At 44.3% G+C, this 288,358-nt stretch overlaps 6 protein-coding genes and 1 long non-coding RNA gene across 7 annotated transcripts; 6 read left to right on the top strand and 1 right to left on the bottom strand.

Annotated features, from left to right (window-relative positions):
• The first annotated feature begins 23,273 nt into the window (after positions 1–23,273).
• On the top strand, positions 23,274–29,980 carry LOC138666030 (uncharacterized). Its single transcript, XR_011318551.1, has 3 exons — positions 23,274–23,393; positions 25,344–25,486; positions 28,685–29,980. It is a non-coding gene; the product is annotated as an uncharacterized lncRNA (long non-coding RNA).
• Positions 29,981–54,576: 24,596 nt separating this feature from the next.
• On the top strand, positions 54,577–69,780 carry LOC138666029 (C-type lectin domain family 2 member B-like). Its single transcript, XM_069754092.1, has 6 exons — positions 54,577–54,669; positions 59,042–59,120; positions 62,320–62,418; positions 62,869–63,047; positions 63,872–63,978; positions 65,772–69,780. Exons 1-6 carry the CDS (start codon positions 54,652–54,654, stop codon positions 65,899–65,901), a joined length of 612 nt encoding a protein of 203 aa, XP_069610193.1. The 5' UTR covers positions 54,577–54,651; the 3' UTR covers positions 65,902–69,780.
• Positions 69,781–98,073: 28,293 nt separating this feature from the next.
• On the top strand, positions 98,074–217,779 carry LOC138666025 (C-type lectin domain family 2 member B-like). Its single transcript, XM_069754087.1, has 5 exons — positions 98,074–98,216; positions 98,999–99,100; positions 211,026–211,204; positions 213,845–213,951; positions 216,015–217,779. The coding sequence occupies exons 1-5, from the start codon at positions 98,105–98,107 to the stop codon at positions 216,154–216,156; spliced, it is 642 nt and encodes a 213-aa protein (XP_069610188.1). The 5' UTR covers positions 98,074–98,104; the 3' UTR covers positions 216,157–217,779.
• LOC138666027 (C-type lectin domain family 2 member B-like) lies at positions 130,646–144,080 on the top strand. The gene is made up of 6 exons (XM_069754090.1): positions 130,646–130,738; positions 135,112–135,190; positions 138,390–138,488; positions 138,939–139,117; positions 139,942–140,048; positions 141,843–144,080. The coding sequence occupies exons 1-6, from the start codon at positions 130,721–130,723 to the stop codon at positions 141,970–141,972; spliced, it is 612 nt and encodes a 203-aa protein (XP_069610191.1). The 5' UTR covers positions 130,646–130,720; the 3' UTR covers positions 141,973–144,080.
• On the top strand, positions 165,056–181,042 carry LOC138666028 (C-type lectin domain family 2 member D-like). Its single transcript, XM_069754091.1, has 4 exons — positions 165,056–165,131; positions 166,522–166,700; positions 169,061–169,167; positions 176,774–181,042. Exons 2-4 carry the CDS (start codon positions 166,542–166,544, stop codon positions 176,913–176,915), a joined length of 408 nt encoding a protein of 135 aa, XP_069610192.1. The 5' UTR covers positions 165,056–165,131; positions 166,522–166,541; the 3' UTR covers positions 176,916–181,042.
• Positions 217,780–235,805: 18,026 nt separating the features above from the next.
• On the top strand, positions 235,806–287,727 carry LOC138666026 (C-type lectin domain family 2 member B-like). The gene is made up of 6 exons (XM_069754089.1): positions 235,806–235,868; positions 252,772–252,850; positions 277,760–277,867; positions 281,997–282,181; positions 283,061–283,167; positions 284,273–287,727. The coding sequence occupies exons 1-6, from the start codon at positions 235,851–235,853 to the stop codon at positions 284,400–284,402; spliced, it is 627 nt and encodes a 208-aa protein (XP_069610190.1). The 5' UTR covers positions 235,806–235,850; the 3' UTR covers positions 284,403–287,727.
• Positions 272,659–275,380, bottom strand: LOC138667907 (uncharacterized). The gene is made up of 3 exons (XM_069755979.1): positions 275,236–275,380; positions 274,590–274,743; positions 272,659–273,878 (listed from the first exon to the last, which is right to left on the bottom strand). Exons 1-3 carry the CDS (start codon positions 275,378–275,380, stop codon positions 272,777–272,779), a joined length of 1,401 nt encoding a protein of 466 aa, XP_069612080.1. The 3' UTR covers positions 272,659–272,776.
• Positions 287,728–288,358: the final 631 nt, after the last annotated feature.

The raw sequence follows: 288,358 nt of genomic DNA, 5'->3' as shown, positions 1-288,358 counted from the left end.
CCAGGCTTTTTGTTTCCCAGCACATTGATCATTGATGTGGTCTGTGGTCATAAATCAGCTGAGAGGAGATCATAAAGAGACCTAAAAGAGTCACAATCTCTCCTGTCAGACGGTCAGCGAGAGCTCAATGATGGATTCTCAGTTGACTCATTCTGCAGCCAGCAATATACAGTAGGTAGCTTGGGCTACAGAACGCAAACGGTACTAAATTTTTACCAGCACCCAATTGCAAAAATGATTTTCATCCCCAATTACATGTATTTAAGTAAAAAAAAAAATGTCCAAAACTATCAATGATAAAGTCCCAGAAATACATTTTAACTGCTGAAGTTTTTGCAAGGTCAGATTCTACTTTTATATGTTCCGCCTGTAAACTGTGACAATCGTTTTGCTGTAAGCCACCATCCTTTCTTTTCCATAAATTAAATAAATATGAACAACTTTTTGATCACTTTTGTTGTCGTTTGGGCGATCTGGTTTCTGATTACCTTAGTGTTTGATTCATGTATATGTCACATTCAGCCACCAGGTGGCGCACTTCAAAACAATCATAACCTTTTATGAGAGCTATCTTGCAAGGAGCTGCATCTAGTGAACACACATACGATCACCACATTGATGCTTCCCCTCTCATCACTAATTGGCAGCTTTCTGCCTATGCACAGTGTACACAGAAAGCTGCCAATCAGTTGTGTGGGCGAGGGTTATACAGGGCTCAGCATTTGGGGGAACTGCTAGATTTGCAGCAGAGAAAACTGTGATTTTTATCTAAACTGCAGCAAGTAGTTCAGTAAGTGATACAACACTGGAATCAGGGTCTCTGCCCCTACATCTTGTGGTATTCACTGATATTATATGCACAGAATTCATCAAAATGACGCGCACCTTCAGGAGTTTTGCGCAAAGTCAAAAATGGTCTTTTTTTATGTTTAACTATTTTTGCAACTTTTGGAGCAAAAAGTTGTACAGTCTATAAAATGCTGCAAAAATTGCAGTGTGCATAAAATAAACCAGAGAGGAGGAGGAGTGAGAGTGGAGTATGACTGGGGCAAAATTTGCAACAAATAAATAAGGCAAAAATATTTGGAAACCCTAAACCTCGCCCAAGGTGGCAAACCAGAAAAACAGGTGAAACACATATAAAATAGACTTTAAAAACGGCCCAAATGGAAAGATGAATTTGGTGCAAACATAAAAAAACCGCAAAATGATAAATTCGCCAAAAAAGCAAATGCAATAATGAATAAGCCGGAAAATATTTTTGGGGAAGTTTTATCGGTGGAACGATTTCTCCGTGCTCTTGTTACTTACTCTCCAGATAGCCCTTTAACCCATTTTCGATGTTGGGCGTAATAATACACCCACATCGGACTCCCCCTGTTTGCGCTGGAGCCCCCACCTTTCCAGGCACATGTCAGCTGATCTATACAGCTGACATGTGCCCACAACAGCTGCGGGTGGAATTGCGATCCACCCACGGCTGTTAACTAAATTCTCATGGAGTGACAGAATGGAGAAGGTGGAGAAACTTTATTTTTCCCCACGCCAGAGGAAAACTGATCCCACCCCGATCAAAATCTGATCTGAATAATCAGACTGTTAGTGATTCTAGAATGCTGTCATGTGTTTTCAGCTCTAGGCTTATGATTCGTGCGAGTTTTTATAGCGCCTGACTCAATGTACACAAACAAGTATAAAAAAAAGAAATACTTCTATGACAAGTGCAAAGTGCGTGGGAAAATATTCTGAAAAGTTCTCAGGCTCAAGTTCATATGAGTTCATCCAGCAGAGGGCGCATCACCGCGACTCGAGGTAACTACAGTACATTCCCCTGCATTCCATTCATTCACCAAGTTTTACAGGCAGGGGCGGCTGCATTAGCAGAGCTCCTGGGTGTAAAACGATTTAACCCCTTCAGATGGATTTACAGCGGGGACAAGACTGTAACGACGGAAGCTATGGAATATTGTTGGGGTTTTTTTAACTTTGTTTCAGGTGACAAGGGTCTTCAGGTGGATTAAGAGTATAATAAAATATTACAACAACCTGTGTATTTATTTCATTAAAATAGTTTGTAATAATCGTGTGTTTTATTAACCATTTCGTACAATTGGATTAATAATGGATAGGTGTCATAATTGACGCCTCTCCATTATTAATTTGGCTTAATGTCACCTTACAATAGCAAGGTGGCATTAACCCTTCATTACCCCATATCCCACCGCTACACGGGAATGGGAAGAGAGTGGCCAAGTGCCAGAATAGGCGCATCTTCCAGATGTGCCTTTTCTGGGGTGGCTGGGGGCAGGTGTTTTTAGCCAGGGGGGGCCAATAACCGTGGACCCTCTCCAGGCTATTAATATCTGCCCTCAGTCACTGGCTTTACTACTCTGGTGGAGAAAATTGCGCTGGAGCCCACGCCAATTTTTTCCAGGATTTAACCCTTTAATTTAATAGCTAGAGACCCCAAATTTGACATAAAGACACTTCTTACATTACTAAAGAGGAATATGTAATAAAAGAAGGGATATGAGATGGTTTACTGTATGTAACCAGGTCTCATATCATGAAGGGTTTGTGAAGGAGAAAGCAAAAGCCGGTAATTGAATTACCGGCTTTTCTGCTATCTAGCGCTGAATTAAATTAATTATATATATTTATGTGTGTCTACTGACATATATATATCCCTATACTATGTGTAGACATTTATTTTATCTGTTCTATTCTAACCGGTCATTGTGATTTTACTGTACACCGCACTGAATTGCCGGCTTTTCTCTCGAACACCGCTGCGTATTTCTCGCAAGTCACACGCATGGTCTGTGTGTAATGCGTAATTTTCTCACCCCCATAGACTTTCATTGGTGTATTTTTTGCGCAATACGCTGACAAACGCAGCATGCGGCGATTTTCTACGCCCGTAACATACTGTATACTACGGATGCGTAATATACGGCAGATAGGAGCTGCCCCATAGAGAATCATTGGGCCGTGTGCAATACGTATTTTCTGGACGTATTTTCTGCGCTCATATGTCTGTAAAACTCGCTAGTGTGACGCCGGCCTAGAAATAAAATGATTATTATCTCAGCTGACTCAAGTATGAAGTGAGAAAATCCTTTAGCTGTTGTAGTAATTGTCTGCAAATGTCATTATATTAAATTTAACAGTAAAGGAATAATGGACAATATCAGGGACCATCGTCCCAAAAATAATGTGGGGAACTCCCAACACAATTCAGAAACAAAAAAAAGCAAAAAATGGATTGTACGGACCCCAAAATAGACAGGGAATAGTAAATAAGCCAATTTGGTTAAAAAAAAAAGAAGAAGCTTTATTGAAAAAGTCAATAGAATGAATATGTAACAATACAACGAGTTATCATATGAAAAATAATAGTAGGTCAAATAGTGAAGACACAAATGATGTGACAACACTACAGGCACCGAGAAATCATAAGTAGATGGGTGGCAAAATTATTGCACATAATAAATATAAATACGAATATTGGTCATAGTCCATAGAAGATAAAGTCAAAACAGCTGCACTCTCAATTTATGCTGAGCTGATAGTGATACTTTAATAAGTAGAAATAATGACACCATATATAACGATTTTCCACGTAGAGGGCGCAGATTATACAGATAATAAACAAAAAAAAAAATAGTTTTGTGCTTATCTGGCATTTATTACAATTATTTGACATAGCTTCTAAATGTCTGCTTATATTTTTATATCATTTTTTTTGTTTATCATCTGTATAATTTTGTATATATTTTTTCACAATGCTTTTACCATGTAATTGATTTGCGTTCAACTGTCTTCCGGCATGGTTTGAGAAAGACTCTCCATAGAGTCGAAACGTCACGCTGTTGATTCTGTGCCCTCTACGTGGAAAATCGTTACATATGGAGTCATTATTTCTACTTATTAAATTATCACTATCACCATAAATTGAGAGTGCAGCTGTTTTGACTTTTTCTTTGATTATCTTGGTTCAGCTCGCACCTCGTCTCATTCAGCTGTGTGCGCCTCCTTCCTTTTCTGATAGTCCATAGGACAGAATACCTCAATGTAATATTGTGGTATGACCACTAGATGGCGCCCCCATGTGATTGTACAGTACATGTTGTAAATGGGACCAGAAGCAGCATAATAATGAGGTGAAGCAGTGCTGACGTCAGTATGGTGCGCTGCACTTCATCATTTCACCTACTATTATTTTTTGTATCACTTCTCATTGTATTGTTGCCCATTAATTTTTTTTTTTACTTTTTCAATGAATGTAATTTTTTAAACAAATAGGCACCTTTACTATTCCCTATATATTTTGGGGAGAATACACTAAATGTCATTACATTGTCACCGTCATCCTATGTATTGTACATGCTGCGCGGTTAACACTCCACGTTTTGCGTAGCCACTTTCACACATCAGTTTTTTGCCATCAGTCAGAATCCGTCGAATTGTGAAAAAAAACGTATCCGTCCCAGTGAAAAACTGATGCAACGTATTTAGGATCCAGCTAATTGGATCCAAAAAAAATCGGAGCATGCTCAGTTAAAAAAAACGGAATCCGTTGCCCATAGTCTTGCATTCAAGCAAGTGACGGACACAAAAAACGCTATTATGACCGTTTTCTCCGGCCACAGGATAAACAATTTTCGACGGATCTGGCAAAAAATGGATGAAACGTGAGGCCATCGGTCGCAATCCATCGCTACTACAAGTCTATGAGAAAAAAATGGATCCGGCGGCAACTTTTGCCAGATCTGTTTTCTTCACAATTCGATGGATTGTAACTGATGGCAAAAAACTGATGTGTAAAAGCAGCCTTAGGGTATGTGCACACGTTCAGGATTGCATCAGGATTTGGTCAGTATTTTACATCAGTATTTGTAGCCAAAACCAGGAGTGGGTGATAAATACAGAAGTGGTGCATATGTTTCTATTATACTTTTCCTCTGATTGTTCCACTCCTGGTTTTGGCTACAAATACTGGTGTAAAATACTGACCAAATCCTGATGCAATCCTGAACGTGGACACATACCCTTAGCTGACCTGTGGTGTCGTGAATGTAGCGCTACTGTAAGTAGGGAGGAGACGTATCATCTGCGGCTGCCATGTTAGCACCGGCTTGTGCTGAGGTGAGGGGACACTCACTGCATGGTGAGTGGTGCCAGTATTTCACCTCAGCATTTATAAGCCACAGCCAGGAGAGGAAAAGTATAATAGAAACACGTCACCACTAAAAAACTGAGGTAAAAAACTCACCAAATACTGACCATGTGAACGTGTCCTTACACTAAGGCCGGAGTCACACATGCAAGAAACACGTCTGTGTCTCGCATGTGAAAACCAAGCTGTGGCGCCGGCACTCTAGAGCAGAGCGTGCGGCCGCATAGCAACACATGGAGCCGCACGCTCCGCTCCCAAGTGCCGGCGCCAGAGCTTGGTTTTCACATGCGAGACACGGACGTGTTTCTCGCATGTGTGACTCCAGCCTAACAGTAAGTGGAGTAACAGTCACAACTCCTGACACTATCTGGTGCCTTACTATTAGGGAAGAGTCACACGGCCGTATAACTAGGATGAGGATCGGCAGTGCACGGACTCGCCGTCGGCCTCCCGACAAGAGCGTGAAAGCTGCATAGAAACACATACTATCACGCTCCTGTCAGGAGAGCAGCCGGCCCGTCCATGCACTGCGTTGCGATCCTCATCTGAGTTATACGGTCGTGTGACTCAACCTTTAGATGAACGTCTTGTAGAATATCACACCTTGCTCTGCTGTACTGTGTCTGATATATACAGTTTCAGCGCCATTAGGGACATAATTTTCCAACTTTTTTTGTGATTAACCCCTTAGTGACAGAGACAATTTTGCTCTTAATGACCAAGCCAATTTTTACAATTCTGACCACTGTCACTTTATGTGGTTCTAACTCTGGAACGCTTAAACGGATCCCGCTGATTCTGAGATTGTTTTTTCGTGACATATTGTACTTCGTGTTAGTGGTAAAATACCTTCAATGTAACATGCGTTTATTTATGAAAAAATGGAAATAATGGTGAAAATTTAGAAAATTTTAGTTTTTATGCCCTTAAATCAGAAAGTGGTGTCACACAATGCTTAAGAAATAACATTTCCCACATGTCTGCTTTACATCAGCACAATTTTGGAAACAATATTTTTTTTGTTAGGAAGTTATAAGGGTTAAAAGTTGATCAGCAATTTCTCATTTTTCTAACAAAACCATTTTCTTTAGGGACCATCTCACATTTGATGTGACTTTGGGGGGTCAATATAACAGGAAATACCCCAAAATGACACCATTCTAAAAACTGCACCCCTCCAGGTGCGCAAAACCACATTCAAGAAGTTCATTAACCCTTCAGGTGCTTCACTAAAGCAATGTGGAAGGGAAAAATTAACATTTTACTTTTTTCACCAAAAAATAATTTACACAAGGGTATCAGGAGAAAATGGACCACAAAATTTGTTGTGCAATTTGTCTTGAGTACACCAATACCCCGTATGTGGGGGAAAGCCACTGTTTGGGAGCATGGCAGGGCTCAGAAGGGAAGGAGCAAGGTTTGACTTTTTGAAAGCAAAATTGGCTGGAATCAATGGTGGTGCCATGTCGTGTTTGGAAACCCCCGGATGTGCCTAAACAGTGGAAATCACCCAATTCTAACTCCAACCCTAACCCCAACACACCCCTAACCATAATCCTAACCAAAACCCTAACCCCAGCACACCCCTAACCCTAATCCCAACCCTAACCATTACCCTAACCCTATCACACGCCTAACCCTAATCCCAACCCTAACCGTAATTCTAGCCCTAGCCCTAACCCTAATTTTACCCCAACTCACTTTAGCCCAACCCTAACCCTAATGGGAAAATGGAAATAAATATATTTTTTATTTTATTATTTTTCCCTAACTAAGGGGGTGATAAATGGAGGTTTTATTTACAATTTTTTTTAAATTTTGATCACTGTGATAGGTTCTATCACGGTGATCAAAACGAACAAATAAGAAAAATTTCCTATTGTTGCTCATGTGCCCGGCATTTTCTCCTGGAAGAAGACGCTGGCAGCTCGGGGGACATCACGGGGGGATGCTGAAGGATCCAGGGACAACAGAGGTATCAGGCGGGATCGGGGGACCCTATTTCTCTCTCTGATGTGCGATCACATCAGAGGAGAGAGAAATTAAATGGAAAAATCTGACTTCTTTTTGCAGTCGCCGTTATACCGTTAATAATGGCGATCACAACACTGGGGTCGGTAAAAACTGACCCGAATCATGTTCTCTGGAGAAATTCCCTCTCTGGGTCCACTGTACCCTGTGGTTTAAGTACCCTTAACGGCCGCTGTTAAAAGGCATATCGGCGGTCGTTAAGGGGTTAATCAAAGTAATAATCAAACTTGGGGATCCTAATTAATGATAAACTTACCTGGAGCAGTCAGTGCCAGGCAGCGGCTGCCAAGGCAAACAGGATCATGGGGTGCAGTAAAAGAGGTCTGGTGTTGTGAATTCTGTGGCAGAGCTCCCTCCTGTGGTCACAAGTGGTACTTCGGCTGAGTTTCTCTGTGAGCTTCCGTTGGTGGAGGAAAGTGGTACTGCGGCTTCTGAGTTTCCTCCCTCAGGTGATGTGGTGAAGTCATTAGGTGCTACTCTATTTAACTCCGCCTAGTGCTTTGCTCCTGGCTTCTGGTCAATGTTCTAGTATTGGACTTGCTTCCTCCTGGATCGTTCCTGTGGCTTGCTGCTCTGCTAAGCTAAGTTCCGCTTTAGTTATTTTTGTTTGCTGTTTTTCTGTCCAGCTTGCTTTTCTGGTGTTTTGTTGCTTGCTGGAAGCTCTGGGACGCAGAGGGTGTACCTCCGTGCCGTTAGTCGGTACGGAGGGTCTTTTTGCCCCCTTTGCGTGGTTGTTTGTAGGGTTTTGTGTTGACCGCAAAGTTACCTTTCCTATCCTCGCTCTGTTCAGAGAAGTTGGGCCTCACTTTGCTAAATCTATTTCATCTCTACGTTTGTCTTTTCATCTTACTCACAGTCATTATATGTGGGGGGCTGCCTTTTCCTTTGGGGTATTTCTCTGAGGCAATGTAGGCTTATTTTCTATCTTCAGGCTAGCTAGTTTCTCAGGCTGTGCCGAGTTGCATAGGTAGCGTTAGGCGCAATCCACGGCTGCCTTTAGTGTGTGTTGGAGAGGATCAGGGATTGCGGTCAGCAGAGTTCCCACGTCTCAGAGCTCGTTCTATGTTTTTGGGTTATTGTCAGGTCACTGTATGTGCTCTGACTTCTATGTCCATTGTTGCCTAATCAAAAAAAAAAAGTTCTGAGACCATTTTTTTTCTCTGCACTGTGTCTTGCCTTTTTTTTTCCCCTAGACATTTGGGTGGTTCAGGACACAGGTGTAGCGATGGACATTAAAGGTCTGTCTTCATGTGTGGATCAGCTCACGGCAAGAGCACAAAATATTCAAGACTTTGTGGTTCAGAATTCTATGTTGGAACCAAGAATTCCTATTCCTGATTTGTTTTTTGGAGATAGAACTAAATTTCTGAGTTTCAAAAATAATTGTAAACTATTTCTGGCCTTGAAACCTCACTCCTCTGGTGACCCAGTTCAACAAATGAGGATCATTATTTCTTTTTTGCGCGGCGACCCTCAGGACTGGGCGTTTTCTCTTGCGCCCGGAGATCCTGCATTGTGTAATATTGATGCGTTTTTCCTGGCGCTCGGATTGCTGTACGATGAACCTAATTCAGTGGATCAGGCAGAGAAAAATTTGCTGGCTCTGTGTCAGGGTCAGGATGAGATAGAGGTATATTGTCAGAAATTTAGAAAGTGGTCCGTACTCACTCAATGGAATGAAGGTGCGCTTTGTTATGAACGCAATCCAGTGACACTGTGGATCAACAGTGTACCAGCGATCAGAGCACATATAGTGATCTGACAGTAACCCAAAAATATAAGAACGAGCTCTGAGACGTGGAATCTCTGTAGACTGCAATCCCTGAACCTATCCTACACACAACTAAAGATTGCAGTGGATTGCGCCTCAAATACTACCTATGCAACTCGGCACCGCCTGAGAAACTGACTTGCCTGAAGATAGAAACACAAGCCTGACTTGCCTCAGAGAAATACCCCAAAGGAAAGGGCAGCCCCCCACATGTAATGACTGTGAGTGAGATGAAAAGACAAACGTAGGGATGAAATAGATTCAGCAAAGTGAGGCCCGATATTCTAGACAGAGCGAAGATAGTAAAGAGAACTATGCAGTCTACAAAAAACCCTAAAGCAAAACCCACGCAAAGGGGGCAAAAATTCACACCGTGCCGAACTAACGGCACGGTGGTACACCCTTTGCCTCTCAGAGCTACCAGCAAAACCAAAAGACAAGCTGGACAGAAAATATAGCAACAAAAGCAAAAATGCACTTATCCAAGCAGAGCAGCAGTCCACAGGACAGATCCAGAAGCTCAGATCCAAACAGGAACATTGATCAGGAGCAAGGAAAGCAGAATCATGTGGAGTTAAATAACGAAGCAGCTAACGAGCTCCCCGGAACACCTGAGGGAGGGAGCTCAGAAGCTGCAGTACCACTTGTGACCACAGGAGTGAATTCAGCCACAGAATTCACAACAGCGCTTGCAGCTATTTTCAGAAAGGGTCTCTCTGAAGCCCTTAAGGATGTCATGGTGGGATTATCTATGCCTGCTGGTCTGAATGAGTCTATGTCTTTGGCCATTCAGATCGGTCGACGCTTGCGTGAGCGTAAATCTGTGCACCATTTGGCGATATTATCTGAGCATAAACCTGAGCCTATGCAGTGCGATAGGACTTTGACCAGAGTTGAACGGCAAGAGCACAGACGTCAGAATGGGCTGTGTTTCTATTGTGGTGATTCCACTCATGCTATCTCTGATTGTCCTAAGCGCACTAAGTGGTTCGCTAGGTCTGCTACCATTGGTACGGTACAGTCTAAATTTCTTTTGTCCGTTACCTTGATTTGCTCTTTGTCATCTTATTCTGTCATGGCATTTGTGGATTCAGGCGCTGCCCTGAATTTGATGGACTTGGAGTATGCTAGGCGATGTGGGTTTTTCTTGGAGCCCTTGCAGTGTCCTATTCCATTGAGAGGAATTGATGCTACGCCTTTGGCCAAGAATAAGCCTCAGTACTGGACCCAGCTGACCATGTGCATGGCGCCTGCACATCAGGAGGTTATTCGCTTTCTGGTGTTGCATAATCTGCATGATGTGGTCGTGTTGGGGTTGCCATGGCTACAAGGCCATAATCCAGTATTAGATTGGAAATCCATGTCTGTGTCCAGCTGGGGTTGTCAGGGGATACATGGTGATGTTCCATTTCTGTCTATTTCGTCATCCACCCCTTCTGAGGTCCCAGAGTTCTTGTCTGATTACCGGGATGTATTTGATGAGCCCAAGTCCGATACCCTACCTCCGCATAGGGATTGTGATTGTGCTATCGATTTGATTTCTGGTAGTAAATTCCCAAAAGGTCGATTGTTTAATTTATCTGTGCCTGAGCACGCCGCTATGCGGAGTTACGTGAAGGAGTCCTTGGAGAAGGGTCATATTCGTCCGTCATCATCGCCATTGGGAGCAGGGTTCTTTTTTGTGGCCAAGAAGGATGGTTCGCTGAGACCTTGTATAGATTACCGCCTTCTAAATAAGATCACGGTTAAATTTCAGTACCCCTTGCCGCTGTTATCCGATCTGTTTGCTCGGATTAAGGGGGCTAGTTGGTTCACCAAGATAGATCTTCGTGGTGCGTATAATCTTGTGCGTATTAAGCGAGGCGATGAATGGAAAACTGCATTTAATACGCCCGAGGGCCATTTTGAGTACCTAGTTATGCCATTCGGACTTGCCAATGCTCCATCAGTGTTTCAGTCCTTTATGCATGACATCTTCCGAGAGTACCTGGATAAATTCCTGATTGTATACTTGGATGATATTTTGGTCTTCTCGGATGATTGGGAATCTCATGTGAAGCAGGTCAGAACGGTGTTTCAGGTCCTGCGTGCTAATTCTTTGTTTGTGAAGGGATCAAAGTGTCTCTTTGGTGTTCAGAAGATTTCATTTTTGGGGTTCATTTTTTCCCCTTCTACTATCGAGATGGACCCTGTTAAGGTCCAAGCCATCCATGATTGGACTCAGCCGACATCTCTGAAAAGTCTGCAAAAGTTCCTGGGCTTTGCTATTTTTTATCGTTGCTTCATCTGCAATTTTTCTAGTATTGCTAAACCATTGACCGATTTGACCAAGAAGGGTGCTGATGTGGTCAATTGGTCTTCTGCTGCTGTGGAAGCTTTTCAAGAGTTGAAGCGTCGTTTTTCTTCTGCCCCTGTGTTGTGTCAACCAGATGTTTCGCTTCCATTCCAGGTCGAGGTTGATGCTTCTGAGATTGGAGCGGGGGCTGTTTTGTCGCAGAGAAGTTCTGATTGCTCGGTGATGAAACCATGCGCCTTCTTTTCCAGGAAGTTTTCGCCTGCTGAGCGAAATTATGATGTCGGCAATCGAGAGTTGCTGGCCATGAAGTGGGCATTCGAGGAGTGGCGTCATTGGCTTGAAGGAGCTAGGCATCGCGTGGTGGTCTTGACTGATCATAAGAACTTGACTTATCTTGAGTCTGCCAAGCGGTTGAATCCTAGACAGGCTCATTGGTCGCTGTTTTTTGCACGTTTTCACTTTGTGGTTTCGTACCATCCGGGCTCTAAAAATGTGAAGGCGGATGCCCTGTCTAGGAGTTTTGTGCCTGACTCTCCGGGTTTATCTGAGCCGGCGGGTATTCTCAAAGAGGGAGTAATTGTGTCTGCCATCTCCCCTGATTTGCGGCGGGTGCTGCAAAAATTTCAGGCTAATAAACCTGATCATTGCCCAGCGGAGAAACTGTTTGTCCCTGATAGGTGGACGAATAAAGTTATCTCTGAGGTTCATTGTTCGGTGTTGGCTGGTCATCCTGGAATCTTTGGTACCAGAGAGTTAGTGGCTAGATCCTTTTGGTGGCCATCTCTGTCGCGGGATGTGCGTTCTTTTGTGCAGTCCTGTGGGATTTGTGCTCGGGCTAAGCCCTGCTGTTCTCATGCCAGTGGGTTGCTTTTGCCCTTGCCGGTCCCGAAGAGGCCTTGGACTCATATCTCTATGGATTTTATTTTGGATCTTCCCGTCTCTCAAAAAATGTCAGTCATTTGGGTGGTTTGTGATCGCTTCTCTAAGATGGTCCATTTGGTACCCTTGTCTAAATTACCTTCCTCCTCTGATTTGGTGCCATTGTTCTTCCAGCATGTGGTTCGTTTACATGGCATTCCAGAGAATATCGTTTCTGACAGAGGTTCCCAGTTTGTTTCGAGGTTTTGGCGAGCTTTTTGTGCTAGGATGTGCATTGACTTGTCTTTTTCCTCGGCTTTCCATCCTCAGACCAATAGCCAGACCGAACGAACCAATCAGACCTTGGAAACATATCTGAGATGCTTTGTTTCTGCTGATCAGGATGACTGGGTGTCCTTTTTGCCTTTGGCTGAGTTCGCCCTTAATAATCGGGCCAGCTCGGCTACCTTGGTTTCGCCGTTTTTCTGCAACTCTGGCTTCCATCCTCGTTTCTCTTCAGGGCAGATTGAGTCTTCGGACTGTCCTGGTGTGGATACTGTGGTGGACAGGTTGCAGCAGATTTGGACTCATGTAGTGGACAATTTGACCTTGTCCCAGGAGAAGGCTCAACGTTTCGCTAATCGCAGACGCTGTGTGGGTCCCCGACTTCGTGTTGGGGATTTGGTTTGGTTGTCTTCTCGTCATATTCCTATGAAGGGTTGATCCTCCTGCTCCGGTTTTGGTGGAGGGGGAGTTGGAGTATATTGTGGAGAAGATTTTGGATTCTCGTGTTTCAAGACGGAAACTCCAGTATCTGGTTAAGTGGAAGGGTTATGCTCAGGAAGATAATTTCTGGGTCTTTGCCTCTGATGTCCATGCTCCCGATCTTGTTCGTGCCTTTCATATGGCTCATCCTGGTCGTCCTGGGGGCTCTGGTGAGGGTTCGGTGACCCCTCCTCAAGGGGGGGGTACTGTTGTGAATTCTGTGGCAGAGCTCCCTCCTGTGGTCACAAGTGGTACTTCGGCTGAGTTTCTCTGTGAGCTTCCGTTGGTGGAGGAAAGTGGTACTGCGGCTTCTGAGTTTCCTCCCTCAGGTGATGTGGTGAAGTCGTTAGGTGCTACTCTATTTAACTCCGTCTAGTGCTTTGCTCCTGGCTTCTGGTCAATGTTCTAGTATTGGACTTGCTTCCTCCTGGATCGTTCCTGTGGCTTGCTGCTCTGCTAAGCTAAGTTCCGCTTTAGTTATTTTTGTTTGCTGTTTTTTCTGTCCAGCTTGCTTTCCTGGTGTTTTGTTGCTTGCTGGAAGCTCTGGGACGCAGAGGGTGTACCTCCGTGCCGTTAGTCGGTACGGAGGGTCTTTTTGCCCCCTTTGCGTGGTTGTTTGTAGGGTTTTGTGTTGACCGCAAAGTTACCTTTCCTATCCTCGCTCTGTTCAGAGAAGTTGGGCCTCACTTTGCTAAATCTATTTCATCTCTATGTTTGTCTTTTCATCTTACTCACAGTCATTATATGTGGGGGGCTGCCTTTTCCTCTGGGGTATTTCTCTGAGGCAAGGTAGGCTTATTTTCTATCTTCAGGCTAGCTAGTTTCTCAGGCTGTGCCGAGTTGCATAGGTAGCGTTAGGCGCAATCCACGGCTGCCTTTAGTGTGTGTTGGAGAGGATCAGGGATTGCGGTCAGCAGAGTTCCCACGTCTCAGAGCTCGTTCTATGTTTTTGGGTTATTGTCAGGTCACTGTATGTGCTCTGACTTCTATGTCCATTGTTGCCTAATCATAACAGTCTGGATACACATGATGAGAGCATTATACTGCCTCTGTACAAATCCCTGGTTAGACCGTACAGTGAGTACTGTGTACTGTTTTCGGCACCGGTGCTCAGGAAGGATATAATGGAACTAGAGTGAGTACAAAGGAGGGCAATAAGATTAATAAAGGGGATGGGGGAACTACAATACCCAGAGAGATTAGCAAAATTAGGGTTATTTAGTATAGAAAAAAGATGACGGTGGTGCGATCTAATAACCATGTATAAGCATATAGGGGGACAATACAAATATCTCTCCGAGGATCTGTTTATACCAAGGAAGGTGACGGGCACAAGGGGGCATTCTTTGCGTCTGGAGGAGAGAAGGTTTTTCCACCAACATAGAAGAGGATTCTTTACTGTTAGGGCGGTGAGAATCTGGAATTCCTTGCCTGAGGAGGTGGTGATGGTGAACTCAGTCGCGGGGTTCAAAAGAGGCCCGGATGTCTTCCTGGAGCGTAGCAATGTTGTATCTTACTGTTATTAGGCTCTTTGCCTGTTCTTGTTCCCGTGTCTGTCCCTGTCTGTACTCTGGTCTATATCTGTTCCTGTTGTTTCCTTGTCTGTTTGCCTTTCACGCTCAGCTGTGCATACCCTTGTGTCCACTCCTTCCTGCCTCCAGCAGATCTGCTCTTGGCTCCGCCTCCAGCGGTTCTGCACTTGGCTGCGCCTCCTGTGGTTCTGCTCTTGGCTCCGCCTTCTGTGGTTCTGCTCTTAGCGCCGCATCCTGCAGTTCTGCTCTTAGCTCCGTTTCCTGCAGTTCTGCACTTAGCTCCGCCTCCTGTGGTTCTGCTCTTAGCCACGCCTCCTACATTTCTGCTCTTAGCTCCGCCTCCAGCGGTTCTGCTCTTAGCTCCGCCTCCTGCAGTTCTGCTCTTAGCTTCGCCTCCTACATTTCTGCTCTTAGCTCTGCCTCCTGTGGTTCTGCTCTTAGCTCCGCCTCCTGCAATTCTGCTCTTAGCTCCGCCTCCTACGTTTCTGCTCTTAGCTCTGCCTCCTGTGGTCCTGCTCTTAGCTCCGCCTCCTACGTTTCTGCTCTTAGCTCTGCCTCCTGTGGTTCTGCTCTTAGCTCCGCCTCCTGCAGTTCTGCTCTTAGCTCTGCCTCCTACGTTTCTGCTCTTAGCTCTGCCTCCTGTGGTTCTGCTCTTAGCTCCGCCTCCTACGTTTCTGCTCTTAGCTCCGCCTCCTGTGGTTCTGCTCTTAGCTTCACCTCCTATGTTTCTGCTCTTACCTTTGCCTCCTACGTTTCTGCTCTTAGCTCTGCCTCCTGTGGTTCTGCTCTTAGCTCCACCTCCTGTGGTTCTGCTCTTACCTTTGCCTCCTACGTTTCTGCTCTTAGCTCCACCTTCTACGTTCCTGCTTTTAGCTCCGCCTCCTGTGGTTCTGCTTTGCATCCGCTCCTTGCGGTCCTGCTCTACTCCCGTTCTGCAATCTGCGGGTTCCCATATACCCTCCTGTCTGATCAGGTCCCTACCTGTTTCCATATGCCTACATGTATTACGGTCCCTACCTAGTCAGTACCTGTCCTCCCTGAGTGCCAGCCGTGCCCGCCTGCCAGTGTCTTAGCCGTGCCCGCCTGCCGATTTCTCGTCTGTGCTCGCCTGCCAGTGTCTCAGCCGTGCTCACCTGCCAGTGTCTTAGCCGTGCCCGCCTGCCGGTTTCTCGTCTGTGCCTGCCTGCCACAGCCTTGCTCGCCTGCCGGTGTCTCAGCCATGCTCACCGTTCCGTCTCCCAGTGGGATCACCAGCCACAGCCAGACACCGCCCTGGAGTGGTGCCTGGCGGCTACCTGCTGCACAAGCCTGACCTCACCATCAGAGGCTCCAGTGAACACCAAGGTAGCTGCTTAGTCCCCTTCCAGGGTAGTCTGGTTAGTGGCACAGTCGGGCCACAACCCCCACGCTCGTGCCAACCAGTCAGGGTGCGAGTGTTACACTAACTATGACTATGATAACATAACATTATGGCCAAACCCATTAATAGATATGAGTCAGCAGTGTGGATTTTGGGTGAAGTAAGGAAACAGAATCTCTCACTGTTGCCTGGCCACGAACGGGGACTTTTCTAAAGTTCTCCTTGCCAACTTATACATATATAGAAGATATGTATCCCTCGACCTACTGTCTCCTTCCCCACCATCCTGTAAAATGTAAGCCTGCAAGGGCAGGGTCCTCTTCCCTCTGTACCAGTCCGTCATTGTTAGTTTTGGTTTACTGTAAGTGATATTTGCATTTTAATAAGGATATCGGAAGGAGATATAAAAGGGGAGACAAGGGGCGCACAGTCTAAGTGTAGGTGTATATTCACAGCAAGAAATATATATTGTTGCACTCACCCTTTGGATGTCTTGTATGTACATTCAATTGATCCGTATGATGGATCCACGCCTTATAATATTCCGGTATGCAGCACTATTGCAGGAACTATGCCAGCCTTTTTTTTTTTGTTTTTTTTTGTTCTCTAACCATTTGTGTATTTTAATGTAACCCCTTCTCATGTACAGCACCATGGAATTAATGGTGCTATATGAATAAATAATAATAATTAAAATATATACTGTATGTACAGGTAAGTACCAGCAAGTATGTGTATGCATGCATATACTGTATGTGGGGTGTACTCAATTTTGCATCAACTTATTTTAGGAAATCTGAATATTTTCTAATGGTATTTATATTGTTAACCTTATTTTCATGCTATGGGTTTAAAAAAAGTTCTATAAAACTCAGTCTTGTCAAAACTGGGAAACTTCGCACTAGACGTCAAGCAGTTTGGATTGTGGCCTCTCCTCTCTTCCTCCAGACTCTGGGACCTGGATTTCCAAGGTCTAGTATGACATTTCCACAATCAGTGATGGTTTGGGGGCCATGTCATCTGCTGGTGTAGGTCCACTGTGCTTTATCAAGATCAAAGTCAGCGCAGCCGTCTACCAGGACATTGTAGAGCACTTCATGCTTCCCTCTGCCGACAAGCTTTTTGGAGATGAAAATGTCATTCTCCAGCAGGACTTGGCCCTTGTCCACACTGCCAAAAGTACCAATACCTGGTGTACAAACAACAGTATCACTGGGCTTGATTGGCAGCAAACTCTCCTGACCTTAACCCCATAGAGAATCTATGGAGTATTATCAAGAGAAAGATGTGAGACACCAGACCCAACAACGCAGACGAGCTGAAGGCTGCTATCAAAGCAACCTGGGCTTCCATAACACCTCAGCAGCGCCACAGGCTGATCACCTCCATGCCACGCCGCATTGATGCAGTAATTGATGCAAAAGGAGCCTGACCAAGTATTGAGTGCATTTACTGAACATACATTTCAGTTGGCCAACATTTCGGATCTTAAAATCAATTTTCAAGCTGGTGTTATAAAGTATTCTAATTTACTGAGATAATGACTTTTGGGTTTTCATTGGTTGTAAGCCATAATCATCAACATTAACAGAAATAAACCCGTGAAATAGATCACTCTGTGTGTACTGACTCTATAGAATATAGGAGTTTCACTTTTTGTATTGAAGAACTGAGATAAATTCACTTTTTGATGGTTTTGTATCTTTGTAAGAAGCACCTGTAGCTCCAGTCGCTGCTGTTAGAGGCTGGCGCTAAATAACGAAGCTCCTGAACTCGTCCCACACAACCATACCCCCGATGGATGATGCATGCACACGGCACATCTCAGAAAGGGGTTACAAGGTGGGTGGGAAAGTGCTAGAGGTTACCTAGACAAATAGGTTTAAGCGAGATTTATAATGGCGGATGATGTAAAACATTGGAGAATGTTACATTTTATAGATGTGCTTAAAGCTCCTTCAAAAACTCCCCATAGAAGGAAAAGTTCCTGAAAAAGTTTCAACTTGGAAAAGCTCATTGTTTTTGACCGCCTCAAAAAAATCCACCTGCACATTGCCTAACCAAGGTAACGACCACAGATCATTCAATGGAATGAGGAAGCGACACATAGAAATAACAAAGGAAATACCCGTATCGTAACATCAAGAGAGTATATTATTATTATTATTATTTATTTATATAGCACCATTGATTCCATGGTGCTGTACATGAGAAGGGGTTACATACAAGTTACAAATATCACATACAGTAAACAAACTAACAATGACGGACTGATACAGAGGGGCGAGGACCCTGCCCTTGCGGGCTTACATTCTACAGATAAGAAATGTTATGGTTCTTGTAATGTAAAGATATAAAAACAAACTGCGTTAATGAGAGAGCTCCATATTTTTGTTTTCTCTAAATAACTGATTATAACTCCAACACTCATACATGCCACCGCATTTATAGTCTCGGTACTGTCCGTAAAAAAAAAACGGATCCCATTCAGACCAATGTTATTCAATGGGGCAGTGCAGATGATGATTCTTTTTACTGACCAAATTTGCGTGTGAAACAAAAAAAAAAACAAAAATAAAAATGCAGCATTCAGTAGTTTTTTCCGTAAATCAGATGAGACTCACTCGTTTACGTTTATAGGTGCTTAACAAAAAAATCGAATGCGATACGGAGCCACAGTATAATATCTGATTGTTACGGATACATTGCAGTTCTGTAATTTGGGAAACTATTGATGATTAATAGCTGCTGGTGTAAAAAACAGACTGTACGCGGATAACAAGTGAGAAATTGTCCAACTTTTCTGGATGAAAATCTAAACGTTTTTTATACGCTCGTGTGAACCTTGCTTTAATATCAGAAGCGAGGGCGCAGTTAAGGGTTAGGAGCGCTCACGACTTTGACTATATAATTTTTTTTTGGGGGGGGGAGGTTGAGGAGGCACATTTTCATTATGGTGCTGAATCTATATGGGTTTTGATTTCTCAATGACTTGGCGTATACTATAATGGCTCGCTGTCACCACCCTGTAACCATAAGGAACTTTTGCTTGTTTTCCTTAATTTGACTCGTGTAATTTAGATTTGTGTTTTCTAAATAAAATTTCCCATTTTATGTTGAGTGGTATTGCACTCTTTTGTTTTCTCAGGGTTTTCCCTAGTGATTCTGCCTTTTGTTATATACGAGCAGTGTCTTTGTCACCAGTGAAATGTTCCCCAATGTGAAGACTTTGTCCAGTGACTCCATTGCTGATTTGCCCATTGCTTTTCTCCTGTTGACTTCCGGTGTGGTCTCTGCATCTTCAGTGATCATTGATCCGAGTAGGTTGAAGTCTTTTACACCTTCCAGTTCATCGCCGTCCATCTCAGATGTGTCCCAGTCTTACATGGCAGTAGTCAATATCTTTGTCTTCTTTGTGTTGAGTAGTAGTTCCATGTTCGAGCTTTTCATGTCAACACACCGTCAACACATATGATGCATAGGATATTTGTGATAAACTATATTATAAGCTCACACAGAGAAACCTGCTGGGAATCTGAAGAGGGTGACTTGATATTGGGTTCTTTATTTGTCTTTGTTTGTCTTCTCTCCTTCCCTTAGTCACCCCATTTCTGAAGAAGCCATAGTGCGAAACGCACGTCAGGGGTCTTGTGGTAACTATTATGTGCTTGCTCTCCTTTTATGCCTAACATTTTCTCCTATGTGCTTCTTTGTCCATTCAGGATTTGGTGCCTGTTAAATTTCAATAACATTCTAATGTTTGGTTTATCTATTGGTATTTTTATCTGTCACAATGGTGTCATGTCACCCTGGAAGATCTGGAGTTAGACGGTCATGTTGGGTAGTGAATCGCAGGTCTTTTTGAGAAATGGTGTGATTTGTGTTTCATATTAAATGGATTTAGTATCCTCTGGTAGTGAAGAGGTTAATGATCCTTTCTATGCTGGTCAGAAACATACAGCTCCATTTCAGCTGCTTTTGATCTGGTCATTGCCTCTTTCTATAAAAGCTGATCAGATCTTCTTATCCCTGCTGGTGAAAGATTCATCTTCCTGTGCTGTGTGCTAAAGCTAAAGGTACCTTCACACATAACGATATCGTTAACGATATCGTTGCTATTTGTGACGTAGCAACGATATCGTTAATGAAATCGTTATGTGTGACAGCGACCAACGATCAGGCCCCTGCTGGGAGATCGTTGGTCGCTGAATAAAGTCCAGACCTTTCTTTCGTCGCTGGACTCCCGCTGACATCGCTGGATCGGCGTGTGTGACACCGATCCAGCGATGTCTTCACTGGTAACCAGGGTAAACATCGGGTAACTAAGCGCAGGGCCGCGCTTAGTAACCCGATGTTTACCCTGGATACCATGCTAAAAGTAAAAAAAAACAAACACTAGATACTTACCTACAGCCGTCTGTCCTCCAGCGCTGTGCTCTGCACTCCTCCTGTACTGGCTGTGAGCCGGAAAGCAGAGCGGTGACGTCACCGCTCTGCTTTCCGGCTCACAGACAGTACAGGAGGAGAGCAGAGAAGCAGAGCGCAGCGCTGGAGGACAGACGGCTGTAGGTAAGTATCTAGTGTTTGTTTTTTTTTACTTTTAGCATGGTAACCAGGGTAAACATCGGGTTACTAAGCGCGGCCCTGCGCTTAGTTACCCGATGTTTACCCTGGTTACCGGCATCGTTGGTCGCTGGAGAGCGGTCTGTGTGACAGCTCTCCAGCGACCAAACAGCGACGCTGCAGCGATCCGGATCGTTGTCGGTATCGCTGCAGCGTCGCTTAATGTGAAGGTACCTTAAGAGTTGTAGTAGTTGTCTCTGGTTTGCTGTAGTATGTGTATATTTATCTCCTGGTCACTTTTCCCATTTAGTTTATTCCTCCCTGTCCATATCCTCCTCCTTATTATTGGTTAGTACCTTTGTATGATTGAGGTTTTCTGTTACCCCTGTTTTGTCTTTGTGTCTTATTTACCTTATATTTCTGTCCTAGGCCTCGTAGGGTGGGGGAGGGAACAGATCAGGGTCTAACAGGAGCATAGTAAGGACGGAGACTCGGGCCTCCCTACCTTCAAGAGTACCCCAGGGACTGGGATAGTAGCAGGGTCGGACTGGGGTGCCAAGGGCCCACCAGTAACAATGACTTTGGTGGCCCACTATTCACCTGTAAACAAATATTATATGACCCTGCGGGCCAGTCCGAGCCTGGATAGTAGGGTCCCAGTTCCAGAGACAGTTTGAGGCCCCACTTTCTTACCAAAGACCATCACAGCATGTCATAATCTATCTCTATATACAGAACTTTTATTCTTATCTATGCTTGAGTCAGTTTTATCTGGATTATAAATCCTGTCTTTCACCTAAACCTATCTTGATCTGATGAACTGAATACTGGTAATATCTACTTCCCCCACTAGGGGGAGGTATTGCTCATATATTCTGTGTTGTTCTATTTAGGCTTCTTTCACACTTGCGTCGTTTGGCGACCGTCGCAATGCGTCGATTTGGGAAAAAAAACACATCCTGCAAATGTGCCTGCAGGATGCGTTTTTTTCCCATAGACTGGATGCGTCGTGTTTTGGCGGACCGTTGTCACGAAAAAACCTTCAAGGGAACGTTTTTACGTACGTCGGGTCCTGCATTTCCTATCGTGCATGCGCGGCCAGAGCTCCGCCCCCTCCTCCCCGGGACTTTAGAATGGGCAGCGGATGCGGACTGCATCCGCTGCTCACGTTGTGCCGAATTTTCACAACGTCTGTCGGTACGGCGAGCCGACGCTTTGTGACGGCCCCGTACCGCCGCAAGTGTGAAAGAAGTCTTACCCTTTCTCGGGTTTGTTGTAATCTGATCTCGTACATTTTTGCTCTTTGTGAGCTATATTCTCATCTTCTTACAAGATACTATTTGACAGCACACATTATGCACTCTCGTGGCTTGTACAGCAGCGGTATAACTACAACAGGTGCAGGGGTTGCAGTCATACCCCGGCCCTGGAGCCTAAAAGGCCCAAAAAGTCCCTTTGGCTTATATGAAAATACAATTGCTATTAAAGAATTGAAATAATTGGGGGCCCCGTTGGATCTTTTTCATTGGGGCCCATAAGTTTCAAGTTACGCCACTGGGTCACATCCTGCATTTGCAGTTCCTTTATGCCATATCTGGCAGCAGGACACCCCCGATCTGTGACGTAAGCCCCCAGAAGGGAGGGGATCACTATGGAGTAGATTCAGCATCTGGAGCTGATAGTTATTCCTCTAGGGCAGGTTCACAGGAGCATATAAACAAAAATTCATCAGAGTTTCACCCAGAAAAGTGGGACGATCTTTTTCTCGTTTGTCATCCAAGGACAATTTTTTTTTTTTTTACAGCAGCAGCTGTTCATCATTTACAGTTTCCCATGTTACAGAATTGGAATGTATCTGTAACAATTGGACTCTATCCTGTGGCTCCGGACGGCATCCGATTATTGTTTGATTATTAGTGGCACTCAGTTACACAATCTAGGTTTTAACAAATCAGGAAAAACCCTTGAGTCATATAGAAGACTCAATAAATAAAGAAATGATAGTGAAAGTAAGCAGGAAATGTGCGCTCATTCATTGAGACCATGGGCTCAGGGATGGAAGCAAAGATCACGGGTGAAGAAGCTGCGCTGACCGACAGAGTAGGACTGGGAGCTGGGGACGACCCACCAAAGATACTGGCTGTCCGGCCGCTCAGTAAGTGGCCGCCTATATGTGATAGTAATGGTCAGATCCAGCCCAGAGACATCTGCCTTATAGTGGGGAGACCTTCCTGTTTAGTTTCTGGGAACAGTTTATTAACGCGTTGAAAGGGGTTTTATTGTGATGTGGGTCAGAGTGGTGGGCTGTGTGCTGTGTAGGGCGGTGGGAACATGTCAGTTCCCTATACGGGGGTCCACATAGTGCAGATTGCAATGCTGTTCTGTGTCCAAACCTTCAGTACAAATTGTGTGTGTCCAGAAAGACCCCCGTACCCTTGACCGCAGCACCACTATTGCTATTCTCTGTACTGATCCTACTTAGACTGTGTGATACTATTAGAGGGTACTGTGTGTGATAATGATCTATAGGAACGTTCCAGCACGGGTGTCTATTAGTGATGAGCGAGCGTGCTCGTTACCCGAGTTTCTCCGCATGATCGGGTGGTCTCTGAGTATTTGTTAGTGCTCGGAGATTTAGTTCATGTCCACGCAGCTGCATGATTTGCAGTTGCTACACAGCCTGAGTACATGTGGGGGTTGCCTGTTTGTTAGGCAACCCCCACATGTATTCAGCCTGTCTAGCAACTGCAAATCATGCAGCTGGGTGGACATAAACTAAATCTCCGAGCACTAACAAATACTCAGACCACCCGAGCATTCTTGGAAAACCTGAGCAACGAGTACACTCACTCATCACTAGTGTCTATGAATGTTGTAGGTTATTTGCTGCACAGTTATTATGTTCAATTTTTACATTACATTTTTTCCCCTTTTAGGTCTAGACAAAATCAGAATTTGTCTGTTGATCGTTCTTATGTTCTACTTCTTTTTATTGGCAATTACATTTTGTACTTTGTGGTCGACTCGTGCAGTGACAGGTGAGAATATTATATATATATTGTATATATATATATATATTATATATGTATTAGTTCATACAGACATCAATGAGGGGGAGGATTGGGGTCATTATATTATTATTATATGAATAGTCATGTAGGGACAATATACTGACAGGTAGGATTCCCGCCAGGCAATAGCAGCTGCGCGATGGGGTTGATGGATAATCCTTTCAAAACTGAACAAAAAGAAGTTTCCTAGTGAGCTAGTGACCAGGTCGGACTGGGGAACCCCGGGGCCTCCAGGAGAATGGACTCTAAGGGCCCACACTATAGCCACCATAAATGGTTTCAATACTTCTTATTTTTTTATATCATATAAGGACAGGGATGTTAAACATATTTATAATATACCTCATTAGTTTCTGGGAGCAGCGAATGATGATTCTGGATGTTCCGGAGCTCCTGGAGTAACTCAAGAACTCATGAATATTCAGGACTCCTCATTATGTGCTGGAGCTTCCAATACAAGATTCTGGAACAACTGAGTGACTGTCAGCACAGAATGACTGTACTAACCAAGCACAGGCGCTAGGACAATCATGGAGGCTAATCCTTTATATTCACCTTCCCACCTGCTTGTTTTCCATCCATCTCCATCCTTCCTTTGCTCTATGAAGCCAGAGCTGTCAAATAAATTAAAGGGGTGAAGAATCATGGAAAACAAGCAGGTGGCCAGGTGAATTTATATGATCGGCCCGCCATGAAGTACCGAGCGGCGGGGCTTAGGTTGAACAGTCATTCTGTACTGACAGTCCCTTTAAAGGTAACTTGTCACTTAGAGAAACGCTATTTATCTGCAGATATAGGGTTAATCTAAGGATAAATAGGGTTTAAGCTTGGTTAGCCGGCTTAATGGAAAAGCGTTGGCCACAGGGAGAAATTATTATTATTTATTTATATAGCACCATTGATTCCATGGTGCTGTACATGAGAAGGGGGTTACATACAAGTTACAGATATCACTTACAGTAAACAAACTAACAATGACGGACTGATACAGAGGGGCGAGGACCCTGCCCTTGCGGGCTTACATTCTACAGGATGGTGGGGAAGGAGACAGTAGGTTGAGGGTTGTAGGAGCTCCGGTGTTGGTGAGGCGGTAGCTCCGGTGTTGGTGAGGCGGTAGCTCCGGTGTTGGTGAGGCGGTAGCTCCGGTGTTGGTGAGGCGGTAGCTCCGGTGTTGGTGAGGCGGTAGCTTCGGTGTTGGTGAGGCGGTAGCTCCGGTGTTGGTGAGGCGGTAGCTTCGGTGTTGGTGAGGCGGTAGCTTCGGTAGTGGTGAGGAGGCAGTGGTGTCAGTGCAGGCTGTAGGCTTTCCTGTAGAGATGGGTTTTCAGGTTCCATCTTTAGGATCTGAATGTGGTTGATAGTCGGACGTGTTGGGGCAGAGAGTTCCAGAGGATGGGGGATATTCGGGAGAAGTCTTGGAGGCGGTTGGATGAGGAGCAAATACGTGTGGAGGAAAGGAGGAGGTCTTGGGAGGATCGGAGATCACGTGAGGGAAGATATCGGGAGATTAGTTCAGAGATATATGGAGGAGACAGGTTATGGATGGCTTTGTAGGTCAGTATTAGTAATTTGAACTTGATACGCTGAGGGAATGGGAGCCAGTGATGAGATTTGCAGAGGAGGAAGCGGAGGAGTAGCGAGGAGAGAGATGAATTAGTTAGGCAGCAGAGTTAAGGATGGACTGGAGAGGTGCAAGGGTGTTAGCAGGGAGGCCACAGAGGAGTATGTTGCAGTAGTCAAGGCAGGAGATGATGAGGGCGTGCCCAAGCATTTTAGTAGATTGACGGTTGAGGAAAAGATGGATTCTGGAGATATTTTTGATTTGGAGGCGACAGGAGGTGGAGAGAGCTTTGATGTGCGGTTTGAAGGACAATACTGTAATGTTCGATTATCGCTCCTCTATTGATCCTTCTACTTCAGGTTCCGAATCAGACAGACGTGATACGTACAGCAGATCTGGGAATTTTTTAGGCCAAAGAAGACGACGACAGCAAAGAAGAAGAGGACCCGCAGGAGCCAATGGAAAAAGAGATACAGATTTCTTCGGAGTGACTTGATCCCAGGTAACTCCCCGCTAGTTATTAATATATCATCACGAACTCTCAGTATTGCCGAGCACGGCCTATTGCAGAAGGGGCTTTCATTTTGTCCCTCGTATAGGTTCAATACCTTCGATGGATTTACACCGTTTTTATCGCCGACTGAGATTACTGCTGCATTTTGAATCCTCTGACAAACTCTCTGCTCCGTCCTCTAGTCCTACTGATTCTTTGATTTCCTCTCTAAGGCTAGGCTTACACACTAAAAGTTCTTTCAGACCCCTAGGGGTTCCCATGCTGTTGAAACATTTATCGTTTTTGTAGATCAGGCTTTCACTAAACTTCGACAAGATATTGAAGGGCATAGATTACATTTCTCCCCTAATTTAAGTGCTCTTGATTTTTAAGCCTTACAATCACTACACAGTGATAAAGATATAGTGATTAAGCCAGCCGATAAAGGCGGGGAGATTGTAGTCATGAACAAATCTGACCACATTAAGGATGTCTATCGACAACTCAATGATAATACAGTCTATTCACAACTAACATCAGACCACACTGCCATGATTAGGAACCTTATTGGGGACACCCTTATCTCTTATGTTGATATGGGGGTGATTGATGAAAAGACATGTGACTATTTGACTAAAACTAGATCAAGAGCAAAAAAAGAAAAGAAAAAAGAACCACTCTTAAAGTCTGCACACCACAAGATATACTTCAACATATAAGCAGGTAAACTTTTATTCACAAACCAATAAAAACATCTAATACCAATGAAGTACAAAAATCCCCATAATAATCCCTATAAATAGCAATAGCTGAAAAAAAGAGCACGGATATGAAGAATATGGAGGTAAATATATCACATTTAACACTGAATCAAAATAATGAATCAGTATAATAATTAAGATACCAGATATGGTGCAAATATGCCCTATATATATAAAGCCTCTTGAATGCTCACAAACCTCCAATATAAGGAGTATGTACAATGCCCGTGGAAGCCCAAATGAACAAAACGCTATGTCCACAAAGGCTAATTAGCCCCCCCCCAAAAAAATATATATATATTACAACCGGTATCTGTATGCCAGCAAACCTGATGGACCACTTATATATGAAGCAGCGGTAAACAGCCCAGAATCCATACAAATATATGCAGATGCACTTATTGTCCCGTATGTGGAACTATAGTTGCCGCATATCAATATGGTATGCAAAGGTCCCAGGTCTAGCCAAAAGAATAGTACAAGGCAGATGAAGTAATGCCACCAAGCGGGCAAGGTGTCGAGAGGCAGGGATAAATATGGGCAAAGACCCCACGCGTATCGCCGTTACAAGGACGGCTTCGTCAGGGGAAGAGTGACTAAAACTAATCCCATCACACCGGTATTCTACATACTACCAAAGGTTCATAAAAACCTTGAACACCCCCCTGGTCGAACCATTGTGGCCTCCACGGAGTCAATCCTTTCACCATTAGCAATCTTTTTGGAGAAAATCCTTACTCCCATCATACGTAAATTACCATCATTTTTACTTGATACAGGTCGACTTCCAACATGAATTATGGAAACTCAAATCTCTTCCAGGGGATTCCATGCTTGTCTCCCTTAACGTCAAAGACCTTTATACCTCGATTCCCCATTCCCAGGGTATCTCTAGTGTGAAACACTTACTGACTAATTCTCGGCTAAATCCTGACATAATAGATCTTTGTCTAGACTTATTGACACTGGTACTTACCAAGAATTTTTTTATGTTTGAAGATCGTTTCTTTTTGCAGATCAAAGGTACCACGATGACCTCTAACGTAGCCCCGCCTTATGCAAACAGTTATATGGCCCTATTTGAGGAAGAAGTTGTATATCCAGACACATTATTTCAGGCCTATTGTCCCATCTGGAAATGCTACATCGATGATGTATTCTGCATATGGACAGGCACAACACAAACACTGGATCTCTTCTTCTATAGCCTTAACACAGCATGGCCTGGTCTAACAATAACTATGACTAGCAGTACACAACAGGTCAATTTCCTAGACACCTTAGTCATGAAAGATGAATCAGGAGCTCTGAAAACGGATCTATATGCGAAGCCAACTGACAAAAACAGTCTCATGCATTGTCAGAGTCTCCACCCATTGCTACTAAGAAATCCATTCCCCGGTCCCAATTTAAAAGAGTACAAAGGATTGTGACAAAACCCACTCTCATTAGAACCAGAACGGACGAAATGTACAATAAGTTTAGGGAGCGCGGCTACCCCCCTAATTTATTGACTGATGCACCACGTCCATTAGTTAATAAGAGAATCCCATTTGTTCACGTATACCATCCATACGTGCATATTTTACATCATACAATTAGACGACATTGGAATATGCTACGCACAGCTCACCCTGGCATCCCTGAATTTCAGGAACAGTTCCAACCATGTTGCAAACGTCCCCCTAATGTTCGGGACTCTCTGGTCAGGGCCAATTTTGGGGGTAGGAGTGATGACACTACTCAACGATTTCTTAAGAAACCTAAGAACGGTACTTTCCCGTGCTTGCACTGTAACCAGTCTAATAATGTGATCAGGGGTGATTCCTTTTTCCATCCACAGTCTAGCAAAAAATACAAGATCAAATGTTTCTCGACTTGTGACACTGCATTTGTGGTTTATCTAATCAAATGTCCTCGCGGTCTTCTTTATATTGGAGAAACTACGCAATCTATTAAGGACCGCATTTCCATACACAAGTCGATTATCCGTTGTAAAAACATGCTGCTGCCGCTCCCATTTCATTTCATCTCCCAAGGACATAATATATCGCAGCTGAAATTTCAGGTAATAGAACATATTCCTATACCTAGAAAGGGGGGCAATAGGATCCAACTTCTGAAAAAAAGGGAAGCCTTTTGGATCCATGAGTTGCAGACCCTTGCACCGAAAGGCTTAAATAGAGAGTATGATCCGCTTGCCTTCACCTGAAGCTATATCTTATGGATGTATATTTACATATGGGACCCAGTTTCTTTTTTTCTTTTATATGTTATTTTTATTTCTTTTGCGATATAAGATTTTGGTCTCATATTCATGATCTATGATGTACTGTGATGTGTAGTGATATGCCTTATAGACTTACACACGTATACGTGTATTCTTATAGTACATTACTTCTTTCTGTTTCTATTATGGTACTAACATATTTGTCTCTCCCTACAGAGTCGCCTGTATTGATCACTTCTTGCAAATCACCTCCTGGTCCCTCCCTCCCCTTGGACTCTCCCTTCCCCCATCCCCCTACCCGGCTACTCTTCAGCTAACATGGTTTATATATATATTTGTCTTCCAGCACAACTATCGTTTCTTTAGTACATCTAGGCATCGATACCATACAAGTCACATACTATCATCCCATTTGTATGTCCCCATACGGCCCCTAATATCCGTAAACCATAGTCACTATGACTACGGAGTACACCCTGTGTTTCTGGATGTGTGCGTCACAACCGATGACGCACTTCCGGTTTCGGCATCACCGCTGGTCCCATCCTCAGCCTATATAGTTACACACAGGGCGCTCTCGCACTGTCTAACCAGCGGCGGACACCGCGTTAGATATGCTGCCTTTCTGTTTCATTTGGGTAAGAAATACCTTTCCAGCATCCTTCTACTTGTATTACAGAGGCCGTACTTTTATTACTATGTGCATTACAGGTACGCCCTTCTGATAGGTACGCCCACCTCAATTCTAGTGACGTGCCCCATTGTACTCCATACACCAGGTGAGCTTCATGTTGCATCTAGAATTCTGACCCATGCAATATTGGTGACTCATTTCACTATGTATATATATACACTTTTAGGTTTGGCCCATATATCTCCTACGTTAAGTCTACACGTTAGGTGAGATACTACTTCCCCCATTGTCCTGACATACTATGTACTATATATATATATATATATATATATATATATATATATATATATATTAGTATTATATTGGTCCATATACCTTATTACAGCTACCTCCCCATGAGCAATCTGAAGCCCTACACTTGAATGTCTTACTAGACGTACGGTTGGTTAGTATACTATTTTTACCAGTACATCTTTTTACGTTTTTTATCCGTGCACCTATTTCCAAAACTTGTTCCTATTCTTTAGGGAGATTACTCTCCCTAGAGTTTTTTCTGTGTGAGCCCCCACATTTATATTGGCCTATACTGATGTACAGTGATACCTATTAGGTATACCACAAGAGCAGTCGGGTATGTAGTTTATTTCCTCTCTCTCCCTTCCCTATTTCTCCTACCCTCACTTCCATCACCATGCACCTATTTGGAATGAGATTTACTTTGTTGTTTTTGTAACTTGTACTTTTTTCTGTATACACTGTTATGTATCCTCATTGATTTTCTTTTTGTATAATGGTTGAATGCAGTTTACTGAAGAAGGTCTTGTTCAGACCGAAACGTTTATTTTGGACTGCAATAAAATATTTATTTCTAAGCAACAGACGCAAATAAGTTGAGTGCCAAATTATTACACTATACGGTCTCTGGCGCAAGGCATAAAGGACTGTTGCTCCCTCGGTGTTCCGGCTACCGGATCCTGCGCCTCAGAAGGAGGCAACCTTTGTAGGGCAGTACTCCTTCTGGTTTCCACTCCTTTTGCTATGACTTCTGTCTCACTCTCTATACAGTTCTCTGTTCGTGTCCTTTCTTGGGAACTGCCGCACGTCGGGCAGGCACAGCTCCGTGACCCTCGGTCTAGGTCTCTGACAGGATCCCACCTCTGTCAGGGACCAACTACCTGAGCCCAAGCTCAGCCAGCAACTACCTAACTTCCTATCCAGGCCACCAGTTTTACCTAAGTGTGAAGTGTGCCCTAATAAATAGGAGCATAGCTCCCCCTGGTGGACTGGAGTATGAAATGTGTTGTTTGCATTGTGGTACCTGGAAAAGAGATCTCCTTTATTGCCTTCAAAGGTAACATCACTCCCCCCTAGAGAAGAATGAAATTACTGCAACGACAAGGACCCTGGGGCGCTGCAAATATGTTTAGCTCGTTGACACTAGGACTCAATTTAACACCTGGATTTATGAGTCACTACATGGATACAATTCACACCTCCACCAGACGGACTCCAGATAACTAAGAACATTATTCCCACTGCCTCTCCATTTGTAAGAAAATGCCTAATTTGATTTCCTTGGCTTATCTATGGACTCATCACACTTCCCACCCCCTAACAAATGTCCAGCTGTAGTGTTTTAAATGTTGTGCTTGTTTCTTATTAATCTATTTGTAATCTTGCCTGAAGAAGGAGCCTCTGTGCTCTGAAAGCTGCAAACATATTATTTTCTGGTTAGCCAATAAAGGTATCACTCCCAGAATACTTCTGTCATCATTGGGCAGAAAAGTATTCATATTTATTTAATCAAAAAAGTTTTGTAATCAATAAAATATATCTTTGTAGCCATTAAAACTCCAAGTTATTCTCCTATTTATACTGTTATGGTATTTTGGAGGGGGTACCCCATTTTTATGTGGGTATTTTCTCTGATCATGGATTGTGCCATTATCCAAGTTCATTATCTTAATGGGTTTATGTTTGTATCATATGCCCTTTATATTTACCCCATATTTGTGCCACTTTCTGCCGCCTTATTTTTATCATTCTGAAAAGATCTCCCCATTCTCTGACAGCTGACCGGTTTATGCAGTGATTAACTGTTCAATGTTTACATCTAGCTGATATCTGATTGGTGGAGGGGCGGAATCCCCCATAATCTGATATTGATGACTCATCGGTATCATGTGATTGTGGAATCCCTGCAAGTTTCACTGGTTAGAGCCAGGTCACTTGTTATAAAGTCATGCAGGAACACAAGGCAGTCAGAGACAGCAATTAATGAAAAGGACAGAGAGGAAGAAGACGAGCTAAACTGCAGAGTAGGACTGGGAGCTGGGGATGACCCAACTGAGATACCGGCTGTCCGCGTGCTCGGTAAGTGGCCACCTATGTGTGATAGTAATGGTCAGATCCAGCCCCGAGATGTCTGCCTAATAGAGGGGGGGACCGCTGTGTTTAATTTCTGGGAGCAGTTTAGCCCTTTAAAAGAGTAAAGTGTTAGAAGGTGTTTTTTGTGATGTGGGTGACAATGGTGGGCTGTGTGCTGTGTAGTGAGGTGGGAACATGTCAGACAGTCCTCTATATGGGGGTGGGGTGCGCAACAGGGTCGCCAACCGTACAGAGATTCCTGGACAGTCCGTAAAAATAGGGCACTTTTTTGCCCTGTCTGTAATATAAAAAAAATGTCTGGGATTTTTTTATTTTTTGAAGCTGAAGAAACTTGTACAGATTATGTTTACTGTATTTATAATTTCATGGCGTACAATGAAGGCAGCTGATGTCTTCATCATGAATCACTGTGATGCTGATACCAATAGGGGGCGCTGTGAGGCTGATACTAATAGGGGGCGCTGTGTGGCTGATACTAATAGGGGGCGCTGTGTGGCTGATACTAATAGGGGGCGCTGTGTGGCTGATACTAATAGGGGGCGCTGTGTGGCTGATACTAATAGGGGGCGCTGTGATGCTGATACTAATAGGGGGCGCTGTGATGCTGATACTAATAGGGGGTGCTGTGATGCTGATACTAATAGGGGGCGCTGTGAGGCTGATACTAATAGGGGGTGCTGTGATGCTGATACTAATAGGGGGCGCTGTGAGGCTGATACTAATAGGGGGCGCTGTGATGCTGATACTAATAGGGGGCGCTGTGAGGCTGATACAAATAGGGGGTGCTGTGATGCTGATACTAATAGGGGGTGCTGTGATGCTGATACTAATAGGGGGCGCTGTGAGGCTGATACTAATAGGGGGTTCTGTGATGCTGATACTAATAGGGGGCGCTATGAGGCTGATACTAATAGGGGGCGCTGTGATGCTGATACTAATAGGGGGCGCTGTGAGGCTGATACTAATAGGGGGCGCCGTGTGGCTGATACTAATAGGGGGCGCCGTGTGGCTGGTACTAATAGGGGGCGCCGTGTGGCTGATACTAATAGGGGGCGCTGTGATGCTGATACTAATAGGGGGCGCTGTGATGCTGATACTAATAGGGGGCGCTGTGAGGCTGATACTAATAGGGGGTGCTGTGATGCTGATACTAATAGGGGGTGCTGTGATGCTGATACTAATAGGGGGTGCTGTGAGGCTGATACTAATAGGGGACGCTGTGATGCTGATACTAATAGGGGGCGCTGTGAGGCTGATACTAATAGGGGGTGCTGTGATGCTGATACTAATAGGGGGTGCTGTGATGCTGATACTAATAGGGGGTGCTGTGATGCTGATACTAATAGGGGACGCTGTGAGGCTGATACTAATAGGGGACGCTGTGTGGCTGATACTAATAGGGGGCGCTGTGATGCTGATACTAATAGGTGGCGCTGTGATGCTGATACTAATAGGGGGTGCTGTGATGCTGATACTAATAGGGGGCGCTGTGAGGCTGATACTAATAGGGGACGCTGTGAGGCTGATACTAATAGGGGACGCTGTGAGGCTGATACTAATAGGGGACGCTGTGTGGCTGATACTAATAGGGGGCGCTGTGATGCTGATACTTATAGGGGAGCTGTGTGGCTGATACTAATAGGGGGCGCTGTGATGCTGATACTAATAGGGGGCGCTGTGATGCTGATACTAATAGGGGGGCGCTGTGTCGCTGATACTAATAGGGGGTGCTGTGTGGCTGATACTAATAGGGGGTGCTGTGTGGCTGATACTAATAGGGGGCGCTGTGATGCTGATACTAATAGGGGGCGCTGTGATGCTGATACTAATAGGGGACGCTGTGAGGCTGATACTAATAGGGGACGCTGTGAGGCTGATACTAATAGGGGACGCTGTGAGGCTGATACTAATAGGGGACGCTGTGAGGCTGATACTAATAGGGGACGCTGTGAGGCTGATACTAATAGGGGACGCTGTGTGGCTGATACTAATAGGGGGCGCTGTGATGCTGATACTTATAGGGGAGCTGTGTGGCTGATACTAATAGGGGGCGCTGTGATGCTGATACTAATAGGGGGCGCTGTGATGCTGATACTAATAGGGGGGCGCTGTGTCGCTGATACTAATAGGGGGTGCTGTGTGGCTGATACTAATAGGGGGTGCTGTGTGGCTGATACTAATAGGGGGCGCTGTGATGCTGATACTAATAGGGGGCGCTGTGATGCTGATACTAATAGGGGACGCTGTGAGGCTGATACTAATAGGGGACGCTGTGAGGCTGATACTAATAGGGGGCGCTGTGATGCTGATACTAATAGGGGGTGCTGTGATGCTGATACTAATAGGGGGCGCTGTGAGGCTGATACTAATAGGGGACGCTGTGAGGCTGATACTAATAGGGGACGCTGTGAGGCTGATACTAATAGGGGACGCTGTGTGGCTGATACTAATAGGGGGCGCTGTGATGCTGATACTTATAGGGGAGCTGTGTGGCTGATACTAATAGGGGGCGCTGTGATGCTGATACTAATAGGGGGGCGCTGTGTCGCTGATACTAATAGGGGGTGCTGTGTGGCTGATACTAATAGGGGGTGCTGTGTGGCTGATACTAATAGGGGGCGCTGTGTGGCTGATACTAATAGGGGGGCTGTGTGGCTGATACTAATAGGGGGGCTGTGTGGCTGATACTAATAGGGGGCGCTGTGATGCTGATATTAATATGGGCGCTGTGAGGCTGATACTAATAGGGGGCGCTGTGAGGCTGATACTAATAGGGGGCGCTGTGAGGCTGATACTAATAGGGGGCGCTGTGAGGCTGATACTAATAGGGGGTGCTGTGATGCTAATACTAATAGGGGGCGCTGTGAGGTTGATACTAATAGGGGGCGCTGTGATGCTGATATTAATATGGGCGCTGTGAGGCTGATACTTATAGGGGGTGCTGTGATGCTAATACTAATAGGGGGCGCTGTTTGGCTGATGCTAATAGGGGGCGCTGTGTGGCTCATACTAATAGGGGGCACTGTGTGGCTGATACTAATAGGGGGCGCTGTGATGCTGATATTAATATGGACACTGTGAGGCTGATACTAATAGGGGGCGCTGTGATGCTGATATTAATATGGGCGCTGTGAGGCTGATACTTATAGGGGGTGCTGTGATGCTAATACTAATAGGGGGCGCTGTTTGGCTGATGCTAATAGGGGGCGCTGTGAGGCTGATACTAATAGGGGGCGCTGTGAGGCTGATACTAATAGGGGGCGCTGTTTGGCTGATGCTAATAGGGGGCGCTGTGTGGCTCATACTAATAGGGGGCACTGTGCGGCTGATACTAATAGGGGGCACTGTGTGGCTGATACTAATAGGGGGCGCTGTGATGCTAATACTAATAGGGGGCGCTGTTTGGCTGCCACAAATATATAACGACAAGACAGCGTCTACTATATCTGTTGTCTATGAATTAAGAAGTAGAATATTTGCTGCACTTTTGTCCTTTTTGAATGCACTCATTTCATTCTTCTTTGTAGGTTTAACTCCAGTGAGAATATTCCTTATCACCATACTTTTCAGCATTTTTGTAATGGAGATTACATTTTTTAATTTGTGGGTGACGCATGCAGTGAAAGGTGAGAATATTATATACAGCGGGGAGAATAAGTATCTGATACTCTGACGATTTTGCAAGTTTTCCCACCTACATAGAATGGAGAGGTCGGCAATTTGTATCGTAGGTACACTTCACCTATGAGAGACAGAATGGAAAAATAAAATCCAGAAATCACATTATATGATTGTTACATAATTACCTTACCCTGCGTCATAGTGCCGTCCTGTGTGAATAAGGGCTGAGCAGGACCTGGCCCCAAACATGGACACACAGCAAATGAGGAGCTTCTTTACATGGAATATCCGGCTGAAAGGACGGAGGCTGCAACACTACCTGCACGAAATGCAGAAACCCAAAGCTAAACTGAAAGAACTGGAGTCAAGTTAGTGTGGATGCAAAATAGGAGCCTGTTCACAAAGGCCAAAAAACAAACAAAATCCGAGATAGAAACAAAATAAATGAGACAGAGAAATACTCTGCTGTAAGTTAATAAGTTAAATAAGCGATAATATTGCGGAGCAGCCGCCTACCTGCATCAGAAGTCCGGTAAGAGGCGCTGGATGCGCGCGCATGCGCAGTGAGGGGAGCGCCCCGGAAGTAGATGGGTATACTTCCGGGAGCGCTGTGATAAGAGGATGACATACCTGCCGCAAACGCTTTTTAATTGGACACAGCGCAGCAGTATCAGAGCGGTCATATCTGGAGGAAGTTTCACTCAGCGGTAAATAAAAAAAGAGAAGGGGGGGTGTATATGTGAATGTATGTGTCATGCCGTTTGCTTTAACCCTTTACTCTTTTCCCCCTAACTTGAGCTGGGATACTGTTGGCTGTTACCTTAATGGAGCCTTCTCAGTTCCCTGCTCTGCTGCGCAGTCATACATGGGTGTTTAGGTATTTGCCCTGCCGCATACCTTCCTCATGTGCGGTCCCAGGTTGCTGCTGTGAAGCTGTCCGCGGGTTGTGAGGTCAATTGCAGCTGGTGCATGAATTTCCACGTGGTTCAGTGCTTGCAGTCTCAGCCAGGTGCCCTGAGCCTCAGATCCTGCACTGTGTGCTGTAATGGTTTCTTTTTGTGCTTAGGGCGTGCGCGGCCACACCTCCCCTGCTTTTATCAGGGTTAGGTTGTGTACTTCAAGTGCTGTCCCCAGCCAATTGCTGAGGGGCAGCTCCTATATAAAGTTCCCCTGCCCTACAGGCAGGGCCTGAGCTACTCACAAAGCTCTTGAACTTTGCTATGTGTGTTTGTGTCTTCCTGCACCTCTCCTGTCTATGTTTGGGTACCAAAGTCCTTACCTTGATTCCTGTTTTGTCCTGTTCTGGCGCCTGTCCTGGAGGCGGTATATCCAGGCCCGAATCCTTGATCCTGTACCTGAACCTGTCTGAAATGTGTCTGCTGTGATTATGTTCCTGGAATCCCTCTGCATCTGGAGCCTCACTCCCAGTGATTTTGAGTCTCTTGAAACCGGTGTTTCTGCTGAGCATCTACTACTCTGTGCTTTGACTACCATGCGATGTTATCCCCGTCTGGCTCATGTCCAGTACGGCAGTGTTTGCACCATCACACTTGAGTTCCTTCCTAGGTCCGATGCTCGGAGCTTGACGACCGCAGTCTGGAACCTGATGACCGCTGTCTGGAGCTTGGAGCCTGATGTCTCTGGTGGTGCCTCTAGGTCGTGTCGAATGTCCGGAACCAAATGACTCCTGTCTGATGTCTGCCGGTGACCCTGGGTCCAGATGCCCAGATGTCCTCGTGTACCCTGATGTCCTGCCTGTGTCTTGATGACCTCATGGACCCTGATGTCCTGATTAGGGTTGAGCGAAACGGATCGGACAAATTCAAAAATCGCCGGCTTTCTGCAAAGTCGGGTTTCGTGAAACTCGACCCGATCCTAGTGTGGGATCGGCCATGAGGTCGGTGATCAGCGCGCCAAAGTCACGTTTCGTATGACGTTTTCAGCGCCATTTCTCATCCAATGAAGGAGGACGCAGAGTGTGGGCAGCGTGATTACATAGGTCTCGGTCCCCACCATCTTAGAGAAGGGCATTACAGTGATTGGCTTGCTTTCTGCGGCGTCACAGGGGCTATAAAGGGGCGTGCACGCCGACCGCCATCTTACTTCTGCCGATCTGAGCATAGGGAGAGGTTGCTGCAGCTGCATCAGAAGAAAGGATATAGTTAGGGAGAGAAGATTAACCCCGAAACTGCTTGTGCTGTAGCGATTTCCACTGTCCAACACCACCTTTTCTTTGCAGGGACAGTGGAGTTTATATTTTTGTGCATTAGCGCTGTAGCTTATTAGGCTGCCTTATAAGGCTCCCTGATAGCTGCATTGCTGTTTGTACGCCGCTGTGCAAACCAACTGCTTTTTTTAAAGCAAAAATCCTGTTGCTCCTTTCTGCACAGTTATCTTGTTTATTTGTCCACACTTTTGTGTGCAGTAGTCCTTTTTATTGCTGCCATACTTGTCCTGAGATCATTGTAGAGAGATTGAAATTGTACTACAGCCCCCCTTTTTTTTATATATATATATATATTTTTTCCAGCTATGTTCTGCCACTTACATTGTGTAGTGTAATACACTGGGCCTGAGTTCTGGTGCAGTCTCCCCCCCAAATAAAACAGAGATTTAAATTGGCACTGAGTGGATCTACGTCACAGTTCTGTTAGTTTGTCGTACATCTTCCAGCCATGTTCTGCCACTTACATTGTTTAGTGTAATACACTACGCCTGAGTTTTGTTGCAGTCTCCCCCCCCCCCAAAAAAAAAGGGTGATTTAAGTTCTCCCCAAGTTTATATACACCTTCTACCTTGTTTTACAGTACCATATAACGGTTGTTATTTTGGTTAGATTTTTCCAAAAATGAGTAAGTCAGGTGGAAGAGGCAGTGGGCGGGCATTGCCAGTTGGTACTGATGGTAGTGGTGGTGGTGGAGCATCTGGTGGTAGTCGGAAAAGCACAATAGCACCTAAGGCTGGAGGTGTTGAGCCAGCGTCATCGTCTGGCTACACAAGGCCTCGAAGGCTCCTTTATCTGGGAGTAGGAAAACCGCTTTTAAAGCCGGAGCAGCAGGAAAAAGTTTTGGCTTTCCTTGCTGACTCAGCCTCTAGCTCTTTCGCCTCCTCTTCAGAAGGTTCGAAATCTAAAAGCAGTGAGTCGTCAGTGGATGCTCCTGGTCAGGAATGAGTCGCTTCCTTGTGTCCTTCACCCAAACCAAAAGTGAAGGATGCGGCAGGCGAAACTACAGTTTACTCCATGGAGCTCTTTACACATACCGTGCCTGGGTTAGAGAGGGAAATTGTTAAAAGCCCATTACAAGATGAATCGGACATGGAGTGCACAGATGCACAGCCACAGCTTGATTATTGTGCTGTTCCATTGACGTAGATCACTACATTGCCCTCACAGTGTACTGAGCCAGAATCTGACCCTGATGAGACTATGGTGCCCCGTCACGAACGCTATAGCACCTTACACGGTGACACAGAGGAAGGTGCACATGAAATTGAAGAGGAGGTGATAGATGACCCAGTTGTTGACCCAGATTGGCAGCCATTGGAGGAAGAGGGTGCCGCTGCCAGTAGCTCAGAAGCGGAGGAGGGTGATCCGCAGCAGCCATCTACATCGCAACAGCTTTCATCTGGCAGGCCCGTATCTGGCCAAAAATGTCTGTCAAATCCAAAAACAGTTTTAGGACACCGTGGCTATCCGGTGAAAGTAGCACAGCGTGCAATGCCTGAAAAGGTAATCCATAATAGGAAGAGTGCAGTGTGGGCATTTTTTAACCAAGATCCGAATGATCGGTGCAAAGTTATCTGTAAGAAGTGCTCAAAGACCTTTAGCAGAGGGAAGAATCTCCTAAATTTAACTACAACGTGCATGCTTAGACATTTAACCAGCATGCACTTGCAAGCCTGGACTAACTACCAAACGTCCCGTACCGTTGGTGCACCTGCTCAGAATGAAGGTAGTCAGCAACGCTACATTGCTTCCCTCACAGTAAGCCCACCGCTTAGGACACCACCAGCAGCAAATGTGGAGGTATCGTCGCAAGGCCAAAGCAGTCAGGGAATCACAAGGTTCTTAGTAGGAAACACTGTATGTAGGCCAACATTAAGAATACCATCACCAACCCTCTCTCAATCTGCCATGTCCACCACCACCCCCGCTAGTTCCACCATATGCAGCTATCCAGTCCAGCTCACCCTACAAGAGACTCTCGTTAGGAAAAGAAAGTACTCATCCTGTCATCCACGTACACTGGGTTTGAACGCCCACATTGCTAGACTAATCTCGTTAGAGATGATGCCCTACCGGTTGGTTGAAAGCAAAGCTTTCAAAGCTCTGATGGCCTACGCAGTACCACGCTATGACCTACCCAGTCGACACTTCTTTGCGAGAAAAGCCATCCCAGCCCTCAACCAGCATGTCAAAGACCGCATTGTCCATGCACTGAGGCAATCAGTCAGTAGAAAGGTGCACCTGACAACAGATGCATGGACCAGTAGGCATGGCCAGGGACGTTACATGTCAATCACTGCTCACTGGGTTAATGTGATGGATGCAGGGTCCACAGCGGACAGCCATAGTGGGACAGTTCTGCCTAGCACACGGTCTAGGAAACAGTTGGCTGTAGGCGTTCGCCACCCCTCCTCCTCCTCCTCCAGAAGTGAAAGCTCGTCCACAGAGCGCAGTCGCACGACCACTCCATCCGCAGCTGCCAGTGTTGCACACAAAGTGTCCCATTATGGAACAGCTAGTGGTAAGCCTCAGCAGGCTGTGCTACAAATGAAGTGTTTGGGTGACAACAGACACACAGCGGAAGTACTGGCCGAGTACTTGCAGCAAGAAACTCAGTCATGGCTGGGCAGTGTACATCTTGAGGCAGGCAAGGTAGTCAGTTATAACGGAAGGAATTTTATGGCTGCCATACCCCTTTCAGAACTGAAACACATACCTTGCCTGGCTCACACCTTGAACCTGGTGGTGCAGTGCTTCCTGAAAAATTATCTGGAGTTACCAACTATTTTTCCTCCCTTATTGATGTTCTCCCTCACAGGTCATTCCCCTTTGATTACTGGGCATCCAAAATAGACACCTGGCCTGAATTGGCAGAATATGAATTACAGGAGCTTGCTTGCCCAGCTGCTAGTGTGCTATCAGAAAGAGTCTTCAGTGCTGCTGGTTCAATACTAACCGAAAAAAGGTCATTACATTACAGGTCATCAACCTCTCCGAGTACATTTTGTCCCCTATTGAACTTTCGGTGCTACGACGGGGTCTAACCTTCTCTCCTGTCCATACCCTGGATAAATTTACCTTGGTTAAAGACTTATTTTGCAGACATCTTTTGTTGCAGGTGCTACACAACAGGCCGTACATGGTGGAGGGACTTGAACAAACTAACCAGCAAGTGTTCCGTGATCTTCTACAACTTCTACAAGAAAACAACTCGGATAATGGTAAGGACCCCCGTCCCTTTAAAAATAGGTCCAGCATGACTCCGCCCTTCTCCCTTGTTCCTGCTATTAGGGTGTTTTTTGAACTCACTAAGAAGGACATCATGGCCTTGCGCCCGTGCACCTCTGTTTTGGGTAATCTTAGTGGGAGGAAGAGACAGGTCCTTAACAATCTCAGAGCCAACAACACCTTTCTCATAAAAGAAGCAGACAAGGGGGGCAATGTGGTCCTATGGCCGCACTCACTTTATCTGGAGGAGGCACATCGCCAGCTGGGCAACAGCCGATTTTATAGAAAACTTCCATCGGATCCTACGGCGGTCTTTGCAGTTAAATTCAGACAACTTTTGGAAAAGGCTAGAGACCTGGGCATCATTAGTCACCATGAGTTTGAGTTTATGTGGGTGCAGTTTCCTGTTACAGCTACCTTCTACATGCTACCGAAAGTTCATAAAGATCTACAAAGGCCACCTGGTCGGCCGATCGTGGCTGGCATTGGTAGCCTCTGTGGGAAGGCCTGCATATATGTGGACCACTTCTTACAGCCGTTGGTCAAAAACTTACCATCATTTGCCCAAGATTCATCACACTTCATTCAGATTTGTCGTGGGGTTTCTTTACCCTCTGACTTTTTCTTGGTTACTTGCGATGTTGAATCGCTTTATTCAAATATTAGTCATGAGGATGGGATTACAGCTACCCTACATTTCCTTGATCAACTAGGTCATTCAGATAGGATGCACAACTCCTTAGTGGTTGATCTTTTGGAATTTATTATGAAGCACAATTTCATCTTGTTCGATAGAGCCAATACTCAAGAGTCGCTATTGACACCTCGCAATAAGGTACGGGATAACAAGTCAAGATTCATTACCAACTATATCAACAGCTGGTCACAAATCAGGACCATCCTTCAGAGACACTGGGGTATCCTTACCACTGACCTTTGTACCTCTATGGTGGTGGGTGATCAACCTCAGCTTACAGCCAGAAGAGCCCCTAACTTTCGGGATCTTCTGACTAAGATCCACTATAAGTGACAAACCACTAGGTCACATCGGGGCATTGACCTTCACGGGTCTTTTGCGTGTGGCGATTGTAATGTCTGCCCACACATGTTCCCAACCAGGGATTTCTTTGTGAATCCAGGGGATGGAAGTAAACATAGATTACGGTTTTACATTAATTGTAAAACAACTTACGTGATCTACGCCCTCATTTGCCCATGCCAACGTGTTTATGTTGGCTAGACGTCTCAGGAGCTGCGACGCAGAATACAAAAACACTTCTCTACCATCAATCTTGCACGGACTGACTCTTTGAAGGGTAAGGTGCTCACTCCAGTGGCATCCCATTTCCTGGCCTATCATGGTGGCAAGGTCTCCAGCACTAAGGTCATTGGTTTGGATAGAGTACAGATGTCTAATAGGGGTGGGGCGTATAGACAACTACTTTTACGGATGGAGGCGAGATGGATCTTTAACCTTGGCTCTATTACCCTTGCAGGTCTAAATGAGGAATTATTATTCACTGGATTTTTGGGGTGACCATTCTTCCCTTCGGATCGGATTATTGTGATTGGAACCTGATTCTTTGGAATGACTATTCTTCCCCCTGGATCATGACTTGGACCTGTAGAAATGTCTCCTCCCCTCTTCGTTGGATTTGGAGAACTCCCTCTTCCCCTCATCTGTTGTGCATCATTCTAGCCTGGACCATGATATGGGGGCGGTCTTTGCCTGGAACTCTTATTTCAAACATCATGGCGGTGATATGAGTGGATTTATGTGTTCCATACATACCAACTTGTATTCCTGTTTTTCCTATTGGGATCTTGGTTGTGACCTTTTAAATATATATGGTTGGCTTGGGTCATGGGTTTTGTACGTGTGCCTGTTATTTTATATATTTCTATGCTCTTTGGTCCAGTAATTTTTTTTTCTCAGGGTATGTTTTGCTCTATCTGCACTTTGGCTCAGGAGGTAGGGCATAATTGCCTGGCTTATGAGGTGTGCTGCTTTTTTACTATGGCTTAGGCTTGGCTTTAGGATAGCTGCTTTTTTCACATTTATTACTGTTACTGTGTGGAGGTGTAGCTATCCACATTAATTGATTGTTTTACAATCTTATTAGCCATGGGTTATAAATCTCTATAATATGTAATATTTATTATGTCTTTATAATAAAGCTAATTTTTCTAACATTGTGGTAAAGCCTCGATACCTTCTACTACCCTGTTCACGCCTTATGTACATATGGGCCTGCATGATTGTGAGTACGAGTGCCCCCGGTGGTTGCTATGTGTGGGGTGCTAGGTGTGCTTACGGCCTGCATGTTTCTGTATGATTCTGCCCTTAGGCGGGTTATGTTTTGGCATTTACATGTGGGACTTAATTATTAATGGGTTCACACTATTCATAGGGCACCACTTCTTTGTGCTCCTTGCACTATATTGCCACTGTTTCAGTATTTTTTGACATGTGTATATATATGTGCTCCTGATAGATGATTGGCCGTCAATCTGTCCTACTATTTGAGACATTAGGATTATGTGTACTTCAAAAGAGCTGACTTGATATTGAAAATGTCACCTAGATTTTTGTTGAGTTGTCTTCATGTTTTCGTTACTGTGTTTTGCACAGGTTTGCCATACAAAAGAAAAACGCCTCCGCACAGCTGCACAGACTCTGACCGCTATGTCAAATTGCCAAACAGTGCTGCTGGTCCCTTGTGACAGATATAGTGGTGCAGTATCCGAGAATTTCAAGACGATGAATATCCACAATGAGAGAAAAGGAAAATGGAACGCACTCACCAATCTTGAAAATTCCAATCCTTTATTCAAAACATGGACAGACTTAGCAGGGAGGGGTGTGGAGGATGACGGACGACGGCCGTTTCGCGCTAACGAGCGCTTCTACGGGTCCTAATGGAGGCAGGAAGTGGGGAGGTCCTTTTCACCTGTGCAGGTTCAAGGTAAACTCCCACAAAACCGGCGTCCTGGCCATAAGCTCCGCCTAACGAAATAATTTACATGTGACATAAAATTACAATATAAAAACAATAGCACAAATGACATATCACAAAACACAAACTGTCAGAGAAACCACTTTACAAAAAAACAGCCATATCGATTTTGTCGTTAAGACCCGCGGGTCCGGTGGCATTAGTACGTATTATCCACCTGGCTTCTCTCTTCAAGAGGAGCCGATGCCAATCTCCTCATTGTGGATTTTGCACAGGTTTGTTTCCTTCCAACAAAATGGACTACAAAGCCAAAGAGAAGGTTTGGCTCAACCATATCGAACAGGTGTTTGGTGGTGAGGCCACTGACTCGCAGCAGTCTGGCAGTCACAATTGGGATAATCAATACTTGGACCTAAAAGCACTATTTGTGAAAAGAACTAAGATATGGTGGAACCGTGCTTTTCTAGAAAAATATAAATCTCGCAATATAGTCCCTAGAGGTTTACGGAATAAAGTTATTCCAGCATTCCCTGTAGACGATGAACTGTTTGTCTCGATGTGGGAGGAGGCATGCACTAGTTGTTCAACAACTCTCATACAGCTCTTGATTGATTTGAATTCTAAATCCATTATCAAATTGGACTCATCTATTGATGGAGCACTGACTGAATTCAAATAATAATGCCCGAATGAGACTTTTAAAAACTTCGAGCTACAATTGGAAAAAACATTGGACACATTAGTTAAGAAAATAAATGAAACCCAAACTCTGAAACTTAACAGAGATACAAGAGACTATCAGACGAACAATGTGTTCTTCTGGAAAAAATCCTCATCCACATCTGTGCGTACAAAACGCACACCTTCATTTTCATCAGTGTCATCACTAAGTGAATATTCGGACTCAGCCTCTTTTTCCCTTACGACTCGGTCAGGTGTCAACTATAAAAGGACACGAGAACGTAACTATCACCCCTATAGAAGAAATGATTGTAGATCACCGGATGCCCCTAAAACGGACAATAAGGTAATTAACCTTAGCGATCATAATTTAACCGAGGCTGAGCTCTCAATATTAAGTAAGGGGCTGACATTTTCTCCAGTTTCTAGATTTGACACATTTTTGGCTATTAAAGATCTACATATCTTTGCTAGATCTTTACTTTTCAAAAAACATTTTCATGATGGTAACCTATATGCTTTATTTCCTACAGAGGAAGAACAATCCACTTTGAGAATTTTGGAGGAACTCTATGTTGAACACCATACACCTATTGATGGTAAGATACCTCCGTCGATTAGACCACGTTCCAAGAAGTTCCCCCCTCTATCCACTTGTGCAAATGTCGATCTATTCTTTCAAATTGTCACAAAAGATCTTATGAAAATCCCGAGATCTATCACTAATGACAACCTATCACGCCATGAATGTGAATGACTTAAATCACTTCAACAACTTCCAGATGTTGAACTAAAACCGGCCGATAAGGGTGGGAACATAGTCGTATGGCCCAAATCCATGTACGAAAAAGGAGCCTACCGCCAACTTAATGATAAAATATGTTACAAAAAACTTACATATACAGTGCCTACAAGTAGTATTCAACCCCCTGCAGATTTAGCAGGTTTACACATTTGGAATTAACTTGGCATTGTGACATTTGGACTGTAGATCAGCCTGGAAGTGTGAAATGCACTGTAGCAAAAAAGAATATTATTTCTTTGTTTATTTTTTTTAAAAATTGTGAAAAGTCTTTTCAGAGGGTCATTTATTATTCAACCCCTCAACCCACCAGAATTCTATTTGGTTCCCCTAAAGTATTAAGAAGTGGTTCAGGCACAAAGAACAATGAGCTCACATGTTTGGATTAATTATCTCTTTTTCCAGCCTTTTCTGACTATTTAAGACCCTCCCCAAACTTGTGAACAGCACTCATACATGGTCAACATGGGAAAGACAAAGGAGCATTCCAAGGCCATCAGAGACAAGATCGTGGAGGGTCACAAGGCTGGCAAGGGGTACAAAACCCTTTCCAAGGAGTTAGGCTACGTTCACATTAGCGTTACGCTAATGTGCGTCGCTGTTGCGTCGGCGACGCAGCGGCGACGCAGCGGCGACGCGCCCCTATGTTTAACATAGGGGACGCGTGCGTTTTTTTGTTTGCGTTTTTCGACATGTGCGTCGTTTTCGACGCTAGCGTCGGACGCACGAAAATGTAACAAGTTGCATTTTTCGTGCGTCCGATTTTTGTCAAAAAACGACGCACGCGTCGCAAAACGCAGCGTTTTTGCGCGCGTTTTTGGTGCGTCGTGCGTTGCGTCGCCGTTGCGTCACCGACGCACCGGCGCGCAACGCTAATGTGAACGTAGCCTTAGGCCTACCTGTCTCCTCTGTTCGGAGCATCATCCGGAAGTGGAAGGCTTATGGAACTACTGTTAACCTTCCACGGCCCGGACAGCCTTTGAAAGTTTCCTCCCATGCCGAGGCCAGGCTTGTCCGAAGCGTCAAGGCTAACCCAAGGACAACAAGGAAGGAGCTCCGGGAAGATTTCATGGCAGTGGGGACATTGGTTTCAGTCAATACCATAAGTAACGTACTCCACCGCAATGGTCTCCGTTCCAGACGAGCCCGTAAGGTACCTTTACTTTCAAAGCGTCATGTCAAGGCTCGTCTACAGTTTGCTCATGATCACTTGAAGGACTCTGAGACTGACTGGTTCAAGGTTCTCTGGTCTGATGAGACCAAGATCGAGATCTTTGGTGCCAACCACACACGTGACGTTTGGAGACTGGATGGCACTGCATATGACCCCAAGAATACCATCCCTACAGTCAAGCATGGTGGTGGCAGCATCATGCTGTGGGGCTGTTTTTCAGCCAAGGGGCCTGGCCATCTGGTCCGCATCCATGGGTAGATGGATAGCACGGCCTACCTGGAGATTTTGGCCAAGAACCTCCGCTCCTCCATCAAGGATCTTAAGATGGGTCGTCATTTCATCTTCCAACAAGACAACGACCCAAAGCACACAGCCAAGAAAACCAAGGCCTGGTTCAAGAGGCAAAAAATCAAGGTGTTGCAGTGGCCTAGTCAGTCTCCTGACCTTAACCCAATTGAAAACTTGTGGAAGGAGCTCAAGATTAAAGTCCACATGAGACACCCAAAGAACCTAGATAACTTGGAGAAGATCTGCATGGAGGAGTGGGCCAAGATAACTCCAGAGACCTGTGCCGGCCTGATCAGGTCTTATAAAAGACGATTATTAGCTGTAATTGCAAACAAAGGTTATTCCACAAAATATTAAACCTAAGGGTTGAATAATAATTGACCCACACTTTTATGTTTAAAATTTATAAAAATTTAACTGAGCAACAAAACTTTTTGGTTTGTAAGATTTATGCATCTGTTAATAAATCCTGCTCTTGTTTGAAGTTTGAAGGCTCTAACTTATTTGCATCTTATTAAACCTGCTAAATCTGCAGGGGGTTGAATACTACTTGTAGGCACTGTAACCCTCTATCAACCTTTAAATCACAGCTGCAATCCATTCTTGATCGAGCAGTAGCGAGTGAGGTGATTACAAAAGAATTGGCATCGGCTTTCATCGTAACTGAGCCCACTATTCCCACACTCTACCTTTTGCCCAAAATTCACAAGACTAGTACCACTCCACCCGGACGTCCAATAATCTCTGGAGGGGGGAACTTCTTGGAACATGTCAATCGGTGGATCGATTCCATCTTGCAACCATGTGTGGAGAGTCTTCCATCTTTCTTGAAGGACACTGGTGCCTTCCTTAAATTAATTGATGGTTTACATATTGACCCTGGTGCCGTCATGGTGGTGGCAGATGTTGAATCTCTCTACACTAGCATCAAGCACCCTGACGGCCTCAGGGCCACAAAATATTATTTAAATATGTCAAATCTTCCTGTTGTTTTTCAAAATTTGGTTCTGGAGGTTCTAGAATTCGCTCTGACCCACAATTTTTTTTTACTTTTAAGGGGTCCTTCTTCCTGCAGCTCCAGGGAACAGCCATGGGAGCGGCCTTCGCGCCATCCTATGCCAACCTGTTCCTGGGGCTGTGGGAGAGGGACCTCTCCATGTCAGATCCGATCTCATCTATGGACCGCGTCCCCCTTTGGACGCGGTACATAGATGATGTCTTCATGATCTGGCAGGGCCCCATTGATTCCCTACATGAGCTCATGAGCTCCCTAAATAACAACACCGTCAATGTACGCATTACTTACCATCATGATGCTCAATGTGTTGAATTTCTTGATGTATTAATCAAACGTGATGTCACCAATACAATACAAACTGACATCTTTAGAAAGCCCACTTCCACAAATTCTCTCTTGCATGCCTCCTCAGCTCACCCGAGACATGTAGTTCAATCTGTCCCCATCGGACAGTTCCTCCGTCTCCGGAGGATCTGCTCCGACAATAGCGATTTCGAAAAACAAGCTGATGATCTCAAAAAGAGATTTTATCAAAGAGCCATCATATGGTAAAGAAGGCGTACAATCGTACTAAACACTCGTCACGACATGATTTAATATATAAATCTAATACAAAACTGTCGGACGGTAAGATTAGATTTGTCACCGATTATCATAATCGTTTTCCAGCAGTTAGGGATGCCCTCACTAGGTATTGGCCTGTCTTACTAACTGATCCGATACTTTCAAAATACCTACCTAAGAGGCCTGCTATTACCACAAGAAGGTCCAAAAATCTGCATGATCTCCTAGTGCATAGCCACTATGTAGGTAATCCTAAAACCACATTTTTGGACCAGTACTCCAAAAGACCTGGCTGTGTTCCTTGCGGACATTGTGTGACTTGCCCCAATGTCGACAAATGTAATTATTTTTTTTAATTCTGATAGATCTAGAAACATTGAGATCAGAAAGTCCATCAACTGTACCACCCGCAATGTTATATACTTTGCCACTTGCCCTTGTGGTCTTATATACATCGGGTTAACCACACGTCCTTTCAAAATCCGTATTAGAGAACATGTCCTGGGTATCACGGCCGCTGTTGGGACCAAAGATCCATCTACTCTAAAAACCATCCCCAGACATTTCTGGCTGAGCCACAATTGTGACGCTACCCTCCTTAGAATAAGGGGCATCGATGCCCTAGAAGCTAACATCCGTGGGGGTAGGATATCCCAGCGCCTAGCCCAGCTTGAATCCCGCTGGATATGGATGTTAAACACGCTACACCCCATGGGACTTAACAACCAAATCAGTTTTGTTCTGATTTTGTGATGCCGAACTTCTGCGTAGTCTAGACTTCATCCTGTGCTGTTGCAATCCTTTTGTTTTTATTTGTGTGCTGTACATTTCTAATTTTGTATTTTATTGTTTTTAGTTTGAGGACCCCTTGCTCCGTCTCGTCTTCTGTGCTATAGCCCATTTCAACTATAAGATCAATCTCCATGACGACTGCCTCATCTATTTAATTATAGATTATGTTATCATTGTATTAATAATGTTATTTTTGTTGTTTCATAAATATTTAAATATTGTGTTGTAATATTGATATTTCTTTTGTTTTGATAAACTTTTGGTGCTCTTTACATTATTTGAGTTATACCTTGAGCTGGTGTGCCATTAAATATCTGGCCTCTATATATGCTTTCCGTTTTTACCTCCCCCTTTTTTGCCTGCCATTCTCTTCATGAGCATATGTTGATATTTTGTGTGCTGTCTGTGTACGCATGCGTGTCCAGCCCGCCGCGTCCTTCGGCTCTCGGCGTCTCCTAGGTGACACGGTACCACAGTGCACCTCTGTGCTGTGGCTCCGCCTCCCCTTGACGCTTACACCGATGGGCGGGGTGTGTGCTCCGAGTGCGTATGCGTCACCAGCAGTGCAGCACACTTATATATCACGTCTCTGTTTTCATGTTCCTTTGTGTCTTGGATGCCGCAGTGGTCTTCACTACTTATATATGCACTCTCATTCTCATTATTATATTTATCTAAGCGGTATCTGACAGCGCATTGTTGTACCATGACAACGTCACATCACTTCCGGTTTAAGCCCATTGATCCGGGTCCTCTTTTTAAGCTGCACATTTTTTAAGCTGCACATTTTTTACTGCAACCACGCACCCTGACGATGGCTTTGCCGAAACGCGCGCCGGGGTGATGTGGTGACCTTTGGCTTCCTGCTGTGCCCCTCTCGTGACTGCCTTTGGTGATTCATTGCACCTATATCTAGGTATGTTATATCATTTTTATTGACTTCCCTTTGTCACGGCTATGTACTCAGCTATAGGCCGGTATATCCGTTTCTATATGTTAGGGGCCATCAGTGTGATTTATATTTCTATCCATTTACATGTGTGATTGTGCTACCTATTATGGAGTATATATTACTTATAATCTAATTGCCATGGTCTATTCATCCCGTTTCGCTTGATTGTAGATATGCACTGTGGTTGCATCCACCTCTTCACCCGTGTCTCTGTATATTATTCTAATAAAGTTTTTTCTATTTTTATATCTATTTTGGCCTATGTATCATCCTCTGTTCTTCTGTTTGCTCTATATATAAGTGTATGTATATGGTTCGTTGTTCAGGTGCCATGTCTACCTAACGGTGTGCCTGTTCTGACCTCATTACACCTTGCAGTGCCTTATATACTATATAATCTCTTATCCCTGCCTGTACTTCTGTGTGGGGTGCCTGGGTTACGGTCCTGCTTTATGATACTTCGGGCTCTTGGCTTATAATTGGCACCCAGCAGGGTTCCCTGCATATGTTTATCATTCATCTGCGCCTTCACACAGTGCAGGCGCCTCACTTTCGGCCTCTACGGCCATGCGTGGACATCCTGGCCGACGCTTCTTGTCTGCGCATGCGCACCTTGGATTCCTGTGTCTCATCTGGCGCAGGCGCTGTTCATTGGGCTCTTCTGCCCATTCGCGAATCTCCTTCTTGGCAGTGTGGTCTTCTTCCGGTTTGCCTGTGCTCGCCCACACCGGGTCGCTTATGAGCCATTACACTTATGGTGTTTATGGCTGTCAGACACTTCTGTCTACACCTTCCCTGGTGAAGCCTGGTCCACCAGGCGATACACGTGGGGCATCGCTTCTCCACCAGGTTATATCTTTATGGGGGGTTTCTTCCGCTTATCCTTATGAGACCTAGTAGCATTATTTTGTGCAGGTAACCCTTAAGCCTGCTAGTGGGCTCGCTGGTTCTATGCTATATTGGACAACTACCTTTATACGGCTGGTCCTTGTGTTTGAATGGACCATCTATCAGGTTGTCCAGTTAGGGACTTTTTTGCACACTGCCTCATGAGCCACTAGGTTATATATTTGGGTTACTATATTATACTAAAATATGGTCTCTATTACCTGTGTGTATTAGATGGTGTTTGTATTTTTAATTATGTTTTAACTGTTTGTGGTGTTGTTTGAAGTGTTTAATAAAATCAGCCTGTTATACTTTTATAACAGTTTTTCATTATTGTATGGAGTGCAATTGTCTTTACAGTAATGCTTTCTCTCTGTGATCAGGGGTCATCGGCGCGTCAGCATAACAACCAGAGGTCTCCTTGAGATCACTATGTTTGTTGATGCCAGATTGCTATGAGCGACACACTGTGGTCATAGCAAGGCTGTAATTCTGCTACATAGGGGCGATCTGATCATCGCCTCTATGTAGCAGAGCCGATCAGGGAGCTTCTTGCCTCCAATGGAGGCTATTGAAGCATGGCAAAAGTAAAAAAAAATGTTTTTAAAAATATGAAAAGAATAAAAAAAATATAAAAGTTTAAATCACCCCCCTTTCGCCCCATTCAAAATAAAACCATTAAAAAAAAATCAAACCTAAACATATTTGGTATCGCCGCGCTCAGAATCGCCTGATCTATCAATAAAGAAAAAGGATTAACCTGATCGCTAAATGGTGTAGAAAGAAAAAGTCAAAACGCCAGAATTATGTTTTTTTGGTCACTGAGACATTGCACTAAAATCATTAAAATGCAATAACGGGTGATCAAAAGAACGAATCTGCACCAAAATGGTATTATTAAAAACGTCAGCTTGGCGCGCAAAAAATAAGCCCTCATCCAACCCCAGATCACAAAAAAATATTTTTTTATTTAGGAAATGTTGGATTTTTTATTTCACCACTTAGATAAAAAATAACCTAGTCATGTTAGGTGTCTATGAACTCGTAATGACCTGGAGAATCATAATGGCAGCTCAGTGTTAGCATTTAGGGAACCTAGCAAAAAAGCCAAACAATAAACAAGTGTGGGATTGCACTTCTTTTGCAATGTCACCGCACTTGGAATTTTTTCCCGTTTTCTAGCGCACGACATGCTAAAACCAATGGTGTCGTTCAAAAGTACAACTCGTCCCGCAAAAAACAAGCCCTCACATGGCCATAATTATGGCTCTGGGAAAGAGGGGAGTGAAAAATGAAAATGGAAAAACGAAAAAAGCTCCAGGGGTTAATAACATTAAAAAAAAAACCCACAAGTTCAAATCACTTTCCTTTTGTCATAAAAAAAACCAACACATATTTGGTATCATTGAGTTCATAATTGCCCAATCTATCAAAATATAAAATCAATCAATCCAGGGCCGGCGTCAGCACCCGGCACACCGGGCAAATGCCGGGGCCCTTGAGAGAGAGGGGGTCCCACTCATGCTGTGATAGATACAGCTGGGAGAGCAGAGCAAGAGATAACATGCTCTCTCCACCACAAAGTCACTGCTGGCTGCGTTCTCTTAACCCCTATGTGCCAGCTCTGACACAAGCATCTTCTCACTCAGTCAGTGCAGCCAGGCAGGCACATAGGGGTTAAGAGAACGCAGCCAGCAGTGACTTTGTGGTGGAGAGAGCATGTTCTCTGCTCTAATCTCCGCCCCTGGCTGGCTGCCGTGCTGCTGAAGTTATGAGGCAGATTCAGGAGGAGCTCCTACCAGTGCCTGAGTGAGTGGCGCTGCTATATACTACGTGGGCTGCGCTGCTATATACTACGTGGGCTGCGCTGCTATATACTACGTGGGCTGCGCTGCTATATACTACGTGGGCTGCTATATACTATGTGGGCTGCGCTGCTATATACTACGTGGGCTGTAGTGCTATATACTACGTGGGCTGCGCTGCTATATACTACGTGGGCTGCGCTGCTATATACTACGTGGGCTGTAGTGCTATATACTACGTGGGCTGCGCTGCTATATACTACGTGGGCTGCGCTGCTATATACTACGTGGGCTGCGCTGCTATATACTACGTGGGCTGCGCTGCTATATACTACGTGGGCTGCTATATACTATGTGGGCTGCGCTGCTATATACTACGTGGGCTGTAGTGCTATATACTACGTGGGCTGCGCTGCTATATACTACGTGGGCTGCGCTGCTATATACTACGTGGGCTGTAGTGCTATATACTACGTGGGCTGCGCTGCTATATACTACGTGGGCTGTAGTGCTATATACTACGTGGGCTGCGCTGCTATATACTACGTGGGCTGTAGTGCTATATACTACGTGGGCTGCGCTGCTATATACTACGTGGGCTGTGCTGCTATATACTACGTGGGCTGTGCTGCTATATACTACGTGGGCTGCTATATACTACGTGGGCTGCTATATACTACGTGGGCTTCGCTGCTATATACTACGTGGGCTGCTATATACTACGTGGGCTTCGCTGCTATATACTACGTGGGCTGCTATATACTACGTGTGCTGCGCTGCTATATACTACGTGGGCTGCTATATACTACGTGGGCTTCGCTGCTATATACTACGTGGGCTTCGCTGCTATATACTACGTGGGCTGCTATATACTACGTGGGCTTCGCTGCTATATACTACGTGGGCTGCTATATACTACGTGGGCTTCGCTGCTATATACTACGTGGGCTGCTATATACTACGTGTGCTGCGCTGCTATATACTACGTGGGCTGCACTGCTATATACTACGTGGGCTGCGCTGCTATATACTACGTGGGCTGCTATATACTACGTGGGCTGCGCTGCTATATACTATGTGGGCTGCGCTGCTATATACTACGTGGGCTGCACTGCTATATACTACGTGGGCTGCGCTGCTATATACTACGTGGGCTGCTATATACTACGTGGGCTGCGCTGCTATATACTATGTGGGCTGCGCTGCTATATACTACGTGGGCTGCGCTGCTATATACTACGTGGGCTGCTATATACTACGTGGCTGTGTTATATGCAATCATGAATCGGGGTATGTGTTAAAGGGGGGGACCCACTGAGACTCTTTCGCCCGGGGCCCTCAAAAACCTGGAGCCGGCCCTGAATCAATCAGTAGACGACATAACGAGAGAAAAAAAAAATCAATGAAACGTCCAGAATTACAATTTATCTGGCTGCTGCAACATTGCAATAAAATGCAATAATGGGTGATCAATGTGTGTACCCCAAAATGGTATCAATAAAAGCATCAGCTCGGCGCTCCAAAAGTAACTCACCGAGATCCCAAAAAATGTAGACAAGCCAGAGTTTCTCCCCCAAATTTGAGTTTTTTTCACCACTTAAATAAAAAAAAAAAAATAACAACATACGTGTTTGATATCTGTGAAGTCGCACTGGCCCGGAGAATCGTAACGGCCGCTCATTTGTACCATACAGTGAATACGGTAGGTAAGAAAATAAATAAATCCCCCCCCCTTTCAAAACAAAACAAAAAAAAAAAATTGTGGAATTGCACTTTTTTTTGTTGTTGTTGCAATTTTAATGTATTTGGATTTTTTTCCTGCCTTTCAGTCTATTATGTGGTAAAATGAAAAATATAACTTGTCTTGTAAAGAACAAGTCCACGTACCATTATGGGGCGCGTCCCCCCACAATCTTCTGTCCTTATGGTTGGTGGTGGGGGTGAGGGGGGGGCAGCAGTTACGGATGACGTCATAAAATGTTTGAAAGCGGGCGGAAATACAGCGTCTGATCGCAGCCATGGTGATCCGCTCTTCATAGTCAGGTAGGCGGAGGAATACTATATGGGTGTGGTTTGGCACATCACGTGACGTGACGATTACTATCAGCTGACGTGATTTACATTTGCATTGTTACAGCCGCGGCCGGCGGAGGGTTATCGCAGGATGGCGTCTGTCTGGGAGGTAAGGACCGCTAGTCTTCTCTCTGCACGCAGGAGACATGGCGGCCTGTGCCGGAGCTGGTCGCGGTGTGTCGGTCGCGGTGTGTCGGTCGCAGTGTGCCGGTCGCGGTGTGTCGGCGCCGGTCGTGCTGTGTCGCTGCTCCCCGCCGGCTCCTGTGTAGTCCCGTATGTGGCGGAGGAGCTCCCGGACCGCGTCTGCTGCCTCCCCGGGGTCTGGGATACAGGTGTAGATTGTGGAGTCGCTCTGTTTGCTGCCTGATATTGCAAAAAAAAAAGAAAAGTGCAATCCCACACTTGTTTTTTGTTTGGCTTTTTTTTATTAGGTTCTCTAAATGCTAAGGGTATGTGCACACGATGCGGATCCTTCCGCGCAGAAACGCTGCAGAACTGCACTGTGATTTACAGTACAATGTAAGTCAATGTGAAAAAAAAAAAGCTGTGCACATGTTGCAGAAAAATCTGCGCAGAAACGCTGCAGATTTCAAAGAATTGCACTTTTCTTTTCACATTGACTTACATTGTACTGCACAGAAACTGCATCAAATCTGCAGATGCAGATTTAGGCCATGTTCACACAGTGCGTTTTTTACTGCGGAACCGCAGCGGTATTGCCGCTGCGGTTCCGCAGCTGTTTTCCATGCAGGGTACATAACAATGTAACCCTATGGAAAACAGTCACTGCTGTGCACATGATCCGGAATTTAGTGTAAAAAGCCGCGCTGAATAGCCGCGGTAAAAAAGAAGGAGCATGTCAATTCTTTTTCCTGAACCGCAGCGGTTCTGCACCCATAGACCTCCATTGTGAGGTCAAAATCGCAGTAAAACCCGCAGATCAAAAATAGATCTGCGGGTTTTACTGCGATTTGATGTGCAGAACCGCTGCAGCAGGAAGTGCGGGGGAGCGGGCGGAAGTGCGTGGGCGGAGTGTGGCTGCCCCCCCCCCCCCCCGTGCTCCGATCCCGCCCCCCCCGTGCTCCGATGCCCCCCCCCCCCCCCCCCCGTGCTCCGATGCCCCCCCCCAGTGCTCCGATGCCCCCCCCCCCGTAATCTAATCTCCCCCCTTATACTTACCCGGCGTCCCGGTGTCCGTCCGGCCGTCTTCTCCCTGGGCGCCGCCATCTTGCAAAATGGCGGGCGCATGCGCAGTGCGCCCGCCGAATCTGCCGGCCGGCAGATTCGCTCCAAAGTGCATTTTGATCACTGAGATAGGTTATATCTCAGTGATCAAAATAAAAAAATAGTAAATGACACCCCCCCTACTTTGTCACCCCCATTGGTAGGGACAATAAAAAAATTAAGAATTTTTTTTTTTTTTTTTTTCACTAAGGTTAGAATAGGGGTAGGGTTAGGGGTAGGGGTAGGGTTAGGGTATTTTCAGCCATTTTAGCCCTAAAAAGCTTCCTAGGAAACACACAGTAAAAAAAGGATAAAAAAACGCATCAAAAAACGACAAAAAAAGGACCTGCGTTTTCTGCCAAGAGCTGCAGTTTTTTAAAAAAACTGTCCTGAAAAAAAAAGGATGGAAATCCTGAACGTGTGAACATACCCTTAGTGCAGAAAATTCTGCACCACATTTCCTACGTGTGCACATAGCCTAATAAAAAAAAAAAAAAAAATTGTGCAATTTTCCAATGCCCGTAGCATCTCCATTTTTCGTGATCTGGGGTCGGCGGGTGAGGGCTTATTTTTTTGTTTTCTGAGCTGATGTTTTTAAAGGGCCACTGTCACCCCCCTCCAGCCGTTATAAACTAAAAGAGCCACCTTGTGCAGCAGTAATGCTGCATTCTAACAAGGTGGCTCTTTTAGGCTGGTTTCACACTTGCGTTTTAAAATAAAAAAACGCATGGTGGAAAAACGCATGTAAAAGCGTGCAAACGCTGCGTTTTTTTTAGACGCATGCGTTTTTGGATGTGGTGAGAAAACACGGCGTTTTGACGCGTTTACATGCGTTTTTTCATGTGTTTGCGTATTTGAAACGCATGATAAGAAGTGTGTGACAGCTGCCAATCATCAAAATCAAGTAAAAATCCCACTATAAACAGAAATAGCTAGGGTTAGGGGGTAGGGATCCTAACCCTACCCCTAAAGGGATCCTACCCCTAACCCTACCCCTAGGGATCCTAACCCTTAGGGGTAGGGTTAGGGTTAGGATCCCTAGGGGTAGGGTTAGGATCCCGTTAGGGTTATGATCCCTTTATCACCTTTATGGTGGGGGGTGGCATATCGGTGTGTTTTCTGTTTTTTTTTTCTATATAAATGCATGCGTTTTTAATGCAAACAAACGCATGTGCTTAAAAACATTGACTCCAATGCATTTTTTTCCGCAAAAAACCGCATACGAACGCATGCGTTTTTTGCATCAAAAAAACGCCTCTGAAAATTACTACATGTTGCATTTCTGCAAAAGAACGCATGCAGCAAAAAAAACGCATGCGTTCAAAAACGGGATCAAACGCGTATAAAAAAAACGCATGCGTTTTTAATGTTAAACATAGGGAAAAAAATGCATGCTTTTTTTGCGGTAAAAACGCTGCAGATAAAAACGCAAGTGTGAAACCAGCCTTAGTTTTTGGTTCATGTATTCCGAAAATAAAGCGTTTTGAAATGTATCTAAAATACCTCTTTGTCCATGGAGGCGGGTCCTCACCCTCCTGCTTGAACCGCTACTCTGCCGTCACTCCAATCTTCAGGGGCTTTCGGCGCCGCCCCCTCCGCGCTGTTTTCGCTTCAAAACCGGCGCCTGCGCTGTCTACTATTGTGTTGTGCAGGCGCAGTAAGCTCTGGCCGTCTGTCGTTCCAGCCAGGCTTGGAGACTGCGCGTGTGTGGCCGCCCTGCCTATGAATCCCTGCCCCGCACTGTGCATAATGCATAACACAGTTCGGGGCAGGGATTCCCAAGGGAGGTGGCCGCAATGCCTGTGCAGGCGCAGTCTGCAAGCCTGGCTGGGACGTCGGACGGCCAGAGCTTACTGCGCCTGCCCCACACAGTAGTAGACAGCGCAGGCGCCAGATTTGAAGCGAAAACAGCGCGGAGGGGGCGCCGCCGAAAGCCCCTGAAGATTGGAGTGACTGCAGAGTAGCTGGGGAGTGAGGACCCGCCTCCATGGACAAAGATAGGTATTTTAGATAAGTTTCAAAATGCTTTATTTTCAGAATACATGAACCAAAAACTAAAAGAGCCACCTTGTTAGAATGCAGCATTACTACTGCACAAGGTGGCTCTTTTAGTTTATAACGGCTGGAGGGGGTGACAGTGGCCCTTTAATGATACTATTTCAGTGCAGATACGTTGTTTTGATCGCCCATTATTGCATTTTAATGCAGTGTCGTGGAGACTAAAACAACGTAATTCTGCCGTTTTGACTTTTTTTAATTTTTTTTTTTATGTCTACGCCGTTTATCGATCAGGTTAATCCCTTTATCTCCTCCATTACAATACCACCTCCTTCCCATGCACATGACACTGACCTGTGACGTGCAGTTGTGGTGCCGTTATCCCACATTTGCGCTGTTATGGGTGCCTGTCAAGAAAATAAGAATTATCTCCCATTGTCCGGGGTACACATCCAGAGCTGGCCTGCTTCTCCTCCCACCATTGGTTTCTGTGGGGCCAAATCCTTTGCAGCCCCCCTCTGTGAATTTTTACCCCCCCCCTCCCCCCCTTTCCCTTCTAGCCATATGGTCAGTGTGGAATACAAGTCTATGGCCTGCAGCACTGGCAGAGCTGAGTGCGTTTTCCCTCCAAGAACCGCTTTGTTTCCTAAACAAAATATTCAGTCAAATTCAATAAGACACATTAATCCCAGAAACAAGAAAATTAGATTTCCAGGATCTTACGCAGTCTTGTTCAGTATAAGAAATATACTTTATGGATGGAGTTGCACTGATCTATGTTATGAAAGTAGTGGGGAGAAAAAACATCTGGGGGTTTATCTTTCTAGATTCTCAAAAGAATCGAGTAGTTTCTGGACATTTACATGCACATTAGCAGCAATGAACGGACGCGGATTTTTTTTGTTATTAAGATTATTGAAGTACCGTGACTACTGAGCGTGGGTGAATCTGCAACGTCGCCTATTGTGCTTGGTGGATCCTGTGTTATTAGCGGTGTATAGAGGCGTTATCATTGCACTCCTGCCTCTGATGATAATGAGACGTCTGATAACTCATGAAAAGACATCAGATGAGTTTAAAATGGCACAGAAGCCACTGTGAAAACAGCAAAATTATTATTTTTTTTTTTGTAACGTGAACATAAAAATTGGTTAAAAAATGCACATAACAAATCTACATTACAAGATGTCATTTTCCCTATGATGGCTTTGTGATGACGACAACGATATTTTAAAGGTGTTTTTTTTTTTTTTTCTCAGATTGATGCAGAAAACAGATTACCAATGAAAGCAGCCACAGAATGTCCTAAACCAGAGGATTTGGCCTTAAAGTTTTATGGTAAATGTCATTCCTTCATGTTGTGATGTCTGATGCTGGCGGACAAGAATGGAAGCCATATTGATAGATAGCGGTCTGTCACCAGAGCTGTGTATTGTACGGATGTAGGTGTGAACGTCGCCCTGTATCTTCACAATCCTTCCACTAACTCAACGACAGACTGCGATAACACGATGTAACACATTTTTATTTATTTTTTGTTCCTGGGTCCAAAGTGTGTTTTCCTAACCCTGTTATGCCTAAAACCAATAGAAAATGGCTGTTGTTCCAGAAAAACTTTGCTTCTGTGATCAGGAAAATGAAGACTACACAGTATTGAATATGAATGGAGAATTTTCCCGAAACACACACATTTCAAAATGTCATTGTCCTGATCACAGGAGCAAAGTTTTTGTGGAACAGCTATTTTCTGACAGCTGCTGACACCCCCATGTCCCCGGTGACGGCTGCTGACACCCTCCTCACTGACAGCTGCTGACACCCCCCATGTCCCCGGTGACGGCTGCTGACACCCTCCTCACTGACAGCTGCTGACACCCCCATGTCCCTGGTGACGGCTGCTGACACCGTGGTCACTGACAGCTGCTGACACCCCCATGTCCCCGGTGACGGCTGCTGACACCCTCCTCACTGACAGCTGCTGACACCCCCATGTCCCTGGTGACGGCTGCTGACACCGTGGTCACCGACAGCTGCTGAGACCCTCGTGTCCCCGGTGACGGCTGCTGACACCCTCCTCACTGACAGCTGCTGACACCCTTTTCTCCCTGGTGACGGCTGCTGACACCGTGGTCACTGACAGCTGCTGACACCGTGGTCACTGACAGCTGCTGACACCGTGGTCACTGACAGCTGCTGACACCCCCATGTCCCCGGTGACGGCTGCTGACACCCTCCTCACTGACAGCTGCTGACACCCCCATGTCCCCGGTGACGGCTGCTGACACCCTCCTCACTGACAGCTGAGGCCTGGGGTCCTTGGATTGGGATTTTCCAGTTCACGCCGTCTTTCTCTCTAAGGAGGCAATTTGCATATGGATGATTGATGATTACGATTAATACAGGTGATAATTACGCACAATGTGCAGTCGCTATTTATATTGTAATTATCATCATGAAGATGCCGTACATGCGTGAGATCATTGTGATGTTATCGCTGTAAACACAACGCACCTGATTAATATGTATAACCACAAAGCACCTGAGAAATCCGAGGGGAATAATACACTAATGGCCATGGAGACCCCCGATCACCTGAAGGTGAATCTTCCCCATTTCTTACGGTCACTGAGTTCCGACTGCCAGAACGTGTCACACATCCGGGGCTGCTGAGTACAATGAATCCGTCAGCAGGTGTGTAATCTGAGAGCAGCATGATGTAGGGGCAGAGACCCTCATTACAGTGATGTCACTTATTGGGCTGTGTTTTTCTCACTGAATCAAGTGTGTGTGAAAAATCACAGCCTTCACTAGTTATTTTCTTTCATAAAAAGAACAAGTCAACCATTCACGTCTGTGTGTGCAAAAAAGCAAGAATTGACTGCCATAAAGAGCCACAGTATAGCGTCTGACTTTTACAGATACATTGCAATTTTGTAAATGGGCGACTTGTTAATAGCTGCTGTGTGTGTGTATAATGCATATTTTCTACACTCGTGTGGACATGGCCCATGACTATGTGTCTTGTGTGTTCTGGTCCATCCCCACCACTGATTAGCAGCTGTCTGGCAGTGTCCTGTGTGTGGAGTCAGTGCTGTGGTCGGGGTTATACAGGGCTCCACATTCCCAGCACTGCTACATCAGCGGAGTCCTATCAGTGTGAGACCCTGGTTGTGTGATGCATTGTGCTTCTGCCATAGCAGAAACTGCTTCATGAGTGGGTGAACTAGGTGGGAAACCAATCTATGGGTGTAGGGGCCAGGGAGGGCGCAGAACTCACTCACTCTTGCCTTCCTCAGTCTAATTTTCCAACCGAGACCAGCAGCATTGTGCAACAGGAAACTGGTTTCTGTGGACCAGGCATTATTCTTTCACGGCTCAGTGGTTCAGATTTTGTTTCTTCTCTTTTCTGGTGTCGCCTTGTTTCATTCATATACAGGAACGATTAGTTGTGGGTTTCGGACAAGTTAGTTGGACAGCCGAGTTCTAGTTGGCTGAAATATACTTGGCTGCCCAGTCTGTCCAGCAGAATGATTCTTCACATCCTCCCCTGATCCCTTTAAACAGAACTACATCATCCTCTTATCAATTCCACACATTCTCCTCCCATCCCTTTTATTAGAACGATTCTTCACATCCTCCTCTGATCGTTTTTGTAGATGACTTGTTTCCGGATCCTCTTTCTGTGTTCTTCCTCCATCACACCGTGCCGCTCTGCTCTCCATGATGTGACGCTCGTCATCTTCACAATGTTTCTTGATTGTGGGATACTGACCCCCCCTATAGCACCGATATCTGGGCCTTGTTTACAGCCACTTGGATCACTCTGCTCAGATGTAGAAAAAAAGCTGAACAGGATGCCGGCTGTGCTGTGTTCCATTTGACTTCTTACTTTATTGTAGTTTATATATTAATTTAAACTGAGCGGATCTGATGAGAATTGAATTCACCAAATTGCGCACTTTTTTTTTCCGCTGCTGCACACTGAAACCCCAGCGACTTCTGACCCTTGCACGACGTACGTTGCAATCTTGTGATGCGTTCTCTAGGCCAGGACACACCTGGGCCTAATGTGAAGATGGCCGGTGCGGAGCAGTAAGAGAAGGCGCAGATGACTATACGGGGGACTGTGGGCTGAGAACTAGTGGGTTTGCTACTTTAAGGGGAACCTGGTGACTGATGCATATATTGGGCGCTGGGTTTATAATCACGGCTAGGCCTGTTTGACTCTGAAATTCTGCGGTGTTTCAGGAAAAAAAAAGCACTTTAAAAGTTGGGGGGGATTGAGCCGCACAGGACACTAATCAGTCAGGTCCCCGGTGCCTTCTCCCCACCTGTGACTGACAGCCTGCATGGGTGTATTGGGAGATACCTGTCACTCATGGGGAGAAGCCGCCAGGGACCAGACTGTCTGACTAGTGTTCTGTGCAGCTCGGTCCCCGGCAGCTTTTTAAAGTATAACAAGATGGGTTTCTTTTAAAGTCTATTCTTTCCGCAAATGCATAATTTAGATTTCTCTCTTTTTGTTTTCTCTTTTTAGGAAGCAAAAATATGACGGTGGTTCAACTCGCAGCCCTGATATCTGTATTATGCATTGCAGTCGTCTTCCTCTTTGTGTTGGTCATTGTAGTTACTGGAGGTAAGTCTCATGTCCTGATAGAAGAATCCTGACATAATGTTACACTGAAGATGATTGTCGGGGGAGACGGCAATGATTGTCGGGGGAGACAAATATTCTGCTCCCTGGTGCGGCTCTGTTCCCCATGTTTTCTGGGTGTGATATACGGAGGGTTAATATGGCAGCGTGGTGGAGATAACAACCACAAACGAAGGGAATGTAATAATGCAGGAGGAAAAGGACGTCTTTCATATGTACTGCCCTGTATCCCAGCATCTGATAATCCGGCGTAGATCTGCAATGTACCATAGACTTTTATGACCTTCTAATAATTCAGAATGTTGGAGCGATCTCCTGTAATCCAGTGATTAATTTTGCACATTTTTGAGAGGATCCTCCATCATTGCAATGAAGAGTGCTGTTGTAAGAGAGCAGATTTTGGAAAGGTCGATGTAACATCTTTCTTTACAGGTAAATGTCAGACCCCCAAAACAATACCCGTCTCCCGTGACCCCTGTGAAGACGACTGGATCTGGCACAAGAGAAAATGTTATTATTTCTCTAAAAATATTAGTGAATGGGAGAAGAGCCAGAGCTTCTGTGCTGCCAGGAACGCGTCTCTCGCCATTATAGACTGGAAACATGAGCTGGTAGGTATCGATGGGATGCAGGGGTCCGGGACCCCAAAAGTGCAACCTCACAAGCCAATGGGTATTGTGTGAAGGGAGTCCAGCTTCTATCCATAAAATCAAATCCTTTATGTCATGATTAAAATAGATGGCGCAACTACAATATGCCTAGGCATAGACCTGATGAAGGATAAAGGGTGCAAGGAGGCGACACCGGACGCGTTTCAAATGACTGTTATGTTCTTAAACTCTATAATTTAATCATGAAATAAAGGATTTAATTTTATGGATAGAAGCTGGACTTCCTCCAATGTCTGGAAGAGACCAGACTCCGGGCTTCTCCACACCAGAAACTTTCCTGGTTTCCATCAAGGGTGAGTGGAGGTTTTTTCACTGCTTTTGTGTTAGAGGATTGCCATTTGGTCTACATTATCGCCTTCACAAAAAAGCCTTTTTTTTTTATTTTGAGGTTGTGATGACTCAGATTGTGAATTCATTTTTTCTTTATCATTGTTTATTAGTACCAATTTTGCAGACACAACTCATTTGCTTACTTTTTTCTTATTTCTGTGAAACACAAAATGTAAAAAAAAAAAAAAAAAAAAATGAAGTTCTGCCATTACCGTCCGGTGTTGCCGTAATCGTACTGCACTTTATATGGTGTCATTCTAAACTACAAATTTCCCTGGGAAAAAAACCAAGACCTCATAACTGCGATGGGGACAGAAAAAGTGGAAGAAGGGGAGGAAGAAACAAAAATGCAAAATAAAATATGCCGTGGTCGTGATGGTTCTGGATTGCTAGAAGTCTCTGGTTGACGATGGTTTTTGGTTTTTATTCCTCAGGACTTCATTTTCCGATTTAAAGGCTCCTCTGATCACTGGATCGGTCTAAAAAGAGAAAACGAAACTGAGCCGTGGGTCTGGACGAACGGCTCCTACTTTAATGACCTGTAAGTGCGATCACCTGTCGGTAACATTGAAACACGTTGGATTTCTGTAATCTGTTCCTTGGGATCCAGCGACACTGAGCAGACGACCCAAAGGCTCCTGTAAGAGGAACCCTGAGCGGATACCCTGCGGTCATGGATATGTGAGGCGCGTCCCAAAATGATAGAAACCAGATTGTGGGCAATTTAATTTATGTAAATCGAGAATATTTCTCTGGGGAACAATTCTGCAACATTTTTTTTTTGTTCCTGTTTTTTATTCTGCTGACAAGTATTATTATTTCAGAAATCTCATGCACATACTTTTGTTTTTGTTCACCCATGGAAAGCAATGAGACCGTGCAAAATAAAAACCCTCAGCCAACAAGTTTTTCTGCCTTTGGTGAACAAACGTAACTTTATTAAATATGTACCATAGACAAATCGCATGTAATCCACCAAAAATGCATTTTGAATCTGGTGTTCTGGCTGCAGAAAAATGCTGCGTGTGAACGTGGTCTTAACGCCCAATTGTGGATTTTTGGACTCTCTCTTGGGACTCTCCATAGAGTAGTCAGCAGATTTCTCCTGTTCCCATTGAATGGAGAAAATGTTCACATGCAAAAAACCTGAAACCTTCTAGTTAAAGGGATTGTCCTTAGTTGGCGATGGTCACACATGCGCACCACCACTGCTGTGGGACGGCTGCAGGTATCCACTGCTGTTCTCCACTATCCCTCCCCCCTCCCAGTCCTACAGAGCCGGTGTGCACGTCCGTTTCTCCACTTCAGAAGGGACCCCCTCTGTGTATTACTGGGGTCCTCAGCGGAGGGGAATAAACTTTGTGCACAGTTCTGCCCTGATAATGTCTAGAGTGACGTGTAGAAATTCTCATCTCTTGTGTAACTTCCAGGAATTGATATTGGTTCACACTTTTTTTTTTTTTTTTTTAAGAAGGTGGTGCCTTGGCATCATGTTTTGCGAGGGGGTGGGGGGTTCTTTTTTTTTTTTTTTTTTTTTTTTTTGTTGACACCATGTTGTGGTTTTTATACCTAAAACATATCAGCTTAAAAGCGAATCTGCCTTAATGCTCGGGACGATTCTTTTAACTGCTACATATCTTTGGAAACCTGAAGCGGTAAAAGTAGTTCTAAAGATGGAACATTTGCTCCTTTTTATGTTGCAATGCGTGGGTTCTTTCTTTTTAGCATTTATTTAGCACTTTTTTTTTTTTTTTTTTTTTTTTTTTTTAGGCCAGTTGTGTGCCTTAGGCCGGTTTCACACGTCAGTGGCTCCGGTACGTGAGGTGACAGTTTCCTCACGTACCGGAGCCACTGACACACGTAGACACATTGAAATCAATGCATCTGTGCAGATGTCATTGTTTTTTTTTTTTTTGGGGGGGGGACCGTGTCTCCGTGTGCCAAACACGGAGACATGTCAGTGTTCGTGGGAGCGCACGGATTACCCGGACCCATTAAAGTCAATGGGTCCGTGTAAAACACGCAAGCAAACGCTGCTGTAGAGAAGATATGAATCATGGCTTCAGCACCAGATGCAGGGGACAGCGCTAAACTTTAGCGCTGTCTCCTGCACGGTGCGTGTGGTACCCAGTGGGCACACGGGCGGCACACATGTGCCACACTGATGTGCCACAGAAACACACGGGCACATGGACACGGATAATTCCGGTACCGGAATTATCTGGACGTGTGGGACTGCCCTTTGATATATATATTCATGTGCACCTATGCTAAGGGGATGAACAGTTTTGTGAACTTTTACATTCTCACACTTTTTTTCTTTCCCCCCTCCAGGTTCTCGATCGTTGGCTATTTGAGCTGTGTGCTGGCGAACAGCGGTCGCATCTCCAGCGCTTCGTGCTCCTCGGACAAACACTGGATCTGTAACAAACCGGACGCTCAGACCATGAATCCTCATCTTTAAATAGGAGGCGTTATGAGACCGAGTGCACAGATATATGCAGATGCCTTCATGCCTCCTCTGTATGTAGGAAGATGGCGGCTAGTGGGCTACTCTGCACCTACGAGTCCCAAAAAGGATGAAATATTTGTGTGGCAGAGATCACAGGTTATTGGCGTAAATCACTATTTGCATCTTTGTCTACGGAGTTGTGTTCTGCAAATCCGTTTACAACTTTGAATTTCCATCATGTTTGGAAATGGAAGTGAAAGTTTTGCAAAATAATTAATTTACCCATTTTACACTGACGGGTCGGGGTAATCTGGGCTATGTGATCACTGGTGTTTGCCGTGAAGGTAAATTGCTGGATAATGGTCAGAGGACAGGATGGCTGTCATGTCCAATCCCTCACCCGGATGTCTTGGTAGGTGGCTCGTTGGGCTGACCGCGATTTAAAAAAAAAAAAAGCTTTGATTACAAGTCATGAGAAGATAAGTTATATGACGGATTTATAAAATGCCTACTAGTTTAATTGGAATTATTCCATATGTAAAGTGATATTTTAAAAATCCGCTTAGAACTTATTTTTTAGTCTCCTAAAAATCTTATGTTCTAGAAATATCCTAGAGGCGAGGCCTGAAGGCATCTGCATATAAACATCAGCATCTGTCCAGATAGAAGACTCTGCAGGAGTCCATTGTGAGATAATATTGTACATTTTTATTGTCTGCACTGCAGTATACAGAGTACACACGTTTACACTGAAATTCCTTTAATCCGGCACCCATAGTATAGAATGGGAGATTCCTTAGTATAACGAAGTCCTTTACTATCATGAGATGGATTTATGTGCTGAACAATCTGCTTCCTTATGCGGAAAACCAAAGAAACCATTAGGCATGGACCTAAGAAGACTGGTAATGGGACATGGGGAGTAGAGTAAAACACCACAGTGAATAGCAAAAGTGCCCGCACAAGTAAAAAGATTAATAAAAACAGTAGATGCCGCGCTGGAGGAAAACTAAGAACAAATGCCACCTGCGTACACTATCTGGTGAAAAGGAATCCACCAGGACCCTAACCGTATAGCTAATGGCAAAAGAATCCCGGGAACGGTACCACATGAACAAGTAGACAGTTCCTCCACTACCCCACACTAATTTAGAATAGCGTTCGGACACCGATGTCCCTCCGCTTACCTTATCACAGGTAGATACTGCTGAGTGTGGACCCGTGCTGCGGAAATCTTCACCTGCCCGGTCAGTGCCCCTGGGGCTATGGTGCAGTGTGTATCAGATGGCGGGGTGCGGTATAGGGAAGCCCCGGCCGGTAGCGTTCCCTGATTACCGCATGTAACAAAAAGATGGCCGATAGGCTCCTCCTACCTAGTGACGTCACATGCAGTATGGAGCGCAAGATCGCTCAAAAAAGGGGGATAGGAAACAACCAACGCATTTCAAAGAGTGAACCTCTTCTTCCTCAGGGTTACCGTTCCCCTGGCTCACCATACCTTATAGAGTGCCCTGCCATCTCTACGCCCCGCCCCCTATTGATTAACCCCAGGTTTTCCGGCATATGTGCAGCCATCCACATCGATCTCCTAAGTACTACCTACATGCCCCTAGACTGCTACAGGGCACAGTGCATATACTCCGATCTATTTCGATATAATATGATGGGACAAATAGATGTATCTGGCAGCATGCTAATATAATAAACCAATAAATAAATGGGTAAATTACCCCACATATGTGTGTATACGTTAAAAACATAATTTATTTGGAAATCTCTAAAATAGTGTATGTATTAAAAATACAAATATATGTACATAATCCATAACATAAATACAATTGAGATTAAAAAACTCTCGATAATGGCCAAACAATAGGCACGTTATACCGATAGCTGTCAGCTATAATATTTCTACTAAACATCTTTATAAGAATCTCTCGCAGAATCCTCTAAAAATCTTTAATAAAAACTCATAAAAGGAGAGAGAGGGAGAGAGAAAGGAAGAGAAAAAAATATATCTTTAAAAGGCCTTATACGGACTTAATTGGAGGTAACGTGGGGATCCACACATAGATATACACACACATATATATATACATGTACGTATACACATGCATCTCCATAAAAACCTCTCTATATAATTATAATTAACTCCCTCCTCCACTTAATTTCATATACTAAAATCATATACCTCAAATGATCTACTCTGAGGAGTCTCCTGAGAGGAGAGAGACCTGGGTCCTCTGGAACTTACGTGGTAGGCCTAACATGGTCCCCATTAATGCTAATGAACACCTCTTCAACTACCTGTTCTGAGGTATTCCGCCTCATTCCTACTTAGCCACCCTATATTTAGGCAGGCTAGCTTATGTACCTCAAAACGCAAATAATTCCACCTTTAATATAATCACCGCCTCTAGGGTTCTGGTGGACTCATTGGATCCCAGTAAAGAATATTCCCTTAGTTGATTTATTGTGTTTCGTTAGAAAATGCCGCGACAGGGGGTGTCAGGGCTATTCTTTACTGGGATCCAACGAGTCCACCAGAACCCTAGGGGCGGTGATTATATTAAAAGCATGTCCAGGGCAGAGACGCAATGGATATTTACCCTGGACAGCTTGGCCCCTAAGGGCTTGAACCAGGAGGTGGAATTATTCGCATTTTGAGGTACATAAGCTAGCTACTTTTCTGAGAATACTTTTTTCATCATTGGATAGAAAAGTATTCACATCAATATTCTATAACCGCAACTCACCTTGAGGTTTTGGGGGTTTTTTTTAACACGGTTTGTAGAGGTTTCCCCTGAAATATTATTTTTGTGTCTGTTACTTCTAGAAAAAACTTTTGTTTTGGATTATTGAAAATACATTTGGTTGTTTTTCATTTTTATAAGTGTTTGATGTAGGCACATAACAGCGCGATATATAGATATATACTTTGTGTGCTGTACACGGCACTGCCCTGTGTATTGTGATCTCTCTGATACTCCAGGGATCAGTTTCTGATAAGTGTAATGTGGGCGCCGCATTTCTGCCCAATTGTCGTGGTCTGATCAGATGTAATAACCCAGAGTAACGGCAATGTCGGCGATCTGCGGATGATCGGTCTCAAAGGACGAGATGAAATGCTCCCGTGTTACACCAGTGCGAAATTAGCAGACAGTAAAAATGGACGTCATCACGTATGTGCACAAAGTCTCCTGTCTCCTATTAAAATAAGTGTGTGTATTTATTGTAATATTTGTATATAGGTTTTCTGTTTTACGTTTGTTGAAAATTTATTTCTTATTGTTTTGAGCGTATAGCTGGCTTGACGTTTGAGTTGATGATTTACATTATAACTCGCTGTCTGTAAAAAAAAAAAAATATGTTCTTAGAAGGTCGGAGTTTTTTCACCTCGGTCCTGCTTTTCCAGTATTATGTTGGAAGAAAAAAGTCACGGAGCGCACATCCAAAACTCATCCATTGTGGAAAAGCAAAAATGTGCAAAACTGATCACGAGATTCATTCCTTCACCTTTTTTAAAGGTGCGGTGCTGAAGCGATACCGCCGGTGGAGCGACCTGGTGTCTCATGGCGCCCATCCTGTAAGGTTGGGGACCCACTAATGAGATCTCCGTGCCGTGGCAGAGGACCTCGTACAGTCTGACCAGAATGTTATTGAAGAATCTCATTTTTTTTCTCCAGCTGTGGCATATGAGGAGTATAATATAGGCTTCAGGTGTCGCCCGTCCGGTGTTGAGGGCCCACATTTTGCGTAGGTCTCGTTTTTCTGTCACACAGAACAAGACTTCTGTAATTTTAGTTTCTTGTACCAGAACTTTAAAAGTTGTTCTCCAATATTAAAATAAAGACCTAAAGGATAGGTCATTATAAATAAATATATTTAATTTAACAAATCTCAGTATTTTTTTCAGGGGAGGTAATTACTGTATAATTATTTTGGCCGCTGCCTTGTCACACTGACGGAATCCTGTCCTAGAACGTTAGGACAGATGTCTGAAGATCCCATTAATTCTGTAAGTTTTCTCTACATCACTCACTAAGGCTGGGTTCACATTACGTTAGTGGCGTCCGTTAGACGGACTACGTTACACTGTGGCATAAACGTGGTAAGGCTGGGTTCACATTACGTTAGTGGCGTCCGTTAGACGGACTACGTTACACTGTGGCATGAACGTGGTGTAACGTAGTCCATTAACACCGCCATTAACTCCTATGTCTGACGCATCGCTAGCGCACGCCCGCAATGCGCATGCGCTAGGGATGTGCCGTCATTGAGTGACGGATCCTGAGACGCGTGCTGCAGCGTTTCCGGGTCCGTCACTGCTAGCGCAGATCGAGCTAGCAGATGCTCTGTCTGCGCTAGCGCGATGGAGAATGTCAGCACTTGCATCAGCAGCCCGTTCACGCATGTGTTGAGGTTTGTGATGCAGTCCGCAGCACGATTTGGTCCTTGTCAAAAATGGCTCAGGTCCTACCGCTTGCTCATCTTTCAGCACATCAAAAAAAAAGAACTGGAAATGTATGGGTACAGCTCTAAACCTCAACACTCTGGGTCTTTCCTGTTTATCAGGACTTGCAATATTCCACTTTTGCTTTTGATATAATTTTTTTAATACAAAAGCAACTTTAATACCACCCCATAAGCCTCACACATTTATCATAGTCGTATATATACATGCCAGAACTGATAACATAAAAAGACCATATTAATAGGAAATACTCTTTAGAGAGCAATATGATAACCATAGGAAAGGAAAAGCGCTTACAATTCCCAAGTGTAACTATTTGCACCATATCAGTAACATACGGTATGCCATAAGAAACTTTTTTTTTTAGAAAAATTTATACAAAACTTTTTTAGAACATCAATACAAAAAGCAGGCAAATAAATGTACACAATAAAACCCAGAATTGCTGGACAGGTAAGTTATATGACGATGCAAACAGGCAGTGACAAGCTATCCATAGCGCAAGGGTACTCAACCAGTAACACCATGTACTATTGTTTAAAAAGAATGTACAAGTGAGTATCCCCAGCAAAAGGTATATACATGGGTGAGCTACACATCATGACGGCCAGCCTATCCCTTACTCTATACGTGCAGTGTGGTATAATGACCACAACACAGACCCACAATGTATGCAAAAATATGTTCACAGAGGGATAGATGCTGGATAAAGTAATGTCTCACCCATTGGACAGCATACGGCACTGCTCAGATACCCCAACGCGCGTTTCGCTGCTTCCTCATGGGGCAGTGTGTAAAAGTGCCCAGCCATAGATGTATATATCCCACTCAAAGCCGGATGACCAATTACCGTCTAGCGAGCGCATGGGGGCGGAGCCACACAGCTCCCTCACATCACTTCCGGCGTCACAGGGCGATGTGTCATAGAGGTACGTTACCATAGAAATAGTAAATACATCGCTCTGTAGAAACGCCCAACGGAATGCAGGGAGGAGGAGTCACCGCGCGCATGCGCCACCCGCGGCAGGAAGAGACCCTCACGCCATGTTGGATGAGGGCAGCAGCCAAGGCAAAACACCATGTATATATTCCCACAAAGACCACATAACAATAATATAAATAACCGGTATATAAGTACATAAATATGCAGAAAATATCACAATACAATCATAACAGATAATAAACAATGATCATCATAGGTATAAATCCAAGATGTTCCTGGTGTATGCAATAGCATAGGGATGAACAGATACACCAAAAAGGCGTCAATTGTCCGCATGGAGGCCGGTCAAGAGTAGAAAATGGCGTGGTATCAGAATGAATGCACTTTATCCACTATAACGAACTAGAATAGAAAACAATAAAGAAAAAAGAGACAAGAACACACAGTAGATAAAATGATAAAATCAACGACTTCAACAGGACACCGGAAGTATTTAGCTGTGTTCCGGGACATAGTGTGCCGGCGGTGCCCGCAGTTGGGCAAAGCATACTGCGCGTGCGCAAGGCAATCTTGCCTTGTGCAGGCGTGTACTACGGAGGACAGAGAATGAACTTCAATCCAATATTGCGGCCAGAATGCAACCAGCGGGTAAGGAAAGGGTGAATCAAACACCTGAAAACTCCGCCCATATGACCGAAAACCGGTCCCGCCAAATTCAGGTGACAGGTTCCCTTTAAGGCCCAATTTAGACACACACCTGTGTCTTGGGATTGAGACTCTAGTGATGCATGTTTGGTTGTTCCATTACATGAGATTGCCCAGTGTCCAACTTGCATTCATCCCTCTGGTCCTTCACTCTGCTGATCGATGGGGGTCCCTAAAGCCAGATCCCCCCTAATCAAACATTTATTTGGATTTTATTCCAAGAAGAAACATTTCCAAGTTTACCCTTATACTTAATTTCTCCATATGCTGAAACCTTTTTCTTCACTTAGGCCGGAGTCACACTACAGCGAGATACGGCCGAGTCTCGCAGGTTAAAACCAAGTTCTGGCACCAGCACTCCGGAGCGGAGCGTGCGGCTCCATGTATTTCTATGTGGCCGCACGCTCCGCTCCGCAGTGCCGGTGCCAGAGCTTGGTTTTACCCTGCGAGACTCGGCCGTATCTCGCTGTAGTGTGACTCCGGCCTTACAGAGATCCTCAGAATCGGCCCCTCAGACGGAGACTGCAGGTAAGTCAATGGCAGCATTCGCCTGAGTAGTATCCATTATGTGTGGATGATGAATGTTATAGGTACATTTTGTGACAAATTCCCTTTCATCCATGGTTCCTCCAAAATTGGCTCGGATTTGTCTAGTGAGCTCATTCTTTGGAACACTGAATTGCAGGGTTATTGTTATATAGCCTTCTACTTATCAATTGACAAGAGTTTTTGTTTTTTTGCAGTGGGTATTGAGGTGATTGGCAATACAACTGGTGGGTCGACATCTCCTCTTTTGAATGGTCAACCGAACATAATGCCGCAACAGGAGCAAGGGAAAGCTTTGTGTCACCCCATTCAAGAAACTGATGCTACGCAAAGTGCGGTAATTACTATGTGATCCAAATGAGTGGTGCAGTGTCTCATCCATGATCCACCATCTTCTCCATGAACCCTCCGGGATACAGACCGTGGGATTTACGTCACCTTAGGTTGGAATGTAACATACGAGACCTTCTTATCACTGGACTTGGCAGATCTACACTCCTAAAGCCAACCTCATGGGCAAGTAGCGTAATTGGACATGTGGCCTGTCCACAGATTGTGAAATACTGTCCCCTGCTATATTGGGGTCTTCAGGGTTCTCGGACTACTCAGGACTTGATTTGTAATGTAAATCCTATTGCATAAGACGGGTCTTGACTGATTTTTGTGAATCGAGCCACAAAAGTGGACTTTGAACATCGGCATTGGGAGCCACTAGTGGGAGGACACTATAACTCCCAGTATAACTCACTGTACAATTTTGTAGGTGCTGAAGATCTGCTGGTTTCCAGCCATTCAATGGTGGATCTCACATTGATGTCTGTCGTTTCCAAGACACATCATGGATTCTTTTGTTTTCGTGCGCGGGTATTTCCATCCCTTTGTCATAATCATTCGTAGAAGCTCTCCACTTATTTACACCAGTGGAATCTTCTACCACCTTCTTGAAGACATATTAACGATATATCACCCATCCTGAGCACATGTCCCCCAAGGCTGTGGAGCTTCCCTGGACCATCGTTGGCCAGTCATTTTCTGGACTGATGTATAGGAACTTAGAGCCAGGGTTCCGGAGGATGCATCGACTTTGGGAATAGTCTCAAAAATGTTTGCTAGATCAACAAAGTCAAAGACAGGCTGCTTGGGCTTCCCCAGACTGATGAACGGCAGTGGTGGACCTCCAGGGACATGTAATTTATTGCACCAGCTGGTCCTAGTAGGCAAACCAGAGACTGCCTAAAAGCCATGGTTTTCTTTTCTCTTTATGGAAAGTCAGTTTGATGCAAATGAATGTCTGCATTGACCCAACATGGGAACGTCTTCTCAGATTTGTATCAGTCAAAGACAAAACATTTAAAAGGTTATCGCCATCTAAAAAATGTATCATGGGCAATGGAGAAGTAGAGGCGCATGCGCGTTTCTTTCCAATCCTTTGAATTGGAGTTTAGAAGATTTCCAAGGCCACCTCTCCATTCCTGTCGGCACGTGACCAGACTTTGTTCTTGAGATTGATGCAGGTCTCCAAAAAAGTGATATCTTCGTATTTTGGAGATTTGAAAAGGGGTTGTCCACCAACCGAACAAGCAGTAGTTCCCGTTGTGAAATAAAAACACTGTGCGCTCGCCTCCTGTACAGGCGCTGTTCCAGCGATGTTTGTGCCGGGTTTCCCTGGTCTGGGGTCACATTGTTATGCCACGTGAGCCCTGCAGTCAATCATCCACCACTAATGGCTGCTGCTATGACACCTTCGGATGAACCGCGGACAAAGAGAAGTAGCAAAAGTGCTCAGTCTAATAGTGGCCACTGGATGGTTGCAGGGCTCACATGGCATTAAAACGTGATGCAAGCCCTGGGGAACTGTCACCGACACCGCTGGAACAGCGCCGGTGCGGGAAGTGTGTTTACAGTGTTGTTATTTTAGGGGTTCTCCAGACAGTGGACCACCTCGTTAAGGTATATCTTGTCCCAAATACGACAGCTACTTTATGAACCAATAGTGTAAATCATGTCCAGCTTTCCATTGGTCATAATAACTAGAGGTGTAATATGGGCCCCAATACAAAATCTGTAAAAAGCCCCCATCTTATATAGAGTATTAGTATTACAAGGTTCCTCATATGGGACAGAAGGACTTTTTGGGCTCTCCTGTAGCTACACCCCTGGTCATAAATCACCATAACCCTCCTTGCTGCTTTGCTTTTTACTTTATCATCAAAAACAAATATGGCCGTGGGTCTATAACTGGCCCCGTGGGTCACTTGATTTTTTTTTGTATGTGTTTATGCTTGATGAGCCATGTCCTCTATCCCATAGTCATCAATATAAGGGTCTTTGAGGGACACTGTAAAAGTAGAACTCCTTCCAAAAATTCATAGTAGAGTTTTGGGGGCTCTATTACCTGTTTAAATGACATTAAAGGGGTGTTCCATACATTTTTCTAAAATGGCCAGAGGGAAGGGATGGTTGTAAAAGATCCAGTGGTCTCTACCAGATCTTTAAGTGATGATGTCCTGTCCGTACAGTCACGAGACACCACTGATCGGCCTCAGGGTCACTGGAATGATGGATGGGGGGTCTTCAGACTCTGGACCCTGTGGTCAATCAGTGGTCAGTTGAGTGTATGGACGGGACGTCATCACTTCCGGTCCCAGGGGAGACTGCAGGGGCATTGGCAGGGATTCGGGGACGTCAGCAGTTCTTCTTTATTTTACAACCATCCCTTTCCTCGGGTTGGTTTGGAACAAACCCCTTCAGCGGGGCAAAGGGACACTATAATACAGATGGCCCATCCTTATGACCGGCCATTCATGTTTGGAGGACGGATGAGCCTCTTTGTAAATCATTGGACCCTACTGATGACGATGTAGAGGATAAACTTATAATAGTCCCGAAGAACCACTTTAAGGGGTTTCCTGGCACTTAGTAAATTCTTATTATTCTCACTGTAGATCAGTACCAGTCACAAATCTGAGACCCCGCAAACAATGAAGATGTTGGGGGCTCACTGGGGCACCATTGTCTCTACACTGGATTCAGGAGACGGACCCTCACCGATCAAATACGAATATCCAATGTTATCGGGGTTGTCGAGCTTTGGGGACTTTTTTTTACCTGAATAAATGTATTTGGGCCTAAAAATCATTTTTGCAATTGAGCTTCGTTAAAAACGTTGCACCGTTTGGCTTTTCCAGGCTTTTTGTTTCCCAGCACATTGATCATTGATGTGGTCTGTGGTCATAAATCAGCTGAGAGGAGATCATAAAGAGACCTAAAAGAGTCACAATCTCTCCTGTCAGACGGTCAGCGAGAGCTCAATGATGGATTCTCAGTTGACTCATTCTGCAGCCAGCAATATACAGTAGGTAGCTTGGGCTACAGAACGCAAACGGTACTAAATTTTTACCAGCACCCAATTGCAAAAATGATTTTCATCCCCAATTACATGTATTTAAGTAAAAAAAAAAATGTCCAAAACTATCAATGATAAAGTCCCAGAAATACATTTTAACTGCTGAAGTTTTTGCAAGGTCAGATTCTACTTTTATATGTTCCGCCTGTAAACTGTGACAATCGTTTTGCTGTAAGCCACCATCCTTTCTTTTCCATAAATTAAATAAATATGAACAACTTTTTGATCACTTTTGTTGTCGTTTGGGCGATCTGGTTTCTGATTACCTTAGTGTTTGATTCATGTATATGTCACATTCAGCCACCAGGTGGCGCACTTCAAAACAATCATAACCTTTTATGAGAGCTATCTTGCAAGGAGCTGCATCTAGTGAACACACATACGATCACCACATTGATGCTTCCCCTCTCATCACTAATTGGCAGCTTTCTGCCTATGCACAGTGTACACAGAAAGCTGCCAATCAGTTGTGTGGGCGAGGGTTATACAGGGCTCAGCATTTGGGGGAACTGCTAGATTTGCAGCAGAGAAAACTGTGATTTTTATCTAAACTGCAGCAAGTAGTTCAGTAAGTGATACAACACTGGAATCAGGGTCTCTGCCCCTACATCTTGTGGTATTCACTGATATTATATGCACAGAATTCATCAAAATGACGCGCACCTTCACGAGTTTTGCGCAAAGTCAAAAATGGTCTTTTTTTATGTTTAACTATTTTTGCAACTTTTGGAGCAAAAAGTTGTACAGTCTATAAAATGCTGCAAAAATTGCAGTGTGCATAAAATAAACCAGAGAGGAGGAGGAGTGAGAGTGGAGTATGACTGGGGCAAAATTTGCAACAAATAAATAAGGCAAAAATATTTGGAAACCCTAAACCTCGCCCAAGGTGGCAAACCAGAAAAACAGGTGAAACACATATAAAATAGACTTTAAAAACGGCCCAAATGGAAAGATGAATTTGGTGCAAACATAAAAAAACCGCAAAATGATAAATTCGCCAAAAAAGCAAATGCAATAATGAATAAGCCGGAAAATATTTTTGGGGAAGTTTTATCGGTGGAACGATTTCTCCGTGCTCTTGTTACTTACTCTCCAGATAGCCCTTTAACCCATTTTCGATGTTGGGCGTAATAATACACCCACATCGGACTCCCCCTGTTTGCGCTGGAGCCCCCACCTTTCCAGGCACATGTCAGCTGATCTATACAGCTGACATGTGCCCACAACAGCTGCGGGTGGAATTGCGATCCACCCACGGCTGTTAACTAAATTCTCATGGAGTGACAGAATGGAGAAGGTGGAGAAACTTTATTTTTCCCCACGCCAGAGGAAAACTGATCCCACCCCGATCAAAATCTGATCTGAATAATCAGACTGTTAGTGATTCTAGAATGCCGTCATGTGTTTTCAGCTCTAGGCTTATGATTCGTGCGAGTTTTTATAGCGCCTGACTCAATGTACACAAACAAGTATAAAAAAAAGAAATACTTCTATGACAAGTGCAAAGTGCGTGGGAAAATATTCTGAAAAGTTCTCAGGCTCAAGTTCATATGAGTTCATCCAGCAGAGGGCGCATCACCGCGACTCGAGGTAACTACAGTACATTCCCCTGCATTCCATTCATTCACCAAGTTTTACAGGCAGGGGCGGCTGCATTAGCAGAGCTCCTGGGTGTAAAACGATTTAACCCCTTCAGATGGATTTACAGCGGGGACAAGACTGTAACGACGGAAGCTATGGAATATTGTTGGGGTTTTTTTAACTTTGTTTCAGGTGACAAGGGTCTTCAGGTGGATTAAGAGTATAATAAAATATTACAACAACCTGTGTATTTATTTCATTAAAATAGTTTGTAATAATCGTGTGTTTTATTAACCATTTCGTACAATTGGATTAATAATGGATAGGTGTCATAATTGACGCCTCTCCATTATTAATTTGGCTTAATGTCACCTTACAATAGCAAGGTGGCATTAACCCTTCATTACCCCATATCCCACCGCTACACGGGAATGGGAAGAGAGTGGCCAAGTGCCAGAATAGGCGCATCTTCCAGATGTGCCTTTTCTGGGGTGGCTGGGGGCAGATGTTTTTAGCCAATGGGGGCCAATAACCGTGGACCCTCTCCAGTCTATTAATATCTGCCCTCAGTCACTGGCTTTACTACTCTGGTGGAGAAAATTGCGCTGGAGCCCACGCCAATTTTTTCCAGGATTTAACCCTTTAATTTAATAGCTAGAAACCCCAAATTTGACATAAAGACACTTCTTACATTACTAAAGAGGAATATGTAATAAAAGAAGGGATATGAGATGGTTTACTGTATGTAACCATGTCTCATATCATGAAGGGTTTGTGAAGGAGAAAGCAAAAGCCGGTAATTGAATTACCGGCTTTTCTGCTATCTAGCGCTGAATTAAATTAATTATATATATTTATGTGTGTCTACTGACATATATATATATCCCTATACTATGTGTAGACATTTATTTTATCTGTTCTATTCTAACCGGTCATTGTGATTTTACTGTACACCGCACTGAATTGCCGGCTTTTCTCTCGAACACCGCTGCGTATTTCTCGCAAGTCACACGCATGGTCTGTGTGTAATGCGTAATTTTCTCACCCCCATAGACTTTCATTGGTGTATTTTTTGCGCAATACGCTGACAAACGCAGCATGCGGCGATTTTCTACGCCCGTAACATACTGTATACTACGGATGCGTAATATACGGCAGATAGGAGCTGCCCCATAGAGAATCATTGGGCCGTGTGCAATACGTATTTTCTGGACGTATTTTCTGCGCTCATATGTCTGTAAAACTCGCTAGTGTGACGCCGGCCTAGAAATAAAATGATTATTATCTCAGCTGACTCAAGTATGAAGTGAGAAAATCCTTTAGCTGTTGTAGTAATTGTCTGCAAATGTCATTATATTAAATTTAACAGTAAAGGAATAATGGACAATATCAGGGACCAACGTCCCAAAAATAATGTGGGGAACTCCCAACACAATTCAGAAACAAAAAAAAGCAAAAAATGGATTGTACTGACCCCAAAATAGACAAGGAATAGTAAATAAGCCAATTTGGTTAAAAAAAAAGAAGAAGCTTTATTGAAAAAGTCAATAGAATGAATATGTAACAATACAACGAGTTATCATATGAAAAATAATAGTAGGTCAAATAGTGAAGACACAAATGATGTGACAACACTACAGGCACCGAGAAATCATAAGTAGATGGGTGGCAAAATTATTGCACATAATAAATATAAATACGAATATTGGTCATAGTCCATAGAAGATAAAGTCAAAACAGCTGCACTCTCAATTTATGCTGAGCTGATAGTGATACTTTAATAAGTAGAAATAATGACACCATATATAACGATTTTCCACGTAGAGGGCGCAGATTATACAGATAATAAACAAAAAAAAAATAGTTTTGTGCTTATCTGGCATTTATTACAATTATTTGACATAGCTTCTAAATGTCTGCTTATATTTTTATATCATTTTTTTGGTTTATCATCTGTATAATTTTGTATATATTTTTTCACAATGCTTTTACCATGTAATTGATTTGCGTTCAACTGTCTTCCGGCATGGTTTGAGAAAGACTCTCCATAGAGTCGAAACGTCACGCTGTTGATTCTGTGCCCTCTACGTGGAAAATCGTTACATATGGAGTCATTATTTCTACTTATTAAATTATCACTATCACCATAAATTGAGAGTGCAGCTGTTTTGACTTTTTCTTTGATTATCTTGGTTCAGCTCGCACCTCGTCTCATTCAGCTGTGTGCGCCTCCTTCCTTTTCTGATAGTCCATAGGACAGAATACCTCAATGTAATATTGTGGTATGACCACTAGATGGCGCCCCCATGTGATTGTACAGTACATGTTGTAAATGGGACCAGAAGCAGCATAATAATGAGGTGAAGCAGTGCTGACGTCAGTATGGTGCGCTGCACTTCATCATTTCACCTACTATTATTTTTCGTATCACTTCTCATTGTATTGTTGCCCATTAATTTTTTTTTTTACTTTTTCAATGAATGTAATTTTTTAAACAAATAGGCACCTTTACTATTCCCTATATATTTTGGGGAGAATACACTAAATGTCATTACATTGTCACCGTCATCCTATGTATTGTACATGCTGCGCGGTTAACACTCCACGTTTTGCGTAGCCACTTTCACACATCAGTTTTTTGCCATCAGTCAGAATCCGTCGAATTGTGAAAAAAAACGTATCCGTCCCAGTGAAAAACTGATGCAACGTATTTAGGATCCAGCTAATTGGATCCAAAAAAAATCGGAGCATGCTCAGTTAAAAAAAACGGAATCCGTTGCCCATAGTCTTGCATTCAAGCAAGCGACGGACACAAAAAACGCTATTATGACCGTTTTCTCCGGCCACAGGATAAACAATTTTCGACGGATCTGGCAAAAAATGGATGAAACGTGAGGCCATCGGTCGCAATCCATCGCTACTACAAGTCTATGAGAAAAAAATGGATCCGGCGGCAACTTTTGCCAGATCTGTTTTCTTCACAATTCGATGGATTGTAACTGATGGCAAAAAACTGATGTGTAAAAGCAGCCTTAGGGTATGTGCACACGTTCAGGATTGCATCAGGATTTGGTCAGTATTTTTCATCAGTATTTGTAGCCAAAACCAGTAGTGGGTGATAAATACAGAAGTGCATATGTTTCTATTATACTTTTCCTCTGATTGTTCCACTCCTGGTTTTGGCTACAAATACTGGTGTAAAATACTGACCAAATCCTGATGCAATCCTGAACGTGGACACATACCCTTAGCTGACCTGTGGTGTCGTGAATGTAGCGCTACTGTAAGTAGGGAGGAGACGTATCATCTGCGGCTGCCATGTTAGCACCGGCTTGTGCTGAGGTGAGGGGACACTCACTGCATGGTGAGTGGTGCCAGTATTTCACCTCAGCATTTATAAGCCACAGCCAGGAGAGGAAAAGTATAATAGAAACACGTCACCACTAAAAAACTGAGGTAAAAAACTCACCAAATACTGACCATGTGAACGTGTCCTTACACTAAGGCCGGAGTCACACATGCAAGAAACACGTCTGTGTCTCGCATGTGAAAACCAAGCTGTGGCGCCGGCACTCTAGAGCAGAGCGTGCGGCCGCATAGCAACACATGGAGCCGCACGCTCCGCTCCCAAGTGCCGGCGCCAGAGCTTGGTTTTCACATGCGAGACACGGACGTGTTTCTCGCATGTGTGACTCCAGCCTAACAGTAAGTGGAGTAACAGTCACAACTCCTGACACTATCTGGTGCCTTACTATTAGGGAAGAGTCACACGGCCGTATAACTAGGATGAGGATCGGCAGTGCACGGACTGGCCGTCGGCCTCCCGACAAGAGCGTGAAAGCTGCATAGAAACACATACTATCACGCTCCTGTCAGGAGAGCAGCCGGCCCGTCCATGCACTGCGTTGCGATCCTCATCTGAGTTATACGGTCGTGTGACTCAACCTTTAGATGAACGTCTTGTAGAATATCACACCTTGCTCTGCTGTACTGTGTCTGATATATACAGTTTCAGCGCCATTAGGGACATAATTTTCCAACTTTTTTTGTGATTAACCCCTTAGTGACAGAGACAATTTTGCTCTTAATGACCAAGCCAATTTTTACAATTCTGACCACTGTCACTTTATGTGGTTCTAACTCTGGAACGCTTAAACGGATCCCGCTGATTCTGAGATTGTTTTTTCGTGACATATTGTACTTCGTGTTAGTGGTAAAATACCTTCAATGTAACATGCGTTTATTTATGAAAAAATGGAAATAATGGTGAAAATTTAGAAAATTTTAGTTTTTATGCCCTTAAATCAGAAAGTGGTGTCACACAATGCTTAAGAAATAACATTTCCCACATGTCTGCTTTACATCAGCACAATTTTGGAAACAATATTTTTTTTGTTAGGAAGTTATAAGGGTTAAAAGTTGATCAGCAATTTCTCATTTTTCTAACAAAACCATTTTCTTTAGGGACCATCTCACATTTGATGTGACTTTGGGGGGTCAATATAACAGGAAATACCCCAAAATGACACCATTCTAAAAACTGCACCCCTCCAGGTGCGCAAAACCACATTCAAGAAGTTCATTAACCCTTCAGGTGCTTCACTAAAGCAATGTGGAAGGGAAAAATTAACATTTTACTTTTTTCACCAAAAAAATAATTTACACAAGGGTATCAGGAGAAAATGGACCACAAAATTTGTTGTGCAATTTGTCTTGAGTACACCAATACCCCGTATGTGGGGGAAAGCCACTGTTTGGGAGCATGGCAGGGCTCAGAAGGGAAGGAGCAAGGTTTGACTTTTTGAAAGCAAAATTGGCTGGAATCAATGGTGGTGCCATGTCGTGTTTGGAAACCCCCGGATGTGCCTAAACAGTGGAAATCACCCAATTCTAACTCCAACCCTAACCCCAACACACCCCTAACCATAATCCTAACCAAAACCCTAACCCCAGCACACCCCTAACCCTAATCCCAACCCTAACCATTACCCTAACCCTATCACACGCCTAACCCTAATCCCAACCCTAACCGTAATTCTAGCCCTAGCCCTAACCCTAATTTTACCCCAACTCACTTTAGCCCAACCCTAACCCTAATGGGAAAATGGAAATAAATATATTTTTTATTTTATTATTTTTCCCTAACTAAGGGGGTGATAAATGGAGGTTTTATTTACAATTTTTTTTAAATTTTGATCACTGTGATAGGTTCTATCACGGTGATCAAAACGAACAAATAAGAAAAATTTCCTATTGTTGCTCATGTGCCCGGCATTTTCTCCTGGAAGAAGACGCTGGCAGCTCGGGGGACATCACGGGGGGATGCTGAAGGATCCAGGGACAACAGAGGTATCAGGCGGGATCGGGGGACCCTATTTCTCTCTCTGATGTGCGATCACATCAGAGGAGAGAGAAATTAAATGGAAAAATCTGACTTCTTTTTGCAGTCGCCGTTATACCGTTAATAATGGCGATCACAACACTGGGGTCGGTAAAAACTGACCCGAATCATGTTCTCTGGAGAAATTCCCTCTCTGGGTCCACTGTACCCTGTGGTTTAAGTACCCTTAACGGCCGCTGTTAAAAGGCATATCGGCGGTCGTTAAGGGGTTAATCAAAGTAATAATCAAACTTGGGGATCCTAATTAATGATAAACTTACCTGGAGCAGTCAGTGCCAGGCAGCGGCTGCCAAGGCAAACAGGATCATGGGGTGCAGTAAAAGAGGTCTGGTGTTGTGAATTCTGTGGCAGAGCTCCCTCCTGTGGTCACAAGTGGTACTTCGGCTGAGTTTCTCTGTGAGCTTCCGTTGGTGGAGGAAAGTGGTACTGCGGCTTCTGAGTTTCCTCCCTCAGGTGATGTGGTGAAGTCATTAGGTGCTACTCTATTTAACTCCGCCTAGTGCTTTGCTCCTGGCTTCTGGTCAATGTTCTAGTATTGGACTTGCTTCCTCCTGGATCGTTCCTGTGGCTTGCTGCTCTGCTAAGCTAAGTTCCGCTTTAGTTATTTTTGTTTGCTGTTTTTCTGTCCAGCTTGCTTTTCTGGTGTTTTGTTGCTTGCTGGAAGCTCTGGGACGCAGAGGGTGTACCTCCGTGCCGTTAGTCGGTACGGAGGGTCTTTTTGCCCCCTTTGCGTGGTTGTTTGTAGGGTTTTGTGTTGACCGCAAAGTTACCTTTCCTATCCTCGCTCTGTTCAGAGAAGTTGGGCCTCACTTTGCTAAATCTATTTCATCTCTACGTTTGTCTTTTCATCTTACTCACAGTCATTATATGTGGGGGGCTGCCTTTTCCTTTGGGGTATTTCTCTGAGGCAATGTAGGCTTATTTTCTATCTTCAGGCTAGCTAGTTTCTCAGGCTGTGCCGAGTTGCATAGGTAGCGTTAGGCGCAATCCACGGCTGCCTTTAGTGTGTGTTGGAGAGGATCAGGGATTGCGGTCAGCAGAGTTCCCACGTCTCAGAGCTCGTTCTATGTTTTTGGGTTATTGTCAGGTCACTGTATGTGCTCTGACTTCTATGTCCATTGTTGCCTAATCAAAAAAAAAAAGTTCTGAGACCATTTTTTTTCTCTGCACTGTGTCTTGCCTTTTTTTTTCCCCTAGACATTTGGGTGGTTCAGGACACAGGTGTAGCGATGGACATTAAAGGTCTGTCTTCATGTGTGGATCAGCTCACAGCAAGAGCACAAAATATTCAAGACTTTGTGGTTCAGAATTCTATGTTGGAACCAAGAATTCCTATTCCTGATTTGTTTTTTGGAGATAGAACTAAATTTCTGAGTTTCAAAAATAATTGTAAACTATTTCTGGCCTTGAAACCTCACTCCTCTGGTGACCCAGTTCAACAAGTGAGGATCATTATTTCTTTTTTGCGCGGCGACCCTCAGGACTGGGCGTTTTCTCTTGCGCCCGGAGATCCTGCATTGTGTAATATTGATGCGTTTTTCCTGGCGCTCGGATTGCTGTACGATGAACCTAATTCAGTGGATCAGGCAGAGAAAAATTTGCTGGCTCTGTGTCAGGGTCAGGATGAGATAGAGGTATATTGTCAGAAATTTAGAAAGTGGTCCGTACTCACTCAATGGAATGAAGGTGCGCTTTGTTATGAACGCAATCCAGTGACACTGTGGATCAACAGTGTACCAGCGATCAGAGCACATATAGTGATCTGACAGTAACCCAAAAATATAAGAACGAGCTCTGAGACGTGGAATCTCTGTAGACTGCAATCCCTGAACCTATCCTACACACAACTAAAGATTGCAGTGGATTGCGCCTCAAATACTACCTATGCAACTCGGCACCGCCTGAGAAACTGACTTGCCTGAAGATAGAAACACAAGCCTGACCTGCCTCAGAGAAATACCCCAAAGGAAAGGGCAGCCCCCCACATGTAATGACTGTGAGTGAGATGAAAAGACAAACGTAGGGATGAAATAGATTCAGCAAAGTGAGGCCCGATATTCTAGACAGAGCGAAGATAGTAAAGAGAACTATGCAGTCTACAAAAAACCCTAAAGCAAAACCCACGCAAAGGGGGCAAAAATTCACACCGTGCCGAACTAACGGCACGGTGGTACACCCTTTGCCTCTCAGAGCTACCAGCAAAACCAAAAGACAAGCTGGACAGAAAATATAGCAACAAAAGCAAAAATGCACTTATCCAAGCAGAGCAGCAGTCCACAGGACAGATCCAGAAGCTCAGATCCAAACAGGAACATTGATCAGGAGCAAGGAAAGCAGAATCATGTGGAGTTAAATAACGAAGCAGCTAACGAGCTCCCCGGAACACCTGAGGGAGGGAGCTCAGAAGCTGCAGTACCACTTGTGACCACAGGAGTGAATTCAGCCACAGAATTCACAACAGCGCTTGCAGCTATTTTCAGAAAGGGTCTCTCTGAAGCCCTTAAGGATGTCATGGTGGGATTATCTATGCCTGCTGGTCTGAATGAGTCTATGTCTTTGGCCATTCAGATCGGTCGACGCTTGCGTGAGCGTAAATCTGTGCACCATTTGGCGATATTATCTGAGCATAAACCTGAGCCTATGCAGTGCGATAGGACTTTGACCAGAGTTGAACGGCAAGAGCACAGACGTCAGAATGGGCTGTGTTTCTATTGTGGTGATTCCACTCATGCTATCTCTGATTGTCCTAAGCGCACTAAGTGGTTCGCTAGGTCTGCTACCATTGGTACGGTACAGTCTAAATTTCTTTTGTCCGTTACCTTGATTTGCTCTTTGTCATCTTATTCTGTCATGGCATTTGTGGATTCAGGCGCTGCCCTGAATTTGATGGACTTGGAGTATGCTAGGCGATGTGGGTTTTTCTTGGAGCCCTTGCAGTGTCCTATTCCATTGAGAGGAATTGATGCTACGCCTTTGGCCAAGAATAAGCCTCAGTACTGGACCCAGCTGACCATGTGCATGGCGCCTGCACATCAGGAGGTTATTCGCTTTCTGGTGTTGCATAATCTGCATGATGTGGTCGTGTTGGGGTTGCCATGGCTACAAGGCCATAATCCAGTATTAGATTGGAAATCCATGTCTGTGTCCAGCTGGGGTTGTCAGGGGATACATGGTGATGTTCCATTTCTGTCTATTTCGTCATCCACCCCTTCTGAGGTCCCAGAGTTCTTGTCTGATTACCGGGATGTATTTGATGAGCCCAAGTCCGATACCCTACCTCCGCATAGGGATTGTGATTGTGCTATCGATTTGATTTCTGGTAGTAAATTCCCAAAAGGTCGATTGTTTAATTTATCTGTGCCTGAGCACGCCGCTATGCGGAGTTACGTGAAGGAGTCCTTGGAGAAGGGTCATATTCGTCCGTCATCATCGCCATTGGGAGCAGGGTTCTTTTTTGTGGCCAAGAAGGATGGTTCGCTGAGACCTTGTATAGATTACCGCCTTCTAAATAAGATCACGGTTAAATTTCAGTACCCCTTGCCGCTGTTATCCGATCTGTTTGCTCGGATTAAGGGGGCTAGTTGGTTCACCAAGATAGATCTTCGTGGTGCGTATAATCTTGTGCGTATTAAGCGAGGCGATGAATGGAAAACTGCATTTAATACGCCCGAGGGCCATTTTGAGTACCTAGTTATGCCATTCGGACTTGCCAATGCTCCATCAGTGTTTCAGTCCTTTATGCATGACATCTTCCGAGAGTACCTGGATAAATTCCTGATTGTATACTTGGATGATATTTTGGTCTTCTCGGATGATTGGGAATCTCATGTGAAGCAGGTCAGAACGGTGTTTCAGGTCCTGCGTGCTAATTCTTTGTTTGTGAAGGGATCAAAGTGTCTCTTTGGTGTTCAGAAGATTTCATTTTTGGGGTTCATTTTTTCCCCTTCTACTATCGAGATGGACCCTGTTAAGGTCCAAGCCATCCATGATTGGACTCAGCCGACATCTCTGAAAAGTCTGCAAAAGTTCCTGGGCTTTGCTATTTTTTATCGTTGCTTCATCTGCAATTTTTCTAGTATTGCTAAACCATTGACCGATTTGACCAAGAAGGGTGCTGATGTGGTCAATTGGTCTTCTGCTGCTGTGGAAGCTTTTCAAGAGTTGAAGCGTCGTTTTTCTTCTGCCCCTGTGTTGTGTCAACCAGATGTTTCGCTTCCATTCCAGGTCGAGGTTGATGCTTCTGAGATTGGAGCGGGGGCTGTTTTGTCGCAGAGAAGTTCTGATTGCTCGGTGATGAAACCATGCGCCTTCTTTTCCAGGAAGTTTTCGCCTGCTGAGCGAAATTATGATGTCGGCAATCGAGAGTTGCTGGCCATGAAGTGGGCATTCGAGGAGTGGCGTCATTGGCTTGAAGGAGCTAGGCATCGCGTGGTGGTCTTGACTGATCATAAGAACTTGACTTATCTTGAGTCTGCCAAGCGGTTGAATCCTAGACAGGCTCATTGGTCGCTGTTTTTTGCACGTTTTCACTTTGTGGTTTCGTACCATCCGGGCTCTAAAAATGTGAAGGCGGATGCCCTGTCTAGGAGTTTTGTGCCTGACTCTCCGGGTTTATCTGAGCCGGCGGGTATTCTCAAAGAGGGAGTAATTGTGTCTGCCATCTCCCCTGATTTGCGGCGGGTGCTGCAAAAATTTCAGGCTAATAAACCTGATCATTGCCCAGCGGAGAAACTGTTTGTCCCTGATAGGTGGACGAATAAAGTTATCTCTGAGGTTCATTGTTCGGTGTTGGCTGGTCATCCTGGAATCTTTGGTACCAGAGAGTTAGTGGCTAGATCCTTTTGGTGGCCATCTCTGTCGCGGGATGTGCGTTCTTTTGTGCAGTCCTGTGGGATTTGTGCTCGGGCTAAGCCCTGCTGTTCTCATGCCAGTGGGTTGCTTTTGCCCTTGCCGGTCCCGAAGAGGCCTTGGACTCATATCTCTATGGATTTTATTTTGGATCTTCCCGTCTCTCAAAAAATGTCAGTCATTTGGGTGGTTTGTGATCGCTTCTCTAAGATGGTCCATTTGGTACCCTTGTCTAAATTACCTTCCTCCTCTGATTTGGTGCCATTGTTCTTCCAGCATGTGGTTCGTTTACATGGCATTCCAGAGAATATCGTTTCTGACAGAGGTTCCCAGTTTGTTTCGAGGTTTTGGCGAGCTTTTTGTGCTAGGATGTGCATTGACTTGTCTTTTTCCTCGGCTTTCCATCCTCAGACCAATAGCCAGACCGAACGAACCAATCAGACCTTGGAAACATATCTGAGATGCTTTGTTTCTGCTGATCAGGATGACTGGGTGTCCTTTTTGCCTTTGGCTGAGTTCGCCCTTAATAATCGGGCCAGCTCGGCTACCTTGGTTTCGCCGTTTTTCTGCAACTCTGGCTTCCATCCTCGTTTCTCTTCAGGGCAGATTGAGTCTTCGGACTGTCCTGGTGTGGATACTGTGGTGGACAGGTTGCAGCAGATTTGGACTCATGTAGTGGACAATTTGACCTTGTCCCAGGAGAAGGCTCAACGTTTCGCTAATCGCAGACGCTGTGTGGGTCCCCGACTTCGTGTTGGGGATTTGGTTTGGTTGTCTTCTCGTCATATTCCTATGAAGGGTTGATCCTCCTGCTCCGGTTTTGGTGGAGGGGGAGTTGGAGTATATTGTGGAGAAGATTTTGGATTCTCGTGTTTCAAGACGGAAACTCCAGTATCTGGTTAAGTGGAAGGGTTATGCTCAGGAAGATAATTTCTGGGTCTTTGCCTCTGATGTCCATGCTCCCGATCTTGTTCGTGCCTTTCATATGGCTCATCCTGGTCGTCCTGGGGGCTCTGGTGAGGGTTCGGTGACCCCTCCTCAAGGGGGGGGTACTGTTGTGAATTCTGTGGCAGAGCTCCCTCCTGTGGTCACAAGTGGTACTTCGGCTGAGTTTCTCTGTGAGCTTCCGTTGGTGGAGGAAAGTGGTACTGCGGCTTCTGAGTTTCCTCCCTCAGGTGATGTGGTGAAGTCGTTAGGTGCTACTCTATTTAACTCCGTCTAGTGCTTTGCTCCTGGCTTCTGGTCAATGTTCTAGTATTGGACTTGCTTCCTCCTGGATCGTTCCTGTGGCTTGCTGCTCTGCTAAGCTAAGTTCCGCTTTAGTTATTTTTGTTTGCTGTTTTTTCTGTCCAGCTTGCTTTCCTGGTGTTTTGTTGCTTGCTGGAAGCTCTGGGACGCAGAGGGTGTACCTCCGTGCCGTTAGTCGGTACGGAGGGTCTTTTTGCCCCCTTTGCGTGGTTGTTTGTAGGGTTTTGTGTTGACCGCAAAGTTACCTTTCCTATCCTCGCTCTGTTCAGAGAAGTTGGGCCTCACTTTGCTAAATCTATTTCATCTCTATGTTTGTCTTTTCATCTTACTCACAGTCATTATATGTGGGGGGCTGCCTTTTCCTCTGGGGTATTTCTCTGAGGCAAGGTAGGCTTATTTTCTATCTTCAGGCTAGCTAGTTTCTCAGGCTGTGCCGAGTTGCATAGGTAGCGTTAGGCGCAATCCACGGCTGCCTTTAGTGTGTGTTGGAGAGGATCAGGGATTGCGGTCAGCAGAGTTCCCACGTCTCAGAGCTCGTTCTATGTTTTTGGGTTATTGTCAGGTCACTGTATGTGCTCTGACTTCTATGTCCATTGTTGCCTAATCATAACAGTCTGGATACACATGATGAGAGCATTATACTGCCTCTGTACAAATCCCTGGTTAGACCGTACAGTGAGTACTGTGTACTGTTTTCGGCACCGGTGCTCAGGAAGGATATAATGGAACTAGAGTGAGTACAAAGGAGGGCAATAAGATTAATAAAGGGGATGGGGGAACTACAATACCCAGAGAGATTAGCAAAATTAGGGTTATTTAGTATAGAAAAAAGATGACGGTGGTGCGATCTAATAACCATGTATAAGCATATAGGGGGACAATACAAATATCTCTCCGAGGATCTGTTTATACCAAGGAAGGTGACGGGCACAAGGGGGCATTCTTTGCGTCTGGAGGAGAGAAGGTTTTTCCACCAACATAGAAGAGGATTCTTTACTGTTAGGGCGGTGAGAATCTGGAATTCCTTGCCTGAGGAGGTGGTGATGGTGAACTCAGTCGCGGGGTTCAAAAGAGGCCCGGATGTCTTCCTGGAGCGTAGCAATGTTGTATCTTACTGTTATTAGGCTCTTTGCCTGTTCTTGTTCCCGTGTCTGTCCCTGTCTGTACTCTGGTCTATATCTGTTCCTGTTGTTTCCTTGTCTGTTTGCCTTTCACGCTCAGCTGTGCATACCCTTGTGTCCACTCCTTCCTGCCTCCAGCAGATCTGCTCTTGGCTCCGCCTCCAGCGGTTCTGCACTTGGCTGCGCCTCCTGTGGTTCTGCTCTTGGCTCCGCCTTCTGTGGTTCTGCTCTTAGCGCCGCATCCTGCAGTTCTGCTCTTAGCTCCGTTTCCTGCAGTTCTGCACTTAGCTCCGCCTCCTGTGGTTCTGCTCTTAGCCACGCCTCCTACATTTCTGCTCTTAGCTCCGCCTCCAGCGGTTCTGCTCTTAGCTCCGCCTCCTGCAGTTCTGCTCTTAGCTTCGCCTCCTACATTTCTGCTCTTAGCTCTGCCTCCTGTGGTTCTGCTCTTAGCTCCGCCTCCTGCAATTCTGCTCTTAGCTCCGCCTCCTACGTTTCTGCTCTTAGCTCTGCCTCCTGTGGTCCTGCTCTTAGCTCCGCCTCCTACGTTTCTGCTCTTAGCTCTGCCTCCTGTGGTTCTGCTCTTAGCTCCGCCTCCTGCAGTTCTGCTCTTAGCTCTGCCTCCTACGTTTCTGCTCTTAGCTCTGCCTCCTGTGGTTCTGCTCTTAGCTCCGCCTCCTACGTTTCTGCTCTTAGCTCCGCCTCCTGTGGTTCTGCTCTTAGCTTCACCTCCTATGTTTCTGCTCTTACCTTTGCCTCCTACGTTTCTGCTCTTAGCTCTGCCTCCTGTGGTTCTGCTCTTAGCTCCACCTCCTGTGGTTCTGCTCTTACCTTTGCCTCCTACGTTTCTGCTCTTAGCTCCACCTTCTACGTTCCTGCTTTTAGCTCCGCCTCCTGTGGTTCTGCTTTTTCTGCAATCTGCGGGTTCCCATATACCCTCCTGTCTGATCAGGTCCCTACCTGTTTCCATATGCCTACATGTATTACGGTCCCTACCTAGTCAGTACCTGTCCTCCCTGAGTGCCAGCCGTGCCCGCCTGCCAGTGTCTTAGCCGTGCCCGCCTGCCGATTTCTCGTCTGTGCTCGCCTGCCAGTGTCTCAGCCGTGCTCACCTGCCAGTGTCTTAGCCGTGCCCGCCTGCCGGTTTCTCGTCTGTGCCTGCCTGCCACAGCCTTGCTCGCCTGCCGGTGTCTCAGCCATGCTCACCGTTCCGTCTCCCAGTGGGATCACCAGCCACAGCCAGACACCGCCCTGGAGTGGTGCCTGGCGGCTACCTGCTGCACAAGCCTGACCTCACCATCAGAGGCTCCAGTGAACACCAAGGTAGCTGCTTAGTCCCCTTCCAGGGTAGTCTGGTTAGTGGCACAGTCGGGCCACAACCCCCACGCTCGTGCCAACCAGTCAGGGTGCGAGTGTTACACTAACTATGACTATGATAACATAACATTATGGCCAAACCCATTAATAGATATGAGTCAGCAGTGTGGATTTTGGGTGAAGTAAGGAAACAGAATCTCTCACTGTTGCCTGGCCACGAACGGGGACTTTTCTAAAGTTCTCCTTGCCAACTTATACATATATAGAAGATATGTATCCCTCGACCTACTGTCTCCTTCCCCACCATCCTGTAAAATGTAAGCCTGCAAGGGCAGGGTCCTCTTCCCTCTGTACCAGTCCGTCATTGTTAGTTTTGGTTTACTGTAAGTGATATTTGCATTTTAATAAGGATATCGGAAGGAGATATAAAAGGGGAGACAAGGGGCGCACAGTCTAAGTGTAGGTGTATATTCACAGCAAGAAATATATATTGTTGCACTCACCCTTTGGATGTCTTGTATGTACATTCAATTGATCCGTATGATGGATCCACGCCTTATAATATTCCGGTATGCAGCACTATTGCAGGAACTATGCCAGCCTTTTTTTTTTTGTTTTTTTTTGTTCTCTAACCATTTGTGTATTTTAATGTAACCCCTTCTCATGTACAGCACCATGGAATTAATGGTGCTATATGAATAAATAATAATAATTAAAATATATACTGTATGTACAGGTAAGTACCAGCAAGTATGTGTATGCATGCATATACTGTATGTGGGGTGTACTCAATTTTGCATCAACTTATTTTAGGAAATCTGAATATTTTCTAATGGTATTTATATTGTTAACCTTATTTTCATGCTATGGGTTTAAAAAAAGTTCTATAAAACTCAGTCTTGTCAAAACTGGGAAACTTCGCACTAGACGTCAAGCAGTTTGGATTGTGGCCTCTCCTCTCTTCCTCCAGACTCTGGGACCTGGATTTCCAAGGTCTAGTATGACATTTCCACAATCAGTGATGGTTTGGGGGCCATGTCATCCGCTGGTGTAGGTCCACTGTGCTTTATCAAGATCAAAGTCAGCGCAGCCGTCTACCAGGACATTGTAGAGCACTTCATGCTTCCCTCTGCCGACAAGCTTTTTGGAGATGAAAATGTCATTCTCCAGCAGGACTTGGCCCTTGTCCACACGGCCAAAAGTACCAATACCTGGTGTACAAACAACAGTATCACTGTGCTTGATTGGCAGCAAACTCTCCTGACCTTAACCCCATAGAGAATCTATGGAGTATTATCAAGAGAAAGATGTGAGACACCAGACCCAACAACGCAGACGAGCTGAAGGCTGCTATCAAAGCAACCTGGGCTTCCATAACACCTCAGCAGCGCCACAGGCTGATCACCTCCATGCCACGCCGCATTGATGCAGTAATTGATGCAAAAGGAGCCTGACCAAGTATTGAGTGCATTTACTGAACATACATTTCAGTTGGCCAACATTTCGGATCTTAAAATCAATTTTCAAGCTGGTGTTATAAAGTATTCTAATTTACTGAGATAATGACTTTTGGGTTTTCATTGGTTGTAAGCCATAATCATCAACATTAACAGAAATAAACCCATGAAATAGATCACTCTGTGTGTACTGACTCTATAGAATATAGGAGTTTCACTTTTTGTATTGAAGAACTGAGATAAATTCACTTTTTGATGGTTTTGTATCTTTGTAAGAAGCACCTGTAGCTCCAGTCGCTGCTGTTAGAGGCTGGCGCTAAATAACGAAGCTCCTGAACTCGTCCCACACAACCATACCCCCGATGGATGATGCATGCACACGGCACATCTCAGAAAGGGGTTACAAGGTGGGTGGGAAAGTGCTAGAGGTTACCTAGACAAATAGGTTTAAGCGAGATTTATAATGGCGGATGATGTAAAACATTGGAGAATGTTACATTTTATAGATGTGCTTAAAGCTCCTTCAAAAACTCCCCATAGAAGGAAAAGTTCCTGAAAAAGTTTCAACTTGGAAAAGCTCATTGTTTTTGACCGCCTCAAAAAAATCCACCTGCACATTGCCTAACCAAGGTAACGACCACAGATCATTCAATGGAATGAGGAAGCGACACATAGAAATAACAAAGGAAATACCCGTATCGTAACATCAAGAGAGTATATTATTATTATTATTATTTATTTATATAGCACCATTGATTCCATGGTGCTGTACATGAGAAGGGGTTACATACAAGTTACAAATATCACATACAGTAAACAAACTAACAATGACGGACTGATACAGAGGGGCGAGGACCCTGCCCTTGCGGGCTTACATTCTACAGATAAGAAATGTTATGGTTCTTGTAATGTAAAGATATAAAAACAAACTGCGTTAATGAGAGAGCTCCATATTTTTGTTTTCTCTAAATAACTGATTATAACTCCAACACTCATACATGCCACCGCATTTATAGTCTCGGTACTGTCCGTAAAAAAAAAACGGATCCCATTCAGACCAATGTTATTCAATGGGGCAGTGCAGATGATGATTCTTTTTACTGACCAAATTTGCGTGTGAAACAAAAAAAAAAACAAAAATAAAAATGCAGCATTCAGTAGTTTTTTCCGTAAATCAGATGAGACTCACTCGTTTACGTTTATAGGTGCTTAACAAAAAAATCGAATGCGATACGGAGCCACAGTATAATATCTGATTGTTACGGATACATTGCAGTTCTGTAATTTGGGAAACTATTGATGATTAATAGCTGCTGGTGTAAAAAACAGACTGTACGCGGATAACAAGTGAGAAATTGTCCAACTTTTCTGGATGAAAATCTAAACGTTTTTTATACGCTCGTGTGAACCTTGCTTTAATATCAGAAGCGAGGGCGCAGTTAAGGGTTAGGAGCGCTCACGACTTTGACTATATAATTTTTTTTTTGGGGGGGGAGGTTGAGGAGGCACATTTTCATTATGGTGCTGAATCTATATGGGTTTTGATTTCTCAATGACTTGGCGTATACTATAATGGCTCGCTGTCACCACCCTGTAACCATAAGGAACTTTTGCTTGTTTTCCTTAATTTGACTCGTGTAATTTAGATTTGTGTTTTCTAAATAAAATTTCCCATTTTATGTTGAGTGGTATTGCACTCTTTTGTTTTCTCAGGGTTTTCCCTAGTGATTCTGCCTTTTGTTATATACGAGCAGTGTCTTTGTCACCAGTGAAATGTTCCCCAATGTGAAGACTTTGTCCAGTGACTCCATTGCTGATTTGCCCATTGCTTTTCTCCTGTTGACTTCCGGTGTGGTCTCTGCATCTTCAGTGATCATTGATCCGAGTAGGTTGAAGTCCTTTACACCTTCCAGTTCATCGCCGTCCATCTCAGATGTGTCCCGGTCTTACATGGCAGTAGTCAATATCTTTGTCTTCTTTGTGTTGAGTAGTAGTTCCATGTTCGAGCTTTTCATGTCAACACACCGTCAACACATATGATGCATAGGATATTTGTGATAAACTATATTATAAGCTCACACAGAGAAACCTGCTGGGAATCTGAAGAGGGTGACTTGATATTGGGTTCTTTATTTGTCTTTGTTTGTCTTCTCTCCTTCCCTTAGTCACCCCATTTCTGAAGAAGCCATAGTGCGAAACGCACGTCAGGGGTCTTGTGGTAACTATTATGTGCTTGCTCTCCTTTTATGCCTAACATTTTCTCCTATGTGCTTCTTTGTCCATTCAGGATTTGGTGCCTGTTAAATTTCAATAACATTCTAATGTTTGGTTTATCTATTGGTATTTTTATCTGTCACAATGGTGTCATGTCACCCTGGAAGATCTGGAGTTAGACGGTCATGTTGGGTAGTGAATCGCAGGTCTTTTTGAGAAATGGTGTGATTTGTGTTTCATATTAAATGGATTTAGTATCCTCTGGTAGTGAAGAGGTTAATGATCCTTTCTATGCTGGTCAGAAACATACAGCTCCATTTCAGCTGCTTTTGATCTGGTCATTGCCTCTTTCTATAAAAGCTGATCAGATCTTCTTATCCCTGCTGGTGAAAGATTCATCTTCCTGTGCTGTGTGCTAAAGCTAAAGGTACCTTCACACATAACGATATCGTTAACGATATCGTTGCTATTTGTGACGTAGCAACGATATCGTTAATGAAATCGTTATGTGTGACAGCGACCAACGATCAGGCCCCTGCTGGGAGATCGTTGGTCGCTGAATAAAGTCCAGACCTTTCTTTCGTCGCTGGACTCCCGCTGACATCGCTGGATCGGCGTGTGTGACACCGATCCAGCGATGTCTTCACTGGTAACCAGGGTAAACATCGGGTAACTAAGCGCAGGGCCGCGCTTAGTAACCCGATGTTTACCCTGGATACCATGCTAAAAGTAAAAAAAAACAAACACTAGATACTTACCTACAGCCGTCTGTCCTCCAGCGCTGTGCTCTGCACTCCTCCTGTACTGGCTGTGAGCCGGAAAGCAGAGCGGTGACGTCACCGCTCTGCTTTCCGGCTCACAGACAGTACAGGAGGAGAGCAGAGAAGCAGAGCGCAGCGCTGGAGGACAGACGGCTGTAGGTAAGTATCTAGTGTTTGTTTTTTTTTACTTTTAGCATGGTAACCAGGGTAAACATCGGGTTACTAAGCGCGGCCCTGCGCTTAGTTACCCGATGTTTACCCTGGTTACCGGCATCGTTGGTCGCTGGAGAGCGGTCTGTGTGACAGCTCTCCAGCGACCAAACAGCGACGCTGCAGCGATCCGGATCGTTGTCGGTATCGCTGCAGCGTCGCTTAATGTGAAGGTACCTTAAGAGTTGTAGTAGTTGTCTCTGGTTTGCTGTAGTATGTGTATATTTATCTCCTGGTCACTTTTCCCATTTAGTTTATTCCTCCCTGTCCATATCCTCCTCCTTATTATTGGTTAGTACCTTTGTATGATTGAGGTTTTCTGTTACCCCTGTTTTGTCTTTGTGTCTTATTTACCTTATATTTCTGTCCTAGGCCTCGTAGGGTGGGGGAGGGAACAGATCAGGGTCTAACAGGAGCATAGTAAGGACGGAGACTCGGGCCTCCCTACCTTCAAGAGTACCCCAGGGACTGGGATAGTAGCAGGGTCGGACTGGGGTGCCAAGGGCCCACCAGTAACAATGACTTTGGTGGCCCACTATTCACCTGTAAACAAATATTATATGACCCTGCGGGCCAGTCCGAGCCTGGATAGTAGGGTCCCAGTTCCAGAGACAGTTTGAGGCCCCACTTTCTTACCAAAGACCGTCACAGCATGTCATAATCTATCTCTATATACAGAACTTTTATTCTTATCTATGCTTGAGTCAGTTTTATCTGGATTATAAATCCTGTCTTTCACCTAAACCTATCTTGATCTGATGAACTGAATACTGGTAATATCTACTTCCCCCACTAGGGGGAGGTATTGCTCATATATTCTGTGTTGTTCTATTTAGGCTTCTTTCACACTTGCGTCGTTTGGCGACCGTCGCAATGCGTCGATTTGGGAAAAAAAACACATCCTGCAAATGTGCCTGCAGGATGCGTTTTTTTCCCATAGACTGGATGCGTCGTGTTTTGGCGGACCGTTGTCACGAAAAAACCTTCAAGGGAACGTTTTTACGTACGTCGGGTCCTGCATTTCCTATCGTGCATGCGCGGCCAGAGCTCCGCCCCCTCCTCCCCGGGACTTTAGAATGGGCAGCGGATGCGGACTGCATCCGCTGCTCACGTTGTGCCGAATTTTCACAACGTCTGTCGGTACGGCGAGCCGACGCTTTGTGAAGGCCCCGTACCGCCTCAAGTGTGAAAGAAGCCTTACCCTTTCTCGGGTTTGTTGTAATCTGATCTCGTACATTTTTGCTCTTTGTGAGCTATATTCTCATCTTCTTACAAGATTCTATTTGACAGCACACATTATGCACTCTCGTGGCTTGTACAGCAGCGGTATAACTACAACAGGTGCAGGGGTTGCAGTCACACCCCGGCCCTGGAGCCTAAAAGGCCCAAAAAGTCCCTTTGGCTTATATGAAAATACAATTGCTATTAAAGAATTGAAATAATTGGGGGCCCCGTTGGATCTTTTTCATTGGGGCCCATAAGTTTCAAGTTACGCCACTGGGTCACATCCTGCATTTGCAGTTCCTTTATGCCATATCTGGCAGCAGGACACCCCCGATCTGTGACGTAAGCCCCCAGAAGGGAGGGGATCACTATGGAGTAGATTCAGCATCTGGAGCTGATAGTTATTCCTCTAGGGCAGGTTCACAGGAGCATATAAACAAAAATTCATCAGAGTTTCACCCAGAAAAGTGGGACGATCTTTTTCTCGTTTGTCATCCAAGGACAATTTTTTTTTTTTTTACAGCAGCAGCTGTTCATCATTTACAGTTTCCCATGTTACAGAATTGGAATGTATCTGTAACAATTGGACTCTATCCTGTGGCTCCGGACGGCATCCGATTATTGTTTGATTATTAGTGGCACTCAGTTACACAATCTAGGTTTTAACAAATCAGGAAAAACCCTTGAGTCATATAGAAGACTCAATAAATAAAGAAATGATAGTGAAAGTAAGCAGGAAATGTGCGCTCATTCATTGAGACCATGGGCTCAGGGATGGAAGCAAAGATCACGGGTGAAGAAGCTGCGCTGACCGACAGAGTAGGACTGGGAGCTGGGGACGACCCACCAAAGATACTGGCTGTCCGGCCGCTCAGTAAGTGGCCGCCTATATGTGATAGTAATGGTCAGATCCAGCCCAGAGACATCTGCCTTATAGTGGGGAGACCTTCCTGTTTAGTTTCTGGGAACAGTTTATTAACGCGTTGAAAGGGGTTTTATTGTGATGTGGGTCAGAGTGGTGGGCTGTGTGCTGTGTAGGGCGGTGGGAACATGTCAGTTCCCTATACGGGGGTCCACATAGTGCAGATTGCAATGCTGTTCTGTGTCCAAACCTTCAGTACAAATTGTGTGTGTCCAGAAAGACCCCCGTACCCTTGACCGCAGCACCACTATTGCTATTCTCTGTACTGATCCTACTTAGACTGTGTGATACTATTAGAGGGTACTGTGTGTGATAATGATCTATAGGAACGTTCCAGCACGGGTGTCTATTAGTGATGAGCGAGCGTGCTCGTTACCCGAGTTTCTCCGCATGATCGGGTGGTCTCTGAGTATTTGTTAGTGCTCGGAGATTTAGTTCATGTCCACGCAGCTGCATGATTTGCAGTTGCTACACAGCCTGAGTACATGTGGGGGTTGCCTGTTTGTTAGGCAACCCCCACATGTATTCAGCCTGTCTAGCAACTGCAAATCATGCAGCTGGGTGGACATAAACTAAATCTCCGAGCACTAACAAATACTCAGACCACCCGAGCATTCTTGGAAAACCTGAGCAACGAGTACACTCACTCATCACTAGTGTCTATGAATGTTGTAGGTTATTTGCTGCACAGTTATTATGTTCAATTTTTACATTTCATTTTTTTCCCCCTTTAGGTCTAGACAAAATCAGAATTTGTCTGATGATTGTTCTTATGATCTTCTTATTATTATTGGCAATTACGTTTTGTACTTTGTGGTCGACTCGTGCAGTGACAGGTGAGAATATTATATATATATATTTATATTATAGTTTTTACAAAGACAAACCCCGTTCATATGTTGTATTAGTTCATACAGACATCAATGAGGGGGGAGGATTGGGTCATTATATTATTATTATTATTATATGAATAGTCATGTAGGGACGATATACTGACAGGTAGGATTCCCGCCAGGCAATAGCAGCTGCTCGATGGGGTTGATGGATAATCCTTTCAAAACTGAACAAAAAGAAGTTTCCTAGTGAGCTAGTGACCGGGTCGGACTGGGGAGCCCCGGGGCCTCCAGGGGCATCGGCTCTAGGGGCCCACACTATAGCCACCATAAATGGTTTCATTACTTCTTATTTTTTTATATCATATAAGGACAGGGATGTTAAACATATTTATAATATACCTCATTAGTTTCTGGGAGCAGCGAATGACGAGTCTGGATGTTCAGGAGCTCCCGGAATAAGTCAGGAACTCGTGAATATTCAGGACTCCTCATTATGTGCTGGAGCTTCCAGTACAAGATTCTGGAACAACTGAGTGACTGTCAGCGCAGAATGACTGTACTAACCAAGCACAGGCGCTAGGAGAATCATGGCGGCTAATCCTTTATGTTCACCTTCCCACCTGCTTGTTTTCATCCATCTCCATCCTTCCTTTGCTCTATGAAGCCAGAGCTGTCTAATAAATTAGAGGGGGGGTGGAGGATGATGGAAAACAAGCGGGTGGCCCGGTGAATTTACATGATCGGCCCGCCATGAAGTACCGAGCGGCGGGGCTTAGCTTGAACAATCATTCTGTACTGACAGAGTACCTTTAAAGGTAACTTGTCACTTAGAGAAACGCTATTTAACTGCAGATATACAGTAGGGTTAATCTAAGGGTAAATAGGGTTTAAGCTTGTTTAGCCGGCTTAATGGAAAAGTGTTGGCTACAGGGACAAATTATTATTATTTATTTATATAGCACCATTGATTCCATGGTGCTGTACATGAGAAGGGGTTACATACAAGTTACAAATATCACTTACAGTAAACAAACTAACAATGACAGACTGATACAGAGGGGCGAGGACCCTGCCCTTGCGGCTTACATTCTACAGGATTATGGGGAAGGAGACAGTAGGTTGGGGGTTGCAGGAGCTCCGGTGTTGGTGAGGCGGTTGCTCCGGTGTTGGTGAGGCGGTAGCTCCGGTGTTGGTGAGGCGGTAGCTCCGGTGTTGGTTAGGCGGTAGCTCCGGTGTTGGTGAGGCGGTAGCTCCGGTGTTGGTGAGGCGGTAGCTTCGGTGTTGGTGAGGCGGTAGCTTCGGTGTTGGTGAGGCGGTAGCTCCGGTGTTGGTGAGGCGGTAGCTTCGGTGTTGGTGAGGCGGTAGCTTCGGTGTTGGTGAGGCGGTAGCTTCGGTGTTGGTGAGGCGGTAGCTCCGGTGTTGGTGAGGCGGTAGCTCCGGTGTTGGTGAGGCGGTAGCTTCGGTGTTGGTGAGGCGGTAGCTTCGGTAGTGGTGAGGAGGCAGTGGTGTCAGTGCAGGCTGTAGGCTTTCCTGTAGAGATGGGTTTTCAGGTTCCGTCTTTAGGATCTGAATGTGGTTGATAGTCGGATGTGTTGGGGCAGAGAGTTCCAGAGGATGGGGGATATTCAGGAGAAGTCTTGGAGGCGGTTGGATGAGGAGCAAATACGTGTGGAGGAAAGGAGGAGGTCTTGGGAGGATCGGAGATCACGTGAGGGAAGATATCGGGAGATTAGTTCAGAGATATATGGAGGAGACAGGTTATGGATAGCTTTGTAGGTCAGTATTAGTAATTTGAACTTGATACGCTGAGGGAATGGGAACCAGTGAAGAGATTTGCAGAGGAGGAAGCGGAGGAGTAGCGAGGAGAGAGATGAATTAGTTAGGCAGCAGAGTTAAGGATGGACTGGAGAGGTGCAAGGGTGTTAGCAGGGAGGCCACAGAGGAGTATGTTGCAGTAGTCAAGGCAGGAGATGATGAGGGCGTGCACAAGCATTTTAGTAGATTGACGGTTGAGGAAAAGATGGATTCTGGAGATATTTTTGATTTGGAGGCGACAGGAGGTGGAGAGAGCTTTGATGTGCGGTTTGAAGGACAATACTGTAATGTTCGATTATCGCTCCTCTATTGATCCTTCTACTTCAGGTTCCGAATCAGACAGACGTGATACGTACAGCAGATCTGAGAATTTTTTAGGCCAAAGACGACGACAGCAAAGAAGAAGAGGACCCGCAGGAGCCAATGGAAAAAGAGATACAGATTTCTTCGGAGTGACTTGATCCCAGGTAACTCCCCGCTAGTTATTAATATATCATCACGAACTCTCAGTATTGCCGAGCACGGCCTATTGCAGAAGGGGCTTTCATTTTGTCCCTCGTATAGGTTCAATACCTTCGATGGATTTACACCGTTTTTATCGCCGACTGAGATTACTGCTGCATTTTGAATCCTCTGACACACTCTCTGCTCCGTCCTCTAGTCCTACTGATTCTTTGATTTCCTCTCTAAGGCTAGGCTTACGCACTAAAAGTTCTTTCAGACCCCTAGGGGTTCCCATGCTGTTGAAACATTTATCGTTTTTGTAGATCAGGCTTTCACTAAACTTCGACAAGATATTGAAGGGCATAGATTACATTTCTCCCCTAATTTAAGTGCTCTTGATTTTTAAGCCTTACAATCACTACACAGTGATAAAGATATAGTGATTAAGCCAGCCGATAAAGGCGGGGAGATTGTAGTCATGAACAAATCTGACCACATTAAGGATGTCTATCGACAACTCAATGATAATACAGTCTATTCACAACTAACATCAGACCACACTGCCATGATTAGGAACCTTATTGGGGACACCCTTATCTCTTATGTTGATATGGGGGTGATTGATGAAAAGACATGTGACTATTTGACTAAAACTAGATCAAGAGCAAAAAAAGAAAAGAAAAAAGAACCACTCTTAAAGTCTGCACACCACAAGATATACTTCAACATATAAGCAGGTAAACTTTTATTCACAAACCAATAAAAACATCTAATACCAATGAAGTACAAAAATCCCCATAATAATCCCTATAAATAGCAATAGCTGAAAAAAAGAGCACGGATATGAAGAATATGGAGGTAAATATATCACATTTAACACTGAATCAAAATAATGAATCAGTATAATAATTAAGATACCAGATATGGTGCAAATATGCCCTATATATATAAAGCCTCTTGAATGCTCACAAACCTCCAATATAAGGAGTATGTACAATGCCCGTGGAAGCCCAAATGAACAAAACGCTATGTCCACAAAGGCTAATTAGCCCCCCCCCCCAAAAAAATATATATATATTACAACCGGTACCTGTATGCCAGCAAACCTGATGGACCACTTATATATGAAGCAGCGGTAAACAGCCCAGAATCCATACAAATATATGCAGATGCACTTATTGTCCCGTATGTGGAACTATAGTTGCCGCATATCAATATGGTATGCAAAGGTCCCAGGTCTAGCCAAAAGAATAGTACAAGGCAGATGAAGTAATGCCACCAAGCGGGCAAGGTGTCGAGAGGCAGGGATAAATATGGGCAAAGACCCCACGCGTATCGCCGTTACAAGGACGGCTTCGTCAGGGGAAGAGTGACTAAAACTAATCCCATCACACCGGTATTCTACATACTACCAAAGGTTCATAAAAACCTTGAACACCCCCCTGGTCGAACCATTGTGGCCTCCACGGAGTCAATCCTTTCACCATTAGCAATCTTTTTGGAGAAAATCCTTACTCCCATCATACGTAAATTACCATCATTTTTACTTGATACAGGTCGACTTCCAACATGAATTATGGAAACTCAAATCTCTTCCAGGGGATTCCATGCTTGTCTCCCTTAACGTCAAAGACCTTTATACCTCGATTCCCCATTCCCAGGGTATCTCTAGTGTGAAACACTTACTGACTAATTGTCGGCTAAATCCTGACATAATAGATCTTTGTCTAGACTTATTGACACTGGTACTTACCAAGAATTTTTTTATGTTTGAAGATCGTTTCTTTTTGCAGATCAAAGGTACCACGATGACCTCTAACGTAGCCCCGCCTTATGCAAACAGTTATATGGCCCTATTTGAGGAAGAAGTTGTATATCCAGACACATTATTTCAGGCCTATTGTCCCATCTGGAAATGCTACATCGATGATGTATTCTGCATATGGACAGGCACAACACAAACACTGGATCTCTTCTTCTATAGCCTTAACACAGCATGGCCTGGTCTAACAATAACTATGACTAGCAGTACACAACAGGTCAATTTCCTAGACACCTTAGTCATGAAAGATGAATCAGGAGCTCTGAAAACGGATCTATATGCGAAGCCAACTGACAAAAACAGTCTCATGCATTGTCAGAGTCTCCACCCATTGCTACTAAGAAATCCATTCCCCGGTCCCAATTTAAAAGAGTACAAAGGATTGTGACAAAACCCACTCTCATTAGAACCAGAACGGACGAAATGTACAATAAGTTTAGGGAGCGCGGCTACCCCCCTAATTTATTGACTGATGCACCACGTCCATTAGTTAATAAGAGAATCCCATTTGTTCACGTATACCATCCATACGTGCATATTTTACATCATACAATTAGACGACATTGGAATATGCTACGCACAGCTCACCCTGGCATCCCTGAATTTCAGGAACAGTTCCAACCATGTTGCAAACGTCCCCCTAATGTTCGGGACTCTCTGGTCAGGGCCAATTTTGGGGGTAGGAGTGATGACACTACTCAACGATTTCTTAAGAAACCTAAGAACGGTACTTTCCCGTGCTTGCACTGTAACCAGTCTAATAATGTGATCAGGGGTGATTCCTTTTTCCATCCACAGTCTAGCAAAAAATACAAGATCAAATGTTTCTCGACTTGTGACACTGCATTTGTGGTTTATCTAATCAAATGTCCTCGCGGTCTTCTTTATATTGGAGAAACTACGCAATCTATTAAGGACCGCATTTCCATACACAAGTCGATTATCCGTTGTAAAAACATGCTGCTGCCGCTCCCATTTCATTTCATCTCCCAAGGACATAATATATCGCAGCTGAAATTTCAGGTAATAGAACATATTCCTATACCTAGAAAGGGGGGCAATAGGATCCAACTTCTGAAAAAAAGGGAAGCCTTTTGGATCCATGAGTTGCAGACCCTTGCACCGAAAGGCTTAAATAGAGAGTATGATCCGCTTGCCTTCACCTGAAGCTATATCTTATGGATGTATATTTACATATGGGACCCAGTTTCTTTTTTTCTTTTATATGTTATTTTTATTTCTTTTGCGATATAAGATTTTGGTCTCATATTCATGATCTATGATGTACTGTGATGTGTAGTGATATGCCTTATAGACTTACACACGTATACGTGTATTCTTATAGTACATTACTTCTTTCTGTTTCTATTATGGTACTAACATATTTGTCTCTCCCTACAGAGTCGCCTGTATTGATCACTTCTTGCAAATCACCTCCTGGTCCCTCCCTCCCCTTGGACTCTCCCTTCCCCCATCCCCCTACCCGGCTACTCTTCAGCTAACATGGTTTATATATATATTTGTCTTCCAGCACAACTATCATTTCTTTAGTACATCTAGGCATCGATACCATACAAGTCACATACTATCATCCCATTTGTATGTCCCCATACGGCCCCTAATATCCGTAAACCATAGTCACTATGACTACGGAGTACACCCTGTGTTTCTGGATGTGTGCGTCACAACCGATGACGCACTTCCGATTTCGGCATCACCGCTGGTCCCATCCTCAGCCTATATAGTTACACACAGGGCGCTCTCGCACTGTCTAACCAGCGGCGGACACCGCGTTAGATATGCTGCCTTTCTGTTTCATTTGGGTAAGAAATACCTTTCCAGCATCCTTCTACTTGTATTACAGAGGCCGTACTTTTATTACTATGTGCATTACAGGTACGCCCTTCTGATAGGTACGCCCACCTCAATTCTAGTGACGTGCCCCATTGTACTCCATACACCAGGTGAGCTTCATGTTGCATCTAGAATTCTGACCCATGCAATATTGGTGACTCATTTCACTATGTATATATATACACTTTTAGGTTTGGCCCATATATCTCCTACGTTAAGTCTACACGTTAGGTGAGATACTACTTCCCCCATTGTCCTGACATACTATGTACTATATATATATATATATATATATATATATATATATATATATATATATATATATATATTAGTATTATATTGGTCCATATACCTTATTACAGCTACCTCCCCATGAGCAATCTGAAGCCCTACACTTGAATGTCTTACTAGACGTACGGTTGGTTAGTATACTATTTTTACCAGTACATCTTTTTACGTTTTTTATCCGTGCACCTATTTCCAAAACTTGTTCCTATTCTTTAGGGAGATTACTCTCCCTAGAGTTTTTTCTGTGTGAGCCCCCACATTTATATTGGCCTATACTGATGTACAGTGATACCTATTAGGTATACCACAAGAGCAGTCGGGTATGTAGTTTATTTCCTCTCTCTCCCTTCCCTATTTCTCCTACCCTCACTTCCATCACCATGCACCTATTTGGAATGAGATTTACTTTGTTGTTTTTGTAACTTGTACTTTTTTCTGTATACACTGTTATGTATCCTCATTGATTTTCTTTTTGTATAATGGTTGAATGCAGTTTACTGAAGAAGGTCTTGTTCAGACCGAAACGTTTATTTTGGACTGCAATAAAATATTTATTTCTAAGCAACAGACGCAAATAAGTTGAGTGCCAAATTATTACACTATACGGTCTCTGGCGCAAGGCATAAAGGACTGTTGCTCCCTCGGTGTTCCGGCTACCGGATCCTGCGCCTCAGAAGGAGGCAACCTTTGTAGGGCAGTACTCCTTCTGGTTTCCACTCCTTTTGCTATGACTTCTGTCTCACTCTCTATACAGTTCTCTGTTCGTGTCCTTTCTTGGGAACTGCCGCACGTCGGGCAGGCACAGCTCCGTGACCCTCGGTCTAGGTCTCTGACAGGATCCCACCTCTGTCAGGGACCAACTACCTGAGCCCAAGCTCAGCCAGCAACTACCTAACTTCCTATCCAGGCCACCAGTTTTACCTAAGTGTGAAGTGTGCCCTAATAAATAGGAGCATAGCTCCCCCTGGTGGACTGGAGTATGAAATGTGTTGTTTGCATTGTGGTACCTGGAAAAGAGATCTCCTTTATTGCCTTCAAAGGTAACATCACTCCCCCCTAGAGAAGAATGAAATTACTGCAACGACAAGGACCCTGGGGCGCTGCAAATATGTTTAGCTCGTTGACACTAGGACTCAATTTAACACCTGGATTTATGAGTCACTACATGGATACAATTCACACCTCCACCAGACGGACTCCAGATAACTAAGAACATTATTCCCACTGCCTCTCCATTTGTAAGAAAATGCCTAATTTGATTTCCTTGGCTTATCTATGGACTCATCACACTTCCCACCCCCTAACAAATGTCCAGCTGTAGTGTTTTAAATGTTGTGCTTGTTTCTTATTAATCTATTTGTAATCTTGCCTGAAGAAGGAGCCTCTGTGCTCTGAAAGCTGCAAACATATTATTTTCTGGTTAGCCAATAAAGGTATCACTCCCAGAATACTTCTGTCATCATTGGGCAGAAAAGTATTCATATTTATTTAATCAAAAAAGTTTTGTAATCAATAAAATATATCTTTGTAGCCATTAAAACTCCAAGTTATTCTCCTATTTATACTGTTATGGTATTTTGGAGGGGGTACCCCATTTTTATGTGGGTATTTTCTCTGATCATGGATTGTGCCATTATCCAAGTTCATTATCTTAATGGGTTTATGTTTGTATCATATGCCCTTTATATTTACCCCATATTTGTGCCACTTTCTGCCGCCTTATTTTTATCATTCTGAAAAGATCTCCCCATTCTCTGACAGCTGACCGGTTTATGCAGTGATTAACTGTTCAATGTTTACATCTAGCTGATATCTGATTGGTGGAGGGGCGGAATCCCCCATAATCTGATATTGATGACTCATCGGTATCATGTGATTGTGGAATCCCTGCAAGTTTCACTGGTTAGAGCCAGGTCACTTGTTATAAAGTCATGCAGGAACACAAGGCAGTCAGAGACAGCAATTAATGAAAAGGACAGAGAGGAAGAAGACGAGCTAAACTGCAGAGTAGGACTGGGAGCTGGGGATGACCCAACTGAGATACCGGCTGTCCGCGTGCTCGGTAAGTGGCCACCTATGTGTGATAGTAATGGTCAGATCCAGCCCCGAGATGTCTGCCTAATAGAGGGGGGGACCGCTGTGTTTAATTTCTGGGAGCAGTTTAGCCCTTTAAAAGAGTAAAGTGTTAGAAGGTGTTTTTTGTGATGTGGGTGACAATGGTGGGCTGTGTGCTGTGTAGTGAGGTGGGAACATGTCAGACAGTCCTCTATATGGGGGTGGGGTGCGCAACAGGGTCGCCAACCGTACAGAGATTCCTGGACAGTCCGTAAAAATAGGGCACTTTTTTGCCCTGTCTGTAATATAAAAAAAATGTCTGGGATTTTTTTATTTTTTGAAGCTGAAGAAACTTGTACAGATTATGTTTACTGTATTTATAATTTCATGGCGTACAATGAAGGCAGCTGATGTCTTCATCATGAATCACTGTGATGCTGATACCAATAGGGGGCGCTGTGAGGCTGATACTAATAGGGGGCGCTGTGTGGCTGATACTAATAGGGGGCGCTGTGTGGCTGATACTAATAGGGGGCGCTGTGTGGCTGATACTAATAGGGGGCGCTGTGTGGCTGATACTAATAGGGGGCGCTGTGATGCTGATACTAATAGGGGGCGCTGTGATGCTGATACTAATAGGGGGTGCTGTGATGCTGATACTAATAGGGGGCGCTGTGAGGCTGATACTAATAGGGGGTGCTGTGATGCTGATACTAATAGGGGGCGCTGTGAGGCTGATACTAATAGGGGGCGCTGTGATGCTGATACTAATAGGGGGCGCTGTGAGGCTGATACTAATAGGGGGTGCTGTGATGCTGATACTAATAGGGGGTGCTGTGATGCTGATACTAATAGGGGGCGCTGTGAGGCTGATACTAATAGGGGGTTCTGTGATGCTGATACTAATAGGGGGCGCTATGAGGCTGATACTAATAGGGGGCGCTGTGATGCTGATACTAATAGGGGGCGCTGTGAGGCTGATACTAATAGGGGGCGCCGTGTGGCTGATACTAATAGGGGGCGCCGTGTGGCTGGTACTAATAGGGGGCGCCGTGTGGCTGATACTAATAGGGGGCGCTGTGATGCTGATACTAATAGGGGGCGCTGTGATGCTGATACTAATAGGGGGCGCTGTGAGGCTGATACTAATAGGGGGTGCTGTGATGCTGATACTAATAGGGGGTGCTGTGATGCTGATACTAATAGGGGGTGCTGTGAGGCTGATACTAATAGGGGACGCTGTGATGCTGATACTAATAGGGGGCGCTGTGAGGCTGATACTAATAGGGGGTGCTGTGATGCTGATACTAATAGGGGGTGCTGTGATGCTGATACTAATAGGGGGTGCTGTGATGCTGATACTAATAGGGGACGCTGTGAGGCTGATACTAATAGGGGACGCTGTGTGGCTGATACTAATAGGGGGCGCTGTGATGCTGATACTAATAGGTGGCGCTGTGATGCTGATACTAATAGGGGGTGCTGTGATGCTGATACTAATAGGGGGCGCTGTGAGGCTGATACTAATAGGGGACGCTGTGAGGCTGATACTAATAGGGGACGCTGTGAGGCTGATACTAATAGGGGACGCTGTGTGGCTGATACTAATAGGGGGCGCTGTGATGCTGATACTTATAGGGGAGCTGTGTGGCTGATACTAATAGGGGGCGCTGTGATGCTGATACTAATAGGGGGCGCTGTGATGCTGATACTAATAGGGGGGCGCTGTGTCGCTGATACTAATAGGGGGTGCTGTGTGGCTGATACTAATAGGGGGTGCTGTGTGGCTGATACTAATAGGGGGCGCTGTGATGCTGATACTAATAGGGGGCGCTGTGATGCTGATACTAATAGGGGACGCTGTGAGGCTGATACTAATAGGGGACGCTGTGAGGCTGATACTAATAGGGGACGCTGTGAGGCTGATACTAATAGGGGACGCTGTGAGGCTGATACTAATAGGGGACGCTGTGAGGCTGATACTAATAGGGGACGCTGTGTGGCTGATACTAATAGGGGGCGCTGTGATGCTGATACTTATAGGGGAGCTGTGTGGCTGATACTAATAGGGGGCGCTGTGATGCTGATACTAATAGGGGGCGCTGTGATGCTGATACTAATAGGGGGGCGCTGTGTCGCTGATACTAATAGGGGGTGCTGTGTGGCTGATACTAATAGGGGGTGCTGTGTGGCTGATACTAATAGGGGGCGCTGTGATGCTGATACTAATAGGGGGCGCTGTGATGCTGATACTAATAGGGGACGCTGTGAGGCTGATACTAATAGGGGACGCTGTGAGGCTGATACTAATAGGGGGCGCTGTGATGCTGATACTAATAGGGGGTGCTGTGATGCTGATACTAATAGGGGGCGCTGTGAGGCTGATACTAATAGGGGACGCTGTGAGGCTGATACTAATAGGGGACGCTGTGAGGCTGATACTAATAGGGGACGCTGTGTGGCTGATACTAATAGGGGGCGCTGTGATGCTGATACTTATAGGGGAGCTGTGTGGCTGATACTAATAGGGGGCGCTGTGATGCTGATACTAATAGGGGGGCGCTGTGTCGCTGATACTAATAGGGGGTGCTGTGTGGCTGATACTAATAGGGGGTGCTGTGTGGCTGATACTAATAGGGGGCGCTGTGTGGCTGATACTAATAGGGGGGCTGTGTGGCTGATACTAATAGGGGGGCTGTGTGGCTGATACTAATAGGGGGCGCTGTGATGCTGATATTAATATGGGCGCTGTGAGGCTGATACTAATAGGGGGCGCTGTGAGGCTGATACTAATAGGGGGCGCTGTGAGGCTGATACTAATAGGGGGCGCTGTGAGGCTGATACTAATAGGGGGTGCTGTGATGCTAATACTAATAGGGGGCGCTGTGAGGTTGATACTAATAGGGGGCGCTGTGATGCTGATATTAATATGGGCGCTGTGAGGCTGATACTTATAGGGGGTGCTGTGATGCTAATACTAATAGGGGGCGCTGTTTGGCTGATGCTAATAGGGGGCGCTGTGTGGCTCATACTAATAGGGGGCACTGTGTGGCTGATACTAATAGGGGGCGCTGTGATGCTGATATTAATATGGACACTGTGAGGCTGATACTAATAGGGGGCGCTGTGATGCTGATATTAATATGGGCGCTGTGAGGCTGATACTTATAGGGGGTGCTGTGATGCTAATACTAATAGGGGGCGCTGTTTGGCTGATGCTAATAGGGGGCGCTGTGAGGCTGATACTAATAGGGGGCGCTGTGAGGCTGATACTAATAGGGGGCGCTGTTTGGCTGATGCTAATAGGGGGCGCTGTGTGGCTCATACTAATAGGGGGCACTGTGCGGCTGATACTAATAGGGGGCACTGTGTGGCTGATACTAATAGGGGGCGCTGTGATGCTAATACTAATAGGGGGCGCTGTTTGGCTGCCACAAATATATAACGACAAGACAGCGTCTACTATATCTGTTGTCTATGAATTAAGAAGTAGAATATTTGCTGCACTTTTGTCCTTTTTGAATGCACTCATTTCATTCTTCTTTGTAGGTTTAACTCCAGTGAGAATATTCCTTATCACCATACTTTTCAGCATTTTTGTAATGGAGATTACATTTTTTAATTTGTGGGTGACGCATGCAGTGAAAGGTGAGAATATTATATACAGCGGGGAGAATAAGTATCTGATACTCTGACGATTTTGCAAGTTTTCCCACCTACATAGAATGGAGAGGTCGGCAATTTGTATCGTAGGTACACTTCACCTATGAGAGACAGAATGGAAAAATAAAATCCAGAAATCACATTATATGATTGTTACATAATTACCTTACCCTGCGTCATAGTGCCGTCCTGTGTGAATAAGGGCTGAGCAGGACCTGGCCCCAAACATGGACACACAGCAAATGAGGAGCTTCTTTACATGGAATATCCGGCTGAAAGGACGGAGGCTGCAACACTACCTGCACGAAATGCAGAAACCCAAAGCTAAACTGAAAGAACTGGAGTCAAGTTAGTGTGGATGCAAAATAGGAGCCTGTTCACAAAGGCCAAAAAACAAACAAAATCCGAGATAGAAACAAAATAAATGAGACAGAGAAATACTCTGCTGTAAGTTAATAAGTTAAATAAGCGATAATATTGCGGAGCAGCCGCCTACCTGCATCAGAAGTCCGGTAAGAGGCGCTGGATGCGCGCGCATGCGCAGTGAGGGGAGCGCCCCGGAAGTAGATGGGTATACTTCCGGGAGCGCTGTGATAAGAGGATGACATACCTGCCGCAAACGCTTTTTAATTGGACACAGCGCAGCAGTATCAGAGCGGTCATATCTGGAGGAAGTTTCACTCAGCGGTAAATAAAAAAAGAGAAGGGGGGGTGTATATGTGAATGTATGTGTCATGCCGTTTGCTTTAACCCTTTACTCTTTTCCCCCTAACTTGAGCTGGGATACTGTTGGCTGTTACCTTAATGGAGCCTTCTCAGTTCCCTGCTCTGCTGCGCAGTCATACATGGGTGTTTAGGTATTTGCCCTGCCGCATACCTTCCTCATGTGCGGTCCCAGGTTGCTGCTGTGAAGCTGTCCGCGGGTTGTGAGGTCAATTGCAGCTGGTGCATGAATTTCCACGTGGTTCAGTGCTTGCAGTCTCAGCCAGGTGCCCTGAGCCTCAGATCCTGCACTGTGTGCTGTAATGGTTTCTTTTTGTGCTTAGGGCGTGCGCGGCCACACCTCCCCTGCTTTTATCAGGGTTAGGTTGTGTACTTCAAGTGCTGTCCCCAGCCAATTGCTGAGGGGCAGCTCCTATATAAAGTTCCCCTGCCCTACAGGCAGGGCCTGAGCTACTCACAAAGCTCTTGAACTTTGCTATGTGTGTTTGTGTCTTCCTGCACCTCTCCTGTCTATGTTTGGGTACCAAAGTCCTTACCTTGATTCCTGTTTTGTCCTGTTCTGGCGCCTGTCCTGGAGGCGGTATATCCAGGCCCGAATCCTTGATCCTGTACCTGAACCTGTCTGAAATGTGTCTGCTGTGATTATGTTCCTGGAATCCCTCTGCATCTGGAGCCTCACTCCCAGTGATTTTGAGTCTCTTGAAACCGGTGTTTCTGCTGAGCATCTACTACTCTGTGCTTTGACTACCATGCGATGTTATCCCCGTCTGGCTCATGTCCAGTACGGCAGTGTTTGCACCATCACACTTGAGTTCCTTCCTAGGTCCGATGCTCGGAGCTTGACGACCGCAGTCTGGAACCTGATGACCGCTGTCTGGAGCTTGGAGCCTGATGTCTCTGGTGGTGCCTCTAGGTCGTGTCGAATGTCCGGAACCAAATGACTCCTGTCTGATGTCTGCCGGTGACCCTGGGTCCAGATGCCCAGATGTCCTCGTGTACCCTGATGTCCTGCCTGTGTCTTGATGACCTCATGGACCCTGATGTCCTGATTAGGGTTGAGCGAAACGGATCGGACAAATTCAAAAATCGCCGGCTTTCTGCAAAGTCGGGTTTCGTGAAACTCGACCCGATCCTAGTGTGGGATCGGCCATGAGGTCGGTGATCAGCGCGCCAAAGTCACGTTTCGTATGACGTTTTCAGCGCCATTTCTCATCCAATGAAGGAGGACGCAGAGTGTGGGCAGCGTGATTACATAGGTCTCGGTCCCCACCATCTTAGAGAAGGGCATTACAGTGATTGGCTTGCTTTCTGCGGCGTCACAGGGGCTATAAAGGGGCGTGCACGCCGACCGCCATCTTACTTCTGCCGATCTGAGCATAGGGAGAGGTTGCTGCAGCTGCATCAGAAGAAAGGATATAGTTAGGGAGAGAAGATTAACCCCGAAACTGCTTGTGCTGTAGCGATTTCCACTGTCCAACACCACCTTTTCTTTGCAGGGACAGTGGAGTTTATATTTTTGTGCATTAGCGCTGTAGCTTATTAGGCTGCCTTATAAGGCTCCCTGATAGCTGCATTGCTGTTTGTACGCCGCTGTGCAAACCAACTGCTTTTTTTAAAGCAAAAATCCTGTTGCTCCTTTCTGCACAGTTATCTTGTTTATTTGTCCACACTTTTGTGTGCAGTAGTCCTTTTTATTGCTGCCATACTTGTCCTGAGATCATTGTAGAGAGATTGAAATTGTACTACAGCCCCCCTTTTTTTTTATATATATATATATTTTTTCCAGCTATGTTCTGCCACTTACATTGTGTAGTGTAATACACTGGGCCTGAGTTCTGGTGCAGTCTCCCCCCCAAATAAAACAGAGATTTAAATTGGCACTGAGTGGATCTACGTCACAGTTCTGTTAGTTTGTCGTACATCTTCCAGCCATGTTCTGCCACTTACATTGTTTAGTGTAATACACTACGCCTGAGTTTTGTTGCAGTCTCCCCCCCCCCCAAAAAAAAAGGGTGATTTAAGTTCTCCCCAAGTTTATATACACCTTCTACCTTGTTTTACAGTACCATATAACGGTTGTTATTTTGGTTAGATTTTTCCAAAAATGAGTAAGTCAGGTGGAAGAGGCAGTGGGCGGGCATTGCCAGTTGGTACTGATGGTAGTGGTGGTGGTGGAGCATCTGGTGGTAGTCGGAAAAGCACAATAGCACCTAAGGCTGGAGGTGTTGAGCCAGCGTCATCGTCTGGCTACACAAGGCCTCGAAGGCTCCTTTATCTGGGAGTAGGAAAACCGCTTTTAAAGCCGGAGCAGCAGGAAAAAGTTTTGGCTTTCCTTGCTGACTCAGCCTCTAGCTCTTTCGCCTCCTCTTCAGAAGGTTCGAAATCTAAAAGCAGTGAGTCGTCAGTGGATGCTCCTGGTCAGGAATGAGTCGCTTCCTTGTGTCCTTCACCCAAACCAAAAGTGAAGGATGCGGCAGGCGAAACTACAGTTTACTCCATGGAGCTCTTTACACATACCGTGCCTGGGTTAGAGAGGGAAATTGTTAAAAGCCCATTACAAGATGAATCGGACATGGAGTGCACAGATGCACAGCCACAGCTTGATTATTGTGCTGTTCCATTGACGTAGATCACTACATTGCCCTCACAGTGTACTGAGCCAGAATCTGACCCTGATGAGACTATGGTGCCCCGTCACGAACGCTATAGCACCTTACACGGTGACACAGAGGAAGGTGCACATGAAATTGAAGAGGAGGTGATAGATGACCCAGTTGTTGACCCAGATTGGCAGCCATTGGAGGAAGAGGGTGCCGCTGCCAGTAGCTCAGAAGCGGAGGAGGGTGATCCGCAGCAGCCATCTACATCGCAACAGCTTTCATCTGGCAGGCCCGTATCTGGCCAAAAATGTCTGTCAAATCCAAAAACAGTTTTAGGACACCGTGGCTATCCGGTGAAAGTAGCACAGCGTGCAATGCCTGAAAAGGTAATCCATAATAGGAAGAGTGCAGTGTGGGCATTTTTTAACCAAGATCCGAATGATCAGTGCAAAGTTATCTGTAAGAAGTGCTCAAAGACCTTTAGCAGAGGGAAGAATCTCCTAAATTTAACTACAACGTGCATGCTTAGACATTTAACCAGCATGCACTTGCAAGCCTGGACTAACTACCAAACGTCCCGTACCGTTGGTGCACCTGCTCAGAATGAAGGTAGTCAGCAACGCTACATTGCTTCCCTCACAGTAAGCCCACCGCTTAGGACACCACCAGCAGCAAATGTGGAGGTATCGTCGCAAGGCCAAAGCAGTCAGGGAATCACAAGGTTCTTAGTAGGAAACACTGTATGTAGGCCAACATTAAGAATACCATCACCAACCCTCTCTCAATCTGCCATGTCCACCACCACCCCCGCTAGTTCCACCATATGCAGCTATCCAGTCCAGCTCACCCTACAAGAGACTCTCGTTAGGAAAAGAAAGTACTCATCCTGTCATCCACGTACACTGGGTTTGAACGCCCACATTGCTAGACTAATCTCGTTAGAGATGATGCCCTACCGGTTGGTTGAAAGCAAAGCTTTCAAAGCTCTGATGGCCTACGCAGTACCACGCTATGACCTACCCAGTCGACACTTCTTTGCGAGAAAAGCCATCCCAGCCCTCCACCAGCATGTCAAAGACCGCATTGTCCATGCACTGAGGCAATCAGTCAGTAGAAAGGTGCACCTGACAACAGATGCATGGACCAGTAGGCATGGCCAGGGACGTTACATGTCAATCACTGCTCACTGGGTTAATGTGATGGATGCAGGGTCCACAGCGGACAGCCATAGTGGGACAGTTCTGCCTAGCACACGGTCTAGGAAACAGTTGGCTGTAGGCGTTCGCCACCCCTCCTCCTCCTCCTCCAGAAGTGAAAGCTCGTCCACAGAGCGCAGTCGCACGACCACTCCATCCGCAGCTGCCAGTGTTGCACACAAAGTGTCCCATTATGGAACAGCTAGTGGTAAGCCTCAGCAGGCTGTGCTACAAATGAAGTGTTTGGGTGACAACAGACACACAGCGGAAGTACTGGCCGAGTACTTGCAGCAAGAAACTCAGTCATGGCTGGGCAGTGTACATCTTGAGGCAGGCAAGGTAGTCAGTTATAACGGAAGGAATTTTATGGCTGCCATACCCCTTTCAGAACTGAAACACATACCTTGCCTGGCTCACACCTTGAACCTGGTGGTGCAGTGCTTCCTGAAAAATTATCTGGAGTTACCAACTATTTTTCCTCCCTTATTGATGTTCTCCCTCACAGGTCATTCCCCTTTGATTACTGGGCATCCAAAATAGACACCTGGCCTGAATTGGCAGAATATGAATTACAGGAGCTTGCTTGCCCAGCTGCTAGTGTGCTATCAGAAAGAGTCTTCAGTGCTGCTGGTTCAATACTAACCGAAAAAAGGTCATTACATTACAGGTCATCAACCTCTCCGAGTACATTTTGTCCCCTATTGAACTTTCGGTGCTACGACGGGGTCTAACCTTCTCTCCTGTCCATACCCTGGATAAATTTACCTTGGTTAAAGACTTATTTTGCAGACATCTTTTGTTGCAGGTGCTACACAACAGGCCGTACATGGTGGAGGGACTTGAACAAACTAACCAGCAAGTGTTCCGTGATCTTCTACAACTTCTACAAGAAAACAACTCGGATAATGGTAAGGACCCCCGTCCCTTTAAAAATAGGTCCAGCATGACTCCGCCCTTCTCCCTTGTTCCTGCTATTAGGGTGTTTTTTGAACTCACTAAGAAGGACATCATGGCCTTGCGCCCGTGCACCTCTGTTTTGGGTAATCTTAGTGGGAGGAAGAGACAGGTCCTTAACAATCTCAGAGCCAACAACACCTTTCTCATAAAAGAAGCAGACAAGGGGGGCAATGTGGTCCTATGGCCGCACTCACTTTATCTGGAGGAGGCACATCGCCAGCTGGGCAACAGCCGATTTTATAGAAAACTTCCATCGGATCCTACGGCGGTCTTTGCAGTTAAATTCAGACAACTTTTGGAAAAGGCTAGAGACCTGGGCATCATTAGTCACCATGAGTTTGAGTTTATGTGGGTGCAGTTTCCTGTTACAGCTACCTTCTACATGCTACCGAAAGTTCATAAAGATCTACAAAGGCCACCTGGTCGGCCGATCGTGGCTGGCATTGGTAGCCTCTGTGGGAAGGCCTGCATATATGTGGACCACTTCTTACAGCCGTTGGTCAAAAACTTACCATCATTTGCCCAAGATTCATCACACTTCATTCAGATTTGTCGTGGGGTTTCTTTACCCTCTGACTTTTTCTTGGTTACTTGCGATGTTGAATCGCTTTATTCAAATATTAGTCATGAGGATGGGATTACAGCTACCCTACATTTCCTTGATCAACTAGGTCATTCAGATAGGATGCACAACTCCTTAGTGGTTGATCTTTTGGAATTTATTATGAAGCACAATTTCATCTTGTTCGATAGAGCCAATACTCAAGAGTCGCTATTGACACCTCGCAATAAGGTACGGGATAACAAGTCAAGATTCATTACCAACTATATCAACAGCTGGTCACAAATCAGGACCATCCTTCAGAGACACTGGGGTATCCTTACCACTGACCTTTGTACCTCTATGGTGGTGGGTGATCAACCTCAGCTTACAGCCAGAAGAGCCCCTAACTTTCGGGATCTTCTGACTAAGATCCACTATAAGTGACAAACCACTAGGTCACATCGGGGCATTGACCTTCACGGGTCTTTTGCGTGTGGCGATTGTAATGTCTGCCCACACATGTTCCCAACCAGGGATTTCTTTGTGAATCCAGGGGATGGAAGTAAACATAGATTACGGTTTTACATTAATTGTAAAACAACTTACGTGATCTACGCCCTCATTTGCCCATGCCAACGTGTTTATGTTGGCTAGACGTCTCAGGAGCTGCGACGCAGAATACAAAAACACTTCTCTACCATCAATCTTGCACGGACTGACTCTTTGAAGGGTAAGGTGCTCACTCCAGTGGCATCCCATTTCCTGGCCTATCATGGTGGCAAGGTCTCCAGCACTAAGGTCATTGGTTTGGATAGAGTACAGATGTCTAATAGGGGTGGGGCGTATAGACAACTACTTTTACGGATGGAGGCGAGATGGATCTTTAACCTTGGCTCTATTACCCTTGCAGGTCTAAATGAGGAATTATTATTCACTGGATTTTTGGGGTGACCATTCTTCCCTTCGGATCGGATTATTGTGATTGGAACCTGATTCTTTGGAATGACTATTCTTCCCCCTGGATCATGACTTGGACCTGTAGAAATGTCTCCTCCCCTCTTCGTTGGATTTGGAGAACTCCCTCTTCCCCTCATCTGTTGTGCATCATTCTAGCCTGGACCATGATATGGGGGCGGTCTTTGCCTGGAACTCTTATTTCAAACATCATGGCGGTGATATGAGTGGATTTATGTGTTCCATACATACCAACTTGTATTCCTGTTTTTCCTATTGGGATCTTGGTTGTGACCTTTTAAATATATATGGTTGGCTTGGGTCATGGGTTTTGTACGTGTGCCTGTTATTTTATATATTTCTATGCTCTTTGGTCCAGTAATTTTTTTTTCTCAGGGTATGTTTTGCTCTATCTGCACTTTGGCTCAGGAGGTAGGGCATAATTGCCTGGCTTATGAGGTGTGCTGCTTTTTTACTATGGCTTAGGCTTGGCTTTAGGATAGCTGCTTTTTTCACATTTATTACTGTTACTGTGTGGAGGTGTAGCTATCCACATTAATTGATTGTTTTACAATCTTATTAGCCATGGGTTATAAATCTCTATAATATGTAATATTTATTATGTCTTTATAATAAAGCTAATTTTTCTAACATTGTGGTAAAGCCTCGATACCTTCTACTACCCTGTTCACGCCTTATGTACATATGGGCCTGCATGATTGTGAGTACGAGTGCCCCCGGTGGTTGCTATGTGTGGGGTGCTAGGTGTGCTTACGGCCTGCATGTTTCTGTATGATTCTGCCCTTAGGCGGGTTATGTTTTGGCATTTACATGTGGGACTTAATTATTAATGGGTTCACACTATTCATAGGGCACCACTTCTTTGTGCTCCTTGCACTATATTGCCACTGTTTCAGTATTTTTTGACATGTGTATATATATGTGCTCCTGATAGATGATTGGCCGTCAATCTGTCCTACTATTTGAGACATTAGGATTATGTGTACTTCAAAAGAGCTGACTTGATATTGAAAATGTCACCTAGATTTTTGTTGAGTTGTCTTCATGTTTTCGTTACTGTGTTTTGCACAGGTTTGCCATACAAAAGAAAAACGCCTCCGCACAGCTGCACAGACTCTGACCGCTATGTCAAATTGCCAAACAGTGCTGCTGGTCCCTTGTGACAGATATAGTGGTGCAGTATCCGAGAATTTCAAGACGATGAATATCCACAATGAGAGAAAAGGAAAATGGAACGCACTCACCAATCTTGAAAATTCCAATCCTTTATTCAAAACATGGACAGACTTAGCAGGGAGGGGTGTGGAGGATGACGGACGACGGCCGTTTCGCGCTAACGAGCGCTTCTACGGGTCCTAATGGAGGCAGGAAGTGGGGAGGTCCTTTTCACCTGTGCAGGTTCAAGGTAAACTCCCACAAAACCGGCGTCCTGGCCATAAGCTCCGCCTAACGAAATAATTTACATGTGACATAAAATTACAATATAAAAACAATAGCACAAATGACATATCACAAAACACAAACTGTCAGAGAAACCACTTTACAAAAAAACAGCCATATCGATTTTGTCGTTAAGACCCGCGGGTCCGGTGGCATTAGTACGTATTATCCACCTGGCTTCTCTCTTCAAGAGGAGCCGATGCCAATCTCCTCATTGTGGATTTTGCACAGGTTTGTTTCCTTCCAACAAAATGGACTACAAAGCCAAAGAGAAGGTTTGGCTCAACCATATCGAACAGGTGTTTGGTGGTGAGGCCACTGACTCGCAGCAGTCTGGCAGTCACAATTGGGATAATCAATACTTGGACCTAAAAGCACTATTTGTGAAAAGAACTAAGATATGGTGGAACCGTGCTTTTCTAGAAAAATATAAATCTCGCAATATAGTCCCTAGAGGTTTACGGAATAAAGTTATTCCAGCATTCCCTGTAGACGATGAACTGTTTGTCTCGATGTGGGAGGAGGCATGTACTAGTTGTTCAACAACTCTCATACAGCTCTTGATTGATTTGAATTCTAAATCCATTATCAAATTGGACTCATCTATTGATGGAGCACTGACTGAATTCAAATAATAATGCCCGAATGAGACTTTTAAAAACTTCGAGCTACAATTGGAAAAAACATTGGACACATTAGTTAAGAAAATAAATGAAACCCAAACTCTGAAACTTAACAGAGATACAAGAGACTATCAGACGAACAATGTGTTCTTCTGGAAAAAATCCTCATCCACATCTGTGCGTACAAAACGCACACCTTCATTTTCATCAGTGTCATCACTAAGTGAATATTCGGACTCAGCCTCTTTTTCCCTTACGACTCGGTCAGGTGTCAACTATAAAAGGACACGAGAACGTAACTATCACCCCTATAGAAGAAATGATTGTAGATCACCGGATGCCCCTAAAACGGACAATAAGGTAATTAACCTTAGCGATCATAATTTAACCGAGGCTGAGCTCTCAATATTAAGTAAGGGGCTGACATTTTCTCCAGTTTCTAGATTTGACACATTTTTGGCTATTAAAGATCTACATATCTTTGCTAGATCTTTACTTTTCAAAAAACATTTTCATGATGGTAACCTATATGCTTTATTTCCTACAGAGGAAGAACAATCCACTTTGAGAATTTTGGAGGAACTCTATGTTGAACACCATACACCTATTGATGGTAAGATACCTCCGTCGATTAGACCACGTTCCAAGAAGTTCCCCCCTCTATCCACTTGTGCAAATGTCGATCTATTCTTTCAAATTGTCACAAAAGATCTTATGAAAATCCCGAGATCTATCACTAATGACAACCTATCACGCCATGAATGTGAATGACTTAAATCACTTCAACAACTTCCAGATGTTGAACTAAAACCGGCCGATAAGGGTGGGAACATAGTCGTATGGCCCAAATCCATGTACGAAAAAGGAGCCTACCGCCAACTTAATGATAAAATATGTTACAAAAAACTTACATATACAGTGCCTACAAGTAGTATTCAACCCCCTGCAGATTTAGCAGGTTTACACATTTGGAATTAACTTGGCATTGTGACATTTGGACTGTAGATCAGCCTGGAAGTGTGAAATGCACTGTAGCAAAAAAGAATATTATTTCTTTGTTTATTTTTTTTAAAAATTGTGAAAAGTCTTTTCAGAGGGTCATTTATTATTCAACCCCTCAACCCACCAGAATTCTATTTGGTTCCCCTAAAGTATTAAGAAGTGGTTCAGGCACAAAGAACAATGAGCTCACATGTTTGGATTAATTATCTCTTTTTCCAGCCTTTTCTGACTATTTAAGACCCTCCCCAAACTTGTGAACAGCACTCATACATGGTCAACATGGGAAAGACAAAGGAGCATTCCAAGGCCATGAGAGACAAGATCGTGGAGGGTCACAAGGCTGGCAAGGGGTACAAAACCCTTTCCAAGGAGTTAGGCTACGTTCACATTAGCGTTACGCTAATGTGCGTCGCTGTTGCGTCGGCGACGCAGCGGCGACGCAGCGGCGACGCGCCCCTATGTTTAACATAGGGGACGCGTGCGTTTTTTTGTTTGCGTTTTTCGACATGTGCGTCGTTTTCGACGCTAGCGTCGGACGCACGAAAATGTAACAAGTTGCATTTTTCGTGCGTCCGATTTTTGTCAAAAAACGACGCACGCGTCGCAAAACGCAGCGTTTTTGCGCGCGTTTTTGGTGCGTCGTGCGTTGCGTCGCCGTTGCGTCACCGACGCACCGGCGCGCAACGCTAATGTGAACGTAGCCTTAGGCCTACCTGTCTCCTCTGTTCGGAGCATCATCCGGAAGTGGAAGGCTTATGGAACTACTGTTAACCTTCCACGGCCCGGACAGCCTTTGAAAGTTTCCTCCCATGCCGAGGCCAGGCTTGTCCGAAGCGTCAAGGCTAACCCAAGGACAACAAGGAAGGAGCTCCGGGAAGATTTCATGGCAGTGGGGACATTGGTTTCAGTCAATACCATAAGTAACGTACTCCACCGCAATGGTCTCCGTTCCAGACGAGCCCGTAAGGTACCTTTACTTTCAAAGCGTCATGTCAAGGCTCGTCTACAGTTTGCTCATGATCACTTGAAGGACTCTGAGACTGACTGGTTCAAGGTTCTCTGGTCTGATGAGACCAAGATCGAGATCTTTGGTGCCAACCACACACGTGACGTTTGGAGACTGGATGGCACTGCATATGACCCCAAGAATACCATCCCTACAGTCAAGCATGGTGGTGGCAGCATCATGCTGTGGGGCTGTTTTTCAGCCAAGGGGCCTGGCCATCTGGTCCGCATCCATGGGTAGATGGATAGCACGGCCTACCTGGAGATTTTGGCCAAGAACCTCCGCTCCTCCATCAAGGATCTTAAGATGGGTCGTCATTTCATCTTCCAACAAGACAACGACCCAAAGCACACAGCCAAGAAAACCAAGGCCTGGTTCAAGAGGCAAAAAATCAAGGTGTTGCAGTGGCCTAGTCAGTCTCCTGACCTTAACCCAATTGAAAACTTGTGGAAGGAGCTCAAGATTAAAGTCCACATGAGACACCCAAAGAACCTAGATAACTTGGAGAAGATCTGCATGGAGGAGTGGGCCAAGATAACTCCAGAGACCTGTGCCGGCCTGATCAGGTCTTATAAAAGACGATTATTAGCTGTAATTGCAAACAAAGGTTATTCCACAAAATATTAAACCTAAGGGTTGAATAATAATTGACCCACACTTTTATGTTTAAAATTTATAAAAATTTAACTGAGCAACAAAACTTTTTGGTTTGTAAGATTTATGCATCTGTTAATAAATCCTGCTCTTGTTTGAAGTTTGAAGGCTCTAACTTATTTGCATCTTATTAAACCTGCTAAATCTGCAGGGGGTTGAATACTACTTGTAGGCACTGTAACCCTCTATCAACCTTTAAATCACAGCTGCAATCCATTCTTGATCGAGCAGTAGCGAGTGAGGTGATTACAAAAGAATTGGCATCGGCTTTCATCGTAACTGAGCCCACTATTCCCACACTCTACCTTTTGCCCAAAATTCACAAGACTAGTACCACTCCACCCGGACGTCCAATAATCTCTGGAGGGGGGAACTTCTTGGAACATGTCAATCGGTGGATCGATTCCATCTTGCAACCATGTGTGGAGAGTCTTCCATCTTTCTTGAAGGACACTGGTGCCTTCCTTAAATTAATTGATGGTTTACATATTGACCCTGGTGCCGTCATGGTGGTGGCAGATGTTGAATCTCTCTACACTAGCATCAAGCACCCTGACGGCCTCAGGGCCACAAAATATTATTTAAATATGTCAAATCTTCCTGTTGTTTTTCAAAATTTGGTTCTGGAGGTTCTAGAATTCGCTCTGACCCACAATTTTTTTTTACTTTTAAGGGGTCCTTCTTCCTGCAGCTCCAGGGAACAGCCATGGGAGCGGCCTTCGCGCCATCCTATGCCAACCTGTTCCTGGGGCTGTGGGAGAGGGACCTCTCCATGTCAGATCCGATCTCATCTATGGACCGCGTCCCCCTTTGGACGCGGTACATAGATGATGTCTTCATGATCTGGCAGGGCCCCATTGATTCCCTACATGAGCTCATGAGCTCCCTAAATAACAACACCGTCAATGTACGCATTACTTACCATCATGATGCTCAATGTGTTGAATTTCTTGATGTATTAATCAAACGTGATGTCACCAATACAATACAAACTGACATCTTTAGAAAGCCCACTTCCACAAATTCTCTCTTGCATGCCTCCTCAGCTCACCCGAGACATGTAGTTCAATCTGTCCCCATCGGACAGTTCCTCCGTCTCCGGAGGATCTGCTCCGACAATAGCGATTTCGAAAAACAAGCTGATGATCTCAAAAAGAGATTTTATCAAAGAGCCATCATATGGTAAAGAAGGCGTACAATCGTACTAAACACTCGTCACGACATGATTTAATATATAAATCTAATACAAAACTGTCGGACGGTAAGATTAGATTTGTCACCGATTATCATAATCGTTTTCCAGCAGTTAGGGATGCCCTCACTAGGTATTGGCCTGTCTTACTAACTGATCCGATACTTTCAAAATACCTACCTAAGAGGCCTGCTATTACCACAAGAAGGTCCAAAAATCTGCATGATCTCCTAGTGCATAGCCACTATGTAGGTAATCCTAAAACCACATTTTTGGACCAGTACTCCAAAAGACCTGGCTGTGTTCCTTGCGGACATTGTGTGACTTGCCCCAATGTCGACAAATGTAATTATTTTTTTTAATTCTGATAGATCTAGAAACATTGAGATCAGAAAGTCCATCAACTGTACCACCCGCAATGTTATATACTTTGCCACTTGCCCTTGTGGTCTTATATACATCGGGTTAACCACACGTCCTTTCAAAATCCGTATTAGAGAACATGTCCTGGGTATCACGGCCGCTGTTGGGACCAAAGATCCATCTACTCTAAAAACCATCCCCAGACATTTCTGGCTGAGCCACAATTGTGACGCTACCCTCCTTAGAATAAGGGGCATCGATGCCCTAGAAGCTAACATCCGTGGGGGTAGGATATCCCAGCGCCTAGCCCAGCTTGAATCCCGCTGGATATGGATGTTAAACACGCTACACCCCATGGGACTTAACAACCAAATCAGTTTTGTTCTGATTTTGTGATGCCGAAGTTCTGCGTAGTCTAGACTTCATCCTGTGCTGTTGCAATCCTTTTGTTTTTATTTGTGTGCTGTACATTTCTAATTTTGTATTTTATTGTTTTTAGTTTGAGGACCCCTTGCTCCGTCTCGTCTTCTGTGCTATAGCCCATTTCAACTATAAGATCAATCTCCATGACGACTGCCTCATCTATTTAATTATAGATTATGTTATCATTGTATTAATAATGTTATTTTTGTTGTTTCATAAATATTTAAATATTGTGTTGTAATATTGATATTTCTTTTGTTTTGATAAACTTTTGGTGCTCTTTACATTATTTGAGTTATACCTTGAGCTGGTGTGCCATTAAATATCTGGCCTCTATATATGCTTTCCGTTTTTACCTCCCCCTTTTTTGCCTGCCATTCTCTTCATGAGCATATGTTGATATTTTGTGTGCTGTCTGTGTACGCATGCGTGTCCAGCCCGCCGCGTCCTTCGGCTCTCGGCGTCTCCTAGGTGACACGGTACCACAGTGCACCTCTGTGCTGTGGCTCCGCCTCCCCTTGACGCTTACACCGATGGGCGGGGTGTGTGCTCCGAGTGCGTATGCGTCACCAGCAGTGCAGCACACTTATATATCACGTCTCTGTTTTCATGTTCCTTTGTGTCTTGGATGCCGCAGTGGTCTTCACTACTTATATATGCACTCTCATTCTCATTATTATATTTATCTAAGCGGTATCTGACAGCGCATTGTTGTACCATGACAACGTCACATCACTTCCGGTTTAAGCCCATTGATCCGGGTCCTCTTTTTAAGCTGCACATTTTTTAAGCTGCACATTTTTTACTGCAACCACGCACCCTGACGATGGCTTTGCCGAAACGCGCGCCGGGGTGATGTGGTGACCTTTGGCTTCCTGCTGTGCCCCTCTCGTGACTGCCTTTGGTGATTCATTGCACCTATATCTAGGTATGTTATATCATTTTTATTGACTTCCCTTTGTCACGGCTATGTACTCAGCTATAGGCCGGTATATCCGTTTCTATATGTTAGGGGCCATCAGTGTGATTTATATTTCTATCCATTTACATGTGTGATTGTGCTACCTATTATGGAGTATATATTACTTATAATCTAATTGCCATGGTCTATTCATCCCGTTTCGCTTGATTGTAGATATGCACTGTGGTTGCATCCACCTCTTCACCCGTGTCTCTGTATATTATTCTAATAAAGTTTTTTCTATTTTTATATCTATTTTGGCCTATGTATCATCCTCTGTTCTTCTGTTTGCTCTATATATAAGTGTATGTATATGGTTCGTTGTTCAGGTGCCATGTCTACCTAACGGTGTGCCTGTTCTGACCTCATTACACCTTGCAGTGCCTTATATACTATATAATCTCTTATCCCTGCCTGTACTTCTGTGTGGGGTGCCTGGGTTACGGTCCTGCTTTATGATACTTCGGGCTCTTGGCTTATAATTGGCACCCAGCAGGGTTCCCTGCATATGTTTATCATTCATCTGCGCCTTCACACAGTGCAGGCGCCTCACTTTCGGCCTCTACGGCCATGCGTGGACATCCTGGCCGACGCTTCTTGTCTGCGCATGCGCACCTTGGATTCCTGTGTCTCATCTGGCGCAGGCGCTGTTCATTGGGCTCTTCTGCCCATTCGCGAATCTCCTTCTTGGCAGTGTGGTCTTCTTCCGGTTTGCCTGTGCTCGCCCACACCGGGTCGCTTATGAGCCATTACACTTATGGTGTTTATGGCTGTCAGACACTTCTGTCTACACCTTCCCTGGTGAAGCCTGGTCCACCAGGCGATACACGTGGGGCATCGCTTCTCCACCAGGTTATATCTTTATGGGGGGTTTCTTCCGCTTATCCTTATGAGACCTAGTAGCATTATTTTGTGCAGGTAACCCTTAAGCCTGCTAGTGGGCTCGCTGGTTCTATGCTATATTGGACAACTACCTTTATACGGCTGGTCCTTGTGTTTGAATGGACCATCTATCAGGTTGTCCAGTTAGGGACTTTTTTGCACACTGCCTCATGAGCCACTAGGTTATATATTTGGGTTACTATATTATACTAAAATATGGTCTCTATTACCTGTGTGTATTAGATGGTGTTTGTATTTTTAATTATGTTTTAACTGTTTGTGGTGTTGTTTGAAGTGTTTAATAAAATCAGCCTGTTATACTTTTATAACAGTTTTTCATTATTGTATGGAGTGCAATTGTCTTTACAGTAATGCTTTCTCTCTGTGATCAGGGGTCATCGGCGCGTCAGCATAACAACCAGAGGTCTCCTTGAGATCACTATGTTTGTTGATGCCAGATTGCTATGAGCGACACACTGTGGTCATAGCAAGGCTGTAATTCTGCTACATAGGGGCGATCTGATCATCGCCTCTATGTAGCAGAGCCGATCAGGGAGCTTCTTGCCTCCAATGGAGGCTATTGAAGCATGGCAAAAGTAAAAAAAAATGTTTTTAAAAATATGAAAAGAATAAAAAAAATATAAAAGTTTAAATCACCCCCCTTTCGCCCCATTCAAAATAAAACCATTAAAAAAAAATCAAACCTAAACATATTTGGTATCGCCGCGCTCAGAATCGCCTGATCTATCAATAAAGAAAAAGGATTAACCTGATCGCTAAATGGTGTAGAAAGAAAAAGTCAAAACGCCAGAATTATGTTTTTTTGGTCACTGAGACATTGCACTAAAATCATTAAAATGCAATAACGGGTGATCAAAAGAACGAATCTGCACCAAAATGGTATTATTAAAAACGTCAGCTTGGCGCGCAAAAAATAAGCCCTCATCCAACCCCAGATCACAAAAAAATATTTTTTTATTTAGGAAATGTTGGATTTTTTATTTCACCACTTAGATAAAAAATAACCTAGTCATGTTAGGTGTCTATGAACTCGTAATGACCTGGAGAATCATAATGGCAGCTCAGTGTTAGCATTTAGGGAACCTAGCAAAAAAGCCAAACAATAAACAAGTGTGGGATTGCACTTCTTTTGCAATGTCACCGCACTTGGAATTTTTTCCCGTTTTCTAGCGCACGACATGCTAAAACCAATGGTGTCGTTCAAAAGTACAACTCGTCCCGCAAAAAACAAGCCCTCACATGGCCATAATTATGGCTCTGGGAAAGAGGGGAGTGAAAAATGAAAATGGAAAAACGAAAAAAGCTCCAGGGGTTAATAACATTAAAAAAAAAACCCACAAGTTCAAATCACTTTCCTTTTGTCATAAAAAAAACCAACACATATTTGGTATCATTGAGTTCATAATTGCCCAATCTATCAAAATATAAAATCAATCAATCCAGGGCCGGCGTCAGCACCCGGCACACCGGGCAAATGCCGGGGCCCTTGAGAGAGAGGGGGTCCCACTCATGCTGTGATAGATACAGCTGGGAGAGCAGAGCAAGAGATAACATGCTCTCTCCACCACAAAGTCACTGCTGGCTGCGTTCTCTTAACCCCTATGTGCCAGCTCTGACACAAGCATCTTCTCACTCAGTCAGTGCAGCCAGGCAGGCACACATAGGGGTTAAGAGAACGCAGCCAGCAGTGACTTTGTGGTGGAGAGAGCATGTTCTCTGCTCTAATCTCCGCCCCTGGCTGGCTGCCGTGCTGCTGAAGTTATGAGGCAGATTCAGGAGGAGCTCCTACCAGTGCCTGAGTGAGTGGCGCTGCTATATACTACGTGGGCTGCGCTGCTATATACTACGTGGGCTGCGCTGCTATATACTACGTGGGCTGCGCTGCTATATACTACGTGGGCTGCTATATACTATGTGGGCTGCGCTGCTATATACTACGTGGGCTGTAGTGCTATATACTACGTGGGCTGCGCTGCTATATACTACGTGGGCTGCGCTGCTATATACTACGTGGGCTGTAGTGCTATATACTACGTGGGCTGCGCTGCTATATACTACGTGGGCTGCGCTGCTATATACTACGTGGGCTGCGCTGCTATATACTACGTGGGCTGCGCTGCTATATACTACGTGGGCTGCTATATACTATGTGGGCTGCGCTGCTATATACTACGTGGGCTGTAGTGCTATATACTACGTGGGCTGCGCTGCTATATACTACGTGGGCTGCGCTGCTATATACTACGTGGGCTGTAGTGCTATATACTACGTGGGCTGCGCTGCTATATACTACGTGGGCTGTAGTGCTATATACTACGTGGGCTGCGCTGCTATATACTACGTGGGCTGTAGTGCTATATACTACGTGGGCTGCGCTGCTATATACTACGTGGGCTGTGCTGCTATATACTACGTGGGCTGTGCTGCTATATACTACGTGGGCTGCTATATACTACGTGGGCTGCTATATACTACGTGGGCTTCGCTGCTATATACTACGTGGGCTGCTATATACTACGTGGGCTTCGCTGCTATATACTACGTGGGCTGCTATATACTACGTGTGCTGCGCTGCTATATACTACGTGGGCTGCTATATACTACGTGGGCTTCGCTGCTATATACTACGTGGGCTTCGCTGCTATATACTACGTGGGCTGCTATATACTACGTGGGCTTCGCTGCTATATACTACGTGGGCTGCTATATACTACGTGGGCTTCGCTGCTATATACTACGTGGGCTGCTATATACTACGTGTGCTGCGCTGCTATATACTACGTGGGCTGCACTGCTATATACTACGTGGGCTGCGCTGCTATATACTACGTGGGCTGCTATATACTACGTGGGCTGCGCTGCTATATACTATGTGGGCTGCGCTGCTATATACTACGTGGGCTGCGCTGCTATATACTACGTGGGCTGCTATATACTACGTGGGCTGCGCTGCTATATACTACGTGGGCTGCGCTGCTATATACTACGTGGGCTGCTATATACTACGTGGGCTGCGCTGCTATATACTATGTGGGCTGCGCTGCTATATACTACGTGGGCTGCGCTGCTATATACTACGTGGGCTGCGCTGCTATATACTACGTGGGCTGCTATATACTACGTGGGCTGCGCTGCTATATACTATGTGGGCTGCGCTGCTATATACTACGTGGGCTGCGCTGCTATATACTACGTGGGCTGCTATATACTACGTGGCTGTGTTATATGCAATCATGAATCGGGGTATGTGTTAAAGGGGGGGACCCACTGAGACTCTTTCGCCCGGGGCCCTCAAAAACCTGGAGCCGGCCCTGAATCAATCAGTAGACGACATAACGAGAGAAAAAAAAAATCAATGAAACGTCCAGAATTACAATTTATCTGGCTGCTGCAACATTGCAATAAAATGCAATAATGGGTGATCAATGTGTGTACCCCAAAATGGTATCAATAAAAGCATCAGCTCCGCGCTCCAAAAGTAACTCACCGAGATCCCAAAAAATGTAGACAAGCCAGAGTTTCTCCCCCAAATTTGAGTTTTTTTCACCACTTAAATAAAAAAAAAAAAATAACAACATACGTGTTTGATATCTGTGAAGTCGCACTGGCCCGGAGAATCGTAACGGCCGCTCATTTGTACCATACAGTGAATACGGTAGGTAAGAAAATAAATAAATCCCCCCCCTTTCAAAACAAAACAAAAAAAAAAAATTGTGGAATTGCACTTTTTTTTGTTGTTGTTGCAATTTTAATGTATTTGGATTTTTTTCCTGCCTTTCAGTCTATTATGTGGTAAAATGAAAAATATAACTTGTCTTGTAAAGAACAAGTCCACGTACCATTATGGGGCGCGTCCCCCTACAATCTTCTGTCCTTATGGTTGGTGGTGGGGGGTGAGGGGGGGGCAGCAGTTACGGATGACGTCATAAAATGTTTGAAAGCGGGCGGAAATACAGCGTCTGATCGCAGCCATGGTGATCCGCTCTTCACAGTCAGGCAGGCGGAGGAATACTATATGGGTGTGGTTTGGCACATCACGTGACGTGACGATTACTATCAGCTGACGTGATTTACATTTGCATTGTTACAGCCGCGGCCGGCGGAGGGTTATCGCAGGATGGCGTCTGTCTGGGAGGTAAGGACCGCGAGCCTTCTCTCTGCACGCAGGAGACATGGCGGCCTGTGCCGGAGCTGGTCGCGGTGTGTCGGTCGCAGTGTGCCGGTCGCGGTGTGTCGGCGCCGGTCGTGCTGTCGGTCGTGCTGTGTCGCTGCTCCCCGCCGGCTCCTGTGTAGTCCCGTATGTGGCGGAGGAGCTCCCGGACCGCGTCTGCTGCCTCCCCGGGGTCTGGGATACAGGTGTAGATTGTGGAGTCGCTCTGTTTGCTGCCTGATATTGCAAAAAAAAAAGAAAAGTGCAATCCCACACTTGTTTTTTGTTTGGCTTTTTTTTATTAGGTTCTCTAAATGCTAAGGGTATGTGCACACGATGCGGATTTAGTGCGGATCCTTCCGCGCAGAAACGCTGCAGAACTGCACTGTGATTTACAGTACAATGTAAGTCAATGTGAAAAAAAAAAAGCTGTGCACATGTTGCAGAAAAATCTGCGCAGAAACGCTGCAGATTTCAAAGAATTGCACTTTTCTTTTCACATTGACTTACATTGTACTGCACAGAAACTGCATCAAATCTGCAGATGCAGATTTAGGCCATGTTCACACAGTGCGTTTTTTACTGCGGAACCGCAGCGGTATTGCCGCTGCGGTTCCGCAGCTGTTTTCCATGCAGGGTACATAACAATGTAACCCTATGGAAAACAGTCACTGCTGTGCACATGATCCGGAATTTAGTGTAAAAAGCCGCGCTGAATAGCCGCGGTAAAAAAGAAGGAGCATGTCAATTCTTTTTCCTGAACCGCAGCGGTTCTGCACCCATAGACCTCCATTGTGAGGTCAAAATCGCAGTAAAACCCGCAGATCAAAAATAGATCTGCGGGTTTTACTGCGATTTGATGTGCAGAACCGCTGCAGCAGGAAGTGCGGGGGAGCGGGCGGAAGTGCGTGGGCGGAGTGTGGCTGCCCCCCCCCCCCCCGTGCTCCGATCCCGCCCCCCCCGTGCTCCGATGCCCCCCCCCCCCCCCCCCGTGCTCCGATGCCCCCCCCCAGTGCTCCGATGCCCCCCCCCCCGTAATCTAATCTCCCCCCTTATACTTACCCGGCGTCCCGGTGTCCGTCCGGCCGTCTTCTCCCTGGGCGCCGCCATCTTGCAAAATGGCGGGCGCATGCGCAGTGCGCCCGCCGAATCTGCCGGCCGGCAGATTCGCTCCAAAGTGCATTTTGATCACTGAGATAGGTTATATCTCAGTGATCAAAATAAAAAAATAGTAAATGACACCCCCCCTACTTTGTCACCCCCATTGGTAGGGACAATAAAAAAATTAAGAATTTTTTTTTTTTTTTTTTTCACTAAGGTTAGAATAGGGGTAGGGTTAGGGGTAGGGGTAGGGTTAGGGTATTTTCAGCCATTTTAGCCCTAAAAAGCTTCCTAGGAAACACACAGTAAAAAAAGGATAAAAAAACGCATCAAAAAACGACAAAAAAAGGACCTGCGTTTTCTGCCAAGAGCTGCAGTTTTTTAAAAAAACTGTCCTGAAAAAAAAAGGATGGAAATCCTGAACGTGTGAACATACCCTTAGTGCAGAAAATTCTGCACCACATTTCCTACGTGTGCACATAGCCTAATAAAAAAAAAAAAAAAAATTGTGCAATTTTCCAATGCCCGTAGCATCTCCATTTTTCGTGATCTGGGGTCGGCGGGTGAGGGCTTATTTTTTTGTTTTCTGAGCTGATGTTTTTAAAGGGCCACTGTCACCCCCCTCCAGCCGTTATAAACTAAAAGAGCCACCTTGTGCAGCAGTAATGCTGCATTCTAACAAGGTGGCTCTTTTAGGCTGGTTTCACACTTGCGTTTTAAAATAAAAAAACGCATGGTGGAAAAACGCATGTAAAAGCGTGCAAACGCTGCGTTTTTTTTAGACGCATGCGTTTTTGGATGTGGTGAGAAAACACGGCGTTTTGACGCGTTTACATGCGTTTTTTCATGTGTTTGCGTATTTGAAACGCATGATAAGAAGTGTGTGACAGCTGCCAATCATCAAAATCAAGTAAAAATCCCACTATAAACAGAAATAGCTAGGGTTAGGGGGTAGGGATCCTAACCCTACCCCTAAAGGGATCCTACCCCTAACCCTACCCCTAGGGATCCTAACCCTTAGGGTTAGGGTTAGGATCCCTAGGGGTAGGGTTAGGATCCCGTTAGGGTTATGATCCCTTTATCACCTTTATGGTGGGGGGTGGCATATCGGTGTGTTTTCTGTTTTTTTTTTCTATATAAATGCATGCGTTTTTAATGCAAACAAACGCATGTGCTTAAAAACATTGACTCCAATGCATTTTTTTCCGCAAAAAACCGCATACGAACGCATGCGTTTTTTGCATCAAAAAAACGCCTCTGAAAATTACTACATGTTGCATTTCTGCAAAAGAACGCATGCAGCAAAAAAAACGCATGCGTTCAAAAACGGGATCAAACGCGTATAAAAAAAACGCATGCGTTTTTAATGTTAAACATAGGGAAAAAAATGCATGCTTTTTTTGCGGTAAAAACGCTGCAGATAAAAACGCAAGTGTGAAACCAGCCTTAGTTTTTGGTTCATGTATTCCGAAAATAAAGCGTTTTGAAATGTATCTAAAATACCTCTTTGTCCATGGAGGCGGGTCCTCACCCTCCTGCTTGAACCGCTACTCTGCCGTCACTCCAATCTTCAGGGGCTTTCGGCGCCGCCCCCTCCGCGCTGTTTTCGCTTCAAAACCGGCGCCTGCGCTGTCTACTATTGTGTTGTGCAGGCGCAGTAAGCTCTGGCCGTCTGTCGTTCCAGCCAGGCTTGGAGACTGCGCGTGTGTGGCCGCCCTGCCTATGAATCCCTGCCCCGCACTGTGCATAATGCATAACACAGTTCGGGGCAGGGATTCCCAAGGGAGGTGGCCGCAATGCCTGTGCAGGCGCAGTCTGCAAGCCTGGCTGGGACGTCGGACGGCCAGAGCTTACTGCGCCTGCCCCACACAGTAGTAGACAGCGCAGGCGCCAGATTTGAAGCGAAAACAGCGCGGAGGGGGCGCCGCCGAAAGCCCCTGAAGATTGGAGTGACTGCAGAGTAGCTGGGGAGTGAGGACCCGCCTCCATGGACAAAGATAGGTATTTTAGATAAGTTTCAAAATGCTTTATTTTCAGAATACATGAACCAAAAACTAAAAGAGCCACCTTGTTAGAATGCAGCATTACTACTGCACAAGGTGGCTCTTTTAGTTTATAACGGCTGGAGGGGGTGACAGTGGCCCTTTAATGATACTATTTCAGTGCAGATACGTTGTTTTGATCGCCCATTATTGCATTTTAATGCAATGTCGTGGAGACTAAAACAACGTAATTCTGCCGTTTTGACTTTTTTTAATTTTTTTTTTTATGTCTACGCCGTTTATCGATCAGGTTAATCCCTTTATCTCCTCCATTACAATACCACCTCCTTCCCATGCACATGACACTGACCTGTGACGTGCAGTTGTGGTGCCGTTATCCCACATTTGCGCTGTTATGGGTGCCTGTCAAGAAAATAAGAATTATCTCCCATTGTCCGGGGTACACATCCAGAGCTGGCCTGCTTCTCCTCCCACCATTGGTTTCTGTGGGGCCAAATCCTTTGCAGCCCCCCTCTGTGAATTTTTACCCCCCCCCTCCCCCCCTTTCCCTTCTAGCCATATGGTCAGTGTGGAATACAAGTCTATGGCCTGCAGCACTGGCAGAGCTGAGTGCGTTTTCCCTCCAAGAACCGCTTTGTTTCCTAAACAAAATATTCAGTCAAATTCAATAAGACACATTAATCCCAGAAACAAGAAAATTAGATTTCCAGGATCTTACGCAGTCTTGTTCAGTATAAGAAATATACTTTTTGGATGGAGTTGCACTGATCTATGTTATGAAAGTAGTGGGGAGAAAAAACATCTGGGGGTTTATCTTTCTAGATTCTCAAAAGAATCGAGTAGTTTCTGGACATTTACATGCACATTAGCAGCAATGAACGGACGCGGATTTTTTTTGTTATTAAGATTATTGAAGTACCGTGACTACTGAGCGTGGGTGAATCTGTAACGTCGCCTATTGTGCTTGGTGGATCCTGTGTTATTAGCGGTGTATAGAGGCGTTATCATTGCACTCCTGCCTCTGATGATAATGAGACGTCTGATAACTCATGAAAAGACATCAGATGAGTTTAAAATGGCACAGAAGCCACTGTGAAAACAGCAAAATTATTATTTTTTTTTTTGTAACGTGAACATAAAAATTGGTTAAAAAATGCACATAACAAATCTACATTACAAGATGTCATTTTCCCTATGATGGCTTTGTGATGACGACAACGATATTTTAAAGGTGTTTTTTTTTTTTTTTCTCAGATTGATGCAGAAAACAGATTACCAATGAAAGCAGCCACAGAATGTCCTAAACCAGAGGATTTGGCCTTAAAGTTTTATGGTAAATGTCATTCCTTCATGTTGTGATGTCTGATGCTGGCGGACAAGAATGGAAGCCATATTGATAGATAGCGGTCTGTCACCAGAGCTGTGTATTGTACGGATGTAGGTGTGAACGTCGCCCTGTATCTTCACAATCCTTCCACTAACTCAACGACAGACTGCGATAACACGATGTAACACATTTTTATTTATTTTTTGTTCCTGGGTCCAAAGTGTGTTTTCCTAACCCTGTTATGCCTAAAACCAATAGAAAATGGCTGTTGTTCCAGAAAAACTTTGCTTCTGTGATCAGGAAAATGAAGACTACACAGTATTGAATATGAATGGAGAATTTTCCCGAAACACACACATTTCAAAATGTCATTGTCCTGATCACAGGAGCAAAGTTTTTGTGGAACAGCTATTTTCTGACAGCTGCTGACACCCCCATGTCCCCGGTGACGGCTGCTGACACCCTCCTCACTGACAGCTGCTGACACCCCCCATGTCCCCGGTGACGGCTGCTGACACCCTCCTCACTGACAGCTGCTGACACCCCCATGTCCCTGGTGACGGCTGCTGACACCGTGGTCACTGACAGCTGCTGACACCCCCATGTCCCCGGTGACGGCTGCTGACACCCTCCTCACTGACAGCTGCTGACACCCCCATGTCCCTGGTGACGGCTGCTGACACCGTGGTCACCGACAGCTGCTGAGACCCTCGTGTCCCCGGTGACGGCTGCTGACACCCTCCTCACTGACAGCTGCTGACACCCTTTTCTCCCTGGTGACGGCTGCTGACACCGTGGTCACTGACAGCTGCTGACACCGTGGTCACTGACAGCTGCTGACACCGTGGTCACTGACAGCTGCTGACACCCCCATGTCCCCGGTGACGGCTGCTGACACCCTCCTCACTGACAGCTGCTGACACCCCCATGTCCCCGGTGACGGCTGCTGACACCCTCCTCACTGACAGCTGAGGCCTGGGGTCCTTGGATTGGGATTTTCCAGTTCACGCCGTCTTTCTCTCTAAGGAGGCAATTTGCATATGGATGATTGATGATTACGATTAATACAGGTGATAATTACGCACAATGTGCAGTCGCTATTTATATTGTAATTATCATCATGAAGATGCCGTACATGCGTGAGATCATTGTGATGTTATCGCTGTAAACACAACGCACCTGATTAATATGTATAACCACAAAGCACCTGAGAAATCCGAGGGGAATAATACACTAATGGCCATGGAGACCCCCGATCACCTGAAGGTGAATCTTCCCCATTTCTTACGGTCACTGAGTTCCGACTGCCAGAACGTGTCACACATCCGGGGCTGCTGAGTACAATGAATCCGTCAGCAGGTGTGTAATCTGAGAGCAGCATGATGTAGGGGCAGAGACCCTCATTACAGTGATGTCACTTATTGGGCTGTGTTTTTCTCACTGAATCAAGTGTGTGTGAAAAATCACAGCCTTCACTAGTTATTTTCTTTCATAAAAAGAACAAGTCAACCATTCACGTCTGTGTGTGCAAAAAAGCAAGAATTGACTGCCATAAAGAGCCACAGTATAGCGTCTGACTTTTACAGATACATTGCAATTTTGTAAATGGGCGACTTGTTAATAGCTGCTGTGTGTGTGTATAATGCATATTTTCTACACTCGTGTGGACATGGCCCATGACTATGTGTCTTGTGTGTTCTGGTCCATCCCCACCACTGATTAGCAGCTGTCTGGCAGTGTCCTGTGTGTGGAGTCAGTGCTGTGGTCGGGGTTATACAGGGCTCCACATTCCCAGCTCTGCTACATCAGCGGAGTCCCATCACTGTGAGACCCTTGTGGTGTGATGCATTGTGCTTCTGCCATAGCAGAAACTGCTTCATGAGTGGGTGAACTAGGTGGGAAACCAATCTATGGGTGTAGGGGCCAGGGAGGGCGCAGAACTCACTCACTCTTGCCTTCCTCAGTCTAATTTTCCAACCGAGACCAGCAGCATTGTGCAACAGGAAACTGGTTTCTGTGGACCAGGCATTATTCTTTCACGGCTCAGTGGTTCAGATTTTGTTTCTTCTCTTTTCTGGTGTCGCCTTGTTTCATTCATATACAGGAACGATTAGTTGTGGGTTTCGGACAAGTTAGTTGGACAGCCGAGTTCTAGTTGGCTGAAATATACTTGGCTGCCCAGTCTGTCCAGCAGAATGATTCTTCACATCCTCCCCTGATCCCTTTAAACAGAACTACATCATCCTCTTATCAATTCCACACATTCTCCTCCCATCCCTTTTATTAGAACGATTCTTCACATCCTCCTCTGATCGTTTTTGTAGATGACTTGTTTCCGGATCCTCTTTCTGTGTTCTTCCTCCATCACACCGTGCCGCTCTGCTCTCCATGATGTGACGCTCGTCATCTTCACAATGTTTCTTGATTGTGGGATACTGACCCCCCCTATAGCACCGATATCTGGGCCTTGTTTACAGCCACTTGGATCACTCTGCTCAGATGTAGAAAAAAAGCTGAACAGGATGCCGGCTGTGCTGTGTTCCATTTGACTTCTTACTTTATTGTAGTTTATATATTAATTTAAACTGAGCGGATCTGATGAGAATTGAATTCACCAAATTGCGCACTTTTTTTTTCCGCTGCTGCACACTGAAACCCCAGCGACTTCTGACCCTTGCACGACGTACGTTGCAATCTTGTGATGCGTTCTCTAGGCCAGGACACACCTGGGCCTAATGTGAAGATGGCCGGTGCGGAGCAGTAAGAGAAGGCGCAGATGACTATACGGGGGACTGTGGGCTGAGAACTAGTGGGTTTGCTACTTTAAGGGGAACCTGGTGACTGATGCATATATTGGGCGCTGGGTTTATAATCACGGCTAGGCCTGTTTGACTCTGAAATTCTGCGGTGTTTCAGGAAAAAAAAAGCACTTTAAAAGTTGGGGGGGATTGAGCCGCACAGGACACTAATCAGTCAGGTCCCCGGTGCCTTCTCCCCACCTGTGACTGACAGCCTGCATGGGTGTATTGGGAGATACCTGTCACTCATGGGGAGAAGCCGCCAGGGACCAGACTGTCTGACTAGTGTTCTGTGCAGCTCGGTCCCCGGCAGCTTTTTAAAGTATAACAAGATGGGTTTCTTTTAAAGTCTATTCTTTCCGCAAATGCATAATTTAGATTTCTCTCTTTTTGTTTTCTCTTTTTAGGAAGCAAAAATATGACGGTGGTTCAACTCGCAGCCCTGATATCTGTATTATGCATTGCAGTCGTCTTCCTCTTTGTGTTGGTCATTGTAGTTACTGGAGGTAAGTCTCATGTCCTGATAGAAGAATCCTGACATAATGTTACACTGAAGATGATTGTCGGGGGAGACGGCAATGATTGTCGGGGGAGACAAATATTCTGCTCCCTGGTGCGGCTCTGTTCCCCATGTTTTCTGGGTGTGATATACGGAGGGTTAATATGGCAGCGTGGTGGAGATAACAACCACAAACGAAGGGAATGTAATAATGCAGGAGGAAAAGGACGTCTTTCATATGTACTGCCCTGTATCCCAGCATCTGATAATCCGGCGTAGATCTGCAATGTACCATAGACTTTTATGACCTTCTAATAATTCAGAATGTTGGAGCGATCTCCTGTAATCCAGTGATTAATTTTGCACATTTTTGAGAGGATCCTCCATCATTGCAATGAAGAGTGCTGTTGTAAGAGAGCAGATTTTGGAAAGGTCGATGTAACATCTTTCTTTACAGGTAAATGTCAGACCCCCAAAACAATACCCGTCTCCCGTGACCCCTGTGAAGACGACTGGATCTGGCACAAGAGAAAATGTTATTATTTCTCTAAAAATATTAGTGAATGGGAGAAGAGCCAGAGCTTCTGTGCTGCCAGGAACGCGTCTCTCGCCATTATAGACTGGAAACATGAGCTGGTAGGTATCGATGGGATGCAGGGGTCCGGGACCCCAAAAGTGCAACCTCACAAGCCAATGGGTATTGTGTGAAGGGAGTCCAGCTTCTATCCATAAAATCAAATCCTTTATGTCATGATTAAAATAGATGGCGCAACTACAATATGCCTAGGCATAGACCTGATGAAGGATAAAGGGTGCAAGGAGGCGACACCGGACGCGTTTCAAATGACTGTTATGTTCTTAAACTCTATAATTTAATCATGAAATAAAGGATTTAATTTTATGGATAGAAGCTGGACTTCCTCCAATGTCTGGAAGAGACCAGACTCCGGGCTTCTCCACACCAGAAACTTTCCTGGTTTCCATCAAGGGTGAGTGGAGGTTTTTTCACTGCTTTTGTGTTAGAGGATTGCCATTTGGTCTACATTATCGCCTTCACAAAAAAGCCTTTTTTTTTTATTTTGAGGTTGTGATGACTCAGATTGTGAATTCATTTTTTCTTTATCATTGTTTATTAGTACCAATTTTGCAGACACAACTCATTTGCTTACTTTTTTCTTATTTCTGTGAAACACAAAATGTAAAAAAAAAAAAAAAAAAAGATGAAGTTCTGCCATTACCGTCCGGTGTTGCCGTAATCGTACTGCACTTTATATGGTGTCATTCTAAACTACAAATTTCCCTGGGAAAAAAACCAAGACCTCATAACTGCGATGGGGACAGAAAAAGTGGAAGAAGGGGAGGAAGAAACAAAAATGCAAAATAAAATATGCCGTGGTCGTGATGGTTCTGGATTGCTAGAAGTCTCTGGTTGACGATGGTTTTTGGTTTTTATTCCTCAGGACTTCATTTTCCGATTTAAAGGCTCCTCTGATCACTGGATCGGTCTAAAAAGAGAAAACGAAACTGAGCCGTGGGTCTGGACGAACGGCTCCTACTTTAATGACCTGTAAGTGCGATCACCTGTCGGTAACATTGAAACACGTTGGATTTCTGTAATCTGTTCCTTGGGATCCAGCGACACTGAGCAGACGACCCAAAGGCTCCTGTAAGAGGAACCCTGAGCGGATACCCTGCGGTCATGGATATGTGAGGCGCGTCCCAAAATGATAGAAACCAGATTGTGGGCAATTTAATTTATGTAAATCGAGAATATTTCTCTGGGGAACAATTCTGCAACATTTTTTTTTTGTTCCTGTTTTTTATTCTGCTGACAAGTATTATTATTTCAGAAATCTCATGCACATACTTTTGTTTTTGTTCACCCATGGAAAGCAATGAGACCGTGCAAAATAAAAACCCTCAGCCAACAAGTTTTTCTGCCTTTGGTGAACAAACGTAACTTTATTAAATATGTACCATAGACAAATCGCATGTAATCCACCAAAAATGCATTTTGAATCTGGTGTTCTGGCTGCAGAAAAATGCTGCGTGTGAACGTGGTCTTAACGCCCAATTGTGGATTTTTGGACTCTCTCTTGGGACTCTCCATAGAGTAGTCAGCAGATTTCTCCTGTTCCCATTGAATGGAGAAAATGTTCACATGCAAAAAACCTGAAACCTTCTAGTTAAAGGGATTGTCCTTAGTTGGCGATGGTCACACATGCGCACCACCACTGCTGTGGGACGGCTGCAGGTATCCACTGCTGTTCTCCACTATCCCTCCCCCCTCCCAGTCCTACAGAGCCGGTGTGCACGTCCGTTTCTCCACTTCAGAAGGGACCCCCTCTGTGTATTACTGGGGTCCTCAGCGGAGGGGAATAAACTTTGTGCACAGTTCTGCCCTGATAATGTCTAGAGTGACGTGTAGAAATTCTCATCTCTTGTGTAACTTCCAGGAATTGATATTGGTTCACACTTTTTTTTTTTTTTTTTTAAGAAGGTGGTGCCTTGGCATCATGTTTTGCGAGGGGGTGGGGGGTTCTTTTTTTTTTTTTTTTTTTTTTTTTTTGTTGACACCATGTTGTGGTTTTTATACCTAAAACATATCAGCTTAAAAGCGAATCTGCCTTAATGCTCGGGACGATTCTTTTAACTGCTACATATCTTTGGAAACCTGAAGCGGTAAAAGTAGTTCTAAAGATGGAACATTTGCTCCTTTTTATGTTGCAATGCGTGGGTTCTTTCTTTTTAGCATTTATTTAGCACTTTTTTTTTTTTTTTTTTTTTTTTTTTTTAGGCCAGTTGTGTGCCTTAGGCCGGTTTCACACGTCAGTGGCTCCGGTACGTGAGGTGACAGTTTCCTCACGTACCGGAGCCACTGACACACGTAGACACATTGAAATCAATGCATCTGTGCAGATGTCATTGTTTTTTTTTTTTTTGGGGGGGGGACCGTGTCTCCGTGTGCCAAACACGGAGACATGTCAGTGTTCGTGGGAGCGCACGGATTACCCGGACCCATTAAAGTCAATGGGTCCGTGTAAAACACGCAAGCAAACGCTGCTGTAGAGAAGATATGAATCATGGCTTCAGCACCAGATGCAGGGGACAGCGCTAAACTTTAGCGCTGTCTCCTGCACGGTGCGTGTGGTACCCAGTGGGCACACGGGCGGCACACATGTGCCACACTGATGTGCCACAGAAACACACGGGCACATGGACACGGATAATTCCGGTACCGGAATTATCTGGACGTGTGGGACTGCCCTTTGATATATATATTCATGTGCACCTATGCTAAGGGGATGAACAGTTTTGTGAACTTTTACATTCTCACACTTTTTTTCTTTCCCCCCTCCAGGTTCTCGATCGTTGGCTATTTGAGCTGTGTGCTGGCGAACAGCGGTCGCATCTCCAGCGCTTCGTGCTCCTCGGACAAACACTGGATCTGTAACAAACCGGACGCTCAGACCATGAATCCTCATCTTTAAATAGGAGGCGTTATGAGACCGAGTGCACAGATATATGCAGATGCCTTCATGCCTCCTCTGTATGTAGGAAGATGGCGGCTAGTGGGCTACTCTGCACCTACGAGTCCCAAAAAGGATGAAATATTTGTGTGGCAGAGATCACAGGTTATTGGCGTAAATCACTATTTGCATCTTTGTCTACGGAGTTGTGTTCTGCAAATCCGTTTACAACTTTGAATTTCCATCATGTTTGGAAATGGAAGTGAAAGTTTTGCAAAATAATTAATTTACCCATTTTACACTGACGGGTCGGGGTAATCTGGGCTATGTGATCACTGGTGTTTGCCGTGAAGGTAAATTGCTGGATAATGGTCAGAGGACAGGATGGCTGTCATGTCCAATCCCTCACCCGGATGTCTTGGTAGGTGGCTCGTTGGGCTGACCGCGATTTAAAAAAAAAAAAAGCTTTGATTACAAGTCATGAGAAGATAAGTTATATGACGGATTTATAAAATGCCTACTAGTTTAATTGGAATTATTCCATATGTAAAGTGATATTTTAAAAATCCGCTTAGAACTTATTTTTTAGTCTCCTAAAAATCTTATGTTCTAGAAATATCCTAGAGGCGAGGCATGAAGGCATCTGCATATAAACATCAGCATCTGTCCAGATAGAAGACTCTGCAGGAGTCCATTGTGAGATAATATTGTACATTTTTATTGTCTGCACTGCAGTATACAGAGTACACACGTTTACACTGAAATTCCTTTAATCCGGCACCCATAGTATAGAATGGGAGATTCCTTAGTATAACGAAGTCCTTTACTATCATGAGATGGATTTATGTGCTGAACAATCTGCTTCCTTATGCGGAAAACCAAAGAAACCATTAGGCATGGACCTAAGAAGACTGGTAATGGGACATGGGGAGTAGAGTAAAACACCACAGTGAATAGCAAAAGTGCCCGCACAAGTAAAAAGATTAATAAAAACAGTAGATGCCGCGCTGGAGGAAAACTAAGAACAAATGCCACCTGCGTACACTATCTGGTGAAAAGGAATCCACCAGGACCCTAACCGTATAGCTAATGGCAAAAGAATCCCGGGAACGGTACCACATGAACAAGTAGACAGTTCCTCCACTACCCCACACTAATTTAGAATAGCGTTCGGACACCGATGTCCCTCCGCTTACCTTATCACAGGTAGATACTGCTGAGTGTGGACCCGTGCTGCGGAAATCTTCACCTGCCCGGTCAGTGCCCCTGGGGCTATGGTGCAGTGTGTATCAGATGGCGGGGTGCGGTATAGGGAAGCCCCGGCCGGTAGCGTTCCCTGATTACCGCATGTAACAAAAAGATGGCCGATAGGCTCCTCCTACCTAGTGACGTCACATGCAGTATGGAGCGCAAGATCGCTCAAAAAAGGGGGATAGGAAACAACCAACGCATTTCAAAGAGTGAACCTCTTCTTCCTCAGGGTTACCGTTCCCCTGGCTCACCATACCTTATAGAGTGCCCTGCCATCTCTACGCCCCGCCCCCTATTGATTAACCCCAGGTTTTCCGGCATATGTGCAGCCATCCACATCGATCTCCTAAGTACTACCTACATGCCCCTAGACTGCTACAGGGCACAGTGCATATACTCCGATCTATTTCGATATAATATGATGGGACAAATAGATGTATCTGGCAGCATGCTAATATAATAAACCAATAAATAAATGGGTAAATTACCCCACATATGTGTGTATACGTTAAAAACATAATTTATTTGGAAATCTCTAAAATAGTGTATGTATTAAAAATACAAATATATGTACATAATCCATAACATAAATACAATTGAGATTAAAAAACTCTCGATAATGGCCAAACAATAGGCACGTTATACCGATAGCTGTCAGCTATAATATTTCTACTAAACATCTTTATAAGAATCTCTCGCAGAATCCTCTAAAAATCTTTAATAAAAACTCATAAAAGGAGAGAGAGGGAGAGAGAAAGGAAGAGAAAAAAATATATCTTTAAAAGGCCTTATACGGACTTAATTGGAGGTAACGGGGGGATCCACACATAGATATACACACATATATATATATATATATATATATATATATATATATATATATATATATATATATATATATATATATATATATATATATATATACATGTACGTATACACATGCATCTCCATAAAAACCTCTCTATATAATTATAATTAACTCCCTCCTCCACTTAATTTCATATACTAAAATCATATACCTCAAATGATCTACTCTGAGGAGTCTCCTGAGAGGAGAGAGACCTGGGTCCTCTGGAACTTACGTGGTAGGCCTAACATGGTCCCCATTAATGCTAATGAACACCTCTTCAACTACCTGTTCTGAGGTATTCCGCCTCATTCCTACTTAGCCACCCTATATTTAGGCAGGCTAGCTTATGTACCTCAAAACGCGAATAATTCCACCTTTAATATAATCACCGCCTCTAGGGTTCTGGTGGACTCATTGGATCCCAGTAAAGAATATTCCCTTAGTTGATTTATTGTGTTTCGTTAGAAAATGCCGCGACAGGGGGTGTCAGGGCTATTCTTTACTGGGATCCAACGAGTCCACCAGAACCCTAGGGGCGGTGATTATATTAAAAGCATGTCCAGGGCAGAGACGCAATGGATATTTACCCTGGACAGCTTGGCCCCTAAGGGCTTGAACCAGGAGGTGGAATTATTCGCATTTTGAGGTACATAAGCTAGCTACTTTTCTGAGAATACTTTTTTCATCATTGGATAGAAAAGTATTCACATCAATATTCTATAACCGCAACTCACCTTGAGGTTTTGGGGGTTTTTTTTAACACGGTTTGTAGATGTTTCCCCTGAAATATTATTTTTGTGTCTGTTACTTCTAGAAAAAACTTTTGTTTTGGATTATTGAAAATACATTTGGTTGTTTTTCATTTTTATAAGTGTTTGATGTAGGCACATAACAGTGCGCTATATAGATATATACTTTGTGTGCTGTACACGGCACTGCCCTGTGTATTGTGGTCTCTGATACTCCAGGGATCAGTTTCTGATAAGTGTAATGTGGGCGCCGCATTTCTGCCCAATTGTCGTGGTCTGATCAGATGTAATAACCCAGACTAACGGCAATGTCGGCGATCTGCGGATGATCGGTCTCAAAAGACGAGATGAAATGCGACCGTGTTACACCAGTGCGAAATTAGCAGACAGTAAAAATGGACGTCATCACGTATGTGCACAAAGTCTCTTGTCTCCTATTAAAATAAGTGTGTGTATTTATTGTAATATTTGTATATAGGTTTTCTGTTTTACGTTTGTTGAAAATGTATTTCTTACTGTTTTGAGCGTATAGCTGCCTTGACGTTTGAGTTGATGATTTACATTATAACTCGCTGTCTGTAAAAAAAAAAAAAAATATGTTCTTAGAAGGTCGCAGTTTTTTCACCTCGGTCCTGCTTTTCCAGTATTATGTTGGAAGAAAAAAGTCACGGAGCGCACATCCAAAACTCATCCATCGTGGATAAGCAAAAATGTGCAAAACTGATCACGAGATGGTCATTCCTTCACCTTTTTTAAAGGTGCGGTGCTGAAGCGATACCGCCGGTGGAGCGACCTGGTGTCTCATAGCGCCCATCCTGTAAGGTTGGGGACCCACTAATGAGATCTCCGTGCCGTGGCAGAGGACCTCGTACAGTCTGACCAGAATGTTATTGAAGAATCTCATTTTTTTTCTCCAGCTGTGGCATATGAGGAGTATAATATAGGCTTCAGGTGTCGCCCGTCCGGTGTTGAGGGCCCACATTTTGCGTAGGTCTCATTTTTCTGGCACGCAGAACAAGACTTCTGTAATTTTAGTTTCTTGTACCAGAACTTTAAAAGTTGTTCTCCAATATTAAAATAAAGACCTAAAGGATACGTCATTATAAATAAATATATTTAATTTAACAAATCTCAGTATTTTTTTCAGGGGAGGTAAATACTGTATAATTATTTTGGCCGCTGCCTTGTCACACTGACGGAATCCTGTCCTAGAACGTTAGGACAGATGTCTGAAGATCCCATTAATTCTGTAAGTTTTCTCTACATCACTCACTAAGGCTGGGTTCACATTACGTTAGTGGCGTCCGTTAGACGGACTACGTTACACTGTGGCATGAACGTGGTGTAACGTAGTCCATTAACACCGCCATTAACTCCTATGTCTGACGCATCGCTAGCGCACGCCCACAATGCGCATGCGCTAGGGATGTGCCGTCATTGAGTGACGGATCCTGAGACGCGTGCTGCAGCGTTTCCGGGTCCGTCACTGCTAGCGCAGATCGAGCTAGCAGATGCTCTGTCTGCGCTAGCGCGATGGAGAATGTCAGCACTTGCATCAGCAGCCCGTTCACGCATGTGTTGAGGTTTGTGATGCAGTCCGCAGCACGATTTGGTCCTTGTCAAAAATGGCTCAGGTCCTACCGCTTGCTCATCTTTCAGCACATCAAAAAAAAAGAACTGGTAATGTATGGGTACAGCTCTAAACCTCAACACTCTGGGTCTTTCCTGTTTATCAGGACTTGCAATATTCCACTTTTGCTTTTGATATTATTTTTTTTTATTTAAAAGCAACTTTAATACCACCCCATAAGCCTCACACATTTATCATAGTCGTATATATACATGCCAGAACTGATAACATAAAAAGACCATATTAATAGGAAATACTCTTTAGAGAGCAATAGGATAACCATAGGAAAGGAAAAGCGCTTACAATTCCCAAGTGTAACTATTTACACCATATCAGTAACATATGCCATAAGAAACTTTTTTTTTTAGAAAAATTTATACAAAACTTTTTTAGAACATCAATACAAAAAGCAGGCAAATAAATGTACACAATAAAACCCAGAATTGCTGGACAGGTAAGTTATATGACGATGCAAACAGGCAGTGACAAGCTATCCATAACGCAAGGGTACTCAACCAGTAACACCACGTACTATTGTTTAAAAAGAATGTACAAGTGAGTATCCCCAGCAAAAGGTATATACATGGGTGAGCTACACATCATGACGGCCAGCCTATCCCTTACTCTATACGTGCAGTGTGGTATAATGACCACAACACAGACCCACACTGTATGCAAAAATATGTTCACAGAGGGATAGATGCTGGATAAAGTAATGTCTCACCCATTGGACAGCATACGGCACTGCTCAGATACCCCAACGCGCGTTTCGCTGCTTCCTCATGGGGCAGTGTGTAAAAGTGCCCAGCCATAGATGTATATATCCCACTCAAAGCCGGATGACCAATTACCGTCTAGCGAGCGCATGGGGGCGGAGCCACACAGCTCCCTCACATCACGTCCGGCGTCACAGGGCGATGTCTCATAGAGGTACGTTACCATAGAAATAGTAAATACATCGCTCTGTAGAAACGCCCAACGGAATGCAGGGAGGAGGAGTCACCGCACGCATGCGCTACCCGCGGCAGGAAGAGACCCTCACGCCATGTTGGATGAGGGCAGCAGCCAAGGCAAAACACCATGTATAAATTCCCACAAAGACCACATAACATAATAATATAAATAACCGGTATATAAGTACATAAATATGCAGAAAATATCACAATACAATCATAACAGATAATAAACAATGATCAACATAGGTATAAATCCAAGATGTTCCTGGTGTATGCAATAGCATAGGGATGAACAGATACACCAAAAAGGCGTCAATTGTCCGCATGGAGGCCGGTCAAGAGTAGAAAATGGCGTGGTATGAGAATGAATGCACTTTATCAAATATAACAAACTATAATAGAAAACAATAAAGAAAAAAGACACAAGAACACACAGTAGATAAAATGATAAAATCAACGACTTCAACAGGACACCGGAAGTACTTAGCTGTGTTCCGGGACATAGTGCGCCGGCGGTGCCCGCAGTTGGGCAAAGCATACTGCGCGTGCGCAAGGCAATCTTGCCTTGCGCAGGCGAGTACTACGGAGGACAGAGAATGAACTTCAATCCAATATTGCGGCCAGAATGCAGCCAGCGGGTAAAGAAAGGGTGAATCAAACACCCGAAAACTCCGCCCATATGACCGGAAACCGGTCCCGCCAAATTCAGGTGACAGGTTCCCTTTAAGGCCCAATTTAGACACACACCTGTGTCTTGGGATTGAGACTCTAGTGATGCATGTTTGGTTGTTCCATTACATGAGATTGCCCGGTGTCCAACTTGCATTCATCCCTCTGGTCCTTCACTCTGCTGATCGATGGGGGTCCCTAAAGGCAGATCCCCTCCAATCAAACATTTATTTAGATTTTATTCCAAGAAGAAACATTTCCAAGTTTACCCTTATACTTAATTTCTCCATATGCTGAAACCTTTTTCTTCACTTAGGCCGGAGTCACACTACAGCGAGATACGGCCGAGTCTCGCAGGGTAAAACCAAGCTCTGGCACCAGCACTCCGGAGCGGAGCATGCGGCTCCATGTATTGCTATGCGGCCGCACGCTCCGCTCCGCAGTGCCGGCGCCAGAGCTTGGGTTTACCCTGCGAGACTCGGCCGTATCTCGCTGTAGTGTGACTCCGGCCTTACAGAGATCCTCAGAATCGGCCCCTCAGACGGAGACTGCAGGTAAGTCAATGGCAGCATTCGCCTGAGTAGTATCCATTATGTGTGGATGATGAATGTTATAGGTACATTTTGTGACAAATTCCCTTTCATCCATGGTTCCTCCAAAATTGGCTCGGATTTGTCTAGTAAACTCATTCTTTGGAACACTCACTTGCAGGGTTATTGTTATATAGCCTTCTACTTATCAATTGACAAGAGTTTTTGTTTTTTTGCAGTGGGTATTGAGGTGATTGGCAATACAACTGGTGGGCCGGCATCTCCTCTTTTGAATGGTCAACCGAACATAATGCCCCAACAGGAGCAAGGGAAAGCTTTGTCTCACCCCATTCAAGAAACTGATGCTACGCAAAGTGGGGTAATTACTCTGTTATCCAAATGAGTGGTGCAGTGTCTCATCCATGATCCACCATCTTCTCCATAAACCCTCCGGGATACAGATGTATGTTGGAATGTAACATACGAGACCTTCTTATCACTGGACTTGGCAGGTCTACACTCCTAAAGCCAACCTCATGGGCAAGTAGCGTAATTGGACATGTGGCCTGTCCACAGATTGTGAAATACTGTCCCCTGCTATATTGGGGTCTTCAGGGTTCTCGGACTACTCAGGACTTGATTTGTAATGTAAATCCTATTGCATAAGACGGGTCTTGACTGATTTTTGTGAATCGAGCCACAAAAGTGGACTTTGAACATCGGCATTGGGAGCCACTAGTGGGAGGACACTATAACTCCCAGTATAACTCACTGTACAATTTTGTAGGTGCTGAAGATCTGCTGGTTTCCAGCCATTCAATGGTGGATCTCACATTGATGTCTGTCGTTTCCAAGACACATCATGGATTCTTTTGTTTTCGTGCGCGGGTATTTCCATCCCTTTGTCATAATCATTCGTAGAAGCTCTCCACTTATTTACACCAGTGGAATCTTCTACCACCTTCTTGAAGACATATTAACGATATATCACCCATCCTGAGCACATGTCCCCCAAGGCTGTGGAGCTTCCCTGGACCATCGTTGGCCAGTCATTTTCTGGACTGATGTATAGGAACTTAGAGCCAGGGTTCCGGAGGATGCATCGACTTTGGGAATAGTCTCAAAAATGTTTGCTAGATCAACAAAGTCAAAGACAGGCTGCTTGGGCTTCCCCAGACTGATGAACGGCAGTGGTGGACCTCCAGGGACATGTAATTTATTGCACCAGCTGGTCCTAGTAGGCAAACCAGAGACTGCCTAAAAGCCAGGGTTTTCTTTTCTCTTTATGGAAAGTCAGTTTGATGCAAATGAATGTCTGCATTGACCCAACATGGGAACGTCTCCTCAGATTTGTATCAGTCAAAGACAAAACATTGAAGGTTATCGCCATCTAAAAAATGTATCATGGGCAATGGAGAAGTAGAGGCGCATGCGCGTTTCTTTCCAATCCTTTGAATTGGAGTTTAGAAGATTTCCAAGGCCACCTCTCCATTCCTGTCGGCACGTGACCAGACTTTGTTCTTGAGATTGATGCAGGTCTCCAAAAAAGTGATATCTTCGTATTTTGGAGATTTGAAAAGGGGTTGTCCACCAACCGAACAAGCAGTAGTTCCCGTTGTGAAATAAAAACACTGTGCGCTCGCCTCCTGTACAGGCGCTGTTCCAGCGATGTTTGTGCCGGGTTTCCCTGGTCTGGGGTCACATTGTTATGCCACGTGAGCCCTGCAGTCAATCATCCACCACTAATGGCTGCTGCTATGACACCTTCGGATGAACCGCGGACAAAGAGAAGTAGCAAAAGTGCTCAGTCTAATAGTGGCCACTGGATGGTTGCAGGGCTCACATAGCATTAAAACGTGACGCAAGCCCTGGGGAACCTGGCACCGACACCGCTGGAACAGCGCCGGTGCGGGAAGTGTGTATATAGTGTTATTATTTTAGGGGTTCTCCAGACAGTGGACCACCTCGTCAAGGTATATCTTGTCCCAAATACGACAACTCCTTTATGGACCAATAGTGTAAATCATGTCCAGCTTTCCATTGGTCATAATAACTAGAGGTGTAATACGGGCTCCAGTACAAAATCTGTAAAAAGCCCCCATCTTATATAGAGTATTAGTATTGCAAGGTTCCTCATATGGGACAGGGGGACTTTTTGGGCTCTCAGGGACCGGGGTCCGGTGCCACCTCATCCTCTGCTTCCTGTAGCTACACCCCTGGTCATAAATCACCATAACCCTCCTTGCTGCTTTGCTTTTTACTTTATCATGAAAAACAAAAACAAATATGGCCGTGGGTCTATAACTGGCCCTGTGGGTCACTTGATTTTTTTGTATGTGTTTATGCTTGATGAGCCGTCTCCTCTATCCCGTAGTTATCAATATAAGGGTCTTTGAGGGACGCTGTAAAAGTAGAAATCCTTCCAAAAATTCAGAGTAGAGTTTTGGGGGCTCTATTACCTGTTTAAATGGCATTAAAGGGGTGTTCCATACATTTTTCTAAAATGGCCAGAGGGAAGGGATGGTTGTAAAAGATCCAGTGGTCTCTATCAGATCTTTAAGCGATGACGTCCTGTCCGTACAGTCACGAGACCCCACTGATCGGCTGCAGGGTAAGTGGAATGATGGATGGGGGTCTTCAGACTCTGGACCCTGTGGTCAATCAGTGGTCAGTTGAGTGTATGGACGGGGCGTCATCACTTCCGGTCCCAGGGGAGACTGCAGGGACATTGGCAGGGATTCGGGGACGTCAGCAGTTTATTTTACAACCATCCCTTTCCTCGGGCCGGTTTGGAACAAACCCCTTCAAAGGGGCAAAGGGGCCACTATAATACAGCTGGCCCATCCTTATGACCGGCCATTCATGTTTGGAGGACGGACGAGCCTCTTAGTAAATCATTGGACCCTACTGATGACGATGTAGAGGATAAACTTATAATAGTCCCGAAGAACCATTTTAAGGGGTTTCCTGGCACTTAATAAATTCTTATTATTCTCACTGTAGATCAGAACCAGTCACAAATCTGAGACCCCACAAACAATGAAGATGTTGGGGGCTCACTGGGGCACCATTGTCTCTAGACTGGATTCAGGAGACGGACCCTCACCGATCAAATACTTATATCCAATGTTATAGGGGTTGTCGAGCTTTGGGGACTTTTTTTTACCTGAATGAATGTATTTGGGCATAAAAATAATTTTTTGAATGTTTTTCCCCTCTTGTTTTATATAAAAATCATTTTTGTAATTGGGTTTCATTATAAACGTTGCACCGTTTGGCTTTTCCAGGCTTTTCGTTTCCCGGCACATTGATCATTGATGTGGTCTGTGGTCATAAATCAGCTGAGAGGAGATCGTAAAGAGACCTAAAAGAGTCACAATCTCTCCTGTCAGACCGTCAGCGAGAGCTCAATGATGGATTCTCAGTTAACTCATTCTGCAGCTAGCAATATACAGAATGTAGCTTGGGCTACAGAAGGCTAACGGTGCTAAATTTTTACCAGCACCCATTTGCAAAAATGATTTTTAGCCCCAATTACATGTATTTAAGTAAAAAAAAATGTCCAAACCGATCAATGATAAAGTCCCAGAAATACATACAGATTCTACTTTTATATGTTCCGCCTGTAAACTGTGACTAAATCGTTTTGCTGTAAGCCACCATCCTTTCTTTTCATAAATTAAATAAATATGAACAACTTTTTGATCACTTTTGTTGTCGTTTGGTCAATCTAGTTTGTGATGACTTTAATGTTTGACTCTCTGATTCATGTATATATCACAGTCAGCCACCAGGTGGCGCACTCCAAAAGGAGCATAAACTTTTATGCCTACTATCTGGCCAGGAGTGACCTCTACTGGTCACATGTAGGGTATGTGTCCACGTTCAGGATTGCATCAGGATTTTCCATCAGTATTTGTAGCCAAAACCAGGAGTGGAGCAATTAGCGGAAAAGTATAATAGAAACATATGCACCACTTCTGTATTTATCATCCACTCCTGGTTTTGGCTTACAAAAACTGATGGAAAATCCTGACCAAATCCTGATGCAATCCTGAACGTGGACACATACCCATAATGTCACCACATTGATGCTTACCTCTCATCACTGATTGACAGCTTTCTGCCTATGCACAGTGTACACAGAAAGCTGCGACTCAGTGGTGTGGACGAGGGTTATACAGGGCTCAGCATTTAGAGAACTGCTAGATTTGCAGAAGAGAAAACTGATTTAATCCAAACTGCAGCAAGCAGCTCAGTAAGTGATACAACACTGGAATCAGGGTCTCAGCCCCTAGATCTTGTGGTATTCACTGATGTTTTATGCACAGAATTCATCAAAATGACGTGCACATTCACGAGTTTTGCGCAAAGTCAAAAATGGTCTTATTTTTTTATATTTAACTATTTTTGCAACTTTTGGAGGAAAAAGTTGCACAGTCTATAAAATGTTGCAAAAATTGCAGTGTGCATAAAATAAACCGGAGAGGAGGAGGGCAAGAGTGGAGTACGACTGGGGCAAAATTTGCAAAAAATGAATAAGGCGAAAATATTTGGAAACCCTAAACCTCGCCCAAGGTGGCAAACTAGAAAAACAGGTGAAACACATATAAAATTGACTTTAAAAAAGTCACAAATGGAAATATCAATTTGGTGCAAACATAAAAACAAAAAAACGCAAAATGATGGAAATTCGACAAAAAAGCAAATGCAATAATGAATAAGCCAGAAAATATTTTTGGGGAAGTTTTATCGGTGGAGCGATTTTCTCCGTGCTCTTGTTACTTACTCTCCACATAGCCCTTTAACATCTTTTCGATGTTGGGTGTAATAACACACCCACATCGGACTCCCCCTGTTTGCGTTGGAGCCCGCACCTTTTCAGGCACATGTCAGCTGATCTATACAGCTGACATGTGCCCACAACAGCCGCAGGTGGAATTGCGATCCACCCACGGATGTTAACTAAATTCTCACGGATTGACAGAATGGAGAAGGTGGAGAAACTTTATTTTTCCCCACGTCAGAGAAAAACTGATCCCACCCCGATCAAAATCTGATCTGAATAATCGGACTGTTAGTGATTCTAGAATGCCGTCATGTGATTTCAGCTCTAGGTTTATGATACGAGCGAGTTTTTATAGCGCCTGACTCAATGTACGCAAACAAGTTTAAAAAAAGAAATGCTTCTATGACAAGTGCAAAGTGCAAATGACCGAGACTGTATTGTAGAAAGTCTGCCAGATCAGCAGATCATATGGTGATGAGATCACTGCGGAATCCGGACCGCGACACATCCTGAAAGGGATCATGTACGGTGGAAACCGTTGTGTCAGCAGCACAAGATATGGGGGATTTATTTTCCCTGCGACCTAATAGGACAGAAATGAGAAAACTTAATCAGGTGCCGCAGACCCCGAGCTTTGTGTATTTTACACTTTTATTACTAAGAATATTATCATCACTTCCCGCACAACAGATGGGGATACAGTGAGAAAATCGCTACGGAGGGTCCTAATGCACAGACTCCAAAATAGACAGTATTAGAAATCTTATCAGAAAAATATTGTTCTTTCTCTTCCTGGACGGATCAATAATGATCACTAATTATCAATTCACCCGTAAACTGTGAATACAGACTCTCATCCATGAGACAGTAGATGACGGCTGGAGCTCAAAAAGTTCTATGGAGAACTCGCAGCGGAATGTCTGTCTCCTCCTCTAGCTCCTCCTCCCTCCATGGAATATTAAAAGCACCAACTGTCATCTCCTATCTCAGTAATGTGAACAGATTTCTCTGACAAGAAGTATCACAAAGTTACTTATCACACATTTCCTACTGATTTATGAAATAAAGTTGACGAATTAGCATTTAACCCCTTAATGACTTATGACGTACCGTGTCGTCTCCCTGCCTTTTTTTCCACTGCTGCATACAGCACAAGAAATCAGACGATCGCAGCTTCAAGTCATCTGAGGGGACTATTAAATACAGTAAAAAAAAAATATGGAAAAAATAGATACGTTCAAATCGTCGCCCTTTTGCCCCATTAAAAATTAAGAAATTAAAAAAAAAAATACCTATTTGGTGTCACTGCGTTCGTAAAAGTCCGATCAAAATATAAAATAAATTAATTTGATTGGTAAAAGGCGTAACCAGATAAAAAAAAAAAAACTCCAGTATTTCGGTTTTACTGACTTTTTATTTTTTTTTTTTCACCACTTAAATAAAACGAAAACTATACATGTTTGGTATCTGCATAATCATACTGACCTGGAGAATCCTATTGTCAGGTCGTGTTAAGGTAACGTATGTCTGGCCCGCTGTTTTCCTATTGACCTGCCCTGTGTATCTGTGATATATATTCTGTGTGCTGTAAATAAAGGGTGTTCTTAGACTGGAAATACGTTAAGAAGCAGTCAGCTTTTATATGCTCTCATGTAATCAAGAAAATCCTGCCAGCGTCCTTCATTCAGAATCTAGCAAAAGCAGAGTGGACCTCCTGAAACACGGGGGGTACTGAAAGAGGTACCCCAGCTTGTTAGACCCCGTTACAGGGGTACTTTCTTATGCTACAGGGTCTGCCTATGGGGGTACTGTCTTATACTACAAGATCTGCCTATGGGGTGCTGCCTTATACTACAGGGTCTGCCTATGGGGTGCTGCCTTATACTACAGGATCTGGCTATGGTGTTGCTGCCTTATACTACAGGATCTGGCTATGGGGATGCTGCCTTATACTACAGGATCTGACTATGGTGTTGCTGCCTTATACTACAGGATCTGACTATGGTGTTGCTGCCTTATACTACAGGATCTGACTATGGTGTTGCTGCCTTATACTACAAGATCTGCCTATGGGGGTACTGTCTTATACTTCAGGGTCTGCCTATGGGGTGCTGCCTTATACTACAGGGTCTGCCTATGGGGTGCTGCCTTATACTACAGGATCTGGCTATGGGGATGCTGCCTTATACTACAGGATCTGGCTATGGGGATGCTGCCTTATACTACAGGATCTGACTATGGTGTTGCTGCCTTATACTACAGGATCTGACTATGGTGTTGCTGCCTTATACTACAGGATCTGACTATGGTGTTGCTGCCTTATACTACAAGATCTGCCTATGGGGGTACTGTCTTATACTTCAGGGTCTGCCTATGGGGTGCTGCCTTATACTACAGGGTCTGCCTATGGGGTGCTGCCTTATACTACAGGGTCTGCCTATGGGGTGCTGCCTTATACTACAGGATCTGGCTATGGTGTTGCTGCCTTATACTACAGGATCTGGCTATGGGGATGCTGCCTTATACTACAGGATCTGACTATGGTGTTGCTGCCTTATACTACAGGATCTGACTATGGTGTTGCTGCCTTATACTACAAGATCTGCCTATGGGGGTACTGTCTTATACTTCAGGGTCTGCCTATGGGGTGCTGCCTTATACTACAGGGTCTGCCTATGGGGTGCTGCCTTATACTACAGGATCTGACTATGGTGTTGCTGCCTTATACTACAGGATCTGACTATGGTGTTGCTGCCTTATACTACAAGATCTGCCTATGGGGGTACTGTCTTATACTTCAGGGTCTGCCTATGGGGTGCTGCCTTATACTACAGGGTCTGCCTATGGGGTGCTGCCTTATACTACAGGATCTGGCTATGGTGTTGCTGCCTTATACTACAGGATCTGGCTATGGGGATGCTGCCTTATACTACAGGATCTGACTATGGTATAGCTGCCTTATACTACAGGATCTGCCTATGGGGGTGCTGCCTTACACTACAGAGTCTGCCTATGGGTGCTGCCTTACACTACAGGGTCTGCGTATGGGGTGCTGCCTTTTACTGCAGGGTCTGCCTATGGGGTGCTGACTTTACTACAGGGTCTGCCTATGGGGTGCTGCCTTTTGCTACAGGGTCTACCTATGGGGAGCTGCCTTTTACTACAGGGTCTACCTATGGGGTGCTGCCTTTTACTACAGGGTCTGCCTATGGGGTGCTGCCTTTTACTAGAGGATTTGCCTATGAAGTGCTGCCTTATACTACAGGGTCTGCCTATGGGGTGCTGCCTTATACTACAGGGTCTGCCTATGGGGTGCTTTCTTATACTACAGGATCTGCCAATGGGGGTGGTGCTGCCTTGTGCTAAAGAGTCTGCCTATGGGGAGTGCATTATACTATATTGAGCACTGTCTGGTGCATTATACTATATGGAGGTTATCTAGGGGGCCATCATACAGTGTGGGGATTACAGGGAGGGGCCATCATACAGTTTGGGGATTACAGTGAAGGGGCCATCATATAGTGCTGGAGCCATCAAACAGTTTGGAGGCTACTAAGGGGTCAGTATACTGTGTGGGTGGTACTATGCCGTGAGGGGGCATTATACTGTGTATAAGAGAGCATCATACTGTCTATAGGGGAGTTGTACAGGGGGCAAACTCGGGACATTATTTAAAGCGAAGTGGGCACTTATTGTTATAGGGGAACTCAGGTTACTGTGACTATTAAAGGGGCACACAGGGCAATATTACTTTCTAGGGGGCGAAATGTGGGCACTTATCTAGGGCACTTGCACCCGGCATTACTATATTATAGAGGGGTGCTTTAGAATTGAGGCCACAGAGAATCACACAGCAGGTGTAGTAATAGGGACACATATGGCAGCAGAGGCTCAGTATTGGGGTATCAGGTGTAGTAATAGGGACACATACGACAGCAGTGGCTCAGTATTGGGGTATCAGGTGCAGTAATAGGGACACATACGACAGCAGCGGCTCAGTATTGGGGTATCAGGGGCAGTAATAGGGACACATACGGCAGCAGTGGCTCAGTATTGGGATATCAGGGGCAGTAATAGGGACACATACGGCAGCAGCGGCTCAGTATTGGGGTATCAGGTGCAGTAATAGGAACATACGACAGCAGCGGCTCAGTATTGGGGTATCAGGTGTAGTAATAGGGACACATATGGCAGCAGAGGCTCAGTATTGGGGTATCAGGTGCAGTAATAGGGACACATATGACAGCAGCGGCTCAGTATTGGGGTATCAGGGGCAGTAATAGGGACACATACGGCAGCAGCGGCTCAGTATTGGGGTATCAGGTGCAGTAATAGGGACACATATGACAGCAGCGGCTCAGTATTGGGGTATCAGGGGCAGTAATAGGGACACATACGGCAGCAGCGGCTCAGTATTGGGGTATCAGGTGCAGTAATAGGAACATACGACAGCAGCGGCTCAGTATTGGGGTATCAGGTGTAGTAATAGGGACACATATGGCAGCAGAGGCTCAGTATTGGGGTATCAGGTGCAGTAATAGGGACACATACGGCAGCAGCGGCTCAGTATTGGGGTATCAGGTGTAGTAATAGGGACACATACGACAGCAGCGGCTCAGTATTGGGGTATCAGGTGCAGTAATAGGGACACATACGACAGTAGCGGCTCAGTATTGGGGTATCAGGGGCAGTAATAGGGACACATACGGCAGCAGTGGCTCAGTATTGGGGTATCAGGGTCAGTAATAGGGACACATACGGCAGCAGCGGCTCAGTATTGGGGTATCAGGTGCAGTAATAGGGACACATACGGCAGCAGCGGCTCAGTATTGGGGTATCAGGGGCAGTAATAGGGACACATATGGCAGCAGCGGCTCAGTATTGGGGTATCAGGTACAGTAATAGGGACACATACGGCAGCAGAGGCTCAGTATTGGGGTATCAGGGGCAGTAATAGGGACACATACGGCAGCAGCGGCTCAGTATTGGGGTATCAGGTGCAGTAATAGGGACACATACGGCAGCAGTGGCTCAGTATTGGGGTATCAGGGTCAGTAATAGGGACACATACGGCAGCAGCGGCTCAGTATTGGGGTATCAGGTGCAGTAATAGGGACACATACGGCAGCAGCGGCTCAGTATTGGGGTATCAGGTGCAGTAATAGGGACACATATGGCAGCAGCGGCTCAGTATTGGGGTATCAGGTACAGTAATAGGGACACATATGGCAGCAGAGGCTCAGTATTGGGGTATCAGGTGCAGTAATAGGGACACATACGGCAGCAGCGGCTCAGTATTGGGGTATCAGGTGTAGTAATAGGGACACATACGACAGCAGCGGCTCAGTATTGGGGTATCAGGTGCAGTAATAGGGACACATACGACAGTAGCGGCTCAGTATTGGGGTATCAGGGGCAGTAATAGGGACACATACGGCAGCAGTGGCTCAGTATTGGGGTATCAGGGGCAGTAATAGGGACACATACAGCAGCAGCGGCTCAGTATTGGGGTATCAGGTGCAGTAATAGGGACACATACGGCAGCAGTGGCTCAGTATTGGGGTATCAGGGTCAGTAATAGGGACACATACGGCAGCAGCGGCTCAGTATTGGGGTATCAGGTGCAGTAATAGGGACACATACGGCAGCAGCGGCTCAGTATTGGGGTATCAGGGGCAGTAATAGGGACACATACGGCAGCAGCGGCTCAGTATTGGGGTATCAGGGGCAGTAATAGGGACACATACGGCAGCAGCGGCTCAGTATTGGGGTATCAGGTTCAGTAATAGGGACACATATGGCAGCAGCGGCTCAGTATTGGGGTATCAGGTGCAGTAATAGGGACACATACGGCAGCAGCGGCTCAGTATTGGGGTATCAGGTGCAGTAATAGGGACACATACGGCAGCAGCGGCTCAGTATTGGGGTATCAGGTGCAGTAATAGGGACACATACCCCAATACTGAGCCGCTGCTGCCGTATGTGTCCCTATTACTGCACCTGATACCCCAATACTGAGCCGCTGCTGCCGTATGTGTCCCTATTACTGCACCTGATACCCCAATACTGAGCCGCTGCTGCCGTATGTGTCCCTATTACTGCACCTGATACCCCAATACTGAGCCGCTGCTGTCGTATGTGTCCCTATTACTGCACCTGATACCCCAATACTGAGCCGCTGCTGCCGTATGTGTCCCTATTACTGCCCCTGATACCCCAATACTGAGCCACTGCTGCCGTATGTGTCCCTATTACTGCACCTGATACCCCAATACTGAGCCACTGCTGCCGTATCAGGGGCAGTAATAGGGACACATACGGCAGCAGCGGCTCAGTATTGGGGTATCAGGAGCAGTAATAGGGACACATACGGCAGCAGAGGCTCAGTATTGGGGTATCAGGAGCAGTAATAGGGACACATACGGCAGCAGCGGCTCAGTATTGGGGTATCAGGTGCAGTAATAGGGACACATACAGCAGCAGTGGCTCAGTATTGGGGTATCAGGGGCAGTAATAAGGACACATACGGCAGCAGTGGCTCAGTATTGGGGTATCAGGTGCAGTAATAGGGACACATACGGCAGCAGCGGCTCAGTATTGGGGTATCAGGTGCAGTAATAGGGACACATACGGCAGCAGCGGCTCAGTATTGGGGTATCAGGGGCAGTAATAGGGACACATACGGCAGCAGCGGCTCAGTATTGGGGTATCAGGGGCAGTAATAGGGACACATACGGCAGCAGTGGCTCAGTATTGGGGTATCAGGTACAGTAATAAGGACACATACGGCAGCAGCGGCTCAGTATTGGGGTATCAGGTGCAGTAATAGGGACACATACGGCAGCAGCGGCTCAGTATTAGGGTATCAGGGGCAGTAATAGGGACACATACGGCAGCAGCGGCTCAGTATTGGGGTATCAGATGCAGTAATAGGGACACATACGGCAGCAGCGGCTCAGTATTGGGGTATCAGGGGCAGTAATAGGGACACATACGGCAGCAGCGGCTCAGTATTGGGGTATCAGAGGCAGTAATAGGGACACATATGGCAGCAGCGGCTCAGTATTGGGATATCAGAGGCAGTAATAGGGACACATACGGCAGCAGCGGCTCAGTATTGGGGTATCAGAGGCAGTAATAGGGACACATACGGCAGCAGGGTAGGTTGTGTCATCCTTGCCGGTCACATGTTCCAATGTGGGCGGTTCTGTGTGACGCTGGCCTCCTCCTCGCTTGACGCCTTCTGCGTTGTCCCGGACTCTGGAAGCGGTCCGAATGTGCATGCGCCGTCACACGGGTTGTCTTTTGTTATAAATTCTTGGATTGGTTGTTGTGCCCTATAAATTGTCCACCATATCCAATGATGCCATACCCCCGGAAGAAGGCACGTAGCCGAAACGCGCGTTGGGGTGGGTGGCATCGTGGTCGTGCAGGTAATTTACCTTTCACTACTTGTTTTGGTCATGAACTATTTCTATGCCATTAATTGACACGTCTGTATGAGGTTATATGGTGTTGCTGCATCCTTTACAATTGATTTTGGCACGATGCACTAGCACTCTCAAGTTGACCATTTACTCAATATGATTCTAGTATTGCTGGTTGGGTTCTACTTTGCCACCTTTTGGTGAGTTTTCTTGTCATTTCTCTGTTGTCTCTAATTGATTACTACTATTTTATGTCTTGATCTAAATAAAATGTGTTACTTTTAAACAAATCTGGTTCCTTTGGTGCTCTTTTCTCCTTTTTGGTTGTTATATATCATGCACTGAACCTTTCTGACACAATCCGGCACCTTATGATTTTTCAGTGTAGGTGTTTATGTGGCTTGGTTTATATGATTTAATTTAAAAGGGGTTGTCCAGGTAGTGGACAAACCCTTTAAGGGTATAAACAGGAGAATAATTTGGAGTTTGAATGGTTAAAAATATATATTTTATTAATTACAAAACTTTTTTGATAAAATAAAAAATATGTACAAAATGTAAAAAATACAGACAGGTAACAATCGCTGATAAAGAAACCCCCAGTACAGATAAACAGATGTGAAAGTATACCCACCGGTGGTCTCCGAAAGTGGTGAGGAAAATTGTTAAAAAATATCCACCATTACATCAAATAAATGTACTGACCAGTAAAAGGAGAGACCACCTTACCCAGTATTGGAGTCAGCTAGGTTTGTTACCAGAGAAAAAATGAAGTCCCCGACGCACGTTTCGCTATTATTTTTCTATTTAATCAAAAAAGTTTTGTAATCAATAAAATATATCTTTGTAGCCATTAAAACTCCAAGTTATTCTCCTATTTATACTGTTACGGTATTTTGGAGGGGTTCACCACGTTTTTATGGGGGTATTTTCTATGATCACGGATTGTGGCATTATCCAAGTTCATTATGCTAATGGGTTTATGTTTGTATCATATGCCCTTTATATTTACCCCATATTCGTGCCACTTTCTGCCGCCTTATTTTTATCATTCTGGAAATATCTCCCCATTCTCTGACAGCTGACCGGTGTATGCAGTGATTAACTGTTCAATGTTTACATCTAGCTGATATCCGATTGGTGGAGGCGCGGAATCCCCCATAATCTGATATTGATGACTCATCGGTATCATGTGATGGGGGAATCCCTGCAAGTTTCACTGGAGCCAAGTCACTTCTTATAAAGTCATGCAGGAACACAGGGCAGTCAGTGACAGCAATGGAAGCAAAGGACAGAGAGGAAGAAGCCGAGCTAAACTGCAGATTAGGACTGGGAGCTGGGGATGACCCCACGGAAATACCGGCTGTCCGGGCGCTCGGTAAGTGGCCGCCTATATGTGATAGTAATGGTCAGATCCAGCCCTGAGACTTCTGCCTTATAGAGGTGGGGACCCCTGTGTTTAATTTCTGGGAACAGTTTAGCCCTTTAAAAGAGTAAAGTGTTGGAAGGTGTTTTTTGTGATGTGGGTGACAATGGTGGGCTGTGTGCTGTGTAGTGAGGTGGGAACATGTCAGTCAGGTCTCTATATGGGGTGGGGTGCGCAACAGGGTCGCCGTAAAACTAGGGCACATTTTTGCCCTGTCTATAATATAAAAAAAAAATGTCTGGGATTTTTTAATTTTTGAAACTGAAGAAACTTGTACAGATTATGTTTACTGTATTTATAATTTCATGGCGTACAATGAAGGCAGCTGATGTCTTCATCATGGATCACTGCGTGGCTGATACTAATAGGGGGCATTGTGATGCTGATACTAATAGGGGGCATTGTGATGCTGATACTAATAGGGGGCGCTGTGAGGCTGATACTAATAGGGGGCGCTGTGAAGCTGATACTAATAGGGGGCGCTGTGATGCTGATACTAATAGGGGCACTGTGATGCTGATACTAATAGGGGGCGCTGTGCGGCTGATACTAATAGGGGGCGCTGTGATGCTGATACTAATAGGGGGCGCTGTGCGGCTGATACTAATAGGGGGCGCTGTGATGCTGATACTAATAGGGGGCGCTGTGATGCTGATACTAATAGGGGGCGCTGTGCGGCTGATACTAATAGGGGGCGCTGTGATGCTGATACTAATAGGGGGCGCTGTGCGGCTGATACTAATAGGGGGCGCTGTGATGCTGATACTAATAGGGGGCGCTGTGATGCTGATACTAATAGGGGGCGCTGTGATGCTGATACTAATAGTGGGCGCTGTGAGGCTGATACTAATAGGGGGCGCTGTGCAGCTGATACTAATAGGGTGCGCTGTGATCCTGATACTAATAGGGGGCGCTGTGATCCTGATACTAATAGGGGGCGCTGAGCAGCTGATACTAATAGGGGGCGCTGTGAGGCTGATACTAATAGGGGGCGCTGTGAGGCTGATACTAATAGGGGGCGCTGTGAGGCTGATACTAATAGGGGGCGCTGTGATGCTGATACTAATAGGGGGCGGTGTGATGCTGATACTAATAGGGGCGCTGTGATGCTGATACTAATAGAGGGCGCTGTGATGCTGATACTAATAGGGGGCGCTGTGATGCTGATACTAATAGGGGGCGCTGTGTGGCTGATACTAATAGGGGGCGCTGTGAGGCTGATACTAATAGGGGGCGCTGTGAGGCTGATACTAATAGGGGGCGCTGTGAGGCTGATACTAATAGGGGGCGCTGTGAGGCTGATACTAATAGGTGGTGCTGTGAGGCTGATACTAATAGGGGGCGCTGTGAGGCTGACACTAATAGGGGGCGCTGTGAGGCTGACACTAATAGGGGGCGCTGTGAGGCTGATACTAATAGGGGGTGCTGTGAGGCTGATACTAATAGGGGGCGCTGTGAGGCTGATACTAATAGGGGGCGCTGTGCGGCTGATACTAATAGGGGGCGCTGTGATGCTGATACTAATAGGGGGCGCTGTGATGCTGTTACTAATAGGGGCGCTGTGATGCTGATGCTAATAGGGGGCGCTGTGCAGCTGATACTAATAGAGGGCGCTGTGATGCTGATACTAATAGAGGGCGCTGTGATGCTGATACTAATAGGGGGCGCTGTGATGCTGATACTAATAGGGGGCGCTGTGATGATGATACTAATAGAGGGCGCTGTGATGCTGATACTAATAGGGGGCGCTGTGATGCTGATACTAATAGGGGGCGCTGTGATGCTGATACTAATAGGGGGCGCTGTGATGATGATACTAATAGAGGGCGCGGTGATGCTGATACTAATAGGTGGCGCGGTGATGCTGATACTAATAGGTGGCGCTGTGATGCTGATACTAATAGGGGGCGCTGTGATGCTGATACTAATAGAGGGCGCTGTGCAGCTGATACTAATAGGGGGGGCTGTGAGGCTGCCACAAATATATAACGACAAGACAGTGTCTACTATATCTGTTGTTTATGAATTAAGAAGTAGAATTGCTGCACTTTTGTCCTTTTTGAATGCACTCATTTCATTCTTCTTTGTAGGTTTAACTCCAGTGAGAATATTCCTTATCATCGTACTTTTCAGCATTTTTGTACTGGCGATTACATTTTTTATTTTGTGGATGACGCATGCAGTGAAAGGTGAGAATATTATATACAGCGGGGAGAATAAGTATCTGATACTCTGACGATTTTGCAAGTTTTCCCGCCTACATAGAATGGAGAGGTCGGCAATTTGTATCGTAGGTACACTTCACCTATGAGAGACAGAATGGAAAAATAAAATCCAGAAATCACATTGTATGATCTACTATATAATTGTCTAAGGGTCACTTCCGTCTGTCCTTCTGTCTGTCACAGTTATTCATTCGCTGATTGGTCTCGCCAGCTGCCTGTCATGGCTGCCGCGACCAATCAGCGACGGGCACAGTCGGGAAGAAAATGGCCACTCCTTACTCCCCGCAGTCAGTGCCTGTCGCCCGCATGCTCCCTCCGGTCACCGCTAACACAGGGTTAATGCCGGCGGTAACGGACCACGTTATGCCGCGGATAACGCACTCCGTTACCGCCGCTATTAACCCTGTGTGTCCCCAACTTTTTACTATTGACGCTGCCTATGCGGCATCAATAGTAAAAAATGTAATGTTAAAAATAATAATAAAAAAAAAACAAAACCTGCTATACTCACCCTCCGTAGCCGCTCGCGCCGGCCGCCATTTTCCGTTGCAGGTTCCAGTGGCAGAAGGACCTGCCATGACGTCACGGTCATGTGACCGCGACGTCATCACAGGTCCTGCGCTCATACCAACCCTGGGACCACAAGCTGCCGTGGACTACAAGGGCTAGCTCGGAAAGGTGAGTATATGTTTATTTTTTATAACCTGTAACAAACCTGACTGGGCAGTATACTACATGACTGGCCAATATACTACGTGGCTCTGTGCTGTATACTACGTAACTGGGCAATATACTACGTGGCTGGGCAATATACTACGTGACTGGGCAATATACTACGTGACTGGGCAATATACTACATGGCTGGGCAATATACTACGTGACTGGGCAATATACTACGTGACTGGGCAATATACTACGTGGCTGGGCAATATACTACGTGACTGGGCAATATACTACGTGGCTGGGCAATATACTACGTGGCTCTGTGCTGTATACTACGTCGCTGGGCAATATACTACATGACTGGGCAATATACTACATGACTGGGCAATATACTACGTCACTGGGCAATATACTACGTCACTGGGCAATATACCACGTGGCTGGGCAATATACCACGTGGCTAGGCAATATACTACGTGGCTCTGTGCTGTATACTACGTCACTGGGCAATATACTACGTGGCTGGGCAATATACTACGTGGCTGGGCAATATACTACGTGGCTGGGCAATATACTACATGTCTGTGCTGTATACTACGTCGCTGGGCAATATACTACATGGCTGGGCAATATACTATGTGGCTGGGCAATATACTACGTGGCTGGGCAATATACTATGTGGCTGGGCAATATACTATGTGGCTGGGCAATATACTATGTGGCTGGGCAATATACTATGTGGCTCTGTGCTGTATACTACGTCGCTGGGCAATATACTACGTGGACATACATATTCTAGAATACCTGATGCGTTAGAATCGGGCAACCATCTAGTATGTGTATATATATATATATATATATATATATATATATATATATATATATATATATATATACATACATACAGGAGGCATCAAATCCACAATAGTGAAAAAGTAAGGATCCTGCAATCACCACCACAGGCTACATTTCTTACTTTCTCACTATTGTGGATGTGCTGCCTCCATTTTTAGATTTTTGGCTCTTTGATAGGAAGCTTAGCCAGTTTCCGTAGGGGGAGTTTTGCACCCTCTTAGGCAGTGGTTTTCCTGCAAGATATATATATATTATATATATAATTATACACACCTACAGGTTAATGTGCAATTGCAGGATATGATTCCTTTTTCCGTACAGATAATGATATGGAAAATTTTAAATTGAATGACGCCATCCTTCCAAACTACAACGCTAAATTGCAAAAATCCGATCGACCCCCTTCTTACTTAATATTTTAAATAAAATAATGAATGTAATAAGAAAATAGTTATAAAACTTGTGGAAATCAAACTTCTTGATTGGCCATTATGGGAAAATCCTTTATATTTATTTGGTTTTTGTAAAGTCGGTCTTTTTGTCTTCTCAGGAAAGTGTGTGAATCTACGTATGGTAAATTATCTCTCTGATCCCTGTGAAGACGACTGGATCTGGTCAAAAAAGAAGTGTTACTACTTTTCCTCTAACATTAGTGAATGGCAGACGGGTCAGGATTTCTGCGCCTCCAGCAATGCGTCTCTCGCCCTTCTAGATTCCATCGACGAGCTGGTGAGCGCACGATGTACAAGATGAGCTGTTAATAGGAGCTTTTCCCCATTTTGCTTTTTTTTGTTGGTGGGTTTTGTCTCCATCACATAAGGTGGTTTGAGGGCGCCTCACCGCAAATGAAGGTAAATATAGGTCATTGACCTATTTTACCTTCATTCCCCGGGGTTTTGCAGCCACGAACAACGCTGCATTAGCAGAGCTCCTGGCTGCAAAATATTTTAACCCCTTCAGATGGATTTACATCGTTGGACGTTACAGATCTTCGGAAGGTATGAATATTGTTGGTTTATTATTATTTTTTTGTTACAGATCGAGGGTCTTCAGTGAGTGGATTGAGCGTAGAATAAAATATTACAACAACCTTTGTGATTTTTTCATTAAAATAATTTTTAATAATGTGGTTGTGTGTTTTTTTTAACCCTTTACTAGTATTGGATTAATAATGGATAGGTGTTATAATTGACGCCTCTCCATTATTAATTAGGCTTAATGTCACCTTACAATAGCAAGGTGACATTAACCCTTCATTACCCCATATCCCACCGCTACACGGGAGTGGGAAGAGAGTGGCCAAGTGCCAGAATAGGCGCATCTTCCAGATGTGCCTTTTCTGGGGTGGCTGGGGGCAGGTGTTTTTAGCCAGGGGGGGGTGGGGGGCAATAACCGTGGACCCTCTCCAGGCTATTAATATCTGCCCTCAGTCACTGGCTTTACTACTCTGGCGGAGAAAATTGCGCGGGAGCCCACGCCAATTTTTTCCGCCATTTAACCCTTTAATTTAATAGCTAGAACGGCCAAATTTTGCATATACACACTACTGACATTAGTAGTGTGTAATATGCAAAAAAATGGGGATATGAGATGGTTTACTGTATGTAACCAGGTCTCATATCATGTCAGGTTTAGGAAGGAGAAAGCAAAAGCCGGTAATTGAATTACCGGCTTTAAAGCTATCTAGCGCTGGATGAAATAATAATATATATACATATATGTGTCTACTGACAGAATAGGTATATATATATATATATATATATATATATATATATATATATATATAGTGTGTGTGTACACATTTATTCTACCTATTCTACTGGAAGCTGTCAGTGTGATTTTACTGTACACCGCACTGAATTACTGGCTTTTCTCGCTAACACCGCTGCGTATTTCTCGCAAGTCACACTGCTGGTCCGTGTGTGATCCGTATTTTTGGGGCTTCCATAGACTTTCATTGGCTTTTTTTGCGCACTACGGTGACAATCGCAGCATGCTGCGATTTTCTACGGCCGTAGAAAGCCGTATAATACTGATCAGGAAAATACGGCAGATAAGAGCAGGGGCATAGAGAATAATTCGGACGTTTGTTTGGCGAGTTTTACGGACGTATTTTCTGCGCTCTTACGTCCGTAAAACTCGCTAGTGTGACTCCAGCCTCAATCTGTAGAATAGCTGACCTCAGGAGTCGGGAAGAGCGGGAACCAGCCATGGCAAATACTTATGTAAATGTGTAAACTTCTTTTCTGAATGTTTGGTCCAGTCGATCGACACTTGGAATCAGGATGGGAAAAATGTACTGCTTGGGGCTGACTGGGTCAAGTATTATGGATGCACTTCTACACTTTTCCTTTATTATTTACCATCCCATGGCTGAATTGGATGGACATGAATCCTTTTTCAGTTAAACTATTAAATGTTGTTTTTTTTAACATCCATGGTGACCTAGAGTATCTAAGTAATTAATATGTAATAATAATAAATAATAATTTTTATTTATATAGCGCCAACATATTCCGCAGCGCTTTACAAATTATAGAGGGGACTTGTACAGACAATAGACATTACAGCATAACAGAAATCAGTTCAAAATAGATACCAAGAGGAGTGAGGGCCCTGCTCGCAAGCTACAAACTATGAGGAAATCGGGAGACACGAGAGGTGGATGATAACAATTGCTTTAGTTATTCGGACCGGCCATAGTGTAAGGCTCGGGTGTTCATGTAAAGCTGCATGAACCAGTTAACTGCCTAAGTATGTAGCAGTACAGACACAGAGGGCTATTAACTGCATAAAGTGTATGAGAACATGATGCGAGGAACCTGATTATGTTTTTTTTTTTTTTTATATAATCTCTCTGTTGGACCAAGGTGATGAAGAGGTTAATCTTGTCAGCCATTATTAATCATGTTTCAGAACTAGTAATCATAGGTTAATAAATAAGATCTCTGGTGGCTTCCAAATTGGAGTATCGCTTTCAGAAACCAATTTCCAATAACACTTGGGTGAAAGTGATGGAGATGTGATGTGAGAAGTGATCAGATGTTCACTGAGTCTTTGTAACCCGATTGTTGGGCTTCGTTTTGCAGAATTTTCTACTGAGATTCAAAGGTTCTTCTGATCATTGGATCGGCCTGTCGAGAGAACGAGAAGGACGGCCGTGGGAGTGGACGAACGGATCGTTATGGAATAATATGTAAGTTGCAGAAATGAATGACTTCCGAGAGGACTGTACAGTTTGTGTTTATGACAGAAGCCCTCCATGGGCCCTTTTAGGACATATGGACATCATATGTGGACATCTCCACCTTTGGAGCCCCTTCTATGGGTCAGAATATAACGTCTCTGTAAGTACAGATTCCACTTCAGGTGACCATGTCCATCCATGCACAAACGGTCTGAGCCTTCTCTGTAAATGGTGGGTGCCGGCTGTATTACACAGACTGGAGCGAGCTCTGATTGGCGCTGTTTAACCATTTAGATCCCGCTGCTAATATTGAAAGTGATAGTTAAATGGCTTCCTTGTCGTAGCACTAGTGCATTAGCTTTTATGGCCTCCATCCACCACTGTAACACAATTATGGGACGCCGATGCTATACGTTATCAGAGGTCCTACGGAAGTACCACGTCACTGCCATCTTGGTCCTCCTATGAATCTGCTTGTACACTACAAGCAATCAAATGATGATCGCCTCCACAAGTCCCCTAAGAGGACTGAAGAATAAAGTAAAACTAAAATATTTTTAAAAATATATATAAAAAGTTTTAATCTCTCCTCATTGCTCAGTTCTAAAATACAAAAATAATAACAGTTAATAACGCATTTGTTATTGTCACAGGTGATTAAAGTCCGATATAAAATAAAATATTTAAAATGCTGAAAAGGAAATAAATAAGTGAATTTGACATTTATAAATCACCACATTTACCCATAAAACTGCAAGTAAAAGCAAACATAATGCTGCATCTACCCCTAAATGGTATCAATAGAAACATCAGCTCTCCATGCAAAATATGAGTCCTCATACGGGTATGTAGACAGGAAAAAAAAAAAAGTTATGGCTCTCAGAATAAAGCGAAGCAAAAATATTTTTTTGCTATAAAATAACTTTTATTGTGTAAAAGAACCAAAACATAATCTATATATATATAATTGTCTAAGGGTTTTTCCGTCTGTCTGTCTGTCTGTCTGTCTGTCCTGGAAATCCCGGCTCTCTGATTGGTCGAGGCCGCCAGGCCTCGACCAATCAGCAACGGGCACAGCGACGATGATGTCATAAAGGACGTAGACATCCCGTGTCTCTGATTGACACTTCTATATTGATCAGTCCTCCTGACACTTCTATATTGATCAGTCCTCCTGACACTTCTATATTGATCAGTCCTCCTGACACTTCTATATTGATCAGTCCTCCTGACACTTCTGTATTGATCAGTCCTCCTGACACTTCTATATTGATCAGTCCTCCTGATACCTCTATATTGATCAGTCCTCATGACACTTCTATATTGATCAGTCCTCCTGACACTTCTATATTGATCAGTCCTCCTGATACCTCTATATTGATCAGTCCTCCTGACACTTCTATATTGATCAGTCCTCCTGACACTTCTATATTGATCAGTCCTCCTGATACCTCTATATTGATCAGTCCTCCTGATACCTCTATATTGATCAGTCCTCCTGATACCTCTATATTGATCAGTCCTCCTGACACTTCTATATTGATCAGTCCTCCTGATACCTCTATATTGATCAGTCCTCCTGACACTTCTATATTGATCAGTCCTCCTGATACCTCTATATTGATCAGTCCTCCTGACACTTCTATATTGATCAGTCCTCCTGACACTTCTATATTGATCAGTCCTCCTGACACCTCTATATTGATCAGTCCTCCTGACACCTCTATATTGATCAGTCCTCCTGATACCTCTATATTGATCAGTCCTCCTGACACTTCTATATTGATCAGTCCTCCTGACACTTCTATATTGATCAGTCCTCCTGACACTTCTATATTGATCAGTCCTCCTGACACTTCTATATTGATCAGTCCTCCTGACACTTCTATATTGATCAGTCCTCCTGACACTTCTGTATTGATCAGTCCTCCTGACACTTCTATATTGATCAGTCCTCCTGACACCTCTATATTGATCAGTCCTCCTGACATTCTATATTGATCAGTCCTCCTAATACCTCTATATTGATCAGTCCTCCTGATACCTCTATATTGATCAGTCCTCCTGACACTTCTATATTGATCAGTCCTCCTGATACCTCTATATTGATCAGTCCTCCTGACACTTCTATATTGATCAGTCCTCCTGACACTTCTATATTGATCAGTCCTCCTGACACCTCTATATTGATCAGTCCTCCTGACATTCTATATTGATCAGTCCTCCTGACACTTCTATATTGATCAGTCCTCCTGATACCTCTATATTGATCAGTCCTCCTGACACTTCTATATTGATCAGTCCTCCTGACACTTCTATATTGATCAGTCCTCCTGACACTTCTATATTGATCAGTCCTCCTGACACTTCTATATTGATCAGTCCTCCTGATACTTCTATATTGATCAGTCCTCCTGACACCTCTATATTGATCAGTCCTCCTGACATTCTATATTGATCAGTCCTCCTAATACCTCTATATTGATCAGTCCTCCTGACACTTCTATATTGTTCAGTCCTCCTGACACTTCTGTATTGATCAGTCCTCCTGACACTTCTATATTGATCAGTCCTCCTGATACCTCTATATTGATCAGTCCTCCTGACACTTCTATATTGATCAGTCCTCCTGACACTTCTATATTGATCAGTCCTCCTGACACCTCTATATTGATCAGTCCTCCTGATACCTCTATATTGATCAGTCCTCCTGACATTCTATATTGATCAGTCCTCCTGACATTCTACATTGATCAGTCCTCCTGACACTTCTATATTGATCAGTCCTCCTGACACCTCTATATTGATCAGTCCTCCTGACACTTCTATATTGATCAGTCCTCCTGACATTCTACATTGATCAGTCCTCCTGACACTTCTATATTGTTCAGTCCTCCTGATACCTCTATATTGATCAGTCCTCCTGACACTTCTATATTGATCAGTCCTCCTGACACTTCTATATTGATCAGTCCTCCTGACACCTCTATATTGATCAGTCCTCCTGACTCTTCTATATTGATCAGTCCTCCTGATACCTCTATATTGATCAGTCCTCCTGACACTTCCATATTGATCAGTCCTCCTGATACCTCTATATTGATCAGTCCTCCTGACACTTCTATGTTGATCAGTCCTCCTGACACCTCTATATTGATCAGTCCTCCTGACATTCTACATTGATCAGTCCTCCTGACACTTCTATATTGATCAGTCCTCCTGACACCTCTATATTGATCAGTCCTCCTGACACTTCTATATTGATCAGTCCTCCTGACACTTCTATATTGATCAGTCCTCCTGACACCTCTATATTGATCAGTCCTCCTGACTCTTCTATATTGATCAGTCCTCCTGATACCTCTATATTGATCAGTCCTCCTGACACTTCCATATTGATCAGTCCTCCTGATACCTCTATATTGATCAGTCCTCCTGATACCTCTATATTGATCAGTCCTCCTGACTCTTCTATATTGATCAGTCCTCCTGATACCTCTATATTGATCAGTCCTCCTGACACTTCCATATTGATCAGTCCTCCTGATACCTCTATATTGATCAGTCCTCCTGACACTTCTATGTTGATCAGTCCTCCTGACACCTCTATATTGATCAGACGATGATGTCATAAAGGACGTAGACATCCCGTGTCTCTGATTGACACTTCTATATTGATCAGTCCTCCTGACACTTCTATATTGATCAGTCCTCCTGATACCTCTATATTGATCAGTCCTCCTGACACTTCTATATTGATCAGTCCTCCTGACACTTCTATATTGATCAGTCCTCCTGATACCTCTATATTGATCAGTCCTCCTGACACTTCTATATTGATCAGTCCTCCTGATACCTCTATATTGATCAGTCCTCCTGACACTTCTATATTGATCAGTCCTCCTGATACCTCTATATTGATCAGTCCTCCTGACACTTCTATATTGATCAGTCCTCCTGATACCTCTATATTGATCAGTCCTCCTGACACTTCTATATTGATCAGTCCTCCTGACACTTCTATATTGATCAGTCCTCCTGACACCTCTATATTGATCAGTCCTCCTGACACCTCTATATTGATCAGTCCTCCTGACATTCTATATTGATCAGTCCTCCTGACATTCTACATTGATCAGTCCTCCTGACACTTCTATATTGATCAGTCCTCCTGACACCTCTATATTGATCAGTCCTCCTGACACTTCTATATTGATCTGTCCTCCTGACACTTCTATATTGATCAGTCCTCCTGACACTTCTATATTGATCAGTCCTCCTGACATTCTATATTGATCAGTCCTCCTGACATTCTACATTGATCAGTCCTCCTGACACTTCTATATTGTTCAGTCCTCCTGATACCTCTATATTGATCAGTCCTCCTGACACTTCTATATTGATCAGTCCTCCTGACACTTCTATATTGATCAGTCCTCCTGACACCTCTATATTGATCAGTCCTCCTGACTCTTCTATATTGATCAGTCCTCCTGATACCTCTATATTGATCAGTCCTCCTGACACTTCTATATTGATCAGTCCTCCTGATACCTCTATATTGATCAGTCCTCCTGACACTTCTATGTTGATCAGTCCTCCTGACACCTCTATATTGATCAGACGATGATGTCATAAAGGACGTAGACATCCCGTATCTCTGATTGACACTTCTATATTGATCAGTCCTCCTGACACTTCTATATTGATCAGTCCTCCTGACACTTCTATATTGATCAGTCCTCCTGATACCTCTATATTGATCAGTCCTCCTGACACTTCTATATTGATCAGTCCTCCTGACACTTCTATATTGATCAGTCCTCCTGACACTTCTGTATTGATCAGTCCTCCTGATACCTCTATATTGATCAGTCCTCCTGACACTTCTATATTGATCAGTCCTCCTGACACTTCTGTATTGATCAGTCCTCCTGACACTTCTGTATTGATCAGTCCTCCTAACACTTCTATATTGATCAGTCCTCCTGACACTTCTATATTGATCAGTCCTCCTGTCACTTCTGTATTGATCAGTCCTCCTGACTCTTCTATATTGATCAGTCCTCCTGACACTTCTATATTGATCAGTCCTCCTGATACCTCTATATTGATCAGTCCTCCTGACACTTCTATATTGATCAGTCCTCCTGACACTTCTATATTGATCAGTCCTCCTGATACCTCTATATTGATCAGTCCTCCTGACACTTCTATATTGATCAGTCCTCCTGACACTTCTATATTGATCAGTCCTCCTGATACCTCTATATTGATCAGTCCTCCTGACACTTCTATATTGATCAGTCCTCCTGATACCTCTATATTGATCAGTCCTCCTGACACTTCTATATTGATCAGTCCTCCTGATACCTCTATATTGATCAGTCCTCCTGACACTTCTATATTGATCAGTCCTCCTGACACTTCTGTATTGATCAGTCCTCCTGATACCTCTATATTGATCAGTCCTCCTGACACTTCTATATTGATCAGTCCTCCTGACACTTCTGTATTGATCAGTCCTCCTAACACTTCTATATTGATCAGTCCTCCTGACACTTCTATATTGATCAGTCCTCCTGTCACTTCTGTATTGATCAGTCCTCCTGACTCTTCTATATTGATCAGTCCTCCTGACACTTCTATATTGATCAGTCCTCCTGACACTTCTATATTAATCAGTCCTCCTGACACTTCTATATTGATCAGTCCTCCTGATACCTCTATATTGATCAGTCCTCCTGATACCTCTATATTGATCAGTCCTCCTGATACCTCTATATTGATCAGTCCTCCTGACACTTCTATATTGATCAGTCCTCCTGACACTTCTATATTGATCAGTCCTCCTGACACTTCTATATTGATCAGTCCTCCTGATACCTCTATATTGATCAGTCCTCCTGACACTTCTATATTGATCAGTCCTCCTGACACTTCTATATTGATCAGTCCTCCTGATACCTCTATATTGATCAGTCCTCCTGACACTTCTATATTGATCAGTCCTCCTGACACTTCTATATTGATCAGTCCTCCTGACACTTCTATATTGATCAGTCCTCCTGATACCTCCATATTGATCAGTCCTCCTGACACTTCTATATTGATCAGTCCTCCTGACACCTCTATATTGATCAGTCCTCCTGACACTTCTATATTGTTCAGTCCTCCTGACACTTCTGTATTGATCAGTCCTCCTGACACTTCTATATTGATCAGTCCTCCTGACACTTCTGTATTGATCAGTCCTCCTGATACCTCTATATTGATCAGTCCTCCTGACACTTCTATATTGATCAGTCCTCCTGACACTTCTATATTGATCAGTCCTCCTGACACTTCTATATTGTTCAGTCCTCCTGACACTTCTGTATTGATCAGTCCTCCTGACACTTCTATATTGATCAGTCCTCCTGATACCTCTATATTGATCAGCTGCTCCATCAGTAAAGTACAGTGACTATTGTGACAGTTTCCATTCCCTACAGCTGCTCCATCAGTAAAGTACAGTGAATATTGTGACAGTTTCCATTCTCTCCAGCTGCTCCATCAGTAAAGTACAGTTAATATTGTGACAGTTTCCATTCCCGCAGCTACTCCATCAGTAAAGTACAGTTAATATTGTGACAGTTTTCATTCTCTCCAGCTACTCCATGAGTAAAGGACAGTGAATATTGTGACAGTTTCCATTCTCTCCAGCTGCTCCATCAGTAAAGTACAGTGAAAATTGTGACAGTTTCCATTCCCTCCAGCTGCTCCATCAGTAAAGTACAGTGACTATTGTGACAGTTTCCATTCTCTCCAGCTACTCCATGAGTAAAGGACAGTGAAAATTGTGACAGTTTCCATTCCCTCCAGCTGCTCCATCAGTAAAGTACAGTGACTATTGTGACAGTTTCCATTCCCTCCATCTGCTCCATCAGTAAAGTACGTTGAATATTGTGACAGTTTCCATTCCCTCCATCAGCTCCATCAGTAAAGTACGTTGAATATTGTGACAGTTTCCATTCCCTCCATCAGCTCCATCAGTAAAGTACAGTGAATATTGTGACATTTTCCATTCTCTCCAGCTGCTCCATCAGTAAAGTACAGTGAATATTGTGACAGTTTCCATTCCCTCCATCAGCTCCATCAGTAAAGTACGTTGAATATTGTGACAGTTTCCATTCCCTCCATCAGCTCCATCAGTAAAGTACAGTGAATATTGTGACATTTTCCATTCTCTCCAGCTGCTCCATCAGTAAAGTACAGTGAATATTGTGACAGTTTCCATTCCCTCCATCTGCTCCATCAGTAAAGTACGTTGAATATTGTGACAGTTTCCATTCCCTCCATCTGCTCCATCAGTAAAGTACAGTGAATATTGTGACAGTTTCCATTCCCTCCATCTGCTCCATCAGTAAAGTACAGTGAATATTGTGACATTTTCCATTCTCTCCAGCTGCTCCATCAGTAAAGTACGTTGAATATTGTGACAGTTTCCATTCCCTCCATCAGCTCCATCAGTAAAGTACAGTGAATATTGTGACATTTTCCATTCTCTCCAGCTGCTCCATCAGTAAAGTACAGTGAATATTGTGACAGTTTCCATTCCCTGACCACCTTGCAGGTTCCACATTCATGGAGTGTCGAGATGTGTATTCCTGAACAGTGGACGCGTCTCCAGCGCATCGTGTTACTCCGACAAATACTGGATCTGTAATAAGCCGGACACAAGGACTACAGGGCAAACACTCTGCGAGCGTTTCTGATACCAGCGATCTGCAGGAGCATTTTGTCTCTACGACTCCTTACCTCACCTCTAATGGGATCACATTGTGGATCATGGACACGATGTGGAACATGGGAACTTCTGATCATGATGAATACATGAAAAACATTAAATAACTGGCACGGATGCAACATTTGATGTCGTTGTTACAGCTTGATTTTGTACAAAAAACAAGGAAAGAAAACAATGAAAAATTATTGCAATAGGTTATAACAAGAGGTTCTCATTATATGGAAAGCGACCGAAACGATTAAACCAATCATAAAACTTTTTTTTGTGACTCGTGGAAATGTCTTGTCTAGTAGATGGAATTTTTTTGTTATTCAATTTCTTTTATTTTAATGTTATAATTTCAACTGTAATAAAAGGGTCAAAAAGAAGGCAACTGCAGACGGACACGGCAAGCACTCTGCTTAAAGGGAATCTGTCAGCAGGTTTTTGTTATGTAATCCGAGGACAGCATGAGGTAGGAGTTAATGCACTGAATTCAAAGATGTGTCAATTATTAAGCTGAAGGTTTTCTTCTTAGGAGATTAAAACTGCTGGACCACAGTGCACAGGACTGCTAGTCCAACTCCACCCCCTCCTGTGATAAGCAGCTCATTGTCTATAGACAATGTTCATACAGAGCATGTTGTGGAAGGGTTAACTTTCTCGACTCTGTTACATCTAAAAACTTTGAGTCGCAACTGCTCCATCCAGTAAACTAAGTGATACATCATTGGATTCAGGGTCTTTTTGCCTACATCACGTTGCTTTCAGGTGAGGTAGGAAAAACCTTCTCACAGATTCCCTTTAAGGCTTCCATCCCCATTAGCAGCTGATAACCATCTCCACCATACATAGACCAACAGGGCGCTCCAGTGTTCTCTATGAGAGATCGGTGTCAAGACCCCTCTGTTGTCCTCCAGACTCTTCTGATGGTTCCGGAGAACAAAAAAATCAGATGTCGGAAATCCAACATACCCTGATCCGTATCTTCCCGGACATCTGTTAGGAGTGTCAGGAGGCCTCCTTACACACTAGACTGTCAACTGATCCCACTGATATTGGTGGAATGGGATGAGTTTAGACGAATGTGTATGAGAAAGTTTAGTAGGATCCGCCTTGTTTTAGCCTTTTATCTCCTATTCAAGGATCTGGTCTTTGGTGCTGGGGTCTCAGAGTTGCGACCTCTGAGTAGCTGCCAACCGGTGCAGTGAGCACAGCTATTAAACCCCTGTTTTTCAGTACCAGGACTAAGCCTGTCATCTTATTAGTCTGTGGATTGGCTCCAGTAATTTGCTGGAAAGCCTGACCATCTGATTTGAAGCAGAACATTAGATTCTGTGCCGCTTCTGCCTGCTTAACCCCATTTTCTAGATACCGGATTTAAGATACAGACCAAAGGTGGGGAAGGCTATTTTCAGCAAGACGCCTTTACATATTGACTTTGATAGGACAAAGGAATGTTGCGCAGTTGTCATAATGTACCAATATGTAGGCATTGAAAGAATCAAGACCTGTACAAGAATTTATAGTATTAATGTATGTATTCAAAGTATCCAGTAGTACCACGGTCTGATATGTCTATGGGTGTTCATGTATCAAAATGGGATGAATCCTTTGGTCTCTGAGCATTACTTTAAAGTGTTATGGAAAGTGTGCAAGCTCCCGGACGGCTGTAATAAACCTTATCTTCCTAAAGATTCTGTCTTTTGATTAATCTTCTACAATATTTCTTGGTGATTCTGACATGATCCCAAAGCTCGATGTCTTCTTGCTGGCAGCGTGACCAATGGGTAGATCCCAGCGGTGCAGACCTGCGCATATCAAAGGCAAGTAGACATCTCGCTTTGCTAAAGTCTGTCCACATTGTTTTACTTTTTGCCCACTACCATTCAGTAACATATGTGGGTCAGTTCCGGTAAATTTAATACTTCTTTCAGGAAGGGTAATGTGTAAAAATTGATATTTCAAGATTCTCTATTGGTTGTGAACCAAATTTGGCATCAAAACAAATTATGAAGGGGCCTCAGTTCTGGTTTGTGTCACTGCTGTTGGGTTAATTATTACTTGGTTTAAATGGCTCCGATGTTACAGGTAACGTGTTGCAGTACGAGTCCCAGTGGTAAACGCTTGCTGAAGCAACGGATATGTTGGTTAGAGTCCCTCCGGTTGCATCATTATAAAAGCCTGTGTATTTGGGATGTGGTACCTTATTGCTTGTGGACCACATTTGGCTTTGGGTCTAATTAAGATGGAGACTCAGTTCTGGTTTGTGTCACTGCTGGCAGGATAATTAATATTGGCTAAATGGCTCAGAGGTTACGGGTAATGACATTGCTTGTGCCGTAACAGCCTGTTGATGGGATCCTGTGGGCAGCAGCGCTACAGAAGGTTTTGTGTTAGTATGAGGTCAATCTATGGTTTGTCCTGATGTAGACTTTAATCTAAGAGAGGATTCACATTAGGCAGGTCCTGGCAACGAGAGTCGCCTTATTGTGGCTGCTGTGTACACATGAATTGGCCAATTCATGTGCTAAGTATTCTCAATTTTTAATAATAATAATAATAATAATAATAATAATAATTCATATTTTCTAGAGCAGTAATGCAAATCAATTTTCATATTTCATGTTTGCATGCTATAGCACTACAGAGTGCTACTTTATTTGTTTAGTTGTATATGGAGATGGCTACCCTTAGTAAGCACCTGTTCATACCTGATTTTTGTTTGGAAGCGATGGTCAATCTTTTGATATTTGCATGCATGCATTAGCTCTCTGACTGAGCACTCCTCCCCTCAGCCTCAGGTGTTTTTAATTACAGCAAAATCCTACCTTCCCATAGAGATGTAGACTTTAGTCTAAGAGAGGATTCACATTAGGCAGGTCCTGGCAACGAGAGTCGCCTTATCGTGGCTGCCGGGTACACATGAATTAGCCAATTTATGCACTAAGTATTCTCAATTTCTCATATTTTCTAGTGCAGCAATGCAATTCAATTTTCATATTCCATGTTTGCATGCTATAGCGCTACAGAGTGCTACTTTATTTGATTAGTTGTATATGGAGCTGGATACTCTTAGTAAGCACCTGTTCATACCTGATTTCTGTTTTGACGTGACGGTCAGTTTTTTATATCTGATGTAGAAGTGTGTCACTGCAAAATGCGATAAGAAATAAACCGCATTTCCACATTTCTCGTCTCCTGTTCATCACTGGACCGCTGGCAGTGCAGATCTCAATCCAGTTTCTCCAGCTTCACATTTCTCCTCATTGTAGATCTGCAGCCTTCTTCTAAGCTTTTCCAGGGGTTGTGCCTTCACGATCACATCAGGTGAGAATGACTGCCCTCAGTCTCCTGGTATTTCTTGGATAAGACCCTATTTCGCTTGTTATCTTTCCAGTCTCTATTGTCCAGCCACTCTGTGCCAGTCTTTACACTGGTTACCCATCCACTACAGTGTACTATATAAACTCATCTCTTTCACCCACAAAGCCCTCCACAGTTCTGCACCACCATACATCGCCCTCATCTCTATCACCCTACCTGTGCACTGATCTAGGACTAACTTCATCTGTAATTCGAACCCCCCACTTCCATCTACACGACTTCTCTCATGCTGCATCAGTTTTCTGGAATACACTACCCCGGATGATCCGATTAATACCTAGTCTGCACATTGTTAAGAGTGCTGTAAAAACACATCTCTTTAGCTTAGCCCATCACCTCAGTTTAATAATCTAACTCCTCTGTTCCCACTTTCTACATTTTCCTCGGGATCTGATCCCTCCTATTCATCTGTCCCCACGTCCCACATGCGCCCAATAGTGCTGATAACTGCACTTAGACAGATCCTGGCTGGTGACGGATCCTTTATATGTGATCCCCTATTGATTATAATGATGGCTGTAGCGTACATGACCGGCACATTCTACCTATTGTATCCCCTCTATTTCCTTATAGATTGTAGCTTGGAGCAGGATCCTCACTCCTCCTGTAACCGGTGAATTATGTGCTACTTTGTATTGTCTTTATTGTCTGTACATGTCGTTGCTTAATTGTAAAGTGCTGCAGAATATGTTGATGTTATAGAAATAAAATTATTGTTATCTCAGCTGACTCAAGTATGAAGTGCGAAAATCCTTAAGATCTTCTAATAATTGCCTGCAAATGTCATTACATTAAATATAAGCGTAGCAGAATAATGGACAATATCAGGGACCATCGTCCCAAATATAATGTGGGGAATTCCCAACGCAATTCAGAAACAAAAAAAGCAAAAAATGGAGTGTACTGACCCCCGAAATAGACAGGGAATAGTAAAGAAGCCGATTTGGTTAAAAAAGAATTAAGTTTTATTGAGAAAGTCAAAAGAATGAATATGTAACAATCAGGGCCGCCATCAGGGCATGACAGCCGTGACTGGCGTATGGGGCCCGGTGAGCAGAGGGGGCCCGCATCGGGCCCCGTCTCATCTGGTCACGGGCCCCCCCTGCAGGCGCTGCGGCAGCGGCACACTATTGACGAGCGGGCCCGCGCCCGCACGTCAATAGTTAACAGGCGCCAGCCAGTCTGAGGCTGGCGGCTGAATAGGGCCGCAGTGCGCACTCGCCGCCGCCGGCGTCTGACGTCATTGTCAGCCGCCGGGCCCGGCGGCGAGTGCGTCTGTGTGGAGCCTGGAGAGGGAGCTTCACCCGGCGCTGGAGCTTGGCCAGGTAAGAAGTTGTGTTTTTTTTTTTTCTTTGAGAGCTGCTGCGATCCAGGGGCGCCCGGGGGGCAGGATGATGGACACACAGGGGCAGAAATGCTGGACACACAGGGGCAGAATGGTGGACACACAGGGGCAGAAATGCTGGACACAGTGGGGCAGAATGGTGGACACAGTGGGGCAGAATGGTGGACACACAGGGGCAGAATGGTGGACACAGTGGGGCAGAATGCTGGACACACAGGGGCAGAAATGCTGGACACAGTGGGGCAGAAATGCTGGACACAGTGGGGCAGAATGGTGGACACACAGGGGCAGAATGGTGGACACAGTGGGGCAGAATGCTGGACACAGTGGGGCAGAAATGCTGGACACAGTGGGGCAGAAATGCTGGACACAGTGGGACAGAATGGTGGACACACAGGGGCAGAATGGTGGACACAGTGGGGCAGAATGCTGGACACAGTGACACAGGGGCAGAAATGCCGGACACAGTGGGGCAGAATGGTGGACACAGTGGGGCAGAATGCTGGACACAGTGGGGCAGAAATGTGGACACACAGGGGCAGAAATGCTGGACACAGTGGGGCAGAAATGCTGGACACAGTGGGGCAGAAATGCTGGACACAGTGGGGCAGAAATGCTGGACACAGTGGGGCAGAAATGCTGGACACAGTGGGGCAGAAATGCTGGACACAGGGGCAGAAATGCTGGACACAGTGGGACAGAATGGTGGACACACACAGGGGCAGAAATGCTGGACACACAGTGGGGCAGAATGCTGGACACAGTGGGGCAGAATGCTGGACACACAGGGGCAGAAATGCTGGACACAGTGGGGCAGAAATGCTGGACACAGTGGGGCAAAAATGCTGGACACAGGGGCAGAAATGCTGGACACAGTGGGACAGAATGGTGGACACACAGGGGCAGAAATGCTGGACACACAGTGGGGCAGAATGCTGGACACAGTGGGGCAGAATGCTGGACACACAGGGGCAGAAATGCTGGACACAGGGGCAGAAATGCTGGACACAGTGGGGCAGAATGCTGGACACACAGTGGGGCAGAATGCTGGAGACAGGGGCAGAAATGCTGGACACACAGTGGGGCAGAATGCTGGACACAGTGGGGCAGAATGCTGGACACACAGGGGCAGAAATGCTGGACACAGTGGGGCAAAAATGCTGGACACAGGGGCAGAAATGCTGGACACAGTGGGACAGAATGGTGGACACACACAGGGGCAGAAATGCTGGACACACAGTGGGGCAGAATGCTGGACACAGTGGGGCAGAATGCTGGACACACAGGGGCAGAAATGCTGGACACACAGGGGCAGAAATGCTGGACACAGGGGCAGAAATGCTGGACACAGGGGCAGAAATGCTGGACACAGTGGGGCAGAATGCTGGACACACAGTGGGGCAGAATGCTGGACACACAGTGGGGCAGAATGCTGGACACACAGTGGGGCAGAATGCTGGACACACAGTGGGGCAGAATGCTGGACACACAGTGGGGCAGAATGCTGGACACACAGTGGGGCAGAATGCTGGAGACAGGGGCAGAAATGCTGGACACAGTGACAGGGGCAGAATGCTGGACATTGGGGCAGAATGCTGGACACAGTGGGGCAGAAATGCTGGACACAGTGACAGGGGCAGAATGCTGGACACAGTGACAGGTGCAGAATGCTGGACACAGGGGCAGACTGTGAGACCCAGGGGCAGAATGTGAGACACGGGGCAGAATGGAGATACGGGGCATGATTGGAGACACGGGGCAGGATGAAAGACATGGGGGCATGACTGGAGGCAGATGGGGCAGGATTGGAGACAGATGGGGCAGAATGGAGACACAGGGGGCATGATTGGAGACAAGTGTCAGGATTGCAGACATGGGGGCATGGTTGGAGACATAGGGGGCAGAATGGAGACATGGGGCATGATTGGAGACACTGGGGGCAGAATTGGAGACAGATCGTGCAGGATCATGGGGCAGGATGGATATGATGGAGACAGATGGGGCAGGATGGAGAGATCACATGGGGCGATCATATGGGGCAGGATAAGGAGATCATATGGGGCAGAATGGATACTCATGAGGGCAGGATGGGAGAATATCTGGCTGACGCCAGGAATGAGACACACGGGGCCAGGCTGGGTGATATTATTAATACCACAGGGGCTAATTTAGGGATATTATTACTGCAGTGATGTATTTATTTTATTTTTTGAGTATACTGTTTTAAATGGGGGGCGGTCCTGTTACTGTATAGAGTGATACTATGTCGCCTTCTTCATGTGGTGTAATGTAGAAGTTGTGAAAAATTAAGTAATGTATTCTACAAGCGGAGCTCGAGATAACTGTGTTATTTCCTGCAGAGAGAAGTCCTGGCTGGATGAAATGATGGCGGTCTGTGCTGGATGAAAGATGAAGGACTTCACCTAGAGACGTCACTGGTGAGTCAGTGTGTTACCTATACACTGACACTATACACTGTATACAGAGCTCCTGTGTATAATTTCACTAGTGATCACTATATTATCTGTACACAGACACTGCATACTAAGTACAGATCTCCTGTGTATAATGGCACTTATGGTGATAGTATGGTGCTTTTTAAAAAATTACTGATCAGAATTGTAGTATTCAGTCACTATGTGGTGGTAATATGTGGTCTGGACATGGTGTTGTGGTATTTGTTCCTTGTATGTGATATTATTCGATCACTGTGGTGGTAATATGTGGTCTGGTCATGGTGTTGTGGTATTTGTTCCTTGTATGTGATATTATTCGATCACTGTGGTGGTAATATGTCATCTGGTCATGGTGTTGTGGTATTTGTTCCTTCTATGTGATATTATTGGGCATTTTAAAAATTGAAAAATAAATAAAAATATACCTAAATTGTATTGCATATTTTAACAAATATTTAATAGGTTACAGCAGAGTAGGGCCCGGCCAAAAGTGTCTACCGTGTTATGGTGGCGGCTTAAAAAATCTTTTGGCCAAAACAAAAGCTGCCGGCTATATGTGTGATCTGGTGATGGGAACTGTTAATGTGTGATTGGTGAGAAGTGGAGTTTTTCCAAGAGAGAGCGGTGGGACTGTGGACAGTTCGAGGGGTGGAGCCTGGAGGCGGGGCTGGGGTGGAGCCTGGACGGAGTCTCAAGGGGGCCCCGAAAATTTTGCCAGTATGGGGCCCCGAAATTTCTAGTGGCAGCCCTGGTAACAATACAATGAGTAATCATACGAAAAATAATAGTAGGTCAAATAGTGAAGACACGGATGATGAGACAACACTACAGGCACCGAGAAATCATAAGTAATTGGGTGACAAAATTATTGCACATAATAAATAAATATATATCTCCGAATATTGGTCATGGGAAGAAAAAAAAACCCTCAATGTAATATTGTGGTATTACCACTAGATGGCGCCCCCGTGTGATTGTGCATAAAGTGCATGTTGTAAATGGGACCAGAAACAGCGTAATAAGGAGGTGAAATAATACCGACATCAGTAAGGAGGAGTATAGATTAAGGGTGGAGTAAGGGAACAGACTCACTGTATCCTGGCCACGAACGGGGACTTTTCTAAACCTCTCCTGACAAACTTACACATCTATATGGAAGATACATGGGCAGGTAATTACCAGCGTGAATGCATGCATATATGTGGGGTGTACTCATTTTTGCATCAACTAATTTGAGTAAATCTGAAGATTTTCTATTGAAAGTTGCATTATTAACCTTACTTTCATGTTATGCGTTAAAAAAAAAAGTTTGTCAAAAGTTTGGAAATTGTTCTTGCATTCAATGAGATATTACATTTCAAAGGGGTGTACTCATTCAGAGCCGTCTAGTACGGAGGACCTGACTCCAGTCGCTGCTGCAAGAGCTAAAAAACGAAGCTCCGCCCCACACACCCACACCCGGGACGTGTGATGCATGCACACGACACATTTCAGGAAGGGGTTAAAAAGTGGGTGGGAAAGTCCTAGAAGTTACCAAGACAAGTGGGTTTAAGGATAGATTTATAATGGCGGATGATGTAAAAGATCGGAGAAGTGTTATATAGGTGCGCTAAAAGCTCCTTCAAAAACTCCCCATAGACAGAGAATTCCCAGAAAAAGTTTCAACTAGGAAAAACTTGTTGTTTTTGACCGCCGCAAAAAATTCCGTCAAAAATTACCTAACCAAGGAACTTCAATCAGGTGTCGACCACAGATCATTCAATGGAATGAGGAAGCGACACATAGAAATAACAAAGGAAATATAATAAAAAAAAGAAAATATAAGAGCTGTAAAATCATCAAAGGAATATGTTATGGTTCTTGTAATGTAAAGATATAAAAACAATCTGCGTCATTGAGAGAGCTCCATATTTTTGTTTCCTCTAAATAACTAATTATAACTCCAACACTCATACATGCCATCAGATTTTCGTCCCAGTGCTGTCCGCGAAAAAAGCTGAATCGCATTCGGTCCAATATTATTCAATGGGGCGGTGCAGATGATGATTCTTTTTACTGATCGAACCTGCGTGTGAAACAAAAAAATAAAAAAATCGCAGCATTGAGTAGTTTCTTCCGTAAATCATATGAGACTTACCTGTTCAAGTCTGAGTCTTAATAAAAAAAAACGGATGCGATACGGAGCCACGGTATAATATCTGATGGTTAAGGATACATTGCAGTTCTGTAACACGGGAAACTATTGATGATTAATTATCTGCTGGTGTAAAAAACAAACTGTACGCGGATAACAAGCGAGAAAAAAATTGTCCAACTTTTCTGGATGAAAATCTGAGCTTTTTTTATACACTTGTGTGAAACTTGCCTTAATATCAGAAACAATGGCGCAGTTAAGGGTTAGGAGGGCTCACGACTTTGAGTGATCTACGGAGACACAGAAAGGTCTAAACCTGCTCTACATTAAACCCTTATTTTTTTGACCGGGGGGGGGAGGGGGAAGGGAAGGTGGAGGGGACATGTTTTCATTATTGTGCTGAATCTAAATGGGTTTTGATATCTCAATGCCTGTTAAGTTTCAATAACATTCTAATGTTTGGTTTCTGTATTGGTATTTTTATCTGTCACAATCGTGTCACGTCCCCCTGGAAGATTTGGAGTTAGACGGTCACGTCGGGTAATGAATCGCAAATCTTCTTTAGACATGGTGTGATTTGTGTCACATATTAAATGGATTCTGTTTCCTCTTGTGCTGAAGAGGTTAATGACCCTTTCTGTGCTGGTCAGAAACATACAGCTCCATTTCAGCTGCTTCTGATCTGGTCATTACCTCTTCCTATAAAAACTGGTCAGATCTTGTTATCCCTCCTGGTGAAAGATTCATCTTCCTGTGCTGAATGCTAAAGCTAAGAGTCGTTGTAGTAGTTATCATCTCTGGTTTGCTGTAGTATGTGTATATTTATCTCCTGGTCCCTTTTCCCATTTAGTTTATTCCTATCCTCCTCCTTATTTTTGGTTAGTAGTTTTGTATGATTGAGGTTTTCTGTTACCCCTGTTTTGTCTTTGTGTCTTATTTACCTTATATTTCTGTCCTAGGCCTCGTAGGGTGGGGGAGGGAACAGATCAGGGTCTAACAGGGGCATAGTAAGGACGGAGACCCGGGCTTCTCTACCTTCAAGAGTACCCCGGGACTGGGATAGTAGCAGTGTCAGACTGGGGTGCCAAGGGCCCACAAGTAACATTGATTTTGGGGGCCCACTTTTCACCTGCACACAAATATTATATGACCCTGGTTCACAAATTTGCCAATATCTCTATATAATAATAAACTGGGCAGTTTGGTTAATGAATGATGAGATGCTGCTTTTTTCTGTACAGAATGAATCAAGAGAATTAGGACAAGTACTGCCCATACAACAAAGTTGGGGGCCCAGATCTACACAAAGGCACAAAGGGGCTTCCGCTGTTCCGCTATGGGCCAGTGCGAGCCTGGATAGTAGGGTCCCAGTTCCAGAGACAGTTTGAGGCCCCGCTTTCTTACCAAAGACCATCACAGCATGTCATAATCTATCTCTATATACAGAACTTTTATTCTTATCTATGCTTGAGTCAGTTTTCTCTGGATTATAAATCCTGTCTTTCACCTGAACCTATCTTGATCAGATGAACTGAACCCTGGTAATATCTACTTCCCCCACTAGGGGACGGTATTGCTCCTATATTGTGTTCTATTAACCCTTTCTCGGGTTTGGTGTTATAATCTGATCTCATACATTTTTGCTCTTTGTGAGCTATATTTCCATCTTCTTACTAGATACAGTATTATGCACTGTCGTGCCTTGTACAGCAGTGGATCACAGCAGCGGTATAACTACAGCAGGTACAGGGTTTGCAATCACACCCCGGCCCTGGAGGCTAAGGGGCCCAAAAAGCCCCTTTGGCTTATATGAAAATACAATTGCTATTAAATACTTTAAATAAAAAAAAAAAATCATGAGCGTTTCATCCAGAAAAGTGGGACGATCTTTTTCTCGTTTACCATCCGTAGACAATCCGTTTTTTGTTTTTTTTTACAGCAGCTGTTCATCATTTACAGTTTCCCATGTTACACAATTGCAATGTATCTGTAACAATTGGATTCTATACTGTGGCTCCGGACGGCATCCGATTATTGTTTGATTATCAGTGGCACTCAGTTACACAATCTAGGTTTTTTATAAATGAGGAAAAACCCTTGAGTCATATAGAAGCTATATTGGATAAAGAAATGATAGTGAAAGTAAGCAAGCAGGAAATGTGCCGTCATTCAATGAGACCATGGGCTCAGGGATGGAAGCAAAGATCAGGGGGGAAGAAGCTGCGCTGACCTGCAGAGTAGGACTGGGAGCTGGGGACGACCCACCAAAGATACCGGCTGTCCGGGTGCTCAGTAAGTGGTCGCCTATATATGATAGTAATGGTCAGATCCAGCCCCGAGACATCTGCCTTATAGGGGGGAGACCTTCCTGCTTAGTTTCTGGGAACAGTTAAGCCCGAGCCTTACACTATGGCCGGTCCGAACAACGAAAGCAATTGTTATCATCCACCTCTCGTGTCTCCCCTTTTCCTCATAGTCTGTAATCTTGCGAGCAGCAGGGCCCTCATTCCTCCTGGTATCTGTTTTGATCTGTGTGTTCATAGCTGTGCTGTAATGTCTTTTATTCTCTGTACAAGTCCTCTCTAAAATGTAAAGCGCTGCGGAATATGTCGGCGATATAGAAATGCAATTATTATTATTTAAAATATTAACGCGTTGAAAGGTGTTTTATTGTGATGTGGGTCACAGTGGTGGGCTGTGTGCTGTGTAGGGCGGTGGGAACATGTCAGTTCCGTATGCGGGGTCCACATAGTGCAGATTGCAATGCTGTTCTGTGTCCAAACCTTCAGTACAAATTGTGTGTCCCAAACCCTAGAACGTAGCACCTCCATTGCACAGCTTTCCTTTAGAGGGCGCTGTGTGTCTGATACTACTAGTGGGCACTGTGTCTGATATACAGCTCTTACAAAATTAAGAGACCACCACATCAAAACCCTGTCATGGCCGCCCAATCTCCAGACCTGAACCCCATTGAAAACCTCTGGAATGTAATCAGGAGGAAGATGGAGAGTCACAAGCCAGAAGCAGCGTGATAGACTGGTGGAAAGCATGCCAGGACGCAGGAAAGCTGTGATTAAAAATCATGGTTATTCCACAAAATATTGATTTCTGAATTCTTCCTGAGGTAAAACATTAGTATTGTTGTTTCCAAATGATTATGAACTTGGTTTCTTTGAATTATTTGAGGTGTGAAGGCACCGGATTTTGTTTTTTGTTTTTGAATTTTGACCATTTCTCCTTTTCAGAAAAAAAATACAAAATTTATTGCTTGGAACTTCGGAGACATGTTGTCAGAAGTTTATAGAATAAGGCTATGTGCACACGATGCGGATTTTGCTGCGGATCCGCAGCAGTTTCCCATGAGTTTACAGTACAATGTAAACCTATGGGAAACAGATAACGCTGTGCACATGCTGCGGAAAAAAACGCGCGGAAACGCAGCGGTTTACATTCCGCAGCATGTCAATTCTTTCTGCGGATTCCGCAGCGGTTTTACACCTGCTCCAATAGAAAACCGCAGGTGTAAAACCGCAGTGGAATCTGCACAAAAAACGCGGTAAATCCGCGATAAGTCTGCAGCAAAAACGCAGTTTTTGCCCTGCAGATTTATCAAATCCGCTGCGGAAAAATCCGCAGTGGACCAGTCTACGTGTGCACATACCCTAAAAGAGGGACGGACTAAACTGCATATTGGGATGATGGGATGATGGGCTGCAATACTAGACTCCACCACTAGATGGCAGCACATTTTACACATGCAGCCCAGGAAATGACTTCTTGTAATATAGCAAGAAGGGAATTCAATGGAAATACTTAAATGAATCAGAACATCCACAGGGCTGGATTAAAGTTTAATAATAGAACCAGGGAAAAAAGATTGTAACTATATGGGATTATGTGTAGAATATCAGGTTACACACGCCTGGTGATATATCTCATCAACATCTCATAGGAATATGGGTATATCTATTGTTCTGTATGGGGATTATGGGTGAAATATCACAAATACACATGTCCAGGAACATATTTCATCTACTTCTGATAGGAATATGGGTATAACTATTGTTCTGTATGGGGATTATGGGTGAAATATCACAAATACACATGCTCAGGAACATATTTCATCTACTTCTGATAGGAATATGGGTATATCTATTGTTCTGTATGGGGATTATGGGTGAAATATCACAAATACACATGTCCAGGAACATACTTCATCTACTTCTGATAGGAATATGGGTATAACTATTGTTCTGTATGGGGATTATGGGTGAAATATCACAAATACACATGCCCAGGAACATACTTCATCTACTTCTGATAGGAATATGGGTATAATTATTGTTCTGTATGGGGATTATGGGTGAAATATCACAAATACACATGCCCAGGAACATACTTCATCTACTTCTGATAGGAATATGGGTATATCTATTGTTCTGTATGGGGATTATGGGTGAAATATCACAAATACACATGCCCAGGAACATACTTCATCTACTTCTGATAGGAATATGGGTATAATTATTGTTCTGTATGGGGATTATGGGTGAAATATCACAAATACACATGCTCAGGAACATACTTCATCTACTTCTGATAGGAATATGGGTATATCTATTGTTCTGTATGGGGATTATGGGTGAAATATCACAAATACACATGCTCAGGAACATATTTCATCTACTTCTGATAGGAATATGGGTATATCTATTGTTCTGTATGGGGATTATGGGTGAAATATCACAAATACACATGCTCAGGAACATACTTCATCTACTTCTGATAGGAATATGGGTATATCTATTGTTCTGTATGGGGATTATGGGTGAAATATCACAAATACACATGCTCAGGAACATATTTCATCTACTTCTGATAGGAATATGGGTATATCTATTGTTCTGTATGGGGATTATGGGTGAAATATCACAAATACACATGCTCAGGAACATACTTCATCTACTTCTGATAGGAATATGGGTATAATTATTGTTCTGTATGGGGATTATGGGTGAAATATCACAAATACACATGCTCAGGAACATATTTCATCTACTTCTGATAGGAATATGGGTATATCTATTGTTCTGTATGGGGATTATGGGTGAAATATCACAAATACACATGCTCAGGAACATACTTCATCTACTTCTGATAGGAATATGGGTATAATTATTGTTCTGTATGGGGATTATGGGTGAAATATCACAAATACACATGCTCAGGAACATACTTCATCTACTTCTGATAGGAATATGGGTATATCTATTGTTCTGTATGGGGATTATGGGTGAAATATCACAAATACACATGCTCAGGAAGATATTTCATCTACTTCTGATAGGAATATGGGTATATCTATTGTTCTGTATGGGGATTATGGGTGAAATATCACAAATACACATGCTCAGGAACATATTTCATCTACTTCTGATAGGAATATGGGTATAATTATTGTTCTGTATGGGGATTATGGGTGAAATATCACAAATACACATGCCCAGGAACATACTTCATCTACTTCTGATAGGAATATGGGTATAATTATTGTTCTGTATGGGGATTATGGGTGAAATATCACAAATACACATGCCCAGGAACATACTTCATCTACTTCTGATAGGAATATGGGTATAATTATTGTTCTGTATGGGGATTATGGGTGAAATATCACAAATACACATGCCCAGGAACATACTTCATCTACTTCTGATAGGAATATGGGTATAATGGTTATTTGTGGGTATTATAGGTGATATATCATGAATACACATGCCCAGTGTCATATTCGATCAATTCCTGGTAAAAACACGTATGTGTACAATTATTGTTTTATATGTTGATTATTGGTAAAATATGATGAAACATTTCATTAACTTTCGGTAAGAATATGGGTATATTTATTATTCTATATGGGGTTGTGGTCAGAATGCTATGGATATACAGATCCTGTAACCTATTTGCATCTGACAGGATTACATGTCCATTGAGTTCTCCCACCCCTGGGAGATGTGAGCCCTGGCATCATAGGTCTTTGACCCAGTGTTCCCACCTCCTTATTAGGCCGGCCATGTCATAGAGATGAGCAGTCTTGCACCATACTTCTTGCTTATATACCTATATTATTCTCAATACATTGTTCTTTATAGGATGTTGGATTTTTTTGCAGGATTTTATTGGTTACTTAGGTTTGTTGACATCAATAACTTTTAATGGAGATATATAGAATTTTTTTTAAATAACTTATAAAATAATAGGTTTTATCTTAACAAAAATATTTGGAAATGGAACATGTATTTTAGTGTATACTGGTCTCTAGGTTAATACGAAGGCCATCATAACAAATCCAACAAAATAGCTTTCATGGAACAATAAATGATCCTGCTTACGTTCACATGTCTGATATAGGACTCGGTATTGCTTCTTCGTCAGTAGGCAAGGCATTATTGAGTCTTATGTGCCTGTTTTCCATCCAGGTTCACTTGAATAGGAATGGAAACTTTCATATTGTTCCCCGCTATACAGGGCAGATTTTTTTTTTTTTTTTGTGTGGCTGTTTCTGTGCTGCCACTATCATCCTCTATCACCTATAATACCCACAAAGAACCATTATACCCATATTCCTATCAGAAGTAGATGAGATATGTTCCTGAGCATGTGTATTTGTGATATTTCACCCATAATCCCCATACAGAACAATAATTATACCCATATTCCTATCAGAAGTAGATGAAGTATGTTCCTGGGCATGTGTATTTGTGATATTTCACCCATAATCCCCATACAGATCAATAATTATACCCATATTCCTATCAGAAGTAGATGAAGTATGTTCCTGGGCATGTGTATTTCTGATATTTCACCCATAATCCCCATACAGAACAATAATTATACCCATATTCCTATCAGAAGTAGATGAAGTATGTTCCTGGACATGTGTATTTGTGATATTTCACCCATAATCCCCATACAGAACAATAATTATACCCATATTCCTATCAGAAGTAGATGAAGTATGTTCCTGGGCATGTGTATTTGTGATATTTCACCCATAATCCCCATACAGAACAATAATTATACCCATATTCCTATCAGAAGTAGATGAAGTATGTTCCTGGGCATGTGTATTTCTGATATTTCACCCATAATCCCCATACAGAACAATAATTATACCCATATTCCTATCAGAAGTAGATGAAGTATGTTCCTGGACATGTGTATTTGTGATATTTCACCCATAATCCCCATACAGAACAATAATTATACCCATATTCCTATCAGAAGTAGATGAAGTATGTTCCTGGGCATGTGTATTTGTGATATTTCACCCATAATCCCCATACAGAACAATAATTTTACCCATATTCCTATCAGAAGTAGATGAAGTATGTTCCTGGGCATGTGTATTTGTGATATTTCACCCATAATCCCCATACAGAACAATAGATATACCCATATTCCTATCAGAAGTAGATGAAGTATGTTCCTGGACATGTGTATTTGTGATATTTCACCCATAATCCCCATACAGAACAATAATTATACCCATATTCCTATCAGAAGTAGATGAAGTATGTTCCTGGGCATGTGTATTTGTGATATTTCACCCATAATCCCCATACAGAACAATAGATATACCCATATTCCTATCAGAAGTAGATGAAGTATGTTCCTGGGCATGTGTATTTGTGATATTTCACCCATAATCCCCATACAGAACAATAGTTATACCCATATTCCTATCAGAAGTAGATGAAGTATGTTCCTGGGCATGTGTATTTGTGATATTTCACCCATAATCCCCATACAGAACAATAATTTTACCCATATTCCTATCAGAAGTAGATGAAGTATGTTCCTGGGCATGTGTATTTGTGATATTTCATCCATAATCCCCATACAGAACAATAGATATACCCATATTCCTATCAGAAGTAGATGAAGTATGTTCCTGGGCATGTGTATTTGTGATATTTCACCCATAATCCCCATACAGAACAATAATTTTACCCATATTCCTATCAGAAGTAGATGAAGTATGTTCCTGGGCATGTGTATTTGTGATATTTCACCCATAATCCCCATACAGAACAATAGATATACCCATATTCCTATCAGAAGTAGATGAAGTATGTTCCTGGACATGTGTATTTGTGATATTTCACCCATAATCCCCATACAGAACAATAATTATACCCATATTCCTATCAGAAGTAGATGAAGTATGTTCCTGGGCATGTGTATTTGTGATATTTCACCCATAATCCCCATACAGAACAATAGATATACCCATATTCCTATCAGAAGTAGATGAAGTATGTTCCTGGGCATGTGTATTTGTGATATTTCACCCATAATCCCCATACAGAACAATAGTTATACCCATATTCCTATCAGAAGTAGATGAAGTATGTTCCTGGGCATGTGTATTTGTGATATTTCACCCATAATCCCCATACAGAACAATAATTTTACCCATATTCCTATCAGAAGTAGATGAAGTATGTTCCTGGGCATGTGTATTTGTGATATTTCACCCATAATCCCCATACAGAACAATAGATATACCCATATTCCTATCAGAAGTAGATGAAGTATGTTCCTGGACATGTGTATTTGTGATATTTCACCCATAATCCCCATACAGAACAATAGATATACCCATATTCCCTTCTTCCTATATTACAAGAAGTCATTTCCTGGGCTGCATTTGTAAAATGTGCTGCCATCTAGTGGTGGAGTCTAGTATTGCAGCCCATCATCCCATCATCCCATCATCCCAATATGCAGTTTAGTCCGTCCCCCTAAAAGAACAATTTACATTTTGGGCTGTGTGCACACGTTCTGGATTTTTTGCATTTTTTTCACTATAAAAACGCGATAAAACAGTGAAAAAAAAAAACGCATCCATTAAGCATCCTATTAATAGAATGCAATCCGCAATTTTTGTGCACATGTTGCATTTTTTTCCGCGAAAAAAATGCATCGCGGTTAAAAACGCAGCATGTTCATTAATTTTGCGGATTTTTTGCGGATTTCCCGCTATTTAATGCATTGGGTAGCACAAAAACGGCGAGAAAAACACGCGAAAAAAACATGTGGATTTCCTGCATAAAAAGTCCAGTTTTGTTAAGGAAATTTCTGCAAAGAATCCTGACGTGTGCACATAGCCTAACTCAAAAATATACCTATAAAGAGAAAAATCTCTTAATTTTTGCCAGAGCTGTATATAACAAGACACAGTCTGTCAGGAACGTTCCAGCACTGCTGTCTATGAATGTTGTAGGTTATTTGCTGCTCAGTTATTATGTTCAATTTTTACATTTCATTTTTTTTCCCTTTTAGGTCTAAACAAAATCAGAATTTGTCTGATGATTGTTCTTATGATCTTCTTTTTATTGGCAATTACGTTTTGTACTTTGTGGTCGACTCGTGCAGTAACAGGTGAGAATATTATTTATATACATATATATTATACTTTTTAGAAAGACAAACCCCGTTCATATGTTGTATTAGTTCATACAGACATCAATGAGGGGAGGATTGGGGTCATTATAATATTATTATTATTATTATTATTATATGAATAGTCATGTAGGGACGACATACTGACAGGTGGGATTCCCGCCAGGCAATAGCAGCTGCTCGATGGGGTTGATGGATAATCCTTTCAAAACTGAACAAAAAGAAGTTTCCTAGTGAGCTAGTGACCGGGTCGGACTGGGGAGCCCCGGGGCTTCCAGGAGAATGGACTCTAAAGGTACCGTCACACTTAACGATATTGTTAACGATATCGTTGCTTTTTGTGACGTAGCAACAATATCGTTAAGGAAATCGTTATGTGTGACAGCAACCAACGATCAGGCCCCTGCTGGGAGATCGTTGGTCGCTGAAGAAAGTCCAGAACTTTATTTCGTCGCTGAATCTCCCGTGGACATCGCTGGATCGGCGTGTGTGACACCGATCCAGCGATGTCTTCACTGGTAACCAGGGTAAACATCGGGTTACTAAGCGCAGGGCCGCGCTTAGTAACCCGATGTTTACCCTGGTTACCAGCGTAAAAGTAAAAAAAACCAAACACTTCATACTTACCTACCGCTGTCTGTCCTCCAGCGCTGTGCTCTGCTCTCCTCCTGCACTGGCTGTGAGCGTCGGTCAGCCGGAAAGCAGAGCGGTGACGTCACCGCTCTGCTTTCCGGCCGCTGTGCTCACAGTCAGTGCAGAGGAGTACAGAGAAGCCGAGCGCCGGAGGACAGACAGCGGTAGGTAAGTATGAAGTGTTTGGTTTTTTTTACTTTTACGCTGGTAACCAGGGTAAACATCGGGTTACTAAGCGCGGCCCTGCGCTTAGTTACCAGATGTTTACCCTGGTTACCGGGGACCTCGGGATCGTTGGTCGCTGGAGAGCGGTCTGTGTGACAGCTCTCCAGCGACCAAACAGCGACGCTGCAGAGATCGGCATCGTTGTCGGTATCGCTGCAGCGTCGCTTAGTGTGACGGGACCTTAAGGGCCCACACTATAGCCACCATAAATGGTTTCATTACTTCTTATTTTTTTATATCATATAAGGACAGGGATGTTAAACATATTTATAATATACCTAATTAGTTTCTGGGAGCAGTGAATGACTAGTCTGGATGCTCCCGGAATAAGTCAGGAACTCATGAATATTCAGGACTCCTCATTATGTGCTGGAGCTTCCAGTACAAGATTCTGAAACAACTGAGTGACTGTCAGCGCAGAATGACTGTACTAACCAAGCACAGGCGCTAGGAGAATCATGGAGGCTAATCCTCTATATTCACCTTCCCACCTGCTTGTTTTGCATCCAACCTTCCTTTGCTCTATGAAGTCAGAGCTGTCAAATAAATTAGAGGGGGGTGAAGAATGATGGAAAGTAAGCAGGTGGCCGGGTGAATGTACATGATCGGCCCGCCATGAAGTACCGAGCGGCGGGGCTTAGCTTGAACAATCATTCTGTACTGACAGAGTCCCTTTAAGGGTAACTTGTCACCTTGAGAAACGCTATTTATGTGCAGATATAGGGTTAATCTGTGGGTAAATAGGGTTTAAGCTTTATTAGCCAGCTTAATGGCAAAGCGTTGGCTACAGGGAGAAAATTAAGGTTTATTCTCCCTGCTGCCACTCATTTCCTGTCATAGGGTCGGTGGAAGGAGGGAGACATTACAGTCACCACTAACTACAAAGCGAGCGTTCTGGAATAACGTCCCGACACAGAGATTATGACATTGTCCAATGAGCCCAACTTCAGGCCGGGCTTCACTGAACAACTAACATGGCAGCAACACGTGACACCTATCAGCAACCCACAACTGCGTCAGGAGACTGATGGGTGCAGCTGACTGCAGGCACCGGACATCGTGTCTTCTACATGCCGCTGTTAGTAATTCACAAGGGCATTTAAATGCTTAAAACAGCAGCAATCAAGGCGAGCTCTGATCACTGCGGTCACAGGCAGATGCCAGCTATGAATCACCTCTCTTATCTGCCTGCTATGGAGCAGGCTCAGCTCCTGAACCTGCTCCATACAATTACAGCCAGAAGGTGACAGCTATGACAAGGTTAGAAAATTTCACTTTTCGGTTTCCAAACATGGAAAGACAAATGGAATTCCCTAACACATGTGAAAGAGCCCTTATACATTTAATAAATGTGCCCAAACATATGAATGTTTTTACAAACCACAATGCACTGTTACATACACACATCTTACAAAAATACATATAATTCCAAATATAAAAACATGCAGACACACACACACTAACTCTGACAATGCTCCCTGCACAAAATATGACCCCCACACTATACCCCTCTTATGGTACATGTCCTCCCTACTGTCCTGTTTTTTCTATACTGGGTCTCCTCTCCAGATTGTCCTCTCAAACTGTGTCCCCCTCTATACTGCCCCGTCTCTATACTGTGCCTTCATCACACTACCTCTGTTCAGCATACTGTTTCCTTCTTGCTGTGCCCTCACACTGTCCCCCCATACTACCGCATCTCTCTACTTCCCCCCCCCCCAACAGTACCTAGTCTCTGTTCTCTGTACCCTCACACTTTTCTTCCCCATACTGTCTTTTCACACCATTCCCCTCAATAGTCTCCTCACACCTCCCGCCACTCTCCATATTGTCTCCTCATACATCCCCCTTCCCCATTCTGTTCCCGCACCCATTTCCCCCTCCACTTGATCACCATACTGTTTTTCCACACATTCTCCCCATAGTCTCTCCTAAAATTTCTCCCCAATTATAATAAATCTTCAGAAGAGCTCAGACACACATATGTATATACATAGACATGCAGAAGCAAGCATATACACACGCAGACACGCGTTCAGACACGCACACTCAGACGTGTGCACACACAAATGGGGACACACATACCAGGGCCGGCGTCAGCACCCGGCACAGCGGGCAAATGCCGGGGCCCTGGGGAGAGAGGGGGGCCCACTAATGCTGTCATAGATACAGCTGGGAGAGCAGAGCAGGAGATAACATGCTCTCTCCTTCCACAAAGTCACTGCTGGCTGCGTTCTCTTAACCCCTATGTGCCAGCTCTGACACAAGCATCTTCTCACTCAGTCAGTGCAGCCAGGCAGGCACACATAGGGGTTAACAGAAGGCAGCCAGTGTGACATTGTGGGCGGAGAGAGCACATTCTCTGCTCTCCCCCCTGGGTGGCTGCAGACAGTGCTGAAGTTTATCAGGCAGATTCCGGAGGAGCTCTGTCCTAGCAGTGCCTGAGTGAGTGCTATGGTATCCAGCAGTGGCTGCAGTTGTGGCTCAGTCTGCTGCTGTCTGTCTCCGCTGCCTAAAAGTGTGGGTGATGTCTGGAGGAGCAGCTGGTGGGGTGCAGCCTGCAGCCACCCAGCTCACCCAGAATACATGCATACTGCACCAAACCTGCACCAGTGGGGTAGGAAGAAGCTTAACCCCTTCCCATCTGTATGAAGGTTATTGCTGAACCTTAAAGATAACAATCCGACCCGCATAAATGGGGTTAACCAGATGCCAGGAGGAAGGGGAGCTGCTGCCATGTGGGCTGTATGTTGGGGCCCCGTGGCCCTAGGCTGGTGACTGGAGGGACTCTGCCCAGTGCTGGCATGTGGGTGATTTCTGCTCTGGAGTCTCAGCTTCTCTCCTCCACATCACACTGTGCAGTCACAGCAACATTGGTTGTCTCTGTCCAGGTCCCAGCACTGCCACTGCTCCCACCAAGAACATGGCATCACTTAGCCCTTCCCCTGCAGCCACCGGCAACAAGTCCACATTATTCCTTGATTAAATCAGGTTCCAACCCAATAGAGGAGCAGACATTTCCTGCTGCCATTAGGGTCCGGGAGGGGGTGACATTGGCTGCCCTGCTACTCTGTAGTGGGGGGTGACAAGTGTAACATGGGGTAACGATGACAGAGAAATGCACAGGATAATAGTGAGCGCGACAGAGGGCAGTGTATGGTATGGAGCAGTCAGGGGGTGGGCTGCAGGATCCCCCCATACTGTACATGACTGCCCGGGACAGGGAGGCGTTTAATGAGCTTCTAATGACGGGGCACTAATTGGGTCATTAGGGTTTGTGGAAAGGATTCAGCATCAGGTCCCTCATTAATGCCCGAGCCGCCTGTTACTTTGAAGCACAGATCTGTCGGGGCCGCAAAACCAAACAACGTTGTTTATGTAGAAAAGTCTTTGTTTCATAGAAAAACTCAAAACAGAAAAGCACCTCTCCTGTATATATATATACACTGCACAGCACCTTTCCTCCTGTATATATACACTGCACAGCACCTTTCCTCCTGTATATATACACTGCAGAATCTACAATAGCTGTCACTCATGTAAGAAGTGAAATCTGGCATTGTACTATACATTTCTCTGCCGTATCTGTGCATCAAAAATCGGGGTATGTGTTAAAGGGGGGGGGGGGGCCCACTGAGACTCTTTCGCCCGGGGCCCTCGAAAACCCGGCCCTGACACATACACACACAGGCAAGCGCACACACACAGAAATGCACAGATACGCACACAAAAATGCACACGTAAACAAGCAGACATGCGCACAGACAGAATAATGATCTTTATTTATATACTGCCAACATATTCCGCAGTGCTGTACAATTTAGCAGTTCATACACAAGTCATAAGTAACAATGTTAAAGATAATCCAATAATTAAAGCCTGCCCATAAGAGCTTACAATCTACAATGAGGTAGGGGGAGACACAAAGTACAGGTGCGTATTTACAATGACGGTCCAGCCATCTTGAAGGAATGGCTGATAGATAAAGGCTGCATAATCTGGTCACCAACCACTATTTGTGGTGCTTTTGGGTGCGGTGGAGTTTGATGGAGAAGTATGTTCAGAGAAGTAGAGCATGGACTATATATAAAAGGACTTCAATTAGGGAACGTGATCGGCCGCCCTAAACAGATGTGAAGGAGAGAATGTTGTGGTCAGAGAGGGGAAGCGGTGAGTTATCTAGGTAGGAGATTGAACAGAGCCGGACAAAGACCAGGTCAAGGGTGTTACCGTCCTTGTGTGTCTCAGAGGTAGGAGCTGTGAGAGGCTGAGCGAAGTGGTTAGTGATAGAAGCTGGGATGCAGATGTGGAAGTAGGGCTGTTCATGGGGATGTTGAAGTCTCCCAGGATAAGAGCTGGTAATTCGGAGGACATGAACTGCGTCAGGCAAGCCGAGAAATGGTCAAGGAAGTGGGTGGGTGAGCCTGGGGGCCGGTATATGACCGCTACTCTGAGGGAGGGGGGACGAAAGAGCCTGATGGTGTGGACCTCAAAAGACGGGAATGAGAGCGATGGAATTGGGGTGATCATGGGCAGACCTACCGCCGGTTCAACCTGTGCAACTGCACCGGGGCCCAGAGCAGGAGGGGGGCCCCGACGGACATAGAAAGCAATGAGGTGAATGACAGCCGGCGGCAGGATTACTGATAACAGGAGAAGCAGGGGGCCCGCTCTGCTGCACACGTGATATGACGGTCAAAAGGGGCCCCCTGCCTGACCTCTCCTGTTAGCATACATTACGCTGCTGTCACTGGTGCAGTGTGGTGATGCATAGCTCCCAACCTTCCCTCATTGTGCGGGATTGTCCTGGTTTTCAGCCTTTGCCCCGCACTCCCGCACAGGACGCTCTGATCCCGCAGACAGCAGGACCGACACGCCCCCTTGTGTAGTTAAGCCATGCCCCAGGCCCTTACCCTTCCGTATGGCTGCCTCAGTCCTGCAATCCACGGAGGTCCCGATCTGCCGATCATGTGACCCCTGACTCCTCCCCTCCTGTGACCTCATCACAGGTCCTGTGCACACTCGCAGAAGGCAGGCTCGGCTGTGCTGGTTGCTGCCACCTTGCCACATGGTCCTGCAGGAGGTAATGTGCTGCCCATCAATACAATCACTTTATTATTGAATAATCTAGAAAGCACTGTCCGTACACAGCAACAAATAGGTGAAGTTCAGAGACATTTTCCATTGCTGTAATTCCTATGTGCTGGTAACACAGAGCAGCAAAGCAGGTGGTGGATGGACAGACAGGCTGTGTGCCCTGAACTCTCAGGAATGGACAGAGAGACCGAAATCAATGGTGATATTCACAACTAGAGAGAAACAATCGCTGCGACATTACTGCAGCCAGTGACATGTGCGGGGTCCCTATAGGCAAAGGACAGGATGATGTTACCCCTCCTGTGCCAGAACCACCGACAAGTCTCACGGATACAGTGCTGTAGAGCTGACAAGGCGTGTAATGCCTTGTGTGGGGTCAGGAGGTGTTTACAGTGTGCATGTAGCAGAGCCGTGTGTGTATGAGGTGTATGGAGCGGAGCCACGTGTGTGTGTGCGAGGTGTACGGAGCGGAGCCACGTGTGTGTGTGCGAGGTGTATGGAGCGGAGCCACGTGTGTGTGTGTGAGGTGTATGGAGCGGAGCCACGTGTGTGTGTGCGAGGTGTATGGAGCGGAGCCACGTGTGTGTGTGCGAGGTGTATGGAGCGGAGCCACGTGTGTATGGAGCGGAGCCACGTGTGTGTGCGAGGTGTATGGAGCGGAGCCACGTGTGTACAGAGCGGAGCCGTGTGCAAAGTGTACGGAGCGCATCCGCGTGTGTAGGAGTAGCTATGTGTGGCCATTATATGGTACGAAGTATCGTGCGGCCAATATACAGTATGGAGCATCATGTGCGGTCATTATACAGTATGGAGCATCATGTGCGGTCATTATACAGTATTGAGCATCATGTGCGGCCAATATACAGTACGCAGCATCATGTGTGTTCATTATACAGTATGGAGCATCATGTGTGTTCATTATACAGTATGGAGCATCATGTGGGGCCATTATACAGTATGGAGCATCATGTGGGGCCATTATACAGTATGGAGCATCATGTGTGTTCATTATACAGTATGGAGCATGATGTGCGGTCATTATACAGTATGGAGCATCATGTGCGGTCATTATACAGTATGGAGCATCATGTGTGTTCATTATACAGTATGGAGCATCATGTGCGGTCATTATACAGTATGGAGCATCATGTGCGGTCATTATACAATATGGAGCATCATGTGCGGTCATTATACAGTATGGAGCATCATGTGCGGTCATTATACAGTATGGAGCACTGTGTGGCCATATTTTTTTGTTTATAATTATTGTATATGAAACAGTGTGATCAGCAGTGCTAAATGGGTGTGGTTGGGACATGGATATGGGTGTGACTAATTATGAATGGGTGTGGTCAGAGGCGTGGCCTAAAATGTGTATACTTCTGTGTGTATATATAGCTAGTGTGTGTATATACTGATGTGTGTATATATTGCTAGTGTTTGTGTACTGCTGTGTGTATGTATGTATATGTGTATATGTACGGCTAGTGTGTATACTGCTGTGTGTGTGTGTATATAGGGCTAGTATGTGTGTATACTGCTTTGTGTGTATATAGGGCTAGTGTGTGTGTATACTTCTTTGTGTATGCAGGGCTAGTATGTGTGTGTATACTGCTGTGTGTGTATATAGGGCTAGTGTGTGTATACTGCTGTGTGTGTATATAGGGCTAGTGTGTATTTTCTGCTGTGTGTGTATATAGGGCTAGTGTGTGTATACTGCTGTGTGTGTATATAGGGCTAGTGTGTGTATACTGCTGTGTGTGTGTATATAGGGCTAGTGTGTGTATACTGCTGTGTGTGTATATAGGGCTAGTGTGTGTGTATACTGCTGTGTGTGTATATAAGGCTAGTGTGTGTATACTGCTGTGTGTGTATATAGGGCTAGTGTGTGTATACTGCTGTGTGTGTATATAGGGCTAGTGTGTGTATACTGCTGTGTGTGTATATAGGGCTAGTGTGTGTATACTGCTGTGTGTGTATATAGGGCTAGTGTGTGTATACTGCTGTGTGTGTATATAGGGCTAGTGTGTGTATACTGCTGTGTGTGTATATAGGGCTAGTGTGTGTGTATACTGCTGTGTGTGTATATAGGGCTAGTGTGTATTTTCTGCTGTGTGTGTATATAGGGCTAGTGTGTGTATACTGCTGTGTGTATACTGCTGTGTGTGTATATAAGGCTAGTGTGTGTATACTGCTGTGTGTGTATATAGGGCTAGTGTGTATTTTCTGCTGTGTGTATACTGCTGTGTGTGTATAGGGCTGGTATGAGTGTATATATGCTGTGTATACACATTATTATAGGTACTTTATATACAGTGTACATGCATGAGGGGGGCCCCGAATGTATTTCCTGCACAGGGGCCCATTGCTGCTTGTGTCCGCCCCTGGGGGTGATGACCTGGAAGGTGCATTGTGGGGACAGGCGTATGCCAGCTCTACCACCAAGTCGGTTTGACAGTCTTGGAGAATGGGAAAAATGTAAGCCGCCATGAAAAATAGCAGCAGGGGAGACCGTGTCACAATCCTGAATCCTGGTTTCACTACGGGCCAACTGGTTAGAGTTGTTCAGAAAGTAGTTGTGCAGGAAAGGAAGCTTATTGCAAATGGACAGTGGATTCCAGAGGGCACTGTTAAAAGGAGATGAAGGAGTACAACTAATTTTAATGAGGTTAGTAAGGTTTCGATGTGAGGTAGGGGAGGGGTTGAAGTTGGGCGGAGGGTGGACCAGGGTTGGGAGAGATATCTCCTGAAATAAGTAGCAGTAAAGAGAAAGAGCAAATAGTTCTTTGATTTGTGACATGCCTTATTGTGCGATATCATTGGACAAAATGGACGGATATTTTTCAGGAAGATGAAAAGAGCATCGGAGCTGTACATGGGAGAGGGAAGGAGAGAGGGGCTGATTTGGATGATTGGTGATGGAGGGGGCATGGGGCAGTGAATGTGGATGACAAAGGCACACAGAAAGATGTACTTAGAAATAAAGCGCATGGCTAAAAGGAAGTACAAAGTGTGGGTTACCTGACTCCTGCCCTGACTAACTGCCATTAAATTAACTGCTGGTTCTGGATACTTGGCTACGAGGATATGGATACGAGTCATGCACAAACACACACACACACACATACGCAAACAGTGCGTTTCCACGAGGACTTGGCTGACCCTGGTTATTTGAATTAAAGGTATAGTGTGCTCCCCCCATTAACCATATATTGCACTGTGATTCCCTTGTTGCACTCTCTCCACAGCCATTTGTGGTGTCTCAGCAGTATTTGTTGCTGACACCTATACATAGTCTTTGGCTGTATTATCCCTTTTCAGGTTATATATACCGCCATATTGTGCACCTTTCTTGCAAACTTTTGCACTACTTTATTCAGCACCTTATTTCATACGATTATATTGTATTGTTTACCTCAGGCTACATATACCGCCATCTTGTGCATTTTTTATCTTTTTGCAATTTTGCACACCCCATCTAGCACCTTATTTCATACAACCCTGTATGACTGATACTTTACTATAAGTTTTTTTCACTGTGCACTTTTTATATATAATTGTTGAGAGACTGTCACGCTGCACTTTAGATTGTGCGTTTTTTTTATACACATTGCCTTTGGCATCCCCTTTTTATTTTTTATTTTTTTCAGTTTTATATATTTTTAAGAATATTTTTTCAGTTCTTTTTAGTCACTTTCATTTTTTCATTTGGGGTATATTGGTATTTTTTGGATATATTTTAAATATTGTTTTGTGGTTATACATACTTTTAGGGGTAGCACCTACTTTGTATATAAAAATATTTTTGGGTCAGTCCGTACCATCTTCCTTTTTATATATTTTTTTATTTATATAATTGTTTCATTTTTAGTTTATATCTTGTTGTCCTTGTGCGCACAAATTGTGACTTATTAAAAAATACATATATTTGCCAATTGTACATAATAAAGGCATTTTATACCTACTTCCTGCTTGGTGTCCTATCTGGTTTCTATCTATATTTTGGTTGTGGTTGCCCCCTTACATGTATACACATGCAGACACTCAAAGACATACGCACACAGGAATGAACCCGTAAATACAGATGCATGCGCACAGACACACAGAAATGCGTACGCAGGCACACACATACATATACACACATATATATATATATATATATATATATATATACATAACATCATTATACAGAATGAGTAGGAGGTGAGCTGTGACATCACCTATTGTGAATGGGGGATCTTGTGTTACCTACTGTATATAGAGGTGTTATCACTCATTGTACAGGAGGAGGAGGTGAGCTGTGACATCACCTATTGTGAATGGTGGATCCTATGTTATCTACTGTATATAGAGGTGTTATCAGTCATTATACAGGAGGAGGAGGTGAGCTGTGACATCACCTATTGTGAATGGTGGATCCTGTGTTATCTACTGTATATAGAGGTGTTATCAGTCATTGTACAGGAGGAGGAGGTGAGCTGTGACATCACCTATTGTGTATGGTGGATCCTGTGTTATCTACTGTATATAGAGGTGTTATCAGTCATTATACAGGAGGAGGAGGTGAGCTGTGGCATAAAATAAATTATATAAAAGAAATAGCTATTAAAATTGTGAAAATCAAACTACTTGATTGGTCGTTATGGGATAACTAGATGGTGGCCCGATTATAACACTTCGGGTATTCTAGAATATGCATGTCCACGTACTATATTGCACAGCTCACATAGTATATTGCCCAGGCACGTAGTATATTACCCAGCCACGTAGTATATTGCACAGCTCACGTAGTATATTACCTAGTGACGTAGTATATTGCGCAGCCACGTAGTATATTGCCCAGTGACGTAGTATACAGCACAGAGCCACGTAGTATATTGCCCAGTCACGTAGTATATTGCCCAGGCATGTAGTATATTGCACAGTCACGTAGTATATTGCCCAGTTACGTAGTATATTGCCCAGTCACGTAGTATATTGCCCAGTCACGTAGTATATTGCCCAGTAACGTAGTATAGAGCACAGAGCGATGTAGTATATTGCACAGCGAAGTAGTATACAACAGAGAGCCACGTAGTATATTGCCCAGTCACGTAGTATATTGTGCAGCTACGTAGTATATTGTGCAGCCACGTAGTATATTGTGCAGCCACGTAGTATATAGCAGAGCCACGTAGTACGGTATATTGCCCAGCTACGTAGTATATTGCCCAGCTACATAGTATATTGCCCAGCTACGTAGTATATTGCCCAGCTACGTAGTATATTGGCCAGTCACGTAGTATATTGCCCAGCTATGTGGTATATTGCGCAGCCCACATAGTATATTACCCAGTCACGTAGTATACTGCCCAGCCAGGTTTGTCACAGGTTAAAAAGTAAAAAATAAACATATACTCACCTTTCCGAGGGCCCCTTGTAGTCCACGGCAGCTTCCGGTCCCAGGGTTGGTATGAGAGCGCAGGACCTGTGATGTCGTCGTGGTCACATGACCGTGACGTCATGGCAGATCCTTCTGCCACCGGAACCTGCAACGGAAGATGGCGGCCGGCGCGAGCGGCTACGGAGGGTGAGTATAGCAGGTTTTTTTAAATTATTTTTAATATTAAATTTTTTACTATTGATGCCGCATAGGCAGCGTCAATAGTAAAAAGTTGGTGACACACAGGGTTAATAGCGGCGGTAACGGAGTGCGTTACCGGCGGCATAACTCAGTCCGTTACCGTCGGCATTAACCCTGTGTTACGATACGATACGATACACTTTATTGATCCCGTGGGAAATTATGGTATCACAGCAGCACAACTTAAATCATAAAAATCATAAAGGAATTACATAGTTGACATGACAGTTTGTTGACAGAAGAACATTATACTTTAGAATAGGACATACACAACAAGTGAACTGAAATGTAGAGAAATAAGTAGACTTTCACCTTGGTGGTTTAACCCTAATGTTATTATTGTACATTCCCATGGCAGTTGGCACAAACGATTTCCTATATTTTTCCTTCTTACACCTCAGAAGTATTAGCCGGTTGCTGAAGGTGCTCTTCTGTCTCATGAATAGCTCATATAATGGATGTGCATTATTGTTCATAATTGCCATACACTTTTTCAGAGTTCTTCTCTCCACTACCTCCCCAAAAGAGTCCAGATTGCAGCCGACAGCAGAACTTGCCTTCTTAATAATCTTATTCAGCTTATTAGCATCAGAGGCCCGCACACTACTACCCCAGCACGTGATTGCAAAAAAGATGGCACTTGCCACTACAGATTGGTAGAACATTTCTAACATTTTGCTACACACATTAAAAGACCTCAGTTTCCTTAGGAAATACAATCTGCTCATCCCCTTCTTGTAGACAAACTCTGAGTGGCATCTCCAGTCCAGTTTGCTATCCAAATGGACCCCCAAATATTTGTAACTCTCCACCTGCTCGACCTCCTGACCAGCAATAGTGATCGGTAAGCATTCCATCTTTATCCTGCTATAGTTGGCCACCAACTCCTTGGTTTTCTTAACATTTAGTTGTAGATAGTTACCATTGCACCAATCCACGAAGTTCGACACCACCCTTCTATATTCCTCATCCCCCTGATCTCCCCTAATGCATCCCACAACCACAGAGTCATCCGAAAATTTTTGAAGGTGGCAAAGTTCAGATTTATACTGAAAGTCTGAAGTATACAGAGTGAATAGAAAGGGCGCAAGCACCGTTCCCTGGGGGGCACCTACACTGCTCAATAATCTGCTTGACACCACTGCTCCTATCTGTACAAACTGTGGCCGATCTGACAGGTCGTCAGTTATCCAATTTCTCATCCCCTCCTCAACCTTCATATCAGTCATCTTTTTGTGTAGTAAAAGTGGCTGCAGGGAGTTAAATGCACTCGAGAAATCGAAGAACATCGCTCGCACCGTGGTTCCGTCAATCTCCAGAAATGAATGTACCCTATGTAACAGAGAAAGAATAGCATCATCCACCCCCAATCTATGTCGGTAAGCAAACTGAAGGGGGATCAATAAAAGCATTGACCCTTGGTCTTAAGTGAGCAAGCACTAATCTTTCCAAGGCCTTCATAGCGTGAGATGTTAAGGCTACAGGACGATAGTCATTTAGGGTTGCAGGAGAAGAAGTCTTGGGTACCAGCACCAGACAGGAAGTTTTCCATAACACAGGTACCCTCTGTGTTTGTATACTTCCATTAAATAGGCGTGTAAAGACAGTACACAGCTGGTCTGCACAAACTTTAAGGACACGTGAGCTGAGTCCATCAGGTCCTGCAGCTTTACCAATGTTAAGTGACTTAAACTGCCTCCTCACATCATTTTCGGATACTCTAAAATTGGTCTGCTCATCCTCCAATATCGATGTTGCAGAATTTGCACCCAGCTCCCATCCACTATCAGTTTGCATTACACATGTACTGCTAAATCTATTGAAATACTCATTCATCTCATTAGCCTTGTCCATTGTTCCCGGATCATTTTCAGGCCTCAGCTTAAGCCCAGTCAGTAATTTCATTCCTGCCCAAACCTCTCTGGTATTATTGTGGGACAGTTTCTTTTCAAGTTTAATTCTGAAGGCTTCCTGGGCCTCCTTTATTTTATGCTTCAATTCATGCTGTATCATTTTAATTTCCTCTTTGTCACCCAGTTTAAATGCCTTTTTTTTCCTGTTGAGCAAATGCTTCAATTCCTTTGTTATCCATGGCTTGTTGTTTGCAAAACACCTAATCTTTTTAGTCGGCACCAACATATCAGTGCAGTAGTTAATGTAGTCAGTCACTCTACCAACCACTTCATTAACATTTGTATACTCGTCCATTGTCCCAAGCAGCACATCCCAGTCTGTAAGATGAAAGCAATCCTGTAAAGCCTGTTCATTTGTTGGACTCCACATTCTAACTGATTTAATCTTAGCAGGCTGTGTACTAACAACAGGTTGGTAGACTGGTGACAATAGTACAAGATTGTGATCAGACTTCCCCAAGGGCGGCAGGGTAGAGGATGAATAAACATTCTTGACATTCGCATAGAGTAAGTCCAACGTAATTTTGTCACGTGTTGTACATTTAACAAATTGATACAATTTAGGTAAGGCAGTAGACATTTTAGCCCGGTTAAAATCCCCAGAGCTTACAGTAAGCGAGTTGGGGTGTTTCAGCTGGAGCCGAGCAATGACTCCTGACAGCACTTCACCTGCAGCCTCATGGTTTGCAGTTGGTGGTATGTACAACACTATTGCAGTAACAAGCGAGAATTCTCTAGGAATATAGTAAGGTCTGAGGCCAACAGCTAGCAATTCAATGTTCGGACAACAATGGCGCTCCCTTACAGTCACATGCCCCTGATTGCACCAACCATTGTTTATGTAGAGTATAACTCCACCACCCTTTTTTTTGCCGCTCTTCATAGTGTCTCTATCCGCCCGGACCATGTGAAATCCTGGTACTGAAACACTTGAGTCCGGGATCTCGCCACGTAACCATGTTTCAGTAAAACACATCAAACTGCATTCTTTGTATTCCCTCTGGGTCCGTATTAATGCCAGCAGTTCATCCGACTTATTACCCAGTGATTGAACATTCCCCATGATGATGGACGGAACTACAGGTTTAAACCGTCTTCGCCTTGCCTTAAGTTTTTTGCCCGCTCTGCAGCCTCTGTAGGGTCGCCTTACCTCACACGGGACACGTGGTCTACCCACCGCAGGAGAAGGCATTAGCCTGCGCAGCTCCAGAAGTCGGCCCCTTGAGTAAGCAACGCGTTTATGAACAGACTTAGGGACATCAATCAAAACCTTGCCCATGTTAGTCGCACTAAGCCTGTCCGTGTAGGGAGGTATACAGTGCACTCCTCCAGACATAGCTGTGCCAATTCCCAGACAGGTAGTGGCCGCCTGGCAGTAGGTGCGTATAATACCAGTCCTAGGCTGCAAGGTGATCACAAATGCACTGTAAATCCAGATAGCTGCGGGTAGCAGCAAACGTCCAAGGGAAACCTTCCAGGGGAGCCAAGGATCAGAAGCATACATCCAGAAAGCTGTGGGTAGCAGTATGCATCCAGGGGAAACAAATCAGAGGATCCCGGTTAGCGGTAACCGGAGGGGAGTATGCGGGCGACAGGCACTGACTGCGGGGAGCAAGGAGCGGCCATTTTCTTCCTGACTGTGCCCGTCGCTGATTGGTCGCGGCAGCCATGACAGGCAGCTGGCTAGACCAATCAGCGAATGAATAACCGTGACAGAAGGACAGACAGGCGGAAGTGACCCTTAGACAATTATATAGTAGATCCTCCTTGTTTCTTTGGTTTTGTAAAGTCGGTCCTTATATCTTTTTGTCTTCTCAGGAAATCATATTAACCTGGTTACGATAAATTATCCCTCCGATCCCTGTGAAGACGACTGGATCTGGTCAAAAAAGAAGTGTTACTACTTTTCCTCTAACATTAGTGAATGGCAGACGGGTCAGGATTTCTGCTCCTCCAGGAACGCGTCTCTCGCCCTTCTAGATTCCATCGATGAGCTGGTGAGTGCACGATGTACAAGATGAACTGTTAATCTGTGCTTTTCCCCATTTTGCTTATTTTGTTGGTGGCTTTTGTCTCCATGAGCCGCGAGACATTTCCATGTGCATTGATGACCACAACTTTCAATATCAAAATGTCCCTTCTACTCCAAATTATACTCATTGAGCCAACGGCCCACAAATACCGCATCATATAAGGTGGTTGGAGGGTCTTGTAGTGGTGATTTTGGAGAATGTGGTAGAAAATAGCATTTATAATCACTTGGGTTTTACAGAGGACAGAAGTTGTCAAACTAACCTGATAAGTTTTATAAAGAGGTGAGAACTCGCGGGACAGGGACGTAACACTACGACTATACTAAGTGTTCGTGCCGCCTCATCTAGAATATGCAATTCAGATCTGGGCACCAATTCATATAAAGGAGGCCCTGGAGATAGAATGGTACAAAGAGCTGCAAAACTGACAAGGGACATGGGGGATCTTATAAGGAAAGAGTAAAAGACTTAATTTATATAGTTGTAAGAAGAGGCGTCTGTCATGATCCCAATGGCAGGGGATCACAAAAGGACAAGCACAAATACAAAACAAGCTCTAGGGTGATGGAACCTGAGCTGACCGCGATCCTGAACCTAAACACACAACTAGCAATAGCCGGGGAACGTGACTACGATGATTCCTAGACGTCTCGCGCCAGCCGAAGGGCTAACTTCCCCTATTAGAAGAAACACAGACCTCTCTTGCCTCCAGAGAAACACCCCACAGAAATAGCAGCCCCCCACATGTAATAACGGTGAAATGAGAGGAAAGCACATACGTAGTTATGAAAACAGATTCAGCAAAATGAGGCCCGCTAAAGCTAGATAGCAGAGGATACAAAAGTGAACTGCGCGGTCAGCGAAAAACCCTTCAAAAAAACCATCCTGAAATTACTTGAACTCATGTGCCAACTCATGGAACATGAGGAGTAATTTCAGCCCACTAGAGCAACCAGCAGCAAGGAATCACATATCTGCAAGCTGGACTAGACAAAAATTAAGCAAAACGTGGAACAGGAAAATCAAAACTTAGCTTGTCCTGAAGATAACAGAAGCGGGTAGCAGAGGTAAAAAGACACACTGATTACATTGATAGCCGGCGAGGAAATGACAAGAAAGCCAGGTTAAATAGGAAACTCCCATATCCTGATGGAACAGGTGGACACCAGAGACCACAGAGAACACAAGTCACACAGTACCACCAGTAACCACCAGAGGGAGCCCAGAAACAGAACTCACAACAGGCGTCTAAGGGGAAAAATCATTGTGTTCAAGAACATAAGTGGCCAAAAGAAGAAGTATGGTTGGTGAAAAGCTGTCCCTCAAAAGACAGGAGGGCGTTCCCTCCATCTGGACTAAAAAAGGTTCAATCTCCAGAGGACACAAGGCTTCTCCAGCACGAGAACTATTAATCTGTGGAATAGTCGACCTCAGGAGCTGGTAACGGAGGACACCGTTCTGGGTTTGAAACAAAGCTTAATTTTTTCTTAGCAGAAAATGACATAAATATGGACATGTCTTCTTTCTTTGTGAAATTATTACTCTGAATTTTAACCAGTCATGAATTGACCACTTGTGGTCAGGAGGGGAAAATGAGCTCTTTCAGGGCAAAGGGGATCATGTATTACGGATGTACCTAAACCTTTCTTTTTATCTTTTCCCAATGCTCATTTGAACTTGATATTTGTTTCTATTATGAAATATTTTAGTATTCCTGGTGGTCTAGCATAGCTTAGTAATTAATATACGGTATATATGATGAGTCAGGGTGGCTGCTGTTAACCATTTAGATGCTGCTGTCAATCTTTGTCAGCAGCATTTAAATGGAATGATCACCAGTGCACACCGGCACCTGTCGGCCCCAGGGATTATAATCGCCATGGGCTACCTGCTGAAAGTCCCAGATGCTACAATCTTGGTACTCCTGTGAAGTCCGGCCGCATGCTGAGCTTCCAAAGAGACCGTCACTTTCTCTATATACAGCAATATTGAGGAACCGTATTAGTACAAGCGATCGGTTGATTGCAGGTTTAAGTCCTCTAAGGAGAGCAAAACATAACAATTATTAAAAATGGTAAAACAAATTGGAATCGCTTACCCTTTTCACTCATTAAAAATAAAACAATTAAAAAAATGAATATATTTGGTATTGTCACAGCCATTAAAAATTCAATCAATCAAAATAAAAAAAATAATTAAACCTTATGATATGATAAATGCCGAAAAGAAAAAAAAATCAGAATGACAAAACTTCAATTTTTTTTTTTGAATGGGCAGGGAATAGAGCTGGAGCGACAGAGGCTTCAGATCTACCATAACTCTTCAGCCTCATTTGCATATAAATTCAAATGCTGATTTGTCAGTAATGGAGGAGCGGACTGGACGTGTAATGGTCTTGCTGGAGCAACATACACATATAATTAGTTTGGGGTGAAATCCTGCTGACAGATTCCCTTACATACAGTACGTAGATCCCTATTGGCCTGTAAATTGGAATAGTCTATTAAGAAGCTTAATTATAAAAATTAGCTAAAAGTGATGGCGACGTTCTCTGAGTCTTTGTATATTGTAGGGCTAACGCAATTGTTTTGCTTCCTTCTGCAGAATTTTCTAGTGAGATTTAAAGGTTCTTCTGATCATTGGATCGGCCTGTCGAGAGAACAGGAAGGACGGCCGTGGGTGTGGACGAACGGGACTTTATGTACTAATGCGTAAGTGTTAAAAAGTGGAATTAATGAACTCCCGGATGATTGGACATGTTGTTTTATGGCGGCATTGGTGGCCATTTGTAAGATATCCCATTGGACACCATACTGGAGGGTCTCCAGTTTGGGACCCCCTGCTACGTGCCAGTACAGAGAGCAGTAGAGCTTCCACTTTCGGTGACCTTGTCCATCCACTCATAACATTACAAGTGGAAATTTCTGGTTACAAACAGCCACAACCGACAATAAATTCTGATTCCCCCAGGACAGAGAGGCTTCGTCATCTGTGTATCCACAACATGATCTCGTGTCAGAGCACCTGGGTCTAACAGGATGCAGCAGAGCCGGGATTACAGTAATCACAACAATATATGACAGCTCTGTTATAATTACTATATCGTGATTCTGATAAAGCTCGCCAAAAAAACATACAATTATGTGATAAAACTCTGCATGCTGGCATAGGTTTACAATGACGGGTTCCCTTTAAATGGAATCTGTCAGCAGGATTTCACCCTCCAAAAAAACTATTTATATGCACATGTAGCTCTCTCTAAGTCAAGTCCTGCAATAGCTTTACATGACCAGTCTACTGGGAAATGAGCGTTTGAATTTATATGCAATGAGGCTAAAGTGCTACGGTAGATCTGAAGCCTTTTGTCACTCCAGCTCTATTCCCTTATCAGCGCCACCACCTGGTTCACTGACTATTCCTTTCCCTGAAGTGATACAAGCATAGAGACTGTCAGTGACGCAGGTGGAGGCAGTGCTGGGTGGGGAATAGAGCTGGAGTGACCGAGGCTTCAGACCTACCATAACTCTTCAGCCTCATGTTGACATCAATTCAGATGCTGATTTCTTAGTAACAGAGGAACGGACTGGACATGTAAAGGTTTTGCTGGACTTGTCTATAAAGGAGGTACACATGCATATAAATAGTTTGGGGGGGGGGGGTGAAATTCTGCTGACAGATTCCCTTTAAATATTACCATTCAGACTACCTACAGCCACAAAGAAGGGCTGGAGATCTGCTACACAAGCCATCAGAAATTCACAGCTTCAAGAGACTATTGAAGCAAATAAAAAAAAAGTTTTACAATTTTTTTTAACAATTTTTAAAAATCTAAAAAGTTCTAAAAAAATCGCCTCCTACCTTTTTGCCCCGTTCAAAATAAAACAATAATAATAAAAAAACTCATATTTGGTATCTCCGAGTTCAAACACGTGCAATCTATCAATATATGAAAAGAATTAATCTGATGGGTAAACGACGTAATGAAAAAAATAAACAAATCAAAACACCTAAAATTACTTTCTTTTGCAATAAAATGCAATAACAAACGATCAAAACATCATATCTACTCCAAGATGGTATCAATAAAAACGTCTGCTTGGCATGCAAGAAATAAACCTCCACCCAGCCCCAGATCCTGAAAAGTGGAGACGCTACAGCTCTTGGAAAATGGTGACTTTTTTTTTTTTAACAAACTTAAGATTTTTTTCACCACTTAAATAAAAAAGAACCTAGCCATGTTTGGTGTCTGTGAACTTGTGATGACCTGGAGAATCATAACGGCAGGTCAGTTTTATCATTTAGTGAACATGGTAAATAAAAAATTGAAAAAAAACACAATTATGGAGTTGCACTTTTTTTCATTACAATTTCACCGCACTTGGAATTTTTTTCCTGTTTTCCAGTATGGTAAAAATCAATGGTGTCGTTCAAAAGTACAATTCGTTCCACAAAAAAACAAAGACAAAAAACAAGCCCTCATATGGTCATATTGACGGAAAAATAAAAAAGTTATGGCTCTGGGAAGGAGGGGAGTGAAAAATGAAAGGGCAAAAAAAAAACCAGAAAATGGCCCAGAGGTGAAGGCGTTAAATGTTATTCACCAATACGGTTTTCTCATTGGTCAAATTTTGTTGAAAAAAAATTAAAAAAAGATTTAAAAAAAAAAAAAAGAGCTGGTGGTAATGGTGTTCCTGCAGCTGCTCCGTCAGCAGAGCACTGGACGCTCAGTGAACGCGGTGACAGGTTTCATTCTCCGTTGACTTCGCTCCTGCAGGTTCCACATTCATGGAGTGTCGAGGTGTGTGTTCCTGAACAGCGGACGCGTCTCCAGCGCATCGTGTTACTCCGACAAATACTGGATCTGTAATAAGCCGGACACAAGGACCACGGTGCGATCACTCAGCGAGCGTCTCTGAAGAAGCATTTTATGTCTACAACTCCTTACCTCAACTCTAGCGGGATCACACTGTGGATTATGAGCACATTATGGAACATGGACGTTGTTTACATTATTTTTGTAACTTTTTTATAGGAAAACCAATGAATACAAAATTAAAATCATGTCCCTCACCCTCTGTAGGACAAAGAAGTAATAAGCTGTTGCTTTAAGGCTGCAAAAGTATTTGCTCCCTGTCTTTAATGGGAATCTGTCAGCTGGTTTTTACTATATATGTATTCTGAAAGCAGCATGATGTACGGGTTGAGACCTTGATTCCAGTGATATGTCACTTACAGGTCTGTGTTTTGTGGTTTCAATAAAATCGATGTTTTATCAGCAGGAGATTATCACTGCAGGACTAGGTGTCTTGTGCCTAGTGGTCCAACCACACCCCCACCATTGATTGGCAGCTTTGTGCACAAAATGCAGCCAATCAGTTCTATAGGCAGAGTTATACAGATCCAAAGCAAAGAAAAGTGTGATTCTTTCACAACTGCAGTGTAACACCCCAGGTTCCTGGTTGTTACAGTGGCATTGCTTTCCTCACTGGGAGAGTGATGTCATGTTTGGAAGCGATGAAGGATCCCTTTTTTTATCAGGTATTCACAAACATGCAACATGTTCTTACTCCAGGCCAGAAGGGGGAGCTCTGATCCAGCTTGTGGGTGGCTCCCCTATATATATTTGGTGTGGAGGGGAAGTTAGTCAGTGAGAGGGAGTGAATGAGACTGGAGCAGTCTGAGGTAGAGAGAGAGCAAGAGAGGGGCCATGCAGCTACGAGAGGTGCTGCAGCTCCTGGAAAGAGAGACAGGAAAGCAGAACAGATTGTAGAGAGTGTGAAGGGGAAGTGAAGCACAGGAGAGTGAAGAGCTGGAGAGGGAAGCTGCGACTGGGCTTCCTCCATGCTGAGCGCAGATACCGGTAGCCAGAAGACCGAGGTTGTGAAGTACTGTACGTCTCACAGCAGAAACCGGCGGGACAGCAGATTGCAAGTCACCTGTCCACCATTGACACCCAAGGACACAGTAGTGCATGGAGCTCCGGTTGTGATAGAGATCCTGTAAAAAGGCTTGAGTTACCTGTCGTACTAGTAGTGTCCTACCAACAAGGGGGACAGAGAGAGAACGTGAGGACCTTGTGAGAGGCCTAAGGCAGCAAGGGACTACACCACAGTGCTAGAGGGAAGGCTTCCAACCCCACCTGGTAAAAGGGGTTCCAGATTCGCTTCCAAGCCGGCTAGACCAAACCTGTACCTGTGGTCCAGTACCCTGGACTGTGGCTGCCTGAGGTTTCAGTAAACCAGGTAAAGCGACTGCAACCCTGTGTCCTCCGTTTCTTTCTACAATGCCTACCACCTGTCCCAACTACACCGGGAGCCCTGGGGACCCAGCTTCACCTGTGGTAAGCTATACCATCCCTGCTGCCAAAACATCACCCCAGAGGACCCCTTTAAGCAGCGTCGGTCACTCCTGACGAGTACCACACTTGGCGTCATGAACTTTTATTATTACACAAACCCATTTAAAGACATTCCCTTTTACATGGGCGCCCAGGGCCACGGACCGGGTCACCGCTACCGTGACACATCCCTTTAAGTACTGGACCCCACGGCCCTGACGGGCGTTCCATTTTTTTGGCATCACGAATAGGATGGACCGACCCATTGAAATGCGTCTTGTGTGCCTAAGAAACTGTGATTTATTGAAAGACTATTGAATTGCTGATTGCCGCCATTATAGCGCCACGCGGAGCACAGGAGAAGGAAAAGTGCGCCATCGTGTGCGGAGACTAGCTGTGCAGTACGAAAATTATAGCCGCCGATTTTAAATACTTCTGCACCTTGGGGACATGCCAGTCAGCCAGTGAGATCCGCCTCCTGATTCTGAATGGCGGGAGCACGAACAAGAAGAAGCTGCCCCCGAAAGACAGCGGGAACTGGACCGAGAGACAGAAAAGAACCTGGATGACAAGATGGCGAGTAACCAGGACCCGGAGCGTGGGGTGGAAGCTGAGGACTCCCCCAGCTACCAGGAAGAAAGCCACAGCGAGCCGTCAATAGAGTCCCGGAGTTCCTGAAAGCGGAAGTGGAGGAGCTCAGTGACCAACTCATGCGGATGCAGCTAAGCACAGTGTCAAAATGGAAAAACGGCTCTGAAGGTGAAGCTGCTGGAGCAGCGTTCTATCCGACGGCCCTGATTCCAGCGGAGGAGACGCCTGACACCGGGACACAGACACAAGGAGGTACAGGTCCTTCTCAAAAAATTAGCATATAGTGTTAAATTTCATTATTTACCATAATGTAATGATTACAATTAAACTTTCATATATTATAGATTCATTATCCACCAACTGAAATTTGTCAGGTCTTTTATTGTTTTAATACTGATGATTTTGGCATACAACTCCTGATAACCCAAAAAACCTGTCTCAATAAATTAGCATATTTCACCCATCCAATCAAATAAAAGTGTTTTTTAATAACAAACAAAAAAACCATCAAATAATAATGTTCAGTTATGCACTCAATACTTGGTCGGGAATCCTTTGGCAGAAATGACTGCTTCAATGCGGCGTGGCATGGAGGCAATCAGCCTGTGACACTGCTGAGATGTTATGGAGGCCCAGGATGCTTCAATAGCGGCCTTAAGCTCATCCAGAGTGTTGGGTCTTGCGTCTCTCAACTTTCTCTTCACAATATCCCACAGATTCTCTATGGGGTTCAGGTCAGGAGAGTTGGCAGGCCAATTGAGCACAGTAATACCATGGTCAGTAAACCATTTACCAGTGGTTTTGGCACTGTGAGCAGGTGCCAGGTCGTGCTGAAAAATGAAATCTTCATCTCCATAAAGCATTTCAGCCGATGGAAGCATGAAGTGCTCCAAAATCTCCTGATAGCTAGCTGCATTGACCCTGCCCTTGATGAAACACAGTGGACCAACACCAGCAGCTGACATGGCACCCCACACTATCACTGACTGTGGGTACTTGACACTGGACTTCAGGCATTTTGGCATTTCCTTCTCCCCAGTCTTCCTCCAGACTCTGGCACCTTGATTTCCGAATGACATGCAAAATTTGCTTTCATCAGAAAAAAGTACTTGGGACCACTTAGCAACAGTCCAGTGCTGCTTCTCTGTAGCCCAGGTCAGGCGCCTCTGCCGCTGTTTATGGTTCAAAAGTGGCTTTACCTGGGGAATGCGGCACCTGTAGCCCATTTCCTGCACACGCCTGTGCACGGTGGCTCTGGATGTTTCCACACCAGACTCAGTCCACTGCTTCCTCAGGTTCCCCAAGGTCTGGAATCGGTCCTTCTCCACAATCTTCCTCAGGGTCCGGTCTCCTCTTCTCGTTGTACAGCGTTTTCTGCCACATTGTTTCCTTCCAACAGACTTACCATTGAGGTGCCTTGATACAGCACTCTGGGAACAGCCTATTTGTTGAGCAATTTCTTTCTGGGTCTTACCCTCTTGCTTGAGGGTGTCAATGATGGCCTTCTTGACATCTGTCAGGTCGCTAGTCTTAAAGGGAACCTGTCACCTGAATTTGGCGGGACTGGTTTTGGGTCATATGGGCGGAGTTTTCGGGTGTTTGATTCACCCTTTCCTTACCCGCTGGCTGCATGCTGGCTGCAATATTGGATTGAAGTTCATTCTCTGTCCTCCGTAGTACACGCCTGCACAAGGCAAGATTGCTTTGCGCAGGCGTGTACTATGGAGGACAGAGAATGAACTTCAATCCAATATTACAGCCAGCATGCAGCCAGCGGGTAAAGAAAGGGTGAATCAAACACCTGAAAACTCCGCCCATATGACCCAAAACCAGTCCCGCCAAATTCAGGTGACAGAGTCCCTTTAAGGTACCTTCACACATAACGATATCGTTAACGATATCGTTGCTATTTGTGACATAGCAACGATATCGTTAATGAAATCGTTATGTGTGACAGCGACCAACGATCAGGCCCCTGCTGGGAGATCGTTGGTCGCTGAATAAAGTCCAGAACTTTATTTCGTCGCTGGATCTCCTGCTGACATCGCTGGATCGGCGCGTGTGACACCGATCCAGCGATGTCTTCACTGGTAACCAGGGTAAACATCGGGTAACTAAGCGCAGGGCCGCGCTTAGTAACCCGATGTTTACCCTGGTTACCATGCTAAAAGTAAAAAAAAACAAACACTACATACTTACCTACAGCCGTCTGTCCTCCAGCGCTGTGCTCTGCTCTCCTCCTGTACTGTCTGTGAGCCGGAAAGCAGAGCGGTGACGTCACCGCTCTGCTTTCCGGCTCCCAGACAGTACAGGAGGAGAGCAGAGAAGCAGAGCGCAGCGCTGGAGGACAGACGGCTGTAGGTAAGTATGTAGTGTTTGTTTTTTTTTACTTTTAGCATGGTAACCAGGGTAAACATCGGGTTACTAAGTGCGGCCCTGCGCTTAGTTACCCGATGTTTACCCTGGTTACCGGGGACCTCGGGATCGTTGGTCGCTGGAGAGCGGTCTGTGTGACAGCTCTCCAGCGACCAAACAGCGACGCTGCAGCGATCCGGATCGTTGTCGGTATCGCTGCAGCGTCGCTTAATGTGAAGGGGCCTTTACCCATGATGGGGGTTTTGAGTAATGAACCAGGCAGGGAGTTTATAAAAGCCTCAGGTATCTTTTGCATGTGTTTAGAGTTAATTAGTTGATTCAGAAGATTAGGGTAATAGGTCGTTTAGAGAACCTTTTCTTGATATGCTAATTTATTGAGACAGGTTTTTTGGGTTATCAGGAGTTGTATGCCAAAATCATCAGTATTAAAACAATAAAAGACCTGACAAATTTCAGTTGGTGGATAATGAATCTATAATATATGAAAGTTTAATTGTAATCATTACATTATGGTAAATAATGAAATTTAACACTATATGCTAATTTTTTGAGAAGGACCTGTACTGTCGCCAACCCTACCCTAGTAGCCGACGAACTCCTAGTGGGCCCCTTAGCTGTACCGCCACGCTGAGAGCCCGGCCGGGTTCATATCCTTGGGGAATGGGACCGGGCCTCGGGCATGGAAGGCCGCCTGGGAGCTCCGATTCAGCCCGCCAATACACCTGGAGAGGTATATGCCGAGAGAACGGTATACCGCTGGGTGAACCCTGGAACAGATTTAATCGGGTTCCCAGGGGTAGAGCGAAGGGAAGGTGAAGAGATGGAAGTCCTCAGCTGGGGGGAATATCAGCAGCAGCTTGCCCGTAAGTGGGAAGAGAAAGATAAAGAACGCCAGGCCAGGCGTAAAGCATTTGATGATGGGGATCTGCAAGCCAAGGCCCAGACCCGCAGAGACAGACAAGCAAACCGGGGTCCGCTGAGGCAGGGCACTGTAGTAGCCTTCAGATTAAAAGGGGGCTGGGGATTCATAAAGGAGCCAGACCTGTTATCAGGTGTTTGTCAAAAGTAGAAATGTGGAATATCACCACCTGGAAGGTGATTTAGTTTTTATTGCCGTAGCTGAATGATTTACATCTGTTAGCCAGCATAAGTACATGTGGGGATACCCTAGCAACCAGGCAACCCCCACATGTACTTATGGCTAACAGATGTAAATCATTCAGCTAAGGCAATAAAAACTAAATCTCAAAGCACTAAAAAAATACTCTGAGGACCCCCGAGCGTGTTCGAGAAATCTCGAGTAACGAGTATATTCGCTCATCACTAGTTATAATGCGAAGTACTTGAATGCTGTTTGCACCTTTGAATGTTGCACTTTAATAAAGATGATAGTGTTTGATCCAGATAGGAAAAGTTAACCCGTAAAGGAAGTGCACAAATAATGACTATTACAGAGAGATAGTTTTATATTTGTAGTAAAACTAATGTTTTTTGCACTGTAGCTAAAGAAGTGTTAGTGAAGACAGTATACCCGTAAAGGGTGATTGCCATTTTGTATTTAGTATGTAATATATAATGTTATAGAAAGTTCTATTTTTGAGAAAGTCATTTTCTACCCTGTATTAAAGCTATGTAACGTTTAAGCATAATTACCTCCCATAAAGGGAAGCAAAAGTTTGTACCTGTTAAATGCATACCAAAAATGTTTTGCACATATCTTTAACTTGTTGTTGTTGTGTAAATTTTCCCAGTCCAGGAGTACTGGATTTAATGGGGGGGATGTGTAACACCCCAGGCTCCTGGTTGTTACAGTGGCATTGCTTTCCTCATGGGGAGAGTGATGTCATGTTTGGAAGCGATGAAGGATCCCTTTTATCAGGTATTCACAAACATGCAACATGTTCTTACTCCAGGCCAGAAAGGGGGCTCTGATCCAGCTTTTGGGTGGCTCCGCTATATGTATTCTGGTCTGGAGGGGAAGTTAGCCAGTGAGAGGGAGTGAGTGCCAGACAGCAGACTGGAGCAGTCTGAGGTAGAGAGTCAGATAGCGAGAGAGGGGCCATGCAGCTACGAGAGGTGTTATGTCTGCTAATGAAAGGTGTTATGAAGGCAATCCAGAGACACAGTGTGCCTAGCAATCAGAGCGCACACAGTGATCTGACAAATACCCAAAAACAAAGAAACGAGCTCTGAGACGTGGAAACTCTGTAGACCACACACCTGATCCTATCCTAAACACAACTAAAAGTGGTTGTGGATTGCGCCTAACAACTACCTAGGCAACTCGGCACAACCTAAGAAACTAGCTAGCCTGAAGACAGAAAAATAGGCCTGACTTGCCCCCAGAGAAATACCCCAAAGGAAAAGGCAGCCCCCCACATATAATGACTGTGAGTAAGATGAAAAGACAAAACGTAGGGATGAAATAGATTAAGCAAAGTGGGGCCCGATAATCTTAGACAGAGCGAGGACAGTAAAGCGAACTTTGCAGTCTACAAAAAACCCTAAAGCAAAAACCACGCAAAGGGGGCAAAAAGGCCCACCGTGCCGGACTAACGGCACGGCGGTACACCCTTTGCGTCTCAGAGCTTCCAGCAAAACAAAAGACAAGCTGGACAGAAAAAAAACAACAAAATAGCAAAAAAGCACTTAGCTATACAGAGCAGCAGGTCACAGGAACAATCAGGAGAAGCTCAGATCCAACACTGGAACATTGACTAGGAGCAAGGATAGCAGCATCAGGTGGAGTTAAGTAACGAAGCAGCTAATGAGCTCACCAGAACACCTGAGGAAGGAAGCCCAGAAGCTGCAGTACCACTTGTGACCACAGGAGTGAATTCAGCCACAGAATTCACAACAGAGAGGTGCTGCAGCTCCTGGAAAGAGAGAAAGGTAAGCAGAACAGATTGTAGAGAGCGTGAAGGGGAAGTGAAACGCAGGAGAGTGAGGAGCTGGAGAGAGAAGCTGCGTCTGGGCTTCCTCCATGCTGAGCGCAGATACCGGTAGCCGGAAGACCAAGGTTGTGCAGTACTTTATGTCTCACAGCAGAAACCGGCAGGACAGCTGGATTACACGTCTCCTGTCCACCATTGACACCCGAGGACACAGTAGCGCATAGAGCCCGGGTCGTGATAGAGATCCTGTAAAAAGGCTACAGTTACCTGTCGTATGGGTAGTGTCCTACCAACAAGGCGGACAGACAGAGAATGTTAGGACCTTGCGAGAGGCCTAAGGCAGCAAGGGACTACACCACAGCGCTAGAGGGAAGGCTTCCAACCCTACCTAGTAAAAGGGGTTCCAGATTTGCTTTCAAGCCGGCCGGACCAAACCTGTACCTGTGGTCCGGTACCCTGGACTGTGGCTGACTGAATTCAACAGTAAAGAGGTAAAGAGACTGCAACTCTGTGTCCTCCGTTTCTTTCTGCACCACCTACCATCTGTCCGTACTACATTGGGAGCACTGTGGACCCAGCTTCCCCTGTGAGAAGTCGTACCATCACTGCTGCCACAACATCATTACAGAGGACCCCTTTAAGCAGCGTCGGTGACCCCTGACCGAGTACCACAGGTGACGTCACAAACTATTATTATTACACAAACCCCTTTAAAGACATTCCCTTTTACATGGGTGCCCAGGGCCACGGACTGGGCCGCCGCCACCGTGACACTTCCTTTTAAGTACCGGACCCAGTACCGAGTACCCCACGGCCCTGGTGGGCGTTCCAGCAGCACCCAGTAAACTAAGTGATACATCGCTGGAATCAGGGTCTCTGTCCCTACATCATTCTGCTGTTTGATTATATAGCAAAAACCTGCTGACAGATTCCCTTTAAAAGGGATGTCTAGATTTATAGTACGTATTGGTAGGTAGGGACCCAAAACTCAGCACCCCTAGCGATCGGCTGTTCAGGCTGCGTTTCCCATGATGAGCCTTTGATGATGCAGATTTTCTGCAACTATTAAGTAAATTACGGTAGATTATTTGTATTTTTTCACTGCATGAATCAGAGCCTGAGTCCATGATGGCGGCCAGGAATATTTTAGACAAAACGCTTTCAAGAGTCTTCTCCCAATGATGCCGCAGGTGATTGACAGATCTCTCTATGGAAGAGACCTTTCTCGTCTCTCTATGGTCTCTGGCCGGATCTATTTTCTCAAAGCCAGAGTGTTTCACAACTTTTTTCATATAAAAACATATAAAAACTTTGACTTTTCTTATTTTTCCAGCGATGGAGCTTTACGAGGGCTTGTTTTGTTCCAAGGTGCAGTTTTTATTGATGCCATTTTGGGATATGTACAACATTGTGATTGCTTTTTATTGCATTTTTTTATTATTGTATTTTATAGTAAAAATTATTGTCTCTTAAAAAACCAAACCTTTAAAGAACATAATAAAGCATTAAGCAGGTTCTTTATGATACTAAGGACAACTTGGAGGCCGTGAGGAACCTGAATGGTTCCCTTTAACCCCTTTCTGTGGCCTGGTACTGATTGACTTGTTACGTATGCGCAGTGCAAGATCATCAACTTTCAGTGCAAAGCTGACAGTTTGCATAGCATAGTGATGCTGCTGCAACCCCATGCTATACAGAAAATGATAGCCCCATAGTGGGACAAAGTAAAAAAAGTAAAAAAAAAAAGTGTAAAAATATATTTACAAAATCTAAATATATTGTACCAATGAATAAATATTTTTATGAAAAATATAAACAATAAAAGTACACATTTGGTATTGCCGCATCCGCAACGACTTGATCTATAAAACTGTCCCTATAGTTAACCCCTTTAGTGAATACCATAAAAAATAAACTAAAAATAAAGGCAAAAAACAATGCTTTATCATCATACTGTCGATTTAGGCTATGTTCACACTTTGCGAATTTTGCTGCGGATCCGCAGCGGATTTGACCGCTGCGGATTTGCAGCAGTTTCCCATGAGTTTACAGTACAATGTAAACCTATGGGAAACAAAAAACGCTGTGCACATGCTGCGGAAAAAAAACGCGCGGAAACGCAGTGGATTACATTCCGCAGCATGTCAATTCTTTTCTGCGGATTTTCACCTGCTCCAATAGGAAACTGCAGATGAAAATCCGCAGAAGAAACCGCAGTAAAAACCGCGATAAATCCGCAGTAAAAACCACGATGGGTTTTCACTGCGGATTTTGGAATTCTGCTGCGGAAAAATCCGCAGTGGAATCCGCAAAGTGTGAACTTAGCCTAAAAGTGGAAAACAATACGAACAAAAAGATGAATATAAATAACCATGGTACCGCTGAAAACGTCATCTTGTCCTACAAAAAACGAGCCGCCATACAGCATCATCAACGAAAAAATTAAAAAGTTATAGCTCTCAAAATAAAGTAAAAATCATTCTTTTTTCTATAAAATAGTTTTTGTTACATATAGGTCGGGGAACAAAACATTAGGGAGGATGCCGTATCTCGCTGATTTCCTGGGGGTGGAGAGAATTGTGAATCGGTTCCTATTAGTGTTGAGCGATACGTTCCGATATCCAGAAGTATCGGTATCGGATTGGATCGGCCGATATCCAAAAAATATCGGATATCGCCGATACCGATAGCCGATACCAATGCAAGTCAATGGGACACAAATATCGGAATGTAAATAAGCCCTTTCTGTCCTTCTACATCCTGTTCCAGAGGGGGGAAGAGTGTGGGCGGTGCGTGGGCAGACACTGTGCATGTCTGTGTGTGTGGGCGGGGTCTGGGCGGGCCTGCCGGGGATCTGTACGGGCCTGCCGGGGCTGTATGCGGGCCTGCTAGGGCTGTATGCGGGCTGCCGGGGCTGTATGCGGGCCTGCCGGGGATCTGTACGAGCCTGCCGGGGCTGTATGCGGGCCTGCCGGGGCTGTATGCGGGCCTGCCGGGGCTGTATGCAGACTGCCGGGGCTGTATGCGGGCCTACCGGGGCTGTATGCGGGCTGCTGGGGCTGTATGCGGGCCTGCCGGGGCTGTATGCGGTCTGCCGGGGCTGTATGCGGGCCTGCCGGGGCTGTATGCGGGCTGCCGGGGCTGTATGCGGGCCTGCCGGGGATCTGTACGGGCCTGCCGGGGCTGTATGCAGACTGCTGGGGCTGTATGCAGACTGCCGGGGCTGTATGCGGGCCTGCCGGGGCTGTATACGGGCTGCAGGGGCTCTATGCGGGCCTGCCGGGGATCTGTACGGGCCTGCCGGGGCTGTATGCGGGCTGCCGGGGCTGTATGCAGACTGCCGGGGCTGTATGCGGGCCTGCCGGGGCTGTATACGGGCTGCCGGGGCTCTATGCGGGCCTGCCGGGGATCTGTACGGGCCTGCCGGGGCTGTATGCGGGCCTGCCGGGGCTGTATGCAGACTGCCGGGGCTGTATGCGGGCCTGCCGGGGCTGTATGCGGGCTGCTGGGGCTGTATGCGGGCCTGCCGAGGCTGTATGCGGTCTGCCGGGGCTGTATGCGGGCCTGCCGGGGCTGTATGCGGGCTGCCGGGGCTGTATGCGGGCCTGCCGGGGATCTGTACGGGCCTGCCGGGGCTGTATGCAGACTGCTGGGGCTGTATGCAGACTGCCGGGGCTGTATGCGGGCCTGCCGGGGCTGTATACGGGCTGCCGGGGCTGTATGCGGGCCTGCCGGGGATCTGTACAGGCCTGCCGGGGCTGTATGCGGGCTGCCGGGGTTGTATGTGGGCCTGCCAGGGCTGTATGCAGACTGCCGGGGCTGTATGCGGGCTGCCGGGGCTGTATGCGGGCCTGCCGGGGGGCTGTATGCGGACTGCCGGGGCTGTATGCGGGCCTGCCGGGGGGCTGTATGCGGACTGCCGGGGCTGTATGCGGGCTGCCGGGGCTGTCTGCGGGCTCCTGGGGCTGTCTGCGGGCCTGCCGGGACTGCACGTGGGCTGCGGGGCTCTCTGCTGGCCTGCCGGGGTTCTGTTCGGCGTGATGGGTCTCTGTGCGGCGTGCCGGGTCTCTGTGCGGCGTGCCGGGTCTTTGTGCGGCGTGCCGGGTCTCTGTGCGTGTGTGCTGGCATCGTCCGATGGGACTACAAGTCCCATCGGACGATGCCTGCTACACTGACAGTGATTGACACATTAGCCAATGATGGGACAGTAGTAGTCCCATCATCTGGCTAATGCGTTGAATGAAAAAAAAAAAAAAACACATACATACTCCATACATACTTCATACAGTACATACATATAGACATACAGTACATTAAACATAGATTAGATACTCACCATCACTTGTCACTTTGTTCCCCGAAGCCAGTGTCAACCTGTAAAAAAGATTAAAATAACAAACAACCAATATACTCGCTGTCTGCAGAAATCCACGAGTGTCCCACGACGATCTCCCATGGAGAACAGCAGCAACAGCTGATACGACCGCTCTCTAGGGGCTGCAGAAACGCAATGACGGGAGGAAGGTATCCTTCCGCACTGTATTCCTCCGCCGCTGTAAAAAAATGGTCCCTAGTCTCGCTTATGGCATTGCTGGGTGAGAAATTTTTCCATGCAGCAATTGCCATAAAGTGACACTTTGAACTTTAGTAACCTCAGTGATGCACTGCAGGAGCCATTGTTTCCTGTCAGTGTGTCACTGAGGGTCCTATAGAGCGGTGACATCAACAGATGTCACTGTTCTATAGGGGGGATCGTCGTGGGACACTCGTTATTAATTGGACTACGGCGGACAGGTAGAATACGGTTTATTATTTTACGTTTTTTGCAGGCGCTGAAGTATGGTAAGTATGGTTAAATGAAGAATATTAAAATACTTTTTTCCTAATGTGTGCGTGTTTTATTAACCCTTTCTAACTATTAGATTAATAATGCCGTTATTAACCCGTCTTAATGTCACCTTACAATAGCAAGGTGACATTAACACCTTATTGCCCCATATCCCACCGCTACACGGGAGTGGGAAGAGAGGGGTTAAGTGCCGGAATTGGCGCATCTTACAGATGCGCCATTTCTGGGGCGGCTGCGGACTGGTATTTGTAGCCCAGGGGGGGGGGGGGCAATATCCATGGCCGCTCTCTAGGCTATGAATATCAGCCCGCAGCTGTCAGCGTAGCCTTTCTGGCTATAAAATATAGGGGGACCCCACGTCATTTTTGGGGGGGGTCCACCTATTTTAAAAGCCAGTAAAGGCTACGCAGACAGCTGTGGGCTGGTATTCATAGCAGGCTACAAATATTAGCCCCCGGCCGTCGGCTTTCCCCCTCTGGCGCAGAAAATTGCGCGGGAGCACACGCCGTTTTTTTTCCGACTTTTTAAAATTAAGCGCTCTTTAAGACCTCTTTCATACTTGCGTCGGTACGGGTCCGTCGCTATGCGTCGGGCCGACGTAACGACGCACGTTGTGAAATTTGTGCACGACGTGGGCAGCCGGTTGCAGCTTTTCAACGCATCCGCTGCCCATTCTGAAGTCCGGGGAGGAGGGGGCGGAGTTTCGGCTGCGCATGCGCAGTAGAAAATGGCGGACGCGACAGCCCAAAAAAGTTCACTTGAACGTTTTTTTGTGCTGACGGTCCGCCAAAACATGACGGATCCGTTGCACGACGGACGAGACGTGTAGCCATCCGTCGCTAATACAAGTCTATGGGTGAAAAACGCATCCTGCGAGCACATTTGCAGGATCCTGTTTTTTCCGCCTGATCCGTTTTTTTTTCTCATAGAGTTGTATTAGCACCGGATTGCGCCTGATGGCCACACGTTTCATCTTTTTTGCATGATCCGTCAAAAAAAGCTGTTTCTGGCGGTCGGAAAGCACATACAGAGGAATGGTTTTTCTGTCCTGAGAAAAAACGCACAGCGACGGATCCAGCAAAAAACGGATGAAACTGAGATGTGAAATGATGAATCCGGCCTCCGAATCCGTTTTTTCACGCATGTTTCCATTCAAATCATGCACATTTTCCGTTTATTTATTTATTTCCAAAAACTGCATCAAAACTGCACCAAAAACCTGCACCAAAAACAGCATTTAAAAAAATCAGTTTTTTAAGCAGGTTTTGATGCATTTTTTGGTGCAGTTTTTGATGCGGTTTTTGATATAGTTTTTGATGCAGGTTTTTGGTGCAGGTTTTGATGCAGTTTTTGATGCAAGTGTTTGATGCAGGTTTTGATGCAGTTTTTGATGCGGTTTTTGATGCTGTTTTTGATGCAGTTTTTGGTGCAGTTTTTGATGCATGTTTTTGGTGCTGTTTTTTATGCTGTTTTTGGTGCAGCTTTTGGTGCAGGTTTTTGGTGCTGTTTGTGATGTGGTTTTTGGTGCATTTTTTTAGTGCTGTTTTTGATGCAGTTTTTGGTGCTGGTTTTTGATGCAGTTTTTGCTGCAAGTGTTTGATGCAGGTTTTGATGCGGTTTTTTATGCTGTTTTTGGTGCAGTTTTTGATGCATGTTTTTGGTGCTGTTTTTGATGCTGTTTTTGGTGCAGGTTTTTGGTGCTGTTTGTGATGTGGTTTTTGGTGCATTTTTTTAGTGCTGTTTTTGATGCAGTTTTTGGTGCTGGTTTTTGATGCAGGTTTTTGATGCTGTTTTTGATGCAGTTTTTGGTGCAGCTTTTGATGCAGGTTTTTGGTGCTGTTTTTGATGCAGTTTTTGGTGCTGTTTTTGATGCAGGTTTTTGGTGCTGTTTTTGGTGCTGTTTTTGATGCAGTTTTTGATGCAGGTTTTTGGTGCTGTTTTTGATGCTGTTTTTGATGCAGTTCTTGATGCAGTTTTTGGTGCAGGTTTTTGGTACAGTTTTTGATGCAGGTTTTTGGTGCTGTGTTTGGTGCAGGTTTTGGTGCTGTTTGTGATGTGGTTTTTAGTGCTGTTTTTGATGCAGTTTTTGGTGCAGGTTTTTGGTGCTGGTTTTTGATGCAGGTTTTTGATGCAGTTTTTGATGCAGGTTTTTGGTGCTGTTTTTGATACAGTTTTTGGTGCAGCTTTTGATGCAGTTTTTGGTGCAGCTTTTGATGCAGGTTTTTGGTGCTGTTTTTGATGCAGTTTTTGATGCAGGTTTTTGATGCAGGTTTTTGATGCAGTTTTTGATGCAGATTTTTGGTGCAGTTTTTGATGCAGTTTTTGATGCTGTTTTTGATGCAGTTTTTAGTGCAGCTTTTGGTGCAGCTTTTGATGCAGGTTTTTGGTGCTGTTTTTGGTGCAGGTTTTGATGCAGGTTTTTGGATGCTGTTTTGGATGCTGTTTTTGATGCAGTTCTTGATGCAGTTTTTGATGCAGGTTTTTGGTGCTGTTTTTGGTGCAGGTTTTGGTGCTGTTTGTGATGTGGTTTTTGGTGCAGTTTTTTTAGTGCTGTTTTTGATGCAGTTTTGGTGCTGGTTTTTGATGTGGTTTTTGATGCAGTTTTTGATGCTGTTTTTGATGCATTTTTGATGCTGTTTGGTGCACCAAAAACTGCACCAAAAACAGCATCAAAAACTGCACCAAAAATGCATCAAAACCTGCTTAAAAAACTGATTGATGCAGTTTTTATGCAATTTTTGGAAATAAATAAATAAACGGAAAATGTGCATGATTTGAATGGAAACATGCATGAAAAAACGGATTCGGAGTCCGGATTCGTCATTTCACATCCCAGTTTCATCCGTTTTTTTGCTGGAACTGTCGCTGTGCGTTTATTCTTAGAACAGAAAAACCGTTCCTCTGTATGTGTTTTCCGTCCACCGGAAACAGCTTTTTTGACGGATCATGCAAAAAACGGATGAAACCTGTGGCTATCAGGCTCAATCTGGTGCTAATACAACTCTATGAGAAAAAAACGGATCCGGCGGAAAAAAAAACGGATCCTGCAAATGTGCTTGCAGGATGCGTTTTTTACCCATAGACTTGTATTAGCGACGGATGGCCACACGTTGCGTCCGTCGTGCAACGGATCCGTCGTGTTTTGGCGGACCATTGGCACGAAAAAACGTTCAAGTGAACGTTTTTTGGCTGTCGCGGCCGAAACTCCGCCCCCCTCCTCCCCGGACTTCAGAATCGGCAGCAGATGCGTTGAAAAACTGCATCCGCTGCCCACGTCGTGCACAAATTTTACAACGTGCGTCGTACGTCGGCGCGACGCATAGTGATGGACCCGTACCGACGCAAGTATGAAAAAGGCCTTAAAGAGCGGTTAATTTAAAAAAAATCGGGAAAAAACGGCGTGGGCTCCCACACAATTTTCTGCGCCAGAGGGGGAAAGCCGACAGCCGGCGGCCAATATTTGTAGCCTGCTATGAATACCAGCCTGCAGCTGTCTGCGTAGCCTTTACTGGCTATTAAAATAGGGAGACCCCCCAAAAAAATGACGTAGGGTCCCCCTATATTTTATAGCCAGAAAGGCTGCGGGCTGATATTCATAGCCTAGAGAGGGACCATGGATATTACCTCCCCCCCCCCCCCCCCCGGCTACAAATACCAGTCCGCAGCCGCCCCAGAAATGGCGCATCTGTGAGATGCGCCAATTCCGGCACTTAGCCCTTCTCTTCCCACTCCCGTGTAGCGGTGGGATATGGGGTAATAAGGGGTTAATGTCACCTTGCTATTGTAAGGTGACATTAAGCCGGGTTAATAACGGAGAGGCGTCAATAAGACGCCTATCCATTATTAATCCAGTAGTTGTAAAGGGTTAATAGAACACACACACATTAGGAAAAAAGTATTTTAATATTCTTCATTTAACCCTACTTACCATACTTCAGCGCCTGCAAAAACCATAAAATAATAAACCGTATACTACCTGTCCGCCGTAGTCCAATTAATAACGAGGGTCCCACGACGATCTCCCCTACAGAACAGTGACATCGGGTGATATCACTGCTCTATAGGACCCTCAGTGACAATATATTGCCCAGTATATTGTAAACTGTATACAGTATATTGCCCAGCCATGTAGTATATTGCCCAGCCACGTAGTGTATTGCCCAGCCACGTAGTATATTGCCCAGTGATGTAGTATATTGCCCAGCCACGTAGTATATTGCCCAGTGATGTAGTATATTGCCCAGCCACATAGTATATTGCCCAGCGATGTAGTATATTGCCCAGCCATGTAGTATATTGCCCAGCCACGTAGTATATTGCCCAGCCACGTAGTATATTGCCCAGTGATGTAGTATATTGCCCAGCCCATGTAGTATATTGCCCAGTGATGTAGTATATTGCCCAGCCACGTAGTATATTGCCCAGCCACATAGTATATTGCCCAGTGATGTAGTATATTGCCCAGCCACGTAGTATATTGCCCAGCCACGTAGTATATTGCCCAGCCACGTAGTATATTGCCCAGTCACGTAGTATATTGCCCAGCCCATGTAGTATATTGCCCAGTGATGTAGTATATTGCCCAGCCCATGTAGTATATTGCCCAGTGATGTAGTATATTGCCCAGCCACGTAGTATATTACACAGCCACGTAGTATATTGCCCAGTCACGTAGTATATTGCCCAGCCACGTAGTATATTGCCCAACCACGTAGTATATTGCCCAGCCACGTAGTATATTGCCCAGCCACGTAGTATATTGCCCAGTGACGTAGTATATTGCCCAACCACGTAGTATATTGCCCAGCCATGTAGTATATTGCCCAGTGATGTAGTATATTGCCCAGCCACGTAGTATATTGCCCAACCACGTAGTATATTGCCCAGCCACGTAGTATATTGGCCCAGCCACGTAGTATATTGCCCAGCGACGTAGTATATTGCCCAGCCACGTAGTATATTGCCCAGCGACGTAGTATATTGCCCAGCCACGTAGTATATTGCCCAACCACGTAGTATATTGCCCAACCACGTAGTATATTGCCCAATTACGTAGTATATTGCCCAGTCACGTAGTATATTGCCCAGCGACGTAGTATATTGCCCAGCCACGTAGTATATTGCCCAGCGACGTAGTATATTGCCCAGCCACGTAGTATATTGCCCAACCACGTAGTATATTGCCCAATTACGTAGTATATTGCCCAGCCACGTAGTATATTGCCCAGCGACGTAGTATATTGCCCAGCGACGTAGTATATTGCCCAACCACGTAGTATATTGCCCAATTACGTAGTATATTGCCCAGCCACATAGTATATTGCCCAGCCACGTAGTATATTGCCCAGCCATGTAGTATATTGCCCAGCGACGTAGTATATTGCCCAGCCACGTAGTATATTGCCCAGCGACGTAGTATATTGCCCAGCCACGTAGTATATTGCCCAACCACGTAGTATATTGCCCAACCACGTAGTATATTGCCCAACCACGTAGTATATTGCCCAATTACGTAGTATATTGCCCAGTCACGTAGTATATTGCCCAGTGACGTAGTCTATTGCCCAGTGACGTAGTATATTGCCCAGTGACGTAGTATACAGCACAGAGCCACGTAGTATATTGCCCAGCGACGTAGTATATTGCCCAGCCACGTAGTATATTGCCCAACCACGTAGTATATTGCCCAACCACGTAGTATATTGCCCAACCACGTAGTATATTGCCCAATTACGTAGTATATTGCCCAGTCACGTAGTATATTGCCCAGTGACGTAGTCTATTGCCCAGTGACGTAGTATATTGCCCAGTGACGTAGTATACAGCACAGAGCCACGTAGTATATTGCCCAGCCAGGTTTGTCACAGGTTAAAAAATAAAAAATAAACATATACTCACCTTTCCGAAGGCCCCTTGTAGTCCACGGCAGCTTCCGGTCCCAGGGTTGGTATCAGAGTGCAGGACCTGTGATGACGTCGCGGTGACATGACCGTGACGTCATGGCAGGTCCTTCTCCCATACCATCTTTGCCACCGCAACCTGCAACGGAAGATGGCGGTCGGCGCGAGCGACTACGGATGATAAGTATAGCAGGTTTTTTTTTTTTAATTATTATTTTTAACATTAGATTTTTTACTATTGATGCTGCATAGGCAGTGTCAATAGTAAAAAGTTGGGGACACACAGGGTTAATAGCGGCGGTAACGGAGTGCGTTACCTGCGGCATAACGCGGTCTGTTATCGCTGTCATTAACCCTGTGTTAGCGGTGACCGGAGGGGAGTATGCGGGCGACAGGCACTGACTGCGGGGAGTAAGGAGCGGCCATTTTCTTCCGGACTGTGCCCGTCGTTGATTGGTCGCGGCAGCCATGACAGGCAGCTGACGAGACCAATCAGCGAATGAATAACTGTGACAGAAGGACAGACAGACAGACGGACAGAAGGACAGACGGAAGTGACCCTTAGACAATTATATATAAGATATATATATAGACAGTACATGTGTTTTTACGATTTTTTGAGCACATGGATCCCTTGTATAGCCGTATGTCGGTTTTGCAAGCCTGCGAGAAAATCTCGCAGTACGGCTGCCATACGGATTACATACGGAGGATGCCATGCGCAAAAAACGCTGACACACCCTGCCTACGGAGGAGCTACGGACCACTATTTTGGGGACTTTTTAGCATATTACGGCCGTAATATACGGACCGTATTTTCATACGCTGAGTGTGACGCCGGCCTAAACGCCGTAACGAGAAAAAAAATCAATGAAACGTCCGGAATTACAATTTATCTGGCTGCTGCGACATTGCAATAAAATGCAATAATGGGTGATCAATGTGTGTACCCCAAAATGGTATCAATAAAAGCGTCAGCTCCGCGCTCCAAAAGTAACTCACCGAGATCCCAAAAAATGTAGACAAGCCAGAGTTTCTCCCCCAAATTTGAGTTTTTTTCACCACTTAAATAAAAAAAAAAAAATAACAACATACGTGTTTGATATCCGTGAAGTCGCACTGGCCCGGAGAATCGTAACGGCCGCTCATTTTTACCATACAGTGAATACGGTAAGTAAAGAAAATAAATAAATCCCCCCCCCCCCAAAAAAAAAAAAAAAAAAATTTGTGTTATTGCACTTTTTTTTTTGTTTTTGCAATTTTAATATATTTGGATTTTTTTTTCCTGCCTTTCAGTTAATTATGCGGTAAAATGAAAAATATAACTTGTCTCGCAGAGAACAAGTCCACGTACCATTATGGGGCGCGTCCCCCCCCTACAGTCTGTTGTCTCTACGGTTCGTGGTGGTGGTGGGGGGGGGGGGGGGGGGTGAGGGGGGGCAGCAGTTACGGATGACGTCATAAAATGTTTGAAAACGGGCGGAAACACAAAACAAAACAGCGTCTGATCGCAGCCATGGTGATCCGCTCTTCATAGTCAGGCAGGCGGAGGAATACTATATGGGTGTGGTTTCGCACATCACGTGACATGACGATTACTATAAGATGACGTGATTTACATTTGAATTCTCTACAGCGGCCGGCGGAGGGTTATTATCGCAGGATGGCGTCTGTCTGGGAGGTAAGGACCGCTAGCCTTCTCTCTGCATGCAGGAGACATGGCGGCCTGTGTCGGCGCCGGTCGCGGTGTGTCGCTGCTCCCCGCCGGCTCCTGTGTAGTCCCGTATGTGGCGGAGGAGCTCCCGGACCCCGTCTGCTGCCTCCTCGGTATCTAGGATACAGGTGTAGACTATGGAGTCGCTCTGTTTGCTGCCTGGATACAGAGTCCGCTGTTATAAACCGCGTTATATCCGTGCACCTTGTACAAGGCTTATATATATATAAGTCTGTGGGGAGAAGATGTGATGGACTGGAGGCGAGGCTGAAGCTCATTTGTTCCCTCTTTTATTTTTTTTTATTTTAACCCCTTAGTGACAGAGCCATTTTGGTACTTAATGACCAGGCCAATTTTTGCAATTCTGACCACTGTCACTTTATGAGGTTATAACTCTGGAACACTTCAACGGATCCCGCTGATTCTGAGACAGTTTTTTCGTGACATATTGTACTTCATGTTAGTGGTAACATTGCTTCGATATTACTTGCGATTATTTATGGAAAAAAACGGAAATATGGCGAAAATTTTTAAAATTTTGCAATTTTCAAACTTTGTATTTTTATGCCCTTAAATCAGAGACATATGTCACGAAAAATACTTAATAAATAACATTTCCCACATGTCTACTTTACATCAGCACAATTTTGGAACCACATTTTTTTTTTTTTTTTTGTTAGGGAGTTATAAGGGTTAAAAGTTGACCAGCAATTTCTCATTTTTACACTTTTTTTTTTTTTTTTTTTTTTTTTTTTTTTTAGGGACCACATCACATTTGAAGTCACTTTGAGGGGTCTATATGATAGAAAATACCCAAGTGTGACACCAGTCTAAAAACTGCACCCCTCATGGTGCTCAAAACCACATTCAAGAAGTTTATTAACCCTTCTGGTGCTTCACAGGAATTTTTGGAATGTTTAAATAAAAATGAACATTTAACTTTTTTTCACAAAATTTTTTAATTCAGCTCCAATTTGTTTTATTTTACCAAGAGTAACAGGAGAAAATGGACCCCGAAAGTTGTTGTACAATTTGTCCTGAGTACACTGATACCCCATATGTGGAGGTAAACCACTGTTTGGGCGCATGGGAGAGCTCGGAAGCGAAGGAGCGCCGTTTGACTTTTCAATGCAAAATTGACAGGAATTGAGATGGGACGCCACGTTGCGTTTGAAGAGCCCCTGATGTGGCTAAACATTGAAACCCCCCACAAGTGACACCATTTTGGAAAGTAGACCCCCTAAGGAACTTATCTAGATGTGTTTTGAGCACTTTGACCCACCAATGGCTTCACAGAAGTTTATAATGCAGACCCGTAAAAATAAAACAAAAATTTTTAGCCCCCAGTTTTGTATTTTCCCAAGGGTAACAGGAGAAATTGTACCTCAAAATTTGTTGTCCAATTTGTCCTGAGTGCGCTGATAACCCATATATGGGGGGGAACCACCGTTTGGATGCATCGGAGGGCTCGGAAGGGAAGGAGCGCCATTTGGAATGCAGACTTAGATGGAATTGTCTGCAGGTGTCACATTGCGTTTGCAGAGCCCCTAATGTACCTAAACAGTAGAAACCCCCCACAAGTGACACCATTTTGGAAACTAGACCCCTAAGGAATTCATCTAGATGTGTTGTTAGAGCATTGAACCCCCAAGTGTTTCACTACAGTTTGTAACGCAGAGTCGTGGAAAAAAAAAAAATTCCCCCAAAAATAATTTTTTAGCCCCCAGTTTTGTATTTTCCCAAGGGTAAGAGGAGAAATTCAACCCCAAAAGTTGTTGTCCAATTTGTCCTGAGTACGCTGATACCCCATATGTGGGGGGAACCACCGTTTGGGCGCATGGGAGGGCTCGGAAGGGTAGGAGTGCCATTTGGAATGCAGACTTAGGCTACGTTCAGACTAGCGTTGCGCGCCGCTGCGTCGGCGACGCAACGCACGACGCACACAAAAACGCGGCAAAACGCACGCAAAAACGCGTGCGATTTGCGACGCGTGCGTCGTTTTTTGCCGAAAATCGGACGCAAGAAAAATGCAACTTGTTGCGTTTTCTTGGTCCGACGCTAGTGGCAAAAAAGACGCAAGTGTTGCAAAACGCAACACACAAAAACGCATGCGTCCCCCATGTTAAACATAGGGGCGCATGACGCGTGCGTCGCCCGACGCTAAGGCGACGCACACTAGCGGAACGGTAGTGTGAACGTAGCCTTAGATGGAATAGTCTGCAGGCATCACATTTTTTTTTTTAGGGATCACATCACATTTGAAGTCATTTTGAGGGGTCTATATGATAGAAAATACCCAAGTGTGAGGGACGTACTAAAAAGAATGAAGAAAAGGAATAAATAAAAAGAATGAACATAATAACTTAGAGGTCCAAAGAGATGGAGAGGTATTACAGATTTCTTATTCATCTTGGATATGAACTGAACATGAATTATATGTAAAAAAAATTAGGAAATCAACATAGTTCCCGTAAAAAAGGTGTATATTATATTCCCTGAGCCTGATAGGTGCGGAATGAACATGAAATAGATGTAGAGAATAGGGGAATGAACACATATCCCATATGAACAGGTGTATATTATATTCCCTGAGCCTGATAGGTGGGGAATGAACATGGAATATATGTAGATAATAGAGGAATGAACACATCTCATATAAACAGGTGTATATTATATTCCCTGAGCCTGATAGGTGGGGAATGAACATGGAATATATGTAGATAATAGAGGAATGAACACATCTCATATAAACAGGTGTATATTATATTCCCTGAGCCTGATAGGTGGGGAATGAACATGGAATATATGTAGAGAATAGGAGAATGAACACATATCCCATATAAACAGGTGTATATTATATTCCCTGAGCCTGATAGGTGGGGAATGAACATGAAATATATGTAGATAATAGGAGAATGAACACATATCCCATATAAACAGGTGTATATTATATTCCCTGAGCCTGATAGGTGCGGAATGAACATGGAATATATGTAGAGAATAGGGGAATGAACACATATCCCATATAAACAGGTGTATATTATATTCCCTGTGCCTTATAGGTGGGGAATGAACATGAAATATATGTAGAGAATAGGAGAATGAACACACATCCCATATAAACAGGTGTATATTATATTCCCTGAGCCTGATAGGTGGGGAATGAATATGAAATATATGTAGATAATAGAAGAATGAACACATATCCCATATAAACAGGTGTATATTATATTCCCTGAGCCTGATAGGTGCGGAATGAACATGGAATATATGTAGAGAATAGGGGAATGAACACATATCCCATATAAACAGGTGTATATTATATTCCCTGTGCCTTATAGGTGGGGAATGAACATGAAATATATGTAGAGAATAGGGGAATGAACACCTATCCCATATGAACAGGTGTATATTATATTCCCTGAGCCTGATAGGTGGGGAATGAACATGAAATATATGTAGATAATAGAGGAATGAACACATATCCCATATAAATAGGTGGATATTATATTCCCTGTGCCTGATAGGTGGGGAATGAACATGAAATATATGTAGAGAATAGGAGAATGAAACACATCCCTTAAAAACACGTATAATATTCGAAAATAAAAATCATAGAGTTCATTCATAGAGTTATGCACATGAAGTTGTACTAAGGTAACAAAGCTCCAGTTAGTGATTCATGGGTTATCTTATATAGCAGAGATGAGGGAATAATCCAGTGTTCGATCTCTATATAGTCCCGGAGAAAGGAGAGGGTTTCGCAGAAGCGTTAGTGGTTGGAGTTCAGGAAGTCTTCTGGAGCACTGTCCCGGCCGGTGACAGATGCCCTCTTGCTTCTCTGGTAGGCCCTTGCGCAAGCATGGAGCACTCGCGGTAGAAGCCGGCAGCGCGCGGTGAGCGTGCAGGACCTTGCATGATGTCAGAAATCACGTGACCCGACATGTGACAATGTGCAGAGCTCTATGTGGACTAATTCCTAAGTCTTTCGGAATGCTCAAATTCCTTCCTCAGGAATGGTCCATTGATTGACGGAGCTGTCTTTTATCTTCAGAGTGTGTCATGTGACATAGAATTTAGTCAGTGAAGGCTAAGAGTTCTACTTCGCTGTTGAGACCTCTAGGTATTAGAGTGTCTAGTTCAAATATCCATCTATTCTCTGCAAGGGACATTTGTTTAACCCCTTTCTACCATCAGATGCACTATGCCGTTTGTGTGACCTGGGACCTAATTCCCATGGACGGGATAGTGCGTCACCACCAATCAGCCGTGCTCACGGAGGAAGCGCGGCCGGGTGCTAGCTGATTATCACAGCAGACATCCGGCACTATGTGCCAGGAGCGGTCACGGACCGTTCCCGGCACTTTAACCCCAGAAACACTGCGATCAAACAAGATCTCAGCATTGCGGTGGCATAGGGAAGCATCGCACAGGGAGGGGGCTCCCAATGTGTTTCCTTGGGACTCTCAGAACAACACAATGTGATTGCGTTGTTCCGAGGGTCTCCTCCCTGCGGGTCCCGGAACCAAGATGGCAGCGGGGTCTTTTTGGGTCCTGTAGGGAGGTGGTTTGTCAGTGCCTGCTGAGAGCAGGCACCGGCAAGCCTCCAGCACTGCCTGTCAGATCGCTGATCTGACACAGTGCTCTGCAAAGTGTCAGAGCAGCGATCTGACTTTATACAGTGATGTCCCACACTGGGACAAAGTAAAAAAGTTAAAAAAAACAAAATTAACGTGTAAAAATATTTTTACAAAAATTCCTAAATAAAGGGAAAAAAATGAATAAATATTTTTACAAAAAATACATTTCTTTATCTAAATAAAAAGAAAAAAAACAATAAAATTAGACATATTTAGTATCGCCGTGTCCGTAATGACCTGACCTATAAAACTGTTCCACTAGTTCACCCCTTCAGTGAAAATAAAATAAAAAAACGAGGCAAGAAACAATGATTTATCACGATACCGCCGAACAAAAAGTGGAATAACACGCAATCAAAAAGACAGATATAATTAAACATGGCATCGCTGAAAACGTAATCTTGTCCCACATAAAACAAGCCACCATACAGCATCATCAGCAAAAAAATGAAAAAGTTATAGCTCTCAGAATAAAGCGATGCAAAAATAATTTTTTTTAATATAAAATAGTTTTTATTGTATAAAAGCGACAAAACCTAAAACAAATATAAATGAGGTATCCCTGTAATTGTACTAACCCAAAGAACAAAACTGCCTTATCAATTTCACCAAAATTGGTGATGCAAAAAGCGTCTTTTAGTGTGTGACAGCTGCCAAGCAAAACAACGATATAAAACCCACTATAAATAGTAAATCAAACCCCCTTTATAACCACCCTTAGTTCGGGAAAAATAATAAAATAAAAAAGTATTTATTTCTATTTTCCCATTAGGGTTAAAGTTAGGGTTGGGGCTAAAGTTAGGGTTATGGTTGGGGCTAGAGATGAGGTTAGGGTTTGGATTATGTTTATGGTTGGGATTAGGGTTAGGAAGGTGGTTAACCCCTTTCTGACATCAGACGTACTATCCCGTCGAGGTGGGGTGGGCCCCTATGACCACCGACGGGATAGTACGTCATATGCGATCGGCAGCGCTCACGGGGGGAGCGCCGCTGATCGCGGCCAGGTGTCAGCTGCTTACCGCAGCTGACATCCGGCACTATGTGCCAGGAGCGGTCACGGACCGCCCCCGACACATTAACCCCCGGCACACCGCGATCAAAGATGATCGCGATGTGCCGGCGGTACAGGGAAGCATCGCGCAGGGAGGGGGCTCCCTGCGGGCTTCCCTGAGCCCCCCGCAGATCGCGTTGCTGCGGGGGTCTTACCTCCCTCCCTGCCTGCTCTAGCCCCGGATCCAAGATGGCCGCGGATCCGGGTCCTGCAGGGAGGGAGGTGGCTTCACAGAGCCTGCTCAGAGCAGGCACTGTGAAGCCTGCAGCACTATAAGTCAGATCAGTGATCTGACAGAGTGCTATGCAAACTGTCAGATCATTGATCTGTGATGTCCCCCACTGGGACAAAATAAAAAAGTAAAAAAAAATTTTTCCAAATGTGTGTAAAAAAAAAAAAAAAATATATTCCTAAATAATGAAACAAAATATATATATTATTCCCATAAATGCATTTCTTCATCTAAATAAAAAAAAAACCAATAAAAATACACATATTTAGTATCGCCGCGTCCGTAACGACCCGACCTATAAAACTGGCCCACTAGTTAACCCCTTCAGTAAACACTGTAAGGAAAAAAAAAATGAGGCAATAAACAACGCTTTATTATCATACCGCCGAACTAAAAGTGGAATAACACGCGATCAAAAAGACAGATATAAATAACGATGGTACCGCTGAAAACGTCATCTTGTCCCGCAAGAAACGAGCTGCCATACAAGCATCATCAGCAAAAAAATAAGTTATAGTCCTGAGAATAAAACGATGCAAAAATAATTATTTTTTCTGTAAAATAGTTTTTATCGTATAAAGGCGCCAAAACATAAAAAATTATATAAATGAGGTGTCGCTGTAATCGTACTGACCCGAAGAATAAAACTGCTTTATCAATTTTACCAAACGCGGAATGGTAAACGTCTCCCCCAAAAGAAATTCATGAATAGCTGGTTTTTGGTCATTCTTCCTCACAAAAATCGGAATAAAAAGCGATCAAAAAATGTCACGTGCCCGAAAATGTTACCAATAAAACCGTCAACTGTTATGACCTGGTGGTTAGGACAATAATGGACCTGGTGGTTAAGAGCACCCGGAAAGACCTGATAGTTACAATAACACAGGACAAGCTCTGGGAAGTGGGAACTCTGCTGACCGCAATCCCTAATCCTATCACACACACACTAGAAATAGCCGTGGATTGCTCCCTATGCAACTCGTCACAGCCTCAGAACTAGCTAGCCCTAAAGATAGAAAAATAAAGCCTACCTTGCCTCAGAGAAATTCCCCAAAGGAAAAGGCAGCCCCCCACATATATTGACTGTGAGTAAAGATGAAAATCACAAACACCGAGATGAAATAGATTTAGCAAAGAGAGGCCCGACTAACTGAATAGACAGAGGATAGGAAAGGTCACTTTGCGGTCAGCACAAAAACCTACAAAAAGCCACGCAGAGTGTGCAGGAAAGAAAACCTTCCGCACCGACTCACGGTGCGGAGGCGCCACTCTGCATCCCAGAGCTTCCAGCAAGCAAGACAAAATTCACAATAGCAAGCTGGACAGAAAAATAGCAAACAAGAAAATAGCAAGAGGAACTTGGCTTCTGCTGGAGTAAACAGGTAACCAGAACGATCCAGGAGCGAACTAGACCAATACTGGAACATTGACAGCTGGCCTGGAGCAATGATCTAAGTGGAGTTAAATAGAGCAGCCAGCTAACGAATTAACCTCGTCACCTGTGGAAGGAAACTCAGAAACAGCGGCTCCACCCACAGCCACCAAAGGAAGTCCCTGGACAGAACCAGCCGAAGTACCATTCATGACCACAGGAGGGAGCTTGACAACAGAATTCACAACACAACTCGTCCCGCAAAAAACAAGACCTCACATGACTGTGGACCAAAATATGGAAAAATTATAGCTCTCAAAATGTGGTAACGCAAAAAATATTTTTTGCAATAAAAAGCGTCTTTCAGTGTGTGACGGCTGCCAATCATAAAAAACTCGCTATAAAAGTAAATCAAACCCCCCCTTCATCACCCCCTTAGTTAGGGAAAAATTAAAAGTATTTATTTCCATTTTCCCGTTAGGGCTAGGGTTAGGGTTAGGGTTGGGGCTACAGTTAGGGTTGGGGCTAAAGTTAGGGTTAGGGTTTAGATTACATTTACAGTTGGGAATAGGGTTGGGATTAGGGTTAGGGGTGTGTCAGGGTTAGAGGTGTGATTAGGGTTACCGTTGGAATTAGGGTTAGGGATGTGTTTGGATTAGGGTTTCAGTTATAATTGGGGGGGTTTCCACTGTTTAGGCACATCAGGGGCTCTCCAAACACGACATGGCGTCCGATCTCAATTCCAGCCAATTCTGCGTTGAAAAAGTAAAACAGTGCTCCTTCCCTTCCGAGCTCTCCCGTGTGCCCAAACAGGGGTTTACCCCAACATATGGGGTATCAGCATACTCAGGACAAATTGGACAACTACTTTTGGGGTCCAATTTCTCCTGTTACCCTTGGGAAAATACAAAACTGGGGGCTAAAAAATGGGTGGGGGTTCAAAGTTCTCACAACACATCTAGAGTTCCCTGGGGGGTCTAGTTTCCAATATTGGGTCACTTGTGGGGGGTTTCTACTGTTTAGGTACATTAGTGTTGTGAATTCTGTTGGCAAGCTCCCTCCTGTGGTCATGAATGGTACTTCGGCTGGTTCTGTCCATGGGCTTCCTCTGGTGGATGTGAGTGGGGCTGCGGCTTCTGAGTTTCCGTCCACAGGTGACGAGGTTAAGTCGTTAGGTGCTGCTCTATTTAACTCCACTTAGTGCTTTGCTCCATGCCTCCAGTCTATGTTCCAGTATTGGTCTTGCTCTCTCCTGGATCGTTCTTGTGACCGGTCTTCCCTGCATAAGCTAAGTTCTGCTTGTGTTTCTTTTTGTTTGCTATTTTTCTGTCCAGCTTGCTATTTTGATTTTTCTTGCTTGCTGGAAGCTCTGGGACGCAGAGGGAGCACCTCCGCACCGTTAGTCGGTGCAGAGGGTCTTTTTGCGCCCTCTGCGTGGTCTTTTGTAGGTTTTTGTGCTGACCGCAAAGCTATCTTTCCTATCCTCGGTCTGTTCAGCAAGTCGGGCCTCACTTTTCTAAATCTATTTCATCTCTGTGTTTGTATTTTCATCTTTACTCAGTCATTATATGTGGGGGGCTGCCTTTTCCTTTGGGGAATTTCTCTGAGGCAAGGTAGGCTTATTTTTCTATCTTCAGGGCTAGCTAGTTCCTTAGGCTATGATGAGGCGCATAGGGAGCGTCAGGAGCGCTCCACGGCTATTTCTAGTGTGTGTGATAGGATTAGGGATTGCGGTCAGCAGAGTTCCCACGTCCCAGAGCTCGTCCTGTATTATCGGTAACTATCAGGTCATTCCGTGTGCTCTTAACCACCAGGTCATAACACATTAGGGGCTCTGCAAACGCAATGTGATGCCTGCAGACTATTCCATCTAAGTCTGCATTCCAAATGGCACTCCTACCCTTCCGAGCCCTCCCATGCGCCCAAACGGTGGTTCCCCCCACATATGGGGTATCAGCGTACTCAGGACAAATTGGACAACAACTTTTGGGGTTGAATTTCTCCTCTTACCCTTGGGAAAATACAAAACTGTGGGCTAAAAAATTATTTTTTGGGGAATTTTTTTTTTTTTTCCACGACTCTGCGTTACAAACTGTAGTGAAACACTTCGGGGGTTCAAAGCTCTAACAACACATCTAGATGAGTTCCTTAGGGGTCTAGTTTCCAATATGGTGTCACTTGTGGGGGGTTTCTACTGTTTAGGTACATTAGGGGCTCTGCAAACGCAATGTGACACCTGCAGACCATTCCATCTAAGTCTGCATTCCAAATGGCGCTCCTTCCCTTCCGAGCCCTCCGATGCGCCCAAACAGTGGTTCCCCCCACATATTGTGTATAATCGCACTCAGGACAAATTGGGCAACAAATTTTGGGGTCCAATTTCTCCTGTTACCCTTGGGAAAATACAAAACTGGGGGCTAAAAAAATAATTTTTGTGGGAAAAAATTTTTGTTTAATTTTTACGGGTCTGCATTATAAACTTCTGTGAAGCCATTGGTGGGTCAAAGCGCTCAAAACACATCTAGATAAGTTCCTTAGGGGGTCTACTTTCCAAAATGGTGTCACTTGTGGGGGGTTTCAATGTTTAGGCACATCAGTGGCTCTTCAAACGCAACATGGCGTCCCATCTCAATTCCTGTCAATTTTGCATTGAAAAGTCAAACGGCGCTCCTTCGCTTCCGAGCTCTGTCATGCGCCCAAACAGTGGTTTACCCCCACATATGGGGTATCGTTGTACTCAGGACAAATTGTACAACAACTTTCGGGGTCCATTTTCTCCTGTTACCCTTGGTAAAATAAAACAAATTGGAGCTGAATTAAAAATTTTTGTGAAAAAAAGTTAAATGTTCATTTTTATTTAAACATTCCAAAAATTCCTGTGAAGCACCAGAAGGGTTAATAAACTTCTTGAATGTGGTTTTGAGCACCATGAGGGGTGCAGTTTTTAGAATGGTGTCACACTTGGGTATTTTCTATCATATAAACCCCTCAAAGTGACTTCAAATGTGATGTGGTCCCTAAAAAAAAAATAAAAATGGTGTTGTAAAAATGAGAAATTGCTGGTCAACTTTTAACCCTTATAACTCCCTAACAAAAAAATTTGGTTCCAAAATTGTGCTGATGTAAAGTAGGCATGTGGGAAATGTTACTTATTATGTATTTTGTGTGATAAATCAGTATAATTTAAGGGCATGAAAATTTAAATTTTGGAAAAATGCGAAATCTTCAAAATTTTTGGACAAATTTCTTTTTTTCACAAATAAACACAGGTAATATCAAAGAAATGTTACCACTAACATGAAGTACAATATGTCCTGAGAAAAGTATATCACAATCACTGGGATCCTTTGAAGCGTTCCAGAGTTATAATCTCATAAAGGACAGTGGTCAGAATTGTAAAAATTGGCCCAGTCATTAACGTGCAAACCACCCTTGGGGGTAACGAAAGGGGTTAAATTGTTTTCCTGTCTGCAATGTTTTGCATGTCTTACACTTGCTGCCGGGGTAAAATCCTCTGCGGACTTGCAAGAAGCATGAAAAAGGACTCATTGAGGGATTGGTGATTGTGGGGGCTATTAGATTGCCCAAATTTCTAGCTTTCTTGTAAATACATTTGGGATGAGCTGATAAACGATCTCCCTTGATTTTGTCTTCTTTTAGATGATCTACAATAACAAATTGTATTGTGGTACCGTGTTAGCCAGAAAAATCGATGTGAATACTTTTCTGCCCAATGATGACAGAAGTATTCTAGGAGTGATACCTTTATTGGCTAACCAAGCAAGATTACTAATTATTTTCTGGTTAGCCAATAAAGGTATCACTCCTAGAATACTTCTGTCATCATTGGGCAGAAAAATATTCACATCGTCTTCTTTTAGGACACTCCAATGTATTTCCACTATATTCCTTAAATGTGGCAATTTGCATTGTATTGGAAAATGATAGGGATATCTTCCCTAATGTTGGGGTCTCTCATTTTTTTTTATTTTTTTTTATTTTGGAGTAAATTTATCCTCGGTATGTTTTCCACTAGTTCTTTTGTTTGCATCAATTGACGTTTGTCGTACCCTTTGGTGATAAATTTCTGTGTCAGAAAATCAGCCTCTTTTATTAAAGTCGTGGGTCTTAGAACAATTCCTATGTGCCCGTATGTATTGACTTTTTGGGATGTTAATAAGCCAGCTGGGGAGATGGCAACTGTCCATTGAGATGTAATTGTTACAATCAGTTAGTTTATGGTATGGTTGGGTCTGAATAGTTCCTTCCTCTACGAAAATGTTCAGATCCAGAAAATTAATTGATTCTGAACTCATGGTTGCCGTTAAGTTTTTTAAAAATATCATTTTTATTTATTTAATCAATAAAATCAGTTAAAAGTTTAGGTCCACCTGACCAGATGAAAATTATATTGTCAATAAAACGATTCCAGGGGACCAGGTTTGCCCGTAGTTCAAACACCCAAAGAGTCAATACATACGGGCACATAGGAATTGTTCTAAGACCCATGACTTTAATAAGGAGGCTAATTTTCTGAGACAGAAATTTATCAACAAAGGGTACAACAAAAGTCAATTGATGCAAACAAAAGAACTAGTGGAAAACATACCGAGGATAAATTTACTCCAAAATAAAAAAAAAAAAATTAGACCCTAACATTAGGGAAGATATCCCTATCATTCTCCAATACAATGCAAATTGCCATATTTTAAGAAATCTAGTGGAAAAACATTGGAGTGTCCTAAAAGAAGACAATCATGGGAGATCGTTTTTCAGCTCATCCCAAATGTATTTACAAGAAAGCTATCACCAATCCCTCAATAAGTCTTCTTTCACGCTTCTTACAAGTCCGTAGAGGATTTTACCCCTGCCACAAGTGTAAAACATGCAAAACATTGCAAACAGGAAAACAATTTAATATTTCAAACAGAACCACAGAATTCACCATTAGGGATTGCATTGCATGCAATACTTCAGTAGTTATTTATTCATTAAAGTGCCCTTGAGGTAAACTTTATGTGGGACGTACCAAGCGCCCAATTAATGTTAGACTCAGTGAGCACTTGCGCACTTGTCTCCAGATTGTTAAAAGGGACTGGAAAAAAGGAAAATACATTAAACAAATGTCCCTTGCAGAGAATAGATGGATATTTGAACTAGACACTCTAATACCTAGAGGTCTCAACAGCGAAGTAGAACTCTTAGCCTTCACTGACTAAATTCTATGGCACATGACACACTCTGAAAATAAAAGACAGCTCCGTCAATCAATGAACCATCCCTGACGAAGGAATCCGAGCTTTCCAAAACACGTAGGAATTAGTCCACATAGAGCTCTGTACATTGTCACGTGCCTGGTCACATGATTTCTGACGTCACGCAAGGTCCTGCACGCTCACCGCGCGCTGCCGGCTCCTACCGCGAGTGCTCCATGCTTGCGCAAGGATCTACCAGAGAAGCAAGAGGGCATCTGTCACCGGCCGGGACAGTGCTCCAGAAGACTTCCTGAACTCCAACCACTAACGCTTCTGCGAAACCCTCTCCTTTCTCCGGGACTATATAGAGATCGAACACTGGATTATTCCCTCATCTCTGCTATGTAAGATAACCCATGAATCACTAACTGGAGCTTTGTTACCTTACTATAACTTCATGTGCATAACTCTATGAATGAACTCTATGATTTTTATTTTCCAATATAATATACACCTGTTTATATGGGATATGTGTTCATTCCCCTATTCTATACATATATTTCATGTTCATTCCCCACCTATCAGGCTCAGGGAATATAATATACACCTGTTTATATGGGATATGTGTTCATTCCTCTATTATCTACATATATTCCATGTTCATTCCCCACCTATCAGGCTCAGGGAATATAATATACACCTGTATATATGGGATATGTGTTGGTTTCCTAATTTTTTACATATAATTCACATTCAGTTCATATCCAAGATGCATAAGAAATCAATAATGTCTCTCCATCTCTTTGGACTTATAAGTTATGTTCATTCTTTTTATTTATTCCTTTTCTTCATTATTTTTAGTACGTCCCCAAGTGTGACACCATTCTAAAACCTGCACCCCTCAAGGTTCTCAAAACCACATTCAAGAAGTTTATTAACCCTTTACGGGCTTCACAGGAACTGAAACAATGTGGAAGTAAAAAATGAACATTTAACTTTTTTTTGCAAACATCTTAATTTGGAACAATTTTTTTTATTTTCACATGTGTAAAAACAGAAATGTAACCATAAATTTTGTTATGCAATTTCTCCTGAATACGTCGATACCCCATATGTGAGGGTAAACCACTGTTTGGGCGCACCGCAGAGCTTGGAAGAGAAAGAGTGCCGTTTTACTTCTTCAATGTAGAATTGGCTGGAATTGAGATCGGATGCCATGTCGCGTTTGCAGAGCCCCTGATGTTCCTAAACAGTAGAAATCCCCCACAAGTGACCCCATTTTGGAAACTAGACCCCCCATGGAACTTATCTAGATGTGTGGTGAGAACTTTGAATGCCCAAGTGGTTCACAGAAATTTAGAATGCAGAGTCGTGAAAATAAAAAATATTTTTTTTTTCCACAAAAAATATATTGTAGCCCCCAAGTTTTATTTTCACAAGGGTAACAGGAGAAATTGGACCACTAAAGTTGTTGTCCAATTTATCCTGAGTATGCTGATGCCCCATATGTGGGGGTAAACCACTGTTTGGGCGCACGGCAGAGCTCAGAAGGGAAAGAGCGCCGTTTTGGAATGCAGACTTAGATAGAATGGTCTGTGGGCGTTATGTTGCGTTTGCAGAGCCCCTGATGTACCTAAACAGTAGTAACCCCCCAACAAGTGATCCTGTTTTGGAAACTAGACCCCCCAAGGAACTTATCTAGATGTGTGGTGAGAACTTTGAATGCCCAAGTGCTTCACAGAAGTTTATAATGCAGAGTCATAAAAAAATAAATAAAAATAAAAAAAATTTCCACAAAAAAGATTTTGTAGCCCCCAAGTTTTTATTTTCACAAGGGTAACAAGAGGAATTGGACCCCAGAAGTTGTTGTCCAATTTATCCCGAGTACGCTGATGCCCCATATGTGGGGGTAACCCACTGTTTAGGCGCACGGCAGAGTTCAGAAGGGAGGGAGCACCATTTGACTTTTTGAGCGCAAAATTGGCTGTCGTGTTTGGAGACCCCCTGATGTATCTAAACAGTGGAAACCCCCCAATTCTAGCTCCAACCTGATCCATAATCCTAATCACTAACCCTAACCATAATCACAACCCTTACCCCAAAACAACCCTAATGTCAACCCTAATCAAAACCCTAAATCCAACACACCCCTAACCTCAAACCTAACCCTAATCCCAATACACCCCTAATCACAACCCTAATCCCAAACCTAACCCTAATCCCAACTGTAACCCTAAATTTAGCCCTAACCCTAACCCTACCCCTAGCCCTAATTTTAGCCCCAACTGCTGTTCTCCTGCCGGCCAGCAGATGGAGACAGATGGCGGGCGCACTGCGCATGCGCCCGCCATTTTCTTTTCCCCGGCGGCCAGGAGGAGCAGCAGGAGGATCCAGGGACACAGGTGAGTATGATGGGGTCCCCGAATCCCCCTATTTCTCTGTCCTCTGATGTGCGATCACATCAGAGGACAGAGAATTACACTTTACTTTTTTTTTTTTTTTTTTTGCTGTCGCCGGTAAACAGTTAATTACCGGTAATCGCAAAACAGGGGTCGGTAAAACCGACCCCGATCATGTTCTTTGGGTTCTCGGCTACCCCCGGCAGCCGAGACCCCAAAGATTCTCCCGATGCCGGCCGGGAGACACGAGGAGCACCGGGGGAGCCAGGTGAGTATTGGGGGGGCTACCTGGGACCCCTTTTCTCTGTCCTCCGATGTGCGATCATATCGGAGGACAGAGAAATGAAAGAGATCGCGTTTATTTTTGTTTTTTTGCGATCGCCGGTAAACGGTTAATTACCGGTGATCGCAAATGCGGGGTGGGTAAACCCCCCCCCCCCCGAATCATGTTCTCTGGAGTCTCGGCTACCCCAGCAGCCGAGACCCCGGAGAAAATCTGACTCTGGGGGGCGCTATTCACTTTTTCCACAGCGCCGTTAATTAATGGCGCTGTGGTTTAAGTACCCTTAGCGGCCGCCGTTAAAAGGCGTATCGGTGGTCGCTAAGGGGTTAAAGTGCCCCCATCAGCAGGATTGTGCAAAGTAACTTCTTCCTTTTTTTTTTTTTTTTTTTTTTTCTGTTTTCCGAGCTGACGTTTTTAATGATACTATTTCGGTGCAGATGCGTTGTTTTGATCGCCCGTTATTGCATTTTAATGCAATGTCACGGCGACCAAAAAAAACTTAATTCTGTTGTTTTTGACTTTTTTTTTTTTTAAATCTCTACACTGTTTTATCAATCAGGTTAATCCTTTTATCTCCTCCATTACAATACCACCTCCTTCCCATGCACGTGACACTGACCTGTGACGTGCAGTTGTGGTGCCGTTATTCCACATTTGCGCGGTTATGGGTGCCTGTCAAGAAAATAAGAATTATCTCCCATTGTCCGGGGTACACATCCGGCGCTGGCCTGCTTCTCCTCCCACCATTGGTTTCTGTGGGGCCAAATCCTTTATGCAGCCCCCCTCCCTTCTAGCCATATGGTCAGTGTGGAATACAAGTCTATGGCCTGGCAGAGCTGAGTGCGTTTTCCCTCCAAGAACCTCTGTTTCCTAAACAAAATATTCAGTCAAATTCAATAAGACACATTAATCCCAGAAACAAGAAAATTAGATTTCCAGGATCTTACGTAGTCTTGATCAATATAAGAAATATACTTTATGGATGGAGTTGCACTGATCTATGTTATGAAAGTAGTGGGGAGAAAAAACATCTGGGGGTTTATCTTTTTAGATTCTCAAAAGAATCGAGTAGTTTCTGGACATTTACATGCACATTAGCAGCAATGAACGGACGCGGATTTTATTTGTTATTACTATTATTGAAGTACCGTGACTACTGAGCGTGGGTGAATCTGTAACGTCGCCTATTGTGATTGGTGGATCCTGTGTTATTAGCGGTGTATAGAGGCGTTATCATTGCACTCCTGCCTCTGATGATAATGAGACTTCTGAAAACTCTTCATGAAGACATCAGATGAGTTTAAAATAGCACAGTAGCCACTGTGAAAATAGCAAAATTATTATTTTTTTTTGTAACGTGAACCTAAAAATTGGTTAAAAAAATGCACATAACAAATCTACATTACAAGATGTCATTTTCCCTATGATGATGGATGGATATGATGATGATGATTGATATGATGATGAGCCTTCGCGGGCAGGGTCCTCTCTCCTCCTGTACCAGTTATGACTTGTATTGTTTAAGATTATTGTACTTGTTTTTATTATGTATACCCCTCCTCACATGTAAAGCGCCGTGGAATAAATGGGATGAGGAGGTTGAGGAGGAGGAGGAGGATGATGATGAGGATGATGATGATGATGATTATGATGAGGATGATGAGTCACTTTTTTTTAAATTTTTTTTTTTTTTTTCAGATTGATGCAGAAAACAGATTACCAATGAAAGCAGCCACAGAATGTCCTAAACCAGAGGATTTGGTCTTAAAGTTTTATGGTAAATATCGTTCCTTCATGTTGTGATGTCTGACGCTGGCGGACAAGAATGGAAGCCATATTGCTAGATAGCGGTCTGTCACCAGAGCTGTGTATTGTACGGATGTAGGTGTGAACATCGCCCTGTATCTTCACAATCCTTTCACTAACTCCAGGACAGACTGCGATAACACTATGTAACAAATTTTTATTTATTTTTTGTTCCTGGGTCCAAAGTGTTTTCCTAAGGCTACTTTCACACTAGCGTTTTTTTAAATCCGTCACAATGCGTCGTTTTGCAGAAAAAACGCATTCTGCAAAAGTGCTTGCAGGATGCGTTTTTTCCCCATAGACTTCTATTGACGACGCATTTGTGACGGATTGGCACACTTCGCATCCGTCTTGCGACGGATGCGTCGTGCTTTGGCGGACCGTCGGGAGAAAAAAACCCTACATGTAACATTTTTTTTCTCCCGACGGACCGCTTTTTCCGACCGCGCATGCGAGGCCGGATCTCCGCCCCCACCTCCCCGCACCTTACAATGGGGCAGCGGATGCGATGAAAATCTGCACCCGTTGTGCGGCACAAACAACGCTAGCGTCGGTAACCTCGGCCCGACGCTAGTGTGAAAGAAGCCTTACCCGCTATGCCTAAAACAAATTAAAAATAGTTGTTGTTCCACAAAAACTTTGCTTCTGTGATCAGGACAATGAAGACTACTCAGTATTGAATATGAATGGAGAATGTTCCTGAAAACAGACAATTTTCAAAATTTCACTGTCCTGATCACAGAAGCAAAGTTTTTGTTGAACAACAGCTATTTTCTATTGGTTTTAGGCATAAGGCCATGTTCACACGATCCTTTTTTTCATGCGGAATTGCCGCGATTTTTCCCGCTGCGGGTCCGCAGCTGTTTTCCATGCAGGGTACATTACATTGTACCCTATGGAAAACAGGAACTGCTGTGCCCACAATGCGGAAAATAAAAAAAAAAAGCCGCGCTGAATAGCTGCGGGAAAAAAGAAGTACCATGTCACTTCTTTTTTCGGAGCCGCAGCGGTTCTGCACCCATAGACCTCCATTGTGAGGTCAAACCCGCAGTAAAACCTGCGGGTTTTACTGCGGTTTGTGGTGCAGAACCGCTGCAGCAGGAAGCGGGCGGAAGTGCGTGGGCGGAGTGTGGTTCCCCCCCCCCCCCCCCCCTTGTCACCCCCATAGGTAGGGACAATAAAAAAAAATTGAGAATTTTTTTTTTTTTTTTTTCCACTAAGGTTAGGGGTAGGGTTAGGGTTAGGGGTACGGTTAGGGTATTTTCAGCCATTTTAACCCTAAAAAACTTCCTAGAAAACACACACTCTGCATAGAAAACTGCATAAAAAAAAGGATCAAAAAGGGACCAAAAAAAGGACCTGCGTTTTCTGCCAAGAGCTGCAGTTTTTTAAAAAAGTCCTGAAAAAAAAAGGATGGAAATCAGGAACGTGTGAACATACCCTAACAGGTTAGGAAAACACACTTTGGACCCAGGAACAAAAAATGAATAAAAAGTTGTTATAGTATAATATTCATTTTTTTTATTTATTTTTTTTTTTTTTTTACACAATATGAAATTTTTCTGCTCAGTGGTCATAAAATCAAAGTTTGTGCTGTGTAGTCATTTTACCATAGTCTTTAAACATAAGCAGTTGAAATATTACACTTGGAAGCCAGGAACAAAAATTGTTACATAGTGGAATCCACATTGCTGGCGAATTAACAAATCTGCAGCATGTCGGTTTATTCTGCGGATCTCACCGTAGTCTTTATTGTTTTTAATGTAGAAACATTTTTTTTTTTTTTTGTTTTTTTTTTGTGTGTCCACAGTGGAAATGATGAATGAAGATGATGGGGTTCAGGTATTTGTAGCACAGCTGGAGACTGACAGCAGTCGGCAGCACTGACCTCTGCAGCTCCCTGTACAGCAATCTCCATATTTCTTGTACTCTTACATTCATGGAGCGTCGTAAGGAACGTCAGTCTTGCGAAACCCCTGTAATAATCCTATTCTCTACAATAGAAAACCTATTAGGGTATGTGCACACGATGCAGATTTAGTGCAGAACTGCAGCAGATTTTTCTGCAGCAGAAACGCTGCAGAACTGCACTGGGATTTACAGTACAATGTAAATCAATGTGAAAAAAAAAAGCTGTGCAGAAAAATCTGCGCAGAAACGCTGCAGATTTCAAAGAAGTGCATGTCACTTCTTTTGTGCAGTTCTGCAGCGTTTCTGCACCCCTCCATAATAGAAATCTGCAGGTGCGTTTTTGAGCAGATTTGTGCACAAAAACGCATAAAAAACTTATCAAAAACGCACCTGCAGATTCTGCCAGGAGATGCAGATTTATTGCAGAACTGCAGCACATTTTTCTGCACCAAATCTGTATCGTGTGCACACAGCCTTAATCAACCAATCAACTCTCAGTTTTCACTTCTCTGGTTAAGCGAAAGCTGCACTCTGATTGGTTGTTATGTGCAGCTCAGCCAGTTTTGCTATTAGGCAGTCTTTTATTATCTCCCTCAGTTTTTTATTATCTCCCACAATGGGTCGAAAGAAGCTTAAAACTAAAGAGAAATCCCGTGCCTTGACTCTGCTCGAGAAGGGGGATTCAGTGATTGCTGTAGCTAGAGATCTGGGAGCGTCAAGAGAAGCAATTTATCAACTGAAGCGGTCGGCGGCATCATTGCCTCCTGGGACGGTACCGCAGAGGACGTCGGGCTCTGGCGCACCTAAGAAGACGTCACCAAGGACTGATAAGCTTCTGAAGCGTGAAGTGATGTCACATCCTTCTATAAACCAACACCACTTGGAGCTGTCTTAGCAGCGACTTAAAGGTCAACGACAATCTATATTATACCACTAGAAACCATTTATGTACTAAAGATAACACAGATAAAATATAGCTTTTAATTAATGTACCAATTAAAACCATGCCACAAATACAACCAGATAAACACCTAAAACACACAACCGTGCACTCTGGGATAACCCTGCCAAACAATACCTCTTAGTACTGCCTACCTATCAGTGGAGGTTGGCACCCTAAACACAGATACGAGATTGGCGCCTAGAGGCGTGTTAAAGATCAACACTGAAGTATCGGTCTCACCCTCTGTTTACCATCCCATGCATATATCTAAGCACTAGGCTATCTTCGGCTGAAGATAAAGGTTTTTTTTTTTTTTTTTTTTCCTTTTTTTTCTTTTTCTCCCTGCAGCTATATATGTTTTTGTGCCTTGCCATTTTTGTGTATTTACACATCTGTGTCTGATCATTATCAGGCTGGGATTTCATATTAGGGCTTCCCAGGGCCAGTCGTCGCTGAGTGGGGGCGCCATTCCGCTGACCAGTAGGGTGCCAACCTCCACAGCCAGGCAGGCTGCACAGCAGTAGGGTACAGAGGTAGTGAGGCCTATTTTTAATACACGAGCACTTTTTTGTTATGCACATTGTTGGTCTTTAGTCCGTGTATCTCACCCTGTCACAAACCTAGTTTATATATATATATATATATATATATATATATATATATATATATATATATAATTATTCATAAATATATATAATCAGCCAGTTAGTCTGCCTATCTTTTTCCTGTCTAGTGTAAGTGCTGGTCTGTATGTGACACCTATATTAGGATCCATACTAGGAGACATAGGGACAGCCGACGGTGAGTGGGGGCGCCAATCTCGTATCTGTGTTTAGGGTGCCAACCTCCACTGATGGGTAGGCAGTACTAAGAGGTATTGTTTGGCAGGGTTATCCCAGAGTGCACGGTTGTGTGTTTTATGTGTTTATCTGGTTGTATTTGTGGCATGGTTTTAATTGGTATATTAAAAGCTATATTTTATCTGTTATCTTTAGTACATAAAGGGTTTCTATTGGTATAACACATCCTTCTATAAAACAAGTACCCTATGCTCCTCCAGAACATCGCAACTAGGACAATTTGTCACCGCCTGCAGAAGGACCTGGGGCTACCAAGCTGCCGTGCCGCAATGAAGACGAAAAGGCTTGTAAGAAATATCAAGATTGGACATCTGAAGAGTGGAAGAAAGTGATGATTAGTGATGAGAGCACGTTCAGGCTGGTCAGAAGAGGCTCAAAGGTCGTGCGTCGTCCGAGTACCGTATCACGGTATGACCCAAAATATACAGTACTAAAGGAGGTGCTGAAGACACTGTGGGTAAACATGGACTCCACATACTTAGCCAGCCTTGCTGAATCCATGCCTAAACGACTGCAGATGGTGATAAAATGTAAGGGTGACATGACAAAATACTAATTATAATAAAATATCCACAATAAAACACTTGAATCCACTTGAATATTAAGGTTTTGTGGTTTCATTGAACTTGTAAAGATTTTTTTTACCGGCCCTGTATGTTATTGGGGGCAGCGCTGTAATCTTAGTGACTTTCTCTGTACAGAAATCTCCGTTTCTGCGCCCAGTTTATCGTACAGTGTAGATCTGTTCTGTTCTGGGAAACACCTAATCGCTCAGGCTGTGCTCACACGGAGTTTCTGATCGGCTTGGAAAACTTTTTCCTATTTATTTCTGGGGGAAATCCACGTAGTAGTTTCATATGAGGATGTGTGTTCCCCCGGCAATCCCCGGATCGATGACCCATCCTCAGAATTGTAAGGCCACGGGCGCACTGAGTGCATGGGGGTGAAAATGCAGAAGTCGTGCACGTGTCTATATTATATTCTCTCTCCCCGCCCCCCTGATGTTTGGCTTAATACTGAAATGAAAAACATCTCGAACACTCAACATGTACACGTGGTGCAGGCAGCTGGTGAGTGCGGAAAGACCCCCGGGGAAATGGGGAGCTGCTGACACCCTCCTCACTGACAGCTGAGGCCTGGGGTCCTTGGATTGGGATTTTCCAGTTCACGCCGTCTTTCTCTCTGAGGAGGCAATTTGCATATTGATGATTAATGTTTACTATTAATACAGGTGATAATTATACACTATGTGCAATCACTATTTATATTGTATTTATCATCATGAAGATGCCGTACATACCTGAGATCATTGTGATGTTATCACTGTAAACACAACGCACCTGATTAATATGTGTAACCAAAAAGGACCTGAGACATCCGAGGGGAATATTACACTAATGGCCACAGAGACCCCCGATCATCTGAAAGTGAATCTTCCCCATTTCTTACTGTCACTGAGCTCCGACTGCCAGAACGTGTCACACATCCGAGGCTGCTGAGTACAATGAATCCGTCAGCAGGTGTGTAATCTGAGAGCAGCATGATGTAGGGGTAGAGACCCTCATTACAGCCATGTGTCACTTAGTGGGCTGTTTTTCTCACTAAATCTGTGTGTGTGTGAATAATCACAGCCTGCACTAGTTATTTTCTTCCATAAAAAGAACAAGTCAACCATTCATGTCTGTGTGTGCAAAAAAGCAAGAATTGACTGCAATAAAGAGCCACAGTATAGAATCTGATTTTTATGGATATATTGCAATTTTGTAACATTGGAAAATGTAAATGGGAGACTTGTTAATAGCACAATATCTTATGTATTCTGGTCCATTTCCATCCTTGATTAGCAGCTGTCTGGTGGTGTCCTGTGTGTATGGAGTCAGTGCCGTGGTCGGGGTTATACAGGGCTCCACATTCCCAGCTCTGCTACATCAAAAACGGATTGTTCACAGCTGCACCCAGTAACTAAGTGACACATCACAGGAAACAGGGTCTCAGCCCCAATGTCATGCTGCTGTCAGATTACAGAGAAAAACCTGCTGCAAGATTCCCCTTAAGGGCCATAGGAATCACATTTGTGTAATCTGAATTCATCTGTTCTTCAAAAAGAATCGTACATTGTTTCTGTAAAAATATTCATATACTTGGTGAGCAATTTTTTTTTTTTTTTTTTTAATAATTGTCTGTGCTTAGACTGATTTATATAATGCAACAATAGGGGGTCAATTGTGATAAGACCCCCCCGACACTCGCACTGATCAGCGGAGTCCCATCACTGTGAGACCCTCGTTGTTTGATGCATTGTGCTTCTGCCATAGCGGAAACTGCTTCATAAGTGGGTGAACTAGGTGGGAAACAAATCTATGGGTGCAGAAGCCAGGGAGGGCACAGAAAGCTCCACCCCCCCCCATCCCACACCATTTCCTTCCCCAGTCTAATCTTACAACCCACCAGCAGCATTGTGCAACAGGATACTGGGATCTTTGGAAACCAGGCATTATTCTTTCACAGCTCAGTGGTTCAGATTTTGTTTCGTCTATTCTCTCTATTCTCTTCTTTCCCATTCATACACAGATTAGTTGTGGGTTTCGGACAAGTTAGTTGGACAGTAGCGTTGTAGTTGGCTGACATATACTTGGTTGTTCAGCAGAATGATTCTTCATATCCTTCCCTGATCCCTTTAAACAGAACTATCCTTCACATCGACCTCTTATCAGTTCCACACATTCTCCTCCCATCCCTTTTATTAGAACGATTCTTCATCTCCTCCTCTGATCGTTTTCGTAGATGACTTGTTTCCGGATCCTCTTTCTGTGTTCTTCCTCCATCACACCGTGCCCGCTCTGCTCTCCATGATGTGGCACTCGTCATCTTCACAATGTTTGTCGGTTGTGGGATACTGACCCCCCTATAGCACCGATATCTGGGCCTTATTCACAGCCACTTGGATCACTCTGCTCATCTTTTTTTCTACATCTGAGCAAAGTGCCGGGCTGTGTTGTGTTCCTTTTGACATTTTTTTTTTTTTTTTTTCCATTGTAGTTAATATATTTAACTCCTTAATGACCGCCTATACGTCTTTTAACTGACCTGAGATATAAGAGAATAGCCTCCCCATACAGGTGACAATCCATCATCTGTCGGTTGTACGCTATAGCTGACAACTTGCTGTACCAGCCACGATCAGTGTTTGCACCGTCCAACTCTGTTTAACCCCTTAGATGCTGCTGTCAATAGTGACTACATCATTATAAATGGTTAACAGAGTGTGGGGGCTTCTCCCTCATTATCCCAATTGGTGCCCTCAGATCATCATTTTGTTGTCCTGATTGCGATGGCAATTCATGACCAAATAGCGGCCTTAGAGTCTGACGGCTGTAGTAATCTGTTCAGAAGTTACCGACATTTAGGTGGTAAAAATACACATTTTCATTTGTCATACCACTTTGCATTAATTCTTGTAAAGCACCTGAAGGGTTAATAAACTACCTGACAGCAGTTTTTGATATGTCAGGGGGTGCGGTTTTTAAAATATTATCACGTTTGGGGGTTTCCCAATATGAGACCCCTAAAGTCAATTCAAACATGGATATGTGACGCCCAGGAGACCGGGATACCCAGCACCGGACCAATGGAGTCTGTCTCTTGAGGGGGATGTCACGGGTGGCTTGACCCGGTGCTGTGGCCTCAGGCAATGCACAGTGTAAGGGGTATCATGAGGGGACAGGCACTTACTTGATCAGCAGCAGGTTCTCCCAGCGGTGACGATCCCGATCCTGGATAGATGGCTATTGTCCAAATGAAAGACTGAGGCACTGAAACGTTTAACCAGTTTACTTTAACATAAAAGGATTTACAACCAGTCCTGTCACCGGAGTCTGTATGGGAACTCTGAGTTACTTTGACCCTGCCGGGGTCTTCGCCTCTTATTGTGCGCAATTTCTGTGTGGCCCTGCTGCTGTATGTGAACTGGCTGCCGGCCCAATCTGTCCCCTCCGGGTCCTGGTTCGACGGGCAACCTGAGTCCTTTTATCGGTTTACCCCCTCTGGGAGTACCGCTGAACTCTGTGTCTGTTGCTGCGTCCGGCCCTAGTGAAGCTGATATCACCTCACGTTTTTCCGGTTGCTGTATTATATATAATGAATACAGCCACGGATCCGGTATCCGTCTTTGCGCCTGTTCTGGGTAGTGATTAATGCTACCCGGTTCTCACAATGTCCTTTTTCTCTATCCCTCTTCTCCTCAGGCCGGTGATTTAGGCCTGGTAACAGTCACAGGGCTGTTAGAGATCCAACTGTATGACCTCTCACTATCAGCTCCTTGGCCCAACTGCCATTTCTTCTCTCAGACCAGAATGGATCAAGGGGAGTCTCTGGAGCTCCCCCTTCTGGCCGGAGGTGGTAGTGCAGTCTTGCTATTTTAGTATTTGTACTTACTGTCAGTAACTATTTTTGTGGCAAATACCCGTAGGGGTGCCACATTCCCCCTTAGTTAAGAACAGTACTCCGGGACTGTGGGACAATAACATTTTGAAATAACAATTAATATGTACAGAGTCTTAAAAATGAAAAGTTACAAAAACCACTCAAAGAAACAAAAATAGAGTTCTGTAAAAAGACACTTCAAATAGCGTCCATTAATACAGTTCTATCCTTGAAGGTATTAGGAACGGCACTGTACTTAGTGTCCAGGAATTTAGTTCCATTTTTCCAACGGAGTTATCAATATAAAGTCTAAAGAAAGTTCAAAAAGAGCAAAAAGCAAAGTTCAAAAAGCAGTCTTTCCGGAGCTTTGATTTAGTGCCTCCGGGCTGATAAAAAGTTCAAGAATATGCAATAAGTTCATACAGACAAGTCTCTGTAGGCACTGGGCTTAAACGTTGCAGACTGATAGCAATGACTATACTACATTTTCTGTTTAACTATATACGGCATAACATATATACAATTCACATTATGAGCTTTATAGTTGGTAATCTGCATACCTGGCCGGTAATTGACCCTGGGTACTACGCTGTGATCTACGTAATAGCGGTGTCTCTTCATGTGGTGTACTACTGTCTACTGCGGATGTAGTATCTGCCCGCTCTGCTAAAGATAATTCCACGACTATGGAGTTGGCAAGTCCACCGTGAATGGGATTACTCTGACCAGGAATCTGTTCTTCCTGGCCTGGAACCTCCTGTAGTACGGGGTCAGCCTCTTCCTGTCTTGGGACTTCTGGTATTGGGTTCGGTGTTGGGTAAAAGGCCACCATGGGAACCACTACTGCACCATGGTATGTTAGTAGGGTTTTGGGAAAGTCTCCTATACAGGTGTGATACACTTCCTCTTCTTTTTCCTTTACTGGTTGAACCTGTATGGGTTGAATAACTTCTGGTTCTGGCTGGACAACGTCTGGCTCTTTCAATGCTTCCGGACATAATTTAAGATTGTCTCTTGACACTAGTACAGATGTTAAGCCTCCGTTTTTGCTAATGAGACACATTTTAGGATTATCCACTCTTGTTGGTAAAACTGTGTAGGGTACAGCTTCCCACTGATTGTCCAGTTTATTGGTTCGACGATTTCTCTTGAGCACTTGGTCACCCGGTCTTAATGGGGTCGCTAGAGCATTCTGGTTGAAAGTTCGCTCTTGTCTTTCTCTAGTTTGCTGAAGGCTTCTTTCCACACTCTTGCACTTGGCGATACTGCTTTTGCCGTATGATATCCCAATTGGAGTCTTGAACTTCTGCGTCTGGTTTCAGAATTCCCATTTCTAGATCGATTGGTAATTGGCCGGGTCTTGCACGCATAAGGTAAGCTGGGGTGCAGTTGGTGGAGCTCACCGGGACATGATTATACAGATCCACCAAGTCGGGCAATTTCTCTGGCCATTGATTCCTTTCTGTCTCAGGTAAAGTCTTTAGTAGGTCTATTACAATATGGTTCATCTTCTCGCATAAGCCGTTTGTTTGTGGATGATAGGCCGTCGTCCGGATCTTTTTGCAACCATACATATTACAGAATTCTCTGAAGATCTCTGATTCAAAGGCTGTACCTTGGTCGATGAGAACCTGTTCCGGATATCCATGGGGTCTACAAAAGTACGTTTGGAATGCTTTGGCTGCTGTTTTTGCTGTCAGATCTTTTACGGGTACTACTACCAAGAAACGTGAATAATAATCCACGATGGTCAAGGCATAGACATAGCCGGACCGGCTTGGTGTCAACTTCACGTGGTCCATGGCTACAAGTTCAAGTGGTTGTTTGGTGATTATGGGCTGCAGTGGTGCTCTTTGGTTCTTTTGATCGTTTCTTCTGAGGTTACACGGGCCACAATTTCTGCACCACTGTTCGATTGATTTTCTCATCCCGACCCAATAAAATCTTTCTCTTAGAAGTACTTATAACTTTTTCCAACCGAAGTGACCAGCACCATTATGGTAAGCTTTGAGGACCATCTTCACATCTTGTTTAGGCACAATAATCTGCCAAACCAATTCATGTGTTTTCGGATTGGTGTATCTTCTACAGAGCTTCCCTTGATACAGGAACATTTTGCCTCTTTCCAGAGTTGATGCGTCTCTTCTGGGGCATCCTCATAGGGATATGCACTTTGCTCAGTCAACAGTTCCTTCACCAACTTCACAGCCGGATTGCTGTCTTGGGTGTCAGCCCATCTATGGTGTGCTAACGGATTAAAATTCACCTCTTGTTGTTTCTGATAGGTACTTGACTGATGTTTTGCCTTGGGACGATGGAAGGCTGGTAGTTCAATTTCTTCAAGCTCCCCCGTTTCCTCTTCTACATCTCTCAAGTGTGGCATCCGGGATAGGGCATCGGCATTTCCATTCTTGCGACCTGCTCCATACTTGATTATGAAGTTGTAATTAGATAACCGGGCTATCCATCGCTGTTCTAACGCACCTAATTTGGCTGTGTCCAGGTGGGTCAACGGATTGTTGTCAGTATAGACAATAAATTCTGCAGCGGCCAGATAGTGTTTGAAACGTTCAGTCACAGCCCAAACTACTGCCAGTAGTTCCAATTTGAAGGAGCTGTAATTTTCTGAATTTCTTTCAGTAGGCCGGAGCTTTCTACTTGCAAAGGCGATGACTTTCTCCCGACCTTCTTGCTTTTGTGACAGCACCGCTCCTAGTCCCACATTACTGGCATCGGTGTAGAGGATGAAAGGTTGATGGTAATCTGGGTATGCCAGAACCTCTTCTCCGGTTAGTGCCTTCTTTAGTTGTTCAAAGGAGTCTTCCCTTTCGTCGTTCCACTGAAAAGGAGGGTTTCGGTTTGAAGGTTTCTTCGTCTGCCCTACCAAGGTGTCTTGCAAGGGTGCTGCCAACTTGGTAAATCCTTTTATAAATCTGCGATAGTAACCCACCAATCCCAGGAATTGTCTCACTTCTTTTGCGCTGGTAGGTCTTGGCCAATCCCTTATGGCGCTTATTTTCTCGGGATCTGGTGCTACTCCCTCCGAACTCACGATGTGTCCCAGGTACTGTACCTTTGGCTTGAGAAGGTGACATTTGGATGGCTTGACTTTCATGCCATACCTGGATAAGGCTTCGAACACTTCTGCCAGGTCTATTAAGTGTTGTTCGTAAGTCTTTGAGTAGACGATCACATCATCTAGGTACAGGAGGACGGTCTCGAAGTTCTTGTGTCCGAGGCAGCATTCCATCAGCCGCTGGAAGGTACCGGATGCGTTGCAGAGTCCGAACGGCATGCGATTAAATTCACATAGACCCATTGGTGTGGTGAATGCCGTCTTTTCCTTATCTCGCTCAGCCACAGGGACTTGCCAATACCCGCTTGTTAAGTCTAAGGTGGAAAAATAATTAGCAGATTTCAAAGCAGTTAAGGACTCTTCTATCCTAGGCAAGGGGTAGGCGTCTTTATGGGTGATGTTATTAATCTTCCGGTAGTCTACGCACATTCTCATGGTTCCGTCCTTTTTTTTGACAATCACTAGAGGGGCCGCCCAGGGGCTACAGCTGTCTCTTATTACCCCGGCCTGTTTCATTTCCCTCAGCATATCTTTTGCACATTGATAGTGAGCGGGCGGTATGGGTCTATATCTTTCTTTTATTGGGGGATGGTCACCTGTGGGGATTGTGTGTTCTACCCCTTCTATCCGTCCGAAGTCCAATGGGTGTTTACTGAAGACTTGTTCATATTCCATCACTAGCCTATACACCCCTTGTTTTTGATGGGTAGGTGTTGAATTTATGCCCACGTGTAGCTGTTGGCACCAATCCTCCATTTCTCCATCTGAGCCATTGCCTTCCACCTGACAGGTTGGTTCTAAGGGCTCAATGGTTGTGATGGCATTGTTGTCAACAGTATATAGCTTTGCCATTGTAGCATACCTTGGCAAAGTGACCTCTTCCTCTCCACAGTTCAAAAGTCGTACCGGCACTCGTCCCCGGTGTACCTCGACTATCCCTCGTGCTGTGAGTATAGTGGGCCTGCTGTCGGTGTACACTGGTTCTATTAAGGCTTGATAATCTCGTCCCTTAGTACCAATGGCTGCTCTACACCATACCAGCATTTCTGTTTTTGGTGGGATTACAATAGACGTTGGATCACTTACCCTCACACTGCCGATTTCTCCACCTGCAACTTCTACCTGTTGCCTTAACATCAATACTTTTATTTCCCTCCGGAGAACTCTCTGCTGGCAGGATTGGGCAGTTTCAGCAATTTGCTGTAAGACAGAAATGACTTCGGAAAAGCAGTTCTCTAACACATTCATTCCTATCAATACAGTTGGTTCACAGTTCCGCCGGTCAACATCAACAACAATTATACCCTGTTTCTTCAATTCCACTTTACCAATCTTTATAGTCATCTCCCTGAATCCTAGTTTCGGTACCAACTTACCATTACTGGCCCATATATCTAGTTCAACATCAGAGGGCCCTTTATCAATATCTGCATCAGCCCAGTACCTCTTATAAAGGATATACGGTATAGATGAAATCTGGGAACCTGTGTCCAGCAAAGCGTTCAGGGGAATTCCGTCCAGCACGATAGGGATAATGGGTCGTCCTCCGATGTACCTGTCGTGCCAGGGTGTTGGGCCTTGAAAGTTCATTCCTGCGAAGCGGCCCGCATTCCCAGGGGATTCCCGTTTAAATCACAATCTCGTGCAAAGTGGCCCGGCTGCTGGCAACGGCGGCAAATGGGCTGTCCATCCGGTTGGTAGCGGTCGCGGGGTCGTCCTCTCCATGTCGGGTATCTCCGGGGTCTCATCCATGGAACATCCTCTCTACAGTTTGCCAACTCCATCTTGTGTCCTCTCATCTCCTGCATGGTTTTAGCCATTGAAGCAACAACATCAGCTAAAGAGTCAAGCTTTTGTTGAAGAGCCTCATTAGTACTGGGCCCCAGGGGCTTAGCAATGGCCCCAGACATAGCTGAGGTCACTGGCACTCCCTGTTGTTGAGGTGCCTCTGCCATGGGTTGCGCAGGATCCTGATCCCGAGGTGCCTCTGCCAGCTGGAGACGTATAGCGCTCTCCTTTAATTGGGCAAATGTCAATTCAGGGTTCTTAAAAACAAGCATGCTCACATGCCCCCGGTGAGAAGGGGTGTAGAGTCCCTCAATAAATTGATCTCTTAGCAGTTTATCCGCTCCGGTGTTAAAAATGGGTTCAGCCAGTGTAAGTGATTTAAGGGCTTCCTGCAGGTTTAAGGCAAAGTCTCTCACGCCCTCATTAACTTTTTGTTTGCAACTAAAGAATCGTATTTTAGCTTTACTGCTGTCCGTGGTTTCAAATGTAGCTTTTAATCCAGCAAATATGCGTTCAACAGTGCCTTTTAGATCAGCTGCCCATGCTGTGACTTCTCGCTTAGCATGGCCACTTAACTGCATCATCAGGAGACTAACACGCTGAACTTCACCCACAGGGAACATGTCAAAATGGGCCAGCATCTTTTCTCTGAAATCGTCAAGGGTATTAGGCTCACCTTCATACATTGGAAGCCATGGGCCACCCGGGGTATATGGCATCAGCACCGGCATGATGGGCGCCACTCCTTGCACCGCTGCGCTACCGGACTCTCTATTGACACTCTGTCTTTCAGCTGCATTAGCATTGCCGAGTGCTGCGGCGTCTCCGTGCTGCGACATACTGTGCCCCCTTAGTTAATCCGGACCCTTCCGTCGGGATAGTGTAGATTCGTTCCGCTGTGCAGCAGGATCGATTTTTTTATTTTATTTTTTTTTTTTTTTTTTTTTTTTTCCCCTTGCTCTGATGTCAGAGCGCTCAGCTTGGTGCCGCCCACAATGACACGCCCCCTGCTGCTCCCACCCACCGCGCTCTGTAATGGCGGATTCTGAAGTTTTTCAGTTAGACTGGGGCTCAGGTGATGGCGTAGCTCAATTAACAGTCTCGTGCCTAACGGTTATGAAGTGATTACCTCAGGGGATGGCGGCCATCTTTACTCCATTATAACCAATGGGGAAAAGTCACTTTCAATAGTTTTCAATGGGGAATGGATTTTTCTTTAATAAAGTCAATTTTCAAGATTTTTCATCCCAGTTTTCACAGTTTTGGGCTCCAATCACGGCACACAATACCCGGTATACGGGCTGGCTAGATCCTGTTTGTGACGCCCAGGAGACCGGGATACCCAGCACCGGACCAATGGAGTCTGTCTCTTGAGGGGGATGTCACGGGTGGCTTGACCCGGTGCTGTGGCCTCAGGCAATGCACAGTGTAAGGGGTATCATGAGGGGACAGGCACTTACTTGATCAGCAGCAGGTTCTCCCAGCGGTGACGATCCCGATCCTGGATAGATGGCTATTGTCCAAATGAAAGACTGAGGCACTGAAACGTTTAACCAGTTTACTTTAACATAAAAGGATTTACAACCAGTCCTGTCACCGGAGTCTGTATGGGAACTCTGAGTTACTTTGACCCTGCCGGGGTCTTCGCCTCTTATTGTGCGCAATTTCTGTGTGGCCCTGCTGCTGTATGTGAACTGGCTGCCGGCCCAATCTGTTCCCTCCGGGTCCTGGTTCGACGGGCAACCCGAGTCCTTTTATCGGTTTACCCCCTCTGGGAGTACCGCTGAACTCTGTGTCTGTTGCTGCGTCCGGCCCTAGTGAAGCTGATATCACCTCACGTTTTTCCGGTTGCTGTATTATATATAATGAATACAGCCACGGATCCGGTATCCGTCTTTGCGCCTGTTCTGGGTAGTGATTAATGCTACCCGGTTCTCACAATGTCCTTTTTCTCTATCCCTCTTCTCCTCAGGCCGGTGATTTAGGCCTGGTAACAGTCACAGGGCTGTTAGAGATCCAACTGTATGACCTCTCACTTTCAGCTCCTTAGCCCAACTGCCATTTCTTCTCTCAGACCAGAATGGATCAAGGGGAGTCTCTGGAGCTCCCCCTTCTGGCCGGAGGTGGTAGTGCAGTCTTGCTATTTTAGTATTTGTACTTACTGTCAGTAACTATTTTTGTGGCAAATACCCCTAGGGGTGCCACATTTAAGTCCCTAAAAAAATAAATGTTGTAAATTTCCTTGAAAAAATTAAAAATTACTGCTACATTTTTAATCCTCCTAAATTGCTAACATAATAAAATAACATTTTACAAATGATGCTGATGTAAAGCAGACATGTGGGAAATGTTATTTATTAATGTTTGCTGTGGTATGACCATCTGGATTAAAGGGATAATCATTCAAAGTTTGAAAATTGCTAATTTTTCAAAATGTTTCTCACATTTTTGATATTTTTGTTTTTTATAAATAAACACAACATATTGACCTAAATTTACCATTATCATAAAGTATAATGTGTCACAAAAAAACAATCTCAAAATCACTGGGATTTGTTGAAGTGTTGCAGAGTTATTACCACATAAAGTGACACTGGTCAGATTTAAAAAATTTGGCTCCATCACTAAGGGGTTAAACTGAGCAGATCTGATGAGAATCGAATTCACCAAATTGCGCACGGTTTTACCACTACTGCACACTGAAACCCCAGCGACTTCTGACCCTTGCACGACGTACGTTGCAATCTTATGACACGTACTCTAGGCCAGGACACACCTAGGTCTAATGTGAAGATGGCCGGTGCGGAGCAGTAAGAGGAGGCGCAGTTGACCGTACAGGGGACTGTGTGCGGGGTACTAGTGCGATAGTTACTTTAAGGGGAACCTGGTGACTGATGCATATATTAGTATTATTGAAATCCACCGCACTCCCTAAATCCACCGCACTCCCTATGTGGAATATCTTAGAAACAAAAGAATTTTTTGAAATTTGCTAATTTATTCAAGTGGAAACAGAAATCAATCAAGTATATCAGATCAAATAATAGGCAGTTATTAAAAAATTGTACAAGCGACTCCGTGTGATTTCGACGTTTCGACCCTCCCAGGTCTTACTCTAAGGTCACACTTAGTCCAGGATTTGTGAATAGCTCATATGGTAGAGATGATGTTGTCCCTGTAGTGTCAAGGGGCAGGTACAGTCTTTGATATCAAGTACGGCCTAATAGTTGATCTGTTTCTGGATATGACCAGATTTAGGGATAGCAGCGGCGCGTCAGCGTCTTGCTGATGTTTGCATATGTGATTTAAACAATAGGTTGGTGCGTCTTTGGATACAACCTTATTTAAAGGTGCCAGCGTATCAGCCTTAAACTGGTGGTAGGTTGGTGTATGTAGCTTAATGGATATGCCGTCTCTGGATAAAGCCTTACAGAGGGGTAACGGCGGCGCATCAGCGTCTTGCTGGTGAACATGTAGGCTTAAAACCCTTAGTGGGAAGGCCTTCCCACAGGACGCAGGAGCGCTATCCCCCATCCACTTATCCCCCATATCCATTAAGCTACATACACCAACCTACCACCAGTTTAAAGGCCCCTTTCCACTTAAGTGAGAAAAAAACGGTCCGAATTACGGACCGAAAAAACGGATGTAACGTGTGCGAGTGTAATGCGTGTGCAATGCGATTTTTTTTTTTTTTTTTTTTTTTATCGCATAATCCGTTTTTGACATCCGTATGCAATCCGTTTAAAACGGAGCTAAAATTCACAAGCAATCATAAATCATGTGTGCTATCCCTATATAAAGGCATTTAGCAACATGTGTGATTGGTTGTTGTGTTTTTTGGTGGTTGTCTTTTCTTAGAAAGCACAATCAAGCATGTCTGCAAGAAATCTTAGTCTGGACCCTACTGAGGAGCTCCTTTTTAACTGGTTGTTATCCCGGGAATATGGAGTGGGATATCCCCTTGTTGGTGCTCCGAGTAGGCGGCATCGATTTTGGGTGCATCCTCTCCTCACCCAGCGTCCGAGAAAAGGACATTTTGCCCGCCTATATCAACGTATGCGGATGCAAATGGATAAATTTTATGCCTACACAAGGATGTCACTTGAGGCCTTTGACTTTCTTCTTGCCCAGCTTCGTCCAGCCATCACTTTTAAAAATACCAGTTTTCGTCGCTGCATTTCTGCAGAAGAACGTCTCATGTTAACGTTAAGGTATAATTTTCTTTTACAATCACATACTGGCATAAAATTTTAATGTTTATATTTAAACCATCAAATTGTCCCTTTATAACAGGTCTATATGCTATAAAACACATAAATGTTACACCATTCAAAAGCCACCACCCCTCAAGGTTGAGCTATGCTACACCCAAAAAAAAAAAATGTATTTCATGCCAACATTTAACTAAGTGATACCATTTTTTAAAATTCATCAAGGGGTAACATGAGAAATGTTACCCCAAAATTGGACACATTTGTCCACAGTACGACAAAAACACATGTGTGGTTAAGCCACTGTTTGGTTGTACCCCTAAAACCTAACACTACCCGTACCTATACTTATTGTTTAGGGGTAGGGTTAGGGTTATGTGTATGGGTAAAGTTTTGTTTTGTATGTGTCTTACATTTTTACTTTTGCTTAGGCGTGTAACTCTATTGTCTTTCAACATGGTGTGATATACCGTACATCAATTTGAGCTTTCATTTTTTTTTATTTTTTCATTTCCATTTCTAGGTTTTTGTCAACGGGACAATCCTATGCTTCCCTCCATCTAGAGTTTCTTCTGGGCATACCAACAATATCAAATATAGTGAAGCACACATGCTCACAAATATGGATTGCCCTAAAGAACAAAGTGATGCCTGAGCCCACAACCGAAGATTGGGAACGTATTGCTAATGGCATCTACAACACGTGCCACTTTCCTAATTGTCTAGGTGCCCTAGATGGGAAGCACATCCGGGTCAAGAAGCCGCCGAACTCTGGGTCCCTATACTACAATTATAAGGGTTATTTTTCAGTTGTCTTGTTGGCCTTAGTTGACAGCAACTACAACTTTATAATTCTAGATATAGGGGCCTATGGAAGAACTGGAGATTCTCGAATCTTCAGTTCTTCCATTATGGTTCGGCGGCTGAAGGACAATGATTTGGGTGTGCCACCCCCAAGGAGTCTTCCTTCTTCTGGGGGTGAACCAATGCCATATGTTGTAGTTGGTGATGAGGCATTTCAGCTAACACAGAATGTGATGAGGCCTTATCCGCGACGGGGTCTGAACAGACGTGGGTCGCATTTTTAACTATCGATTAACTCGTGCACGTCGTCTGGTGGAGTGTGCATTTGGCATCTTGACAGCTAAATGGCGTGTCTTGCACAGTGCCTTCCAGTTAAGCCCAAACAATGTTGACATAGTAGTAAAGGCATGTGTCATACTACACAACTTTACCCATCAACATGATGTCTGTGTGTCAGGATGGCGTTTTAGGATCAACAATCAATCGTCGACACTTTGCCCATACGCACACAGCTGTCAGGCCTCAGAGTCCGAAATTTGTTTGCAAATTATTTTGTATCGCTGGAGGGAGCAATACCCTACCAAGATAATGTTGTAATATGATTGTTTGCAATTCTGTTTTCTTCATTGTTTGTTCAAAAAATTAACATTTTGGCTTCAATTTGGCACACCAAATTGTTTGGCTTTGACAATATAATGTTTGTGTTTAACCCAAAATAAAAAGTGTTTCAATCGACAAACATACAAAACCAAATTAGCCATCATTTATTACGAAATGAAAAGGTGCCATACTTTGCAAATACTTGTTAATTTACCAAATAACAAACATTACAAATCAACCAAAAAATGATTTGCTGTTGATGGTCAGGTTGGTGTTTGTGATGTTTGTCTTCAATAGTGATGTGGAGTGGTTGTAGGCCAAGGAACATTGTGTGAATGTGTGGGTCAATGATGTTAGGTATTGGCTTCCTGACTGTGGCTAGACCCATCATGTGTTACGTAAAAGCAACCATTAGCTTTTTACTAATGTCACAATACTCTGGTTTTGCGTGTTAAAAATGGCCCTTGGTGTTGGTGTCATTGCTGGCAAAATTTAACATGGCCATAAGCATTCAAAAAACCAGTTATTTGCCCATGGTGGTACCTCTCATTCCCTAAATGTTACGGAGCATATGATGGAGGCTTTCTTTGTAGCTAGGAGTAATCCTCAATGTGTGTTGGCCATACAGCTGATAATAAGCGTGAGCCAGTTTAAAACACCCCCCCGAGTCCCAGCCTTCATCAATGCTCCACTCATGGCTCCTCCATCAGCGACTCTGGGACACGCCATTCCACGCAGCCAACACCCACAGTAAGTATATTGGCAATGGCTTAAAACAAACCACAACCTTTTTATTATGCAATTTTTTGAGACAAGTTTGAATATTTTCAGTCTGGTTGTCACTTGACAGGCAATTAAGATTTGGAAAGATGGACATTGTGGATAATGTAAGAAATTAAGATTGTCGAATATTATTTTCTTACATAATGGTTTTGAGTATTAATCACAAGCAAATGTGTGGTCCACTTCCAAGGATCCTTCCAGCTTCAGGTTGGGAAACAAGTCCTTACATGATAGTGGCTGAAGAGTATTTTCGTTAAAATTGGTCAATGTATGTGGGTTGACTTATTCTTGGGTCGCCTTATACTCGAGTATATACTGTAATTATTGTTTAGCATTACAATTGCTACATTTTTTGATAAAGAATAAACACATCTTGTTGGTAAACCAATATTTGCTTTTAATTTGCAAAATAAACATAAATAACAATGCTTCCTTTTGGCAAAAGTTTCAAATAGCCAACGTTGGAAAAACAAAACAATGTAAACAGTTCCAAACATTACAAATCAATAAAAGACTGATGGGATGTTGTTGGTGAAGATGTCGAAATGTTAATGCTGCAGTTTTCGGGGACAGTGCTTTGCTGATGTGTGGGATTTTGAGTTATTGCTGGTGGTGGGTTGTTCTGGGTTTGGATTGGTTGGTGATGACTGGGAACATATTCAAGTTGTCCCTGAGAATAGAAAGCAGCCTCTTGTGTTTGTGGATGGTGAAATATATTGCTGTGTTGTGCAATATTTGAATGTTGGTGTGGACCCCGAGGAACCCACCCTTCACCCTGGCCAACTACATTTGCTGCCCTATTCTGAGGCCCATATTGGCCTTGATGACCATAATGTCTTGGGTATGGTGGCCATGCTTGCAGAGTATTTGTGGTTGGAATATTGGTGATGGTGTGGTTTGAATACCCAACAAAAGGAGGCGGTTGGCCTATGTTGCCATGCTCCTGTCCAAATTGACCTTCCACACTCATGTGACGTTGCCACGATTGTGTTGAAATTTCAGACGAAGATGGACGCCCAGAGTCATTAGTTGGCCTACTGATAGCTGATTCTTGTGACTCACCAGTAGCATGGCCATGATCAGCGGCAGAACTGGATGCATTGGGGCATTCAGACAGTTGGTGTTGTCTTTCAATTATTTGAAATATGTCACGAGGATTTTGTGGTGGTGTTGCAGCATGTATGAGGTGCATTATACATGTTTTTGTATTTAGCCTTAAATCAATTGGGATTCGGCGAAGATGTTGGGCCAAGCTCCGACAAAATGCCTCCTCTCCATCATCACTAATGGTGCGACCAATATAATCCATTACACGTCTATCAATCTCCCTCCTTGTCCCTAGATTGTGTGCTTCTCTCCTTCGTCGCATTCGCTGTGGTATAGATGCCTGGGGGGAGCTATATAGAGGCAATGTTGGACTGCTGCTCCTGGCCTGCTCTTCCTGCTGTTCAGCATCCTCTGTAGTGTTTGGTGCGTCAGGACCTTCCTCCGCTGATGCTCCAGGGACGACATCTTCCCATGGCCGTCGTTCTTCATGTTGTGATGTCCCTGCCTCAGCCTCCGAGCCGGTGTCTGTTTCTCGAATGTTAGATTCGGTTCTAGATATCAAGAAATTTTTAGGTTAAGATATTTTGGCAAGACCACTAGGAATTTGTGTCATTAATTTATCGATTGCCCATACCAACAAGAAGCATATATACTCGTGTCAAAGCCAAGATTCTCTTCAAATTGGAGGAGCAACAAAACCTCACCCTTGGATTATACACAAGACAATTTGAACCAATGCTGGCGGGTGAAGGGCAACGCCATAGCAGCATCAGGAGATGACTTGCACAATACATCATACTAAACCTCTGTCGATGCATCTCCCTTTTCACACCGCCACCATCTCTCTGCTCTTGGGCTTAGCCGTCACGTGTTAACGCTTATTAAGGTACTAAATATGGATACATCTCCACTCCTATAGGCGTGGAGTGCATAATCCTAACCTTAATGAGGGGTAACACGTGACCGCATGGGAGAGCAACCAACGCCAGACAATGGAGATGCAGGGATGGAGAGGCAGCAACAGAGGGTGAGTATGATGGGAAGGGGGGTAATGTGAGCCATGCCTACAAACATGTTAAGGGTGGGTAGCTGAGCAAGGCGGGCCCAGAAGAGCCATGCATACAACAGTGTGAGACTCGCATACCAGGACCCGACAAGGGGAGCCACACACCAGGACAGAACGTGGTTAGCCACGCATAGCAGGACAGGGATGATGATGAAAATGCAGACACGGATTATACTCGAGAGTATAGTGTACTTACGGTCTTAGGTCAATGATGCGTGATAATAAGTTTAATTGACTCATATACAGATATGGCCTTTTTTTGATAGCCCCCGAACCACTTTGCTGACGTAATTGGCGCTCTCTCCGTATTGATCCCGGCAGCTCCTCCGTCTCCGGGTTAACATTATTCACTGCAAAAGATAAAGACAGCCAAAACCTTTACACATGCAATAATTACTACTATGAAGGCCATAATCACAAAAAAAAAAAAAATATATATATATACACATTATATATACACAAACACAATTGGTTAAGGGTACGTTCAGTCTGTCTGTCTGAAAAATCACATTGGTTGTTTGTCCAGGAAAGCAACATCGATGATTGGTTTGGGACAAATGCCAAGGAACAATCAGCAACGTGCAGAGGCCGGATCAAAAATGTGCGATGCTTACTGCACAGCAGTCAGTGTACCTTCCATAATCCCCTACAGTCAATGGTGAAACAGGATTAATTGCAGCATTAACGGACCGCGTTATGCCACGCTGTTACGCAATACATTAACGCTGCTATTAACCCTGTGTGACACAATTTTTCAAAGTCAGGCTGCATAGGCAGCAGAAATAGATAAAATATATAATTTGAAAAATAAGAATTTTCAAAAATATGAATTCTATATTCACACTCCAACGGCTTGAACACTGGTGGCGAGGCTATGGACCATGCATTGCAATCTCGCAAGATGATGATGTAGTGGTCTTGCTCTCGCACGTCATCATCTGTCAAGACCAAAGTGCACTCTTCAGACCGCCGCGTCGCACCGTCCATCGCTAAACGCCTGCCTTGGATACGCAGGACGCCGGAGGGCGAGTAGATAATGACTTTTTATTTAAAGTATTGTTTGCAATGGACTATACTGCCCACATTTGCCAAAAAACGTGGCTGCCCTTTATACTACGTGGCTGGCCTATATAATACTATATACTACATTGGTTATGTTATATACTATATGGTATGCTATTACGTGGCCTCTGCTATATACTACCTACACATTCTAGAATACCCAACACGTTAGAATCAGGACACCATCTAGTGTGTGTATGTATGTGTGTATATATATATATATATATATATATATATATATATATATATATATATATATATATATACACACACACACACACACACACACACACACACACACACACACACACACACACACACACACACACACACACACTGTGTGTATGTATATATATATATATATATACACACACACACACTAACAAATTTATAATATGTGTGTATATGTGTATATATATATATATACGTTTTTACTTACTCAGCCTAATTTGGACATCTGGGGGGCTCTCAGCATAATTAGGAAATAATTGCCGGCAAATGTAAGTCCAGGAGGCATCCCTCACAAGTCTGTTTTGGTAATTAGAATCTTGAGGATCCCAAAGTTCGGGGCGCTCCTGTACTAACACCAAGAGCATCTGCACGTTAATTATGAGACATGGCAAACACAGAATAACTTTCCACTCCGTGGAGGTGTATCACGAGCAGTGATTACTGACATGTGTTGTAGGGGAGCCTGCCAACACTTCCCTGTATGTCACTTCCTGTCATGGGATCATTTTACTCTTTTGTGCTTAATTCTGAATCTTCTATCCGTTTAAAACGGATGGCATACGCATGGTGCGAGTGCTGTGCGTTTTTTTTTCTTGCACCCATTGACTTGCATTGGCGAGTCTCGTCCGAGAATCGCAGCAATACGCAGCATGCTGCGTTTTGTTTTTTTTTTCTCAGTCCGATTTCGGCTGAGAAAAAAATCGCAAATGGAATGTCACCTATTGATTAACATTGGTCCGAGTGCAATCCGATTTTTTTTTTTTTTTTTTTTTTTTTTTTTTCGGATTGAACTCGTCCGTTTTTCTCACAAGTGGAAAGGGGCCCTAAGGCTGATACGCTGGCACCTTCAAATAAGGTTGCATCCAGAGACTCACCAACCTATTGTTTAAATCACATATGCAAACATCAGCAAGACGCTGACGCGCCGCTGCTATCCCTAAATCAGGTCATACCCCCGAAACAGATCAACTATTAAGGTATGTGCACACGATGCAGATTTAGTGCAGAACTGCAGCAGATTTTTCTGCAGCAGAAACGCTGCAGAACTGCACTGTGATTCAGTACAATGTAAATCAATATGGGGGAAAAAAAAAGCTGTGCAGAAAAATCTGCGCAGAAACGCTGCAGATTTCAAAGAAGTGCATGTCACTTCTTTTGTGCAGTTCTGCAGCGTTTCTGCACCCCTCCATAATAGAAATCCATTGATAAAATCTGCACAAAAACCGCACCTGCGGATTCTGCCAGGAGATGCAGATTTAGTGCAGATTTTATGCAGAAAATTCTGCACCAAATCTGCATCGTGTGCACACAGCCTTAGGCCGTACTTGATATCAAAGAGACTGTACCTGCCCCTTGACACTACAGGGACAACATCCTCTCTACCATATGAGCTATTCACAAATCCTGGACTAAGTGCGGCCTTAGAGTAAGACCCGGGAGGGTCGAAATCACACTGAGTCGCTTGTACAATTTTTTAATAACTGCCTATTATTTGATCTGATATACTTGATTGATTTCTGTTTCCACTTGAATAAATTAGCAAATTTAAAAAAATTCTTTTGTTTCGAACATATTCCACATAGAGAGTGCGGTGGATTTCAAGAATACTGATACTAGACCTTATGGTCTATCTCACCAGCACCCTGATCTAAATTTAGAGTGCAGGCCAAATTATATTTTTATGATACTTATTAGGCACTGGGTTTATGATCTCAACTAGGCACTTTTGACTCTGAAATGCTGCAATGTTTAACAAAAACACTTTAAAAGTTGGGGGAACTGAGCCGCACAGGACACTGGTCAGTCAGGTCCCTGGCGCCTTCTCCCTCCCTCATCCCCACTCTCCTTCTTGAAGAATTTGGCGCAAAAAAAGTCAACAAATACAACAAACGGTCCGGTTTGTCTGATTTCGGCAACTTTTTACTTTTGTTCTACGACAGAGGCGTTGGCGGAGCAGTCTAGGGAGAACATGAGCTCCTGTGTGGAAGAGTCAGCGGACGTGTCCGACAGCCATCTATCGTGTATTAGGGTTTAGTAACAATGACATAAGTGTTTTTTATTTTTTATTTTTAGGAAGCAAAAAGAAGACGACGATGGTTCTACTCACAGCCCTGATATCTGTATTCATTGCAGTCGTCCCCATCTGTGTGTTGGTCGCTGTAGGTACTGTAGGTGATAGAGGTAAGTCTCATGTCCTGGTAGAAGAATCCTGACATCATGTTACACTGAAGATGGGTGGCGGGAGAGACGGCAATGATTACCGGGTAGTGTGCGGTCACTGCTCTGTCACTTTGTAATATTCTGGTCCCCGATACGCCTCTTTTCCCCTGTGACTCGGGCAGGTTTCCTGGGTCTGATACACGGAGGGTTAATATGTCGACATGGAGGAAATAAGTATTTGATCCCTTGCTGATTTTGTAAGTTTGCCCACTGACAATGACATGAACAGTCTATAATTTTAAGGGTAGCTTAATTTTCACATTGAGAGAGAGAGAATATCAAAAATAAAATACAGAAAATCACATTGTATAAATTTATTTGCTTTTTGTAATGAGAAATAAGTATTTGATCCCCTACCAACCATTAAGAGTTCTGGCTCCTACCGACCAGTTAGACGCTCCTAATCAACTCGTTACTTGCATTAAAGGCACCTGTCTTACATAGTCCCCTTTATAAAAGACTCCTGTCTACAGACTCAATTAATCAGACTCTAACCTCTACAACATGGGCAAGACCAAAGAGCTTTATAAGGATGTCAGAGACAAGATCCTAGACCTGCACAAAGCTGGAAAGGGCTACAAAACCATAAGTAATGACGCTGGGGGGAGAAGGAGACAACTGTTGATGCAATAGTAAGAAAAGGGAAGAAATACAAAATGACTGTCAAGCGACATCGATCTGGGGCACCATGCAAAATCTCACCTCGTGGGGTATCCTTGATCACGAGGAAGATGAGAGATCAGCCTAAGGCCGGCGTCACACACAGCGTAAAACAATACGGTCCGTATATTACGGCCGTAATACGCTGAAAAGTCCCGAAAATAGTGGTCCGTAGCTCCTCCGTAGGCAGGGTGTGTCAGCGTTTTTTTGCGCATGGCATCCTCCGTATGTAATCCGTATGGCATCCGTACTGCGTGGTTTTCTCGCAGGCTTGCAAAACCAACATACCGCTATAGAAGTGATCCATGTGTCCCAAAAAGAAAAGAAAATATATATATACTGTCTATATATATCTATATATATATAATGTCAGTAGACACATATATGTATATATATTAATATTTATTCCAGCGCTATACAGCTTGAAAGCCGGTAATTCAATTACCGGCTTTTTCTTTCTCCTTCCTAAAACCCGACATGATTTGAGACATGGTTTACATACAGTAAACCATGTCTTCTCTCCATTTTTTTTGCAGATTCCACACTACTAATGTCAGTAGTGTGTATCTGCAAAATTTGGCCGTTCTAGCTCTTAAAATAAAGGGTTAAATGGCGGGAAAAATTGGCGTGGGCTCCCGCGCAATTTTCTCCGCCAGAGTAGTAAAGCCAGTGACTGAGGGCAGATATTAATAGCCTGGAGAGGGTCCACGGTTATTGGCCCCCCCCCCCCCCCTGGCTAAAAATATCTGCCCCCAGCCACCCCAGAAAAGGCACATCTGGAAGATGTCTTTTTTTCTTTTATATATCCCCTTGGTCCAGTTCCCCTCCCCCTTCCCTTCCCGCTTCTTTTGCCTTTTAAATGTGTATTAATAAATGGTATATTTTTAAACCTTACCTACTGTTCATTTCACTTCTTATCCTCTGCTTGGTATACACCCTTGAGGATTATGGTTATATACATCTGGAAGATGCGCCTATTCTGGCACTTGGCCACTCTCTTCCCATTCCCGTGTAGCGGTGGGATATGGGGTAATGAAGGATTAATGCCACCTTGCTATTGTAAGGTGACATTAAGCCTAATTAATAATGGAGAGACGTCAATTATGACACCTATCCATTATTAATCCAATTGTATTAAAGGGTTAAATAAAACAAACACATTATTTAAAATTATTTTAATGAAATAAAAACAATGGTTGTTGGAGTATTTTATTCTACGCCCAATCCAGTCACTGAAGACCCTCGTTCTGTGAAAGAAAAAACATAATAAACCAACAATATACTTACCCTCCGCAGATCTGTAACGTCCAACGATGTAAATCCTTCTGAAGGGGTTAAAACATTTTGCAGCAAGGAGCTTTGCTAATGCAGGCTGCTCCTCGCTGCAAAACCCCGGGGAATGAGTCTAAATATAGATCAATGATCTATATTTAGCTTCATTTGCGGTGAGGCGCCCTCTGCTGGATGTTCATAGATCGTGGGAACTTTCCTAGAAAGCCTGGGAGCTTTTTCACGCTTCCATAAACTTTCATTGGCGTATTTCTTGCGCAGTACGGTGACAAACGCAGCATGCTGCGATTTTTTTTTTTTTTTTTTTTTTTTTTTTTTTTTTTTTTTTTGTACGGCCGTAGAAAGCCGTATAATACTGATCAGTAAAATACGGCAGATAGGAGCAGGGGCATAGAGAATAATTGTGCCGTATTTTTTGCGAGTTTTACGGACGTAGTTTCTGCGCGCTTACGTCCGTAAAACTCGCAAGTGTGACGCCGGCCTAAAACTATATGGGGGGAACTTGTTAATGATCTCAAGGTAGCTGGGACCACAGTCACCAAGAAAACCATTGGTAGCATGGCTCCACTCTTCAAAGGCCAACTTGACGGCAAGAAACTCCCGATTACCCACATCATAGTTTCTCTCAGCAGGAGAACATTTTTTTTTTTTTTAGAGAAGGCACATGGTTTCAGGTTAAAGTCTCAGGACCTTGAGACAACACAGCCACCACCCCGACCTCAGAAGCATCTACCTCCCACAAAGAACGGCCTCTGGAGGTCCGGTTGCACAAGAACAGGAGCAGACATAAAACATTACTTTAAATTTTCAAAAGCCTCAACCGCTTCCGACGACCAAACCTTCATCTCTGCCCCTTTACGAGTGAGGTCCATAAGAGGCTTGACGATCTGAGAAAATCCTGTAATAAAATTTCTGTAATTTGCGAACCATAAAAAGCGCTGCAGAGCCTTTAGATCGCTGGGTTGAACCCAATCAACGATTGTCTGAACTTTCCCTGGATCCTTCTTAAACCCAGAGGCTGACACAATGAAACCCAAATAAAGATATTTCTTAAACAGAAAAGGTACATTTTTTTCCATTTTTAGCAAACAACCAATTATCCCCCAACCTTTGCAAAACCAAACAGACATGTTTATGATGTGAGTCCAGGTCAGGTGAGAAAATTAGAATCTCATCCAAGTAAACCACAATAAATCTCCCAATATAATCAGGAAAAATATCAGCCGGCAGAGGCTGAGTATATTTGACTTTCCTCATAGTCGGTAGCTGGCGGATTCTTTTTTTTGTTAAGAAAGATGGAGGTCTTCGTCCCTGCCTCGATTTCCGAGAATGAAACAAAATAATGGTTAAAAATACTCGCTTGCCGGCCGTAAAGCAGAGCGGTGAGGTCACCGCTGTGCTCTGCTTTACGGCCAGCCGGCGCTGACACAGTGCAGGGAAGCAGAACGCCCGGGGACGCGACAGACACCGGAATGTAAGTATGTAGTGTTTTGGTTTTTTTTACATTTACACTGGTATCCAGGGTAAATATCGGGTTAATAACCGCGGCCCTGCGCTTAGTAACCCGATATTTACCCTGGTTACCAGTGAAGACATTGCTGAATCGGCGTCACACACACCGATTCAGCGGGTGATCCAGCGACAAAATAAAGTTCTGGCCTTCTAGCTCCGACCAACGATGTGACAGCAGGATCCAGATCGCTGCTGCGTGTCAAACACAACGATATCGCTATCCAGGACGCTGCAACGTCACGGATCGCTATTGTTATCGTTCTAAAGTTGCTCAGTGTGAAGGTACCTTAAGTCCAATACACAAGCCGAGGTCAGGTCACAAGCAAAGGGTCAGAGTCCGGTAAGAGAAGTCAAGCTGGGTCAGGCACAGAGTACAGAGGGATCAATGTTCCACAGGCAACAGCAAGTGTACGATTGAGACTGGGGGAAGGAATTATCTTGCTTAAGTAAAAACCTAATTGAGGAAAATGAACACAGGTGATTGCAGCACAGACTGACAACCCCGATACAATTTAACAAAGACAGAAACAGAGTGGAAATCGTGACAGGATCGTCCATTGCTGCAATGAAGAGCGCTCTCGTAAGAGAAGATTTTAGAAAGGTCGATATGTAACGTCTTTCTTCACAGGTAAATGTCAAACCCCCAACCCCAAAACAATACCCGTCTCCCGTGACCCCTGTGAAGACGACTGGATCTGGTACAAGAGAAAATGTTATTATTTCTCTACAAATATTAGTGAATGGGAGAAGAGCCAGAGCTTCTGTGCCGCCAGGAACGCGTCTCTCGCAATTATAGACTGGACACATGAGCTGGTAGGTACCTGTGGGATGCCGGGGTCCGGGACCCCAAAAGTGCAACTTCACAAGCCAATGGGTATTGTGTGAAGTAAGGGGAGTCCAGCTTCTATCCTTTAAAACAAATCCTTTATTTCATGGTTAAAATAGACCTGGCAACACTACAATATGCCTAGGCATAGACCTGATGGGGGATAAGGGGTGTAAGGAGGTGACACCGGACGCGTTTTGAACGACTGCTATGTTCTTAAACTCTATAATTTAATCATGAAATAAAGGATTTAATTTTATGGATAGAAGCTGGACTTCATCCAATGTCTGGAAGAGACAAGACTCCGGGCTTCTCCACACCAGAAACTTTCCCTGTTTCCATAAAGGGTGAGCGGAGATTTTTTTTTTTTTTTTTTGCCTTTGTGGAAGAGGATTGCCATTTGGTCTACATTATCGCCTTCACAAAAAGCTTTTTTTTTTTGTTTTTTAACCTGGGGAAGGTTGTGATGAATGAGATTGTGAATTCATTTTTTGTTTATCATTTTGTTTTTGGTACCATTTTTGCAGACACAACTCATTTGCTCACTTCTTTTTTTCTAATTTATGTGGAATACAGAATGTAAAAAAAAAAAAAAAAAAAATAATGAAGTTCTGTCATTAACATTCGGTGTTGCCGTAATTGTACCAACCTGAAGAATCAGATCGCATTTTTGGAGGGGTGGAATTTTTTTTTCTGCACTTTATATGGTGTCATTCTAAACTACAAATTGTCCTTTTGGGGGAAAAAAAGAAGACCTCATAACGGCGATGGGGACAGAAAAATTGGAAGAAACAGAAAATGCAAAATAAATGCTAGAATTGCTAGAAGCCTCTGATTGACGATGGTTTTTGGTTTTTATTCCTCAGGACTTCATTCTCCGATTTAAAGGCTCCTCTGATCACTGGATCGGTCTAAGAAGAGAAAACGAAACTCAGCCGTGGGTCTGGACGAACGGCTCCAACTTTAATGACCTGTAAGTGCGATCACCTGTCGGTAACATTGAAACACGTTGGATTTCTGTAATCTGCTCCTTGGGAACCAGCGACACTGAGCAGACGCCCCAGAGGCTCCTGTAAGAGGAAACCTCCCAAGAAACTGATACCCTGCTGTCATTGATATGTGAGGCGTTTCCCAGAATGATAGAAACCAGATTGTTGGTGATTTTAATTTATGGAAATATTATTTCTCTGGGAAACAGTTTTGCAACATTTTTTTTGTTCCCTTTTTACTGTTGACAAATATTATTTCAGAAATCTCATGCACATACTTCTGTTTTTGTTTTCACCCATGGAAAGCAATGAGACCGTGCAAAAAAAAACAATCCCTCAGCCAGCAAGTTTTTCTGCCTTTGGTGAACAAATGTAACTTTATTAAATATGTACTGTAGACAAATCACACGTAATCCACCAAAAATGCTGGGGAAAAAAATGCATTTTTTTTAAACTAGCGTTTTGGCTGCAGGAAAAAAAAAAATGCTGCGTGTGAACATGGTCTTAACGTCCAATTGTGTATTTTCTGTCGTGCACTCTGGACTCTCCACTATATAGTATAATCAGCAGATTTCTCCTATTCGCACTGAATGGAGAAAATGTTCATTGTATGTGAATCCACATGCAAACAGCCTGAAAACTTAAACGAATTGTCCTTACTTGGCGATGGCCTCACATGCGCACCACCACCGCTGTGGGACGGCTGCAGGTATCCCCCCAGTCCTACAGAGCCGGTGTGCACGGCCGTTGCTCCACTTCAGAAGGGACCCTCTCAGTGGATTACTGGGGTCCTCAGCAGAGGGGAATAAATTTTGTGAATTAAAACAAAAAAAAAATCTTCGCTTTCCTTGTCAACAATGACATCCAAAAGTGCAGTTCCTGGTTATTTCTAGGGGCTGTGTAGAGATTCTTACCTCTTGTGTAACTTCCCATAATTGATATTGGGACATTTCCTGCTTTTTTTTTTTTTTTTTTTTTTTAGGCCAGTTAAGTACCTTAGATATAGCATAGGTGCACATAATATAACGGGATGAACGGATTTGTGAACTTTTTACATTCTCACTTTTTTTTTTTCTTCTCTCCGTCCAGGTTCTCGATCGTTGGCTATTCGAGCTGTGTGCTGGTGAACAGCGGCCGCATCTCCAGCGCTTCGTGCTACTCGGACAAACACTGGATCTGTAACAAACCGGACGCTCAGACCACGAATCCTCATCTTTAATACGAGGTGTTATGAGACCGAGTGCACAGATATATGCAGATGTCTTCATGCCTCCTCTATATGCCGGAAAATGGCGGCTAGTGGGCTACTCTGCACTGACGAGTCCCAAAAAGGATGAAATATTTGTGTGACAGAGATCGCGGGTTATCGGCGTCAATCACTATTTGCATCTTTGTCTACAGAGTTGTGTTCTGCTAATCCGTTTACAACTTTGAATTTCCATCATGTTTGGAAATGGAAGGGAAAGTTTTCCAAAATAATTAATTTACCCATTTTGCCCTGACGGGTTGGGGTAATCTGGGCTATGTGATCACTGGTGTTTGCCGTGAAGGTAAACTGCTGGATAATGGTCAGAGGACAGGATGGCTGTCATGTGCAATCCCTCACCCGGATGTATTGGTAGGTGGCTCGCCTTTCGTGGCTCGTTAGGCTGACTGCCATTTAAAAAAAAAAAGCTTTGATTACAAGTCATGAGAAGATAAGTTATATGACGGATTTATAAAATGCCTACTTTTTTAATTGGAATTATTCCATATGTAAAGTGATATTTAAAAATCCGCTTATAACTTATTTTTTAGTCTCCTAAAAATCTTATGTTCTAGAAATATCCTAGAGGCGAGGCATGAAGGCATCTGCATATAAACATCAGCATCTGTCCAGGCAGATGATTTGGAGGGTCCATTGTGAGATGATATTGTACATTTTTATTGTCTGCACTGAAGTATACAGAGTACACACGTTTACACTGAAATTCCTTTAATCTGGCATCTATGGTATAGAATGGGAGATTCCTTAGTATAACGAAGTCCTTTACTATCATGAGATGGATTTATGTGCTGAACAATCTGCTTCCTTATGTGGAAAACCAAAGAAACCATTAGGCATGGACCTAAGTTTGGACAAAGTTTCAGCCATCTCTGCAAAAAGGCGTTAAGGTTGGCAACACCTGCTCAACTAATTCACGATGCACTGTGAGATACCTTATGCCACAAATCATACTCAAGTCCCAAATTTTTTAAGGAGTCTGGTGCCTCTGACTTCAGCACCCCACCTCATGAAGACCAGCGTGAAAAAACATTAGTCTTGATGAATTGTGGCCAATATCACAGAGGGGAGAGAAATCGGGAGTAGCTGCAGTTCTTTACACACTAATGCTATCCTCTGGAACCATGAGCAGCATCAAAGCAGAGGAACCACACAGACGTGGGCAAGATGAGAAATATGGTAACTTTTGTAACCTCACCCGGTGAGCATTCAGGAAAGACAGGGACTTTTTAAAAGCTTGGGAACACCCAAATTTAAATAGGAATAATTTATGTATATTCTCCTATGTGCATATATTGCTCCTAGATTCTTGTCCTGGTGGCTCCTGCTGTTCTTCTCATCTCCTCTGTGTCCCACCAGGGCTGGTGGTCGCACAGGTCCTGGAGGACAATCTGAGTCCTGTATATAGACGTCATAATGCATCATCTAATGTAGCGGCTATCGCTGTGTAAGCGGTGCCGGAAACCTTTGGCAGAAGAGGTCGGATGGGATCCGATAAAACAGCAGGGAGGCCGGAGCAATGTCTACACGTGGGAGAATTGGCGTCACATTGTTGCAAGGTTCCGGGTTAAAGGAATTTTACACACAGATCTAACGTAACCAAATGTGTATTCTAAATCCAAAGCTTTAGAAGTGAATCCAGCTCAAAAATAACATTTCCGGGGAAACCTCCTGAAATGTTAATCTCCCAAGGTGCAGGGATGAGTGAGAATCTGTGGCTGCAAAGTTATAAAATCCTATAAAGAGGATTGCTGTCATATAACATAGAAGGAATCTGGGCGAAATGCAGATGGGAGAGTCAGAATGTCACCTGTATATATAAAGTGGCATATGGCCACATGTAAATATATGATATGTGATATTTGAATACGTATCTATTATAGACCAAACCGCTGCATGGCCATCTCTACCCTCACCTACTGTATTCTCACCCATCCCTTGTAGATTGTGAGCCCTCGCGGGCAGGGTCCTCTCGCCTACTGTATTCTCACCCATCCCTTGTAGATTGTGAGCCCTCGCGGGCAGGGTCCTCTCTCCTCCTGTATTCTCACCCATCCCTTGTAGATTGTGAGCCCTCGCGGGCAGGGTCCTCTCGCCTACTGTATTCTCACCCATCCCTTGTAGATTGTGAGCCCTCGCGGGCAGGGTCCTCTCGCCTACTGTATTCTCACCCATCCCTTGTAGATTGTGAGCCCTCGCGGGCAGGGTCCTCTCTCCTCCTGTACCAGCTGTGACTTGTATTGTTTAAGATTATTGTACTTGTTTTTATTATGTATACCCCTCCTCACATGTAAAGCGCCATGGAATAAATGGCGCTATAATAATAAATAATAATAATAGTCAGAGTATGCAAAAATATTCAGAGCGACATGGTGGAAAGAGCTGCTAATGTGCCGTGTTATCACATATATGTTGAAAGAGATGACTCAGAATAAGATTTTTCCAGTGACATGTGCCCATATATAATTATATATCACTCCAACCTGCAGATCAGGTCATCAGCGAAACCGCTCTGGATTCCTGCTCTGGGCCTGTATCTGCACAGAATCTGCTGTACATCCCACCCATGACCCGCTGTATACACTTACAGTTCTGTATCTGATGTGCTGCCGGCTTTATTATTACACCGCACATTTACAGATCCATGGCTTTGAATTCTGCAGCATATTGTAACATGTTGTATGTGGTCACGTGCCGCTTTGTGTACAGGTCACATTCTGACTCCTTCAGTCACTCCTATAAATGCATGCGGCCCAGATTTATTTTATATTCTATAACCGCAACTCACTTTTTTTTTTTTTTTTTTTTTTAACACTGTAGATGTTTCCCCTGAAATATTATTTTTGTCTGCACGGAGCATTGCCTTGTGTATTGTGGGCTTCTCTGATCTCTCTGATACTCTAGTGATCAGTTTCTGATAAGTGTAATATCAGCGCCTCATTTCAGCCCAATTGTTGTGGTCTGATTGGATCTGATAACCCAAAATAACGTCATTGGCGTGAAGCGAATGAACGGTCTCCAAGGAGGGGATGAAATGCGCCCGTGTTACACCAGTGCAAAATTAGCAGACAATAAAAATGGACGTCATCACGTGTGTGTACAAAGTCTCCTAACTGTCTCCTATTAAAATAGGCATAGCCATAGTTCCATATGAACAATAGTGTATTGTTGCATATATTGTATTTATAATATTTGTATATAGTTTTTATGTTATACTTTTGTGGACAATGAATTTCAATCGTTGGCAGATGATGATTTACATTACAGTTCACTGTTTGTGAAAATAAAAAAAAAAAAAAACCTTAGAAGGTCGGAGTTTTATCACCTTGGTCCTCCTGTTCCAGAATTCTGTTGGAAGAAAAAAAAACTCACGGAGCGCACATCCAAAACTCATCCATTGTGGATAAGCAAAAATGTACAAAACTGATCACGAGATGGTCATTCCTTCACCTTTTTTAAAGGTGCGGTGCTGAAGCGATACCGCAGGTGGAGCGACCTGGTGTCTCATAGCGCCCATCCTGTAAGGCAAAGTCCTCACTGCTCTTTTACGGTTGGGGACCCACTAAAGAGTTCTCTGTGATGTGGCAGAGGACCTCATACAGTCTGACCAGAATGTTAATGGAGACCCTCATGTTTTCTCCGCCTGTGGCATATGAGGAGTATAATATAGGCTTCAGGTGTCGCCCGTCCGGTGTTGGTTGCTGGAACCTTGTGGAAATAGAAGGCCCACATTTTGCGTGATCTCATTTTTCTGGCACACAGAACAAGGCTTTTGCTTCTTCTGTAGTTTTAGTTTCTTGTACCAGAACTTTAAATGTTTTTTTTTTTGCCAGAATTAAAATAAAGACCTAAAGGATACGTCATCTAATATAGAATTGCCTAGAATACTACTTCCTGCAATTTGTGCCAAC

The sequence above is a fragment of the Ranitomeya imitator genome, chromosome 2 (genome assembly GCF_032444005.1).
Source record: "Ranitomeya imitator isolate aRanImi1 chromosome 2, aRanImi1.pri, whole genome shotgun sequence".
NCBI lineage: Eukaryota > Metazoa > Chordata > Amphibia > Anura > Dendrobatidae > Ranitomeya > Ranitomeya imitator.
The sequence above is the reverse complement of the archived record's forward strand: the minus strand, read 5'-3'. Positions and strand labels throughout refer to the sequence as shown.

Excerpts from the sequence above, each read along its gene's own strand:
- LOC138666029 (XM_069754092.1), top strand. Across the intron at positions 62,419-62,868 it reads GGTCATTGTAGTTACTGGAG|GTAAATGTCAGACCCCCAAA; the intron begins GTAAGTCTCATG and ends CTTTCTTTACAG. Across the intron at positions 63,979-65,771 it reads GGCTCCTACTTTAATGACCT|GTTCTCGATCGTTGGCTATT; the intron begins GTAAGTGCGATC and ends TCCCCCCTCCAG.
- LOC138666025 (XM_069754087.1), top strand. The coding sequence starts at position 98,105 with ATGGGCTCAGGGATGGAAGCAAAGATCACGGGTGAAGAAGCTGCGCTG. Across the intron at positions 99,101-211,025 it reads GTCGACTCGTGCAGTGACAG|GAAATCATATTAACCTGGTT; the intron begins GTGAGAATATTA and ends TTGTCTTCTCAG. Across the intron at positions 213,952-216,014 it reads GGGACTTTATGTACTAATGC|GTTCCACATTCATGGAGTGT; the intron begins GTAAGTGTTAAA and ends TCGCTCCTGCAG.
- LOC138666027 (XM_069754090.1), top strand. Across the intron at positions 135,191-138,389 it reads TTTGGCCTTAAAGTTTTATG|GAAGCAAAAATATGACGGTG; the intron begins GTAAATGTCATT and ends TTCTCTTTTTAG. Across the intron at positions 139,118-139,941 it reads TAGACTGGAAACATGAGCTG|GACTTCATTTTCCGATTTAA; the intron begins GTAGGTATCGAT and ends TTTATTCCTCAG.
- LOC138666028 (XM_069754091.1), top strand. The coding sequence starts at position 166,542 with ATGGTAAATTATCTCTCTGATCCCTGTGAAGACGACTGGATCTGGTCA. Across the intron at positions 166,701-169,060 it reads TAGATTCCATCGACGAGCTG|AATTTTCTACTGAGATTCAA; the intron begins GTGAGCGCACGA and ends TTCGTTTTGCAG. Across the intron at positions 169,168-176,773 it reads GGATCGTTATGGAATAATAT|GTTCCACATTCATGGAGTGT; the intron begins GTAAGTTGCAGA and ends ACCACCTTGCAG.
- LOC138666026 (XM_069754089.1), top strand. Across the intron at positions 252,851-277,759 it reads TTTGGTCTTAAAGTTTTATG|GAAGCAAAAAGAAGACGACG; the intron begins GTAAATATCGTT and ends TTTTATTTTTAG. Across the intron at positions 282,182-283,060 it reads TAGACTGGACACATGAGCTG|GACTTCATTCTCCGATTTAA; the intron begins GTAGGTACCTGT and ends TTTATTCCTCAG.
- LOC138667907 (XM_069755979.1), bottom strand. The coding sequence starts at position 275,380 with ATGGACGGTGCGACGCGGCGGTCTGAAGAGTGCACTTTGGTCTTGACA. Across the intron at positions 274,744-275,235 it reads AGTGTTCAAGCCGTTGGAGT|TGAATAATGTTAACCCGGAG; the intron begins GTGAATATAGAA and ends TATCTTTTGCAG. Across the intron at positions 273,879-274,589 it reads CGCATCATTGACCTAAGACC|AACCGAATCTAACATTCGAG; the intron begins GTAAGTACACTA and ends CTTGATATCTAG.